Source organism: Pipistrellus kuhlii, unplaced genomic scaffold, assembly GCF_014108245.1.
Source record: "Pipistrellus kuhlii isolate mPipKuh1 unplaced genomic scaffold, mPipKuh1.p scaffold_m20_p_6, whole genome shotgun sequence".
NCBI classification, from domain to species: domain Eukaryota; kingdom Metazoa; phylum Chordata; class Mammalia; order Chiroptera; family Vespertilionidae; genus Pipistrellus; species Pipistrellus kuhlii.
The window spans coordinates 3,457,401-3,697,500 of NW_023425562.1; the positions used below are offsets into that span (position 1 = coordinate 3,457,401).

At 45.8% G+C, this 240,100-nt stretch overlaps 5 protein-coding genes, 1 long non-coding RNA gene and 1 other non-coding gene across 30 annotated transcripts; 3 read left to right on the forward strand and 4 right to left on the reverse strand.

The window, feature by feature from the left end:
- Nucleotides 1-8,006: 8,006 nt before the first annotated feature.
- On the forward strand, nucleotides 8,007-33,755 carry DSG3 (desmoglein 3). Of its 6 annotated transcripts, XM_036417570.2 has the most exons (17): nucleotides 8,083-8,115; nucleotides 15,584-15,656; nucleotides 16,898-16,933; nucleotides 17,446-17,574; nucleotides 18,403-18,558; nucleotides 18,988-19,132; nucleotides 19,750-19,916; nucleotides 20,711-20,839; nucleotides 21,132-21,317; nucleotides 22,747-23,018; nucleotides 23,812-23,954; nucleotides 25,076-25,300; nucleotides 28,117-28,368; nucleotides 29,727-29,866; nucleotides 30,131-30,203; nucleotides 31,506-31,753; nucleotides 32,852-33,755. In XM_036417570.2, the coding sequence occupies exons 3-17, from the start codon at nucleotides 16,922-16,924 to the stop codon at nucleotides 33,482-33,484; spliced, it is 2,910 nt and encodes a 969-aa protein (XP_036273463.1). In that variant the 5' UTR covers nucleotides 8,083-8,115; nucleotides 15,584-15,656; nucleotides 16,898-16,921; the 3' UTR covers nucleotides 33,485-33,755. The 6 variants fall into 6 exon arrangements, with proteins under 6 accessions (XP_036273464.1, XP_036273465.1, XP_036273461.1 ...); XM_036417568.2 differs by lacking the exon at nucleotides 15,584-15,656 and having other exon boundaries at nucleotides 8,015-8,119; XM_036417569.2 differs by lacking the exon at nucleotides 15,584-15,656 and having other exon boundaries at nucleotides 8,016-8,119; nucleotides 30,140-30,203.
- Nucleotides 33,756-34,424: 669 nt separating this feature from the next.
- LOC118707395 lies at nucleotides 34,425-59,201 on the reverse strand. Its single transcript, XR_004984259.1, has 3 exons — nucleotides 59,187-59,201; nucleotides 56,170-56,174; nucleotides 34,425-34,525 (listed from the first exon to the last, which is right to left on the reverse strand). It is a non-coding gene; the product is annotated as an uncharacterized LOC118707395 (long non-coding RNA).
- On the forward strand, nucleotides 48,754-78,622 carry DSG2 (desmoglein 2). The gene is made up of 17 exons (XM_045574904.1): nucleotides 48,754-48,808; nucleotides 60,751-60,755; nucleotides 61,329-61,364; nucleotides 62,341-62,472; nucleotides 64,599-64,760; nucleotides 64,902-65,046; nucleotides 66,072-66,238; nucleotides 68,362-68,502; nucleotides 68,618-68,803; nucleotides 69,171-69,436; nucleotides 72,252-72,394; nucleotides 72,689-72,916; nucleotides 73,646-73,873; nucleotides 75,036-75,157; nucleotides 76,516-76,884; nucleotides 77,494-78,537; nucleotides 78,596-78,622. Exons 1-16 carry the CDS (start codon nucleotides 48,769-48,771, stop codon nucleotides 78,499-78,501), a joined length of 3,378 nt encoding a protein of 1,125 aa, XP_045430860.1. The 5' UTR covers nucleotides 48,754-48,768; the 3' UTR covers nucleotides 78,502-78,537; nucleotides 78,596-78,622.
- Nucleotides 78,623-98,165: 19,543 nt separating this feature from the next.
- Nucleotides 98,166-126,556, forward strand: TTR (transthyretin). Of its 6 annotated transcripts, XM_045574481.1 has the most exons (7): nucleotides 98,166-98,324; nucleotides 99,097-99,227; nucleotides 101,465-101,600; nucleotides 105,435-105,556; nucleotides 108,241-108,244; nucleotides 108,555-108,559; nucleotides 115,934-115,945. In XM_045574481.1, the coding sequence occupies exons 1-4, from the start codon at nucleotides 98,256-98,258 to the stop codon at nucleotides 105,534-105,536; spliced, it is 438 nt and encodes a 145-aa protein (XP_045430437.1). In that variant the 5' UTR covers nucleotides 98,166-98,255; the 3' UTR covers nucleotides 105,537-105,556; nucleotides 108,241-108,244; nucleotides 108,555-108,559; nucleotides 115,934-115,945. The 6 variants fall into 6 exon arrangements, with proteins under 6 accessions (XP_045430437.1, XP_045430434.1, XP_045430435.1 ...); XM_045574478.1 differs by lacking the exons at nucleotides 108,241-108,244; nucleotides 108,555-108,559 and adding an exon at nucleotides 106,302-106,311; XM_045574479.1 differs by lacking the exons at nucleotides 108,555-108,559; nucleotides 115,934-115,945 and adding an exon at nucleotides 114,949-114,959.
- Nucleotides 112,725-141,113, reverse strand: B4GALT6 (beta-1,4-galactosyltransferase 6). Of its 2 annotated transcripts, XM_036418833.2 has the most exons (9): nucleotides 140,979-141,113; nucleotides 126,551-126,670; nucleotides 124,563-124,676; nucleotides 121,263-121,387; nucleotides 118,404-118,520; nucleotides 116,259-116,446; nucleotides 114,990-115,112; nucleotides 114,408-114,509; nucleotides 112,725-113,682 (listed from the first exon to the last, which is right to left on the reverse strand). In XM_036418833.2, exons 1-9 carry the CDS (start codon nucleotides 141,091-141,093, stop codon nucleotides 113,535-113,537), a joined length of 1,152 nt encoding a protein of 383 aa, XP_036274726.1. In that variant the 5' UTR covers nucleotides 141,094-141,113; the 3' UTR covers nucleotides 112,725-113,534. The 2 variants fall into 2 exon arrangements, with proteins under 2 accessions (XP_036274726.1, XP_036274727.1); XM_036418834.2 differs by lacking the exon at nucleotides 126,551-126,670.
- Nucleotides 141,114-157,712: 16,599 nt separating this feature from the next.
- On the reverse strand, nucleotides 157,713-225,189 carry TRAPPC8 (trafficking protein particle complex subunit 8). 13 transcript variants are annotated; one of them, XM_036419813.2, is made up of 31 exons: nucleotides 224,735-225,187; nucleotides 217,475-217,669; nucleotides 214,499-214,582; nucleotides 207,493-207,582; nucleotides 206,280-206,454; nucleotides 204,529-204,682; nucleotides 202,119-202,212; nucleotides 201,046-201,305; nucleotides 200,580-200,695; nucleotides 199,721-199,871; nucleotides 195,688-195,788; nucleotides 194,081-194,186; nucleotides 188,407-188,427; nucleotides 187,386-187,517; nucleotides 185,442-185,666; nucleotides 183,775-183,883; nucleotides 181,727-181,921; nucleotides 181,221-181,351; nucleotides 179,584-179,658; nucleotides 178,984-179,110; nucleotides 175,609-175,763; nucleotides 171,963-172,405; nucleotides 170,423-170,570; nucleotides 168,826-168,922; nucleotides 166,226-166,294; nucleotides 166,079-166,137; nucleotides 163,615-163,782; nucleotides 161,997-162,098; nucleotides 160,811-160,956; nucleotides 159,565-159,654; nucleotides 157,713-158,731 (listed from the first exon to the last, which is right to left on the reverse strand). In XM_036419813.2, the coding sequence occupies exons 1-31, from the start codon at nucleotides 224,889-224,891 to the stop codon at nucleotides 158,497-158,499; spliced, it is 4,410 nt and encodes a 1,469-aa protein (XP_036275706.1). In that variant the 5' UTR covers nucleotides 224,892-225,187; the 3' UTR covers nucleotides 157,713-158,496. The 13 variants fall into 13 exon arrangements, with proteins under 13 accessions (XP_036275706.1, XP_036275707.1, XP_045430807.1 ...); XM_036419814.2 differs by having other exon boundaries at nucleotides 201,046-201,302; nucleotides 224,735-225,186; XM_045574851.1 differs by lacking the exon at nucleotides 163,615-163,782.
- LOC118708544 lies at nucleotides 187,035-187,167 on the reverse strand. The gene has a single exon (XR_004984619.1). It is a non-coding gene; the product is annotated as a small nucleolar RNA SNORA31 (small nucleolar RNA).
- Nucleotides 225,190-240,100: the final 14,911 nt, after the last annotated feature.

The following is a 240,100-nucleotide window of genomic DNA, read 5'->3' on the forward strand; positions in this document are numbered from 1 at the left end:
GGGGCCTCCGGAAATAAGCCGAGGGTGCTGGAGCCCAGCCAGCCTGGATCGGCGGCCAGAAGCTCACACTGCACAGGCTGTGCCTTGAGAAACCTGTGGGTCCGATACGCCCATGGGAATCTTCGGAAAGGAAAGGAAAGGACACAGTGTTCAAAAAAGTTCCTGCGGAACAGCCTAGAAAATCCTCCGATGGGCTGGAGAACGTTTGCTGCACGAGCTGGAGTGATTACCGATCCAGGGACATGGCTGATCCTGACTCTCTTCTCAATGACAAGGAACAGAATGATGGTGTTTATGCAAAGGCAGGCCGACCAGACACGTCCATACTGCAGAAAGAAACATGTCCATGCGTAGGAGCGGAAAGCTCAGTGCTTCCCTAACTGTGATCACAAAATAGACCCACGTGATGAGAAAGGTGCTCTGCCCTGAAAACGGCAGAGAAAATTCACCTGAAGTGCCTGTTCCTCTCACTAATCTTCTCAGGAGGCTTTGCAGCTCCCGGTCAGGACGTCAATCAAAGCATGCACAGTCCACTGCGCCCCGCAGGTTTTACTGGTTTGCCAAACTTAGCAGGAACTTACTAGTCGTGAAAGCATTAGCATCTGATCCTCACCAGGTAAAAAGCCAGCGGCGCATGGGTCTCTGGTAGAGAACCTTACCACCACCAGTGTGGTAAGGAAGGGACACGGGACGCCTCACCACACTGGGGGTGGCACTGCCCGCTGCAGCCCCCCTGAGAGCTGAGGAGGCCGTTCTGCAATGCCCCGGTGACCTCAGAGTCCTGCCTCCTAAGGCTGCTCCGAGCACTGCAGGGAGCAGGACACGCCTCCCGGCCGCCACGCCCGGCAGGTGGCCTGAGAAGCGGTGAAGCATTCCACCTATTCTTCCCATGGGTGGCGTGGAGGGCTGAGACTTAAATGAAAACAATTACTGGGGAATTAACCAATTTGTAAATGTCTTTTTGTTGTAATTGTGAGAAAAGAGGCATCTGGGACATGGAGTTGTTGACCATCTCAGAAATGGACATCAGGACTTGTTCACGCGAGGGGTGTCTGTGTGTGTGTTCACATTCACACGTGGTGATGACCCCGGATGGGCATGCATTTCTTAGGCTGTGCTCTGGGAATGTGTTGTTCAGTACTTCAGTCAAAACTTGCCTCCTTGCTAATATTTTAAAGTGCACATCAGAATTCTCTTAGAAGCGGTATATTTCGTGTACCCTTGCTGAGGGACTCATTTGTAATGGGACATTACGGGGACCCAGTTATTTTAACTGTAACTTTGTGAATATCTTTTAGCAAGAGGTATGTTGCTATTTTTGTCCTTTATGAAATCTTTGTCACCAAGTAAGGCAGAATTACATTTTCTGCCGGACTGAGTTGGTGTAGGGTATTCTTGGTATCAAAATATTCATACCTTTGGGACTTTGAAATGGTAGATGTTCATGATGTGTAAGAAAGCATGCTACATAATGCACCACCTTAATTATGGAAGCTCAGTTGTGTAGACACACCGGACTTAGAAGGACATGTCAGACTGTAAACTGCTTGTGATCATGGATGGCTTTGTTCTTTGCTTGTGTTTGTCAGTTTCCTATATATATGCACATGTTAACTTTAAAAAATAAATGTTATTTTAAAAGCCAAAAAATTATTAAAAAAGATTTCCTTCCCCAGGAATTACCAATAATAACACTGGTACAATTTGAATGCTAGAAAAATGTAAGTAATGGCTCCCATGATACCTAAAAATGCTTGAGGACATCTATAAAATGTTCCCGTTACCATCAGAGTGGAGATTGGAAATGTAACAATAAAGGGATTGTGGCAACATTACAAAGCACAGAGAATTAGCATTGGGCTTTGAGCTTCGGCTGTCACACTTTTTGACATCATCTCACCGGAGAGGGTGCAAAGGCCCTTTGGAGCTAGCCAAGACCTAGAACACCCTCTCTTAATACACTCTCACCCCTATTTGGCATTAAGTCTGGGTCCTTAGATTGATGTACTCAGATCTCAATTTGTGTTTTAAGTTTTATAATCTAATTATTAGCATTTAATAAATACTTAAATCTATTTCTTCATAAAAATACCGTTTTCCCTGCCCAGACGGTATGGCTCAGTAGTTGAGTATCAACTTAGGAACCAGGAGGCCACAGTTCGATTCCCAGTCGGGGCACATGCTCAGGTTGGGGGCTTGATCCCCACTGTGGGGCGTGCAGGAGGCAGCTGATCAAGGATGCTCTCTCATCATTGATGTTTCTATCTCTATCTCTCCCTTCCTCTCTAAAACCAATAAAAATATATGTGAAAACAGTACTGTTTTCTCAGAAAAGCAGAAAAGAATTACCTATAACAAATGTTATGCCTTACGGGGAGGAGAAATTGCTAGCGGCCTCTCACAGGACAGTTATTAAGGCTTGAACTATGTGTGGCCTTTGTCCCGCAGTTCCGCTTGCCCAGCATTTTCACCGATCTGCCACTCACTGCTCTGCTCAGTGACAGATGTGGCCGGTGGCTGACGGAGCTCACGGGCAGGTGGCGGGAAAGGACCGGAAGCAATCCGCCGAGGACAGCACCTACAGCACCGAGCCCCACGGGAAACAGCCTGGGAGGCGCGGAAAGATTCCTGACGGTGGAGGGGAGAGTGCAGCATGTGGGAGCAGGAAGGCCTCTCAGAGAGGGTCAGTCCACTCCCACCTAACGAATAGAAGCCAGAGAGCAGGAGGGGGAGAAACTGAGTGAAGCGCTGGGGCAGAAGAGGAGCCTGGGGTTTTGGAAGGACAGAAGGGGCAAGAAGGAGGGAGGGGTGTGATGTGGTAGGAGAGGAACAGGATGGATGAGGCTCGTTCTTTGTAAGCCAGGACAGGCAGGTCTGCTTCTGTGCCAGGTAACTGGGAGCCTCGGCCTTTGAAAAGCAGGCTGGGGTTGCTGAGTAAGGGGTAGACTGGAGGGAGGGGGGCCGGGAAAGGAACAAGAGCTCAGTCATAGCTCACTGGCCAAGCTCCCTGCGAAGGATCAGAAATTTGGCTCCCAGAGAAGGAGGGACGGGATGGATTCTAAATCCACTGACCGAGGACCCCTTGTCAGTTTGATCTGCAGCAAACCACGAGAACCAAAGGAGAGCTCTGCTCAGACACCCTTTGTTGAATGAGATGCATTTGGGAATGCCTCCTTCACACTGTTTATTATCTTACAAAAACAGCCCACAACTAAGCAACTGCTTAATCAAACCAAGTCAGAGCAGGAAGACAATGGCCCTGGTCCGCGGCATCAGTAACGGTTTTTAATGTGCACTCACCCTATTTAGCATTCGGAAGTTTGGCTTGACTCCATATATGGTGAAAATCACACCAAGTTTTCAAGTAAGAAGCATGGCGAACCATGCCGCACACCTTCCTCTCTGGGACCTTGGTCACCAGCCCTCAGACTGTGCCCTTTGGACGTACAACCGGATAGTCCCTGACATTTCTGAGTCTTCAGGGATGACCCTAATGGAAGAGATTTGGTTCCCATTCCCGTGAATAAGAAAGCAGTGGCCACACGCTCTGAGCAGGGCAGGGTATGTGTATCATTCTGATAATGCGTATGTGTGAGACCACTATCTTAGCTCAGCAATGTGTAGACATTCAAAAACAGTTAGCTACCGAAAGTAATAATGGCTGGCATAGAAAACATATTAAATGTGTGCTTCCAGTCAAAACAAGCGAAGACCAGTGAAGGCTTGTTGGTGGAAACAAGCTTCATCAACACTCCCCACGTGATGAAGAAGAGCACAGCTGTGGATAATGGCGTGAGAAACATCACGGACCTCTGCACCACCGCACACTGGGGCAGGTAGGCATTCCTCCTGCTTCACTCCGTGTCCCGGGTTCAGATTCCTTTGGCTTTTTTTGATGGTTGTGTCTACTGTCCAACTTCTATACTTTCAATGCAGTGCAGCAGGCAAAGCACAATATACACATACGATGAAGCTCCCTGTTAATGATTATCATTATTATTGTTGGATCCTCATTTTTCTCGCAGCCTCTTGAGTAAGAGCCAGTTTCAAGTTGGGCTTGAGTTCCAAAGCCATTATCCTGAGCATAATAAATTAGTCAGCCAACAGAAACCACTGGAAAGTCCTCCTTTCTTTCCTTTCACAGACAAACAAAACAGCAAGTGAAGACACTGCTCAGTGCGGAAGGCACTTTGCAGCTGACCTTCCTAGCACGGGTAAAAGTGGCCCCAGCACCACAATGCTTAATTACCTCACCAAGCTCCAGTCCTCCAAAGAAAAGGACGGGCTAGCCTAAAGCACTGTCAAGGTCTCACAGAAAAGTAGAGAGAGAGCCCACAATGGGATCCATCATCGCTCTCTCAGTCCTCCCAGTCGGGGACAGTGGATGAAGCCAGCCTGCATCCCACCATGAATGGGGTGTTGGTCTCTGGAGGGGTGCCCTATCCCTCAAACAGCGCCCAAGCAAGAACTCTTAGAGGTATTTCACAATACTTAACCCCTGTTCCAGTAAGGAAAAAGGAAAATGATAATTAGCAGTTTGAATCCCTAGTAATTAAAATTGTCAAAGAACTGAAGAATCAGAGAGGGCAAATCAGAACAAAGTAAGCCATATCTAGAATTGAGTCCACAATGCAACGTATGGTTATGCCTAGGAATATCTTAATTCGCTGCTAGCATTTTTAAAATCTCTTTTGTCTTTAGCACAATACAACTTTGAAGAATTATAAGATTTTAAATAATGGAGGAAAACTGAAAGTGCATTACATTTTTCTCTTCTTCCCTGATCCTCACCCAAAAATATGTTTCCTACTGATTTTTTTAGAGATAGGGAGAGAGGAAGAGAGAGAGAGAGAGAGAGAGAGAGAGAGAGAGAGAGAGAGAGAGAGAGAGAGAGAGATATCAAAGTATGAGAAAAACACCCATTGGTTGCCTCCCGTGTGACCCCCACAGGTATCAAACCCACAACCCAGGTATGCGCCCTTACCGGGAGCTGAACCGGCAACCTTCCAATGCATGGGGTGACCCTCCAACCAACTAGGCCACACCGGCCAGGGCACATTAATTTTTAAATATAAAATGAATACATTCTCATTACAGAAAAAAGTCAGAAAACATGCACAGGCCTCATGGAGAAAATAAATTAAGTAGATGTGGTGCGGGAGAGCCCCGAAAGTCTAAGTTCAGGATCAATTCCAAAGAACTGACATGCAGCCTTGTTCAAGTTCATAAGGACTCTAACAGGAGAAACCTACATCCACGGCAAAGCAGTGCATGGTGGGCAGGGAAGAATCACACCCACCCGGGACCGGTCTCTGCTCACAGGTGGGTAACTGTAGCCACGTGGTGGGTGCCACGCAGATCGCCGGGAAGAACCACGTGTTCCTCCGTTAACAGCATCAGGCACTCGGCACACTCCATGCATCCACCAGTGTCCCTGCTGGGCCTGCTGGGCGTCTTTGGGTGGCATTCTGGCTTTCTGTGGAGCCAGCCAAGCACCAGGTACAGAGAGCCAAACAGTGACAGAGTAAGTACTAGTCCCAGAGACATGATCATTTCCCAGATGCCTTTGCTGCTGAAGCCCTACTGCATCTCTAAAGGAGTTCCCTTACACCTACCATCACTTCACTCACAAAAACAAGCCCCAGTACATGATGGTGGTTCCTTCCAGCCTTCGCCTATGCATAGGCGTGTCCTATCACTCTGTGATAGAAAAAAGCCCCAGTATATAAGCTTATAAACCCAAAAACTCTTGCCACTGTTAAATTCAAAAACTAACTTCAGGAAGTAACCCACACACAAGTCACTAAAATGCAAAAACGCTCAGCCAGCTTCGATCCCTCATCTTTTCTGCCTGGTTCAGCCACGGAGAAGCCACTTCCTCACTCAGAGAAGACTTTTCCCTGCTGTCTTTCCATACTGAAAGGGATTCAGCAGTTGTTCACTTACTGATTCTAATAAAAAAAAAAAAAAAGTGCATAAAATGTTGTTCTGGCTGGTTTTGCTCAGTGGATAGAGTGTCGGCCTGTGGGCTGAAAGGTCCCAGGTTCGATTCCAGTCAAGGGCATGTACCTTGGTTGCGGGCACATCCCCAGTGCGGAGTGTGCAGGAAGCAGCTGATCGATGTTTCTCTCTCATCGATGTTTCTAACTCTCTCTCCCGCTCCCTTCCTCTGTAAAAATCAATAAGATATATATATATATATATATATATATATATATATATATATATATATATATATATATATATATATATTATATATATATATATATATATATATTTTTTTTAAGTGCATAAGATGCACATTATGGAACTTCGAGGGAACTCTAAAGAAAATAAACCTGGTCTTTTAGAAGCTTCCTTCCCAAGTGAGAGCAGATTGAAAATATTTACCAGCTATTCCTCTGCTGCAGTCAATCCCCATCAGATTTGTCCCACATACTGTAAAGGTATATGGTGTCAAGCAGGGGTCGGCAAACATTTTCTGAAAGTAAATAAATAAAGCAAACGTTTCCTGTAAGTCTCTGTCCCACTACTCAGCTCGACTCAACTTTCCCTTGCCCCACCAAAGCAGCCATTCACATCATATATAAACAAATGGCATGTCTGTGTTCCAATAAAACTTTATCTATAAAAACCTTTTTACAAAAGTGGAGTTTTCTGGAGACAGATGATGGTGATGGTTGCACAACAATGTGAAGGTACTTAATGCACTCAGCTGTACACTAAAAATAGTAAATTTCGTTATGTACATTTTACCACAATGAAAAACAAACCAACAAAAAAACAAAATGACACAAGACTGCCTACACGAAGTTCTTTTCCAACTGGAACACAAAATTCTTTCTGCCTAAAATCATCTGTGATCAAATGGCTCCCCTGAAACTAAAAAGCTTCCCAAACCTGGTGCATAAATACTTATAAAGATAGAATTTCTCTTCTACCAAACCTTTCTTTAAATATCCTGGAATATTTAAAAGTGGTTTTAGTCCTGGCCAGCAAGCTCAGTGGTTAGAGCATCAGCCTGCACACCGGAGCATTCCGGGTTCAACTACCAGTAAAGGGTACGTACCTGGGTTGCAGATTCAACCCCACCCCAGTTGGGGTATGTGCGGGAGGCAACCAATTAATGTGTCTCTCTCACATCGATGTTTCTCTCTCCCTCTCTCTCTCTCTCTTTCTTCTTATCTGCCTCTTTATACCTTCCACTCTCTCTAAAAATCAGGGGGGGAAATCCTCACTCCTCAGGTGAGGATAAAAAAGGGGGAGGGTTTAATTCTAACGTTATAAGCAACCTGAAGTGGTGTCAGCAGCTTTCACTGTCCGGAACTCGGTTGGAGACCAGATGTTTAGAACCCACGACCTACAGCAGTGAGCGGGCTGCTCTCAAATATAACCTCCCTGACCAGCTGCCGCCCTTTTAGAACAGTTACACACTAAATGAAATAATCGGGAAAGGTGCCATCGGAGCACTGTCAGAGATCTGCCTTTAAATGCTTTACTTATAAAGCGCAAATGTCCACGGCCCCGTGGAACTGCTGACTCCAATTTTATTTCTAGTTGTTTTCCTTCAAAACGTGTATTAACAGTTGTGTACGTGGTGGTTTCTTCTTCAGATTTGTAGTTATTTTCAGTAAGATCCACTATGATGTCACACCCACGTTTTGCTCAGCGTTAGGTCTCTCCACGGACTCGGCCTGAGAAGAGAAGCTTTGGGGGACTGTGTGCTGTTTGCCAGCCGAGAGCCAGCTGGATTCTTCCGGGTGCAGTCAGGGCTCGCTCTGCGCCCCACACGGTGATTAACTTCTTGTTCATCTGGTCCCTTCCCATTTGGCCTCTGCGCCTCGCTTTCAGCTTCCAACAAAGGATCTCATTGCTTCAGGAGTTGGGGTGTGTCTGGGTTTTCACCAGGAGAAAAGTGATTCAGGCGTTTCTGGGGAGACCAATCCTAGGACTGGGTGGGGAGGGACCGCATAACAGGCCGTGGCGGCTCCTGGGCAGGCACAGCGCCTGCGGATGGACAGGCGGGCAGACTGAGGCACACTCCGGATCTGCTCGCCAGGGACTCCGCACCATGGCTGGGCTCCGCTTCGGGGCCACGGGGCCTCTCGCCATTTTACTGGTAAGTCCCACTCCTCCTCCTAACAATCCTAATGATCGCAGCTTTCCCCGTTTCTCCCCCTCCTCTAAGGGACTATTGTATTTGATTGCTGAATCCCCACTACAAAGTCTAAGAGGGCACAGTGGGAACAAACATTTTAAAATGAAATTGCAAATCCCTCTTAGAAAGTCTAAGTAACATTTTAATATGCAATGGCAATGATTACCCATTTCTCCCATTTGCTGTGCGTTTGTTTTGTTTTGTTTTTTCATGTGTTTTACATAGAAAACTAAACCACGGAGCCTTAACTGGTTTGGCTCAGTGGATAGAGCGCCGGCCTGAGGATTGAAGGGTCCCAGGTTCGATTCCGGTCAAGGGCATGTGCCTTGGTTGCGGGCACATCCCCGGTGGGGGGTGTGCAGGAGGCAGCTGATCGATGTTTCTCTCTCATCAGTGTTTCTAACTCTCTATCCCTCTCCCTTCCTCTCTGTAAAAAATCGATATTTTTTTTTTTAAACTAAGCCAGTGAGAAATTAATTTGAAAGTCGCCACTTAGCATTTCTTTAGTTAATGGATCAAATAACCCTGACCTCAGATGTCTTTTCCACAACACCCTCACTTTCTTCAAAGTAATGTCTTTATTCGTCTTTTTGATGCACAAGCTGCAGCACAGTAAAGAGAAGCAGGCCTGTTTCCCAAGGTTACATATCTGTGGAGCGTATGGCTCTGAATCATGCCTGGTCTTGCTACCTGACATGTTTTTCCAACAGTCAAGGACCGTTGAATTAAAATCAAAGCAACGTTTGATTCGAGAGCAGCTGCGAGGATTATTGAGAAAACAGTGTGTCTGCTTAGTCATTCTGTGCAAAACAGGCCCTGCCTTTGGTGGCAACACCTGCATTATTTTATCAGACGCGTCGGAGACGGCCATCTCCGCTGGGTGGGCCTCTTTCTAACCCAGAGGGAAGTGGGCTCTGCAGAGCAAAGTGCTGGCGGGATGGAGCAGACCAGCTATCCTAGCGGGGCGAGTCCAGTAAAGGAGAGAGGCACAATATTATCAGTTACATGAAGACAACAAAATAGTGAAATATATCACAGTGGAAATTTTTTAAAATTCCGAATGCTAATTCTCCACTTAACCGATAATAAACTGGGCTAGTCCAGGCATCAGCTGCACTCGCCTCTTCGCCTATAACATGGAGGTCATTGGACTTTAAGAGTGGCAGGAGACAGATTTCAGGAGGAACTTTCTGGACTGTAAATGTGTCCAAAATTAGAACAGCTGCCGTGGGAGCCAGGGGATCCCCAGCCCTGGCTCTCATGAGGCCGCTCTAGAAAACTGGCATTATGCTCTTTGTGAGAGTCGTTTCTATTATGACAAAGTAGCTACAGTTGTCCCTTGAACAGCATGGTCATGGGTTAAGGGGGACACTGACCCCATGCAGTCAAAAATCTTTGTATAACTTTTGACTCCCCCTACCAATAACATAAACAGTCAATTAACACATATTTCATATGACATGCATATATAATACACCACATTTTTATGGGAAATTATAAGGAAGAGAAAATACATTTGCAGTATTTATTGAAAAGAATTCCCATGCTGTTCAGAGGTGAACTGTAATTGTTTGGTTATCTAACATATTTATTTGACCTAAGAATATTATAGAGAACTGGAGGCCCGGTGCACGAAATCCCTGTGTGGGGAGTGGAGCTGTCCCTCAGCCCAGTCTGCACCCTCTCGCAATCCAGGGCCCCTCGGGGGAGGTCTGGCTGTCAGTTTAGGCCCAGTCCCTGTGGCTCCACAAGCTTAGGGAGCTCTTTCCTGCTGTGAGGCATGTCCTCTGTCATCCCTCTGTTCTTCTGGTGTCTGTGAGAACCTCTTCCTGAAGGCCGTTTCATTCCTTGTCTTATCTCCAATGTCTACCTATAATATCTGTCTTACAGTGGGCACTCAATTGTTTGAAGAATGGGTAAATGAATAACCGAATAAGGCCTCTCTAAACTATAACTTCACACACACACACAGCCTCTAAAATGCACTATGAAATGTTAAAACGTTTCTCTCCTCTCAAGAATATGTTAAACCCACACACAAAGCTATTTAAACAGCGATATAACTTTATACATAACTGTTAAACTGAGTGGTCTAGAACTGCTCTGTGCCACATGTGCCTACTAATCACTCGAAATGAGACTGGCCTGAGGTATAAAATATGCAGCATATTTTAAGGATTTATTAAGAAAAGGGGAATGGAAAACATCATTAATAATGTTTATATTGCTTACATATTGACATGGTAGTATTTTGGATATGTCAGATAAGACGTATGTTAAAATTAATATTACCTTCCCAAGTCCTTTCAAATGTAACTATGAGGACATTTTAAATGCCTCCTGGGCTCTCATTGCATTCCACTGGACAATGCTGGCCTGTTGATGCTGTCAGTGGAAGGCAGTGTCCGCCAGGAGAGAGGTCGGCAGACGAGGCTCCAGGGCCCAGGTGAGATTTCACAGGCAGACAAGGGAGGGGATCTTTCCTTGTCAAACCAACGTGAGCAAAGGCAGGTGCGGTCTGACATGTGCCTGGGGACAACGGGCACGCTGGTTGGGCCGGCATGACAGTGCGCTGGGGAGTGTGGACATGAGTCGGAAGAGCAGGTGAGGGTCACGCTGAAAAGTACGTCCGTGAAGGCTAATGGAACCCGCACAGAAGTGGGCGCCACCCAGTTTCGAAACAGCGCGGTGCTGGGAAAAAGGCAGTGTCTTCCCAAGCATTGTCTCCGGGGACGCGCATTCAGTTGCGGAAGGGTGGGTCTGGAAGTGGGGAAACGTGTTTGAGGTTCCGCACTAATTCCCATCCTGTGACCACACCGGGGCTGCCTGGAGAGCAGCGAGGCACAGCCCTGTGCGCCTGCTCTGCTGACTCACCAGCCCCGGTGCCGGCAAAACAGGAGGGACCGAGCCAGGCCGAGGCCTCCCCCATCAGGGCCTGAGCGAGAGAGACGGAGCTCGGAGAATGCCAAGTGCTTTCTAGGACCGAGTACCTCTCAGCTGCAACACTTCAGTAATTAGATGACTCTGATAGCGGCTTACTATTCTGCCTTGCTGTTTGCCAGTTTCCTGCGCTTGTCTGGTCCATTTGTACAATACAAAATATGCATTTTGGGGAAAGCCTTTGTGATTGAAAAATGCTTTTCTTCAGAGACTTCACATTCTGAAAACATTGGTCTTCAAGGGGCACATTGCTCGGTGCTTTATAGTCCACAAATATAACACCCCTGTTACCATCTGGACAATAAGTGCTTCAATTTTATGCTTCTATATTACATAAATTTACTCATCACAAAACTAACTTAGATGTCTGAAACACAAACATCTTCAGAGCACCATGTGTAAAGCAAGTGGTGGTAGGCTAGAGAAAAGCAGAGAGAAGTCATTTAAACACCAAGTTCTGAGAGAATGCGGTCCAACACAGAGAAATGACCTCCAACCACCTTCTTCTACAGAATATCCAGAGTCAACTTTTGGGAAAAAACTGTAAGCTAAATGGCCCCAATCCTTAACAGAAGGAAAATCTTTGAGGTGTCTCTTCTCCTCGTGACTGATGAGACAATCTGCTTTCCAATGCTAATACATGTATGGAAATTAGTTTTCCCCAGTCCCCTCTTCCGGTTAAGAGCCAAAATCAGAATGACCCTGCCAGGCAATGCTGGCAACCCCGCCCGACGTGAGCGGAAGGCGGGAGAGGTGTGATTGCTTCTGTCAATCTCCACTCCCGCTGACCTAACCCTGAAGCTCCTCTTCCTTTCGGACCCAACCCTCAGTTCCCAGCAGCTCCCCCACCCTCCAGCCTCTTCCTGTCCGTCAGGAGTCACCCGAGGGCCTCAGGTGAGGCTCGCTGTGCAGAGTCCTCACAAGAGAAGCACAGGGTGTCCCCAGAAGGTGTGCACTGTACCAGCTGATGGCTCAGATTTGGGAAGTGAAGTGCATTTTAATAAACACTGCCTTCACAATTGCTCAAAGTGTGTGTGTCCACTTTGGGGGGCACCCTGGGTACTGGTGCTTGGTTACTATTGCTGAGAACACTGTGAATACCTGAACCTGTCTAAGGAGCCCGCTGTCCCGCATGGCAGCTGCACAGCTGGCCGGGCTGTGGGGGCACGGTTCCAGGAGGTGCATTCACTTCAGCTCCAATGTCAGCAGGTCCCCTGGAGCTGGGCAAGGAACGAGCTACACAACTGGACAGAGCACTGGCTCCTGTCGCTTTCTAACGCTCAAAAAGGGGGACGTTCTTATGTGCGTTGGTGTGGGCAGCAATGATAAGAGGGCACTTCATGTCCAAGAGGCTCTTTTATACCTTTTTGTTTAAGTTTGGGGACACAAGTGATTAACACATGCTAAGCACGTAAGTCCTAGTGGGCTAGGGTTCATCTATGTGCTCTACACTTGTGAATTCACTGAGTCCTCACAAGAAACCTACAAAGTAAGGAGAAATGTTGTCCCTATTTTACAGATGAGGAAACTGAAAAATTAAGTAATGTTTCCAAGTTATACAGCTGGTCCACTGAGACTGGGATTTAACTCAGGGATTCAGGATCCAGGGTCCAATTTTTTTATTACTACACTTGACTGCAACTCAGGCAGCAATTAAAGTGAGCATCTGAGAATATCCACAGGTATTTGTTTTAATTAGCATCTCTATCATGATACAAGGTTTGACTTTCTAAATTAATTGAGTGCACTCTAAAACTCAGTTACTGAAATTTAAATGTCCAAAATTAAATAAGAATTTCCAAGGAAATAAACATGCCATTTTTGTTCAAGTAAGAAATTTGACTTGATGAATACAGAGGAGTTTATTAGAATTTTTAAGGGGGGTTAAATTTCCATTTTAAAAAGGATAGATAGGAGATGATGAAAGATAAATCATTCATGTCTTCTGAATTGTACATATGCAATTTATTCATCAAACATTACTGATGACCTCTATGGCCTGACACATTAATAATCACTTCATCTGACCAATTATAGAAGTGAAATCACCAACATATATATAATGACTTTATTCCCACAAATAATTAAATGCCAACGTGTTTAAAAATTGAAATGATTTCTTTGAATTACCTAATTCAGCTTCAAATTTCCCAGAGGGCAGTGGGCGAGGCCCTTTCTTATACCCGTTCCAGAGATGAGAAAGGTTGCTATGCCCCAGGCCAGCCGGGAGCAGCTCCACGAATCCAATGCATAGTCCAAATGTCTACCCTCCCACACAAAAGCTTGAAGTAACTCCAAATAAAATGATAGCCAAACCAAGTAAAGTAGCAGTTATTAAAATACCTTCAAAATGTATTCATTGTGTATCTACTTTATACATACAAACCTTTATGATCCTATATATAAATATGCTAATGTGATCCTAATACGCTAAGTGTCCGGCCATCTGGTCAGCCATTCAACCAATCAAAGCATAATATGCTAATGATATGCTAAGGTTGTTCAATCACTCACCATGATGTGCACTGACCACCAGGGAACAGGTGCTCCATTGGTAGGTTAGTTTGCTGCTGGGGTCAGACATGCCCTGGAACCCTCCCACAGTCCGTCCCCTGGAGCCCTTCCACAGTTCATCCCAGGCTGACCAACCTCCCACGTCCCTCCCCAGCCCTGATCATGGGGTCCCTCTGCCTGGCTTGCACCCTCCGTGGTCCAAGTGCATGAATTTCACTCACCAGGCCTCTAGTATAACTACATACATTTTAATTATCAAATGGGGGGTACAGATATCAAATCAGTTTATTTCATATTTTATTAATTTAATACTTTGATTTGATGTTAATAAAATATTTCTAATTCTTAGCTATACCAAAGTATTTCTGCCATGTCAATGTTTCAAAAACCACTTAATCAAAATTATCAAAATAACCAGGAACCAAGAGGAAGGAGGAAAAGTGTAGGGACTCCTAAGATAAGAAGTGCTTTCTCCACAGTGATATGTCCAGTTCAGGTCCAAGAGAGACAACTTAGCTGGTTTATGTTGTCAAGAAACTACTGAAATAGCCGAAACTGGTTTGGCTCAGTGGTAGAGCGTCGGTCTCCTGACTGAAAGGTCCCGGGTTCGATTCCGGTCAAGGGCATGTACATTGGTTGCGGGCACATCCCCAGTGGGGGATGTGCAGGAGGCAGCTGATCGATGATTCTCTCTCATCGATGTTTCTAGCTATCTATCCCTTTCCTTTCCTCTCTGTGAAAAATCAATAAAATATGTTAAAAAAAAAAAACAAACTACTGAAATAGTAATTAAATGTTGACAATAAATAGATTAGCAAATTAACTAAAATAATCAAGTAGCCACAGAGATGTATTAACTAAAATAATTAAGTTTTTTAAAACACAATTCTAAATAATGTAAGGCTACAATTATATTTCCAAATGTCTAAAGAGCATTTTCAAAACTTAGAAGTGTTTCTTATTAGCTACCCCTTATTCCTAGAAGAGCAAAAATAATCAGTTTCACAATACCACCTAGAATGAGGGAATGCTCTTGATTTAAAAGAGAGGATGCACAAGAGTCAAGATTTAGACTCAGTAACTTCTCTAAGGACTCTCATTCTGTGAAAGATTGACTAATGTACATCCTCCATAGTTCAAGGTCTGTCCTTCCTATGCGGGCAGGAACACAGGACTCGTACTTTAGTGACTATTAGAAGCACCATGCTCAGTGGGGCTAGTACGAACATGTCCATATCTGCTGGATGACTCTTCCCAGTTTTCCTGTAAAGGGAGTGTGTGTGGCCTTCCTCCTTGAGACGGGGCAGTGCAGTTCCCACGGTGCTCTGGCCTGCTCTCCCCCGTTGTACCTGAGAGTGCTCAGTAAAGAGCAGCAGAGCTGTGCCTGCCGTCCCAGTATGCACTGGTTCTTCCCGTGGCCACGTGGACACACACCCTTGGAAATAAAGAGTTCGATGAAATATGTGGAATGGAAAGGTCCTGCATCCCATGTCTGAGAGAGTTACTCCTTTGGTTCAGACTCGGACTTACCTCTTTATGATAATCTCCCCAAATAAACAAATAAATCTGTATCATTTCAGGAGTAACCTCATTCTTTGCCAAGAAGACAATCTGAATTGACTATGATAAAACTTTCTCTCTACCCGTGGCTTTTATTTATTACTTATGCCTTCCTTGGCTAGACTCCCCTGTGGTGGTGATGTACACACTTTGGAGTCAGCTGCCAAGGTTCAAATCCTGGCTGTAGGAGGTCTGTTAGCTGGAGCCAAGTGCTCCCTCTCTTGTGTCTCCATCTCTTCGTCCACAAAAAAAGGGATTACAACAACAAGCTCATTTCGACAGCTCTCTAAGTATAAAGATAATAAATACAAAGCTCTATGCATAGCATCTGACATGAAACCATAATAAATACTAGCTACTACTATTACTTTCACTTTTTCTTCTTATTTATTTTGCACAATCTTTCCCCTACTGGATGTCCTTCAGATCACGTGATCAGTGGATTAACAAATAGTTGTGAAACATCGACGGAGGAACAGATATTGTAAGGGTTGCAAGTAATAATAATAATGTAGAAGCAATGATCAGGCAAATTTACAGTTCTCTTGGGTTAGCACCACAATGTACATAAAACGATTAAGAAATAATAAATCAAGGCAAACCATTCTGGGCTAAATTGCATAGTAGTTCAGAATAAGGGTTGCACACGCTTAGAAAAGGAGGCCTCAGTAAAAACAGCTTCATGGACATTGTTAGAATTTGAATTGATCTTAAAGGGTGAGTAATACTTACGGGGTGGAAGGGGGAAAGGGATGCATTCTAGGCAGAGCAGAAGATGGAAAAGGACAGAGCTGAAGGTCCCGTGTGCTCTAGAGAAAGTAGAGACCCTGGCCTGCCTGCCTTCGCATTTATCGTCATGTATTTCAGATGAGTAAGAAAATTAAGCTCAATCTTTACATGGAGTAGGGCAGAGATGAGCAGCTCTGTGTGCCCCAGCAAGCAGTTCTTGTGTTTAGAATAGCCCAGTGGTCAACAGAGCCAAATATCAACAGCACAAAGATTGAAACTTCTTTTGAGAGCCAAATTTTTTAAACTTAAACTTCTTCTAACGCCACTTCTTCAAAATAGACTCGCCCAGGCCGTGGTATTTTGTGGAAGAGCCACACTCAAGGGGCCAACGAGCTGCATGTAGCTCGCGAGCCTGTTTGCCAACCATTGGAATAGTCTAACCCCATCTCCTATGTTCCATTCTCTAAACCAGACTAGTTCCATTCGTTATGTCCACTCTTGAACAACTAAAAAAAAAATGCCTCACTCTGTAGCTCACTGATACAGAACTGCCTCACTAATACAGGTACCAGTCAGCTGGGTAGATCATGGCTTTCAATAACTGCCCATGGACCTGACGAGTTTATCACAATGATGATTGCCATTGTTTGCCAAAGCAACAATTTCCGTATCTCCTGGGAAGTATTTGCAGAAGAGCCAGATTTGGAATGTCTGGTTACTATACCAGCTGTTAAAGAAGAGATTTCAAAATACAATAGATTCCTCTGAATATCTTTACAATTCTGCAGTCAGAGTACAGAACTGGAAGAATTTGTTTATATGTAGAGCATTTTCTTTTTCTTGAGATTTTATTCTTTGAATCAAAATCTTTTTTTCAAAAATAGAAACAAACTATATTATGAACAGCAGAATGTAAATATTGGAATTATTATCTTAAGTAGTTAGTACTTATTTGAAAAATTCACATTTAATTTTACTTTATTTAAATATCCACAGGTGGTCCTATTGGTTCTTGGAGAAATGAGAATAGAGGTAAAGTATGAAAAGCTTTTTGTAACTAAAATAATAGTTCCATTAAAAAAAATTAAAACTGTGTTCAGGAAAACAAATATTAAATGTTTTAAATTATTTAACAATTAAAATGTGAAAATTCTAACAACTAATCCAATAATTCTTAAATACCAGCAATGTGTGTTATTAATGTAATTTATCTCAGGCATTCTTTCTTCTTATGTTAAACCAACAGGTTTTAATGATACAGGGCCTATTTTGTTAAGATAATAGTTAAGAGATTGTAGAATATGTAGAGAGAATATAAAATATGATTAAATGCTGTCTTAAAAATCACATTGCAAAAAGCTCTGTAATTCTTTTAGTTATTAATGTTTCTTCTTTGACCAAGTCTGAGATAGAGCAATGTAGACATCAAACAGTCTTAGATATCCTGAAACATAGGGGGCTCCTCAACCTGTGTGTCTATAATCAATTCCCAAAGCAACAATGTCCCACTTGTTCATGCTAAAACGGAACCCCTTTTTCCATAGACGAAGGGGCAGCCCGGAGGAAATGGGACAGCGGTCCACGGCAAGAGGAGACATAAACGGGAATGGGTGAAATTTACAAAACCCTGCAGAGAAGAGGAAGACAACTCCAAAAGGAACCCCATTGCCCAAGTAAGTCACCAGAGCAGTGAGTTTTCAGATCAAATGGGTTCGATGTAAATTAAAATAATATGTCAGCTCCAGTTAGCAAGATGCAGACGGAGCCCACAGAACAAGTAACCTGATGTCTACAACCAAAAAGAAATCATAATAATAATAATAGACAAAGATGTAGGAACTATGGTCTGTAGAGTAATAAAAGAATAATTAAAAGACTTGGACCAATTTCAATGGATAAGCCTTCTTTAGATCCAGATTCTAGCCAACAGAAAAAAATATGTGGATAAGACAATTATAAAAATGCCTGGGAGCCAACACTGAATTGACCATGTATTCTTAATCACTGGAACTGGATGATAAAATATATCAGGTTCATTACACTATTCTAACTCTATATCTCTCTGGACTTTTCCACACAAAAAGCTATAAAATTAGACTAAAGAGCAATACATTTTAATACTTACTATATAAACCTTTCCCTTTTTTCTCTCCAGCTCTCCCTATTTAAACTGAAATAAATGTTAACTGTTAAGAAAGGGAGCATTCAGAAGGAGCCTCTCTGACTTTCTCTCAATCTTTTAACATCACCATGGTGGCCACAATCTATTCTAAGCAAATGTTCTAAGGCCAAAATGATTAATGCATATTGGTCCATACCGGTCAACAGAAGCAACAATTTATGTCATATTTCTAGTATCTATTAAGGTAAAAAGTAAACAGCACAGTGCCAGAAAGGGGGAATAAATGGACAGATGACTTAAGACTATAGCTGTGGAGAAAGGGGGGGAGGAAAAAGACTGAGTAATGAGCATCTTAACATTTTGGTATTTTTTGCTGCAGATTAGTTCAGATTTCCATGTAAATCAGAAAATTTCCTACCGCATTACTGGAATCGGAGTTGATCAGCCCCCTCTGGGAATCTTTGTGGTTGACAGAACTACTGGGGATATTAACATAACGTCCATAGTTGATCGTGAGAAAACCCCACATTTCCACGTAAGTAGTGTCTTCACCATTGGGCTCCCTTGTCCCCTCAGGCATCATAGCTAGAAGATGATACTCTTGTATTGGTTAACTGAGAGGAGTTATCAGCGCACAGATCAATCCACCAACAAATAACATTAGTCTCTCGACAAAGAGCCTCCACTCATGGTCATGCCCCTGAAGGCTATGCCAGGAGGGGCATGCCTGCCAGACTCCAGATGCAGCCTGCCAAGAGCTTTGCTGCCAGGAGCCAGGCTGAGTCTGGAGAAAGGGGCAACTAGCCCAACGGGTCTGCCCAGACGGGTCCCTTCTCCTGCTTTATCTACTCCGTGAGGAAATGCTTTTCTCCTTGGCATGAAAGTTCTATCCATGCCAGCGCAGGCTGCTAGTGTGCAAATTAAGCTTGTTGAGTGAGAATGAACATTTTCCCTTTTTTTCTAGATCACATGTCATGCGCTAAATGCCCATGGACAAGATGTAGAGAAGCCACTTGTATTAATGGTCAAAATTTTAGACATCAATGACAACCCTCCGGTGTTTTCACAAGATATATTCATGGGCGAAATTGAAGAAAACAGCCCTGCAAGTAAGTCTTTTTACAGTACCTACCACTGCTTGTTTTTTTAATTTTCAAATACAAGTATCCCGATAGCACATCATTTTTATAAGCTAATTTATTCTTAGTTTCATCAGTTTTCCAGAAAAACTGATGATGAAGATAGCCTAAATCTTCTTGCTGATATGTGTAGTTGAGCTAATGCCTCACAGCCATTGTACTTCCAGGTGTGGCTCTGTAATGAGGCCAGGAGTATCTTATTCTCACATACAAGTTACGTGAGTGCCCAGTAGCCACAAAGCTGAGGAGGGCCTTAGGTCGCCGGCAGCACGGGCAGGGCTTTCTGAGGTTAAACGGCACGGGCCACTCTCACCTCACTTGAACCATTCGGGGCAAAGAGAGAATCGGAGAGCCATCCATCCAGCGAAGACAGAGAGCCTCTGCCCACACAGCCACGGCTGCCGGGAGCTGGGCTGGAGGGGAGGCAGCGCGGTTCTGCCGATGAAGAGCCAGCGGCGGGTCATACTTTTGGCATGACATAGGTGTAAGACCTTAAAAAGCAAGCGCTGGTTTGAAATTGAGTGGCGTAGATAATGTGAACAGAACATCACCGGCTCCGTATTCTTTAATGAACCCCTCCCTTCCAGACTCGCTGGTGATGATCCTGAACGCCACGGACGCCGATGAGCCCAACCACCTGAACTCGAGAATCGCCTTCAAGATCGTCTCCCAGGAGCCCGCGGGCGTCCCCATGTTCCTCATGAGCAGACACAGCGGCGAGGTCCGCACTCTGACCAGCTCTCTGGACCGGGAGGTAAAGTGAGGCCTCGGGAGCCACTACAGCAAGGGCTTTGTTTAAGAAAGCCGAAAGGAAGGGATTCCGTCTTAGCAGAGACTGAGAAGGGAGAGGAAGAGAGGTCCCCAGGACTCACTGGGCCAATCTAGGGAAACTGTCTGCACCCCAATGTGATTCGGGGGGAGGGGGGGTATGGGGTTGCCTGGCACCTGCGCAGTCAATCCTCCAGCAAACAGCCGGAGACCACCATGGGCGTTCAGGACAGGGGGAGGAAGGCGTGCCTACAAGGGCAGCCCCACTGTGGTTCATTCCTCATGCGATGGAGGAAAAGCAAAAAATGTCTCTCAGAAGAGCCTTCTCAGATGGCACACTTCTTCTCCTGACTCCTTTTCTTGTTACCCCGCTCCCAGAACACTGAAGACTCTCCTTCTCTCTCCCCATCATCCTGCCACCACCGGCCACCACCACACGCTGCCCCACACAGTCCCTATCACTGTTGTGCGCATGGTTTTCTGAATAGACCGCCAGGAAAAAACTCTGCAAGTGAGCTCCCCTCGCATAAGCATCCACCACCACCACTGCCATGTTTGTTCCCGGTGTCCTTTCTTGCCCTACGCAGTTCCCAAAAGAGAAAATCTGTCCCCGCCTCTTAGAGAACCTCTCACACTCAATGATGGACAGTAGACGGTGCACGTGCTCCACGAAAGCATGAGCTGGAATGCCTGCCCTCCTCACTCACGGGAAGCAGGTAGTTGTCCTTCGTATCCTTGGCACTAGAGTTAATCCATTTCCTTTCCTGACTCCAAACGCAGCAAGTGAGCAGCTATCATCTGATCGTGAGCGGCGCAGACCGAGACGGAGAGGGGTTAGCAAGCCAGTGTCAGAGCAGCATCAAAGTGAAGGACGTCAACGACAACTTCCCAATGTTCAAGGAATCTCAGGTAGACCCTTCACGCCTCAAGAATCATCTTTACATATATATATATATATTTATTTTTTATTATTATATATGTCGCCACCCTAATTCAGCATGTGTCTGCTTGCTGGCTTCTAGTTAGGTTCTCCGCACTTTTCTCTAAAAAAAAATAGCTTTTGTAAAATATAGGAATTCAGTAACTGGCAAGGAGGCAATACATAATCTGAGAATTAATGATGAAGGCCAGTCAGAATAAACATAATCCCCTTCTATGGAACCTGACACTGAATCTTAAATTCTGCTTCTCTCCTTCGTAGTATTCAGCAAGTATTAAGGAAAACTCTTTGAGTTCTGAATTACTTCGATTTCAAGTAATAGATTTGGACGAAGAGTTCACAGACAATTGGCTGGCGGAGTATTTCTTTACCTCTGGCAACGAAGGGAATTGGTTTGAGATACAAACTGATGCCAGGACTAATGAAGGCATCCTGAAGGTGGTTAAGGTAAGGTCTTGATTCCCTTTGGTGGCTAACATATTCTCTATTAGCCAAACTATCATTTCTACAAGTAAACTTTATGCACGTATTAATCATGCCACTTCTTTCTATTATAGAAAACACACAAAAGTAGGTCAAATTTTTTAAAGACACACACATAGCCCCATTACCTAAAGACAGCCTTTTTAACGTGTTGATTTATCTCCTTACAAAGTAATATACTGTCTGTAGAAAAACACAAATAAACACACACACACACACGCTTGATTTAAGCACAAGCCAAGTAAAACACATTTCTTTACTTAATCTCATTTCCCCTCTCCAATTGAAGTTAGCAAGAGATACAAACACATGGAATTGTGGCTTTTGAATCTGACAATTTATTGTAATTGGACTAGCCAGTCAAAGAGGAAAAGAGGCAAGTTTCTCTAGAAAATGGGCAAGTATAACTAATGCTGCAAGATGGAAAATGGGTGAGCAAAGCATCCATTTAACAAGTTTGGGAGTCACTGCAAAGTTAAAATTCAATCCAGATCACTTCCTTTAATTATTTTCAGGAATGCACAGATGTATTGTCCTTATCTCATCCCCTTCATGAATTTTACTAGGAAGGCTATGCTAGGGTTCCGCAGGCCTTGGTCTGGGCCAACCCCACAGCAGGTCAAATCGTTCTCATGCAAGACCATCCGCAAATAGGTCTATGAAAAGCCACCCACACACTGCTCTATGAGGCCTCTTTGCCAGCCCCGTTTACAAAGACAGTCTGCCTTTGCCATCTACAAAGTTTAAAATCAGAAAAGACACCATTGCACATGAATCCAGCGGCTGTTCTGTGAGTGACCAGGGCTGCCATTTAGAGGAATGTGTTACGGGCCTTAGAGAGGGAAACACAGAGAGAAACATGACGTGAGAGAAACACATCGACACACAGATTGGTTGCCTCCGATCAGGGCCAAGGCCCGAGGAGCCTGCAATGAAGGTACGTGTCCTAGACTGGGATTGAGCCCAGGACCTTTTGGTCTGCAGGCAGATGTTCTTTCCACTGAGCCAATCCGGCTAGGGCGGGGTTTTTTTTTTCCAGAAGTGGGAAGTTGAGGATCAGAGATATGAAATACTGTCCCCTGAGTCACACAGATTGTAAGTACAGAACCGGGATCAAACCAGGCTGTCACAACATGGTGGGTTCTGTCCTCTGCACCACGTCGCCTAAAATGACATTTGCTAGTACCGCTCTGTGAGTTTGCACTGAGCTTACATGAGTTAAGAATCCCAAAGGTCTCTCTATCTCAACCTTACAATGATCTCTGAAATCATTTTCCAACATCGGTTTCTATTCATAGAAATCAGAATCTCCATTAGAGTTCTCTTGTCCTCTTCTGGGTTTGCCAAACCGTATTTCTTTGACACTTTTCTTCTAATTTTATATTTATTCCAGCCCCTAGATTATGAACAACTACAAAATGCACACTTTAGTATCGCCGTCAAAAACAAAGCTGAATTTCACCGATCTGTAATCTCTCAATATCGAATCCAGTCAACCCAAGTCAAGGTTCAAGTTATAAATGTGCAAGAAGGAATTGCATTCCGCCCTGCTTCCAAGACGTTTACTGTCCAGAAAGGCATAAGTAGGAAAAGGTTGATCAATTATATCCTGGGAACGTATGCAGCCTTTGATGAAGAAGCTAACAAAATTGCTTCAAATGTCAGGTACGATTACTTCAATGACATCTTATTATTTCTTTTTTTTTTTTTTTTTTTTTTTTTTTTTATTTCTTGACTTCGTATTAATCTATAAATTATTATACCTAGCCAGTGTGTCTCAGTGGTTGAGCGTCAACCTATGAACCACGAGGTCACGGTTCAATTCCCACTCAGGGCACATGCCCTGGTTTCGGACTCCATCCCCAGTGTTAAAATGAATAAGTTACACCCAAACTATTACATGGCGAGAATACAGCGATATACAAAGGTGGCCAACTCAATGAGCTGCTAACTGGAGGAGAGATAAGTAGTGGAATCATTAGACAACATTGTATTATGAGCAAAGATAATGTAAGTTAAAGTGGAAACTAAAAGAAAAGTGCTTCAGCCTGCCTAGAGAGGTCAGGACAATGGTTTGCAGAAACTTTCAATTGAGTCTTAAAGAGCAGAAGTTCACCAGAAGGCTGTGGTGCAATAAGACTGAACAGTGTCTACAAAGACAGACACATATGCCTAAAATCCAAGAGCACGTGCAAAACTCATTACTGTAGTGTAAAGAGTAAGGACAAGGGTTATTGCACAGAGCATAAATTAGAAAAACCCAGGAGAACACATCTTAAGGGTTATAAAATACTGTTTGTCCATGCTGTTTTGTTAACTTTCTGCAGCTTTTCACAAAAGCATATTTCAATGTCTTATATTCAAAACAAATACATTAAGTATAAATGGGTCATTTTCATTAAGTAGGTAACATTCCATATTTGAAAGGAAACTATTACCTTTTTCTATTATAAAACAGATATGCCCTCGGACGGAATGATGGTGGTTTTCTAATTATTGACTCAAAAACGGCTGAAATCAGATTTGCCAAAAACATGGCTCGGGATTCTTCTACTTTCATAGGTAACAGGACAATCATAGCAGAGGTTCTAGCCATCGATGGTAAGAAAATATTTCACTCTTATTTAGAGAAATGTTCCTCCAATTGCATTTAGTTACAAATAGAATATTAGATCAATAATTGTAGGTTCTTGGGTCTCAGGTCCGAAGCAGCTGAAGTTAGAAGGCTAGCATTCCAACATCTCAATGGCCTTCGTAGCACCAGTGAATTCTGTGTTTTGTCCTGTGGTTTACTTATGGTTGGGACAGGGATTTTTAGACCCACCAGAATTTCCGGTTTTGAGAAGGATGGATAAAGATTGATGCTGAATGCCTACAAGGGAAGCTCAGCTCCAATGGGAGGTGCCTTTATGAATTACTCATACAATGAGTTCCAAATAATTTATAGATTAATGACATAACCTCATTGCTTATGTCATTAAGCAATAAAATCTTCTGAAATGTTTTTAAAATATTATTCATGGACTATGTATGTGTGTGTCCACAAGTATAAAGTTAGCTTATGCTCAAGGCAATAAGCAAACATAAAGTTAAAACGAAAGAATAAACACCAAATTCACATCATCTGAGAAAATAGCAAAAAGCACAGAGGGGAAAAATATAGAAAGATTCAAGCCCACCACTGCTAGATTTCATTTAATGTTTCTGATTGTTGACATATTAAATTTTTTTCAATTGTATTTTATATCTTAGGTAACAAAAATAAATCAATTCTTATTTCAAATACTTCGGCCCAAATTTTAGAAGTAAAAATCTTTCACACAGTGCTGGGATCATGAAGTGAATACACTGAAGAAAACTATTATTTTTATGTTGATTTCATTAGTAGTCAGTGAGTTCATCCCCTTACAGGTCTTGGTCCCAAGCATATTAAATTAATAGCCAATGCTATAAATCAGATACCAGCCAAGTTAAATATCTTTTTACAAGATGCAGAGATTGTAGGTCATTTTTACTGTAAGAATAACAAATATAATCTCTCATGAAAAGACACACTAACTTGGCTGCATGCAGGAAACACTTACAAGGTTCATTTTTGTGTGTCTATATTTTTTTCATCTTTATTGTTGAAAGTATTGCATATGTCCCCTCGCTCCCCGTATTGACTCTTCTAGCCTGCCTGTTCTGAATATCTTTTTAACTCTAACATGCTGTTCTTACAGAAAAAACAGGGAAGACATCTACGGGCACCATCTACGTTGAAGTGCCTGGTTTTAACGAAAATTGCCCGACAATGGTCCTGGCCCAGGAAAGGATCTGCAGCTCGTCACCTTCTGTGGCTGTCTCTGCAAGAGCGCAGGACAGCGGGAGAGACACTGGCCCCTACGTGTTCTCCCTGGATAATGATTCCAAGCTGCCGGTTGTGTGGCGGATCACAACCATTAACGGTGAGTAGCAGTGCAGGTGAGCCACCAAGGAAAGCTCTGGGAGGATGAGAGCGCTCCTGTGGAGCAGGTTCTTTCCAGGAGCAATTGAAAAAAATTCAGGGCAACGAAGATGGAGCTCTCGCCTCAGGAATTTCTTCTCTTAAGCAGAGGAAAGAAATGCTATGAGATTGTGTTAGCACTGTTTAATATTTCCTGTTTTCCATGTGGACTCCAATTTTTATTTTTATATGTTACTAGAGGCCCACTGCACGAAATTCGTGCATGGGGGTGGGGGAATCCCTTAGCCCAGCCTGCACCCTCTCCAATCTGGGACCCCTCGAGGGATGTCCTTCTCACAATCCAGGACTGCTGGCTCCCAACTGCTCACCTGCCTGCCTTCCTGATTGCCCCTAACCACTTCTGCCTGCCAGCCTGATCACCCCATGCCAGCCTGATTGATGTCTAACTGCTTCCCTGCCAGCCTGATTGCCCCTAACTGCCCTCCCCTGCAGGCCTGGCCCCTCCAACTGCCCTTCCCTGCTGGCCTGATCACCCACAACTGCCCTCCCTTGCAGGCCTGGTTCCTTCAAACTGCCCTCCCTTGCTGGCCATCTTGTGGCAGCCATCTTGAGTTCACATGGGGGCAGGATCTTTGGCCACATGGGAACAGCCAACTTGAGTGTTAGAGTGACAGTCAATTTGCATATTACTCTTTTATTAGATAGGATTTCTACTTTCAGAGCCCACCAAAAGAAGCTTAGTCAGGCACCTATTGTACTGCAGAGCTGTTTAGGTTTCTGAATACATAGAGGTTTCTTTCTGGGCAGGCTGGGGGCAGAGAGGACGCACTGGAGGGCCGGCCTGCTCAGGGCTCATAGGAAGAGCTCCTTAGAAGAGTTGCAAGTCAGGAATCCCAAGCATGGGTGAATGGAAACCTGCAAACCCATTCGCCAATGGCAATGAGCTAATCCATCCTTCCTTTTGTTCTGGCCTTTTCCACGTTAAGCTTACGTTTCCTGTCTTTGCCAGGAGTCTCAGAGAAATAGCCACAAGACTTGATAAGAATCTCCTCCCTTCTCAAATTCGATAGTGACCCTCAGGCCACCTCAAGTCCCTTATAAGTGAACTCACTTTTCTCTCACTCCTTTCTGAACCAACCTTGCTCCCTGTTATAAATGTGCTCCATGGGGCCCGCGTCCTCGGTGTCCGTCACTGCTAGGTCCCCAAAGGGATCTTGCTCTCCATGGCCTTCTTTCCTGGGGCCTTACTGACCTGGGGTAAGATTGTGGCTCTAAATGGAGCACGTAGCATTTAGCTCTAAATAGGTTTACCAGGCACACGGCCAATGGAAAGGCTGCAAAAGATACACCTGACTGGGTGAGGTGGGGCCGGACAACTGTGGTTGGACTGGGTGGACCAGGGTAATGGCAGAGGGCATGATGGAGTCAAGACCTGAAACTAAAACAAAATGATATTGAGTGTAAAATAAATAAGTTACTTAATAAATAAGGCCTGGCAGAAGCAGCATAGACCTGCAGCCACTGAGAGCTGCTGCCGGAGCACACTTGGAAAGGGAGGACGTAGCAATGGAAAATGGAGAGCAATCTATGCTCACGAGTCAGCCAGACAATGGCCTTCACCACAGGGAACCCCACACAGCCAGCTCCGGCTCAGGGGATCAGGGGTGCCAGGGGCAGCTGAGGTAGCCTCAGCCAGAGCAGAAACCTAGTCTTGGTAAGTCAGACACCAAGACACGGCTTTAGGCAGGAGGGATGCAGTCACGGTGTTACAGGAAGGGGACCTGGCCCTTGGCAGGTCTGCCTCGGGCGGCCGGTGGTGTGTGGGTTCTTGACCTCCTGCAGGAAAATTTCACAACGCGCGCCCAGATGACGATGAGGGAATACTTGCTCAAGCTGGAGTCATAAAACAAGACAGGACTTGGCTTAGAAGAAGCAACAGGAGCTGGGCTGGGCCGCCCTAACTCTAGGGGAGTCAGAGAAAAGGGAGCCTTGGGGTCAGGTTCAGGGGTTAGCCTGGGACAAGCTGCTACTTCCCATTGCTCCCCTGGTTGCAAGCCTTGTGGGGTCCTTTAGGGTTTGCGAGATGCGTGCCTGTGGGGGAAGAAGCTGGGAGAGAAGAGAGAAGGGGAATGGTGGGACAGGGGAGGTTTCCTGTAGGGAGAGCACACACTGAGTCCTTTGTCAGGGGACTTTGTTTCTTTCTTGCAGGCGGGAATCTTAGGAAAGGCCTAAGTTCAGGGTCCTGGTCTCCACCGCTTGGTCAGGTCAGGGTAGGGGCTGGCCAGTCATCGCAGCAGGTCCTGGTGTCACCCACCTGGCGTGGCTGCTTTTCTGGGCCTGGAGCTGAAATATAACGGAGGCCCAGCATTTATCTCAAGGCGGCAACCGTCTGCACCGGCTGTAAATTGTCCGCTGGTCGGTCCAGCTCTGGTCTGTTTCCCTGCTCCATGTCCTGGCTTCCCGCCTGTCCCTGGAGGGCCACCACGAATCAAGGAGTTGGCATAGGCAGACTTGCAGGAGTGGGGGCGCCCCAGGAGAGGGACCTGGGGTTTAAAGGTGCCTGCGCCCCTCTTCTTTGTGGGGACATTCAGGGTAGGACCGAGTCTTCATGGGAGACCCCTCTGGGACCAGGAGGATGTGCAGCCCGATTTACCCGGCCAAATCCCTGCAGCCTCATAACTGCTCAAATCTCACCCGGCCAGCAGCCTCACTGCTCACAACAGTGACGTCGACGGAACTCTGGCTGTGAACAAGAGGCAGTCGTTTTCAGAGACAAGGCACTGTCCCTCTGTGATCTGTGTGGTTATTTCTCTGCAGCCACCGCTGCAATGCTGAGCGCCCAGGCGCCGCTGCCCCCCGGGACGTACCCCATCCCCCTCGTGATCACAGACAGACAAGACCAGCAGTGCGACACTCCCGACAACCTGGCTGTGGAGGTGTGTCAGTGTGACAACAGGGACACCTGTAGAGCAGTCCCCCAGCCCGGGCCCCGGTATGGAGACCAGCCATCGGGAAGGCTGGGGCCTGACGCCATCGGCCTGATCCTGCTTGGCCTTCTGATGCTGCTGCGTGAGTACCCCCACGCTTCCTCTGTTTCTCCCGGGGGGGGGCAGCACTGCAGAGGCCCTTGCACTGCGTGGTGATGCATGTTTGCGACGCAGAAGACATGTTCCCTACTGTCACAGGCAAAGCCGGGGGAATGGCATTCCCAGGAAGAATCCGCAATGCTTAAAGTTAAAGTGTCACTTGCCAATAATCTATATTCATACCCAGCCAAGCAGGTCAGATACGTGAATCGTAATCTATAGTCATAAATGGTAGGCATTAGCATAAGGCAGAAGCAAGTAATAAATGCTAGACTTTTAGAAAACAGCATGAGAGAATCAAGATGGGGGAAATAATAGTCATGATCAAAACGATGACTTTATCCATGAGAGAGACACTTCCTAAAATGTTTTCGCCATATCCAAGTCTCATGAGGTTCTGAGTAAAAAGAGAGCCTTGGACAAATAAATTTAGGAAATCATGGGCTTTATGCTTTACAGCACTCATTGACATATCACAGGCTCCCAGACGTCACTGCGTAACCCAACCCTTCCTCCAAACAGCTCACCGCCTCAATGCACACTCCCCCTTCACAGCTTCTCCACGTCATCTGATTAGGGTCATTGAACATACCTAGGGAAAGTACACACATGTGCTATTTCTTAATAGAAATAAAAGGTACTGTATTCAATATACGGATTTCTAAAAAAGTTGCATTGAAATTGAAATCTTGTGAGTCATATTTTGAACTTAAAAGAACTTTTGGTAAATTCTTGTATAAAAATAAAAGAAATCCTTGAAAAATTCGGTCACTTCCCTAATTCATTATAAAACCACAGACTCTTAGAGTTAAAATCCCACTTCAACCCATTCACTTAAATGTTAATTTACAAGGTATTTTTAAAGCATAAGGAAGTGCGGTTTGCTGGTTTCATTGCTGTCTCCTGAGAGAGCAGAGGAGACAGACCACTGAAACATCACGCCGCCTAAACTCTTGTCCATCCAGTGTGCACTCACTTGACACCATAAACACAGCCTCAACATGTACAAAGAAACGCCATCGCAATAAAAACAAATTACCAGCAAGATGGAGGAGCTGAACCACCGCGTTCATCAACCATCAAACGGGCCCGTTTTTAAGACAACTACACAGATCACAGGGATGGCCGCTCCGTCTCCTGCAGCCTCATGGTCCTATGAAATTTTAGTATGTTCAGTTCACCAAATGTTATTTCACAGAAACAAACTGTGCTTTCCGTTAGGTCTTCCATAAATATTTAAAATATTTTCTTTTCTTTGTATTATAACATTCTGACAATTGTCACATCAAACCATTCCCAAGAGATGGACATGTCTTACTACTTTGTTTTCCTTTTCGCTAGTGGCGCCCCTCCTGCTGCTGGCCTGTGACTGTGGGAAGGGACCTATTGGCGGAGTAACATCTGGGTTTATCCCGGTTCCTGAGGGCTCAGAAGGAACCATTCATCAGTGGGGGATCGAAGGGGCCCAGCCTGAAGACAAGGTGAGGAGCCAGTGTGTCAAACATTTATTTCCGTTATACAGAGTGAAGTTCTGTTAACATTCAGATAGGAAAGGGGATTGTGGGACATCAAAAGGGCCCTCAGGACCCTTGGGAGTCAGTGCTGCCATGAATGGCGCCTTTTAAGATCTTAGTTCTTCAGACGTCAAAAGTGGTTATTCCTGTAAGCCTTTGGGTTTCTTGTAATGTCACCATTTGCAAAGAGCCACAAAATCTGTGCGTGTTTTTAATGTATTTTTTTAACATGGTTTGCAGGAAATCACAAATATTTGTGTGCCACTTATAACCTCCAATGGAGCTGATTTCATGGAAAGTTCTGGTACGTGAACATCAAATTTATTTCTGAAAGTCACAGTGGGTTAAATAAGAAATGTTGAAAAGCAAGAAGTGTTCTAAATTATTTTCTCAATAATTTGCATATTTGTGTACATGCTGGGAGGTGGTACCATTAAAGATAGGGTTTTAATGAAATGGTTTATTTTTAGAATATTTGTCAATTTCGTGACCTAAATCTGGCTTCAGTAAAGTTCATTTGCCCACTGATGCTACTGTTTCTAACATATGAAGATTTGTTACTTTTCTCAAACTTTAATAAACTGAAATATAGCTCTCACACAGTCAGTTATGATGTTTTTGGAATAGAAAAGATTTCATCCATAGAAAGAAATATAACAAACACTGTACTACCACCCAACTTGAACTATTCTTTTTGTAGTTGTTGTTGACTATTACACATTTTTCCTTCCACCTTGCCCCCACCTCTTAGGCCTTTTCCACACTATTGTCTGTGTCCAGGGTTATGCATATGTGCCTATATGTTCGTTGGTTGATCTCTTCCTGTCCTCTCCACCCTCTTTCCCTCTGAGAGCTGTCAGTCTGTTCCATTTATCCTCTGGTTCTATCTTGTTCATGGGTTTATTTTGTTCTTTAGATTCCACATCTGAGTGAGACCATGTGATACTTGTCTTTGACTGACTGGCTTTGCTTAGCACAGTACTCTCTAGGTTCATACGTGCTGTCTCAAAGAGTAAGAGACCCTTCTTTTTCGCTGCTGTGTAGCATTCCATTGTGTGTAGTACCATAGCTTTTTTATCCGCTCATCGCCTGATGGGCACTTGGGCTGATTCCAGTTCTTAGCTCATCTAAACAATGCTGTGCGAACATTTTCCTCAGGCACCAGGACACCAAGCTAGCACCAGCTAATCTGCACGATCACACATGCGTGTCTCCTCTTTGGGTTTCAGACTGAGCCAATAGGGCAGCTTCATTACAATTTTCCCCTGAAAACACACAAGCATCGCATCAGAAGCTTCCCGCGGCGGTGTGCTGAGTGTTCTGTTTTCCCTTTTCCATTGCTGGCTGCTGTCTCTGAAGATCCATGTCCTCTGTCTGTTTTCAATCAGCATGTTTTCAGAGCTCTTTCACCAGTACCCTCTGCTCTACCCTCACCTCCGCGTTCCTCTCACAGAACAGACTGCGGGCTGCTCTTATCTCCACTAGACACAGCGCTGTGCTTTCTCCCGCCCATCTGCTTTCCTTCATGGCTGCTCCCGGATATCAGAGGCCGGCGTCTTAAGGAATCCCAGCATGAGCCGTTAGCGAATGTCCTCCCTGTGTTTAGATGTCTGCATGAATGCCTGCACCAGAGGGATGACGGTGGAAGGAGCGTCGGGCATGGAACTGACCACCAACCTGGGAGCGGCCGCGGGAGCTGGGGCCACCGCGGGGCTCGGAGCCACCACTGGCCTGGGCTTCTGCTCCGCGGGCCAGACGGGGACCATGCGGACAAGGCATTCCACAGGAGGGACCCACAAGGACTGTGTTGAAGGAGCGATAAGCATGAACTTCTTGGAGTCCTACTTTTCCCAGGTAATCCGGCGAAAAACTTCGTGCCTCTGTTCTCTCACTTACATTAGAGACCTTTTTCTACTTGACTATATTTCAGTTTTGCAGTTGCTTTTCAGCTTGCTAAAATGTAACCAAAAAAAAATGGGGCACTTTGCCTAAATAATACAAATAAACGAGGATGGCTGTCAAAATTGGGCTGCTGAAGGAGTAATAGGCAAACAGACTCGAATTTCAGGATCAGCAGCATCCTCTTTAGAAATACGAAGCAGCTTATTTTGTATTTCCTGTACCATAGAGGATGCCAGACAGAAATACTTTTACGAGAAAAGGTTATAGTATTCTTCACATTTTCAAAGCAGTCCGTGCCCAGAAAAGTTGAATAACCATTGAATGAATGACCCAAAAATAAAAGTGGGAGGAAGAGATGTGGTCAAAGACCAGTGAGCACAGAACCACGAAGGGACAAGGGCACCAGAACAGAGGACTCTGCGAGCAAGCTGCTTGCCTCCTGGTTGGTGTGTGATTAGAACAGATCTCACATCTAGTTTTGGTTTCAAACTGGTAGGTGCCAGGATCTTGCCCACAGATGGCGGCTGATGCTGCGTTTGAGGGTAGCCTGGAGGGAGGGCTTGCTTGGGAAGAGGAGGCTGGGACCGTCTGAGGCGGTGTGGGCCCAGGTTAAGGGCAGGCTCCCACGAGGGCTGTGGGGTCTAGGCCGAGGCCGCAGTCCGGCTGGGCGCTGTGATGATGGTGGGATGTCTCCTCCCCTCCCCCAAACACAAAGACACGCATGGGCACAAGTACACACAGGGACCTCACGCGGCCCGGGGGCAACCTCCAGGCTTCACACACATTCGTTTCTCAGGCCTACATCCATGTCAGTGCCTTCAAAGCCAAGAATTAGCACATGAGCCTCGGCCAGGCTCAATTCTGAGGGAAAGTCAACTACACTACTCTCCAAACACCAGAGAATTTCTGCTGAGATCGGTGGTAGGAAGGCTGTCTATGTCCCCGGATTACCCAAGTCGCACATTCCTATCAGACCTTGCGTGTGGGGGTGGGATTGCATTCTCCCGCTGAGTCTCTTTAAATTCATGCGCCCACTTTCCTCCACTTCAGAAAGCGTTCACCTGCGCAGAGGAGGACGGGGGCCAGGAAGCAAACGACTGCTTGCTCATCTATGACGACGAAGGCCTGGGGGCGCCCGGCTCCCCCGTGGGCTCCCTGGGCTGCTGCAGCTTCATTGCCGACGACCTGGACGACAGCTTCTTGGACTCGCTGGGCCCGAAGTTTAAGCAGCTGGCAGAGATCAGCCTGGGGCTGGATGACACAGGCAAACAGGCTCAGCTGCCCGCCCAAAGCGGCGGCGCTGGGGCGGGCGCCTGTGGCCACTTCGTAGAGATGCAGCACTCGGAACCGTTTAGGGGCCAGACCACGTCCGGCGGTCAGGGGGCTTGCGCTTGGTCTGCTTCAGGCTCTGTCCTCCAGCCGGCCATTTCCATCCCCGACCCCCTGCAGCAGGGCAGCTGCCTGGTGACGGAGACTTACTCGGCTTCTGGCTTGGCTTCTGGCTCCTTCCTGTGCCCTCCCACTGCGACCTTTGACCCACTTCTCACGCAGCAGAATGTGGTCGTGACGGAACGCGTGATCTGCCCCGTTCCCAGTGGCCATGGCCACCTGCACGGTCCCACCGAGCTGCGAGGGTCCTGTAACATGATCCTCACAGAAGACCCTTGTTCCCGTCTGATCTGACCGGAATGGCCTGGAGCAGCACCCTGGCCCCGTAAAGATATTCGGACCAAATTATCCTAATGGCATATTGGTCTCAGTTGGCACCTACTTGCTACTCTCAGAAAGGGATCAGAATCACAGTTGAAATTTTCTAGTTGAAGTGAAGGTGGTGCCACTGTTAATTCTCAAACACCACTCAGGTGGAAGTAAATGTTAATGCCTTTCAGAAAAGTCTTAACATGCTCAGTAGGAAAACTCCCAACCATTCTTGAACTTCTGCTTTTGCAGCGCCCAAGGAAGAAGTCCCTGGCTTTAAAATGCTAATGCTCTTTCGGGAGATTGAGCACCTGGAGCCGAGGGCCTGGTTCTTGTCTCTGTTGCCTTTTCTTGGGCCATGAATAGTGATGTACAAGTCTCAGTGCTGGCTCAGCACCCTGAGCGGCTCAGGAGGGGAAAAGAAAACTAGTCAGAGTTGATGTTTCCATCTCCTTGGTGCGGGAGACCCTAAGCGCATCTCTTCCCCAAGCTAAGGGCTAACTTGCTGCAGCTGTATGCCTCATAGTCTAACAATAAGACAGTTTTACCACGGAATGTTTAAGAACGTTTAGTAAGTTGTAAATAGTATCTGGGGTTTCTTTATTCATCTTGAAATGATCTCTGCAAAGAAAATGTTTTACACTGAACTCCTTCCTACATGCTTCTTAGTAACAAATCCTGTGTTAATAGTTTAAAATGCTCCTTATTTTTAAATGCCGGTGGGTAGAGGTTACTTACACATGTCACATTTTGATGTTTATTACGTATACAACGCCTACAGACTTTGTGGAAATACAGAACCTGGCTTTCTCATGAGCAAAAGGGGCCTCTGGCTAGGATAGCACGAGACGACATTCGTCAATATGTATTATAAGCAGCATCAGGAACATCGATTTTTTTCAAGCCTCGCTCTTTTTTTTTAATTATTAAACAGCTACAGCAATTTCACTCTTGACATAACAATGTTAAGTTAGTTAAGATTTAGGATATATTCTTTCACTGTGTTATCATGACAGCAATGTGCAGCTCACTACTCTAATTGTATATAAAATTCTCCTTTTTTTTTTTTGCCAGATTCAAAACTGACATTTGTTTTCCCAGATGGAATGCTAAGTAGTAAAGTGTTTATGTTTTCACCCCGAAGAGTGCATGCAGTCTTGAGGAGACCCTGGGGGAAAGAGACCCCTAAATGTCCTTCCATCCAGCATGCGCCCCTCTCCCCGTGCCCTAACTCCCGGGGCACTGCCAGCTTAGCCTGGGGGTGCAGGCTGCGTGTTCTCCCAGGCAGGGCTGCTGCTGCTGCAGGGCCTGCGGTGTGCTTGTCTCGGGTTGAGGGGAACTTAACCTCAGGGAGCAGCCTGCGGGGTCCCGAGGGAGTCGCTTTGCTATGACAACTGGGCACCCCTTCTCTTGTGTCTCAAAGACGCTTTCTCTGGGATCTTGAGCTGTGCCTTTGTTTATACAGAAGTTACGTTAATGGTCATAATTACCCTTATTCCGAGTTCAAAAGTGTACTCAGGATTCTCAAAGGGTTTTAACTTTGCCTCTTAAACCCACCTTCTCGGGACATGGGGTTTTGCTGCATTTGTCGGACTGAAGAGGAAACCATGCCTGGCAGGAGGTGCTGGAGTGGAATAACGGCAGTTCAATGTGTCTGAAACCGGAACACAGCAGCCTGTCTCAGGGGACCTCAGCTGATTCGCCATGTAAAATTACATCCACAGTAACAAATGCCTCTGTATTTTTTCATCAAAAATAAAAATTGTTTTAAGCAGAAAAAAATTTTTAAACTGTCTTTTTACTTGCTGTATCATCAATTTACAACAGTATATATTAAAACTTGAATAGTATAACATGGTTATAATAAAACTTTTGGTGACACACTTAATGAATACTTCCTTAACCATTCACTAAAAGCTGAACTGCTCTCTATAATCAATAGTTATTTAAAAACATGATATAAGAAAGTGACTTCCAATTTATGTTTTTGTCATTTTCCCAGCTGCCCCCTGTCCAGGCAGGAAGGACATACCAGGAGTCCCAGGACCTTCCTCAGGTGGATGCAGACGGTGCTGGTTGAGGTCAGGGCAAACTTGTGCTAACAGGGTGCTGTAACATGTTTATCATTTCTTTGGTAATCTAGCCTCATCTTTCAGGCAAGTTTTGACATTCTATGATGACTCAGAGAGAAAAGTTGGGATAAAGAGAAGGTAAAGTTTCCAGCCTAACACACTGGAAAAATATACCATGGCTCTCTGGGGACAGCCGTTAGCCACAGCGAGGGGGGGTAGGGGAGTTGCTAATGCTTGTCGTTTTATGTCTTTTTTTTTTTTTTAAGGAATGCCACAATGTAAGTCCCTTCAGAATGTCAGATCTTGCTTCTGACTGACCTTCCTCACTCTTAAATGCGGACTTGGACTTGGAGTGCAGGGGAGCAGACACTGGACTGGAATGGATGTTGAGTGAAGGAAGTGTACGACCTAACTCGGATGATCAACTCAATTTCAGGAAAAATGAAAGCCACGTAGGTAAATACCACCAGTTTCTCTCATTCTTAGAAAATTCAAGGAATAAAAATCTTAATTTTCAAAAGCCAAGAGAGTAAAAGGAATACATCCAACTGACTAGCTTCGATGTGACTAGAAATGAAGAAACAGGTGGAAGTTCAAGGTCTTTCCTTCCTGTTCTGGGCAACTCAGCCCTTTCTCAGCTCCTCTTCCGGGTGACAGAGAGAAACTGAGTCACAGGGTATGTGGTTAACACTGGTTCAACCGCACTGCCCAGGAGGCTCTGTGTCAGGGGCATGACTGATCAGAAAACAAGACAATCATTTGCATTGCCGGTGACAGGAGGACCCGCTTCCCAGGACGAATACTGAGATTCTGAGCTTTACCAGCCCCAGGCTGCACTGAGATCCCCTCCCTCCGCGGCCAGGCTAGGTTGGTGTCTTTACTTTCTTTTTTGTTAATACATTGACTTTTGGTTCTTTTTACAAATACAAACCAAAAAATCTACACACAGAGAGATGTTGCTAAAAAGCAAGCAAATGACAGTCTAAAAGAGCAAGTGTCAATGCATGCAGCGGCCAGAGTGGGGAGAAGCGAGACAGGGTGGGGGCTGCCTCCCAGACGGCCAGAGTGACAGGTCTCATTTAATTCTTAAAGGACCCTCAGCTTGCAGCCCCGAAAGCAGAGACTCTGGAAAAGCAAAGTGGCTTCCTCGAGGTCGTACAGCACTGTGACAGAAATGTAAAGGTCTGACTATAATTACTCAGCACTGCTGACAATTATTACTCTCAGAATAATCTATTTCAGCTCTGAGGTTTGAGTAGAACATGAAAATTTGGAAAGAAAGCAGTCAAAATTATTTTTAAAATATTTAAAATATTAGAATCTAGATACAATTCTAAAGATTAAAGAAGCCATATAATGTAGGGGTTGACATACATACAGGGGTTGACAAAATTAGGTTTACAGTTTAAGTATAAGAAAGAGTTTCTTCACTTATTATTATTTGTTAATTATGTATTACTAGAGGCCCAGTGCATGAAATTCGTGCACTCAGGGGGTCCCTCAGCCTGGTCTGAGCCCTCTCTTGTCTAGGAGACCTTGGGGGAATGTCCAACTAAGGGGAGGCAGGAGAGGCTCCTGCCACCACTGCTATGCTCCCCAGCCATCTGGCTCAGGGCTTGTGGCTGAGCAGTGCTCCCCCTGTAGGAGCACAAGGACCACCAGGGGCAGCTCCTGCATTGAGCATCTGCTCCCTGGTGGTCAGTGTGCATCATAGCAACCGGTTGCTCTGCCATTCGGTTTATTTGCATATTAGCCTTTTATTATATAGGATTACTACAACTGTAAACCTACTTTTGTTCACCCATGTGTGTGTGCATGTATGTGTACATAGAGAGATAGAGAACAAAGAGTTAGACATATCTCTCTTGTATATCTAACATTAAGAGAGAGAAAGAAGTAGAAATCGAGAGATGGACTAAAATAAATGCAAGTACATGATTTGCTGCTATTCTGAAGTATGTGTGAGGTTATTTTTCAGGGCACAATGTCCAGTTCTCTTCCATATTTAACAACAAAACAAGCTACATAGAAGTCATGTAATCTTTTTCAGTAAACTCCTTAAGAATTATTTTGACAGTACACTTTTTAGGAGAGGTTAAATAAATGTCTAGATATAAGCATAACTTCTTTTTAATTTGGTATTTGTAAATATTGTGAAATAGACACACAATAAATCTAGTTAACAACTGTCACTCTACATACAAAAAAATGTTTTCTTTTGTGATGAGTTTTAAGATTTATTCTCAGCAACTTTCAAATATGCGATTCAGTATTATTAATTATAGTGATCACGCTGTACACTGCTGCATCCCCAGGCTTATTTCATATACATATATATATATATATATAAAATTGATTTTTTACAGAGAGGAAGAGAGAGGGATAGAGAGTTAGAAACATCGATGAGAGAGAATCATCAATAGCTGCCTCTTGGACACCCCCTACTGGGGATGTGCCTGCAACCAAGGTACATGCCCTTGAATCAAACCCAGGACCTTTCAGTCCTCAGGCCAATGCTCTATCCACTGAGCCAAACCGGTTTCGGCTAGGCTTATTTCTTTTATAACTAGAATAATAAATTTGTACCTTTTGACCCCCTTCCCCCTCTCCCCCGCAACACCACCCCATCACCACCATCACCACCACCACCCTGGCCTCTGGCAGCCACCAATTAGTTCTCTGCATCTATGAGCTTGTTTTTTGTTTTGTTTTGTTTTTAAATTATAACTTTAAGTGGGTGCATTCATCTTAGTTTTCCCATGATTTGTGAAAAACAACACCTTTTAACTGCCACAATTATTTTACTCCTTAAAGCCAACTCTGTTAGGTCGCCAAAGGAGGAACGCACGAGGCCAGAAGAATGGTGAGGGATGAGAATTTATTCCATCATCCGCACACCAACCAGGAAGTCAGCGGATGATGGAACAAATTAATAATCCCTCACCATTCTGGCATCGTGTGTTCCTTCTTTGAAGATGTAATAATCCCCATTCCTCCTTTATTCCCTAGAAGTACATGGGACCATTGTATTTTTAACCAGTTAACTGCCACACATCCAAAACTGAAACCATCCCACATGCCACAATATTTTTAATTTAATTGTGTCTATAGACGCTTATGGTGTACAAAGTGTTAATATTATGCCTTAGAACACCTCTACTGTTTTCTGTGTGCTGAATTTTTCATTATTAAGTTAGCAAGCAGAAGATTTCATGTGAAAACACAGTACACCAGATTATGATAATATAAGCAAACCACCAATGCTGAAAGAATACATATGTCCTCATTTTTCAGAAAGCACAGGGAGCTTTTATATGGTTTCCCAATCAGGAGGAGATTGCAAAAAGCTTTCTTAATTATAAAGTGGTACAGAATCAGGTAATCCCATATTTACTTAGATGGCATACTGGCATGGTTTTCATTCCTGCAAGGCGGCATTTTTACTAAGCCAAAAATGAGTGTCTAAGACAAAATGTGAGACTGACTCCAGTTACATCTTCCCGTGTCCCCCTGTCCAACTGACCAGCTCTGATAGTGAGATATATGTCCTCGCCAGGAGGTAAAACACACACAAGCTCGCATCCACACACGTTTGCTTCAGGCAACCATGTCCTTGGCTTAGCTGAGGCAGGGTCTTTCTGTCACCGGCTCCACGGACTGGACACAGAAGACATACATGCACGAAAATGTCTCTCTCCATTTATTATTTACAATAAAGAACCATCTGGGTCTGTCAGCTTTCTTAGGTAGAGCAGAATGAAGGTGTCTTTTTTGACCAAACTTTTACATATTCTCATCCACATTTTTACTAATCAACTTTTTATTAGTAAGAAGAAAATGAAATGTGTAACAGAAAATGGAAGTATTAGTCAAAGGGTACAAAGATTTGGTTATTTAAGATGAGTAAGTCCCAGAGATCTACTGTATAGAACAGAGCCTACAGTTAATCATGTTATATTGTATACTTAAAATTTTGCTAAGAGGGTAAATCTTATGTTAAGTGCATTTAGCATAAAAAGAATAGTAACAATAGATGGCATAAGGAAACCCTTGGAGGTGATGAGTAGGTTTATGGCATGAATTGTGGTGATGATTTCTGGGTACATGCTTGTCTTCACTCTCGTCAATTGCCTATATTAATATGGGCAACTTTTTGTCTGTATGTCAACAAATTAATGTGTCATAAACCTTTAGTCTAATAGGTTCTGATTATATTTATTCTTTTGCATCTTCCCTCTGCTTCTCGGCTGTTATGAATTGCTACTGGAACTTCCTCAAAAGAGACTGTATGGCTGCTTGAGCTGAACTCTGACGGATTTTCTAACTTGCCACTCTTCTTTGATCCCAGAACTGTCCTCCTTTGTACTGGCCTCTGCATATCCTCTCAAAGATGCAAACAACAGCAAAGGCCTGTGCTGCCAACATGACAGATGCCTGCTCCTCCCAGCCACAGAGACTCTGGACCTCCAGGACAAGCCCATGCACGCTGCTGCTACCTCAGCCAGCTCTGGGTGGACTGGGATGTACCCACTGAGAGAACAAGTCAGGAGATGTTGGATATTTTGACAGGAAACAATGAGTTATCGGGCAAATAAAACCTGCTAATGTCTGCAGAAAATCAAACTACAGGAAGACCTAAGAGAAAAATTCTAAATCTCATTCCATCTATTAGTCAACCAAAAATAATGGTAGGTTATACATATTTTAATGGTTAACAAAAGGTAAATTTGAAATGGTTTGCGTTTGGTTTGGTTTAGTTTGGTTTGGTCTGGTTTGGTTTTTTAATTCTGTGTTTTGAGTTAAGGGCTAAGTGTTCAGGCTTTGGAGACAAACTATAATACTTGAGTTCAAATCACAGCTCCCCCACTTACTAGCTGTGTCTTTGAGCAACTGAAGCTCTTTGCACGTCTTTGTCATTTATAATTTAAATCTTCAAAATGAACTCAACTCAGGAATGCTGACAGCCAAGCCACTGAAACCATACAAACTCAGAACATGACCTAACCCAGAGTCTTACTGTTCAGGTGCTTAAAGAACAGGCTGAAAAGGAACTTGCTGATCAAAGGCAGAGTCAGGAACTGACTTCGCTAATTCTCGCTCTGCAGCTCTAAACTCTGGCTGTAGGATTTCTCTCTGGCTAATCTTTTGCTGTAGTCACAGGCTTGTCCCGTCTAGTCTGTCCTGCACTGGAAATTCCTCTGAATGGTGGACAGCCAAGCTCACGAGAATCGCCACTGCGATTTTCCATGGGGCTTCCTTGGAAGCGGGCAGAGGGCAGGCTTTTTCCGTAAAGGTCTAATTATATTCTTCGCACCGAGCAGAATAGGGCAGCCAGGAGGGTGGGAAGGGTGGGGGTGGGTGGGGTGGGGTGGGGTGGGATCGGGTGGGATTAGTTGAACCTGAGCATGAAAGGAATGATGCTACTGACCCCACCTCCAGGAGGACACATTCATGAGGTAATGCCACTGGAATAGCAATTACTGCACCGACACACTCAGAATGACTCGCTTCTGCTCAGTTTCTGTACAGTTTGAGGTGCCAAGTTTCTGGCCAGGTGAAAAGAGTTTTATTTGCAAAAGCTCGTTAACCCCACACAAAAGGGAAGGAAGGGAAATTTGCCTTTACCTTTGCATGTGTTCTCTCCTTATTTCTAGAACGTGGTGTGCTTCATGTTTTCATAGCCATTACCTCCTGCCTCCTTTAAAAATCTGAGCATAACTAGCTGATGCATCTTTAAATCGTTTAACATATTAATTCACAGTAAAGTGTAAATCACACAAAGCACTGTGTTACTCCTCCCCAGTGTAAATACCTGTAGTACTTAGAAAATATCTGTTGACTCAGAAAACAAAGTGAAATTGTACTCTCACCAGAAGTTGGACTGTGTTGTGTACAGACACTGTCCAGTGTCCCTCAAACCACATGTGTGTCCTCCGTCCATGTAGGACCTCAGAGCACCCTGGGACTCAGGCTCCCCATTCTGTACATCACCGAATGTACTTGGTCTCTAAGAAGTAAAAATCAGTAAAACAATCTAGAGAGCCTCCATCATCTTGTTATCCCTGGAAGCCGAGAAGCCACAATCTTCCTGTAATTTTCTGTTTGTGTTAAATGGCTTATTCAGACCTCTGAGGTAAAAATCCAAGGTACGGAGAACAATAAACCATACCCTGTGAACTCAAGAGTCCGATTATTGAAAAGTCTGAGGCTTAGCTTCCCCATCGGGCCAAACAACTGAGGCCCACAATGCATTTCCACGGCCCACAGAGCAGCCCTCCACCTGCACCATCACTCTGTTCAATGCTGTCTTCCCAGGCATAGTGTTCTGCTTCCCGTGCTCCATGCTCATCAAATTTACCGATACTTCAGCGGGGTGTTCTAATCCCACAGCTAAGACAGACACACAATGATTCGCACCCCTCCTCTTCCAGACCGTGAGAATTAGTCAGGAGAAGTCTGACTGACTTACCTTTATTGTCCTGATTCTGCATGACATGGGTGTGACTCTCTCCAGAGGTATGCTGTTATTCACATCCTGATGGGAGGGGGAAAAAAGTGGCAGTAAATTCACAGAAAATCGCCTAGTAAAAGGAGAGGTCTGCTCTCAAGGCATGGAGTGGTGATCATTTATGATTTTTTAAAAATCGGTAAACACAGCTGTCCTCGGGCAAGCTGGTAAGTCACTGGGAACGTTAAAACTTTTTCCCACTGTCTACGGGAGGAAGAAAAGGATTTTCCACTGGGAAGGCTAGACCGCAAACTATTTTTCCCCCCACAACCTTCTATGTATCAAAGTTCTGCCTAACTGGTTTGCTTAATGTTTGAACATATTTCTACGTAATAAAATATCTTTTTTAAGTGGGAACTAGATGCGGCAATGAAACTCACAGTAGGCCCACTTCAAAAACAAAGATAAAACATTTACAGTACAAACAAAGCAGGTTTAGAAACAGACATTTTTCCTGAAATGCTCAGATTCTAGAGACATTTTGATTCTCTTCTTCATGTCTGCCAACGGCCTCAGCTGTGTGTAGATGCCTCTGAGCCTTTTAATTCTTGTTTGTCATGTGAAAAGATTTTCGGTTACTCTGGAAACAAAAGTAAAGTTAGGCTGAAACCGGTTTGGCTCAGTGGATAGAGCGTCAGCCTGCGTACTTAAGGGTCCCAGGTTCAATTCCAATCAAAAAGCATGTGCCTTGGTTGCGAGCACATCCCCAGTTGGGGGTGTGCAGGAGGCAGCTGATCGATGTTTCTCTCTCATTGATGTTTCTAACTCTCTATCCCTCTCCCTTCCTCTCTGTAAAAAATCAAAAAAAATATTTTTTTTAAAAGTAAAGTTAGTACATAGAAATAATTTGCCATTCATAATATCTCATTTGGGGTTCAATAATAATATTGTAATTTGGGGGCAGCACGGCTCTTCCAAATGTGTCCTTCAAAGCAGTGATTCTCAATATGTTTGTGCAGGACACCTGTGACAGATGCATCCACAAGGTCATGCCTCTGTGGCCAAGTTCACACTCAGGCTCCGTTCCCTTCCACACTAGAATCCACCCCGTATCTCCACCTGAGAAACGTCAAACATGCGAGTAAGTAGCATCTTTATTGAAGTACTTCAATGAGCTCTAATCATTTTAACAAGTACCATAAACAACTCACAAGCTGATTAACAAAGTATTACATGGTGTGGTACTAAAATAAAAATCACCAACAAGATTAATTTCGAAAGTCAATTAAAATGAGTGATTTCATATCTTTGAATCCTTGTTTTTTACCTTAAAATGGAAAGTATTTGTTTTTGAGATTCTGCTTCTCTCTGTGAAAGCCATTGGTCTGGGTCCTTCTGAAAGGATCTTTAGAGCTGCTGTTTCCACCGCCAAAGCTGTGACATCGCTTTTTCATTCCTTAAAAAGGTCACTGTCTATGTGCAAATGCAAAACTGCTGAGGGGCTTTTCAGGGTCTCCCTGAGGTCGTTAGCCACACGGGGTCAGCCACACGGGGTCAGGGCACATGGGTCAGGCCGCAGTTTCTGTCTGACACTCTCCTACCGTCAGCCCACAGAGCCTGGCCTGCTGGCCTGAATTCCAGCCCCTTCCCCAGCCTCGGCCAGTTCCCTTATCTTCCCAGGAATTCCAGAAACAAACCCAGGGGCAGAACCAAGGCCAGAGGTGCATTCTGAAGCGTCTTCAGAAAATGGAGTTGGGAAAACCCATCCCAGGGGCACGCTGCCTCCTGAGTGCCCCCTTTGCTCACTGCGGAGGGAGCGGTTCCCTGTGGCTTATGGCTTCGCCCTTTGCCCCCCGGGAAGAAAGGAGGCTTAAGGAAGAGGAGGGACACAGAATTGTTCTCCCTTCTCTGAACTCCTCGCCCTGTGCTGTGCAGGGGTCCTAGCGAAACCCATGGGACAAAGTGGGGGGCAGGGGGCGGTGTCCATTGTGGACCAGGCCTCCCAGCACCCCCATTTAGTGTGGGGACACGTACTCACATCCTTCCAGGAATACAACAGTCTTTGCATCTTTACCCGCAGTTTAAACACACACACACACACACACACACACACACACACACTACCCTCCAAAATAACCCTGAAAACATGTTCACTGTTCACTCATTCACACTTTCAAATAAGAGGCACCGAAAAACCCCAATGGGTCAGGTCCTGCGAGCAGTTCACAGAGAGAACCCCAGCCCTGGTGAGACTGGCGTTGTGGCGAAGGGCAGCAGACATACGGAGGTGGCCGCCCGGTCCTGAGCTGTGCTGTGCCAAGAACAGGAAGAGGGACGGAGGGGGAGCTCGGGGTGGGGCAGCGCAGGGGTCAGCGGGGTGGCCAGAGAAGGCCTCACGGACAAGGTGGCGTTTGAGAGGCAGAAAAGCTGAGAGCCAGGGAGTCAAGTGTGTGCACAGCTGGACTGAAGGACCTAGGGCCCTGGTCGGCAAACCTCAACTCGTGAGCCACATTCGGCTCTCTGGCCCCTTGAGTGTGGCTCTTCCACAAAATCCCACGGCCTGGGCGAGTCTATTTTGAAGAAGTGGCGTTAGAAGAAGTTTAAGTTTAAAAAATTTAGCTCTCAAAAGAAATTCCAGTCGTCTTACTGTTGATATTTGGCTCTGCTGGCTAATGAGTTTGCCCACCGCTGTTCTGGGGAAAGAGTGCAAAGGCGGGAAGCAGGCCGGAGCTGGGGGCACCTGCCCCAATGAGAATCCCCATAGCACACCCCCTCCCAGCAGCACACGCAGCCCTGAGCCTCTGGGTAAGGATTGCAACGTGAGTCAGCGGGAGGGAGAGGCACTAGATGGGGCCTCTGGCCTGGCGGAGGGTTCCTTCGTTTATGGAATTCCTGGGAAGATAAGGGAACTAGCAGAGACTGCTGCTAGGAACCCACCTCCTTCCCGCACGGCTACCTTCTTATCACCTTTAAACCAGCATGACGAGTTCTGGAAAAAATCTTAAACCAGGCTCAGCACTCTGCCCAGGTGCAGGAACAAGCAGCTTTCCTTTCCTTTCTGGGCCAAACTCGATTCTGCAGCTGTCCCACCTTCTTCTCCCCCCTCTCCCCCACAATGACCCTCCCCTGTCCCACCTCCTTCTTCTCAGCCCCATGACCCTCCCCTGTCCCACCTCCTTCTCCCCCCCATGACCCTCCCCTGTCCCACCTCCTTCTCCCCCCCATGACCCTCCCCTGTCCCACCTCCTTCTCCCCACCATGACCCTCCCCTGTCCCACCTCCTTCTTCCCAGCCCCATGACCCTCCCCTGTCCCACCTCCTTCTCCCCCCCATGACCCTCCCCTGTCCCACCTCCTTCTCCCCCCCATGACCCTCCCCTGTCCCACCTCCTTCTCCCCGCCATGACCCTCCCCTGTCCCATCTCCCCCACCCCATGACCAAGTCAGCATTGTCCTCAGGGGTTGGGAGCCAGGGACTCCGCCTCCCCGCAGCAGTGTCACACACTGAGTCACGGGGCCTGCGGGGCAGACGGCTCAGGCTCCAGGTGACTCACCGCCTAGGGCCCTCCCTCTCGGGTGTGGGCTCTGTGCTGTGCTCTCACACTGATGTTGTCCCCAAAGCTACTAAGAGGTGCTGGCGTCTCGGTGAGACCACGGGGCTTGCCGTCTGCTGGGCTCTCGGTGCTTCTCTGTAAATTCCAGCTCAGGACGGCAGCACGTTTTCCCCGTTAGTACCAGAGGCCACCGCACCCTAGGCGGGCCAGTGCTCCTCTCCCAGGGCCTGAGGGGGCCCCTCTAGGTCCATCTCACCGGAGAGGCCTGGGAATATCAGCATCTGGCACCTAGCGCCTTGCGAACGCAGGCAGGGACCGCGGCTCCTCCTACAGAGAAGTCATCCTCCCCTGTCTCCCCACCTGATGGAACACTGTCTCCTCAGCCGGCCCCTGACCTCCTCCACCTTTGCCCTGACTGTCTCTCCTGCTGCACTCATCTGTGCTGACACCTCTCACTGGTCAGCCAGGCCACTCTGCAGCCCTGACTCACATCCACCCTCTGCTCTTCTGCTCCTGCTCCTGTTCCCACTGCAGTATGGTTAGAGAAAATATTACAGTCTGGGTCTTTACTGTCATTTTAAACACACACACACACACACACACACACACACACACACATCCTACCCTCCAAAATAACCTTGAAAACGTATTCACTGTTCACTCACACTTCAAATAAGAGCCACCGAAAACCACATGCACAAGTGTGTGGGCACCTATGCTTGTCCACACACGCACACACAATCCCAGACCTACACTGTCTGATCAGAGCCACCATTAGCTTATCCACAGTGGATATTCCAGACACCTTTCCCTACAATTGGTCTCGACACGTTTCTATTGCTTGTCTAACGTGTGCTGGATACAACGGGTTGGGCCCACATGAATGTGCTGTGACCTCTGCTTTCAACGTGCGAACAATCCTGAGAAGGAGGGTGGGTGGAGTAGCGGACGTGGATGAAATAACCACGGCCACAGAGCGACAGCCACGAGGCAGGTGTGTGAGTCATCGGGAGAGAGTCACCCAGGAGAGGAGCGGAGGGGCGGGAGGTCACTGCGTACGGAGGGTACGGGGAAAGGAGGGCTGAGGATGGCTCTCAGGGCCTGGGCCTGATGGCCAAATTGACAAGGCCAAGGAGCAGGTAGGAAAAGCGGCTGAGCAGTGCAGGGAGGGGCGGGGGGACCATTTTGTAGGTATGCTGTTTGACAGCCCTGCGAATTGGGTGGGTCATCTGAGGCCCCTATGAAATGCATGCAGTTTGGGGCTTGGGAGAGCTAGCTGTGACAGACCTGCACACTGGGAGTGGCTACAGACTCACGCTTGGTGCCAAGCAGGAAATAACTCAGAAGACATAGCATGTACAGCAGCAGGGAGGCAGAGAGTAAGAAATGAATTGAGAAAGAATGGCCAGAAAAATTAGAAAATTAGGTAACTGTTTCTGCCTCCTAAATTGATCTGTAATTGTCTTCTTTTCAATTCTAACTACTTCTAGGCTTTTCTACTTGGATATTGCTCTAATATCTCAAATTCCACTTTCACACACACACACACACACACACACACGCTTTCGCTTCTGGCTTCCCTTTCTGTGTCAATAGCATGAAAACTACGCTTTTGTTACGGATAAATCTGAAACCCCGACTCTTCACCAACAGCGGCTGTGCTGAGTTACGCTGTGCTGGCAGGCCCAGCGACTCCCTCAGCACTATTCTTTTACGAATCAGCTCGCTGCACACACACTTTCTAAAGAGATTCTCTAACTCACGGTTCAAAGTGTGGTTAGGGACTCCCTTCTCTAGGATTATATTGCATCCTCATATATGTCTAGCACTGCATTTATAATAGTTTATAGTAGTTACAGTTACATTAGTTCATAATATCAGATCTATTTCATAAAGACCTGTTTTTGTTTCTTTGAATGAAGGAACACTTAGTTTGCATTTCCAACAAAATGACATGCTCAGTGAAGAGGAACAAACTAAATGGCAAAAGGGACGAAAGGGGAGATGGCAACCGCACTGGATCTGGCAAACTGGCAAGATCAGAACCGAGGAGGTGGGGGGAGCTTGGGGGAGGGGAGACGAAGGCACTTCCCACCACAGAAGGAACTCGGCCATTTTGGCCAAATTCTCTAGTAGCAGATCAATCCTTCATACTTTCACGGGCTCTTCCATCACTCCAGCTCCACTCGTTAACCTTTCTCGGAAGTTTCTCAATCTGTTGCTGATGCTTTTCAGGAAGAGTTCACGTTAACGTGTACGCTTGCAATAACTATTGTGTAATATATCGCCATTTATTGCACCCTCGGGTGCTAGGCACTGCAGAATGCTTCGCACAGATTTCCTGGTTTAATCTTTGGAACAACCCTGTGCGCTGGGCATCATGAATCCAACTGGACGGATCTGGAACCTGAGGCCCAGGAGGGCGTCCAGGAGAAGGGTTCTGACCTCTAGTTACACTTCGTGTCGGGGATTTTGTAACGCACATGGCGAGTGTGCCTTCCCCCGGTCACCGCTGGAGCTCTCCTGGTGGAGCCTGGTTGGCCAGGGGTCACCTGTGCCGTTCTGCTAACCACTGCTCCTGCCTGGGCCGGCGCCATGCACTGCGGCCAGCACTGCGGCCGTGGGGAGCGGGGCCTCGGCGGAGGGCTCCGGTGGCCCCAGGTGGGCCTCGCTCTGTGCAGGAGGACCCCGTCCCAGGTCCCAGGCGCTCCTCTTCCTGCCTGCCTGCACCTGAGCCCGGCCCGCGCACACGCCAGCGCGGCCTCGCAGGACGCGGGCCCCCCCTGGACACAGCGGGTCCCCCCCGGACACGGCGGGTCTGTCTGCCAGGTGGCCCGGCCCTGCCTGCGGGTGGCCCCGCGGCCAGCTCCGCCCGGGAGGAGGGCGGGGGAGGAGGGCGGGGCGGGGCTGCCGCCCAGAGTCCCCAACCAGGGCCGGCCAGGTGAGCGACAGGCGGCTCCTCCTGCGGGAACTCCCACCGGGCGGGGGCCCGCCGCTCTGATCCGCGGCGCCGGCGGGCGAGGAGGGGCCAGTGCGCGGCGGGCGCCCGGCGGCCGGCGGAGGGGAGCTGGGAGGAGCCGCAGGCGCCGGCGGAGCGGGGAGCGGGGAGCGGGCAGCGGGCAGCGGGCAGCGGGGAGCGGACGGCGGGCAGCGGGGAGCGGGGAGCGGACGGCGGCCCCGGCGCGGGCAGAGGACGATGGCGCTGCGCGCGGACGGCGCCCGGCTGCTGCTGGTGAGTGCCCGCGGGGGCGGCGGGCCCGGCCCCTCTGGGTGCCCGGCGCCGGGGCCCTGGGGGCGGCACTGCGGAGCCGGCTTTGTTCGTCCCCGCGGGAACCGGGGGAGGGGGAAAGGGGAGGGAGAGGGAGAGGGGGAGAGGGGGCGGCGACCCCAGGGCGCTGGGCGAGCCCGGGACCCCTGGATTCTCAGAAAGGCCCGTGTCCTTCACGCGTTTCCTACAAAACAAAGCTGCTGTAACCAGACCGCGCTCTTAAACCACATAGTTTTCACTGCTCTAGCTGAAGGTCGCAGAGTTGGTGTTTTAAGGCCATTTCCTGGTGTGAACAATCCCAGGTGACAGTGCTAAGATTCCTGTCGTTTGGAAGGGCTGCAGCCACATGGGGTTCTCGCGGTCAGACCTCGGGGTCCTCTCCCACTGATTGTCAGCGAGCGAGGGGGAGGGAAGGAGAGAATCGCCGGTTCACTGCTTCCCTCCCCACCCGCCCCCACCTGCCACCCAGGGCCAGGGATGGGCCTGCAACCCAGATAGTCCCCTTGACTGGAATGGAACCCGGGATCTGCTTCCCATGCTCCACCCACTGAGCCGACCGGCCAGGGCTTAGTGGTTCATCTTAAAGGGTTTCAATGCTACGTCTTTGGGGATGCTACCTCTGCATGTCATGCTCGCTTTCAATGAGCCAATTGGCTTTTAAACTGTATCCGTTTCCCTTTGCTAACGGACTTCCGCATAGCTTAGAAACGGTCCGGTTTGTAGGACTTTGCCGAATGGGTTCCATGTGGTGTCATGTAGACGGACCTGTGACCCACCAGGAAGTGCATACAGAGCGGAGGGCGGGGCAGCGCACACAGCGCGTCCCTAGGACCAGGTTCCTGCCAGCTCCATTTACCATCTTGTTTTGCCCAAGCCATGAAGTGACTTCAGTTCAAGTTCACGCTGTCTGTCAATAAAGCTTCTCTAAGACAGTGTTTTTCAACCTTTTTTGGGCAAAGGCACACTTGTTTCATGAAAAAAATCACGAGGCACACCACCATTAGAAAATGTTAAAAAATTTAACTCTGAGCCTATATTGACTATATATAAAGTAATTCTCTTGAATAGGAATCAAATAAACACAAAGAAAGTATTTTATAATTACTTTATTATGAAATATTAAGTAAACAAAATAGTGAAAAATTGTAAAATTCTTGTCTTGTCTGCACCTACGGCACACCAGGCAACATCTCTGGAACAGCGGTTGAAAAACGCTGCCCTAAGACATAACTGTGGGGTTTGTTTTGACACCCCCCCCCCCCCCGAAAACAGCAGTAATTCCCCCGGGGCCATGCTGGGGGCAGAGGAGAGCAAATGCCACGCAGCACAGCGCTGGCCTGTGCGGTCACTGTCCGCCCCCCTGTCCTGTGCGGTCACTGCCCCCCCCCCCTGCAGGGAGGAGCCCGCCGTCCTCCTGTGCGGTCACTGCCCCCCCCTGCAGGGAGGAGCCCGCCGTCCTCCTGTGCGGTCACTGTCCCCCCCCCTGCAGGGAGGAGCCCACCGTCCTCCTGTGCGGTCACTGCCCGCCCCCTGTCCTGTGCGGTCACTGCCCCCCCCTGCAGGGAGGAGCCCTCCGTCCTCCTGTGCGGTCACTGTCCCCCCCCCCTGCAGGGAGGAGCCCTCCGTCCTCCTGTGCGGTCACTGCCCCCCCTGCAGGGAGGAGCCCTCTCCGTCCTCCTGTGCGGTCACTGTCCGCCCCCCTGTCCTGTGCGGTCACTGTCCCCCCCCCGTCCTGTGCGGTCACTGTCCCCCCCCTGCAGGGAGGAGCCCTCTCCGTCCTCCTGTGCGGTCACTGCCCCCCCCTGCAGGGAGGAGCCCTCTCCGTCCTCCTGTGCGGTCACTGTCCCCCCCTGTCCTGTGCGGTCACTGCCCCCCCCCCTGCAGGGAGGAGCCCTCCCTCCCCCTGTGCGGTCACTGTCCCCCCCTGCAGGGAGGAGCCCTCTCCGTCCTCCTGTGCAGTCACTGTCCCCCCCTGTCCTGTGCGGTCACTGCCCCCCCCCTGCAGGGAGGAGCCCTCCGTCCTCCTGTGCGGTCACTGTCCCCCCCCTGCAGGGAGGAGCCCTCTCCGTCCTCCTGTGCGGTCACTGCCCCCCCCTGCAGGGAGGAGCCCTCTCCGTCCTCCTGTGCGGTCACTGTCCCCCCCTGCAGGGAGGAGCCCTCTCCGTCCTCCTGTGCGGTCACTGTCCCCCCCTGTCCTGTGCGGTCACTGCCCCCCCCCCTGCAGGGAGGAGCCCTCTCCGTCCTCCTGTGCGGTCACTGTCCGCCCCCCTGTCCTGTGCGGTCACTGTCCCCCCCCCGTCCTGTGCGGTCACTGTCCCCCCCCTGCAGGGAGGAGCCCTCCGTCCTCCTGTGCGGTCACTGTCCCCCCCCTGCAGGGAGGAGCCCTCTCCGTCCTCCTGTGCGGTCACTGTCCCCCCCTGCAGGGAGGAGCCCTCTCCGTCCTCCTGTGCGGTCACTGTCCCCCCCCTGCAGGGAGGAGCCCTCTCCGTCCTCCTGTGCGGTCACTGCCCCCCCCTGCAGGGAGGAGCCCTCTCCGTCCTCCTGTGCGGTCACTGTCCCCCCCCTGCAGGGAGGAGCCCTCTCCGTCCTCCTGTGCGGTCACTGTCCCCCCCCTGCAGGGAGGAGCCCTCTCCGTCCTCCTGTGCGGTCACTGCCCCCCCCTGCAGGGAGGAGCCCTCTCCGTCCTCCTGTGCGGTCACTGTCCCCCCCCTGCAGGGAGGAGCCCTCTCCGTCCTCCTGTGCGGTCACTGTCCCCCCCCTGCAGGGAGGAGCCCTCTCCGTCCTCCTGTGCGGTCACTGTCCCCCCCTGTCCTGTGCGGTCACTGCCCCCCCCTGCAGGGAGGAGCCCTCCATCCTCCTGTGCGGTCACTGTCCCCCCCCTGCAGGGAGGAGCCCTCTCCGTCCTCCTGTGCGGTCACTGTCCCCCCCTGTCCTGGGCGGTCACTGCCCCCCCCCCTGCAGGGAGGAGCCCTCCATCCTCCTGTGCGGTCACTGTCCCCCCCCTGCAGGGAGGAGCCCTCTCCGTCCTCCTGTGCGGTCACTGCCCCCCCCCTGCAGGGAGGAGCCCTCTCCGTCCTCCTGTGCGGTCACTGTCCCCCCCTGCAGGGAGGAGCCCTCTCCGTCCTCCTGTGCGGTCACTGTCCCCCCCTGTCCTGTGCGGTCACTGCCCCCCCCCCTGCAGGGAGGAGCCCTCCATCCTCCTGTGCGGTCACTGTCCCCCCCCTGCAGGGAGGAGCCCTCTCCGTCCTCCTGTGCGGTCACTGTCCCCCCCCCTGCAGGGAGGAGCCCGCCGTCCTCCTGTGCAGTCACTGCCCCCCCCCTGTCCTGTGCGGTCACTGCCCCCCCCTGCAGGGAGGAGCCCTCTCCGTCCTCCTGTGCAGTCACTGTCCCCCCCCTGCAGGGAGGAGCCCTCCGTCCTCCTGTGCGGTCACTGTCCCCCCCCTGCAGGGAGGAGCCCTCCGTCCTCCTGTGCGGTCACTGTCCCCCCCCTGCAGGGAGGAGCCCACCGTCCTCCTGTGCGGTCACTGTCCCCCCCCTGCAGGGAGGAGCCCTCCGTCCTCCTGTGCGGTCACTGTCCCCCCCCTGCAGGGAGGAGCCCTCTCCATCCTCCTGTGCGGTCACTGCCCCCCCCCCCCTGCAGGGAGGAGCCCTCTCCGTCCTCCTGTGCGGTCACTGTCCCCCCCTGCAGGGAGGAGCCCTCCGTCCTCCTGTGCGGTCACTGCCCCCCCCCCTGCAGGGAGGAGCCCTCTCCATCCTCCTGTGCGGTCACTGCCCCCCCCCCTGCAGGGAGGAGCCCTCTCCGTCCTCCTGTGCGGTCACTGTCCCCCCCCCTGCAGGGAGGAGCCCTCCATCCTCCTGTGCGGTCACTGCCCCCCCCCCTGCAGGGAGGAGCCCTCTCCGTCCTCCTGTGCGGTCACTGCCCCCCCCCCTGCAGGGAGGAGCCCTCCATCCTCCTGTGCAGTCACTGCCCCCCCCCCTGCAGGGAGGAGCCCTCCATCCTCCTGTGCGGTCACTGCCCCCCCCCCTGCAGGGAGGAGCCCTCTCCATCCTCCTGTGCGGTCACTGTCCCCCCCCGTCCTGTGCGGTCACTGTCCCTCCCCTGCAGGGAGGAGCCCTCTCCGTCCTCCTGTGCGGTCACTGTCCCCCCCTGCAGGGAGGAGCCCCCCTGTCCTGTGCGGTCACTGTCCCCCCCTGCAGGGAGGAGCCCCCCTGTCCTGTGCGGTCACTGTCCCCCCCCTGCAGGGAGGAGCCCCCCTGTCCTGTGCGGTCACTGTCCCCCCCCTGCAGGGAGGAGCCCTCCGTCCTCCCGGGTGACAGCAGGCCAATTCAAACAGCGGCAGAGAAATCAGCAGCTCAGGTGCTTCTTACGGTGGCATTTGGTGTTTTCACTTTCCTTTGGCCCCAGCTCTGCCCTTTGGGAGTGAGAATCGCTGGCCGGAGTGGAGGCAGTTCTGGGGGCCTTCGCCCTTCCAGTCCGCTCTGGGATGAGTGTGCAGCCCGTCCTGGTCGGAGCAGCCTGTAGCCATTGCCCGGATGTGCTCCAGCTGGAAGCACAGGCAAAGGCTCCGGCTCCGGGGTCCGGCCCCATCGCCTCCTGTGTGTCCAAGGCCTCCCAGTGGGAAGTGCCTTCCTACACTGACCTCCGCCCTGGCCGGCCTCACCCGTTAGCGCTCCCAGCGCCTCCGTTAGCCGCCAGGGGGCAGTTATCTTGAGTCCCATCTAAAATTCCTACTTCTCTCCCTATGAGACAGAGCGGGCATTTCACAGACTGACGGAGGAATGCTCCCAGAAATGTGTCCTTAGGCAACACCATCGTTGCGCCAACGGCACAGACTGCACGTCCGCACCCGATGGCCCGGTCGCCACTCCCAGGCTCTGTGCGGGGCCCAGCATTGTCCCCCGGCGCGGGGGGCGCTGGAGGCGGTCTGGGTGCCGCAGGAATGCTTAAAACATGCAGGGCCTGGCTGCTTAGTCATGGGCACTGACCTCGGTTCCCTTCGATTGTCAAATAAGAAAAATGGCAACAGCCAACACAATAGCCATCAGGTGTGAATGAATCAAAATTATACTCTTGTTTGCGTGTCAAATCGAAAAAATACAGATATTTTGGAGAGCCGCAGAAGCTCAGTAATTAGCTGATGTCCGTGCAATGAGACGGTTGGAAGTCACCGGGGCCGTCTGCTGCTCCACGGCTGCAGCCTGTCCAGCACGTCACGGTACTGACTGCTGTAGGCAACGGAATACAGCGGTACTTGTCCGTCTAAACATGGAGAAGGCACACCCCCATGACTTTCTGCACTGTGTTTAAAGGGACACAATAAAAATGCAGCACAACAACCAACGTGTATGCGCGCTTTGGGGGTCGGAGGAGGGCTGTGAACAGGGTCTTCCGGCCAGGAAATAGACATGGGGGAGGGGAGGACGGAAGGGAGAGCAGACCCAGAGAATAAGCCTGAGATGAGAAATGATAAAAGGGAGCGGGGAGGAGAGAGAGGGAGGGACAGACGGAGAGGAAAGACAGAGAGGAAGGGAAACGGAGGGGAGAGAAGGGAGTGTGTGCACACAAGTGTGTGCGTGTGTGTGCATCCCAGGGAGACAGCATGCCGAGCCTCCTCTTCTCTTACACACCCCGAGCTCACAGGAAATTCAGTATGGATGTCAGTTCCAGCGTTTTCTTTCAAAGTCACAAACATGCTTTCTGCTTATAACCCATGAGGCCACCATCACATGCCTATGGCCCATTGTTGACCGGAACGTCGTTACGTGACGCATGACTGTAGAGTACCGGGTGGTTACCTGGGTGACTGTGTGGCTGATGCAGCCAGCCACCATCACAAAGGAGTGTCTATCACGTATTGCTAGCCTGGAAGGATCCAAATTCAGAATGTGACGTGCGGTTTCTCCTGGATGCTTACCACATTTGCACCAGCAAAAAGTCGACTTTGCGAGCCAGGGGCCATCTAGGCAGTCTTTGGTAAAGAGTGGAAAGCAACTCATCAAAGTAGTTCTTAAGGAAACAGGATTTTTATAGGAGAGAACAGAAATTATAGTCTGTACAGGTCAGAGTTCAGTTGCAGATAACAAGTCACTCTAGCTAGTCAAGGCAAGAAGAGGTTTATTTCAGGACAGAAAGTTGATTTGGTAAGTGTAGGAAAGATTGAGGAAACAGACCACGGTTTGTGTTATCAGCAAAGACATCAAAGCCATACAGCCGGACCCAAGCACACAGAGAGGGCCGCCTCTCCTGGGAACAGGAGACACTGCCACTCTGGCAGTCTGGAAGCTTCCGTGGTTAGGATGCTATTGCTGCCGCTCACAGAGCCATGTGACAGCTGCTAGGATCCATACCAGCTAAATGTACTGTGCTCTGCCTCTTGGCACCCAGGAATCTGGTGGTGGGCACTAAGGCTGCAAAAACCCAAACACAGCCACATCCACGCTTGCCAGCTCCACTTCTTCCTCTCCCATCTCATGTAAGCACTGATTGGCTGAATCTGAAGCATCACATTCAGAACCTTAGCTGCAAGGGAGTCTGTGGTATATGAGCTTTGGCTTTCCCTCTGCAGTTCAGGAAGTCACACCAGCCTTAGCCGGTTTGGCTCTATGGATAGAATGTCGTCCTGCGACTGAAGGCTCCCAGGTTCAGTCCTGGTCAGGGCACATGCCCGGGTTGCAGGCTCGATCCCCAGCAGGGGGAGTGCAGGAGGCCGCCAATCAATGATTCTCTCTCATCATTGATGTTTCTATCTCTCTCACCCTCTCCCTTCCGCTCTGAAATCAGTAAAAAAATATTTTTAAAAATAAAATAAAATATTTAAAGAAAAAGAAAGACATACCAGAAGGAGATTTGGGGTGATACCCCCATAGTTATCACAATCATTATCACAAGTCCATCTAAATGAAAAAATGAGAGAATTTGTGAATAAAAGCAGAGAATCTTTTCTTCTCAAGAGTTCTTTACTTGGGATCTACTTACTCCTGTCCATAAGCAAAATTCAGAGAGTCCTTAGACATGGCTGGGAATAAATCACATACCTATTTTCACTACCTGCTAACTGAGACTTCCTTTAAATCATGAATGTAGGAAAGACATTGCAATAGCATTAACAGTACCTGTATCCAACTGTCCGCTTTTTATAAAGACAGTGATCATGTTGGGCTCACACCAATGACCTCAAGTTGGTTAAATCTCCAAAGACCCTGATTCCTAAAAGGTCACATTCTAAGACGCTAGGGCAGTGGTCGGCAAACTCATTGGTCAACAGAGCCAGGTATCAACAGTACAACGATGGAAATTTCTTTGGAGAGCCACGTTTTTTAAACTTAAACTTCTTCTAGCGCCACTTCTTCAAAATAGACTCTCCCAGGCGGTGGTATTTTGTGGAAGAGCCGCAAGTGGCTCTTGAGCTGCAGTTTGCCAACCACGGCGCTAGGGGTTAGGACTTCAACTTGCCTTCTTTTGGGAAACACAATGCAACTCATATGTTATTAGTACCATCAGTGTTACAGTATTCTAATATGCAACTGGACAACAGATTTTAGGATAAATTCAAGTATAACTTAGATGGTATTGAAGGCTGTAAGAATAATCAGTTCTATCCAGAAATTTTAGAAATGCATAATTTCACACGTGGTTTTGTTTCTAAAAATAAATAACGGAAATGGCAACTCAACAGAAACTTAGAGAAAGGACTTTACAAAAAGACATGAATCTTCATTCAGCCTAAATTCTCCCTTATCATTAGAAATATCTGATGAGCTAAATTAAAATCCTCAAAGCTGAGATCCAGAAATATGTACTGATAGAAACTTCCCATTAATCTAATTATCAGACAGGTCTAAGAATGATAATTATCAGTTTAAAGTTTGCAAAATAGTTTATTCATGAGTGAAGCATACAAATATTGATATGGAAAGAAATTACTCATTAAATAGGGATTGGTATTTTTAAAACTATCAAAATGTAGTAAAAATCAGAAACCTCAATTGAGATCATAAATGAGCTTTAAATCAATTTGAGCATTTCTTAACCACAGCTTATTTTTTTTTTCCTTTCAATGTACCACAAAATTTAACGGCTAATAACACTTTCAACCATATAGTTCACATATAATGAAAGATTATTTTCTCAGTTGAGTTTATCTTAAAGTATCAGAGGTATACCACATATAACATTGGATTATTTTTTTTTACTTCAAATTATTTTTTTCATGTATTGAGATTTTTATCATACGAAAAGCTTGCGATTAGGATGAAGGGAGCCAGAGCAGGATTTATACCATCCGCTGATGCTAAAATGAGTAAAACAGAGCACAGGAGGGGAATATGCTGTGCACACACCACGAGGAGACCAGCGCTGAAGGTCCAGTGTTCCCTGCCAGAAGCTGCCAGTAGCTCCCCATGCCGTGTGGGGTCAGTGAAGATCCCCAGCCCAACCATTTGTTTTTATTTTCTACTTGCTGCCATCGCCTGCTCTGGGAGTCAAACCACACGACTTCCTGTTCTCTGCCCTCAGTCTCCAAGTCCCCATTCTTTCCCTCCACCTCCCCCGTGGCAGCCTCCCTTGGGCGCAGCCGCAGATCCTGCTCTCCGAGGCCACGCTCTGGCCACCCCCTGCCCTAGCCCTCTCCTCACTTCCCTGGCAGGAAGTAGCACCTGCCCTTTCCAAGGTCCCAGGACTGCCTTGGCAGCTGACACTCACAATCAAGTGCTTCCTCCTCCTCTGAGAGTGATGTAGGTGTAGTACACTTGTTCTCCGACCCATCCCAGCGGCTCCCCGCGGGCCCATCTGTCACAGCTAAACCGGCAAGTGCCTTGGGCACAGATGCGTTCTCTGAAAATTCAAGAGCTCAAGTATGTATGATTAGAAAGCCTGGAATCATCATCTGAATTTCATGGTTTACATGAAATCTGTAACGCCCGGGTGGTTGGGACCGTTGGGTGGTGTTTGTCTGATGTTAACACATTCATCAGCTGCTTCTGTGCTTTCTCAGGTGCCAGTCTTCTGGGTGCCCCGGACTTGTCTCGTGGGCAGGGAGCTAACAGTCAGGGAACCGGTAATTTGGCTCCTGGGCAGGGAGCTTAAGGGAAGGAACAGGGGTCCAGGGAAGAGGGCTTGACATTTTGTGAGCATCCACAGTGCACCGGTTACTGGATTCAGGAATGTTATTAATGGGCCACGCCGGATAGAGACCAGGTCCCCAACCCCATGCCTCCTGCCCGCCCCTATGACCTCTGTTTACAGCAGTGGTCTGTGGTTTGTCATCAGTTAAGGCCTGACCTTTTGGCACTAGATCGTTAGCTTAGTTTCATTACAAGTTGGAATGCCAGAAAGGAAAAGAGAGAAGAAACGTAAACTAAGATTTGTCCTGTAAAAGTATTCATACCGCTGTCAAAAAGCCACTGGCCTTCCCCATCTTCCCTTTGGCCACCCACTTCCTTGAGGCCAATGGAAAAGGCCTGTTTCCACTGAGGACCTGGGAATCTGTTGGCCACTGTCTGGTAGCTCCTGGGGTTTGCCTTCCTGGTAGACCAGCGCCATCTAATGGTGAAAGGGACAACCTGAAGCTCTGTTACCTAAAATGGGCCTTCGGTTTACTGGTATTTGTCTTTGTTCCTTAGACCGAGGACAAAGGAGGGGCTCTCCAGGATTGCACAAAACTCAACGTGAAGTTAGAATGTGCACGATCTAACAGCTCATCTGTATTGAGCATTGCTAAATCCATATTTTAAAGCTCATTCAGTCAATAAAGGCTGCCAAAGAAAATACTACTTTCTTTGATTCTAAAAGAGGTATGAGTCACCCACAGTCGTATCTGTTACATGAAGATTAGCCCAGACATGGAAGAGCAGGCAAAAGACTGTGATAAATCATATAACTTACTGCAGTGAGACTTACAGGACAGAGCTTTGCTGTCTAAAGTTCAAACTCAGGGTTCCACCCTTGGCGTTCCATACACTGCTCTTCTTGGCCAAGTCTCTCCTGACATGGCGGCAGCTGGGAAAACAAAAATGAACGTGTTGAAACTGGCCGCTGAGTGTGGCTGTGTATGAATTCTCCTTCGGTATGGGTCATTTATCCGGTGGGTGTTTAAACTGCCATTTCCTAAATGAGCTGTGAGTTCAGCAGTGAAATAGGAAGTTTTGCAGACGACCTCCCCTCCCCCGAATGGGTCGGCAGGGGGACTCCAGCCACTGCCTCCTGAGCTCCACGCTGTGTTTCGCTCAGCAAGGTGCCTTGGGAGCAGGAAGGAGCGGTGAAAGGTGCCACCTTGAGAACAAAGAGTGCCTTGCTGGCTTGTGTTTTGGCAGCGGGGCCTGGCCTTCCCTGGTGCCTCTGCCAAAACCAAATCATTTCTTGCCAGTTACCAGGTAAACTAGTTTTTACAAGATGCGTAGGATTCTAGGATAGAAACGGATTTTAAACTGTAGTAAACTGGGAACACTCTGGAAGGAGTTATCTGGTCCCTCTTCGGTCTTTTGGTTTGGTTGGTTGGTTGGTTGGTTGGTTTTTTTTAATTCTCACCCGAGGATATTTTTCCATTAATTTACTTTTAGGGAGATTGGAAAAGAGAGGGAAAGACAGAGAGAAATATCAGTGTGAGATAAACATTGATTGGTTGCCTCCTGCACCAGCCCTGACCAGGGCCCAGGCCGGGGGGGAGCCTGCAACCAAGGTGCATGCCCTTGACCGGAATCAAACCCAGGATCCTTTGGTCCTCAAGCCGACACTATCCACTGAGCCAAACCACTTACGGCTCCTCTTCAGTCTTAAAGGCATGCTGCCTGGGATATTTTTCCATCATCAAGTTTCTTGTGAGAAAGAGTTAGAGATTTCACACTCGGGAGAAATCATAGCGGGCCTCCTATGCAGCCGCCCTTTCAGCATTTGAAACCCTGAGTGACCTGCAGGAGGTCCCAGACAGAACTGGGCATCTCCCGAGAGAAGTGAGATGGAGTGGAGTGGTGGTGTTAGCTGTTCTCAGACCTAAGAAGTGGGTCAGAGATGGGTCAGCTCCACACTGGACCAGTTCTGTAATTCTGAGATGCCACAGGTTCAGCTTGGCATCTCTGCCATTGTATTAGCTTTCTCCTGGTGGTCACAGCTGGCGGCAGCCATTCCAGAGTCTCATCCTCACTCACCCGCCCCCAGGGCGGTGAGGAGAGGCTGGGCAGGTGCTCCTCTTCTCCTCTGCGGGCATTTTCCCAGACTCTCCTGACAGCTCACTGGCTAAATTCTCTCACTCATGGTTCCGGACTGAATGTGCTCCCCCAAATGCCTATGTAGACGCCTAAACTCCCAAAGCGATGGCCTTGGAGGCGAGGCCTTTGGGAGGTCACTGGGCTTAGATGAAGTCACCAAGTGTAGGGTCATATGCATGACAGGGACACGATAAGAGACACTAAGGAAGGGGCCGTTACTGGTGTCTGCGTGAGCACACTTTTGAGAATAAAGGGGCTGCTAACAGAGGGAATACCTGCACAGGGTGTCATCTGGCCTCTGGAGGGAAACATAAATATGCGGTCACCTTGGAAACCAACACAGTCCTGTGGAGGGAGCAGGTGTTAGAGAGCGTGGGTGTGTGACGGGTCCAGCCGGCAGGGGCCCTACCACGCGCTGTTGGCAATACAGCGTCAGGTTCCAAGAGAGTAGCAGTTGGCACACAGAGGTGGGGAAAGCGGGCAGCAGTATGAGCAGATCCAAAGAAGAAGGGCTGGCTGCGTCACGGACACGTCTCTGGGTGGCTGGTCGGAATCTGCCAGCACTGTCCAATGGAGTTGTTGGCAGTGATGGATGTCTGCGATACCTCAAGCCACTTACCTCGCGTGGCTGTTGAGCAAATGAATTATTAATCACCAATAACTTAAGTTCAAGTGTAAATAGCCACACCTGGCGACCGCATTAGAAAGTGCTGGTTTGGATTCAGCCAGGAGAAAGGTGAAGCAAACTTCAAAAGCAGGACGGAGGTGCTGTCCAGAGGTGAGGGCAGACATGCTGTGTGTGGTTCTGTGGAATGTGACCATGCTGGGTAAGGACCAGAGAAGAGTCGGTGGGCCCAGGAAGGTGAGGAGAGAAGGCTGAGCATGGGCAGCCGTGGGTATGGCCCAGGGGGATGATGGGAGTTGGGGTGCTGGGGGGCACTGCACACTAAGGCCTTGAGGAAAGTCAGTGGGTTCCCCAAGAACAAGGGATGGAAGTCACAGGGGAGTTTGGGGCTGGTCTGCAGATGTCCGTTGTGTTCTGAGTTTCCTGGAGAAGACCCTGTGGACCAAACAGAGTGTACATTCCTCTCTCTGGCCCCAGACATGGCAGGGAGGCAAAGGGGAGAAAGTGAATTTTGTTTTCTTTTGACAAAGGAGAATAGTGGTGTTGTTAAACCTATTTTCTTCCTGTTAATGTCTGCAATGTCCTAGTTATTTATTTAAAAGATATTTAAACTGGGGTGATAAATTATATTAAACGATAAATAAATCATTTTATTTTTCAGATCTGCTTTGCCTTTGGAAATGCACTCCACTTGGAGGTAAGGAACCATGTATAGTGCTCTGCATTTTTATAGAAAAGACCTTATACATGTGCAACCCTGTGGTCGTAAGGAAAGACCACGGAAGGTACTCATTCATTCATTTGTTAACAGTGACTCTGAGGTGTGAGTGAAAATGTAGAGGGAAATTTTATACTTTTACATTGTAAACTTTAGTGTTATGTAATGTTTTGTTACATAATTTAATTTTTTAAGTTATAGAATTTTTCAACTAAAAGCAAAGAAAAAATTAATGACCTAGAGATAAGCAGTGTAAATATTTCTAAATAAAATACCTGTTATATAGAACTACAAAATTAGGAAGTGAGAAACCTAGTAGAATAATCATTTCTGATTTTAAGACACTAGGTCAGTTGTATTGAGATTTTCCTTGGATAAAACCTATATTATCTGTTAAAGAACAATTGAAAATTTACACAATCATTTTCCACGTAAAGGTTCTAAAAACAAAATATGGGCAGTTTAAACTTTGACCCCATCATTAAAACAATGAATTCATTAATTGACACTTTCACTACTTTTAGTCAAATTAAGATCAATACGTTACTAATATTTAGTCTTAAAACATTTAGAAATTTATTTTTAAAATATAAGCTACCACAGAAACACTGAACTTCATTTCCCATTAGTAAGAAAAATTCATGTTAATTTTAATGTGCTTATTTGTAAGGTCACTAAGTTATTCTTTAACCTTTTAAACTCTTCACTCTGAGAAATCTTTTCTTTCTGATAAAAATGAAACCCCAGATGCTATCCTGGTTTGGAGACCATCTGTTGAACTCCTATAGAACTTGCTAGAGTACATACACATTTCCTCTATGAAAAGGAAGTGTGTTAATAAATATGAAATTTATACCTTGAAATGTACACAGCTTTCTTTAAGGTTCCAGTGAATTCCGTGGTACTGTCCTGACGTCTTAGGCACTGAATCCTTGTTGGCTATGTGTTGTTGCAGACCTTTCCCCGCAGAAGCCAGCATGAGCCTCCTAAGCACACGCACCTGGTGCGGCAGAAGCGAGCCTGGATCACGGCCCCCGTGAGTCTGAGGGAAGGAGAGGATCTGTCCAAAAAGAATCCCATCGCCAAGGTACTTCCTAAAGAGGAACAGAAAGCATGTGCATATCACCAAAATGTGCCAGAAGACTGTGTGTCCACTTTCAAATTTAAGGAAGATTCTATAATGTACTTGATGAGGGTTTTTTTTAATATTGCAGATGTATTTGAAAATTAGCAAAGCTTAATTTTTATCAGGAACCTCTAGTTTTAAGGTCTTCTTTCTTATCATATTCACCAATGTCACCCCAATAAATTTAACTTAAAAAAATAGGAACCCACACCCGAAGCCTATATGATGATGTCTCCCAATACATGTAATTATTAAAAAACAACTTCCTCTTTCCCATTCTGGAAGATGCGCCATCATTGGTGAAGATACTAGGATGTGTGTAATTTGGGGCTTTGATTAAATTAAGAGTTCAGGGGCCTTGCACAGGTTGAATCTCCGTGTAACAGGTTACAATAACCAAAGGAAGTATCACATGCTTGGGAGGAAAAGTTGTTTTTCCTGCCACCCCCCTGGGTTCTCCGACAAAAGAAAAATTAACAGGAGAAGAGTACACGTTTATTGACGTGTGTGTCATGCATGTGACACGTGGGAGTATCCAGAGATGAGTAACTCCAAGGTCTGGTTGGAATTTGGCGTCTTAGGAAAGGAACATTAATTCTTAGAGAAGTGACGAGGCAGAGGAGACGGGCCTGGGGTTGTGGGCAGCCCCGGTGGGCAGACAGACACATGGGGACGATGGCAGAAAGCCTCGGCAGTCAAGTGTGTTATGTGGAGTCCTTGTGCCATCTCAGCACTGAAAAGAGTTGTCAGTGAGGATTAACTTTTGTCCTTGGTAGAGAAGAGAGAGAGAAAGAGACCACCTTTATAAATTTATGTTCTGCGTTTAGACAAACGGGGAGGGCAGAGAGCTTTTTTTAAATCCGCTTCTTCTCAATTGCCTTCAGCTCAAAATAAACCTACACCAAGGTGGCATATTTGGGAGTGGCATATTCTGTTCTCGGACACATGAGGACTAATTTTCAAAAGGAAAAACGATACCGAATAGATAAGGTGATCTATCCAGCTTGAGACAGTCTCCGTTAATGCCGCTGTCCTGGCCCAGTAGTTAATAACTCCCTTCTCGCACTCAGCGTCCTATTTCTTTATGGTTCTATGTCATGTGCGAGCCTGAGTCCCTGATTGTTTTCCCTTAAAGGTGCTCTAAGTTCTCCCCAAGTCAGTGAATGGCACTATCATCCCATCCAGCTTTTTTAAAATGTAGCAGGTGTTATGAGCTTCACCCTGAAATACATTCCGGATCTGCCCACTTCTCTCCACTGCCACCCCCAGTCCAAGTCAGTGCCATCTCTGATCCGTCTTCCCCAAAGAGTCTTGACCCTGTGTCCCTGCTCTCACTCTGGCCACCCCATGCCAACCCAACCCCCACCACAGTTCATTCTCCCAAAAGCAGCCAGAGTGATGGTTGAAAAGATAAATCAAAGCATGCTCCCCCACTTCGTGAGACCTTTTCAACTGCTTCCCTTGGGATTTATTGGCCTTGACCTCGGCTCTTATCAGCCGCATCCTCCACTCTGCTACATCCCCTAACCGATCTAACTCATTCTACATTTCAGCCCCTCCCCTTCGCCCTTCCGCTTGCTCTGCTGGAAGCCTGGCCCCACGGGTATCTGCAGTGTGGGGTCCTCAGGGCTCCTGTCCCTGCCTCACCCTGTCCCTCTATCCCATCCCTGTGTCACTTGGCTCATGGCGCAGACACATCTAAGCTTGACTTCCAGCCTGAGACACGTCATGCATGACGAGCTCCCCCATTTCACAGCAACAGGTCGTCTGGAGAAAACCTTCTAAAACCCAGACTTGTGATCCAGGCGCCACATCTCAGCATGTGTGTGAGCAACTGAGTTTAGAGTTTTGGTTTGGTGTGGTTTGGTTTTCTGAGATATCTGAGTCATTCACACATTCTTTCGTTATGTTTCCCTAAAACGCATTGGTTCTTTGGGGTTCAATATGCATTAAGTATCCTTACTGATTTTAGTTATATACGTCGTTAAGAATAAAATTTACATCAAAAGGAAAAAATCTTATTAAACTTCCCCAACTTTCCAAACTCTCCATCGAGAGATAATATCCCCTTGGTCTTTTTATGCTAGATACACTCTGACATTGCAGAAGAAAGAAGAATAAAAATTGTATACAAGTACACTGGGAAAGGCATCACCGAGCCTCCTTACGGTGTGTTCGCCTTCGATAAGGACACGGGGGAGCTGAACGTCACCAGCATTCTCGACCGAGAAGAAACGCCCTATTTCCTGGTGAGAACAGGCTTACGTTTACTAGTTTGGAGTTTTGTCTTGGGTAGCTGTCACGGTTCGTTTTATTATTTTTTGATGCCATGGCAGGTCATCGGCTCAGCTTAAATCTAATCTCTTCCGTTCCGTGTGCCACCATTTCAGCTCGTTGGTTATGCTCTGGATGAAAGAGGCAACAACCTGGAGAAGCCCCTGGAACTGCGCATCAAGGTTCTGGACATCAACGACAACGAGCCCGTGTTCACCCAGGACGTGTTTGTCGGGGCCGTGGAAGAGCTGAGCGCAGCACGTAAGTGGCCGCTGTTTGATGAATGAATGCCCCACGGCACTGTGACCGCCGAGGGGCTGCACGCGACTCCTGTGACTCCGGGGGGCTGAGGACTAGCCACGGGACAGAGAGTAGCAAGCAGGACTGGCTTTTTTGTCATCCATTCTAAAGACTTTACAGGACAGGTTTTATGCCGCAGAACAGGTATGGTGGATGGCTGTGACATGGTGGATCTCTGTATTAGCTACTCTGCCTTGTAGCAGAAAAGCAGCCATAGAAAATATGTAAACAAATGGGCATGGCTGTGTTCCAATAAAACTTTATTTACAAAACTGGTGGCTGGCTGGTCTTGTCCGCTGGCAGTATTTGCTCACCTTTGACTCGTGTTATTCCTACTGTCAGGTTCATTAGTATCATTCAATAGAGCACTCTACATGAAGGCTTACAGGAGAGATTTCTTTTTTTTTAATATTTTTTTTATGATTTCAGAGAGATAGAAATAACAATGAGAGAAAAGCATCAATCAGCTGCCTCCTGCACACCCCGTACTGGGGATCAGTCTGCAACCCGGGCATGTGCCCTGACCGGGAATCAAACCGTGACTTCATGGGTCATGGGTCCTAGGGCCATGCTCAACCACTGAACCACACCAGCCAGGCAAAACATTTCTCTTTGATCGTAGTCCGAAGAGCAGCTGTGCTTCTCCTGAATTATTTATATTTTAATAAGCATCTGTTTGTACTGGTTCATTCTCCTTTTTTTATTAGAACTATTATAAATAAGTCTGTGGCCCTCCTGTAGCAAGTGTTGGGGACTTCGCCCTAAGAATTGTATGCACTAACGTTGGTCCTGCCCTTTCCTTTTCTTACTCCTACAATCCAGTCACACTTGTTCCTCGTCCAGTTCAGTTTTTTGATCTTGGTAAACTGAGGTTTTGATAAGCAGCTGAAATCCTCTTAGAAGCAGCTGAAATGATGCATACAATAACATACGTGCACGTGGTCACGGCTGAGTTTCATTCTGGATGCCTCTGTTTCTAACGCCAGATACCCTGGTGATGAAAGTCAACGCGACAGACGCAGATGAGCCCAACTCCATCAATTCTAAAATCTCCTACAAAATCGTATCCCAGGAGCCTGCTTACCCCGCGATGTTCTACATGAACAAAGACACAGGAGAGATTTATACAGTCACTAGTACCTTGGACAGAGAGGTACGTGAATCTTTCCTGTTGCTCATCTTTTAAACTCTCCTTTATTCTGTCAGGTTCTCCTCTCTGTTTCTCTTTTCAGTTTCCTTACTTTGCTGTGTATTTCTAGTTCCTAGGCTAACTCTGGCATTACCCCCTCCTCCGGGTGTGCTGTCCCATACGGTAGCCACTAGCCATATGTGGCCTTTGGCACTTGAGATGTGACTGGTCCAAACTGAGTTGTGCTTCAAAGATAAGATGCACCCAATTGGGAATACTTAGTATGAAAAAAGAATGTAAAGTGCCATCTTAATAATTTTTTGTTGATTACATTTTGAAATAATATTTGGGATACAACAGATTAGATAAAATACATTTTAATATTAACATCAGGATTTTTTATTTTTATTTTTTTATTTTTTTATTTTACTTTTTTGAATGTGGCTGCTAAAAGATTTAAAATTGTCAAGGACAGCCCGGGCTCTGTTTGCTAGAGAGCTTCCTCGGTCTGCAGTCTGTGACGACACACCAGGCCTCCTCCCTGCTCAGCGATATGCCCCGGGAGGCAGAAAGGCAGAGTCAGCCCATGGCAGAGCCTTCGGAAATCCCAAAGTGGGAGAAAATTGGAGGAGGTTTCCTAGAAAGGCTGTTCTCTCAAACATTCCACATTTTTATTTCTAACTGAAAGGAGGAATTTTAAAAGAAAAAAGAGATAGGGAAGATTGTACAAGGGCTGCACACGTGAAGATTTACAGTGTGCAAGAGTGAAATGGTGATGGCCCTGAGAACACTGAGTTGTCGTAAACCACCACCCGAGTGCAGCCAGGATATTCTGCATCTCTTCAAAGGTGATTTCACTCTGCCCAGAGGGACAGGGCTGTGCCCAATGTTCCTCCTGAGATCTTGGGAGAATTCAAGAATATTATTGCTCTTAAACTGCTACTCTATACCTTCCAACAAAATTAGAATGGAAAAGTTTCATTTTGAAGTAGTGTGACTTTTTAATAAGCTGCTGTCCCTGAAGTGTGGAAAGGTCAGCCCATGTGGCCAGATGTGCCCACACCTTTTACATAGATGAACCCATCAATCCACCTAGAAGTCCTGGGCGGCAGATCCATGCATTCTCCATCCCCATGTTCACAGAAGGACGCGGGGCTCAAAGGAAGTGAGGGTATCCAAACAGCTGGGAAGTGACGGCCAGCACTGGAGCCAGGCGCAGCCTCTGCCCTCCTGGCACTGATTCTGCCCGCACAGCCGCCCACGCACGGTGCTGGCTCCCCCCATACCCGCCGCCCGCCACATGGGGGAGACGCGGGGGGCCGAGGGGAAGAGCAGGGCTCATGTGAGGTGAACATGGGAGGTGTCGCTCTCTAGGGCACCTTCTCTAAGAATCAGATCCCTCGGGATGTCCGGACAAAGGTCAAGGTCACCAAGTTTGGCTTCACTGGCCAGCTTTTCCTGGAGACCAGCTCTCTGGCTAACTGTAAGCTGACAAGGAAGTGTGAGGTAGAAAGAACCAGTCCCTATATCCCCGCCATCACTTCCCAGGTGGAGAGTGTGCTGTAAACAGCACTCTGGGCACAAACTGTGTAAGGAGAGACTCGTCTCCTCATAGCATCACCAGTGACACGCTTAAGACACTGACTGCTGTCACCCATGAGCGTGTTTTAAAAACTGACTAATATCAGCAGTGACATGCTTAAGAAATAGACTAATATCATCAATGACATATTAAAGAAATAGACTAATATCTCCAATGACATCTTTAAGAAACTGACTAATATCACCAATGACATATTAAAGAAATAGACTAATATCTCCAATGACATCTTTAAGAAACTGACTAATATCACCAATGACATATTAAAGAAATAAACTAATATCTCCAATGACATCTTTAAGAAACTGACTAATATCACCAATGACATCTTTAAGAAACTGACTATCGGCAACTCCTCCAGGCTCCTATGCCCCTTCTGGGAAATCGCTGACAGCAAATAAACATCTTCCCACGAATACAGCAGATCCTGAAACTTACTGATGAGTGCATTGCACTGCGGGGCATTTCCTTGATGGGGACGTGACTAAAAGCAGGAAGGCAGGGTGGAGGGTTGATGCTCACCCAGGGTGTCTGCCTTGCCCTGCAGGAGCACAGCAGCTACACTCTGACGGTGGAGGCCCGAGACGGCAACAAAGGAGAAATAACAGATAAGCCCGTCCAGCAAGCTCAAGTTCAGATCCGTATTTTGGATGTCAATGACAATATACCCGTGGTGGAGAGTCAAAGGGTAACTACTATTTCTATAACCAATGTATCCACTTATTCATATGTTGGTTTTCCCTAAAAATGTGTGATGTGTGTGTATGTGGCTTAACATGAAAATCCTGTGTCCTGACTTGCAGTTTGAAGGGATGGTTGAAGAAAACAGAGTCAATGTGGAAGTGATGCGCATAAAAGTGCTGGACAGAGATGAGAGGGGCTCGGATAACTGGCTGGCCAACTTCACATTTGTGTCAGGAAATGAGAAGGGTTATTTCCGCATAGAAACTGACAATCAAACGAATGAAGGAATCGTGGTCCTCGTTAAGGTAAGTACTGTGTATGCAGCCCTTTCCCTAGAGCACACCCATGGAGCCAGTGTAAGGGATATTAGCTGATATCGAATGTCCATTAACTTCCTTAAGAAATCACTTCAGATTGTTCAGAATAAATGTTTTTAAATGACACTGCCCTTTAAAAAAAAAATTGGGGATGTTTCCTAGTCATCCTTCACAGTTACAAATTTCCACGTTGGCAGATTTTTAAATGCATGTTATCAAGATGAATTCGAATACTCAGGGCTGCAGTGTTAAACTGTCCTATCCAACATTAAAATCATACGTGGGTGCACGTATGTGTTCTGTGTATGTTCTAGTTCTCTCTTTTGAACAGTTCCCTTTGATTTTGCCTGTGTAGGCATTGGATTATGAAGAAATGAAGCATCTTGACTTCAGCGTCGTTGTCACGAATAAAGCCTCTTTCCACAAGTCAGTGAAGAATAAGTACAAGCCGACATCCATCCCCATCACAGTGAAGGTGAAGGACGTGAAAGAAGGCATTCACTTCAGAAGCAGCACCATCTCCATCCGCACCAGCGAGAGCATGGAGAAGACGAGCCTGAGCCAAGTGATCGGGAAATTCCAGGCTTTTGACGAGGACACCGGACAGGTGGCCCGCGCAAAGTAAGAGATGGCGGCGCACAGAGGTGCCGCGGTACACTCCTCCCAGCGCCTGTCGGCCACAGATCACCGTGAAGGGTGACAGTTCACTTCTTCCCACCAGCACTGTGACTCCCCAGCGGCCTGTACATTACCCTCCCAGAGCTGAGCCTGCAACCGAGAGGCCTGGAGAAAGTCCCCTGGCCCGTTCCCTCCACCCCGAGTGTGAGGCAGGCCTGGTCCCTGCCTCGGAGAGTTCTGGCTAGCGAGGCTGAAAAACAGCAAAGGAAGAGCAAATGTTATTGCAAATTCCACTAGATACCAGGCTGGTTAGAAGAAATAGTTGCGCGTGCATTTCAATGTGGAGAAACCAGTTTCATTTGCACATCCACCCTGGAGGAAACCATGCCTTTGGTGCAGGGATGGAGGTGCCTTTGACGGTCTGGGTCATGGTGGCTTTTATCAGATACTTGGATTGAGAGCCCACCAGATGGCACCACTGTGCCCTCCGGAAGGGGCTGGGCTGTGCCCCCTTAAAGCAACCCCTTAGGTTTGCACGATAGGTTAAAATTTCAGAGTAAATGTGCATCTGAGATCGCAGGTCCATGCCATGGAAGGTGAATCTGCAGAATGGATCCTGATGGCGGAGCCCAGGCGGAGCTGCTCGGTGGAATTTAAAGAGCCCGCCTGCCACCCAGACCGCAGCCTGCCTGCTGCCAGCCGGGCTGTTGGGTTGCTTAGTGTCCTTAGCGTCCCTGGGTACCAGCACTTTATAAAGTAGCGTGTCAGCACGTGTGGTCAGCCACAGTAAGATCGCTGAATGCCTGCAACAGTCTCTTTCCTTCGGGTGAACTTCTTTTCTAAAAATTATATTTTCATTGATTTCAGAGAGGAAGGGAAAAGGAGAGACACAAATATCAATGATGAGAGAGAATCATTGATCGACTGCTTCCCGCACACCCCACACTGGGGATTGAACCCACAACCTTGGCATGTGCCCTGACAGGGATTAATTCGTGACTCCTGGTTCATAGGTTGATGCTGAACCACTGAGCTACACTAGCCTAACTTCTTCTAACGGAATTCATCATCCAAGAGTAGCAGATTGCCTTTTCCCAAAATAAAGTGAGCCAGCAGCCTCCGCTGTGTTTTCTGCAGTGTGCTGGTGACCCTGTTTTGCCCGCCGTACTTGCGGGAACCACCCTGCTTCTTGGGAGTTTTGTGTCTATATTTCCATGGCTCCACCCCTAACGAGTCTGTCCCTAACAGGATCCCCAGTCCTGAGGATGCATGCTGTGTGACCATTTCTCACTGCTGCCCACTGAGCGGCTTACATGTTCTAACCATTAGCCTGCAGTCATACTGGGCTATGTATTGAAACTTCTACTTAACTTTGGCTGCTTTTTAATTAAGGGTGATAAATATATTAAAATATATATTCTGCCTGGAAAAAATAATGAGCCATGTTCCTTATTTCTCAAAAGGATTTTCTCTTATTCTTTAGCATGCACTTACAGAACTTCAGTGTAAGAAAAAGCTTAAAGATGGACTCAGACCTACCGTTTTACAGAGAAGGGAGGGATGCACAACTCAATTAAACAATTTCCTAATGTTCCCCTGACTAATTGGTGATTGCTATTAGAAATGCTGACGGGACAGAAGAATTACTTCGTTCACTTTGTCATAATTTACTGTTTTACTGATTATCCATATGCATCCACTGCTTATCGATATTCAGCATAACATGTGAGCTGCCATCCTACTTTGAATGGTGTCTGTAATTTCTACTATAGAGAAGAGAGAAAAATCCGTAAACGAGAGATCACATACATGGGAAATGTGACCCTCCTTACTAAGACTCTGCCTGCATTATTATAACTCTGAAAGTGGGAAACCATTGACAACAGTTAAGGCCAGGCTTTAAAATTCTAGACATGAAATTCAGAAGTACTTGTGAAAATCTAAATGTATCATCCCTAACTGGTAGGAATATTAAAAAGCAGAAATTTAGGTTAAAGTGTATAATTGGTATTTTTTAAATAGCAATGTAGACAAGTATTGCTATAAATTAGCAAACAGCCACTTACCAGAAAGCAAACTATCAATCTGGTTAATTGAACCAAATACTTATTGGCTTATGTTTGGGTTCAGTTAATGGTAAACTCAATGGAGTTTACCATTAACTGAACCCAAAAATTACAAACATTTCTGAAAACATAATATGAAAGTTCTCCTCACCTCTCCCAAAGTTACCTCTTTGCACACTAATTCTCCTGCTTTGAGGGAAGAAACCCAGAAATCACTTCATGTTTTCACTCTGAACCATTTCCCACGGGAAGAAGTCTTATTGCTCTTAGCAATCAACAATATCCCAAAATGGTGAAGTGCTCCATTGAAGGCAGCCACTGATGATTAAAATTGGTCTTTTTAAACACTGATGATGATATGATGCCAACAAACAACAGCATGTGAGAGGACTCTTCCCCGCCGGGTCTCCTTGGGTAACGACGCCTTTCTCCGAAGGTCTCCCCGACCTCGGGGAGAGCAGGCTGGGAGCTGGGAGACAGACCATGACCCTCCTCCGAGCAGGCAGCGGCTGGCCGCTCCCGTGTCTGTCCTGAGTTACAGGAACAAGGAAGGTTCCAGAATAAGTGGTGTGTGCAGCAAAGAGAGGAAATTAAAATTTTAGGATAGTTTCAGGAAATTAAAAACACTTCAAATTAATGCCTGGAACATGAACATATACAATGAAGCGAAAGTTAAACTTGAAAGACTTTGTAAATATTAGAGTCACAGCTTCTCCAGAATTCAAAATTGATTTTGTGTTTGTCTTAAATAGGTATACCAAATTGGAAGACATAGACAACTGGATCTCTGTGGATTCTGTCACATCGGAGATTAAACTTGTAAAATTTCCCGACTATGAATCCAGATATGTCAAAAATGGCACATACACTGTAAAGATTTTAGCTGTCTCAGAAGGTAAGTTATTAAATAGATATTTCTTTGCTTATATATGGTTTGATGTTATTTTCCAACATCACAGACCTTCCTTTTGATCTTACAGAAAAACCAGCTCTCTCCAGTGGAGAAATTTTCACATTTCTACTTATTTCACAGATTAAAAGATATTATGTGATCTATGAAAAATATCTAGGATAGGAAGTGTCCTCATTCGTTAGGACCTTCTTATGGAAATGGCAAGAAAATTCAAACTATGCTTGTTAACAGCAATAGAATCAGAATTTACATAGTTTTTCCTTCCCTTTCTTTAAGATACTCCTAGAAAAACCATCACAGGCACTGTTGTGATCAACGTGGAAGACATCAACGACAACTGCCCCACCCTGGTGGACCCGGTGATGAACGTGTGTGACGACGTGCAGTATGTGAACGTGACCGCCAGGGACCTGGACGGGTACCCCAACAGTGACCCGTTCACTTTCGCCATCGTCGACAAACCAGCTGGCATGGCAGAGGAGTGGAGGATCGTACACAAAGAGAGTAAGCCAGGCCACCGGCTGACAGATCAAAGTATTACACCGGACAAATGGGAAGCCCTTATGCTAGAGGCTGGGTTTCTTTTACCAATTATACTAGGGGCCTGGTGCACGAATTCCACTTAGCTCACCACGGGTGTCAGTATGTTCCCAGTACATAAAACATTTTTTAGCATTTGGCAACCCACACACATTTGTGAAGGCTGATCATCGGAAAGGAAAGGCAGGTCTAACGCCTGTTCTTTGCTCTTCCCCCACGTATTTGGAGTGTCTGGACCAAACAAGAAGTTAGACCAAACCCTTTTCATACCAGCATGCCAGCCCACCTCTGGGCGTCTCCAAAAGTGGGTAGTTTCACCTTCCCTCCCCCGAAAGGGAAAAAAGAAATAGAGCCGTGAAGAAAGGATGGCGCTTCTAACTGGTGCTCAATACCATTGGCCACTAAAAGCTGTTTCTAGCCCAGCCAGTGTTGCTCAGTGGTTGAGCATCAGCCCAGGCACCAGTTCCATTCCCAGTCAAGGCACACGCCCGGGCTGCCGGCTGGCTCAGTCCCCAGCCGGGGGTGGCAGGAGGCAGCCAATCAATGTTGCTGTTTCTCTCTCTCTGATGTTTCTCTCTCTCCTTTTCTCTCTCCCTAAAATCAATAGAAACTTGCTTTAAAAATAAAGTGTTTCCATAATCCATATTGCCTTCCCGGGTAATCGCTCATTTCCGTTCCCTGCCTCTCCCACAGGCACCAGCGTGCTGCTGCAGCCGCGCGAGCTGAAGCCCGGGAGAAGTGACATCCAGCTCCTGATCGCAGACAACCAGGGCTTGCGCTGCTCCGAAAAGCAGGTCCTCAAGCTCGCGGTGTGCAAGTGCCTGGACGGCAGCGGCTGCGTGGAATCGCTGCGCGGCGCCTACGTGGGCCTGGGGCCCGCCGCCATCGCGCTCATCATCCTGGCTCTGCTGCTCCTGCTGCGTGAGTGCTGGGTGGCTCCTCCGGCCACTGGGCTTCCCGGGCTGGGACCAGAGTGGTCGCCACTGGGCTTCCTGGGCTGGGACCAGAGTGGCCGGCCATTGGGCTTCCTGGGCTGGGACCAGAGTGGCCGGCCATTGGGCTTCCTGGGCTGGGACCAGAGTGGTCGGCCATTGGGCTTCCTGGGCTGGGACCAGAGTGGTCGGCCATTGGGCTTCCTGGGCTGGGACCAGAGTGGCCGGCCATTGGGCTTCCTGGGCTGTGACCAGAGTGGTCGGCCATTGGGCTTCCTGGGCTGTGACCAGAGTGGCCGGCCATTGGGCTTCCTGGGCTGTGACCAGAGTGGCCGGCCATTGGGCTTCCTGGGCTGGGACCAGAGTGGCCGGCCATTGGGCTTCCTGGGCTGTGACCAGAGTGGCCGGCCATTGGGCTTCCTGGGCTGGGACCAGAGTGGCCGGCCATTGGGCTTCCTGGGCTGGAACCAGAGTGGTCGGCCATTGGGCTTCCTGGGCTGTAACCAGAGTGGTCGGCCATTGGGCTTCCTGGGCTGGGACCAGAGTGGCCGGCCATTGGGCTTCCTGGGCTGGAACCAGAGTGGCCGGCCATTGGGCTTCCTGGGCTGTAACCAGAGTGGCCGGCCATTGGGCTTCCTGGGCTGGGACCAGAGTGGTCGGCCACTGGGCTTCCTGGGCTGGGACCAGAGTGGCCGGCCATTGGGCTTCCTGGGCTGTGACCAGAGTGGCCGGCCATTGGGCTTCCTGGGCTGGGACCAGAGTGGCCGGCCATTGGGCTTCCTGGGCTGTAACCAGAGTGGCCGGCCATTGGGCTTCCTGGGCTGGGACCAGAGTGGTCGGCCACTGGGCTTCCTGGGCTGGGACCAGAGTGGCCGGCCATTGGGCTTCCTGGGCTGGGACCAGAGTGGTCGGCCATTGGGCTTCCTGGGCTGGGACCAGAGTGGTCGGCCATTGGGCTTCCCGGGGCTGGGACCAGAGTGGTCGGCCATTGGGCTTCCCGGGGCTGGGACCAGAGTGGTCGGCCACTGGGCTTCCCGGGGCTGTAAATAGTGAAGACTGAATTCCAGGAAGGGATATATGCAAATTCCAGAAGTATATGACACATTTAACATGAGCTGGGCTAACGCTCTGTGCTTGTTTTGTCTGCGCAGTTGTGCCGCTCCTGCTGCTGATGTGGCAGTGCGGGGAGGGCGCCAAGGGCTTCGCGCCCATCCCGGGCACCGTGGAGATGCTGCACCCCTGGAACAGCGAGGGGGCGCCACCTGAAGACAAGGTCAGACCCTGGGAGGAGCAGGATTCAAAGGGCCTGGGCAGTGTTTCTAACATGTTCGGTCATGGGAGAGGAACGTGGTCCTTACAGCGTTCATGCCTTTGAATGAACATATTCTGTGTTCCTTGCCAGGGCAGAACGGAGGGGCTTTGCTGTGTGTGGCAGCTCCTGGTTACAGAGAATGTAGGAAAGGGGTCAGGTCGTGACACGGAGAATGCAGAACAAAGGTTAGAGAGGACAAGCGTGTAGAGATTTAGGGTGAAAATATTTCTTATTACCAATGTTAAATGGGCAGTTTTCACAACCAGATGTTCCTGCTTTTTCATTTCCTCAGTTTGTAGGGTTGGCAGAGGTAAGCCCATGCCCATTAGAGTTGTAAAAGATTGGAAACCCCCTATTCTACCTACTTAATAGCATCTTAGTCAATCCTGCTAACGGTTCTCAACCTGTGAGTCCCGACCCATAGGTTAAGAACCGCTGCTGTAAAGCCTAAGACCATCGGAAAACACGGATATTTACATTACAATTCATAACAGTAGCAAAATTACAGTTATGAAGTAGCAACGAAAATAGTTTTATGGTTGGGGGTCACCACAACATGAGGAGCTGTATAAAGGGTCGCGGCATGAGGAAGGCTGAGAACCACTGATCTAGACACTAACTGCTGTCCCCACATTCCCCAAAGCAGTAGGACAAAGGGGACGACCCGCCCCTGAAAAACATTCCCCTAAGACACATCCTCCCTGTCTGCCTGAAACCCCATCCAGCAGCCTTAGTCAGGGGGCACTTTCTACCGGCAATGGAGGCTTAAAGCCGAATCTGTCTTTGCGATGACCACGTGTCCAGCTAGACAAAAATAACGCTTCTACCATCATAAAGGTTTTTAACTCGAGGAAAGTTGGAATACAATTGGTACCAACAGAGTAAATGAGCCATGCAGTGTCCCCTCAGGAGTTCAACAACTCGCTATGACATGCACTGATCACCAGAGGGTGCCAGGGAACAAAGGAAGACCCTGGCCAGCAGCCAGCAGCCGGAGAAGGGAGGCCTCAGCCAGTAGCTGGAAGGCCCCGATGGGTCCTGATCGCTGGCCAGGCCTAGGTACCCATGCATGAATTTCGTGCATCGGTCCTCTAGTAAATCTTGTTTTCTCCTTGGATCACAATCATCTAAAAAAAGAAAAAAACAAGAAGGTAGAAGAGGGTCTTCAGAAAACTCAAAGACAAGTTATTCAACCCAAAATCATTTTCCAAATTTGTTCCTGTGGGAAGAGCTTATTGTGTACCAGGTAGCTCAGACCCTACCACCCGGAGGGCCCCTTCACCTCTCTGACTCAGTCTCCACTGCACTTGCCCTCCCAGGTGGTGCCATCGCTGCTGGCAGCGGATCACACGGAGGGCGTGGCCGTGGGCGGCGCCGCGGGAGGCCTGGCAGCCAAGGAGACCGCCGCCGTGAAAGGAGGCAGCTCGGCTTCCTTCTCCAGAGTGCAGCAGGACATGTCCGAGCTGGACGGGCGGTGGGAGGAGCACAGGAGCCACCTCTCCGGGGCCACCACCCAGGTCACGGGGACGGCAGGGGCAGGGGCAGGGGCCCTCCGAGGCGGCGGCGGCGGCGGCGGCGAAACCATCAGGACCAGCAGGGCCTCGGGGATCTTCAGAGACATGGCCGGAGCTCGCGCGGCGGCAGCTGGCGCCATGAGCGAGGAATTCTTAGGAAGCTATTTCGCAGAGGTAGGTTGGGAGAAAAGCGTGTATATGTGAGTGTGGTGTGATCAGGCTAATTACTGCCTGGGATCTGGGTGGCACTCTGTCGTCCCTTTTCATAAAGAGACTGCAGACAGATAACGAGGGAAGAGAGATGCAGCCCACTGAACCAGTCCATCAGCTGACTTACGTAGTGGCCACCAACAACCCCAGTCTTTCTTTTTTTTTCAATATATTTTTTTATTTTTTAATATATGTTTTTATTGATTTCGGAGAGGAAAGAAGAGGCACAGAGAGATAGAAACATCAATGGTGAAAGAATCATTGATCAGCTGCCTCCTGCATGCCCCCTACTGGGGATGTGCCCGGAACCCAGCAGGTGCCCTGACTGGGAACTGAATCATGACCTCCTGGTTCACGGTCAACACTCTATCACTGAGCCACGGCGGCCGGGCTCACACCCTGATACTTTCTAAGCATCCTGGCCGGCGCGCTGTCGGGTCCGTCAGTGTGGCTATCTAATGCTTCCTTGCCGTTCGCTCCAGGAATACATACAGTGTTTTGGGCAGGAACACGTGTAGTCTCGTCCTTAAACGAGGGTGTCACTAACGCCACGCCGTCTGCGTGTCCCTCCAGAAAGCCGCCTGCTACACGGAGGAGGACGACGGCCACGCGGGCAAGGACTGCCTGCTGGTGTACTCCCAGGAGGACGCCGCGTCGCCCCACGGCTCCATCGGCTGCTGCAGCTTCATTGAGGGCGAGCTGGACGACCACTTCCTGGATGACCTGGGGCTGAAGTTCAAGACCCTGGCTGAGGTCTGCCTGGGCCGGAACATAGACGTGGAGCTGGAGGGGGAGCAGAGGCCAGCGCCCGTGCTGGGGGCGGCTGCCCACGGCCTCTCGGAGCAGAGGCTTCACGCCGCGGGCAGCCTCCGGGGGCCCGGGCCCGTGCTCGGAGCGAGTGCGGAGGCAGTGACCCAGGAGACGGTCACCCGGAGGGCCGTGGCCACGCAGGGCCAGCAGGGGGCTGCCCAGCGCCACGACGCGCTGGCTGCGGGCAGTGTCATCGTGACGGAAACGGCCTTTGCCACGGGCCCCGGGGGGCCGCCCCCGGCGCTGGTCCCGGGCCCCCGGCAGCCGCAGGGCCTCATCGTGACGGAGCGGGTGTACGCGCCGGCCTCTGCCATGATGGACCAGCGCCACGCCGCTCAGCACCACGCCGCTCAGCACTACACTAACGAAGGCAACGTCACGGTCACCGAGAGGGTCATCCAGCCGAGCAGGGCTCGGTCCGGTGCCCTGGAAGGCACCCCGCACCTGCCGGATGGACACTACGTGATGGTGAGCGAGCGAGAGAGCTTCCTGGCCCCCAGCTCGGGCGTGCAGCCTGCTCGGGCCCAGGCCGGCGAGGCAGGTGGGCGCAGTGTGACCGTGACCGAGAGGGTGCTGACCCCCGCTGCCACCCTGCATGCCAGCGCCCCGATGGCCGCTGAGACGGCCGTGACGGCCAGACGGACTGTGGTCTCTGGAGCGGCAATCCCTGGCCCTCCGCCCAGTTTCAGCTCCGAGGAGTCTGGCTGCACTGTGACCACCTCCTCCACCAGGGTCTCCAAGCGCAGCACCGTGCAGCACTCCTACGCCTGAGCAGCCAGCCCCTGCCGCCCTCACCCCTGCACCTGAGCACCCTCACCCCTGCACCAGGGCAGCCAGTCCCTGCTGCCCTCACCCCTGCACCAGGGCAGCCAGCACCTGCCGCCCTCACCCCTGCACCAGGGCAGCCAGCACCTGCCAGCCTCACCCCTGCACCTGAGCACCCAGCACTGCCGTCCTCACCCCTGCACCTGGGCAGCCAGCCCCTGCCGCCCTCACCCCTGCACCTGAGCACCCGGCACCGCTGTCCTCACCCCTGCACCTGAGCACCCAGCACCGCTGTCCTCACCCCTGCACCTGAGCACCCAGCACCGCCGTCCTCACCCCCGCACCTGGGCAGCCAGCCTGAGAAGCCTGCAGTCTCCCAGAGGCCGTTCCTGAGCCTCCTGGACAGAAGCACGCACACAGCCAACCGAGTGTCTCAGCCGCCAACAGACAGCGGCTGCTGGCTCGGCGTCAGGAGAGCCTTCAGAACAGCTCCGGGACTAAGTGAGCTGTGGCCACACAACCGTCACAAAGCAAGCGGAGGGGAAGCCTGGCCTCAGGGTTTGCCACGTTCACACCAGCGCCCCAGGTCAGCAGCACACAGCGAGCCAGGAAGCCAATGGACTCCACCGCCTGTTCCACAGCCGCCCTCCTGCACCTGCCACGGTGCTCACTCTCCCCGGTACACACTCTCTCCCCGGTGCACACACTCTCCCCGGTGCACACACTCTCCCCGGTGCACACTCTCTCCCCGGTGCACACTCTCTCCCCGGTGCACACTCTCTCCCCGGTGCACGCTCTCTCCCCGGTGCACGCTCTCTCCCCGGTGCACGCTCTCTCCCCAGTGCACACGCTGGGCCCTCCTGCACCTGCCACTGTGCACACACTTCCCAGTGCACACGGCTGGGTCCTCCTGCACCTGCCACAGGCACACACTCTTCCCCGGTGCACACGGCTGGGCAGCCAGCAAAGACCCGAGATCTTCCCGTCTGTATCAGGGGCTGAGTTCTGGTGCACTGACATGCTAAGAACACATTACATGTTTCTGTGCATATAACTGTGTATGTGTGTTGTGTGACCTGAAAAATAGCATTCTCCTTCCCCTTTGTCTCAGTGATCAGGACAATATCGAATACTTCCAATTCAGTGAAGTTATCCAGGGGAAACTCATAACTATCAATAAAATCACTTTACTGTTGATAGTAATAATATTCCATACTATTTCTAAAACCTCGGGCGCTATTATCTTCTGACTTTGTTCAGCTAAGGTCTCCACAGTGCCATCCACATTCGGTACAGAAAGAACACGCCTGTTGGGGGCCCATATTTACCCTCAGTGCCTAACATGGGCACCAAATCAATATCTGTGGTATAAATGAGGCTTTACAAGCCGCTCTCTTTAAAATCTCAAAAGACTGAAAGACCTTATAATTTACAGAATTATGAGTTTGAAGTTAGCATTTTATACTAGGTCTCAAAGTCACTGACTTGCCATTCACGACTTACTACATATTAAATATGTAACTGACATGAATTTGGGTAACACCCATGCCCTTTTTTGAAAAGTTATTTGGGTGTTTTGACCAAATAAATAGATTGTATTTTTACTGCTCCTTGAAAAAAAAAAATCCATTTTAGGTTTCAAAGTATATTTTCATATCAGCAACAGTTTATATAAATATTCTCCACAATAAACAATCATTTTCAGAAATTTTAAATAATATGTAATTTTGTGATTGCTCAAGATATTTTGCTTTGGGAAATGAACCTTTAAACATATTATTTTTGTAACACATTTATAGAAATTTTGACTTGAACTGTACTATGCACAAGACTGATACTTTTTGCTCCGCTGACTATGAGTAAAAGGCAAATATGTTTAGACACCATAAGTGCATGACCAAGGTGAAGGTCATTCTTCCATCATCTAAATTTTTTACTCTCTACTTAGTATTGCTGCTTCTTTTTATTATTATAGAGTTACTAGTTATATTTTGTCACGTTTGCGGCGGGAATAGCACTACCGTGTGGAATGTAAACATGATCTAACTACTTGGAACAAACAAAACTTGGTCTTAAACTTCCCCACCCCCAGGGCAGGTGTGGGACCCTGGCCTGTCGCATGTGTATAGTGTAAGTCACATTTCTAAATGGCTTTCTCTGTTCCCAGAAGGGTGACTTGTATTAGTTTTTACATTTGTTCCTTGGGAGACTGTTTGTATGCACATCATCAAAATGTTTAAATAAAGAATGGCCTTTAGAGCAGCTCTCTGCCTATCTTTTTATTGCTCGGGTATCTGATGAGGGATGTCGCTGGAGGGTAGAGGAGGGGGTGGCACCCTGAAGGCAGGCGCCTGTTTGGCATTTTAAACTGCTTCCATCCGGCCCAGCAGCCCCTTGGGAGAGCGTATTTCCCTTCCGAAGTAGCAGGGAACACAGGAAGGCCCGGTTACCTCTGAATTTCAGATCAATCATGAAGGGGGGTCGGGTTGTTGGTTTGCTTTTATTTATTGATTTTGAGAGAGACAAACACATTGATTTGTTGCCCCACTTATACATTCATTGGTCGATTTTTTAAAAATGTATGTTTATATTGATTTCACAGAAGAAGGGAGAGGGAAAGAGATAGAAACATCAATGATGAGAGAGAATCATCAATCAGCTGCCTCCTGCACGCCCCCTACTGGGGATCGAGGCAGAAACCCGGGACCCTCAGTCCACAGGCTGACACTATCCACTGAGCCAAACCAGCCAGGGCCATTGGTTAATTCTTGCATGTGCCCCACCAAAGATCAAACCAGAACCTTGGCATCTCGGACAACACTTTAACCTACTAAACTCCCCGGCCAGGGCCGATAGTTTTTTAGTGTAGTGAAAATCATCTGTTATCTGGATTCAGATGGAACTGGGCACCCCACTTCTGTTTACCAAGTCTGCCGACTCTCCTACAGAACTGCCCTTGGCACTCGGTCCGGAAGGTAACGGGGAGCCTGCTGGGTTGGCTGATGGAAGCTTGAACCCCTGACCCAGAGAGATGCCAATGTTGAGATGCTGTCTGCGTGGCTTAGTGTAGTTCATAAGGGAAAAGATGAAAGGTTCTGCCTGTGCTGTGATGTCACATGAATAAGAATTTACCACCCCGGCTGAGACACCCTAACACGTGAAGACTGGGCTCCATGGCTGGCCCCCAGGGCTCCCGCCCCCGGTGGCACACGGACGCAACTTCTGGTTGATTTCTCGAATCTACAGACACTTTTCAATCATCACCACATCAAAATGTGTACAAGAAAACGTTGCTTATCAAGTATCAGAAGTGAGGGTTCAGATACAACTACCAGATCTTTAAATGTTACTTCTTTAAACATACTTCTTTAAACAAAATCCCTTGGTTTCACTATTTTAGGAGCTCAGATCCTCTTTCATTACTGATTGATTTGATTTTTTTTTTGTCTGCCTTTTCACTAAAGAGGGATGTTAAAATCCAACTGCTGTCCTTGCCCATTTCCCTCTTAATTCCCTCTGCTCCCTGTACTTTGAAACTTGTCATACCTGTTTATTAGCTACAAACACATTTAGGATTATTGTGTCTTCCCCATAACCCCCTCCCCAAAAATGGACCCTTTTATCATTACATAATATCTCTATCTCTGGTTATATTCTTTGTATTGAATTAATATGTATTAATTAATATGTATTGCTTAAACATTAATATGGCCACACCAGCTTTCCTGTACTTAGTGTTTGCACAGTGCATCTTGGCATTTTTACTCTCAGCCTGCCTATGCCTTCACCATGTGTTTCTGGTCCATGTTAACCACGTCTGGTTTAATGGCTGGTTCCAGTCTGCGTAAAGCAGTGACTCTGGGTGAGTTTAAGCCTGCTCTCCTGGTGTTGGTTTCCTCTTGGTCCCGTCAGTTCCCCGTTTCTCTGCTGCTTTCCTGCCTCCCTTTGGGTGTGGTGTGTGCTAGGGTCCCGATGGCTCCCCTACTGACCTTTAAACTCTGCCTCCTTGTGTTTATTCTTTTGACCGGTTGCTCTGGTTATGGAACCGCAATCAAGAACAAAATCTCCTGCCCACTTAGAGAAGCTACACAAAGGTAGAAGAGAAGAATACAGTGCTATCACTGAACAAACAGCAAGCCGGATGACACCTGCATCGCTGGCCACCCATAAAGAAATCGCAGACGAAAACCTCGCCTTTCTCCACAGCCAGGCCGACGCCACCCGCTACTTCCATGCCCACAAGGTCAAGGAGAACGTGGCCTCCAGCAAAACGTGCTGCTCCGTAGCTCACCTTACACCCCCTGGTCACAGGGGGCCGCTGTGTTTGCTGGTTCCCCTCCTCGTCTGTCGCCAGACTGAGAGCCCCGCACCCCCTCCTGTGCAACATTCCAATGGATACTACATTCATGCAATGCTATGGGGGGGCGGGGGGGGGGGGAGTAACAGAACCACAGTATCTAACCCTGGGCACACCCAAATCCACAGCCTCGGGAGCATTGCGGTAAATGAGTGTCAGTCACTCTCTGGCCACTAGATGGCATTATGCATGCAGCAAAAGAGTAAGTCCACCAGAACCAGGTATCCAAGCTAGGAGAGAGGGCTAAGCAACAAGAGAAACTTGCGAAGGCCAAGCCCTTTGCGCACTGCCCTCCCAGGTGAGTGTGCCAGCTGTAGGACTGCCCGGGGATGCACCCGGTTCCGGACTGACGTCTAATAAACCTGCAGGCTCCTGTGGGGTAAAACAAGCCATCTGCAGCCGGTCCTGAGCCTCTCCCACACACAGTGCTGCTCCGGAGGGAACGGCCCGGCCGATGAGCTTACGCAGACACGCAGCCCGGCGTGGCTGACTGTAAGAAGAGATGCTGACTTTTCTGCCAACCGAGATTCAACGAGGAGCACGTGTGTGCCTCTCCTGGGCCTATGTCGCCGTGGGGCGGTCCTGACAAACACTCGAATCTAAAACCAACACAGCCTGTAACACACAAGCCATCAGAGACAGAAAACGCCGAGGCTGGCCGGAGATGGGTTCCTGCGTGGGGCTGGGAGACCTGAGCAGTGTTAGAGGGAAGTCAGCATGGCTCAGCGGCCAGAGCCCTCACGCAGGTTGGGTACCGGTATTTGGGAAGTGACGCACCAGACGCAGCACAGGGTGCGGGTGCAGAGGTGGGTGCGGGCCACCAGCCAAGGCCGTGGGAGCAGAATCCAGTCAGCGGGGCCCACGGACCCAGCAGGACCAGGTTTTTGGAAGGTGCCCCCACCCCCATCCAGGCTGCAGGGGGGCAGGTGGCAGGTGGGAAATTCTGGAGGAGGAGAGAGGGCAAATGAAGATAACTCCAATCCCTTCGCATATTAACTATTAACCTCTTCCTTTCTCCTCTGGCTTTGAATTGACTTTCAACGCACCCGTGCCTCTTTCCTGGCAGTAAAGTCAATGTTACATGTATGTCAACAAGGACACGGGACCACCAGGGAGAGCCACAGCGCAGCACATGCTTCCCTGAGCCACGTGGGAGACAGCCCGGACAAAGACCTGCTCCTGGCTGAGAAGTTAATGCCTAAAAAGTGTTACTACGTTAAGCAACCGAGTCAGCATTGAGTTACTCACTCTGAATCCCTTACGTTTGAAGGTAATAAAGGCACTGAAATAGGACCCTTTCAGAAAACCACGGGCGTAGGTTTGGGCCATGGGAGTCTGATTCACTCTGGTCTCCTGGCGAGGCGGTGAGCTTGCTGCCCAAGAACATGAGCCGCCTTCACCGGGACGCTCCGACGTGAAACCACACCTATATGTGCGGCCACCGGCCGCTCTCGCTGCTGAATCGCCCGGAGTCAGCGCTGCTGGAATTACCCGGACGGCACAGCTGTGTCCCCCGGCATCCCCCACCTTCTACGGGGAACCTCACAGAGCAAATCTGAACGGATGCTGCGCGGACACCCTCTTCCTACCACCATCATTTTACCGCCTACCACCTTCTATCTACCCACCCCTTCTCTACCCGCTCATCAATCCACCCGATTGTTTTAGTGTGAAATTAAACTAAGCCTGAGCACACATACACTGGGATGAAACAAATAAAGACAAGATAAAAGGAATTTCTCCTCCCCTCTCCCTCTCTCTCAGACTCCAGTAATATTTAGCCATAGGTCAAATACAGGGGGGTAGGAGAGAGAAGCAGAGCGAGCTAAGAAAAAACGTAAAAGAAGCAGAAGGAACACGAGAGAGTAAATTCTGCAGTTCTTATCCCCCACCCTGACGTGGCCCTGGTACGGGGGGTGGGGGCGCCTGCCACCAGATGCACCCATGACAATTCTGACGGCTCTTCAAACGACACCCATTTTCTGCGGCTCAGCGTCTAAGATGTCACCTCCAGAGACGTCCCAATTGTGACAAGACGCATGTTCGTTAGTGGGTGTCATCACAGCGCTGTTTATCATGTGAAAACCCTAAGAGCAGGGGCCTGTGAGTCCATCAAACCCAGCTCCGGGCAGCGCTACACGTGGGTCAGTGAGGGGCTTTACGTCCCCAGCCGGCGATGCCCTAAACCATTTTTTGATAACTGCGTCGATGGCCCTGGCCGCTGTGGCTCTGGCTGCAGCGTCAACCTGTGCACCCAAGCGCCGAGGGTTTGATTCCCGGCCAAGGGCCTGTGCCCGGGTGGCGGGTTCGGTCCCTGCCCCGTAGGGTGCATGCACAAGCCATGCAATTGATGTGTCTCTCACGTGATGTTCCTCTCTTTAAAAAATCAATGAGAAAAAACACTTGGATGAGGATTAACAACAAATTGGGTGGCTACAGGGGAACAAGGAAGAGAGCGCTCCACCTCTCCACCTGACCTCTCTGAGGGCGTCAGCTGCGCTGGCTGATGGCCCACTGTCCCGGGAGCCACGGTGGAGCACAGGTGGGCACGCAGGGGCACACAGGTGGGCACGCAGGTGGGCACGCAGGGGCACACAGGCAGGCATGCAGGTGGGCACGCAGGGGCACACAGGTGAGCACGCAGGTGGGCGCGCAGGGGCACACAGGTGGGCATGCAGGTGGGCACGCAGGGGCACACAGGTGAGCACGCAGGTGGGCGCGCAGGGGCACACAGGTGGGCATGCAGGTGGGCACGCAGGGGCACACAGGTGGGCACGCAGGCGGGCACGCAGGGGCACAAAAGCGGGCACGCAGGTGGGCACGCAGGGGCACACAGGTGGGCACGCAGGTGGGCACGCAGGGGCACGCAGGTGGGCATGCAGGTGGGCACACGGTGGGCACACAGGTGGGCAACGGCAGTGTGGCACGCAGGGGCAACACAGGTGGGCAACACAGGTGGGCATGCAGGTGGGCACGCAGGGGCACACAGGTGGGCATGCAGGTGGGCACGCAGGGGCACACAGGTGAGCACGCAGGTGGGCACGCAGGGGCACACAGGTGGGCATGCAGGTGGGCACGCAGGTGGGCACGCAGGGGCACACAGGTGGGCACGCAGGTGGGCACGCAGGGGCACGCAGGTGGGCATGCAGGTGGGCATTCAGGTGGGCACACAGGTGGGCACGCAGGTGGGCACGCAGGGGCACACAGGTGGGCACACAGGTGGGCATGCAGGTGGGCACGCAGGGGCACACAGGTGGGCATGCAGGTGGGCACGCAGGTGGGCATGCAGGTGGGCACGCAGGGGCACACAGGTGGGCATGCAGGTGGGCACGCAGGTGGGCATGCAGGTGGGCACGCAGGCGGGCGCAGGAGCACACGCTGCTAGCGGCGCCTCCAGGCTCTGACCCTCCTTCCTCAGGGCCCCGCACCCGCTCCCTGCTGCCCCGTCCTCCGTGTGGAAGAGGGAAATCAGGGTGTGTGTCCCTTTGGAATAACGATGCTCGGAACAACAGGGAGACATGGCATATGACCATGGAGGTGATGACGATGGCATGCCATGCGTCCTGCGCACCTTCTGTGGCAGCCCTCTGCTCACTGAGCATTCTCACCCTGTTATTGTCGTTACCCTCACACAAGCCTAGAAACGCCCCATACTGGCGCCTGGTCTGGACGGTAAGCTGCGGCTACCGCAGTGGTGCCACAGGGACGGCTGGTGAGCTGCTCGTGCTTTCTGCGTCGTCAGACATGCAGCCTCACTGAGGAGACAGGACAGAGAGAGGAGAACCAAGAGCCCGGGCCCCTCAGGACGGCAAAAACCACAGTCTGGGTGTTGGGACAGACAGGGCTCTTTGAAAACCACTCACAGCCAGAGACAGAGAAGAGAACTGACCCCCACCCCACACGCCCTAAGCTGTTTTCCATCACCACTGACAAAGCCCGGACAGAAATTTCCACTCACCTATGATCTATGATGGCTAATCTCCTTTCGCTGTCACCTAGCAACAGGCAGCAAACAGAGGCTGGCAAAGCCCGCTGATTAGCATTCTTCTTTCAAAAGATCCGTTATTACGAGGCCCAGCCAACTCCGCAGGCTTACAGGGGGTTACAGTCAGCAAAGCTGCTGCTGGGGTGTGTGTGTGTGTGTGTGTGTGTGTGTGTGTGTGTGTGTGTGTTCCTTCAGTGCAAACCAGTTTCCTCTGCTCTCTGGTTTATAGCCCTCAGATGGTCTTTGAAAGAGACCAGATTGTGGACCACAGGGGAGGTCCCAGCTCGCTCAGTCTCTGAACCCCGGGCAGTGGGAGCTCAAGCCCATGACTCAGCCTCCACAGCCTCCCAGCTTTCCACGGGGACCCCCCTACCCCCCAAGAACAGCCATCAGCTGGGACATGCTGTAAGGTCTCCCCTGAGGCTCCCGTGCTCAGTGGGGAGGAGAGCGAAGATGAGCCAGAAGGAAAACACATTCTCTCGCCCTGAAGGTCAGGCTCCCAGCAGTGAACGTAGGGAGGGGCCGCTGTGGTTCTTCCCCCCCACCCCCGTTCTCAGCTCCTATACCAGGAAGTCCTCCCTTAGGTCTCGCTGGAATCCTTCGTGCTGCTGTTTCAAGTCAATCCCTCTTGTACTCTTCATAATGGAGCCGTCTCTTTCTTCAGACTCCTCTTAGTCTTCTGTTTACTTGACGTGCGTGTGTAGGCCTCGTTCCCTTCTGCTCAGGCTCTCCTCACCCCGCTGGGCCCCCTGCAGCCCCTGGCAGGCTTGAAATGGCAACCCTCCTGCATTCAGGTGCCAGCCTATCCTTCTTAAAGGGACTCACCTATTGTTGAAATCCCCGGATAATCCCTCAACCTGGCTGGCACCATGTCTTTAATACTGCTTTCCCAGAAAGTCCAAACTCTTAATCAAAAGAACAAGCAAGGTGAGGGAAATGTCAAATCTCAGCCAAGACTCCGACCAAACATGGTACTGGGCCCCAAGGATGCCTGCCCTCCCCTCACTCCCCACTGGCTCCCACCCCCAATTCCATTTCTCCTCACACCGTGAGCCTGTGCACTCCGCCCGGACGAGCAAGAAGCCCCTGGGCTGGGGGAAGGGAGGGCAGAGCCCCAGCCCCACCCCAGGAGCATGGTCCCAGCACAGGCTGCCCAGGAGTTTGAATCCTCATTCTGACTTGGCTCTAACAGCTGCTCAGGGCAAAGCACCCAGCGCAGGACTGCAGGGCCCGGCCCGGGGGCAGCTCCAGGAACGAGGGAGTCCAGGGGCCTGGCTCAGGGGTTGACCGTTGACCTATGAACCAGGAGGTCACGGTTTGGGTCTGATTCCCTGACAAGGGCACATGACCAGGCTGCAGGCCCCATCCCCAGTAGGGGGCGTGCAGGAGGCAGCCAATCAATGAATCTCTCTCATCACTGATGTTTCTCTCCCCACCCTATCCCCTGCCTCCCTTCCTCTCTAAAATCAATCAATAAAAATAAAATGTTTTTAAAAAAGGAAGAGGGAGAGTGGGAGTAAATGTGCCTGAGGGCCCTAAACACGGGGCAGCGAGCTGGGATCGCAGGCCCTGGGGCACCGCAGGGCCCCGCTCCCAGGCACGCCTGTCAGTCGCCCAGCTCATGTTCAGCATGCCTTCCGTGGAGGAGTTCCCTGCTCTCTCTCCTCCTCACCTCTGCTAAGCTCCTTACTACAGCCCTCTGGCTTCAAATGTGCAGTCCTCACCCAGTCTCCCAGCAAAAGGGTTTAGCTGTTTGAGGAAATCCTCCCAGCTAAGACCTAGTAATGCCCTTCGCCATAAGACGTACATTGGCTCACTGATGAACCACCTCCTGCCAGCATGCTGCCCGAGACAGGGCACTGGCAGGACCCTCAAGAGCGCCCCCTGCAGGACCACCAGCTGTGGCAGAGATGGCAAAGGGCCTGCCCACCCTTGGCCCAGCCACTGAGAGTGATTGAAATTGGTATCTCATCAATTACTGGATTCATCAGGTACTCATCCAGTTACTATTTTTCAAACACATACACACACATTTGATTTATGAAATGCAAAATCATTTCAAGGCATTGCTGACTTTTTATGAATGTTTTTGTCATATGTTTTTTTCTAAACAATTAGAAGATGTGGCCCAAGAAATGTTTTCACATTTGAAAAGTGACTTCTACATCCCATTAGAAGAGGATGCGCCCACCGAGCCACATGCCAGCCTGCCATCTCCCGCCTCCTCGGCAGCAGACTGCTCCCTGGAGCCAGGGTCGAGTCTCCACGTGTGACTCAGCCTGCATGGACTGAGCTCCTCTGAACGACTACTATCTGAACCAGAGTGAGTCTCTGAGGTCTCAGCCGCTCAAAGCCCAGGGCAGAGTTCACACGCCACTGACGCACCCGTCACCTTGACCTAGTTACGGAGCGACAAGCATGTGCGGCCAGAAATGTGAGCAGAGCAGTTACCACCCTGCAGCTCACAACAGGCGGCGAGGCCAGTTCCGGCCCTCCCTCCCCAGGCAGAGGACTCAAAGCCGCGCTGTGCCGTGCCAGGAGGAGGGGACTCCCGAGCTCCATCCTGTTTCCTGTTTTTGTTTTTATTAAATATATTTTATTGATTTTTTACAGAGAGGAATAGAGAGATAGAAATATTGATGAGAGAGGAACATTGATCAGCTGCCTCTTGCACACCCCCCACTGGGGATGTGCCTGCAACCAAGGTGCATGCCCTTGACCGGAATCGAACCCGAGATCCTCGAGTCCGCAGGCCAATGCTCTATCCATTAAGCCAAACTGGTTTCGGCATATTTCCTGGCTTAAAAGATGCAACAGGGCTCCTCTGTCTCCTTGACCTAGTTGTAAAGTAAATATCTGTGTTTTCCTATTGTCTTAGGCTCTACAGCAGTGGTTCGCCTACAGCAGTGGTTCGCCTACAGCAGCGGTCTTGGGCTCGCCAGCAGGGTCGCCTAAGACCATCGGAAAACACCGATATTTACATTATGATTCATTAACAGCAGCAAAATCAGTTATGAAGTAGCAACGAAAATAATTTTATGGTAGGGAGTCACCAGAACATGAGGAGCTGATTAAAGGGTCAAGTCATTAGAAAGATTGAGAACCACTGTACTAGAGTAAAGCCAATCAATGACTCCCATCATTGATGTCTCACTCTCTCTCCCTCTCCCTTTCTCTCTGAAATCAATAAAAATGTTGTTAAAATGTTTTCTTTCTGGTGTAAACATTTCTCCAACTGAAGAGTTGTCGAGCCGGTCTGAGTGCACACGGAGAGAACAGAGCTGAGCTGTGCTCCGAGGGAATGCCTTGTCTGCGCAGCAGCTGAGGGCATGCTTTCCTTTCCCGGAAGAACAGGCACTTGTTGTCAGCACGGCCTTGTCGCGTAAACTCTTTAAATTGAGAATACAACCAGCAAGATCCTCGGCTGAACTCATTAGTAACTAAAACACACCAGCTTGAAGCCGCTGTTTGGGCAATGCTTTTGCCTGTTGAAATCTGGGCTGATCATTGTTAGCGTATCAGTCTTGCTAAGCTGCTAATGTCTGCAAACACTTCTTTCTCTACAGGCTCAGGGGAACCCGCAGGTCACAGGTCATTTGCTTAGCGTCTCTCCACACAGAACCTTGGCGAGGAGGCCTGGAGGCTGCCATCTGCCTCACAGACACCTGGTCAAATGGATGATTCTGAGCAAGGTTACAGGGGCCTACAGAGAGCCGTGCGCGGGGCACCAGCAGGCCTCGCCTTTTCATGTGCCAAGGCACCCCTGGGGCTCTGCCTGTAAACTGACACCATGGAAATGTGAGCTGGTGTCTTCCCAGCTGTCCCCAGAGCCACTGAATACCCTGACTCAATGTGTGATCGAGGGACTCAAAAAGTTTCCCACAGAGAAAGAGGAAGGTCCAGCCAGCGCATGGCAGAGCTGCTAAAGAATCCAGACCCCCGGACTCCTTGGCCAGCCTCACTCCTGAGCATGCGATGCATCTAAGACAATGGTTTTCAGACTTGACGGCACATCAGAATCCCGGAGGCCTGGTTAGAACACGGATTATCGGCGCACCACAAGAATTGCAGATGTATTATGTCTGGGTGGGGCCCTCGCATTTCCATTCTAATAAACTCCTAGGGAATATTGAATCTCTTAGTCTGGAACCCACACTGATCCAGGGTGTGTGATCAGGAAAAAGAAATTGTTCCTCTGATGCTGAAGACACAAAGATTCATCTAAAAATTCCAAGTAAAACATTTTTTCTCTCTCTCTCACACACACACACACACACACACACACACACACAAACAAAACAAAAAAAAAACAGTTGGTTCCAGTTTCCAAATCTGTCCTGAGCCACATTATCAGTGCTGGCACCAGGCCAAGCCTTTGGTCTCAAGGCCCCAGCATATAGGGTTTCTTTAAGAATTTGCAAAGGACGGCAGAAACACTCCATATTTGGGAGACAAAGAAAGTAAAAACATATAAATAGGAAAAGTTCCTCCATGTTGGGGCCCAGAATTTGAGAGACATTTTCCTCTGGACCCGCACGTCATAAATGTAGCTCCTTCTCTCTAAGCATTGCTGGGTTCTTCTCTGGTTTTCTGTAACACTGGCTCCAGGAAAGACAGGGTGAGTGCAAGCAGCTCGGATGCCCAGCAGAGGTGCGGAAGGCCAGGCACAAGGCACTTTGAATGAGATGGCCACCTGCCCAGAAGTCGCCTCTTGTGTTATCAGCCACTAAACGTTAGTTTGCCCAAAGTTCTATCCTTTATTGCTCATGTCAGCTACTGTCCTCCAAATGCTCGGATCCGACCTGCGTGCTCAGGACCCAGAACCTCCACCTCCAGCCTGATTTCCCCCAAGCGCCATCTGGACATGGGCGCGTGGCTATTGGAGTCACTTGTGCCCATGCTTCTAACTGCACAAGTGAATTATTTTATCATGTAGCAGCCACCCAGCCGGAAATAGTCGACTCGATCTCGGTTCTTCCCTCTCACTCACTTTCCATTCCTAATGTCACCATCTGCCTCCAACACTGTCTCTCACGTGGCCTTTTCCCTGACTTCCCAGCCTTCCTCACCACTTGGCGAGGTGCCTGAAACGTCCTCCTCTCTGAACGTTGGACATTGTCTTTCACCCCCTACAAGGCCTCTGGGCAGCTGTGTGAGAGAGAAGGGATGAGGAAGAGGTAAGGACCAGGGTGGCATGTCACAGGAGCTGTCCAGGGGTCAGCTGACGTTTGAAGGACCATGGCAATAAGTGACGATGGCATGGATCCAAGGCTTGGCCATCTGTGAATGTCAGGTAAAGGACATTCCATTTTATTGGCCCGGCCCTGGGGAGTGAGGGAAGGCTTCTGAAGAGGGGTGTGATGTAATCAGAGGTATGCATTAAGAAGATTATTTGGCAGTAATTGATGGAAAAGATTATATGGAAAATGGATTAATAAAAAGGAGACCAGCTAGGGCACATTCCCAAAAGGCTGCATAATTAATTAGTAGTGAAGGTTTGAATTCAGTTGGTAGCTGTGGAAACAGAAAATAAGAAGTAGGGGAAATGTCTTAGAAATAGAATTTATATTACTTGTTTTAAAGTAACAGAATTATCTTAATTGTGCCCTTAAACTTTCATTTAATTCTAGCGTAACTCTCATTATAGCTTGAATATTTTTATATCCATATTCACACTTTATTGGCTCCTTGTTTCATTTTCTACTTATGCTTAGAGACTTGAGTTAAATATTTAACTTTCATTTCTTCTGGGAACTATTTATCCCTAGCCCTTCTGCTTTCACCTTCCTGTTCAGAAGATAGGACATTATTTCTTCTGGGTTATCTCTGGGTTTTTCATCTTCCTAGACTAATGTTTCTATTTGGCCTTGATCTTAATTTATATGTCTTCCCCTAAGATTGTGTATTAGGTGCCCTTTATTGTGCTCTCCCTGGCTTTCTCCCCACCTGTTTCCTTCCTCTGTGCCTGAAAATTAATTCATGTCACGATGGTTGACACCTGCCTCCTAACTTTAACTGTGATTCCACTTCTCCAGTTCTGATCACTGCTGAAGAGTAGTTTACTTGCCACTTCTTTTTCGTATGCACAGCGGTGATGACAGTCCCTCTGGCATCCACCTGCCTGCCATTGTCTGCTGCATCCCTCTCTCACTCCGAAACCAGCAGCACCGCACCAGCCTCCGGGCTCTTGTGGACACTATAGGGGTGCTGAGGTCAGTGTCGCCAGGTGGAGCCAGCTGGCTCTCACCCTTGGAGGCGTTCCCTAGATGAATTCATCAATTCACACGGGCCGACCAATGTCCAAAGTCAACCCTGGAGGCTCAGACCCATTGTTGCGTCTAGAAGCTCAGAGATGGACTCTCGGGAGCCTAGGGGACAGACGCCGAAGTATAAATAATAATTCCAGTGTAGTGATGAATTCCACCAGAAGTCCAGCAGGCACCTGGGTCAGAGTGACCCATATGCTCTCTGTCTCCACGAGAAGTCTTTGCAGCACTCTTCCCTAATCCAAGGAAAGCCCTGTCTGTAAATCTTCAATCCGAATAGCCAGCACTACAACTTCCTTTTTAATTCCGTCCACTGCTAACCAATCTCAGGAATGACTACTATTTTCTTTCTTTATTCCATTAGACTGCAGCCAATCCATGCTGGCCTGGGGTCTATTCTGTCACTTTGCCCAGGTTCTTAACTTCACTGTGCACAAAATTAAATACATAAGATTACAAAGAAAATCAATTACATTGAAATGACAACTATTAAAACATTTTTTAAATTACAGTACAGTAATATGTGTGCATCCTTGTTAATTACAAAATCTAGCAATGGATCTAATAGTTACCATAACTTCAAAGTAGTGATGAACATAAAGAATATATTCATCAATAAGATGTATATGAAAATACCTCTGACTTCTATTGGTGGCAAAGTCATAGGTACTGTTAATAACTACATTTGTGATTTAAGGAAATGCTAAATTTCAATCAGAAATTTATATAAAGTTGCAATTTTTTCCAGCCAATATCAAGTTTTCTGAATTTTACTCATAGACACGAACAGTTTATGGATCCTAGGTTAATAAATACATGTGTGCATAGAGACTCAAAGATCTGCAATAACTACAGGAGGACAGACAACACAGGTAACCTTTACCCTACTGAACAGACAACAACAAGCTTTCTAAGTAGTCTCTAAGCCTGTAGGTTTTCCTCCTCCAGTGCATACCTTTTCATTCGGTCACTCCATCACTCAGAACCCGAATTCCTTTACCTAGGCTTGTCATTAGAGCGGACTTCAAAGGCCATGAATTCCCATCTCAAACCCACTATGAACCCCCCACCCCATACACCTCACTGATGGTCAGTGAGCTTTCACATGGACACCCTAGTGGCAAAGGGTTTACCCACCTCAGGAAGCAGAGAACTCCATGAGTCATAGCCATAAATTACCAGAAAGGTTTGTGTCCTTGTTATGGGAAAACGCACGCTTCTCAGGAGAGCATTCAACCTCACACTGTGTTTTGGCTCATCTTCGTGAGTTTACATAATCCACGCAGTAGACACTGCTCTACTCCCGCTCTCAGGCCAAGCTCGGTACCCTCCCACCTTTGCTCACTCTGGTTTTCGCACGTTGTCAAAACAGATTATCCCGCCCTGAGGGCTTAGTGCCCAGAGCAGCTCTCTCATCTTGGTACCTGGAGAGGTACCAAGGGCCCAATAAAACAGACAGTAGCAACAACAAATATAACCAAACACTTTTAGCTAGGCCTCAGGTGAGATGGCTGAAATTCCCAGGCCATGAGTAACAAACAGGCTACATAAGATATGTAGGGTGGCCCCTCTGCCTTGCAGCTGCCTGGTGGGGCTTGGGAAAGTGGATTCCCTGGGCTTATCACCTCCAAATGGAGCAGCTTCTTCTATTTCCCCTGATACCACTGTATATCTCATCCTTCTCATCTGTGCGGGGGGATTTGGGGAAAGCAAGGCATCTGGAACCCTCCAGGGCCCAGTTCCCATCAGAACTCAGGCTCTACAATGCCTCTTACCCCTACTAACCTGCTTCAGTGTCTCCATTACTCTCTCATCATCTGTCCAACATCACCTTCCACCAGGCCATCCCCTGGTCCCTGCTTATCCTTCACAGCATGGCCGCCCAGGGGCCTGCAACCTCAGACCCATTGCCACTCAAGTTGCATGAGGGCTGCAGGGTTCAGAGGGAAACCCCAGAAAACCTGCCAACTGGATAAAAGAGCCTTCCATTTCCTCTTCTGTTTGCATTTCTCCCCCTCACGGGTGGGGGTGGGTGAGCTTTGTGCGACTCTAGAAGCCAAAACTCTAATTTCATCTACTGGCCAATTCTAGATAAAAATCCTTAGCACATCTGTGATGACTGAGACAGATACAAAATCAGACCAATGAACAGATAGATGTCTTGACTTCGAATCATGTGAGCTACTGATATAAGGCACACTGAAGTTCCCCAGGTAGAGACAGGGTGGCTATTAAGCTGGTGTGGGGCTGGGTGGCTGCTCCTGATTGCAAAGTCCCCAGATACTCAGCAGGCAGAGTGAAAGCTGTGCAGGTCTTACACGAGGCAGGCTCCAACTGTTGCTCCCAACTAGATGGCCGCTAAGATTTAACCTTGGAACTAAAATGGCAATTACTGAAAAAATACAATGCAATCTAATTAACATATTCTACACAATGTTTGCTTTACTTGGATGGTTGTCCAAATAGAACATGAAAGAAGGAGAGACAAAGGAAATAGCGTTTTAGTGTTGATTCCGAAATCCCTGCAGAAAGATGAGCTAGCTAAGGCGGACCCACGCACTCCATGCACAGGAAAAACATACTTTATGGTGAAGTGGAAATTCAGCAAGTTTGCCAAATCCCTTTGCTCTCATTTCTTGCTTACTCAGCAATCATAAGACTATTAATTAAATTGGTATTATAGTTTTAAAATGAGTCTTTTATGATTTGCTTACTATTAATCAAACCCCCAGGGCTTATTAACTCTGGCCGGGGAGCTGACAAAATTAAATTCTTTCACCTGCAAAGGTCTAAGCCCCCAAATTCTGTCACCCCATCCCCACCCCCGCCGGGACCAATTCAAGCACTTGACCAGCTAACTCTCCACTCTGGCTAATCAGCTCACTCAAAATCACATCCGAGGGCATTTCAAGGTGAACAGATCACTGGCCAGCAGCTGACATGTACCCTCAGGAAATAAATGAAGGGGAGGGAGTGTATCTATATTTTAAAATGTTAATAAATAAGCCTATCCATTATAAGGTAGAGGGCAGAACCACCTCAAACTAGGCACAGGTCTGAATTATCCATTGACCGCTTCATAGCCTGGAGTAGGAGGAGGATCCTCATCATCAAATCAGTCTATTTTACTTCAACCGATCTTCTAGGTTACAGTAAAAACGCAGAGGAAACCGCACGTGGCTAAGAAAGGACATAACTCCATTGCGTGTATGTCTCCCTGAGCCTCCTTTGCTTTCTGGCACTGGGGCCGTGCTGTTGCTGCTATTCACTCCAGAACAGTCTCTACAGCAACCCCTCAGGCCTCCAGGAATGTGGCGACCCTTGACCTTAACTGGTGGATCTTATGTAGCATCTACACACTCAACACAAGGACGGCAGAGCCTTTATCTCTGGGAGTCTTCGCTGTCCACATCCCATCCTCACAAACTCCTCTCCCTGGGGCACGCTGGGCTTCCCTTGTACTTGTGATTGCCGTTTGTTCCACCAAACAGTCCTCTGGCCAAGAATGCATGCCCACTCTCCTCTGCTTTTTCCTTCCTCCTCTCAGCCTTCCCTTCTCTCTCCCTTTTTTCCTTCCTCCTCTCTCAGCCTTCCCTTCTCTCTCCTGAAAACTGTCCAGGGCTCCTCTTCTTCTTATGTTAAAAATAACATCTAAGTTTATCAATGATTCAACAATCAGATCTGGTATGCCACTGTACTCTGAATTGCCATTTGTACTCTGAATTCCCTCCACCTTCTTCTCTTGTTCAAATTCAAATTTTATTCACGATTTCCAGATCAATGACAGTTCAAGGGCAAGCAAATCACAGCAGCCAAGGGCATGAGGCTTGGGAGGCTTGCTACTTGCAGTCAATCACAGAATCAGCTGTTACCCGGTGTCAATAGGATGGCGAGGGGAGGTGGGACTAACATGATGAGAGGCAAAAGTTCCCATATTTAGGTTAAACATCACAAATGATGAATAACCACAATGAACTATCACCTCACACTTGTTAAAATGGCTGCTGTGGAGAAGGAGTAAGTGTTGGCGAGGATGTGGGGGAAGGGAGCCCTCGGGCAGTTGATGGGAATGGAAATTGGTGCAACCACTTCAAGGAGTGAGAATGTCTATTCAGTAAAAGCAAATAAACTGTCGTTCACTGCTTCAAAGGCTATAAGATCAGCAGCTACAAAGGCAAATTCCCCAGAGGCCAGGCAAGAACGTAGAGAAACGGGACGTGCAGGGACAGGGAAAAGAGCTGAGTACGACGATGCTGCTGGCAATCCTGCCTCGGAAATGGGAGGGTGGCACCTGAGGTTACACCATAAAGTCTTCCACTTCTTGGACTTTTCACTTGACGGAGAGGCAGAGCGCCTGCCAGCTGAGGCCTCCACTCCCCCGGCCGCCTGTCCTTCCTGCCGGGACTTTGCACGCCGACAGGAACCGACTGGGCAGCCGGGTTCCCGCACAGGCGATGCGGGAGAGCAGCGAGGCCGTGTGGCCTCTTCACTGCGGGCCTCTGCCCGAGCGGGGCTGGCATCATTCTTTGGGCTGGCATGAGCCTTGTCTGGGAAGAACAAGACTGGAGAATTCCTGACTGAACTTCCAGAAAACTTAATTTGGCTAAAACATGGACTTTTTACAATGTAAGCGCTGCCAAGGACGTTTTCTTGCTGCCTCATGGGCACATACCAAGTGCTGTGATGTCTCCTAACGCACACCACTAAGCCTGTGCGGCAAGTGTCATTCGGTGTGAAAGCAACTCTTACAGCTTGCATCTGCCATCTCAAACCAAAGATAAAGTGTGCAGAAAATGGAAAGCATGCACAGAAATAGGTAAAGGAGGGAAAAATCCCAAGAATGTCACTTCATCCCGCCAAGGAGGGTGCAGAACGAGTGTGTGCTGTTCTGGCAGGTTTGGCTTTGGGCACCCAGCTGGTCAGATGAGCCGTTAAGAATATTTCATAGTTAAGTTCCGACGCTCTAATCTCTCCAGACAAGGTTCATATTTGAGTGGGTTACTTATTCTCCCTTTGTTGACTAAGTCAATAATCGGAGTCAGCAGCTTTGGGGTCAGGTGGGCAGGGATGGGGGCCTGGCCTGGGGGAGTGGGTATAAAAGCCACAGCCTCGCAGCGACCGGCCAGAGGCCCGTGGCTCTTGTCTTGCCGGGATGGCTGCCCTCCGTCTCCTGCTCCTCTGCCTGGCGGGACTGGCGTTCGCGGCGGAGGCCGGGCCTGCGGTGAGTGTCCGAGTCCTTGTGTGCATCCCCATGTGCGCTACATGAAGGAGCCACTGCCTCCAGCTTCGCCATCCGGCCTCTGTTCCTGGGGCCAGGGCACTGGGATCTATTTTTAAACATTATCGACTCCAACTTCAAAAGGGATGGAGCCCCGCAGAGCTCACGGGCTGGGCTGGGTTCTGGGCGCTCTCCTCTACGGCCCTGGTGCACTGGGGTTGCCATGCATGGTGCCTCAGTTTCCCCAGGCAGATGGTAGAAAGAAAGGCAGGGTATTCATGAAGCTATTCCTACTGAATTTTTAGAAATACATCCTCTTATAAAGTGTTTTCCCTTTAGCTAGTCTAAATGAAGTATTTACAGGTTAATCTGTGAAAAGCTTGGAGACAGTGCTCCAGTCAGATGTGTAGTTCTTAAGTCTGTAGGAGAATGAGCTAATCCTACCCAATGGTGAGGACATGAATCTGCAACTGGTCAGGGGGCTTTACTGCAGCAGCTACTGGCTAACATGTAACATGTTACATAGCTAACATGGCTAACATGCTCTCCGGGAAAACGACTTGGCTCGATGGCACAGGACATCTTTCCAGTAATCCCCCTCAAATGGCGAAGCTTAACAAAGCACCTGTGCTCAGGGGCCTGCGGCACCCCTAAAATGCACTATGCATGCCCCAGCTACCTGCAGCGTGTCTGCGGCAGACACCGTCCCAGGAGGAACAGACTCTCTCAGTCCTGCCAGTTCTGCTGACTTCTCCCTTTTCCCCTCCATGCCCAGGGCACTGGCGAGTCCAAGTGTCCCCTGATGGTCAAGGTCCTGGATGCTGTCCGAGGCAGCCCTGCTGTCAACGTGGCCGTGAAGGTGTTCAAGAGGACTGCCGACGGGGCCTGGGAGCCCTTCGCCGAGGGGTAAGCTGCCCCGCCAGCCGGGGGCTTTGGTTTATCTCCCGTTCGCCTGCCACGTGTTGGAGAGGGGGGCTCGTATCATTCGCTAAAGAATCTACACACAGAGTGACAATTCGGGCAGAGGTCCAGGGCCTGAGAAGGAGTCCTCCCTGGCTGCGCGCACTGGGAGTGAGCAGGAGCCTGAGCAGCACTTGGGCTGGCGGTGGGGAGGAGCCCGCCACCTGCTCCACGCAGCAGTGGTTCACCCCCCTTAGGGTCACAGAATGTTTTAAAAAGGGACTCCGTGCCAGGAAAACACACACACACACTCACACACACACACACACACACACACACACTCACACACACACACACGTACGAAAGTGCACATGGAACTTCAGGGCTTTCCTTGGTGACCGGACATAACCCTCCAGCTGAGTCCTTGTCCTGGAATAGCAGGGAAGACATACAATTCTTTGCTTATTAATGAAGAAAGGAGCCGAGGGCCGGGCTGACCAGGCCTTCCTGGATCACCCGGAACCCAGGGCCTTCACCAGGGCCTGCGCCTGCTCCTCAGGGCCAGGGGCCGGTGGCTCGGTGAGGGTGAGAACGAGCCCGGAGAGGGAGCCGCATCACACAAAGCCCAGCCACAGGCCAGGGGCAAAACAACCTTCCACGACCGCTTCACAATGGTTAGGGAGTTTTTCCGCCTCCACTGGCAAGCCTGTTTTTTAAGTGCATATTCGTGAACTTCCATCAACTAATTGAAAGAAAGGAGCCTCCGAAGGAAGTAATCCTGTAAGTGCTTGTCTCCAGGGAGCCAGTTTCTGTAGGCCTTAACAGAATCCAAGGACCACATTAGGAGTCTCACCCATCACTGGCAAGGCCATCTCCTTTGGTGTGGTTCCAATGGAGTTTTTATTTCTTAATTCATTTGCTTTTATAAAGAATGCCAAGCATGATGTGGAAAGCTGTTAAGAGCATTCTAAGCAATATATTTTATTGAATTTTTTACAGAGAGAAAGGGAGAGAGATAGAGAGCTAGAAATGTCGATGAGAGAGAAACATCTACCAGCTGCCTCTTGCACACCCCCTACCAGGGACGTGCCTGCAACCAAGGTACATGCCCTTGACCGGAATCAAACCTGGGACCTTTCAGTCCGCAGACCGACGCTCTACCGCTGAGCCAAACCGGTTTTGGCTGAATCTTTTTTCTTATGACAAGACACACAAAAAAAAGGATATTGAAAGATTTACTTCCTGGAAAAAAAGAATGGTGGAGGGCAAAGGTCAGAGGCAGAGGCAGTAAAGATATCTTCCAATTTATCTGTCTTAGTCTTCGCGGAACGACAACAGCTATTGAACTGGAACTTGTATGGAAATAGAAGTTGACCAATTTTTTTAAAAGTTAAAAGGAATTGCCTAGTATTTGTTATTGACAAAGAGTTACCAAAGAGATTAAACATATAAACGATGGGAGAGTCAGATACATGTTTCTCACTGTATTTTGGGGTTCAACTACGTGTACAAACGATACCACCTCCAAAGACTCCCACATCATGAGACCCTAGTGTCATGGGGAACGGGAGTCAGAGAGACTTAGGGCCGCTTCCAGGGCTTGTCACGAAGTTCTACCCAAGCACCAACCCTGAAGGGTGACGACTCTTCTTCAGGGGAAACACTATACTTCCGTCTTGTTCTCCTGAGAGGAAAGCACCTATGATGGATGAGCTTTCAGAAACATTTCTGACCAATTTCCTGTCAGTGCATTTCAGACAGTAGAGTTTTCTCTAATCTGCCTGGTTGAGAAAAATAGATATACACATACACAGACTGCTCCTGAGTGTGTGAGTGTGTATGTGTGAGTGTGTATGTGGGTGTGTGAGAGAAAGTGTGTGTGTGTGTGTGTGCATGTATGTGTGTGTGTGAGAGAGAGAAAGTGTATGAGTGTGTGTATGAGTGAGTGTGTGTGTGTATGTGTGTGAGAGAGAGAAAGTGTATGAGTGTGTGTGTGTATGAGTGGGTGTGTGTGTGTATGTGTGTGTGAGAGAGAAAGAGAGAAAGTGTATGAGTGTGTGTGTATGAGTGAGTGTGTGTGTGTATGTGTGTGAGAGAAAGTGTATGAGTGTGTGTGTGTGTATGTGTGTGTGAGAGAGAGAAAGTGTATGAGTGTGTGTGTGTATGAGTGGGTGTGTGTGTGTATGTGTGTGTGGTGTCCTTGCCCCTAAAGCCTAGCTTAGCCTGGATCTTTGCCCTTTCAGGAAAACCAGTGACTTTGGAGAGCTCCATGGGCTCACCACCGCGGAGAAGTTCGTGGAAGGGGTATACAGAGTGGAGTTAGACACCAAAGCCTACTGGAAGGAGCTGGGCATCACCCCGTTCCATGAATATGCGGAGGTGAGTGCACAGATGCTCTGGTGGTGGTTGCTAATCCCTGCACATGCACATTCTGCCCTGTAAGACCCTAGACCATAGAAATGGCAGTGACATTTCCAGTTCCCTTTCTCGTTTCTACAGTCAGAAATCCACAAGCCCTGAAAAGCCAACTTCCTCCCTGGGTTGGGTGAAAACTCACTTAGTGACATGACCTGAACTCACGCAATGCCCTTTATAGTCTTCACTCATTCTACCGAATAGGGATACTTGTTTGTTTGCTGAAGAAATACTAATATGTTGAACGATTAGGCTGCCCTCCAGGCCACTCTGGCTGTTATGTAACAAAAGATAGATGTATTATTTTACTCCTCTAAAGTCTGGAGCACTCTTCATTCCAAAACACATCTGGAACTCAGAGGTTTGAATAAGTGTTTGAGGGCAATGCACATAGAGATGACAAAGTCAAAATAATAATGGCAGCACAACAGAAAACATTTATCAAGCACCTATCACAGGCCAGCCACTGCTGTCTTTTCTGTATTTAACCTATTTAATGTTCATCAACCACCCACTGGAGTCAGTCCCATTGTTATGTCCATTGTACAGATGAAGAAAACAAGGCTCAGGGAAGTTAATTAACTTGTTAAAGGTCACAGGGCTGGTAAGGGGAGAAACAGTAATATTTATCAGGAGGGCCCCCGCTGAATTAGACTCAGGTGTGCCTCAGCTTTCTTCCTGGGAGAAGACCAGCTAATAATAATAATAATAATAATAATAATAGAATACCGCATTTGTAACGCCTGGTACGCACCCTATTCCTCTATTTATGAGGCACTAGGAACCTCAGAGTTACACATGGGCCGGCCCATCTCTCTGCCTCCCCCTTGTCTATCATTCCTTCAGTCATTTAAAACAGATGGCGGCCGTGGAAATAGCATCCACACATGGTGCTCAGAGTTAAAGATCAACTAACACACCAAAATTAGCCGGGCATGAGAGGGAACCATTCTCTCTGGCTTAGTCATGGATGAGGCTTTCCAAAGACATACCACGTTCTTTCAGCAGACAGTGTTGCCAGGGAAACGAGGGGCTGTTTGACTCCCGGAGCCCACAAGTGAGGAAGATAACCTCACCTGCCAAGAAGCCTGTCTCTGGCTACTCCTCAGCCAGGCAGCAAGCCCCGGAGGCTGGTCCCTTCAGGTGCGGGTTAGATGGCGCCCATTACAGACACGAGTCCCTAGTCCCGGGCCCTACCCTGGAGCACCGGACCCGCCTCCCTCGGCCCTGTCTGCCCTAGATCTCAGCCTGATGGTCCCATGGTTCCGTGCCACTCATGACCTTGCTTCTAGTCATCAGACCACGCTTCAGCCTTTTAGTCTTCATTCAACAAACACTTAGCAATGGAAAGCTATGTGTTGAGCACTCTGCTAGGTGCCAGAGATGCAAATGAGAAAACACATCTCTGCCCTTGGAATGCGTTAGGCAGGACCATGAGCCACTTGGATCCTGAATGGATCTGGGGAAGGGCAGAGAGCCAGCAGTCACGCATGAGCCCTGGGAGTCCCTTTCCCACCGGGACACCGCTGTCCTTCAGCACCGTCCCCGCTCCGCGGCCAGCCCCAGGGGCCTTCTGAGGCAGGGAGCATTAGGAATCTCCTTCGGAGCTATCTGTCCTCTTCGTTGCGTGGAATTTTGAGCACAGGTTATGCCCTTTATAACTTTCAGAAGAATTAAATGGGAATGGAGGCCAATGTCACTCTGAGAGAGAAGGTGTTTTCCTACCTGGGATGGGGGTAGATGTGGGCTAGAAGGGATCATTGGGGGAGCAATGGGGGAGGCATCTGCAATAATTCCAACAAATGTGGTGTGTGTGTTTAATAAAAAATAAAAGTTGATGTGCAAACAGCCCCCTCCCCCCAACAAAAAAGAAGTCTTTCTAATTTGGTTCCAGAGACTTGGCCTTCGGGACTGCCTTTCTCCTTAGAGAGTCTTCAGTGGCTCTCCCCCCTCCCGATGCTGTTTTGGTTTTGATGTGACTCAGTCAGGTCTCTTTTCTCGTCACCACGTCATCAAGACTGTCTGTCTCCGTTTGGAACAAAACGTACTTCTCCAGGACGCGTCCTAAGCTCAGCCAGGGCTGCACACCAACAATTAAATCCAACACCTCCGGGCAGTCCTGTCTCCGGAGCCCAGCCCTCCCCATCCGCCCGGCCCGGCCCGCACTGCCCGCACCCAGCCCGGCGCGGCCGGGGGAGCGCGGGGCCAGCTGAACTGGCCACCAGCCCCTTAGGCTCAGCCAGGGCCCATCACCCGGGCTCCGGGCACCGCCCCGCGGCATCCTCCCGCCGGGCCCATGCCACACACACACTCACACACACACACACACACACACACACACTCACACACACACACTCACACACTCACACACACTCACACACTCACACACACTCTCACACACACACACACACATACACTCACACACACTCACACACACACACACACTCACACACACACATACATACACTCACACACACACTCACACACACACTCACACACACACTCACACACTCACACACACTCACACACTCACACTCACACACACTCTCTCACACACACACACACACACACACACACACATACACTCACACACACTCACACACACACACACACACTCACACACACACATACATACACTCACACACACTCATACTCACACACACACTCACACACACTCACACACTTACACTCACACACACAGACACATACACACCACACACTCACACACACACACTGACACACTCACACACACACATACATACACTCACACACACACTCACACACACACACACACTCACTCACACACAGAGACACACACACACTCACACACACACACACTCACACACACACATCACACACCACACACACACTCACACACACACACACACATATACACACACACACACACTCACTCACACACTCACACTCACACACACGGGCTTTCACAGGAGGCCGGGATGGGGGAGAGGCCGCCAGGAGCGGGCACCCGATCAGAGCAGCGCTTACCTGGGAGCCGAGGTCCAGCCTGCGGGGTGGGCGCCGTCCTCCTGGCCTCCGCCAGCGGGCGCCAGTCCGCATCCTCCCTCTGGCTTCCCCGAACCGGCAGGAGAGCCGCTGGGCATTCTGGGAGAGCCCATGGGCATTCTGGGAGAGCCCCTGGGCATTCTGGGAGAGCCGCTGGGCATTCTGGGAGAGCCGCTGGGCATTCTGGGAGAGCCGCTGGGCATTCTAGGAGAGCCCCTGGGCATTCTGGGAGAGCCGCTGGGCATTCTGGGAGAGCCGCTGGGCATTCTAGGAGAGCCCCTGGGCATTCTGGGAGAGCCGCTGGGCATTCTGGGAGAGCCGCTGGGCATTCTAGGAGAGCCCCTGGGCATTCTGGGAGAGCCGCTGGGCATTCTGGGAGAGCCGCTGGGCATTCTAGGAGAGCCCCTGGGCATTCTGGGAGAGCCCCTATGCATTTTGAGACAGCCGCCACGAGTTCTGGGAGAGCTGCTAGGCATTCTGGGTCAGCTCCTAGGTGTTATGGGATAGATCCTAGGCGTTCTGGGACAGCCGCTAGGCATTCTGGGTCAGCCCCTAGGCATTCTGGGACAGCCGCTAGGCATTCTGGGATTCCCTCCGGCGGGCAGGGCCACGTGACTTCCAGCGTGATTTGCACAGAAAGCAGCGGGTCGGCCGGGGGCTGCGCAGGCCTGACTGGGGCGGTGGCCGTGCGGGATGCCCCTCCGCCCCAGCTGCCCCGGAGGGAAGCCGTGGCAGCCTCTCCCGGCGGCGCTGGACCCGGTGCTCTCTCCGCAGGTGGTGTTCACGGCCAACGACTCGGGCCCGCGGCGCTACACGATCGCGGCGCTGCTGAGCCCCTACTCCTACTCCACCACCGCCCTGGTGGGCGCCCCCTAGGACGGAGCCCCGGAGGCCCCGTGCCACTTCCTACGCTGTGCTAGGAGCCCAGGCAGAGGCAATAAACGTTCTTATGAAAGCACTTCTCCTCCGGTGGCACTTGCGCTTTATTTCCTGCTGTACTCTGAAACAGTTTTCCAAATCGTGCACAGAAGCAGAGGAACCCAACGAAGTCTCTGGCCGAACTCTGAGATATGCCTACATTTCCATTGTCTGACTTTCCTCCTTTTTTTCCTTTCCTTTCCTTTCCTTTCCTTTCCTTTCCTTTCCTTTCCTTTCCTTCCTCCCTCCGTTCCTTTCTTTTTCTTTCTTCCCCTGTAGTTTTTTTAATCTTTATTGTGAAAGTATTATATAGTCCCCTCCCCCCCATTGACCTCCTCTAATCTACCCCTCCCCCCCAGGCCCTCACCACCCTTGTCTGGGCCATGGGTTATACATATGTGCAGACAAGGTCTTTGGTTGGTCTCTCCCCCCCCCCCCCCCCCCCCGCCCCCAATCTTCCCTCTGAGGTTCCACAGTCTGTCCCATGATCCCTTGTCTCTGGATCTGTTTTGTTCATCAGTTTATTGTCTTTCAAGCTGAGCACACACACAGTACGGCCAGCAGCCATGGAAAACACACATTCCGAACATGAGAGGACCGGACTGTCCTCAGCCTCGGGTGGGCACAAAAGACACGCTCTCAGGGCCTGCTTGTCACTCCTTTTCCTTCCAGCGCGTCCTGGGTCCAGGAGTAGCTCAGGCCCGCCCGGACAGACAGCAGGAGGGAGCCTCTGGTGCATTCGGACCACCTGCACCCCCTCCCGGGCCTGAGGGATGCTCAGAGCCCTCCCTGCCCTCCTCTCAGGCGGATCCGGCTCCTGTGCTGCCAGGTGCCGAGAGGCCTGCTTAGGCTGCACGCGGGGGAAGACGGAGCTCCCGGTCTTTGGCGAAGGGGACTGTGTCCACAGGACCTGGCAGAGCCTGGCCCAGGCACAGCGGGGGTAGGAGAGGGAGCCGCAAAGGGCATGAGGGAGTCGGATGCGGAATACGTGTCACTTCACCTGGATGCTGGCGGTTTTCCGGGTCGAAAAGCAAGGAGGTGCTCCCAGGAGAGAGAACAGATGGCCAGGCCAGGCCCGGGAGACGTGGTGGTGAGCTGAGGCGCCAGATAGGGGTTCAGGATGCTGAAGGGTATGGGGTCAGGGCGGGTGAGGTGATGCTGCCAGAACAGCCCCGGGGCGCAGTGGCTCAGCAAACACCCAGTTCCCTTCCCACGCAGGCCCGTCCCACAGAGGTGCTTGGCCCGTGGCTCCGGGGTGGCTCTCCTCCAGGGGTGACTCAGGCCCCGTGTGGTTTACTCGATGGCTTAAAGGGACTTGAACTTGTGCACCATCTCCAGCCAGGACGCGGCAGGGAAACGGGTGGGACCCCAGGCTCAGGCCTCAATGTTCATAAACAAAATGATCTTTCCGTTTTCCTCCAAATTCTGACCTAAAGCCCCCTGGTTGGCAGATGGGAAGGAAGGAGGCAGTGTGTGCACTGGGCTGTGTGGTCCCTGCCTGGGAGGCACCTCTCGGAGCAGCCCACGTCCTGGGGAAAAGCACTGATCTGTGTGGTCCACAGCGTCTCCACCACCGGGGGGAGCTGCTCCATGGGTTCCTGGACGGGAACCCTGTCAGTGTCATCCCCCATCACGTCCGGTGCCTCCTCTCCCGCCAGGATGCAGCAGGCCCCAGGCTTAGGCCGTGAACAGAACGAGTTTCCCTCTCCCGCCACGTTCACATCTAAAGCCTTGCCGCGCTCCAGCCAGCTGCAGAGAGAGTCAGACACTTCCAAAGAGTGGGATGTGGGTTCGGACTCTGTCACCGAGCTTTCCAACACAGGGCGTGACGTCAGTGCCTCCGATGCTGTGGGGTAAGGCCCTTCTCCAGTGTAGACGGAGTGAGTGCCTGGCCAGTGGCCATTTTTGTACGTTAAATGATCCGATAATGGCGGTTTCATAAGATGTAATCTAATAGCTGCCGTGATGCTATTGGTCTCTGGCCTGCCTGTTTATAACATGCTCCTTTTCCATGTGGCTGCTATACAATCGCTAGGGACTTTTATTACCCAAACAGTTTGAAAGCACAAAATTTTCATTTATCCACGTGTCAGGACTGAATTTAGCGTCCCAACCTCACTTCCTGTCAGTACACTTAACTGTTGTTCATTGAAATCAACTGTTTGGTGGGCGGCCTCTCCCTCCTTCCGCCCCCTGCTCCGCCCTCTGCGAGCTGGGCCGCAGCATCTCCGCATCAATGAAACGTGCTCCCTGGCTCCCACTAGTCCTCTGACCAGGCTGCTGCCACCGAGACGGCCCCTTTCTCCTTGTCCTGTGTTGTTCCGTGTTAACATCCTGGCTTACGCCTTTTCGTGGCCAGTATTATGGGTGGAGACGTGGCCCCTAAAAAGATCTTTTGAAATCCCAACGTCTCACCCCTGTGATGGTGACATGACTTGGAAAGCGTCCTAGCGGATGAGTTAGTGCACAGGAGGTCATGCGGAATGGGCTCTGCTCCCACATGACGGGGTCCTCACAGGGGGAGGACAGGGGGAGTGGGAGGGCAGACACAGACACGTCGGGAGAAGGCCATGTGGCCACGTGATCGCAGAGGCAGAGGACGCGGCAAGGAGCCAAGAACACCAGGATGGACAGAAGGACGCCCCCCTGCAAGTTTCCGAAGGAGCGTGGCTCTGCAGGCACCTTGGTGTTGAACTTCTGATTTCCAGGACCGCGACACAATGAGTTGCTGTTACTGTGAGCCACCGAACGGGGGTTCTTCCAGTCCTGGGCCCCAGGAGACCTCCTCCGGGCTTTGTCTTGGGCACTTAACCCTGGGCTTGTCTTCATTGGCACCTCTTGCCATTCTGAATGTCAAGTTTACATTTAATATTTACTTGTATTCCTTTTCCCTTTACTTAGCAATGCTGAAGATCTTGTCTCACGTTTATTGGCCAATTGAACCTCTTTTGGGAACGGCATGTCCACCTCAGTCAGCCGTGGTCCACAGGAGGGTTCTTCAGTTAATGCCAGAGGCCTGGTGCAGGGAATCGTGCGAGGAGCTCAGCACCGCCCCCCCCCCCCCCCCCGGCCCCTCACAGCTCCCCACAGCCTGAATGATCCGGATGGCCATTCTGCTGTTCAGTCTAATTAGCATATTAGCTCTTTATTAATATAGGCTTGTAATCTTACAGATATCACAAGTTGTACTTGAACAATAGATGTGACGGATGGAGGAGTAGTTAAGCTGTAGAAAACTACATCAGCCAAGATATCTTGGAGGAGGTTAGTGTAATTGCAAAGCAGAGGGTAGGAACTAGCTTGTAAGGAGCTGGAAGCTGAAAAATCATGGGTGGGGCGGGGCAGGTGGGGCGGGGGGGGGGAATTTGGGATGGGTGCTTTAGGTTCAGGTTGTAGAATCAAACCACCCTGAACAGGCAGGAAATGGGCCAGTGGTTGGGAGTACTGGGTTTGGGAGGCTTTGGAGAGATAAGAAAGTTGCGATACAGAAAGTGGAGTATTTGCTCAAAGCCATGCAGAAAGCGTTGGGAAGCCGGGAGATGCAGGGGATAAACAGATTCGCCACAGGAGTGTGTGGGCTCCCGGTTAATCTGGTCAGTGAGGGACTGCCCGCTGAAGCCTCACAGCAGTGATGGATGCTGATAAGGAGATCCTGCCAGGAACGCGAGTGGCCGTGGTGGCCTCCGGTCGGCCCTACGCTCTGTGCCCAGGAGATAAATCCGTTCATTCCGCCCATCCAGGGCCTTTCACACTAATCAGAAGCAGCAGCAGCACTTCCTTCCCCACATCTAGAGGGGTCTTCATCACGTTTTAGCCGTTTCCCAGGGCCCTCCGGAGGAGAGAGCGGCTAACAGGCCCCCTGCGATGGGGGGACAGACAGAGAAGAGCTGTGATGGTCAGTGCTGTGTCAGCATGGGGAGGCCATGGTGCCCACGGTCAAACCCCAAGCCTGGGGGTTGCTGTGACGGTCTTTGTAGGCATGAACACCCCCCTCCTCCAGCTTTGTTGAGATGTAAATGACATAAAATCAAACCTCCTGGTCTATAGGTGGACGCTCACCACTGAGCCACACTGCTGGCCGGGCTCTTTTTAAATGAAATGTGTCCAGCTGAAGGAGTGTAGTTCACATGCTGCTGTAAGAAGTGATTCAGAGACCCCTGTCCCATTCCCCAGCCCTCGTCCCCGAGGTAACATCATACAGCGTCACAGGGCGACGTCGCCCACCAGAGGAAGATGGGTAATCAGCACACAGCACAGCTCCTGGGTTTTCTTTCTGTGGGACTGCTTTTATGTGGAAAACACAAACACAACAACGGAAAACCCAGAAAACCCAAAAAAAGTTTCCAAGAGAAAGTGAGTACAACACCATCACACAAAGTCTTCAGAATATTGTATTTCATAAAAGACAATGATAAAAAAGTACAAACATTTCCATGAGAAGCAAAAAAACAAAGAACACAAGAAATGACTAGCATTTAATCCGGTGCATTTTAGGTAAAAGCCTTTTGGATCTTAATAAATAAACGCAGTATATTTTCCTCTTTCTGATAAACACCACTGTGCTCTCAACTGGCATCCTTGCAAATACCAGACAATAAGTCTTGAGTGCTAACATGGAGAGAAGACACATAAGGAAATATAAGACAAACACCCAGTAAAACAGCACAAACACTGCTTTCTCTCATGTGTAGCCAGAAAAGAGGGAGAATGTTGCATTGCATGTTTTTCCGTTTTGTTTTAAAGAGGATGTTAACCTCTTGGCTGGGAAAAGAAGTATAAGCTCGTTTCTAATGCATAATTTTGTATTCACACAATATTGTAAGTAAGGTTTTCTTGCTGACCACCTTTTCACAAAATACTAATAAAAGTTTAGATTTTTTAAAAATATTCATTGAACCCTAATTTTTGGCAAGATTTAAATGACTGTCTTCATTATGAATTTGATTCAATGTTAGCGCAAATGTGAACACTCTTCCTTTTTCTACAAATAAACCCATTAGCCCGGCCAGTGTGGCTCAATGGTTGAGCATTGACCTATGAACCAGAAGGTCACAGTTCAATTGCTGGTCAGGGCACATGCCAGGTTCAAAGCTGGATCCCCAATAGGGGGCGTGCAGGAGGCAGCTGATCAATGATCCTCTCTCTTCATGGATGTTTCCCTCTTCCTTCCTCTCTCTGAAATCAATAAACATTTATCTTAAGAAAACAGGCCCATCAAACACCGTTACTTCCTCTAGCTGAAGGCACTGTTGCTTTCCTAGTAGTGCCAGAGGGACCTTGTATGTCCACATCTGAATGCTTCTCGATTCTGAGATTAAGAAATACAATGAGGAAGTTATCTGAAGTGTCTTCATTGTAGAGAGGGTTAATCTTGCCTGACTCGATTTGTTTACAATGGAAGCAGTGCTTTCCCCGTAGGCATACCTCGCATCCCACCTGCTAGCGTTGGTAAGAACACATCTCACTAATGTAGCCACCAAACAAAACAATCAAGAAGACTGTCTGCATTTGCAAGATATTTGTTAGTCTTGTAGAATGGATTTACTAGTATTTTCCAATAGTAAAGATAATTGGGCAAAACTCTGTCACTTTTGTTGAAACATATACTAAATGATTATAGGCCAAAATCAATTTTAAGTCTGTGGTGAAAAAGCAAAATTAAAAATAAAAAAAGACAAAAAGCCAACTAATAAGATGTTTTTTCACAGAATGACACACCATATTCAAAACTGGGGGGGGGGGGGGGGGGGGGAAGAAAAAAAAAGAAAAAAAAAAATATTCATGGCCCACTCCGAAAACAAAAATTACTATCAGACTTAATCCAAAAAAATAAGGCAGATACTAACAGAACTGAGTTCTCTGAAACTATAAAATGTATACCAAAATAAAAAGATTTCAAAATGTGGGCAGCTCCACCTTAAAAAAATATATATGATTTCTTAATAAGACTCAGAAACAGCCCTAATTTCTTCCACAACTAAAATATTTTTAATTATTTTTATGGATTAATGATGTTCCTATGTCCCAACTATCTTGTTAGCAATCAACAAATGGTAACATCCTAATTTACTTTCCTCCATTTCATTGAATTAAACTACAGTAACTATGAGAGACAGAAAATGAGCAGATAGACAAACTAAGAACAAATTTACTTTGAGCAGTTTGATTATTCACTACAAGCAAAAAAAAAAAAAAAAAAATTAGAGACAAATATTTTGGAAATACTCCTAAGAAAAAAATTTGGAAAAACTCTGTTATATATCATAACAGAGAGAGCTATCCATTTTCTAAAAGTGCAAGAAATTCACTTATTTTGTGATTTGGTTGGTGACCATTTGTGTTACCAATATTGCCACAGAAAATGCAAATTCAAAAATTAAACTTACAACCTGAGATAAATACCATATTTCTCTTTTAAATGAGGAATCTCTGAGTCAACTATTATCCAAACATCTCTCAAATACCGATTTCTATTCTTCCCCATTGTTGTTAAAGATTCATTGTATAAATAAACAATTTTTTTGTTTTGAATTTGTGAAAATATCTTAAGATATTTAACGAATCTTTGGTTAACAATAATTGATAATTTTCAAAGTAAAATTATTGTTTGGTTTTTGCCCTAAAAACTTCATCCAAATTTAAGATAAAGTAACATACTTGATGTCAAGGTAATAAGACCTGTTTTCTAAGACGCGCCTTATAACATCAACATAAATAGCTGATTATGTGTTAGAATATAATTCTATTAAATCATGCTTTTAGTGAGGAAATTTTAATAATTAACACCAGCGATGTAATTTCTTAAAAGTGGGGGGAAAAAGTTTGAATGAAATTGGGCAAGATGAAAAAGAATGCCTTCCGAACTTGAATTCTGTGAGTCTGCGAATTGAACTTACGATTTATTTTCTACCTACTAAGCATTTATCTTCATAAAAATATAACATTTCATTTCTTAGCTAACAGTATAATTCATTTGTATATTATAGGTTTTCATTAGAACACATTCTTTTAAAAAATTGTTTTTATTTTATTTTTTAAACTAAAAAAAAAAAATTTTGGCTCTTCTGGACTGGAAATAATAAAAGTGCTATTCACTATGAACCAAAACAACAAACAAACAAAAGAGTGTGCCAACACACACAACACTGAGGCACAAAATCCCTGACACTTAACACCAGAGGTACATGAAAAGCATTGAACATGAAGAGGTGCTGGATCTCATGTCACACCACAACTTTTGAGATGTTTCTCGGCATTAGTCATGCAGTGGTGGTGATTTTAGCAGAATCTGAGGAGATTGCAAGCAAGGGCAAACGAGGGCAATCCTGGCAGGCAGGCAGGGAGGCGGCCTGAGACGGTTCTTCCGTCCTCGGGGCCTAGAGAGCTGCCTTCTCCCCACACGGAGGCTGAAGGTCGAAAGCTCAAAACCAGGATGACAGTTGACCGCAGTCGCCGGCTGCCAATCATTGACAGTTCCTTCGTGTCCCACAGGGGCTGACCTTTGTTCCGTTTCCTAAACGTACACTGCTGGTTTCCATGCAAATAAAAAACGTTTATGAAAGTCCAATAAAGGCATAGGCCATGACATGCAAAACTGCCAACACAGTCTTATGGTTCAACAGTTTAAACACATCCATGTAATCCCCTATGTACAAAGTATGTTTGGACAGAAATAAAGCATTCTCTTGAGTGAGATGATAGGTCTCAGTATAAAAGTGTCTTTCTCTGCAGTCTTAGTGATGGCACCCGGTCTCTGCAGCGCTCGCTGGGGGGCGGGGGAAGGGGGCGTCTCGGGATGGGAGGGAGGAGGCTGCTGTAGACAACCCCACACTGGTCCCCGGGGACAGTCGGCTCCTCTGCCTGACGGGCCCGGGCCACATCCACCACGAACCCCCGGTGGGAGCACACCCGTGTGCATGGTCAGCATGGCCGTCCAGGCGGCCGCGGGCCACGCCGTCAGTAGTCTCCGATGGGCGCCAGCGCGGGCGTGAGGTTCACAGAGATGTTGGTGTACAGCCTGTCCACCAGGACGCTGGGCGCGCAGACCAGGTTGTTGAGCCCGTCGATGTACTGGCGCTCCTTCGAGTACCTCAGCAGCTTGTACCTACGGTGTCGGAGAGGAAAGAGGGAAGCAAGAGAAACACGTCCCAAAGGGAACAACGGATGGGGAAGATGCTCCGGGTCATCCTGGTGAATGCACGCACTTAATGTGCCAGACCAGTGGTCGGCAAACTCATCCGTCCACAGAGCCAAATACCAACAGCACAACGACTGACATTTCTTTGGAGAGCCACATTTTTTAAACTTGAACTTCTACTAACACCGCTTCTTCAGAATAGACTCGCCCAGGCCGTGGTATTTTTGGAAGAGCCGCACTCAGGGGGCCAAAGAGCTGTCTGTGGCTCACGAGCCGCAGTTTGCTGACCACGGCGCATACAGTCGTTGGTTCTCAAACGTAGTGAAACACCTCGAGAGACCCTCGTTCTAAGTGAGCATTATTAGGAGGCTCAAAATGCCACCTGAAAAAACGATTCTCACCCTTATGACTGAGACACACCCTTTAGGGGAAAAATGTGTTGTGTTTTTTGCTGAGAAAACGCTTTTGTGGTATAACCAGTTCACTGGGCTCTTTACTAGAACAGACATAGATGTGTGTGTGCAGATATATGTATGACTTTTCAAAACAGGCACGAGAATGCATTCCTTCCATATAAACAGTGGCATGCACAGAAACTGCCCTTCGGAAGGTTTTGGGGAGCGTGTTTTAAAGCTTTCCCTACACATTAAATGATCCGGGAACGTGGCCTCTGAAGAGGATGTTGGACTTACCGCCCTAAAAACTGGACTTCCCCCCGGTGATGGTGCGGAATGGATTTGTACTTTCCCAGGTCTCCCTCCGGCCTCGTCACGTTGTACCCGGCGAAGTGAACCCTGCAGCATGCAAACGAGAACAGAACGAAATAAAATCTCACGGCAACGCGGGTGATATGAGCTCAATTTAAAACGCAAAAGAATGCTCTAAGCCAGTGGTCGGCAAACGCATTCGTCCACAGAGCCAAATATCAACAGGACAGCTGTTGAAAATTCTTTGGAGAGCCACATGTTTTTAAACGTAAACTTCTTCTAACGCCGCTTCTTCAACCTAGGCTCGCCCAGGCCGTGGTGTTTGTGGAAGAGCCACCCAGAAGGGGCCAAAGAGCCGCCTGTGGCTCTCGAGCTGCAGTCTGCCAACCACGGCTCTCACGGGGGTGCTGTCCATCGTGTCGGAAGGCCCTCTTGCGGGGAGGGGAGTGGTGGGGTGGTTAGAAACACCAAGCGGGATTCAGGAATCTCAAGCGTTTCCATCCCAAAGCATCTTGCCTCGGGACAGCCGAGGACACGTTCCCTCCAGGGGGCCGGCCCCGCACGCACCTGTTCCACAGGTCGTCGTCCTCGCCGCCCCAGCCCCAGAAGGCGTTGGGGAAGCCGTTGATGTTCCGGAACTGCGCCACGGTGAGCCCGCTGACGCCGCCGAAGAACTCCTTGTACGGGAGGCTGGAGGAAGCAAGCAGGGCGCCCTGAGACCCAAGCCACACCTCCGTCCCCCGGGCGCCCTGTGAAAGGGCCCTCCTCCCAGGAAAGACGATGCCGCTCAAATCAGGTTCCGGGAGACGGACAGCAGCCCCGATGCACACGCTTTCACCGCCCAGTGAGGCAAGCACACCTGGTGCGTGTGTTCCGGAGCCGCTGGCGGGAACGGACACTCCATGTTTGGTATCGTGACTTTATACTCGAAATCCGGGGTTCCACTGGCTCCGGAAGCCGCCCTGTCCCAGGCCTTCCTCTCCTCTCCGCTTCCAGAGCCAGTGAGGCCGCGGGGCCTGCCCCGGGTCCGAGGGCACGCTTTACCGGCCACGCAGCTTCCCGCCCCGGCACCCGCTGAATGGGAGCGTGTGCTCGCCAGTGACACCGCTGATACGGCTAATATCCAAAAGGTATAAAGAGCTCCTAGAACTCAACGCCACAACTCACACCATCCAACTGAAAAACTGGCAAAGGACCTGGACAGACACCCCTCCAAAGAGGACATGCCGAGGGCCAGGAGACATACGAGAAATGCACATGAAAACCGCAGTGTGCCATCATCTCACACCGGTCCGAAGGGCTGCCATCAATAAGACAGCAAGTGCCGGGGAGGATGAGGAGAAGACGGACCCTCGTGCCCCGCTGGTGGGAACGCAGGCTGGTGCAGCCGCCGTGGAGAACCGTGTGGAACTTCCTCAGAAAACCGAAAAGGGAACTCCCACTTGACCCACTTCTGGGTTCATATTTGAAGAAACCCAAAACACGGATTCAGAAGACTATATTCGCCCAAGTTCATGGCGGCGTTATCTACAAAAGCCAAGGAGGGAAGCAGCCCCAGTGTCCAAAATACACAAGCGAATAAAGCAGCTGTGGTCCATACTAGTACACACAACAAGACATCCCTCGGCCACGAAACAGCGCAAAATCCCACCATCTGTGACCCACGGACGGCCCGGAAGGCACTGGGCTAGGGGAAATGTCCGTCAGAGCAAGACCGGCCGGCGGCCCCGTCCCGGCTCCCGCGCGGGCGGCCGGGCCGGCAGGCGCTCCTGGGCGCTGGCCGGGCTCGGGGGCCGACACGCGTGTCACGCCGCCCGGGCGGGCCGCAGCACTCACATGTACATGTACTTGTCCAGCTTGGCCGCGAAGTGCCGGGGCATCGCCCCGCAGCCGTAGTAGTTGCGGTCGTTCTCGGGCAGGTGGTCCACGTCGTGGAAGATGACGCAGTCCCACGCCCGGTCCCGCGTGGCCTCCCGGAAGCCCACGTTGAAGAGCATGGCGCGGTTGAAGGGCTGCGAGCCGGTCTGCGCGGGAGACACACACAGAGGCCCCCGGGCCCGGCTGCCTGGCTGCTCTCACATTGCCTAGCGTTGGGGAGCATGGCCAATAACACACCTGACCCCGTGTAAGACGGTGCACCCTGCAGGGCTTTCACATGCCCACTGGAACTTACCTGCAGTGTTTCATGCACTGGTCAACTACAAGACAATGTCATTATCTGGCCCAGTGGTCGGCAAACCGCAGCTCATGAGCCACATGCGGCTCTTTGGCCCCTTGAGTGTGGCTCTTCCACAAAATACCACGGCCTGGGCGAGTCTTTTCTGAAGAAGTGGCGTTAGAAGAAGTTTAAAAAATGTGGCTCTCAAAATCATTGTACTGTTGCTATTTGGCTCTGGTGACTAATGAGTTTGCCAACCACCGGGCTAGCCACTGAGTGAGCAACACATTTACAGAATGACAGCATTCCTGCTTCTGTTGTACGTCAAATATCAGGATGTAGATTATTTCTGAGTTTCAGTTGCTCACATCCTTTCTTTCCTTAGTTGTCTTCTATTCCTACCAAGATCTCCGTTTTTTATATTTTTACGCTCCCTTTTGTTCAATCGGTTGTGTCTCCCTGGGTGGAGATTTCCCGCAAAATCTGAGACCTGCCGAAACCAGTTTGGCTCAGTGGATATAGTGTCAACCTGCAATCTGAAAGGTCCCACGTTCGATTTTGGTCAAGGATACAAACTCATTAGTCAACAGAGCCAAATATCAACAGTACAACGACTGAAATTTCTTTGGAGAGCCACATTTTTTATTTATTTATTTTTTAATGTTTTTATTGATTTTTTTACAGAGAGGAAGAGAGAGGAATGGAGAGTTAGAAACATCAATGAGAGAGAATCATTGATCAGCTGCCTCTTGCACACACACTACTGGGGGTGTGCCCGCAACCAAGGTACATGCCCTTGACCGGAATCGAACTTGGGACCCTTGAGTCTGCAGGCCGATGCTCTATCCACTGAGCCAAACTGGTTTCGGCAAGAGAGCCACATTTTGTAAACTTAAACTTCTAGCCGAAACCGGTTTGGCTCAATGGATAGAGCGTCGACTTGGTGACTGAAGGGTCCCGGGTTCAATTCCAGTCAAGGGCATGTACCTTGGTTGCGGGCATATCCCCAGTAGGGGGTGTGCAAGAGGAAGCTGATCGATTACTCTCTCTCATCGATGTTTCTAACTCTCTATCTCTCTCCCTTCCTCTCTGTACAAAATCAATAAAAAAATTTTTTTTTAAACTTCTAACGCCACTTCCTCAGAATAGACTTGCCCAGGCCGTGGTATTTTGTGGAAGAGCCACAAAATAAAACAGGTCACTTCCCATTACAGTTACATAAGGAAATACATTTTTAGTCAGGCTTAGTGTGAGCAAAAAAGAAATGGGAAAATTGGGATAAAATTACTTCTTCAATGTCAAAACATGAAGTTTCCAAATTGTAAGTATTTGAAACACAAAATGCACAGTTTCAGCAATGCTCTGTGGAAATCCGGGGTGAAATTCAGCAGGTGCCCCCATGTGTGGGAGCCGGGGAGGGGGAAAGGCCAGAAAGAAACCAAAGATGGGTTTCAGTCTAAACCTAGGCAACTACAGAAGCAGGAAAAAAGAACAGGAATGGGAAAGATCTCAAAGGCTTCCAATAAGACAAAAGGAATTGTGTATGTAAAATACTGAGGCCAGAGAAATACTTAGCTGGTAATACAAAGAAGAGAGAAGCAAATATTTAGCCTAATGGGTAAGATATAAGATGAGATAAATGGATTAACAAAACATAGTATATGTGCCACTACCAGTTCACTCCAAAACTCAATTATATCTAAATATAAAACGAAGCATTTTAGTTACCTAGTTAACCTGAAGCTGAATATTTTTAATCTAACCACATTGAAGAGTGTATTGCATTCTAGTAGACTCGGTGACCCTTTGAAAAGCACTCTCACCTGTTCGATGACATAAAAGGCGAATTCCAGCCGCTGTTTCTGGAGCATTGGAATCAGATGCAGGAAAAAAATGGGCAGGTGCTCGTGACGATTGCGGAAGGGGATGAGAACGGCCACCTTGGAAGCAAAAACAGTCACGTGTCAGTAACGGAGCCGCAGCGCTGAGGGCAAAACCAAGTGCCAGCCCTCACACACTGACCGTGGTGTTAGAGCCACACACACCCTACGAATCTTCTCACCGGACACCTAACCATGAGAAACAGACGCAGACGTGGCCCTGGCCCTCACCACCTTCACCCTGGGAGCCTGGGCGGGATGAGTGGGCTCTGAGGGCCGTCCCACGGCGTGTGGTCATCATCCTCTGAGCACCAGGAGAAGTGGTGGGAAGACTGAAAAAGCCTGATCAAATCAGAGGTGGTGATGGTGGAGACTGGATGAGAGAAGGAGTTGGTTACAGAAAGCCAAAAATGGACGGGGAGACGGTTTGGAAATCAACGCGATAGTTGAGATGGGATAATGACAGCATGACCTGAGGGAAGGTTGAAGAAGAAGAGAGGTGCACGTTGTTTTGAAGCATTTAAAAGGTCAATAGACAGCTGAAACCGGTTTGGCTCAGTGGATAGAGCGTCCCAGGTTCAGTTCCGGTCAAGGGCATGTATCTTGGTTGCGGGCACATTCCCAGTGGGGGTGTGCAAAGGGCAGCTGATCGATGATTCTCTCTCATCGATGTTTCTAACTCTCTATCCCTCTCTCTTCCTCTCTGTAAAAATAAAATAAAATAAATAAATAAATAAATAAATAAATAACAGGATTTGTTTATGGATGAGGTGTGAGAAGTGAGGGAGGGGGATAGGTCAAGAGTCACTTCTAGCGCGGCCCATGCGTCTGCCTGTCTGCTGGAAAGTCAGGAGAAAACAACCCATAGCATTTGAAGTCCCATGTCTGATGTGGAGCACTGGAGAACAGACAGGAATACTTCGTCTCTCTAAACCCCAATGACCCCCTGCGATGCCACACAGCACACACCCAAGGGCCGCCCGAGCCCACATGCGTGTATGGGTGCAGACCCCTTCCCTCTACCCCACAGCCTACCCCTCACCTTCATAGCACTCAACACACACGGTCCTCACTCACGTCAGAAGAACAATGTGTCTGCCCGGGTCAGTGGTCGGCAAAATTGCTTTGGAGAGCCACATTTTTTAAACTGAAGCTTCTTCTGACGCCACTTCTTCAAAATAGACTCGCCCAGGCCGTGGTGTTTTGTGGAAGAGCCACCCTCAAAGGGCCAAAGAGCCGCCGTTTGCCGACCACGGGCCCAGGACACGTTTAAAAAGCGGAGTCATAGAAAGAGGGCTACATTATATATACAATGGGAGGAAACATCAATCATGAAATGTGGAAAGACTCATCTATTAACCACATCTGGTCTGGAAAACAGCAGAGGACAACTAGTATAATAGAATGCTTCACCAACATGTGTGCTGGAATTCCCTCAGGCAGCCTTCCCACCGGACCAGGCATCTGCTTGTCACATAAGCTCAATGCGAAAAAGCCGGGCTTAGTGCGTGCCGCATGCGGGGCCGGAAAAGTTGGTTGCGGTTGTAATACTAACAACACAAGAATTCACAGTAATACGAGAATAAAGCCCTGTTTCGCAGACTCCCAACTGTAAACCTACTTTTGCCCACCCCTGCTAGGACAACGTGCTCCAAGTTCAGGGGCCTGGCTGTAAAAGAGACACAGCCCCCAAACAGGAAGAGCTCAAGGCCAGTCAAGGGCTTTTAACATACGCTTAACCGCACAGAACTCTCCTTCTCAGCAGGGATGTTGTTTTTGTACACCGAAACCCCACAAGCATGTCAGCAGAATACCAAGATTCCAGAAGAGAAGGCGAAAACCACCCCCAGACTAAGGTGGCCTCCCAGTCACGCACACGTAGTTTGCCGTGGACTTGCGTCAGTGCCTCTTCCTCTCCGACTGTAACAACAGCACGTGGCCGTGCCTGCAACCGATTTCACGGTGTTCAGAGCAGGTCGGAGCTTGCTCTCGGTGGTTCTCTATGACAGTGTTTGTGAGCAGCAGAGGCCGGCCCTCCCAAACAAAACAGTAAGTAGAATTCCAACATAACAACGAGATAAAAAGTTTGATACCTGGCTCAGCCAGCGTGGCTCAGTGATTGAATGTCGACCTATGAACCAGGAGGTCACAGTTCAACCCCCAGTCAAGGGCACAGGCCCGGGTGGTGGGCTCGAACCCCAGTGCAGGAGGCAGCCGATCCATGATTCTCTCTTATCAGTGATGTTTCTCTCTCTCTCTCCCTCCCCTGTCTCCTCTGAAATCAATAAAAATCTATTTAAAAAAGACATTTGTGCTCTGCCTTCTGAAACAGAGGGAAAGAGCCCAATGCTCTCCGTCCTGCCTCTCGGGGACCTCCGAGGGGCCGCTTTAGAATTCCGGGCACGGAGAAACACAGCTTGAAAACCGCAATGTTGGACCCAAGTGGAAACCAGGACGTTGCCATCCTCCCCACGCACTGGCACCGGCTCCCGGGCCTGAGGGCCGTGCCTCCGGGTCAGTGAGCCGAGGGGCAGGGGCGCTGAAGGCAGAGACCACGGCCTTTCTTCCGGACAGAACGGAACTGCTAAGACTGATACACGTGACTTCGCACATGCACAGGTGCAGGGACAGTCCTCCCAAGGCACACTGTTAATTCACGTGTGAACGGTGAACTCCCAGGCACTAATGTGGAAGTGCTGACTTCTGCAATCCATCCAGATCAGAGCTACTTGGCTGTGCATTCGGAGTCAAGCTCACACTCCTCGGAGGCGCAGCGACCTCGCTCCTGGGACAACGCCTCACCTTCCACCGGGGCTTGCAGTCCTTCGGCCTCCAGTGTCCCCCCGGCTCAATGTCTGACTCCCTGGAGAAGCGCTGCTGGATCTCATCAAAGCTCACTTCACTCACGTTGACATTGAGAAATCCCCCTGGAAAGTCAAGAACATGAGGAACGGTTTTAATGTGTTTTTTTCTGCCCCACAGATGAAGACGAGCCAGCCATCAGGAGGGGAAGCGGCATAGCGTAGCTGCCAGAGCAGTGTGGTCTGTTCCCGTTAACACCCCCTAATTGTTAATTATCACCCCCCCTTTCAATTTCAGTTTGCATGATAAATTATATACCGTCGCACGATCATTGCCGTTAGTAAATCGACCTAAAAAAATCAGCATTTTTAACTTTTTGGTTTTGAGTAGTGAATATTTTCATAGCCTTTGGGACGTGTTCGCACGTCTTGACAACTTTGCACATTTGCAATTTAACAACTAGTCGGGTATTGAAACGTTATGTTTCATTTCAACACAGTGCACAGAGGGAACACAACAGCACAGCACCAAAGAGGCAATTCCTGAAGCCGCCAGACTGACCAGCAGCTGTCGATTGGAGAAATGATTTGACTTCCCTGTGCCTCGGTTTCCCCGTGGGTAAACGGCGATGGCAATGCCTGCCTCCCGAAGGGGTTGCAGAGCGTGAAGGACCTACTGAGTGCCAGCACACAGGGACACACTCACACTGTCAGCTACTGTCACTGTCATTTTTAAGAGAGAAAGTCTGCAAACACAATTCGGCACCTTTTTTAAAAGATTTTTATTATTTTTAGAAAGAGAGGAAAGGAGAGGAAGAGAGAGAGAAACATCCATGTGAGAGCATAACACTGATCGGCTGTCTCCTACAGGGCCTCGAGCCCACAACCTGACTGGCCCTGTGCCCTGACCAGGGATCAAACAGGCAACCTTTCGGGATCAAACAGACAACCAACAGCTGACCCATGGCTTCATACTGGCCAGTGTGTAATTTTGCAGATTTATTTTTTAATATGTTTTTACTTATTTTAGAGAAAGAAGGGAGAGGGAGAGAGAGATAGAAACATCAGCCTGCTGCCTCCTGCATGCCACCAACCGGGGACTGAACCTGAAACCCAGGCATGTGCCCCGACCAGGTACTGAACCAGCGACCTCTAGGTGCCTGGCTCGACACTCACCACTGAGCCACCCGGCTGGGCTCCACATTTGTGTTGAGCACCTACCGCAGACCCCGTATGACTGAAGGAGTCTCTCCTGATAGGTTTTCTCGTGTATACCAGTGGAAGAGGAACAGTCTTAGACAGAAAATCATTTCCGTTCCCTTACACACAAAACGAAGAACTACCATATTTTTCAGACCATAAGACGCATTTTTTTCCCCCCAGAAGTGGGGGGAAAAAGTCCCTGCGTCTTATGGTCCAAATATAGCCTACACATACTGTATACTGTAAAAAAAAAAAAAGTTTTTTTACTTGCCCGGCTCTGTGTGGTCTCTGGGTGCTTGCCCAGCTCTAAAATGGTTCTAAATGCTGCTGTTTACTTTACAGGGTTGATTACATGTGTTTATGACTGTGATGTTGGGTTTTAATGCACATAAAATATTTTAGGACACTATTTGTTTCAGAATCTTTTTTTCTTCATTTCCCTTCTCTAAAAACTGGTGCGTCTTATGGTCCGGAGCATCTTATGGTCCGAAAAATACGGTAAGTCCTTCCCAGCCTCCTCATCTCACAAAACAGGAACTAGCAAATGCTGGGGTTCCCTCTCTGAGCCTCAGCGGCCAGGATTTCACCACCTAAAGTTCCTCGGCTGCCTCTGCCCCTCACCCCGTCTTCATCAGTGGCTTCCCCAAAGCACGGGGCATGCTGGGAAGAAGTATTCTGAAGTGCAAACGCCTGGCCGGACTGCGGACCGAAGAGGCCCGGGTTCGATTCCGGGCAAGGGCATGTACCTTGGTTGCGGGCACATCCCTAGTGGGGGGTGTGCAAGAGGCAGCTGATCGATGATTCTCTGTCATCGATGTTTCTAACTCTCTATCCCTCTCTCTTCATCTCTGTGAAAAATCAATAAAATATATTTTTTTTTAAAATTAAAAGATTTTAAAATGTATTCTTAGAAGTGTAAAAGTTTATTAATTAAAAAACAACAACAACAACAACAAAAAGGAGATTGAGCCAAGACCGGTTTGGCTCAATGGATAGAGCGTCGGCTTGGAGACTGAAGGGTCCCGGGTTCGATTCCAGTCAAGGGCATGTACCTTGGTTGCGGGCATATCCCCACTAGGGGGTGTGCAAGAGGCAGCTAATCGATGACTCTCTCTCATCGATGTTTCTAACTCTCTATCTCTCTCCCTTCCTCTCTGTACAAAACCAATAAAATATATTAAAAAAAAAAAAAAGAAAGAAAGAAAAACCTGATGAACAATATTAGCTGTTGATTGTAGTAGAGTCAGAGATACGGGAGGGGAGTGGACTGACAGTTCTCGGGGAAAATGGGAGTGGTGGATGCGGGAAGAGACTGAACATAAACTGTGCACCTATGGATGAGGACAATGGGGGGTGGGGAGGGGGCAGAGGGTGGGGTGGGAACCTGGTGGAGGGGGGAAGAAATGAGGAACCTTTGTAATAATATGAACAATAAAGATTGATTTATTATTAAAAAAAAAAAGCAATTTGTAGATGAAATGTAATGTAAAACCATTTATTTAAATTCTCAACACCTTTGAAACATTTTTGTTTTCTATCCAGCCATCTGTCTGTGTAGAAAGTAATGTTAGCCCTGGCCGGTGTGGCTTAGTTGGTTGGAGTGTCATCCTGTAAACTGAAAAGTTGCAGGTTCGATTCCCAGTCAGGGCACATACTAAGGTTGCATGTTCAATCCCTGATCGGACACCCAGCAGGTCGGGGCACACATGGGAGGCAACTGGTAGATTAACTCTCTCACATTGATGTTTCTCTCCCCCCCTCCCCCACTTCCTCTCTCTCTCTAAAATCAATAAACATATCCTCAGGTGAGAAATTTTTTTAAAGTAACTTTAAAATAAACTGTAAGAAAACACATCAAACTCAGAATAGAAGTTGCTTCTGGGTAAGGGATAAGCTTTTTCTTTAGCTTTTCAATCCCCCTCCCTCTCCAAAAAAATCCTTAACCAAAAATAAATACATAAATAAACAGAACAGCATGCTGCACAGTATGAGCATCAGCACCAGAGTAACGATGTGTGCCTGGCATGCTCACATCACGTGGCCTTTATTACTGTATCATAACACCAGCAAACGGTTAGGTCACATTGGTGACACTTACGCATGTACGGCAGTTTTTCTGGGCAGGGGAGGTATGGAGAGTATGTGAAGTTTTCCGGAAGGTACGTTGTTGTCTGAACAAGGTAGTCACTTGAATTACTGCCTTCAGGATAATCTTGGAGAGAGAGAGAAAAAAGTTACAACCGAAAACTGCCTTTGGCCTGGCTTCTAGTTTGGAATACGTCACCGTCACTGTGGGAATATCTGTAATACACAATCTACAGGAGCACTTAGAAGGAATCTACACTAATAAAAGAGAAATACGGAAATTGACTGTACCTCCAGACCATCTTGAATGTTTAGAAGGGTCTGAAAGTATTGCCTGCCTTAGCATGCATTTTAAGAAAAAGCGCCTGACGCTGGGAGGTAAGACCGTCCTATCGTGTAGGATGTGTGTGTATGCTGTTCACAGGGCACAGTGAAGAACTGCTGACACCAGTTAAATCTTTAACTGTTTAAAGGGAGAGTACGGAGGCTACAACAGCTGACAACCAGCCATCGAACTCGTCAGAGAGGCGCCCAGCATTCCCAGGAGACCATGGGGAGCAGGCCAAAGGAGCACAACACCTGCACCCCTTCACACCTGCCTTACCTGCCCCCTTCACACCCGCCTTACCTGCCCCCTTCACACCCGCCTTACCTGCCCCCTTCACACCCGCCTTACCTGTCCCCTTCACACCCGCCTTACCTGTCCCTTTCACACCCGCCTTACCTGTCCCCTTCACACCTGCTTTACCTGTCCCCTTCACACCCGCCTTACCTGTCCCTTTCACACCCGCCTTACCTGTCCCCTTCACACCTGCTTTACCTGTCCCCTTCACACCCGCCTTACCTGTCCCTTTCACACCCGCCTTACCTGTCCCCTTCACACCTGCTTTACCTCACCCCTTCACACCCGCCTTACCTCCCCCTTCACACCTGCCTTACCTGCCCCCTTCACACCTGCCTTACCTGCCCCCTTCACACCTGCCTTACCTGACCCCTTCACACCCACCTTACCTGTCCCCTTCACACCCGCCTTACCTGTCCCCTTCACACCTGCCTTACCTGCCCCCTTCACACCTGCCTTACCTCACCTCTTCACACCTGCCTTACCTGCCCCCTTCACACCTGCCTTACCTCACCCCTTCACACCTGCCTTACCTGCACCCTTCACACCCGCCTTACCTCATTGATTCAGCCTGTTGCTTACATGTTAGTCTTAGGTAGTTCTAATGAACATTCGTCCAGAAAATATTTTTAAAAGACCAATGAAGCAGCCCTAACCAGTTTGGCTCAGTGGATAGAGAGTTGGCCTGCGGACAAAAGGTCCCAGGTTGGATTCCGGTCTAGGGCATGGACCTTGGTTGCAGGCACATCCCCAGAAGGGGGTGCGCAGGAGGCAAATGATCAATGTTTCTCTCTCATCAATGTTTCTAACTCTATCCCTCTCTCTTCCTCTCTGTAAAAAAATCAATAAAATATATATATTTTTTAAAAAGACAAGAGCAGCTACTAATTTCTAATTTTGTAAATTCCCCTTTAGCCCCTAAAAAGTCCTTTAAATGATTAAGAACCCTCGATAATGAAAACTGGTATTTTCTAGACACAGTTGGAAAAACGTTTTAGGAATTAGAATAAACATTAGAAGGGGGGTGGGGGGCAGAACAGCTACTATGAATAAAATTTTCTTTTTGTCGTTAATTTATCTTAAATACAAGAGAATTGGAAAAGCACAAGCTGCTGTTCTATTTTGTTGAATTCGGGTAAGCAAGAACTCACTGGAGTCTCTGCACAAAACCCTCATCACTTTGATTAGGCCTGGACCTTTAAGATCCCAGAACAGAACGCGCCCCCGGCTTGGCCGAGCAGTGGAGGGGTTTAGGGGAGACACCCTCCTCTCTCACAAGGGTTACCTGCAGCAAAGGCAGAGCCTGGAGACGGGTCCCTGCGGTGTGGCCAGAGGCTCCGAGGCAGAAGCGGAGCCAGCTGACCAGGAGGCAGCCTCACCTGTGCCGTTGAGCGTGGTCGTGTTCTTGTTCGTGTAAAGCCTGATCATGTGGCCTATTGTCTTCACATTTTCTCTCAACATCATTCCTCGAGCTTGTACCATGAAGAGATATGTGTTGGCTGTGAGAGGGAGGGAGGGAGGGAGGGAGGGAGGGAGGGAGAGAGAGAGAGAGAGAGAGAGAGAATATCATGACTCAGTAAGCTTTCTTTTTAAATTTAATAAAATATTCAGAATTGGGAAACTGTCCAATAAACCCAAACTGCCTTAATTAACATGTCCAAAGGGAAAACAGAAATATAAAATGACTATTTCTAAATTTCCAGAAACTTACCAAAACACTGCTTTTTAAAAATAAAAATGAAAAAAAGTAAAGTAGTGATATCCATGAAACAGAATAAGACTGAATGACCAAACAGAAATATAATGAATTCCTTTATCTATAAATTATTTTCTACTCTAAAATATACTTAGAAATTTCAAAAAGCCATCCTATTACAAGTATGCAATCATCCTATCTAATAGAAGAGTAATATGCAAATTAACCATCACTCCATCACAAATATGGCAGTGCCCCATAGTCCCAAGATTGCAGCACCCAGTCCTCTCAGCCTCGCTGGAGTCCCCCAGTCCTGGGGGGGGGGAGTGTGTCGGGAGCCGAAAAAGAATTAGTAACTACATCTTAAAAGACACCTCCATCTTAGACACTGAGTTTCTGACTTACCAGAACTCATGTGACAAGCTGCGGTGTGGCAGTTAACTAGAAGCAATCTAAATGCCTAGCAGCATATCTGGCCATTGAGCACGGCACACCTGTTGTGATAACTCGCACCGCCCCAGAGAATCTCTGCTGTATCCTCCCCTGCAGGCACATCCTGCTGATACACAGCCCTCCCCGCCCTGGAATGTCTCCGCGGCAACTTCCCCCTACAACCTGTGTACATATATTGCGGCTGCAACAAATAAAATTTGAGGCTTGATCAGAACTCTGTCTTGCCTCCATTTCTCCACATCTCCTGTCCTCTATCATTCCCTTCTAGGTGCCTCCTCGCCCCCACGTTGATCTCCCGCTGGTCGGGACAGGAGAGGAGGGTGGCCTCTGAGAGTGGGCAGCATGAGCGGCTCCCGCAGAAGTGGCAGGCAGCCTACTGTGTGCAATATCGCACTATGGGCTACTAGTCTATATATATAAAAGCCTGTTACTGGCTGGTAGTTATGACACACACTGACCACCAGGGGGCAGACACTCAATGTAGGAGCTGCTGAGTGTCAGCAACTTAGCAGAGTGCCTTTTTGCACTCTGGGACCTCTCGGGGGATGTCGGACTGCCAATTTTGGCCCGATCCCCACAGGCCAGGCGAAAGGACCCCACCTGCCAGAGGGACCCCACTCACTCTGCAGACACCTTTTGAGCTCCGATGCCACCCCAAATTCAGCCAGCCAGGGAGGGACTGTGGGAAGTTGGCTCCAGGGCGTGTCTGGCCCATCTCGCCCAGTCCTGCCCCACTGGCCACCTTCTAATTAATTTACTTTCAATGTGCACAAATCCATGCACGGGGCCTCTAGTGTAGTTATAAAATGTACTTTCACTCATTCTATGTGAACTCCCTCAAACCAAAAAACGCCACAGACGGAGATCCCCTCCCTAATTATAATATCTCCTAAATCACCTGATACCCAGAATGGATATGGAGCTTGCAAATTCTCAAAGTGTTGATTGGGCTGCATGGGACAGGATTATCTAGAATCAATATCTATTTTGATCCTTCCTCTCTACGGTTAATTACTTGAACTTTCACACTCCCTCTGACTCACAAATCTACCTACCAGGATTGTAAAGCAGACAAAATCATAGTGTGCATTTTCAAATCTGGTCAGTGTACGTCTTTGGGGGATGTGCCTTAAAAACAGGCCCCTGGTTTCTTTTTGGGGAGGAACTGGTAAATAGACAAAGATTACAAAAGAGCCCTGCCTCCTGAGATGCTGCCTCTTCCCTCCTGGTGCGGACTGCGCTGGCCCATAACCTGGGCAGCTCACTGGGTTTCAGTTTCCTCGTCTGAAATAGTCGATAGAGACAGCCAGCCCGGCTCAGTGGTTGAGCATCGACCTATGAACCAGGAGGTCACGGTTCAATTCCTGGTCAGGGCACTCGGGGGCTCTTTCCCCTGTAGGGCGCAACTAGGAGGCAGCCGGTCAATAATTCTCTCTCATCACTGATATTTCTCTCTCTCTCTCCCTCTCCCTTCCTCTCTGAAATCAGTAAAAAATATATATATATTTAAAAAATAAAATAAAATGGTCATGCCAAAACCGGTGTGGCTCAGTGGATAGAGCATCGGCCTGTGGACTGAAAGGTCCCAGATTCGATTCTGGTCAAGGGCATGTACCTTGGTTGCGGGCACATCCCCAGTGGGGGGTGTGCAGGAGGCAGGTGATCGATGATTCTCTCTCATCGATGTTTCTAACTCTCTATCCCTCTCCCTTCCTCTCTGTAAAAAAAAAAAATCAATAAAATATATTTTTAAAAAATAAGTAAAATAAAACGGTCAATACTGCCTTAGATGCTCTCTCTCCGAAGCCCTTTCTACTCTAAATGCTCCCCCCACAAGGCCCCCAAATCACAAGCTCCACTCAAACAAGGGAAGGGCTCCTCACCGCGGACAAACCAAGAAAGGGAAGGCGCAGTCCGTTAGAGACCCTTCCAGTTTTAAGAGAAGCTGCCTCTCAGCAGTCCCGACATCCTCGAGAAGAAATGATGCCGATGAAAAAACTGGAAACGCCAGCTACGTATCTGGGCCCCGTTCTCCTTCCTCAGGAGGGACCAGACAGGCGAGCTGCCTGCACTGCCTACGGCCTCCTCTCCCGTGTTTTACGTGAATGTGATCTTGCTCAAATGGGCAGAGAGCAAATAAAGCGAGCACAGAAACAGCCAATAACACTTTCCCTTCCACCTCAGCGCAGGAGAGAGATGCAAATCCGGGTCACAGACGCGCCACTTCAATCATCTGTAAGAGCCCGTCTACTTCCTCTCGGAAAGCAGTCTGTCATTAGACCCGACGTGCTTGGGCTTGAAAGTGTTACCCTGGATGACACGCACTACGTGTTTTGATTACAGTTTTGCTCCTGAGTGGACTTTAAGAGCATAAAAAAATAAGAGGCAGTGAAAAACAAAGACAGGAAGAAGGAGCAACCAGAACTGTGCAGAAATGGCCAAGAAAAGCCAAACTAACCTTAGCAATTCCACCGAAACCAAGATCTCATGTTCAAATGAAACGGTGAAGGAAAAAGCCATCCAACAGATGACCGGTTTACAACACGTTGGATCATTTCATCCCCAAGGGGCACCGGAAGCTGGTGGTCCGGGATGTCAGCACCTCACAGTGTTTGTCCTGCCTCTGACCGAGAACGGGAGGCAGCCGCCGGGTAGCAGGACCGAGACGAGGGCTAAGCCACGGCCAGTTCCGCCTCCCAGGCCTCAGGAGCCAGCACGGGCCCACACAAGCACAGACCGGGTAAGAACACACGTGCACGATGTGTGTCCGGGAAACAGAACTTTAAAAAACTATACAGCTTTTACTTCTAATGAGCGTACCCTTCATATAAAGAAAATTGTTCAACATCTTGAAACCAAGTCAAATTTAAGTAGCAAGGAAAAGATCTGGCATAGAAAAAGACAGTCAAGTTTTCCTAACGTCTTTCAAAATGCCAGGTAACAAAACCATTCGTTTAAAAAATGACTGATGGCACCTGGGACATAGGTGAGACATTGACCAGAAGAATGGACTCACTCTTCGTCAGATCAACATGAGGAAAAAACAGAGCAAGACAGCAACCTCTCCAAACAGGAAGCCGACTGGTCTATTTAAGCCATTCTATATAATAAAAAGGCGATATGCAAATTGACCATCACTCCAACACACAAGATGGCCACCCCCATGTGGACACAAGATGTCCAGCAGGGGAGGGCAGTTGGAGGCAACCAGGCCTGCAGGGGAGGAGAGTTAGGGGCAACTAGGTCGGCAGGGGAGGGCAGTTAGGGGCAATTGGGCTGGCAGGGGAGCAGTTAGGTATCAATCCGGCTGGCAGAGGAGTGGTTAGGGGGTGATCAGACTGGCAGGCAGAAGCAGTTAGGAGCAATCAGGCAGGCAGGCAGGCGATCGGTTGGGAGCCAGTGGTTGGAGAGGGTGCAGGCTGGGCTCACACACACACACACACACACACACACACACACTCACACACACTCACATGTGCACGAATTTTGTGCACTAGGCCTCTAGGATACAGCTAATTGAGTTCCATTCCTCAGGTTCATCGTCCTCAGGGGTTTCATCCCTGAAGATCCAAGCCCCTGGGGAAAGGAAGCTGCAGTTAAGCAGAAAGTCCCGCTAACAGGAAAAAAGGAGTGTGTCCAAGGCTGCAAGCCATGCCAACCCAGCAGGAAAATGGCTTAACTTGTCTGGTTTCCAAACATCATAAAACTAAGTGAAGCCACACTCAAGCAGCCATATGCCTCCTTCTCCTCCACACAAAATGTAAGGCCCGACTGGCAAGCCGCTGAGTGAGAGCAAACCCTTATCTAACATTTCTATTCCTACTCGCAAGAAACTGCATCTCAAAAACAAAGAGGCAAACATATGCAAAACTTTAGACAATAAATTTTTTTTTTTTAAACAAACTAACAGGCAAACCTTCCCCGGCTCAGCCTTTAGCCTCAGCACAACCAGAAACACACGAACACGCCTCCTGCTTAACCAAAGCCAGGCTGTTCTCTAATCAGTTCATTTGCTGTCTGTCCTTGCACTGTGAGACGGAAATGTAACTTGTTCACCATTTCTGCTTTCCAGGGGAAGAAAAACTAGGACAACTTAAAAACACATATACACATACACAAAAAAAAATCCCTTAAAAAATCAACAGTTTGCAACAGCTTCTAGGCCTCCTACCCTGGGTTTGTGTGGAACGAGATTTATGAACCTGCTTCACTCTCAACTTAAGAAAACTAAGGCTGGGCTAGAGTGGCTCAGTGATAGAGCATCGGCCTAGGAACCAGGAGGTCACGCTTTTGACTCCCAGTCAGGGAACATGCCCAGGTTGTGGGCTCGATCCCCAGTAGGGGGCGTGTTCTTTTTCATCATTGATGTTTCTATCTCTCTCTCCCCTGCCTCTCCCTTCCTCTCTGATACCAATAAAAATAAAAATAAAAATTTTTAAAAAGAAAGAAGCACATTTGCTATTACTGTCTCCCCACCCCTTCCATATGCAGCTCTATCCAGTGAGACGGTGCCAGTCTACAGCAATCTGAGCCCCAAAGGATTCACACACAGCCCCCTCGGATCCCGATACCCATGTCCATAACCACTGGGACACACAGCCACAGGTCCCTTAACAAAAGTTAGCTACGGAGAGGGCTGACTTTGAGGGAGGCCGTCTGGTTCAGCATTCTGGCATGCAGTTATCTACACTAATAAAAGAGAAATATGCAAACTGACCTGTACCTCCGTGACACCCACCAGCCAATCAGGAGTGAATATGTAAATTAACACAACAAAGATGGGACGCCTGTATGAGGGGGGTAAAGGGGGTCAGAGGGAGCTACAGGAGAGGCACTGCAGCTGGAGTTAAGATTGAAGGCTCCAGCCGGAGCAAAGATGGGAAGGCAGCTGCCGGAGCAAAGGCCTGGGTCCAGGGTGCTTGAGGAAAACCGGTGCCAGCAGCCAGGGGAAGGAAGGCCTATTGCAAGAATCTGTGTACAATGGACCTCTAGTCAATTTTATAAAGGTAAGTAGGGCTGGAGCTTGAGAAAGAGGGGCTGGAAACACAATTTGGGGAGACACTCATATCAAAGTGTAAGTGGGAACTACAATGGCGAATTACCACAGGGAAGTTATCTAGAAAGGAGATAAGCCGGTGAAGCTCAGATCCGGACGTGGGGACCGACCACAGACAGGAGGCACAGAGAGGAAAGGCCCCAGGACCAGTCAGTCCGTGGCTGAAGGCAGCGAGGGAGGAAGGACACACACCTAGGTCTCGGGTTCCATCCATGGTTAGGGCTTGAGAGGGAGGGAAGCAACTGATGGGTTGCTCTCTCTCTCTTTCGCTTTCTTCCTCTCTCTTTCTCTTCTTCTATAGAATCAATGGAAACATGTTCTTAGGTAAGGATTTTTTTTTTTTTTTTTTTTTTTTTACTTTTCTAATAATCTTATTAAAGAAGTTCAGGGTGGCCGAAACCGGTTTGGCTCAGTGGTAGAGTGTCGGTCTGCGGACTGAAAGGTCCCAGGTTCGATTCTGGTCAAGGGCATGTACATTGGTTGCGGGCACATCCCAGGTGGGGAGTGTGCAAGAGGCAGCTAGTCAATGTTTCTCTCTCATCGACGTTTCTAGCTCTCTATCTCTCTCCCTTTCTCTCTGTAAAAAATCAATAAAATATATATATATATTTTTTAAAGAAGTTCAGAGTGGAAAGAAACTCACTACAGACTGATTCATATGCCTTTCAGCATAACGACTATAGTTTGTCTCATTTTTTATTCTTATATTTCCAGTAGGACATGATCTCACTCATCTGGGAAAAATGGTGAACAACATAGACTGATGAACAAGAACAGACCCGGAGAGAAGGAGCCATGGGCCAGACGCTGGACCTCAGAGGGAGGGTGGGGATAAAAGGGAGAGATCAACCAAAGGACTTGTGTGCACACATAGGAGCCTTACCAGTGGTCAAGGACAATAGGGGGCTGGGGGACTGGAATGAGGGGTTGAGGACAAATATGTGATGCCTTAATAAAGAAATTTTTTTTGAAAGTTCAGGGTAAAGACATGTTTATTCAGCAAATATTTATTGTACGCCTCCCATGTGCCAAGCAGTTTTCCTCTATAAAAATCAAAACCCTGAAGAAGCATAAACCACCCAGAACATCAACGTACTTTTGCGCCAACCAGATCATCAGTTCAAGAGAGATTCAACGTGGCTGTCAATTCAAACAGTAGATTCTGAATCTACGAGTATGAAGGCACCACCACAGCCAGCCATCGGCACTGTCACCTGGTAATTCACCGTCACTTACCCAAAATAAACGCATACCTAGCTTCTTCCAAGGACGAGGGGAGCCCAAGTAAATAAATTTTGAATAAATACCCAGAGAAAAGTGGGGCCAGAAGGAAATGAGAGAATCAGGAAGAAGAACACAGACAATTCAATCGAGTTTCAGAATCGAATCAGTAGGGAAATTTACTTGATGAAATTACAGAGTAAAAAATCAAGCTATAAATAAAACCCCAGAAACATTACATAAGTATGGGAATTAATGGTTCCAGAGTACCGGAGGTGAGTGTGAAATGAGTCTCAATCCACTACCAATCCTATCACGAGAAAACATATAAGCGAGACCAATCTGACCTATATATATGCTCCACCATCGTCCCCAGCTTCCCAGTGTTTTCACAATTAAAGGACCTTTCCCTATTTCAACTCCCTTGTCCACGAAAAGAAAATGACAGCAACACAAGCAGGAGAGAGAAGAGCAACGCATGGGAAATGAATTTCAAAGATTTCTGAAGCTGAAGAGTATTTTCAAGTCAACAACCAAGGCATCTTATGATTCTCTACCATAGGTCTCTTGATTTGAATGAAAATACTAGTCTAGTCCAGTGTGCCCTTCTCTGAGCGAAACTGGAACCTGCACCATAATTAGAAATCATAATTTCTGAGTGAGTCCCTTCATCATCAGGAAGGCAATATGTATAGCAGGGTTTCAGTAAAGTCAGATTAACACTAACAAGCCTCAAAGATGACAAGAGACAGTATTTCAATCAAGATGTCATGTTAAACAAACCCCATACAACTGCTTAACTATAAAGACATTATTGAAAGCCTTTTATAGCCAAATACTGATTAAAGTTTGGCCGGGGTTTTTTGTTTTTGTTTTTGAAGTATAGTTGACCTATAGCACCATATTAGTTTCAGGTGTATCACGTGATTCGACATTTGTATACATCACAAAATGATCACCATACACCTGTTACTACCCAGAGTTATCATTTCTTATAATTAAAAACATAAGATTTCTTTTTAGCAAATTTCAGTTTTACAACACAGTATTACTGACTACAGCCACCGTGCTGTCCATCGCATCCCCATGACATTGTATAACTGCAAGTTTGTACCTCGATCCCCTTCACCCACCTCACTTACCCCCCAAACCTTCTCCTGCCTCTGGCAACCACCCATCTGTTCTCTGGGTCTGTGAGATGGTTTTGTTTTCTTCTTCCCGCCCACCCCCCCCCCCTTAGATTTCACATATAAATGAAATCATACGACATCTGTCTTTCTCTGCCTGACCTATTTCACTTAGCACAATAGCCTCAAGAGCCATCCATGTTGCCGCAGATGGTAACCCGTCATTCTTTCTTCTGGCTGAGTAGTAGCCCATCATAGACATGCACCACATCTTCTTTAACCGTTCCTTTGCCGAGGGGCATTTAGGTTGTTCTCATAGCTTGGCTATCATACACAATGCTGCAATGAGCATCGCGTTCCTATACTTTATGAATTAGGTTTTTCATTTTCTTTGAATCAATACCCAGAAATAGAACTGCTGAATCATATGTAAGTTCTATTTTTAATTTTTTGAGGAAACTCCATGCTGTCTTCCATGGTGGCTGCACCAGTCTGCATTCCAACCAACCGTGCACAAGGTTCCTTTCTCTTCACACCCTCACAAACACCTGCTCTCTCTCCTTTTTGACAAGTGTCGTTCTGTCGGGTGTGAGGTGACACCTCACTGTCATTTTGATTTACCTTCCCCTGATGACTAGTGACATGGAGCACCTTTTCACGTCCTTGTTGGCCCTATGTGCCTTCTTCGCAAAAATGTCTGTTCAGTGCTCTGCCCATTTTTTTAAATCAAATTTTGTTGTTATCAAGTTGTAGACATTATTTATATATTTTAGATGTCAACCCCTTATCAGACACATGATTTGCAAATTCCTCCTCCCATTCAGTAGCCTGCCTTTTGTGGATGGGTTACCTTTGCTATGCAGAAGCTTTTGAGTTTGACGCAGTTCCATTTATTTTTGCTTTTGTTGCTCCTGCCTTTGAAATCAGTTCCGTAAAAACACAGCTAACGAGCTTCCTGCCTATGTTTTCCTCTAAAACTTTCAGGGTTTCGGGTCTTACATTCAAGCAATCCATTTGGAGTTCATTTGTGTGTGAGGTATAAGATACCTCACACACAAATGAACTTTGCAGGGGACCGTCCAGTTTCCCCAACACCACGTGTTGGAGACTAGCCTTCCCCTGTTGAATATTCTTGCCTCCTTTGTCAGAGGTTAACTGGTCACATCTGCTTGGGTTTATTTCTGGGCTCTCTAGACCACTGATCCATGTGCCTGTTTCTGTGCCAATACCGCGTTGCTTCAATCACGATAGCTTTGTAATCCAGGAGCGTGATGCCTACAGCTTTGCTCTTCTTTCTCAAGATTGCTTTGACTGGTTGGAGTCCAAAACTTCTAGGACTGTTTTATTTCTACAAACAATGCTGTTATAATTTTGATAGGGATTTCACTGAATTTGTAGATTGCTTTGGGTAATAACATCTTATTAATTCTTCCTGCATGCACACAAAATATCTTTTTATTTATTTGTGTCCTAATGCCAGTGGTCTTGATCCAGCATCTAGTAGAGTTTAGCAATCTGGAGAAGGGCTGTGCATAAATTAATCAAGAGTCCAGAGACAAAACATAATTTTGGAAGGCATTACAGGGAGTCAGAGAAGACTTAGCTAAAGGTTCTCCTTGTCTCAGGACCCCTTGCTTTTTATTAACACAATTTGTCCTAAGGCAAGGTGGAGATATACACATCAAAGGGTAGGGTTTGTATACACAAGCATCGTCAGGTTGGGGAATTACCTCTGGCTATTGAGGTGTTTGGCCAGGAGGAAGCAATAACGTGTAGATTGAGATGCCCTGAGCTGTCTGGCAGCAAGCAATCATCTTTTTCAGGTTTGGGGAAATGCCTTTAGCCATTCCCAACAGGTGATAACATATGTGACTCAGCCCTTGTTGAGTCCCCAAGTTCCATCAACCTTTTGATGAAACTTGCAATTATGACATGTTGGAATTGGCTTCCAGCAGTGTGTTTCAATTTCTTTCATCAATGTCTTATAAGTTTTCAGTATACAGAAGTTTCATCTCCTTGGTTAAATTTAGTCCTATGTATTTTATTCTTTTTGATGTAACTGTGAATAGTTTTCTTAATTTCTCCTTCTGATAATTATCCTATATAATAAAAGCTTAATATGCAAATTTTCTCCTTGTTGAGGGTTCGACCAGGGGGCAGAGCCAGCTGGCCAACCACCCATGGCCCTTCCCCCACTGGCTGGCCCTGGCTGGCAGTGGCAGCAGGTAGCCAGCCTGGGGAAGGGAGGCCCCAGCTGGCAGCCAGCAGACACTAGGGACACTACCCATGCACAGATTTTGTGCACTGGGCCTCTAGTTAGTATAAACATGCAACAATTCTTGCATATTGATTTTGCACCCTGCAACTTGACTGGATTTGTTTATGAATTCTACCGTGTTCCCCCGAAAATAAGACATCCTCCGAAAATAAGACCTAGCACATGGAAAGATAAGACATCCCCTTAAAATAAGACCTAGTGCAACTTTGGGAGCAAAAATTAACAAAAGACACTGTCTTATTTTCGGGGAAACAGGGTAGCAGTGTTTTGATAGCATCTTTATGATTTTCTGCATATATAACCGCACCATTCACAAACGGTGACAATTTTACAGTTTCCTTTCCAGTTGAGATGCTTTTATTTATTTCTTTGTCCTAATTGCTCTGGCCATGACTTCCAATACTACACTGAATAAAAGTAGAAAGAGTGGGCATCCCTGCCCTGGCCTGGTGTAAAGAAAAGCTCCCAGCTTTGCAATTCTGAGTCTGATGGCAGCTGTCAGCTGTCTTGGATGGCCTATATACGTGAGGCATGCTCAGTCCATACCCACTGTGTGGAGAGGCTTTATCTTAAATGGGTGAATTTCATCAAACGCCTGCCTTTCCTTCGCTTTCTTCACAACATGGCTCTCCTACTAGCGTGGGGTTGGGATGTGCGGCCAGCCACCCACACTGTCCCGGGTGTCAGCCCCACTGACTCCCACGTGGGCCTGGAAAGTAAAAGGGTGGCAGCGCCTCATGGGAAACTTTTCAAACTACACGTGGGCCTTCTTCAAATTCCAACTGAGCCCCTGCAATCCCATATGTGAGAGTCACTAGCGTGGGCAGTCCTTCTGCTTGCAGGAGTTGGTTTCGTGACCCAGGTGTGAGAGGTGAGCAATGGACAGGCACCATTCCTCCTTACGCCGAAGGCACCCGAACCTCTGTCCTGAGCTCTCAGCCCTTATTTCCCTCCGCCTACTGCCACGTTCTTCCTGGGGATCCTAAGGCACCCCAATTCAATCTCCGGAACACCCCTTACAGCTGTGCCTTTCTTTATTCCCTGTTACCCGAGGTCGGCAAACTGCGGCTCGAGAGCCACATGTGGCTCTTTGGCTCTTCCACAGAATACCACAGCCTGGGCGAGTCTACGTTCAAGAAGTGGCATTAGGAGAAGTTTAAGTTTAAAAAACGTGGCTCTCCAAAGAAATTTCAACCGTTGTGCTGTTGGTACTTGGCTCTGTTGGCTAATGAGTTTGCCGACCACTGCCCTAGCCTATAACCACACAAGACACGGCCCTGGTGGCCCTCCGCCCCAGAGGTCTGCAGGTGCTTCCGAGGGAGAAGGGACACTGGCCACCGCGGGAAACTCGGAAACGCTCTGGAAACAGTGCGTCCTGACGCCCACCTGGCGCTGCTCCTTCTCACCCATCAGAATGCCACCCCAGACCCTTCCCCACCCCAGGGCCCGGGGAGCTGGCTGTGCATGTCACCCAGAAGCCAGCTCTGCAGATGGCACCCAAGAGCAGGTCAGCCCCAAGGCCGGGAGCGAGAAGTAGGTTAAACCGCCAGCGACCGGCCCTGATTGCCGGTTGGAGTGTTATTTCCCCTGGACGGCACCCCCAGGCGGACAGGCTGTCCCAGCCCTGACTGCAGCCCCTCAGACACCAGCCCCTCAGACAGACACCAGCCCCTCAGACACCAGCCCCTCAGACTGTAGACCCTCAGACACCAGCCCCTCAGACAGACAGCAGACCCTCAGCACCAGACCCTCAGACAGACACCAGCCCCTCAGACACCAGCCCCTCAGACACCAGACCCTCAGACACCAGACCCTCAGACACCAGCCCCTCAGACACCAGCCCCTCAGACACCAGACCCTCAGACACCAGACAGACACCAGCCCCTCAGACACCAGACAGACACCAGCCCCTCAGACAGACACCAGCCCCTCAGACACCAGCCCCTCAGACACCAGCCCCTCAGACAGACACCAGCCCCTCAGACAGACACCAGCCCCTCAGACAGACACCAGACCCTCAGACACCAGCCCCTCAGACACCAGCCCCTCAGACACCAGCCCCTCAGACAGACACCAGCCCCTCAGACACCAGCCCCTCAGACACCAGCCCCTCAGACAGACACCAGCCCCTCAGACACCAGCCCCTCAGACACCAGCCCCTCAGACACCAGCCCCTCAGACACCAGCCCCTCATACACACCAGCCCCTCAGACACCAGCCCCTCAGACACCAGCCCTCAGACAACCAGCCCCTCAGACAGACACCAGCCCCTCAGACACCAGCCCTCATACAGACAACCAGCCCTCAGGACACCAGCCCCTCAGACACAGCCCCTCAGACAGACAATGCCAGCCCCTCAGACAGACACCAGCCCCTCAGACACCAGCCCCTCAGACAGACACCAGCCCCTCAGACAGACACCAGCCCCTCAGACAGACAGACACCAGCCCCTCAGACACCAGCCCCTCAGACAGACAGACACCAGCCCCTCAGACAGACAGACACCAGCCCCTCAGACACCAGCCCCTCAGACAGACAGACACCAGCCCCTCAGACAGACAGACACCAGCCCCTCAGACACCAGCCCCTCAGACACCAGCCCCTCAGACAGACACCAGCCCCTCAGACAGACACCAGCCCCTCAGACAGACACCAGCCCCTCAGACACCAGCCCCTCAGACAGACACCAGCCCCTCAGACAGACACCAGCCCCTCAGACAGACACCAGCCCCTCAGACACCAGCCCCTCAGACAGACACCAGCCCCTCAGACAGACACCAGCCCCTCAGACAGACAGCAGACCCTCAGACAGACAGACACCAGCCCCTCAGACACCAGCCCCTCAGACACCAGCCCCTCAGACACCAGCCCCTCAGACACCAGCCCCTCAGACAGACACCAGCCCCTCAGACACCAGCCCCTCAGACAGACAGACACCAGCCCCTCAGACACCAGCCCCTCAGACAGACACCAGCCCCTCAGACAGACACCAGCCCCTCAGACACCAGCCCCTCAGACAGACACCAGCCCCTCAGACAGACAGACACCAGCCCCTCAGACAGACAGACACCAGCCCCTCAGACACCAGCCCCTCAGACAGACACCAGCCCCTCAGACAGCTGCCAGTGGCAGTGACGGCGCCCTGCGGACCAGCAGCGCCCTCCCCGCACCGGCCCGCGCCCCGCAGACCGCGCCGCCCCATTCCCGCCGGGACCCCGGACACAGGGCGCGCACGGCGGGCTCCGGCCGGAGCCCCGGGGGCCTGGATAAACCGCAGGAAGCCCGGTTCGCACCAGTGCCCGGGGCAAAGGGTGCCGCCGCCGGGGATGCCCGGAGGGTGCGGGGCGCCCAGGGAGGGCGGCCTTCCCCCCTCCGCCAACCGCACCCCCCGGAGCCCGGCCCGAACCCCGAACCCGAGCCCGGCCCGGACCGCACCCCCCGGAGCCCGGCCCGGACCGCACCCCCCGGAGCCCGGCCCGGCCCGCACCCCCCGGAGCCCGGCCCGGACCGCACCCCCCGGAGCCCGGCCCGGACCGCACCCCCCGGAGCCCGGCCCGAACCCCGAACCCGAGCCCGGCCCGAACCGCACCCCCCGGAGCCCGGCCCGAACCCCGAACCCGAGCCCGGCCCGAACCGCACCCCCCGGAGCCCGGCCCGAACCCCGAACCCGAGCCCGGCCCGAACCGCACCCCCCGGAGCCCGGCCGGAACCCCGAACCCGAGCCCGGCCCGGACCGCACCCCCCGGAGCCCGGCCCGGACCCCGAACCCGAGCCCGGCCCGGACCGCACCCCCCGGAGCCCGGCCCGGACCCCGAACCCGAGCCCGGCCCGGCCCGCACCCGGAGGCAGTGCCCCCGAAATGACGGTCCGTCCGGTGCGCTCCCCCGGGAGGGGGGCTGCTCTGCTCGCCCCGCGCCCCGCGCCCCCGCGCCGCCCGCTCACCCAGGCCCGGGGCCCCCCGGGGCCGCCCGCTCACCCAGGCCCGGGGCCACGTAGACGAAGTAGAGGCCGGACGAGGACAGCGAGAAGAGGAAGAGGAAGGCCAGCAGCGAGCGGGGCGACACCCGCAGCGCCCGCCGCAGCGCCCGCATCTTCCCGCGGCCGCGGGCTCCGGCCCTAGACCTCCATGGGCGCCAGGGGGTCCGGGGAGGAGAGAGGAAGGGAGAGGAGAGAGGGGGAGGGAGGGAGGGGGAGGGGAGAGCGGGGGAGGGAGAGATGGAAGGATGGACGGAGGGTTGGAGAGGAGAGAGGGGGAGGGGAGAGGGATGGATGGAGGGAGGGAGGGATGGAGAGGAGAGAGGGGGAGGGGGAGAGGGATGGATGGAGGGAGGAAGGGATGGAGAGGAGAGAGAGGGAGGGGGAGAGGGATGGATGGAGGGAGGGAGGGATGGAGAAGAGAGGGGGAGGGAGAGGGGGAGAGGGATGGATGGAGGGAGGGAGGGATGGAGAGGAGAGAGGGGAGAGAGGGGGAGGGGGAGAGGGATGGATGGAGGGAGGGATGGAGGGGAGGGGGAGAGGGATGGATGGAGGGAGGGAGGGATGGAGAGAAGAGAGAGGGGAGAGAGGGGGAGGGGGGAATGGAGAGGGGGAGGGAGGGAGGGGCTGGCGGGTGAAGGGGAGGTCGGGGGCGCGGGGCGGGGGAGGGAGGACCCGGAGGGGTGGGGGAGAGGGGACTCGAGGACCCGGAGGCCGAGGACGCACGGATGACCCTCCGGGCAGAGGCGGCGGGAGGGAGGGACCCTGCGCCCCTGCGCGCTCTGCACCCGGCGCCCGCGCTCCGCAGGCCTGGCCGCCGCCTCCCCGTCCCCGGTCCTCTCCCTCCTCCCGCTGGTGCCCCCGGCGCTCCTCCTCCTCCGCCTGGTGCTCCCGGTGCTCCCGGTCCTCCCGGCGCTCCCGGCGCTCCTCCTCCTCCTGCCCCGCCTCCGGCCGCGGGGCTAGCGGGGCCGCGGGGCCCGAGGCGCGGGCGGCGGGGGCGCGGGGGCCGCGGGCGGGCGGGCGCGCAGCCTCCGGCTCATGCCGCTCCGACCGCGGGCGGAGGCCAGCGCGCCCCGGGCCCGGCCACCGCCCCCGCCCCGGCCCCGGCCCGGCCCCGGCCACCGCCCCCGCCCCGGCCCCCGCCCCGGCCCCGGCTCCCGCCCCGGCCCCCGCCCCCGCCTCGGGCCCGGCCCCCCGCTCCCTTTCCGGCCACCGCCGCCCCCACCGCCCGCAGCATCCCCGCCGCCCGCGCACGGACCGGCGGAGAGCGCGGGAGCGGAGGGGAGCGGAGGGGAGGGGAGGAGGGGGGAGGAGGGGGGAGGAGGGGAGGGGAGGGAAGGAGAGAGGGGGGTGAGAGGAGGGGAGGGGGAGGGGAGAGGGGAGGGGAGGGGGGAGAGGGGAGAGGGGAGGAGAGGGGGGAGGGGAGCGGAGGGGAGGGGGGAGGAGGGGGGAGGAGGGGAGGGAGGTGGCGGGGAGGGGGGTGTTAGGAGGGGAGGGGGGAGGGAAGGGGAGGGGAGGGGACCTGAGCGGAGGGATGGAGGGAGCGGAGAGGGAGAAGAGGAGGGGAGGGAAGGGGAGAGGGGGGGGGAGGGGAGGGGAGGGGACCGGAGCGGAGGGATGGAGGGAGCGGAGAGGGGGAGAGGGGGAAAGAGCAGGGAGGGGGAGGCTCTGCCGAGGGAGCCGCGGAGGACACGGGCGGGAGAGGCTCCCGCCTCCCGGGGAAGCCGCAGGCCGCGCTGCGCCTGGGAAACTGGGGTCCCCGCGCCCCGCGCCCCAAACCCCCGCGCCTCCCCGCGGTCCCCGGAGGCGGTCCCGGTGCCGCACCTGGGCCAGAGGGTGTCCCAGGGGGTTACTCCGGGGGGCGCTTTCCCCGAAATACCCGCTGGGGAGACGCGGGTTTCCCACCCGGGCCGTGGCCCCTCCCGGGGAGGAGACGCGGTGGGGCCGGGTGGCCCTGGGTGGCTGATGGGAGGCCTCGCCCCTCCGGGCCTCCCTCCCCTCTCCCCCCATCCACCCTCCCCCATCCACCCTCCCCCCATCCACCCTCCCCCATCTACCCTCCCCCCAACTACCCTCCCCCATCTACCCTCCCCCCATCTACCCTCCCCCATCTACCCTCCCCCATCCACCCTCCCCCCATCCACCCTCCCCCATCTACCCTCCCCCATCTACCCTCCCCCATCTACCCTCCCCTATCTACCCTCCCCCATCTACCCTCCCCCATCTACCTTCCCCCCATCTACCCTCCCCCCATCTATGGGTGGCAATTCTTAAGGACCTTGCTATAGAGTAGAGAGGGACTGTGAATAACATCTTACCTAAGAAAAGAGAAACATGCAAATTAACCATCCCTCTGCTATGCCCATAGCCAATCAGTGAGTATGCAAATTAACCCAGCAAAGATGGAGGCTACTTTGCATATGCAGGTGCAGAGCCTGTGAAGCCTGCCGTGAGGGGAAGGGGCTGCGGAGGGAGCTGCTGGAGTGGTGCTCCAGGCAGGAGCAAGGGCTTGCCCGCCCTGGGGAGCCGGGGAGCAGGGGAGCCAGGGGCCTACTCTCGCTCGGATACCATGCGGTGAGCCTCAGTCTACACAAAGAGGTAACATGCGAATTAGGCCGGGATGCCACAGCGGGTGAGGACCGGATAGGAGGAGGTTTGCATGGAGCGGACACGGGCAGGGGGACGGGTGCTGTGGGTCAGGCGCGGGTCCCAGCCCGCCGGGTGCCTCCTCGTGTGGTTTGTCCCCTGCCGGCCCACTAGTGTCATACACGTCTCGTTGAGATCGGATAGGGGTGACTTTTTCCTTATCTTTAAGAAAAATCTTTCTGGGAAGCCTCTCTTCGCTGCCACAGAGAGGGACTGAGACGACAGAAGCATCAGACCTGTGTCGGGAAGACAGTGGAGGCGGCAGAAGGTGCCGTTTAAGCCGATGAAATAAAAGCCGGTCTGGCCCGGCCAGTGGGCTCAGTGGCTGTGAACCAGGAGGACACGGTTCCAGTCCCCGTCAGGTGGAGGGCTTGATCCTCCATGTGGGGCGTGCAGGAGGCAGCTGGTCAATGGCTCTCTCTCTCATCATTGGTGCTTCTCTCCCTCCCTCTCCCCTCCTCTCCGAAATCAATAAAATATATATTTTTTTAAATAAAACATAGCCGAAACCGGTTTGGCTCAGTGGCAGTGCATCGGTCTGCGGACTGAAAGGTCCCGGGTTCGATTCCGGTCAAGGGCATGTACCTTGATTGCGGGCACATCTGCAGTGCGGGGTGTGCAAGAGGCAGCTGGTCGATGTTTCTCTCTCATCGACGTTTCTGGCTCTCTGTCTCTCTCCCTTCCTCTCTGTAAAAAAAAAAAAAAAAATCAATAAAATATATTTAAAAATTAAAAAAAATAAAACATAAAAGTAAATAAAAACAGCTCCGCCCCCAATGCTCCCCGAAATCGACTGACAATAACCAGGAGCCCAGGAGAAGTGAATCCCCGGTGGAGCCAGACAACGCCAAGGCCCCGCGGTGTTCTGTGGAGAAGGCCGGGGCGGGAGGGCAGCCCTGCCCGGCCCTTGGGGTCAGCGGCCAGCGGAGGGCTGTGCGGGCGGACCCCGGCGAGCTTGCCCCGAGCAGAGCAGCGGGCGGGGATGTGTCCGTGAAGGCAGGGCCTTGGGGGACTCGCTGCCCTGAGCCGCCCATGTTTGATAAGCTGACAGGTTGTGCAGCTAAGGCAAAGGCAAACATCCTGGATCTCGCATCACAGGGAGATTCCTGAAAAACCAGTACAGCTTCCCTAGCCTGGGTCACAGTTCTGCCAGAGCGCGCGGGGGAAAGCATTCATGGGAACCGTCTGAAAGTCCAAGGAGGCAGGGCGGATCCTATGATCTCAGCATGAGGGTCTTCCTAAAGAGGACATTGGACGAACGATGGAGAAACGGCATAAACAGAACTTCAGTCTCCTCCACTGGAAATGTTCCGCAAGCAAAGTCAACATCAGAACAACCTGAAAATACTTAGAACGCACAACAGGAACACGTGGTTAATATCCTTCAGGTGGGGAAAAGTCCTTACCAGTAAGCAATCCAGGGGGAGGGAATTCCAGGGGAGATGGTCTAAAAAAGGGGTGTCGAACTCAATCAGAGAAGGGGCCAAAATCTAAAATCCAGCCTAAATCGCGGGCCGAATGGTTTACTGAACAGTCATAAACTGTCATTGTGATGGAAACGCAGCGGAGTGCAGTGATGACAGCGCGGTGCGGGCCACATTGCAAGGCCTGGCGGGACGGATTTGGCCCTCGGGCCTTGTGTTTGACACATGTGGTCTAAAAGAAAGCGTTCTTAACGGTAACTCACCGTGTTTAAAACGGCAGTGAGATAGCATCCTCCACGGGCTGGTTTGGCAAAGAATAAACCCCATGGGCAAGGTACTGTCCGTGGCCAACACAGCCTCTGAGGGGCGTTGTCAGCACTTATGAGTGGTTTAAACCCTTGGTCTCTGGTACAGCAATTACTACTTTAAAAACTCACCCTGCAGTTCTATTTGGGCATCGTGCACAGACGTGAACTCGAGGACGTGTGTGTGCAGCCATGTCGTTAACACAGAGGCTGCAAACAGCCTACCTGGCAGCGTTCAGGGGTCGGGAAATAAATGACAGCGGTGCCGGCGAAAATCATGCTCGGGGTCTGAGAAGCAATGCAGAGAGAACACCGGGAAAGAGTCCTGAAACTCTGGGAGACAAGGAGGAGCCGGGAACAGCGGGCGTGACGTGGGGGGACAGGAAGGACCCCAGGCACAGGGAAGGAGGTGAGGCCTGGCAGGGACAGAGACGAGGAGGATTCGGATTCTGAGAGCGGGACTCACCCGCCCTGTGCTGTGTGACCCTCACCCCCAGAACAGGCAGCCTCCTGGAGCTGTCAGAGGAGAGCCTTAGTGTGCCCACTCAGTCTGCCCCGGTGCGGGAGGGGGCGGGAGAGGCACAGGCAGAGCTCCGAGCTCCCCCCTGTGCGTCAGCTCGTCTGCATATAGATAGGCACGTGAAGGGGTTAAATATTATTCGGGGAGTTGATAGCCAGTTCTTTATGATTCAGAACAGGCTAACAGACTTTTTTTTTTTTTTTTTATCATAATAAATCATGTATCCAGGCCCAGGATTTTAATCCTCCTTTGCTATCACTATTATCAACAGAAAACATCAATGACAACAAAAACTCAATATGGAAAGCCGGTCCTACAAGTTTTGCAGGAAATGATAAATCAGAAAATCAAGTACAAATAATAATCCTATATAAAGAGGCAATATGCAATTTGACCATCATGCCCCCACAAGATGGCTGCCTATGACCAGGCCTGCAGGGTGGCTAGTGAGGGACAACCAGGTCGGCAGGTGGGGGTGGGGGTGGGGGGTGGGGGTGGGAAGAACAGTTGGGGGCAACCAAGCTGCGGGGGGGGCGGCAGTTAGGGGCAACCAGGCAGGCAGACAGGTGAGCGATTAGGAGCCAGCAGACCAGAATTATGAGAGGGATGTCGGACTGCCAGTTTAGGCCCAATCCCTAAACCAGCTGTTGGACATCCCCCGAGGGGTCCTGGATTGGAGAGGGTACAGGCTGGGCTGAGCTGAGGGCCCCCCACCCTCCATGCACCGGGCCTCTAGTACTTTTATAACTAATTACTAATCTGAAGAAACTAGAGGGCTTGAAGACTTATGGGAATGATAGAATTGGTTAAGCAAAACCAAGATTCTTTTAGAAAAATTATCTTTTTTGCATCAAAAAAGGCCTGTGCCCTGTGAATGCCCATGTGTGCTTCCTCGCGGTTGGTGCTGCCACGTGGACTAGTGCCAGCTGTGCAGGCAGAGGTGGTCCAGCCAGGGAGGTGAGAGGTGCGACCCAGCAGTGCTCCCCTCTGCCCTCGAAGCTGTTCACCTGGTGCGGAGGAATGAAGAGGAGAGCCCCAACTGCTGAGGAGATGCAGTGCCTCTTATTTTTTAACATATTTTTTATTGATTTCAGAAAGGAAGAAGGACAGAGAGAGAGAAACATCAATGATGAGACAGACCGTTGATCAGCTGCACACCCACTCTGGGATCAAGCCCTCACCCCAAGCATGTGCCCTGACCGGGAATCGAACCGTGTCCTCCTGGCTCATAGATTGACAAGCAACCACTGAGCCACACCAGCTGGCTGCAACGCCTCTTTTTTACACACAGCATCCACCCAGGCCCAAAGAGGCATCCTAACAATTCTTACAAAAATGCGCTCGTGATGGTTCCTTGTGCCTGTTCTCTTGCCTTTGGCCCCATTGTCTCAACTCCTCCCTAAGACTGGAATCCACAAAAAATCCCAGGCATCCAGCCTCTCTTAAGTCTAGTGAGGTCACTTAAGATCGGGGGCCGCACTGAGGAAAGATGACATCCCACACCACTCAACGTCACCATCATGGCCAGTATCTCCCTCGTGTCCCCTCTCTCTCCCCAAACTCCAAAGCCATCATACATGACTCCACTACCACGGGGAGCTATCCACAAGGCCTGCCCATGCACCATGTTCTGGAGAACAACGTTTCTCCATCCTTCTTCGCTCTCTTGGACCGTGTTGGCCCCATGAGTAGAATCTCTCTCCCCGCTTGTCCACCTGGTAAACTCTCACTCATTTTTCAAGCCCTATTATTTCCAAATGAAAGAAATAGGACTGACATAAGTCAGAAACATCTCTGAGTGGGTTGTTGTTGTTGTTGTTGTTGTTTTCATCAAAAGTATGGCTAGCTCGCCCGTGACCACTCTGTGGGCTCACAGCTCCCCAAACCCGCAGCCACCTGGCCAACCGTGAAGCTGGAGGGCAGCGTGAACCCGGGCCCCAGAGCGGAGTGCTGCCATCAGAAGATTCTAGAAGTGGGCCTTGGGGCCGGTGATGAGAGTGATGGCAGGGAGCGCCGGAAAGAAAGTTTTATGCTCGAAACTGCTGTTAAACTGAGTAACGAGGCACCACACCTGTAATTTACGCCAGCCGCCGGCTCACAGCCTGGGATTGCCTGGCAGCGACTTAATGAGCGGCTGTGTCCTGACCTGGCCCGGGTGCGGTGAGCGGGGTCAGGGAAGGGTTACCCAGGAAGGAGAGGGACAGGGAGAAGCCATACACCTGGGCCCTGAGGCTCCAGCCGCGAGAGGCCCACCGGCCCCGATGACATGCCAGGTGGCGGGCAGGAGCCCAGCGGCCTCCGGAACACGCCTCTCTGGGTTCTTGGCTGTGGGGAGTGACTTCGTGACGGTCCCGCACGTCTGCACACCACGGGTACCTAGGACGTTAGTGTGCTGCCAGGAGAGACGCACCCAGGCCCAGAAAGACAGCCAGCAACACCAGTCTCCGGGAGAAGTCGAGAAGCCATAGCACCATCTACCTATTCTAGCTCATCTCGTGTGTGATCTTTTCATTGACCTGTAAGATACCGACTCTCATAATACCCCTGAATACTGACCTTTGATGGAAAGGTACCTACTACGGACACGTTGTCTTTTTTTTTTTTTTTTTTTTAATATATTTTATTGATTTTTCACAGAGAGGAAGGGAGAGGGATACAGAGCTAGAAACGTCGATGAGAGAGAAACATCGACCAGCTGCGTCCTGCACACCCCCCACTGGGGATATGCCCGCAACCAATGTACATGCCCCTGACCGGAATCGAACCTGGGACCCTTCAGTCCGCAGGCTGATGCTCTATCCACTGAGCCAAACCGGTTTCGGAAGGACATGTTAAGTCTTGATATCATTCTCCATCAACACTTGATGCATGGGGGAGAGTGTGTGTTCAGCCCTATGTTGTACCTCCATCACTGTTCTCAATAGTTAACCCATCCTTCTTGGCCTGCATGACAGTGAATTGCTTATTTCCATAGACATCTACCCTCATTGGAAGAGCTCAGGTACGGAATCCTTTTGGAAGTAACTTTCTCTGTCAACATCCAAAACTCTGGCACGGTGCCCTGGGTAACAGGTAGCTATGGCATCGCATGGCAAACTGCACCAGATACTTAGAGCTGTTGTCGGCTTTCTCGCTGCCTTTCACGGTAAACAGACTGAGAACTTTTATCTTTAATACATTTTATTGATTTTTTACAAAGAGGAAAGGAAAGAGATAGAGAGCTAGGAATGTCAATGAGAGAGAGACATCAACCAGCTGCCTCTTGCACACCCCCTACCGGGGATGTGCCCGCAACTGATGTACATGCCCTTGACCGGAATCGAACCTGGGACTTTTCAGTTCGCAGACCGATGCTCTACCACTGAGCCAAACCGGTTTTGGCCAGACTGAGAACTTTTAAGTAGACCAGTGGTTGAGGCATAAGAAGCCTAGAGCATTATTTTCAATATTTGACCAGGGAAAAGATTCTCTAAAAATTTATTTTCACGAGGCATTTTTTGGACTGATGCTTAAAACATCAAACTCTGGCCTTTAAGAAGACACCCGAGCCCTAACCGGTGTGGCTCAATGGATAGAGCGTCGGCCTGCAGACTCAAGAGTTCCTGGTTCGATTCCGATCAAGGGCATGTAGCTTGGTTGCGGGCACATCCCCAGTTGGGGGGGGAGGGGGGTGCAGGAGGCAGCTGATTGATGATTCTCTCTCATCGATGTTTCTAACTCTCTCTCCTTTTTTCTCTGTAAAAAAATCAATAAAATATATTTTAAAAAGAAGGCATCCGAGCTGGTAGAAATAGAGTCGGTGGGCTTATATGTCGTCTGCTTTAACATGTTGTCTTCCATGAAAATGTAAGGGCTAGAGATCAGATGGCCTCACAAATTATTCCTAGACTCATTTCCAGATTCATATTCCATAGCAGATGTACTCTTACCAAAATAAAACATTTAGGCGATAAACATGTGTTCCTGCCCCTGAATCGGCACAAACTGGCACTGAAAGACAACGGCAATTGTTACTCTGTCAGGGAGAATGCCTTCCAGGGTTCACTGGGGTTGTAGGAGGGACGGTGACGGTGCTGATGGTCAGACTGCTGGGCAGCAAAGAGCGTGCGCACAGCGCGGAGCGGCCAGGCCTCCCGGTGAGCAGTGTCTGCGGGGAGATTTCCTTGGGGAGAACGTGTTTACAGAGGAATTACAGGTTAAAGGGGATTTTTCCAAGTCAGTTTAATATCGTGTCCGCCACCTTCCCCAGCGGAACTAGGTTGGCGTGGCTCGGTGGTTTGAGTGTCAACCTATGAACAAAAGGTCGCAGTTCGAATCCTGGTCAGGATACATGCGGGGCTGTGGCTCAATGCCCAGTAGGGGGTCTACAGGAAGCAGCCAATCAATGATTCTCATCATGGCTGCTCTCTCTCTCTCTCTCCTCCCTTCCTCTCTGAAATCAACAAAACCATATTTTTAAAAAAACAAAACAAACGAATGAAAAATAGGAGCTGAACATGCATCCCCAGGTTCACTCATCATTGCGGCCGGGACCGTCAGAGTCACGCTGCTGCTTTACACTCTCGCTGCTCCCTCGGCTGATTTTGAGAGCGGACTGCTGACCGAGGAACACCTCACCAGCCAGTGGGATTTATTAATAGAGCTCCAGGCTCCCGAGGGAGAGCTCTGAGGTACCCAGGACAACCTAACAATCCTGCCTCTTCGTCACAGATCTGTCTCATCCAGGGTGTTTTCAAATTCACTGAAGACGTTAGATCGTTCATCACGATTACGTCTGGCGAAGACAGCCAGCTGCTCCAGTGAGGTCCCCAATTTTCTAACAAATTGAATAAACACGCGTTTGTTTGCTTGTTGCTGTGATTATAGAATCAGCAAGACAGCCTGTTCCTCAGCATGAAAAATTAAGATCCTAATTGTGTCATTACGACTTCTCTCTGTTACGAGTTCAATGAAACGGAAAGTCTCTGAATCACCCACGAAACCGAGACCTGGGTAAGGGCGAAGGCCATGGGAACAGAGAATGAACCTCTCACGGCAGCTGCAGCCTGCAGCAGGCCCTGTCTCCAACACCGAGCCCCCCCGCTCCCGAGCTGCGCTGACCCCCAGGCCTGCCTCTTCAAACTGCTTCCGCCTCCCTGAGCCGCTGTTTCACGGGCGGAGGGCTCACCAAGCCCTCCCACTGTGTGCATTTCACTGTGCAACAGCTTTGCAAGAGTCCGGGAACACACTAAAGTAGGGGTGTCGAACTCAATCAGAGAAGGGGCCAAAATCTAAAATCCAGCCTAAATCGCGGGCCGAATGGTTTACTGAACAGTCATAAACTGTCATTGTGATGGAAACGCAGCCGAGTGCAGTGATGACAGCGCGGTGTGGGCCACATTGCAAGGCCTGGCGGGACGGATTTGGCCCGCGGGCCTTGTGTTTGACACATGTGCACTAAAGAGAGTTTAGGGGCGTTAGCTTCTTATCTTTACATTCAAAGGAGATTAATTTGCAGAAATGGCACCCTCTGCTCAGAAGAATATCTGTGTGCAGTTGGGGCAGTGGGAACGCTTATTTTTATTTTATTTTATGTTTCAGTTACAGCTTACATTCAGTATGATTTTGTATGTTTCAGGTGTGCAGCACAGTGGCTAGACAATCACATATTTTACAAGTTGTTCCCTGATATTCCCAGTACCCACCTGGCACCATACCTACTTATTACAGTCTTATTGACTATCCTAGAGGCCCGGTGCATGAAATTCATGCACAAGGGGGGAGGGACCTCAGCCCGGTCTGCACCCTCTCAAAACCTGGGACCCTTCAGCAGATGTCCGACTACCGGATCCCATGTGGGATTGGGCCTAAATTAGCAGTCAGACATCCCTCTCAAAATTCGGGACTGCTGGCTCCTAACCGCTCACTTGCCTGCCTGCCTGGTAGCCCCTAACTGCCTCTGCCTCGGCCCCCACCACCACAGCTTCATCCAGAATGAAGTCCAGAAGGTCGTTTGGCTGTCCGGTCTAATTAGCATACTGAGCTTTTATTATTATAGATTTGCTATACTTTACACCCCCAGGACTATTTTGTAACTACCGATCAGTACTTCTCAATGCCTTCACTTTTTTCAATCAGTTCCCCAACCCTCGCCCCTCTGGCACCCATGAGTGTGCTCCGTGTCTGTCTGTGTTTATCTGGGAAATGCTCACATTCACGCTGCTCTCATTTCCCCAAAGAGAAGAGAAAGCACTAACGAACATTTCAGGCCTCTCCCTCTGTTTCCTGGCAGCGAGGACAGACAGCTGTTTGGAGACAGTGGGGGCATGGGAATGGGAACAGAGTAAATTATATTAGGCTGGAGCTAACGGTAGAAGAGAGTGAAATTCCTCATGCAGAGAACAACCACCGTGCACTACCCGTTGGAAAAGGCCAATGTACACTAATATCCACGCTGGGAATGGAGCCCACAACCCAGGCACGTGCCCTGACCGGGAATCGAACTGTCAAACCCCTGGGGCACGGGACGATGCACAACCAACTGAGCCACACCAGCCAGGGCTCACCTGACTTTCTATGGCTCATGGCATTTGCGATGCTTCGGGGAACCATTTTCTTGGACAGAGTAAGGTTTTTGGATTGTTTTATGGTAAAATACTGTATTTTTCAATGCCAGAAACTAAGAAATAAGAAAGCAGCATCAAACCAAGTCTATTAGTGAAGGCAAGAAGAGAAAACTACCCTCACACACTCCTTCGTTTATAACAAGGCCTCCTACCTCTAATGAAAACATAGTGGTTTCCCTCTTAAGGAAAACGTATGAGGAGTGCCTTCAGATACCAAGAGAGGGCTGGGTATACAGCACAAGCCCAGAGTGACAGCGGCACCTGTCACATCAAGAAAAAGTTTGCAAGGCGACACCTGTTACAAATGAATTTCTAGGCATGCAAGTGAGTGAGTTCAGTTTTAAAAGCTCGTGTTTTCTATTAAACTAAATGCCAGGATTGGGGGTATTTGTCATTTACGAAGCACCCCATATGTTCTATTAGAGCCATCCAAGAGCCAGAGTGTTAATCACAAAATCCATTCAGCTTTCCATGGACACGGGAAATTTAATCAATCCAACTCAGCAAGAATTTCCAGTGTGTATCCTGCATATTAAGAGATGATCTGAAGGAAGCAAATCTCATGGTTGACGTACATGCGGCCCAAGCCTGCAATCAAAATAAAGCCGATAATCTTGAACAAAATTGGGAACTTAAAATAGCACAGTGGTTGCTACCCACAGAATTGATTATGGGTTTATGGCTCAGAGAGCATTTGAAATGCATCTAATAGAGGGCTCACGAAGAACATTCTCAAATGGGATTTACGTAAAGCATGTCTAAAAATAATCACAGATTGCATACTTACTGCCGCTCAGTCACTGAGCTAAGACATGAATGGAGTTAAGCCAGCTCTCCTCACCACCTCCCACGAGAGGGAGCCCCTGCAGGCACACCGAGGGGGAAACGCAGGTGGTGGGCTCCGACTTTCCCAAGGTCAAGAGGAGAGCCGGTGGGAGCTGCTCCCGCCAGATCTCCCCACGCAGCCTCGTTTGCAGAGATGATGGCCTGTCATCCGCAGTAAACTCACCCACTCCACTCGCACCCCTCATTTACTGCTTAGAAACTATCACCGCCCACCTGTAAACACCCAGGTGTAATCCTCAATCCTGGTGCTGACTTTGAAACCAATGTTTTAGTTTATAACCAACTTCTGTGTTAAAATTTGGAAGATTATGTATGCCAACTTCTAACCAGCGCCCGACTTTGACTTTTGGGTAACTGGGAGACACTTCAGAGAGCTGCCCAGTGACGGACTCAAACTGGTCAATTCTGCCCTCCCAGTCGGGGCCTCTCCTTGCATCCTCTCGCTCAGTATTGCCACCTCCCGCAGGCAGGAGTCCTCCAGGTGCATTGAGACGCGTGGCTCACCAACACAGCATTTAGCCAGGTAGCCAGGATTTACTGTGCATTCAACCCCATGTTCCAAGCACTTTAAAACCCACAACCTCGCTTCAATGCCATTAAAAATCCTGTATTATAAGGAAGCAAAGAGATTTGGCCACAGCTGACAAGCCGGACAGAGGAACTCTAACCCACATTTGATCAAAGGATTAAATGATTTAACAATTTTCTACTTGAGCCTCCATTTTAGACTGCTTTGTGACAAATTAAATGACACTGTGAACAATGAAAATTTGTCTTAAAATATAAAAATTTCAAGAAAAGCCATCCGTCTTGATTTTCTGGATGGATGAGATAAAAGCTACTGAAATGTCGGCAACTGTTTTAATGAAGCCTTATCTTTGGTATCTTAGGCGGGTAAATTATTATCATATAACTTGCCTGGTTCTAATTCTCTGTAGCCACAAAAAAAATGTGTAATGCAAACTCCAACTCCACCAAATACTATCTCGTAATAAAATACTAATTTCAAAATTTTAAAGGCAAATTGTAAAGATAGCATTGATGCAATATTGTATTCCAGGTGCCCTCTAGTGGACATAGATGGCACTTGTTAGGTTTTACTATAGGTATATCAGTTAATAATGAGGATTTTTTTTTCAATAGATGGAGTTACCCATATGTTGATATATATGCGATTTGATATGTGTACTGTTTTGTTGTATTGACAGCAAGCTTCAAAACTTCATGTCAAATTTGCTGAAGGTGTTAACACCATAGATATATTTATGCTTAAAAATGTCAAATTTCGTGCCAAAAGAAAAAAGCATTTGCAAGAAGTTTTAATGTATTATTTTATTGTGAAGAAAAGTGCTGCTGAATATTTCGGGAAGCATATGGTGAACATGCTTCATCTCAAGATACTTGTGAACACTGCTTTCAACGTTTTAAAAGTGATGGTTTCTATGTGAAAGACAAAGAACATCCAGGTCAACCGAAAAAGTCTGAAGACCAACAATTGCAAGCATTATTGAATGAAGTTGCGTGTCAAACTCAAAAACAACTTGCAGAAAGATTCAATGTTACTCAACCAATAATTTCCGATCGTTTACAAGCAATGGGAACGATTTTAAAGGAAGGAAAATGGGTGCCACACCAACTGAATAGAAATGGAAAACCAAAGTCATCAGCAAAATGTTGCTTCAACTGCACGAAAGTCTTTTTTGCATTGAATTGTGACTGGTAATGAAAAGTGGATTTATTTTGAGAATCCCAAACGCACAAAATCCTGGGTTGATCCAGGTCAACCACCAACATCAACTGCAAGGCCAAATCGCTTCATAAAGAAAACAAAGCTCTCCGTTTGGTGGGATCAGGAAGGTGTGGTGTATTATGAGCTTCTAAAACCAGGTGTAACCATTAATACTGATCGCTGCCAACAATAAATAATCAATTTGAACCCAAAAAAAAGTAATTTTGCTTTGATCGTGAAAAGACCAGAATGTGCTAGTAGACATGGCAAAGTAATTTTATATATATATATATATATATATATATATATATATATATATATTTTTTTTTAATTGATTTTTTACGGAGAGGAAGAGTGATAGTTAGAAACGTCGATGAGAGAGAATCATCGACCAGCTGCCTCCTGCACACCCCCTACTGGGGATGTGCCCACAACCAAGGCACATGCCCTTGACTGGAATTGAACCCAGGACCTTTCAGTCCACAGGCTGACGCTCTATCCACTGAGCCAAACCGGTTTCGGAGGCAAAGTAATTTTGCTTCATGATAACACACCATCACACACTTCAAAACCAGTTAAGGACACATTAAAAGATCTTGCCTGGGAAGTATTAACCCACCCAACGTATTCACAGACCTTGCTCCTTCAATGACCACTTGTTCTGGTCGATGGCTCACGCACTAAACGAAACCCGCCTTCGGAAGGAACGAGGCATCCCCTCGCCCTATGCTGGCCACTCGTTTCCCCTCCTTGTCTCTTGCCCAGGCTCCCCAGATACAAAGACAATGCCACTCAGTGTCAAAGCAGTCAAACTTGACATGGCTGGGCGGTGGGCAGAGGACATGGCACCCAGTTTCCTGCGGTGGAGCCTTCCCGAACAGGTGTGACCTGAGGAAAAGGATGAAATGGGCCACATTTCTCTCCAGCTTCCTACCACTTCCCTTAGACCCTCCCGCCTCCCGCAGCCCCACCAGCCTCCTCTCCTCCCTGGAGGCACTGCTTCCACAAACTGCTGGCAAGCCTGGCCTTTGGAAGACAGGCTGGGGTGTGCCACTTCACGGAGTCTTCTGGAAATGGGGCCTAAGGGTGCGAAAGTTGAATGGGAGAATTCCAGTTGAGATTGAACGTTATTTGGGCTGCACAAGCCTCAACATACTCCATAGTCCAAGTAGCTGACTGATGAGGTCCGTTCTGTCAGGAGGCGTGTCCTTAACTGTGTGATGGTCCCTCCTCCTGCCGCTGCAGAGCCTCAAACGCCTGCCTATCACCAGAGCTCTGCTCCACCAGCTCTCTCCTCAGACTTTCAGTGTCAGCTTCTGTGTTTAGTGACCAACTCACCCTGAAGTCCTCTGTTCTCTTTATTTTCTACCCAGTTCTCTTATCTTTCCGGATCAGTCTTCCCCTCCTTCACTCACCACAAAAGCTCCCAGGAGAGGCCGATAGCCAGGTGGGAATCAGTACCAACCTTCCCGGACAGGTGTCAGGCTAGCAACAATCTGTCTAGTTATGCTGAGCGCGCGAGGTGTGGCTTCACCTGCTCTCCCAGCTGATCTGCACTTATTTGGATAACACATGGAACATTTTGATTTGAACAGGCACCACTGTCCTGCGGCCACCGGGAAGGCAACTCCCTGGGTTTGTCTGTCTGAACCTATCTTAGTTTCACTTCCATTCTGAAAAGAATTCTTGCTGAGTAGAGAATTCTGGACTAGCAGCTGGTTTCAATTCTCTGAGGACACCCTGCTATCTCTGGCTTCCATTCTTTTTGGTGGAAAGTCGGATATTTGTTGAATTACTACCATTCAAGTAAGTTTTGTAGTCTGTATTTAAGATTGCTTCCTCCTTTAATTTCCACCGTGTCACCATGATGCATCTGGACACACAGGTCTTTTATTCGTACTGTTTGGAACTTACCGAACTATTAATACTTGAATCTCTAACTTGATGTGCATCTTGGAAAATTCTCAAAGAATCTCTTCAAACACTGCTTTTGCCCTATCCTCTCTCCTTTCTAGGACTCCAAATAAGCAGGTAGGATCTCTCACTGAACTCATTTTTTTCACCCATTTCCCACCCTCTTCCTCGCCTTGCTTCGGTTTGATTTCTCCTGACCTGTACTTCTTCCCGTATGTCCAATGCCACGCTCTGCCTCTCAGCTGTTGCTTCCTACGTGGTCACTCACTCAAGGAAAGCGGTCCCACTGGCGTCTCATCTCTCTGGACTTCCTTCTGGATTTGGTCCTCTAATAACTGGCATATTGGTCACTCTTTGTTAGGATGTTTTCTTTTACTTTGTTCAGAGTTTTACTTGGCTTCAGCAGGAAGGCTAAATGGCCTCGTCGGCCATAGCCAGCACCGGTCTTCAAGGTGGTCATTCCAACAGGCTCGCAAGCATGGGCCTTCCTTTCTCCCGGACAGAAGAGGATTTCTCATTTGTAACTGGGCATCGGACACAACACTGGCCGGCGAGACTCACGTGCCCACGTGTAACAAGGTCGCAAGGACTGCAGGAACAGACTGTGCTTCACTTTGGACCCAAAGAGGAGAACATGCTCTCTCAGGAAACTGGTCTGGTGCCTGACATCATAATACAGTTCGCATTCATTTTAAATAAATATATTAGGTCCTCAGAATAGAAAAAAAAAACATCTAATAAATGTATACAGTGAATAGTGTGTCTTTATTCTATTTACAGTACATTTGTTATAAATATAATACATTTTTGAAAAGCTTATTTTTATTAACTGAGATTTATATTTTAAACAGATCAACTCAAATGTTAAAGTTACATAATAAAGAATATGATAATTTAAAGGACAAAAATCTCATATTGTGAAATAGTGCACACTATGCTGAGATGAATGAGGAAAAAAAGCTCAAACTCCTTTCAAAACTATATTCAAAGCATCAGAAAAATTTTTTTTTTACAAAGTTATGTATAAGCCATAGGGAACCACCAGGTACTGAACCATGACTTTTTAACCAAAGTTCAGAACTGATTTTAGAGAACCGTGTGAAGCAAGACAGGAAAGTTTGATTTCATACTCTATTGAACTTCACAGTAAAGCTGGAATTTGACTGAAGGCTTAAAGGAGTATTGCCAACGAGGCCTTTCCTTCCTCAAAATTGTCTGATTTCGCATACCATCAGGAAGTTGTAACAGCAGACTTAGACACTGGTTTTTAAGATGGTGCTTAATAAGGTGCATGGATATGTTGAAATTCTGCAATATGAGCATGTAAATTATTACCAGGTTTAAAGAAATACAAAAGAAGAATATCAGTTTCTCAGTCCAACGTGCTTTACATCATCAGCAAATTGACAAGTATTTTGCAGTGATCCGACACCAACCTCGAGAGCAAGTTGGGTATTTCAAATACTGCTGTAAAAGTCAGTCAGTAAAATAAACTGATTCTTGTGGATTTCAGTACAACTTTACAAGCTGTCACACATTATTAATGATGATCAGGGCAGGCATGGAGTTCTGCTGACTTGTTTCAAACACTGTAACTTGGTCCGATAACTTGGCAAACACCCTCGGAGTTCCAAGGTTATAGACACCCGTGTGGACAAAGCATGCTTTCAGCTGCAAGCTGTGCATCTCCTCGCTTTTAAGCCGCAGTTTATACTGAGTCTGTCCGAGCCACGTAAACGATCCATGGACTTCCAATGATTCTGGACTAAGGAAAAAGGGAGAGGATACATTGAAGGGTTTTTTCTTTATAAATTTATCCCCAAAGTCCCTTCTATCTAGCAATTTTATTTCTAGAAATAATTTTATGAAGCCAACTATTTAGAAAACACTCAAAATAGCAGCTAGCAAATGATGGAGCCAATTTTCAAACCCGAGCTTTTAACCATCACCTGGCTACCCATAACATAAAAACCCATGTGTATGTAAGAATGCTTATACTATTGAAACTGTTTATAATGCTGAAAAATGGAAAGCAACTCGGTATCTACCGATAAGTCATTAGTTCCTTAGTTACAATACAAATAATCATACACATAATGTGTTTAATTTCAGAGAGCTGCTTCCGTTCCTGGGATATTAATCAACAATAATGAGAGTATGTTTCCCATTTTCTAACAATCCACAAATTTCTGAATTCCAAAAAGCACCAGCTGTTGGGATATCAGATGCGGATGTATGAACCAGCATTTTTCTAAAGTATTATTTATAATCAGGGAAACAAAACTTAAAAAACACACACACTTTTTATCATAATCTTGCTGGTTTTCAATTTTAGAGTTCCTTCTCACCAACAAACTTCTATAAAACTTTTAGCTCTGGTGAAATTAATGCTCTGCTCGGGAGGTGCTTCCCACTTTGTCCCTCTCCTACGCTAAGATAGTCCTCCGTAACCCTTTGTAATACTTCTGCAACCCCAAACAGAAGAAAGCCTGAGTGAACTGACCCATGTTAGTAACTATTTGCAGAATTTCAAAATATTAAATTGCTCTCAAACCAACCTTAAACTATGAAATAACCGTACACTACATAAACCTTTACCTTGTTGCTTTATGCCGAAGATCCACTATGACATCGACATCAGCCTTCGAACAATTGGAAAGTAAAAGGGTGACTGGTACTAAACAAAGGCTATGGAAGAAAAATAAACATGATTAGCTGTGTGTTTTTAAAAACAGACTTCTGAGTAAATAACACTTAGGAATACCTTACAGAGAAGAAGCTCCTAAAAACAACTAGATTCAAGAAGGGGAAAAACTGAGACCCAAAACCACTTAAGACAAATTGTGTATATAAAGTAAAACATAATAATACAATGGCTGAATATCAGAATATACACATCCACAAAACCATTTTTTATTTCAATGTATTATAGTTAATCTTAAAAAACAAAAACAAAAAACACTAAAATAGTTCTAGGTGGTTATTTCCCAATATGAAAACAAAAGTAAACGATCTCAGCTACAAAAGTCCAATGGAGAAAACAAAAATCATGGAAATGCCAGCACACAAGCCTGACCTCTCCCTCCAGCCCCTCTCTCAGGAGCTCTTTCATTGGGAACGAGGCTCCCGGCTTGCCAGCCCAGCCCTGGCTTCCTATTCCTCTTCATTCATTCCTGCCAATTCTTCACCCACACATCTAGGAACTGCACTTCCTCCCTCTTCATTTCCTCTGGAAGTTTACCACTTGGTAAATCTTAAGTCATTAATACTGTTGAAATTTGAACTGTTTTGATGTGTCTATATTGCATTCATGCTTTGGGTTTAATTTCTGTCTCCGAAACAAATACAAAGTGATATAGTATTTTTTCCTTGTTTCTCACTTACTGATAAACCTGCTCATTAAAAGGAAACTTTTGCGGAAACCGGTTTGGCTCAGTGGATAGAGCGTCAGTCTGCGGACTGAAGGGTCCCGGGTTCGATTCCGGTCAAGGGTACCTACCTTGGTTGCAGGCACGTCCCCAGTGGAGGGTGTGCAAGAGGCAGCTGATTGATGATTCTCTCTCATTGATGTTTCTAACTATCCCTCTCTGTAAAAAATCAATAAAATATTTAATAAATAACTAACTAACTAAATAAATAAATAAATGGAAACTTTTGGCAACTGAGGTACTATCTGTCTTTAACCATAGCAGCAACACAGAGAACTGTAGTCAAGGGTAAATTACTAATACCAATACTTAAAGATTAACTAGTATCTAAATTTCTCCTTCAGCATTTGGGTTAATGCCATAGTCAAGTGTGCATGTGCTGTATAAAAATGTTAACAAAAAACAAACCCTCGAACCTTTTTTGATGAAATGGGTGGCTAAGTGACTCCGGGTAGTGAAGACTGGTTTTAATGAGGCTGGAAAGCTGCTCTGCAGAGGGTCTCGAAGAAACAGCCGTGTTTTCCGGCCTGAAAAATTTTAATGGTTCCATTTCTGGTGGCTCCTGAAAAAATACATGACAATGAAAGCACTGCCTTATAATGAGTACAGAGTTAAAACCAACGAAGTACAGCAGACACTATTTCTGCTGTTCTTTAAACGAACAGCTGGAATCATTTGCAATATAATTTAGGATAAAGAAAGCAGAATATGGAATTATTTATTCATTTCCCATTTATTATATGCTGGACTGAAATGTTGTTGTTACAATAATACATTTTTATTGGTTTCAGAGAGGGAAGGAAGAGGGATAAATAGATAAAAAGATCAAGGAGAGAGAATCATTGACTGGCTGTCTCCATGAATTCCAGCAACTTCACATATTAGCTCTATGATCTTAGATAAGCTGGTTAAAAAGTTAAGACTTAATTTCCTCATATGTAAAAAGGATTCATAATAACAATAATTTCAAAAGTCCTGGTTCTTATCTGGTGAAAGTGCTTAGTAGTAAGGCTATATCTTCATTCCGTTGTATAGCATCTGTTTACCTTTTTAATGTAAAGCTTAAAAATTAAGATCTATTATTTATAAAAACAATATAAGGTAACTATTTGAATTACTGGACTAAATGTGCTTAAACTTTGTTCACAGATACGATGAGAACTTTTTGGTAAGATCAAACAGTACTTCAGGAGAAATAAGAAAACACATTAAACACTATTACCAGCTGTACCCCACTCCAGAGGGTGCCCGCTACATTTTAAGAGATGCCCCTGGAATTCCACTACAGGGTGGGCCTGTTGCAAGTGAGGAAATAGAGAGAACATTGTTCTCTCAAGCAAAGCAACTCTTTATGTAATGTGAATTCTGGATTCAATAGAGTATACCATAGGAACCATAAATGCATCTTAATACTCTTAGAAGGGGTTAGTGAATTTTATAAGAAATTTACGTTCATTTCTAATTTTAATCAGTCTTCTCAACCAACCACCAACTCAAATCCCAACATAAATGCTTGCATAAGGCAGACTTCATCAAAAATACAACCTTACCCCCCTCCCCCGACCCCGCTTACAGGAAAGCCTGGAAGCGAACTGTGAGTACCTGTTTCTGAGGATACGAACAGGCTTCTTTGCCCACAGTGTGAAGAACAACATGATGCTGGCCTTCCAAAATAAGCTGCTTACTGTCTTCCACCACGTAGGCCTGAGACACAAAGCACAAGAATGTCACCTGCCGAGCAGGAACCTGAAGAGCAGCGCAGGGACTCTCTCTCCTGATGCGGCGGAGCGAGGCTGAGGGGGGCGTTGGGTCGTTCAAATCTTGGCTCCGTCCCTAACCCCCCTCCACGGCTGAGGGCATTGCTGCTGGAGGTGTCATGGGGCTGATGCTGCTCTGCACTGAAGACCGCCCTCAGCCACCACGGCGGGCGGACTCTCCGGGCTGCCCCAGCTCAGCCCTTCTCTGTGCTTGTCTCCAACTCAGGAGCCTCTGTATGTCCAGCTGGCAGAGGCCCTTTGTGCCCAACACCAAATCAGCCTAATTACCTTGACAACAAGAAACTAGGGGAATACAGCAGCCACGATAAAACCCAGAGAGAAAGCCCGGAGAAGTGGTTGGCTGCAGTTGTGTGGTGGTTACGGACTTTGGCAGAGGGTCTCAGGCCAAGGATGTCACCGAGAAGTATTTCAAATGCAAGAAATGGACAAATAAACTCGGTTTTGTTTATCAAAAAAAAAAAGACGCCGTCTTATTTTCGGGGAAACAGGGTACCTATCAATTACTAACACTCACGGCTGTCAGCATTTCTACTTTTGTTTATTCACTGAGTCTGTGAAGTATCTGCTGAAATCTGCCTGCCTCTATAGCACAGCTGGCTTGGACATTTCAGAGCCACATCTGAAATCTTTTCCAATTTGCTCTGGGGCGCCTCAGGCACTGGTACAGAAGAGAGTCATGAGACAAGCTCCTTTTCTCCACTGGAATACCAATCCAGAGGCCAGGCTTATTATGTTCCTTTCTGTCTGCTGCAAGTGTATGCAACAGCGTTTTCAGATAAAATATTCTGTCATTATAAATATATATATATATGCCACAGGCCTTGGCCAGCTGGGTAGCTCAGTTGGTTAGAGCATCATCCCAATATGTCAAAGCTGCAGGTTCAATCAGAGCACATACAAGAATCTATCAATGAATGCATCAATAAATAGAACAAACTGATATTTCTCTCTCTCTCCAAAATAAATAAATAAAAATAAAATTTTAAATGTGCTACAGCAAAAAATAAAGGTAAAAATAAAAGGAAACAAAGGAGAGAGGCAAATGGAATCTATCAAAGATGAATAGCAACAAATGAATGATGAGTACCAAGAGGTTCATGCTGCTATTTCCCCCTTTTCAGTGTTTGGAAAGAGTTTACTAAATAGTAAAGAGTTTAACACCTGCTGCCATGAAGCTCATCATGTGTACAGTATTCTCAGCAACACTTAGAAATAGCAATAATACAGAGGAAAGTGATTGATTTGAATGAATTCTTCCTTTTGGCAAAAAAAAAAAAAAAAAAAGTCATTATGGAACTACTAAAAAAGTTATAAAACAACCTTAATATTGAAACTGGAATATTGAAGCAGGAAAAACATAAGCAGCAGTTTACATTTGTTCTTCAGCTCAAGAGTCAAATATGTATAAGCAAGGCTTGCTGAAATAATGTAACATCACATACCTTCCACAATATGACAACATTCAAATCCACCTCACTGCACTTCTGAATTAATCTCACAGCGTCCTCTGTTGACTGCTTTTCCGTATGCGCTGATGGCTGGACTTTTTTTAATTCAGAGGATAAACTTCGATAAAAGAAATCTGCACATGGGCTTGCAGAACTTACTATCTGTTAAAAGAATATCACTAGTCTAATCAATGTTTTCTATTGATATACCTGCCAAACATATATTTCTACAACTTGCTCATACCAAAAGGCTATTCGGTAAGCTCATATCAATGTGTTGACTATAGAGAGACCACACTAATACTGAAACACCTAAACTCTCTGGTACAAATTACCCAGAATCTTAAAAGATGTTACTTCAAAATAATTAATCTACCCTGCTGTGACATTAGGTTTGATCTTTCAAGTATCCATGATGAATGAGTAGCTCTAAGAAAATAATTAAAAAATAAGTTGTTGAAAAGAAAGTAAATTTTTTTACTATTAAAATCTTTCTCATTCAAATACTTAGAACACTAGGCCACATTCCACCAACCAGAATGCAAGTGATTCTGGTATAAATTTGGCTTTTACACTTGAAGGGAGAGAATATGAGAAAAGGATGTTAAATGAACTCAGCACTGCAAAATTTCCCTTAATGGAATATTGTGTTTCCTCGTAAAATCTCTTAGATTTCCTGCATTACAAGCTGTATTATATAGATGCCAACCTTAGATTTAATAAATATATACACTGTCCCCATTAGAAGTGAACTTTTCTGGTAAACTACTGTCCCATAGTTTTCTCATTGATCTGCAATGCTTAGTAAGTTCTACTCAACCAGATTCATCATAAGGGGAAATGCTTTGTTTCTGTCTTCAATGTTACCATAAAAAACTATTCAGTAACAAAATAACAATTTCAACCTGAATATAATTTAAGAGTTGCGGTGATATTTCTAGGTATTTTAAATTAAAAAATGAACCAAACAAAGGAACTGAATTCCTAAGAGCTAAATTCAATCATTTGGGAAGCACAGTCATACTCGCTTTAGAATTATTGGGGTTTTGGTACTCTGAGCTATTTCTAAATAGCTGTTTCCTCAAAATGTCAAAAGACAGTCACAAAGAGTCAGTCAGTGAGGACAAATAAGAGAAATACAAAAACAAAAAGTAAAAGGATTTTTGGAATTATCAAGGAAAAAACACAAAGAAAAAATAATGCCAATAACAGCATACAACAACATAGAATTTCACATCCCTAGTCCAGAACTTTTTAGAAGCAGATCCCCAGATCACCTCTTCAGATTATCTGCAGGGCTGGCTGAAATGCATATTCCCAATCTCCACCCGAGACATAAGGAAACGGAGCTTTAGAGGCAGAAAGGCAAAGCTCTCATTTTTACAAAATTCTCTAAGTCAAAAACAGGGTCTGCAGACTGATTACCTCAAGATCACCTGGCAGCTTCCTACATAATAAAAGGCTAACATGCAAATCGACTGAATGGTGGAATGTCCTGTCGCTATGATGCACAGACCACCAGGGGGCAGACACTCAACGCAGGAGCTTCCCTGATGGTCAGTGTGCTCCCACAGAGACCCACTCAGCTAGAAGCCAGGCTGGTGAGCTAAGTGCAGTGGTGGGAGCCCCTCCCGCCTCCATGGCAGCACTAAGGATGTCCGGCTGCCAGCTTAGGCCCATGCCCTCTAAGGGCTCCCGACTGCGAGGGTGCAGGCTGGGCTGAGGGCACCCTTCCACCCTCACCCCCCTCCCACCCTGAGTGCATGAATTTCATGCACTGGGCCTCCAGCATAAAAATATAGACTCTCAAGCTCACTCTAGTCCTGCTACATCAGAATCTGCATTTTACATCCCCAGCTGACTCATATGCACATTTTGAAAGTTTGAAAGCTACCACTCTAGGGAATTCTTACAAATAATGAAGTTGGGAGTATCGCTGCTCAAGACAATAATACATGTAAAATCATAAGAGTTCATTATTTGGGTCTCAGAACCATATGGTAACCAAAATCCAGAGGAGTATCATCTTTATGTTCCACTGTGACCACTTTCTCTAGTGGACAGGTTCCTTCATATAATCCTGTTTCTCTCTTCTCTCTCTCTCTCTCTCCTCCCGTCCCCCCCAAGAACTATACTTATTTCATGATACTCTTAAGAGAAAGTTAATTTTAAGTAATTGATTAAAATGGTATAACCCTTATAGCATTTTTGGTCTGTTTTGGGACATGAAGTCAAGTTGTAAAACCCAACAAAGTTGACAAGTTCACCACCAAAGAATGTGGGGATTACTAAAGCAATAGTTTTGCCAAAAGAGGCAGATGTTCCAAAACTGTCACTTTTATTGTTATTATTCTTTTGAGACCTGTGACTTTTAAAATCAAATGCTACTATGTAAAACTTTAGACAAAAAAGAAAATTATTTTAAAAAATTCAAATGCCTCTGTGTTTATTTGCATACCTGTTCATTTCCAAAGATGATATCTGCAAAGGTGTATTTTTCTGAGGACCGTGTGGCAACTGAAAAACAGAGGGAGAAAGCCTAATGATATCACTGGCATGAAATATAAAATGACCACAAAGAAGGGTTAAAGTAAAACGAATTTACCTTCTTCTTCCTTACATCGTATTGCCTTGAAGCAAAACTTTCCTTTTTCCCTACTGCCAAGTTTGGCATCTAGGAAGAAAAGAAAATTTCAAAGATCGTTCTCAGTTTATGACATGCGAAAAGCAATTCATTATTCAGATTTCCTCTATTGAAAACAATTCATAATTATAAATAACTGCAGGCCCAGTGCGTGAATTCATGCATGGGTGAGGTCCCTTGGCCTTACTGGCCATTGGGGCCAATGGGGCCTCAGAAGGTTGGCGGAGGACGAGCCACAGGAGGTTCCAATCGGGGCCACTGGGGCCAGCCAGCTGGGGGGAGGGGTTGCAGGAGGTTGGCCGGCTGGGGGGGAGGAGGAGGCAAGAGCGGGGGAGGGACCACGGGAGGTTAGCTACACGTGGGAAATTGGCTGTGGGAGCACAATGACCACCAGGGGGAAGCTCCTGCACTGAGTGTCTGTCCCCTGGTGGTCAGTGTGCGTCATAGAGACCAGTCGGCTAGTCACTTAGGCTTTTACATATATAGACAAGAGGCCCAATGCACAAAATTTGTGTATGGGGGTGTCCCTCAGTCCAGCCTGTACCCTCTCACAATCTGGGACCTTTGGGGGTATGTCTGACTGCTGGTTTAGGCCCACCGGTGGGCCTAAGCCAGCAGTCGCAATCTGGGGCCACTGGCTCCTAACTGCTTGTCTGCCTGCCTGGTCGCTCCTAAACACCTCTGCCTACCTTCCTGATAGCCTCTAACCACTCACCTTCCTGCATGATCATCCCTGACCACCTCTGCCTGCCTGCCTAATCACCCTAACCACTCTCTGGGGGCGGGACTAGCTGGAGTGAGGAGCTGTGGTCATTCTGGTTCTCTGGTCGTTCTACCGTTTTGGTCACTAGGCTTTTATTCCATAGGATGTTTAAGGAAAAATGTCTTTGCTTTCATCTCAAACTAAATCTCACTCAGCTCTTTAAAAGGATAAAATTAAATTTTCTTGAAATACATGTTCATATGTCTGTCTGTCTATATATACACTGAGTGGCCAGATAATATGATCTCTGAACACATAATCTGGCCACTCAGTGTATATCCTATATAAAAAAAGGCTAATATGCAAACTGTCCCCTTGACAAGGAGTTCAACCAGCAGGCAGGCCAGCCAACCGCCCATGTCCCCTCCCCCTGGCCAAGCTGGCTGGACCCCCACCTATGCACAAATTCATGCACCGGTTCATGCACCGCACACACACACACACACACACACACACACACACACAGAGTGGCCAGAGATAATAATACTCTGGCCACTCAGTGTATAAATGGCAGTATAGATAGAAAGTTTGAAAGATTAGAACTTTTGGGCTAGGAAGTCTAAAATCCCACCACTCTACTTCATTTCCATTCAGTATTTATAATAATAAAAGCATAATATGCTAATTAGACCAGACAGCCGAACGACCTTCCGGACTAAGCTGAGGCTGTGAAGGTCGAGGCAGCCACCACAGCTGCAAGGACCAAGCGCCTTGCATGAATTTCGTGCATCAGCCCTCTAATTTCTTCAGAATATGCTAATTTATACCAATATTCTTATATGCACATAATTTGCTAGAATTTTTTCACCAGTGAAAACACCTGTAAATTCTAAAATATTTTAATTACAATAGTTTTAGTTGCAGCTTAATTTATATTACAGCTACACTGAATTTTTCCCTAGAGCATAAATCTTACAATAAGTTAATTCCTTTATATAAGGAATTAAAACAAGGATAACCCTGAGGCTAAGGATTTAAACATTTTTTTAATATTTTTTGAATATGTATCATACAATTTATTTTCAGAAGGAGCAATTATCATTTTTCCAGCTTCACTTCACTCTACTAGATACTCTCTTGTTACTGGCAGGATGATAAACTGATAGAAATATTCTGGAAAACAATTTGTCAATATATATCACAAGTATGCATACTCTTTTTCTTTTTTTTTTTTTTTTTTAATGTTATATAGGTATAGAAATACACAGAAGAGTCAGTGAGTACATAGGCATGGTTATATTCAGAAAACCCAGCCGAAACCGGTTTGGCTCAGTGGATAGAGCATCGGCCTGAGGACCAGGTTCGATTCCAGTCAAGGGCATGTACCTTAGTTGTGGGCACATCCCCAATAGGGGGTGTGCAAGAGGCAGCTGATTGATGATTCTCTCTCATCTATGTTTCTAACTCTCTTCCTCCCTGTAGAAAATCAATAAAATATATTTTAAAAAAAGGAAAAAAAAGAAAACCCAGCCTTCTGATGGCAAAAAAAAAACCTTCCATATTCTAGTCTATAAGTTTCTGAACTGTTTGAAATTTTGACAGTGATCGTGTATCAAGGTACCAATTTTACAAGTGATTAAAAAAAATAGATCTTGAAGAGAAAAAGATGGAAGATGGAAAAGAATCAATTAAAAAAGGAATTTGGTTTATAGTTACATAAACTAATGAAGGCACAATTTAATGCTTAATATAATCAGTTTTAAGGAAGGTACCATATTATGGTACTATTCTAGGAGGAAAAAAGTCAATCAATGAAGATATGTTAGAATTTACTATGAAGAAGGAAAAAGGTACAAACCTTTGTTTTCGGAGAGATTTACAGATTTCTGTAGCTTCCAGTGTTTGCTACTACTTGATACTTGTACTATATGGAATTCCTTAACACCTGCTTCACTCTATCAAAAAGAAATGACAGAATCATTCAGGATTTAGGAGCACTAACATATTCTAATGAAAACAATATTCAAACACTGATACCAAAGTCAACATAGATTAACATAAGATGAAAATTTTATTTTAAAATAAATTAACGATACACATTTCAGAAAGTGTTATTTAAATTCCTTTAACATTCTTAAAATAGACAAACCAATATTGCATCTAAGAAATGTTTATAATGTATTCCTAGTGGCAAATTTTAAAAACACTAAAAATATGCATAATGAGTTACTAGTGGTGTTTGATAGACAATTATTTGTTCTCAATTTTTAATCAAAACTATGTCATTATTTTATTTCTTCTGATTGTTCTGATACAACCCATTCCCATTAAGGCAAAAAAAAAGAACAAAAAAACTACAAAACAGCCGAAACCGGTTTGGCTCAGTGGATAGAGCATCGGCCTGCAGACTGAAAGGTCCAGGGTTTGATTCCAGTCAAGGGCATGTACCTTAGTTGCGGGCACATCCCCAGTAGGGGGTGTGCAAGAGGCAGCTGATCGATGATTCTCTCTCATCAATGTTTCTAACTCTCTCTATTCCTCTCTCTTCCTCTCTGTAAAAAGTCAATAAAATGTATTTTTTTTAAAACCTACAAAACAATAAGCATGGCCAATGGACACAGACAGTGGGGGGGTATGTGCTAGAGGGCGGGAGCGAGCAGTAAGAGGTCAATAGGAAAAAGGAGACATATGTAAAACTTTCAACAATAAAGAATTTTAAAAATAAATAAAATAAGAGAAAAAACACAACTAATAAAACAGAATCCCAATATAAATAGTTATTTAAACCACATGTTTTTATTCTCTTGAATAAAAGCCAATATAAAAATTAAAATTTTCTTACTCTTTCAATTATTGATTTTTTTTTTTTTTAGGGGGAAGGGGGTTATCAAAGTATTAGTGCATTAACCCTAAATATCATAAAAAGAAGTGCCCTTACAAACTTATGAAGCTAAAAGCAAAGTACATTATAGAATTAATAATATTTTAATAAGTATAAAGAACCACTCTAAAGCTCAGATCCTATTTTAATTATGAGATTGCATTTCTTTTTAAGAATATTTATTTTTATATTTTGAGTACATAAACAAAAATGGTAAAATGTTTAAAAAGCTTTATATAAAGGAAATTGTACTGTCAGAAAAGTATGTGAAAGATTATCACATCAATACTGAATGTGAAATCCTAACAGCTTTATAAATTTAATTACAAAAGAGATTCTCAATGGAGAGATCTCTTTTGGGTTGAATTACTAGCATATGAGGCTACATTTTCATGTGCAAATGTACATTTATGCCACCAGATCTTTTTATTTGGAGACTTAAAATTATAAAGCTAATGGAAAATTAGTATGTTTTCATACTCTGCTCTTGTGAACGGAAAAATATCCATTACTAAAAACAAAGGAAATACTTCAAATCGAATTAAAAACAAAATTGAGTTTTAAACCAACTTACAGTATTGATATTTTCCACATCCACAAAGACTAGCATATTGCCTCCTCTGCCCTCCTCATCTTCAAGAGAATTACTCCTGCAGACAGTGGCACGTACGTTCAGAGATCGGCTGGTGCAAATAACTGCTGTGTGTCTTAATATCCTGTGACTGAAGAAACAAAAAACTGCAAATTTAATCTAAAAGCCTCTTACTGTGTGTGATTCTCTAATTCCAAATAAAGCTTTTAAAACTTCAACTCTTTCAGAATCACTTATTTAAAAAACATATATATATATAATGAAGTAAAATTACCTAGTTGGTCTTCAGTTCAATCAGTTCTCATTTGGAGGTAACTGTTAGTCTCTCTGACTTAGGAAAACCATCCTCTGTAGTCGTGTCCGGACCACGCCTCTCTGTGATGGCAGCTCCAAAGAAACTACCTACCACGTCATCGCCACCCTTTCGCCTATCACTCAAAGCCTCCACAATAAGGCTTTACATCCGGGCTTATTGATGTTTTACACTGTGGCCAAACTACCTCCTCCAGGTTGTAAATCCTGTAAATCTTCATACACACAGTCCTGGGAGACTCACTACGCTCTTGCCTATACACCCTGATAAGCAAATTTTAAAGTCTTCACTTTCCTTGGAAGCTCATTTCATCTCTACTCCACTCCTAAGGCCTTCTCTGTTGTCTTGGCCAGAGCATTCTCTATCCTCTTCTTGAGGAGAATTAGCACTGAATGAGGATCTAAAATGTTCTTATGCTTACAAATACTGTATTATTTCTCCTCAGAGTCTTATGAGATATTTTAAACACTCTATTAAATAAAATAAATGTAGCACAATCACTCTTACTTAATTTTATAAAAATCAGGAAAATATTCTGCTATGTCATAGAACAGGCCACAGTCCTTGTCAGAGACAGGTTTAGTTTCTTCAGTGAGTTCCAGTAAGACATCACCCCAATCATCTGTCAAGCACATACATACTTTTTTTTATACATTCTTGTAGGGCAGGAGAGGGCACAAGGGGAAAAAAAAGTTAAAATAATTTTCTTAAAACAGAATGACTGCAGGCATGTTGTCTTCATATACAAATGATACTTGTGAACTTCATTATTTGGTGATAACTCTGACCAAAAATTAGTTTTATTAAAGAATCATCAAGTTTATAAATAGGAAAGCCACTAAAAAGATTGTGCTAGCCTGGCTGGTATTGCTCAGAGGTTGAGCATTGACTTATGAACCAGGTCACATATCTGGGTTGAGGGCTCTTCCTCGATAGGGGGCATGCTGGAGGCAGCTAATCAATGATTCTCTCATCATTGATGTTTCTCTCTCGCTCTTCTTCTCTGAATCAATAAAAATATATTTCTTTTAAAAGATTAATGTAGCTTAATTTTTTCTACTTTTGGCCACTTAGAATTTATTGCTCACTATATTAGGAACAGCCTGCATATAAACATCCTGTAGAAGTTAGCAAATATCAACATGTTTATTTGAATTTGTACACATATATTAAAGGAAAAGATTAAACCAGAGATTTCCTAATGCTCACCGTATTTTGGGCAGCTTTTTAACACTTTCGTAGTAAAACAGAAAGTTAATCTCATGGACACCTTCTTCATCCGGCCCGCGTAACCACAGCGGCAGCTGCACTGAAGCTCCAGGCAGAAGAACAGGGTCCGGCAGGGGCACAGGAATCACCTCGGGCTGACTTCCTGTGCCGATGCCAAAGTCCGCCGCAGACGCTACCGAGGCGAGCGCTGTACGCACAGAGGCAGACTCTGTCACCACGGTCTTGTAAGCACTACAGTTCTCAGAAGCTGAGGGACTCAGTGGCGTCAGAGCAGTCGTGTTACCGCCAAAGGTAAAGAACTCTGGACGTTTAGAAACAACCTTCAATCCAGTCAGAGGACATTTGCTGACATTGACAAATTCTACATATGCTTTTCGGATTTCTCCACAGAGGAGCCCTGTAGGGAAATGTATAAAGAACACCTGCATTGGAGGGAAAAAATAGTATTATATTGTCTGTTAACAATGCTGACCCCTAGTGAATGAATGACACTTTAAGATGCTGTATTCTTTACTAAAGGTTTGCAAGTATTTTATTCTCTCTGAATATGTGGCAATTAACAACTCCGTTTTAGAAAAGAGATAGAAACCCAGAGATAATAATTTAATTTTTAAAAAAAGAAAGAAAAAAAAAGAAGAGATAGAAACCAATGTTACTCAGTAGCAGACTTCAATTAAGAATTAAAGGAAAAATGTCCCTAACAGAGGGTTACTGGCAAAATCTTCACAGCTCTGTAGATTATAGAAAAGAGAAGTCAAAAGTAATTTAACATGTTTATTTGAATTAAATAATTATGTCAAAAAGTCCTTATCAATATCAACTTGAAAAATAGCTCATTTATACGTCATTAAAATGAAAAGATACTAGTACGAAGAACCTCAAACTTTCAGAAACTCACATGGAAGCAAAAGCTGAACTTGACTAATGTTGGCTTTATATAGCTTTTCCCATTTAGTGTATTATTCATTTAGTGCCGTGGTCGGCAAACTGCGGCTCACGAGCCACATGCAGCTCTTTGGTCCCCTGAGTATGGCTCTTCCACAAAATACCACAGCCTGGGCGAGTCTATTTTGAAGAAGTGGCATTAGAAGAAGTTTAAAAAATTTGGCTCTCCAAAGAAATTTCAATTGTTGTACTGTTGATATTTGGCTCTGTTGACTAATGAGTTTGCTAACCACTGGTTTAGTGTATGATTCATGCAAGAAATGAGCTTGATAACCAGGTGCTGCCACAAACCCAACAGGAGTTACATAACACTTTGGACATAAATATGAACATATTCACACAATTTCTAAAAATTAAGACAAAAAGTGACTTCCAACACACATCTGGTTTCGAGACTTTCGGTATTGTGGACCTATAGTAAGAGGTAGAAATATGGGCTAACAACTACTTGCATTTAAAGAATCGTTAAGTATAAACTTAAGAACTACACTGAGTATATCAGAAAGGATAGCTATAGCCAATATGAGGAAAATGTTCTAATAAAGTTATGGCTGGTAATCCCAAAGGAGTTATAAAAATCCTAGGGAAAAACCTGTGTTTCTTAATCTAAGTTTGAATGGAACTACATTATCACCACAGTTTAAGGAATCAGATAAAATTTGTGGATATTAGAAGCTTTAAAATGGATATGACAAAATAAAGGATTAATATAGAATCCCAATTATAGGAAAAAATAAAGTAGCATAACATTATACTGAAAGCACTGACTGAACTGATTGGCTAGTGTCAAATAAACTTAAGTCAAATTACCTAATATTTGTGGAGGAATATCAACTTTGAGGTGTTACATCAAAACAATGACATGAGCAACTAGTGAGACAGAGTACCACAGCCACACTGCAATATACAGACAACCGGACACCATTAACAAGGCTCCGGTGCTGGTGAAAATGGGAAAGGTGATGGTATACGTAAGAGATCAGTGACACACCATCTGGAGATGCTGTGTACGGTATCTTCAGAATGAAGGTTTTATAAGTATAGTAAGTTGACTCTTTTAGAAGAATCAACATATCTAGCCTTTATTTCAAAAGCACAGTTACTGAAAGTCCTTTTATATAGTCGATATTGGTAACAGCTTCAATTTAAATGGAAAAGACCAAGACTTAGTAATTTATCTTAAAAATACATATGTGTGAATACAAATATGCAAAATGATAAGCATGTGGTTATTCACTGTGGTTTTATCTATAAGGGAAAAGGACTAGACACAAATCAAACATCTATCACACAAGTCTGGTTGAATAAACTAGATATACACAACATAGTCTATACTAGAAATCAGTGGAAACTTGAAGGGGCCTGCCCTTCTCTCTGCTTTTCTGTATTCAAATGGTAGTATATTTATAGTATTTTAATTTTTATCTTTTTTTTCAACGAGTTTCAGTAATTTTCATCCTCACTTATTTTGGTAAATATCCTATAATAGAGGCCCAGTGCACAAATTCGTGCACCGGTGGGGTCCCTCAGCCTGGCTGGCCATCGAGGCCTATCAGGGGGCAGGCCAGCCAGGAGGAGGGACTGCAGGAAGTTGGCTGGCCAAGGGGAGGGACTGCAGGAGGTTGGGCGGCCAGCCAGGGTGGGGAGGGGTCCTGGGACGTTGGCTGTGGGAGTGCACTGACCACCAGGGGGCAGCTCGTGTCGAGCGTCTGTCCCCTGGTGGTCAGTGCATGTCATAGCAACTGGTCGACTGGTCAAACAAGTTGTTTGGTCATAACTGTCACTTAAGCTTTCGTTCATATATATATAAAAGCATAATATGCTAAGTGTCCAACCAATTGGTCAACCGTTCAGTCGACCACTCGACAAGTCACTATGACACACACAGACTACCAGGGGGCAGACACTCAGAGCAGTAGGTTAGCTTGCTGCTGAGGTCGAGCCAATCAGGACTGCATTTGTTCTGCCTCACAGGTAGAGACACCTGATCCAAGGTAGGCCAGAATTCTCTTGCAGAAATTTGAAACTTGTATTAAAGTGACACGGAAACTCTATGTTATAAGACTAAGGCCATATCAATAGCAATACTTTTAAAAGGCTTACAAACATTTGCTGCTACATTCCCCGGAACTGCGAGTCCTTATTTTTCTTTGGGACTTATTAGTCCATAATTCTTTACTTGTCAGGAGATACCCAATACCCTTCAACTAAATAATGTTTTCTCTTTTTTGGCTTCTGCAATCTAGCATCAGTGAGTTTTCTGCAACTAAAAGACCTTGAACTTCTGTGGCATGAATGCAGAAGTGGGTGGAGATACAAATAAGGTGAAGGGAACGTAGCTTTTTATTCAGATTACTTTAAATTTTTACAGCATTCCCATATTACTTTTATATCTTTACAAAAAAACAAAAACAAAAACAAAAGCCACTGATTTTATGAACAAAACTGTTCTTTTAGAAGTTTTTCCAATTTCCATTCATATTTTGAGAGTAATATTTCATAACCAGGCTGTGACTTAATGCTAAGTTGCATGATTACCTTTATCTTTGTGAATTAGATTAATCCTATCTTAATAATTTTAAAAGATCAATGTATTAATAACTTCAAAGCCTAAAATTAATTCACTCAAAGTATAATATGAATTTATAAATAATTCACAAATTTTTAAAAAGTGAAATACCTCCAACAGTGGCATTTCCTCAACGATAATGGGATCTAATCGTCGATCAGGACCGTATGTTATAGATGTTTTCTCTTCTTTTGTGCTGTTAAGTCGAGGACCTTGAATTTCTAAATCTTGTCTCCCTCGAACTGACATGCTCAAGGAATGTTTCCCTGAAATAAAAAACAATCAGTGTCCTAACAAACTTGGTATGTTATTATCAGTTTAGCCTGAATATATGAATACTCTTAAATTTCAGATTATTTCTCGAAAAATTCTAGATTATTGACTAGCATGATTCATCAAAGAATTATGCTTTATTTTCATTTTGATTATACCTATTTTATGATGCTTAATTACTCATCTTATTAGGATTTTATTACTTGCAAAACGACTGCCTATCACTAAATAGGAACCTGTATTTTTGAAACCTGTATTAAACCATAATGGCTATTATCCAAAAAATTTCTATTGAAGAGAATGGCTGTGTTGGGACCAGATTATAAAAAAGATCCATTCTCATCCTTGCCAGTTTGGCCAGTGGATAGTGTTGGCCTGCTGAATGAAGGGTCCAAGGTTTGATTCCAGCCAAGGGCACAGGTCCAATCAAGGGCTTGATCCTCAGTGTGGGGTATGCAGGAGGAAGCTGATGAATGATGCTCTCTCATCACTGGTGTTTCTATCTCTCCCTTTCCCTTCCTCTCTGAAATCAATAAAAATAAAGGTATGAGAACAAAGCATATTTAAAAAAAAAATAGCATCTTTTTTTTTTAAATACATTTTTTAAATTAATTTTTTACAGAGAGGAAGAGAGAGGGATAGAGAGCCAGAAACATCGAAGAGAGAGAAACATCGACCAGCTGCCTCCTGCACACCCCCTACTGGGGATGTGCGCACAACCAATGTACATGCCCTTGACGGAATCGAACCCGGGACTTTTCAGTCCGCAGGATGGTGCTCTATCCACTGAGCCAAAAACGGTTTTGGCAAGAATAGCATCTTAAAAAAAAATCTATTGTCAAAGGGGAAAAAATCCCAAAATACTGAAGAGATCAACTTTTCACTTATATTCAAACATGTAAGTAAACTAACATAAATACTGATAGTAAATGCATATACTAGAATTTCTGGATAACTGCATTGTCTCAATAGATTGTACAAAGAAAGTTAAACTCATTTAATATTCATGTAAGGATTATCCCTTACTTCGACAAAGTGGAAAAAAAGTCAAGGATATAAACTATCTTTCCTGCAGGATTACTCAGAGCCTTTAATGTTCAGATGGCCACTGTAATTATTCCCAGAGCAGACATAAAATGCAGCATTTCCCATACTTTGTTTGATCTAGATCTCTATTAGCATTTTACATAATAAACTACACTAAATGCCAAGACCGGTTTGACTCAGTGTTAGAGCATCGGTGTGCGGACCGAGGGGTCCCAGGTTCGATTCCGGACAAGGGCATGTACATTGGTTGCAGGCACATCCCCGATGGGGGGTGTGCAGGAGGCAGCTGGTCGATGTTTCTCTCTCATTGATGTTTCTAGCTCTCTATCCCTCTCCTTTCCTCTCTGTAAAAAATCAATAATATATATTAAAATAAAATAAACTACACTAAATCATGAAAATTCTGCTTATAAGATGTAACTTATTTCAATAGTTAATTCAGGGCCTGTTCTCATTAACTCCCTAAAATAACATCTATTTATATAAAAGCCCAGCAACCAAACTGCAGAATGACCAGAATGATCAGTCACTATGACGCACACAACCACCAGGGGGCAGACGCTCACTGCAAGAGCTGTCCCCTGGTGGTCAGTCTGCTCCCACTAGGCTGACTGGGATGAGCGGTTGCTCCCACAGCTGGAGCAGCCACTCAGATGGAGGGTCTACAGTCGCTTGGCTAACTGGCCATGCCCACCAACAGTGTATGAATCCGTGCACCAGGTCTCTAGTATAAATTTTACTATTCTATATAATAAAAGGGTAATATGCAAATTGACCCTAATGGCAGAACGACTAGGAACAACCAGTCACTATGATGCACTCTGCCCCCCAGGGGGCAGACGATTAACGCAGGAGTTTTCCCGTAGTGATCAGTGAGCTCCCACATTGGGAGCTCCACTCAGCCACAAGCTGGGCTGACTGCAGCAAGTGCAGCGGTGGTGGCAAGAGCCTCCTCAGCAGTGCTGAAGCTGCAAGCCTAAGCCGTCAGTTGGACATCCCGAGAGCTCCCAGGCTGCCAGAGGGATGTCTGACTGCCAGCTTAGGCCTGATTCCCCAGGGAGCGGGTCTAAGCTGGCACGTGGATCCTTCCCTGCCCCCCATCCGAGTGCATGAATTTTCATGCACTGGGCCTCTAATTAATAAATATATTTCATACTATAAATGAAACAATGATCTATAGTTTACTGAAAACCATCTTACTGGTATTAGATTAAGATCCTTAGTATATACAAGTGGGAAAGAAAAATATCTAAAAATTCTTAACACTCAGCTTACTTAAAATGTGCAATAAATGAGGAAGATTACTTATAAATGTTGCCTGCCTGTCAACCAAGAAATAAAAATATAGTACTAAAATGCAGAATACCATACTTCAGTGTACATTTTTTGCTTTTAATTTTGAATTCTAATGGATTCGTTCCATTTCTGTTCACTTTGTACAAAAATCATTTGTATCTAAATTCAAGTCTGTTTTTTAAAAATAAACCTTATCTACTAAAGTGAAGTGCCAAAAGAAGGGATTTTACAGTAAACTGTGCAGCATCTTGTCAACTTATGTAACTCATATACAACAATTACAAGATAATATTAGATCTATAGAAGTGTTCCCTAAGTTTAAAGAAAAAAGTTAACTATGTTAAATATGTATCTTAGAGTTTTACTCTCCTAAAATTTGTAAAACATCATCTGGGACACCAAAAATATCACCTTAACACTAAAATCCTACTTTCTTCATAGGAGAGATGACAGAATTTAAGGTATTTATTATCCAATGATATGAAAACACTGGTCTTTAATTTGATAAAAAACAATGTTCAAAAATAGAATATGCTAAGATGGCTTTTGTATTGGCAGCAGAAATCTCAGTCAACGGTTTGAATATATTTGGTCAGACTTTATTAAGTTTGGATCAATAACAGAAAAGAAATACATATGGTAGAACCTAAAGATTATCAAAAGAAAATACATTAAAAGGGAATAAAGTTTACTTCTGAAGAAATGGCAGAGTTTAAAATAATTCAAATTATTCATTCTTCAATCTGACTAAATGCTGGATTAAAAGTACATAAAACCTATTTTTCAAATGCCTCACTTTTATTCATTTTATTCTATAGAGACTGAATTAAGGACTAGTTTCCTAACTGCAGAGTGATGTCATAGCTTTACCTGTGTGACATCCAGGAAGAGCACCGATGCCATCAACTGTCGTAGAGCCCTGAACAGTGCCCAGATTATAAACAACTCCCAGAACGTGCAGCTCCCCTATGTGATGGGGAAAGAGCTTTAGTCTGGCCTGCGGAGATATTTAAGTCACTCTCATTATCTGTTTTCACAGTATCTTAAAACAGCATCCTACCTACATTCTGTAATGTTGCAGAAATATAAACCCATGACCTAAACTTTTAAATTATCAACTATATTTGTTATTAGAAGACATTTTCTTCAAAAGAAAGTCTCTAAATTCAACAAAGGCCTGGATCCTCATCAATACTTTTAATAAGAATGAAATCTTCTGGTCAACCAAATATACTGACTGCAAGAAAAAAGCAAAAACTTTTCACCACGCTCCTTAGAAAATTAACTAACCAAAGACCACTGCAAACCTACTTTTCCCACCAATTTCCTCCTGTGCAATCCCAGTATCCTAATCTTCCAAATTTTAGTTTTAAGAAAACCAGGACCTAAAACAAACTGAATAAACTGATTTTTTAGAAAGTTTTCATCTCGCTTTCAGAAAGGCTTAAGACTGAAAAATAATCAAATTACCACTTTAGATTCTTCACTGTTAATTAAGAATTCTGAAATAACTTCAGTTCCAATCATTTCGGGTTCACTTGTTACCTAAAAAATAAATTATTGCGTAAAATATGCATTCTAATAAAGTTATCAATTATTAACATTCCCATGTATCAACACTAAGAACAATAACAATAATTATAGTTAGTATTTACTAGGTTTTTACTAAGTGCTAAGCAATATGCCGTTTTACTCTTACAACGGCAGTAAAGCCATTCAGTAGTGGGCACTTGTTTTTCCCCCCATTTAATTCAGTACAGCTCAACTAAGGACAGTAAGTGAACGTTGCAGCCACCAAGAGGTTAAATCTCAAGAGATAAAATTCAGCTGCTAATTATCAACAATGGCCAAAATGGCCTTTTAATTTAATCTTGCAATAAGAGCAATTTCTTCCTTTCATTCTAACCAGCACCTTTTCCCAAATTGGTTAATAACACATAAGAAAAGTAATGACAGATTCAAAGAAACCAAGATGGCAGCCTAGGTAATGTAAATATATGTGTTGTCCTACTAGCAATGCTGCTAGTGGTTCTCAACCTGTGGGTCACTACTCAGGTTAAGAACTGCTGCTGTAGAGCCTAAGACCATCAGAAAACACAGATATTTACATTATGATTCATTAACAGTAGCAAAATTATAGTTATGAAGTAGCAACAAAAATAATTTTATGATTGGGGGTCATCACAACATGAGGAATTGTATTAAAGGGTCGCATTAGAAAGGTTGAGAACCACTGCCTTAAACAATAAAATAAAATAAATAAAATAAAATAAAATAAAATAAAATAAAATAAAATAAAATAAAATAAAATAAAAATATATAGAGAGCTTATGACATAGTAAAAAAATAAATATAATTCAAACAAAAAGAAATACAACTATAAGAATTTCAACTTTATTACCCATCAAGATGAAATATAAAATACTATAAGATGGCATTTTTTTTACCTATCAAGATTTTTTTTTTTAAATAAGATTTTATGTTACAAAGATGAGATACCAAACCCCATGTTGTGCTGGTGAGAAACTCGGTATAACCTTTTGAGAAACAAATAAAATGTTAAAATATTTATTCCCTAAAATGTTCTAATTCATGCCTAGGAATCTTTCCTACAGAAATAATCATTATAAAAAACACTATGCACCCAAATTTTCACAAATGATTGATAGTAAACAAATGGTAACTTCCAAAATAACTACCAATAGAGAGATGAAATAACTTATAGATCATTCGTATGATGATTATGCACAAATGAAATAGTAGGACATTTTAAAATTACAATTGCAAATAAACCAACAGAGAATGAAAAAACAATATATATGAGAAAAATCCCGTATTTGAGGGGAAAATACAAATGTAAGTTATTGAATATACAGTGAAGTGTTATAGAATGGTTATTTCTCAATACTGAGAAAGACTTTTATTTTTATTCCTTATATTCTTCTGCATTTTCAGTTTTCAAAAGTATTTAACATACTTTCTATAACTAAGGAAAAAAGCCTAAAAGAATAAGTACAGTTCACTAAACAGAGAAGTTAAATGTTTTTACAGCATCTGTTATGCTATCTCTGAAATAAACTTATTACAAATACCTTTTAATAACTTACTAGTTCTTTAACTTCTTCATCGTTCTTTCCACTGGAATCTTTGGGCTGAAACTTCCAGAGCAGTGACAAATTAGTCAACAGAAGTGGAACCTTCAAAGGGTTTCTAAAAGCCACTTCCACTGTTATGGGTTCTATAAAAGAAATGCCTCAGTCAGTACCTTCAATAGTCCTATATCTCATCTTGTGTATAAGTTCTCTGATGACACCTTGTTTCCCAGCTCTGAACTTCTGCCTAGACTATCCTTTATCAACCTGTAAATGCAGTTTTAGAACTGCCTCCTCAGAAGCAGCGCCTCCGTTTCTCCGTACTAGAGACGGCGTTCTCACCGCACTTTGCATTCACCTACATTAGGGCCCCACCGCCTGCTTTTATAAATGCAGCTCACTAACTTCTGAGTTCCTGACTTATTTTTGCATCCTCAGCTTCTGGTGGCTTGGGGCATACAAAACATTACATTGTATGTAAAACAAACAAAAAACCATGTGTAAAAATTCCAGTATATCACCTTCTACTACTGCAAGGGGGAATCTTGAGTTATCTGAAAAACTATTCAAACAGTATTGCGTGGGATGGAAATTGGGTGGAATTACTCCTTTGTTAACCAAGGCCACAACTTGTTCCTCAAGTTCTCGCCACTGCTGAGAGGATTCATTGTCATATTCTTGATCAAGACTTATATGAGTAGCTGCTTGCTTTTCACCTAAAAAAAATAAGTATCAAAATTAAGTATACATGCTTATTACTAACTACACACAAATGAAACACTTTAAATAAAAATCTAAGTTATCCAAAGAAATACATATACACACCCACTCTTGCCTATTTCCAATTATCCAAGAGAAAAAAATACCCTCTTATTAACCCTCGCCTCTCTGGAACTCTGCTGGTCTTTTCCTCCTGACTTGAAAGGATATAGTTTCTCTTGTCTTCCACAGCAACTTTATATAAAATACTTCCAACATACAAAAACAAACCACCACCCATGAAGAATAATGTAACAATAATTGTATATCAAAATCTAACAAAAGTACTGTTTTCATATAGTCCCACAATTATTTTTTTTATAAAATAAATGTTACAGATCTGTGAAACGCTTTTCAACCCTTCATCTCCACTGGCACCACTTCTCCCGGAGTTACTCCAGAGCAGTACAGCATCTTCATCCTCTTTTTGTTATTTTTTTATATACTTTACCATTTAAGGATATATACTAAACAATGCATAGGATTGGTTTTGTTTGAAATACGTAAATGAAATTATATTTGATCTATCATTCTAACTTTTTTCACTCAGCCTTTTGATTTAATTATTACATACATTGAAACATGTAGAACTACATGTTTCCTTTATGTTCACTCATGTTCTACAACATGAATCCTTTATATGAAAATATCAGAATCTGTCAACTCATGTGCTACTATTGTTTTATTTTGGGGTATAAAAAAAACAATGCTGTTATAAATACTTTTCTTTTTTTTAATATTTTATTGATTTTGTACAGAGAGGAAGGGAGAGAGATAGAGAGTTAGAAACATCGATGAGAGAGAGTCATCGATCAGCTGCCTCTTGCACACCTACTGGGAATATGCCCGCAACCAAGATACATGCCCCTGACCGGAATCGAACCCGGGATGCTTCAGTCCCCAAGCCGACGCTCTATCCATTGAGCCAAATTGGTTTCGGCTATTATAAATACTTTTAAAATAAAACACTAAATTAGCTCAAGAAATATAAGCACAAATATAGGACTGCTTAGAATTACTTTAACATGCATAATATTTATAATTTTGGCCCAATCCTAAGGAAAAATTCTGTATTTTAAAAAGCCTTACAACAAGAACAGAATAGGGGCAACTGTTCTGTATTTCTATGTACATTTCAAAACTTCCATAATAAAAAGTTAAGAAAACAAGTTTTATTCATAAAGATGACTCTTACAACATAATTTTATATTTAAAAAAAAGATGGAAACAACCAAATTATATAACAAGCAAATGTGAAAATAAAGTAATTTTAGGCACTGAACATAATATATTACAGCCATTAAAGATGCTTATCAAGATTATGTAATTTCGCCGGGACCGGTTTGGCTCAATGGATAGAGCGTCGGCTTGGGGACTGAAGGGTCCCGGGTTCGATTCCAGTCAAGGGCATGTACCTTGGTTGCGGGCATATCCCCAGTGGGGAGTGTGCAAGAGGCAGCTGATCGATGATTCTCTCTCATCGATGTTTCTAACTCTCTCTCTCCCTTCCTCTCTGTATAAAATCAATAAAATATATTTTAAAAAAAAGATTATATAATTTCAGGAGCATTCTTTATATAAGAAAGCAATTATAATTATAGCTATTTACTTGTTAGTTTTTAGTTTAGGGCTAAGAAAAAGCAATGTAATAGTGATTAGTATCTTCAGATGGCAGGAAGATAGGTCTTGTGGTATAGAATTATTTATTTTTCAAATATTCTTTAACAATAACACACCAGTTTAAGTGGAGAGAGGAAAGAACTTTAAAAAAACAGTCACTAGGAAACAAGGCCAGAAAACGGTTACTAACCATCTGCTGGTCGTCTGTCGTGGCCAAAGAAAACCCGGGTTGCAGAACTGTTAATATACGGCAAAGGAAGCTGCGGCAAGGGCCCGTCTGGTGACAGCTGACTTACATTCTAAGAGAAACACAAAAGAAACAAAGAAGAATTTCTGAGAAAACTCCAATTTCTTTATACTTGCTTCCCCATTTGTATTGGTGTTGTAAATCCTCATCTGAGGATCTATGTTTTCCATAGCTTTTCCAGAGTGTAGAAGGGAGAGAGGGAGGGGAGACGACAGAAACATCAATGTGAGAGGCATGTTGGTTGGTTGCCTGAAGGGAACCAACAACCCAGGTACATGCCCTTGACTGGGAATCGAACCCAAGACCCTTCAGCTCACAGGCCAACATTCTAACCATTAAGGGACACCAGCCAGGGCTGCTTTTCCATTTTTTAATACACAAGATATTAAAAACATGCTAAGCAAAAATATTAACATAAAGAGTTACTAGTTTTACTTAATAGATCAGAGTTATAAAATTTAGAGATCATTTATTCTGGCCCAAGAAAGTCTTTCTAAGATTATTCAGCTAGTTAGCTCTCTTTGGATGCTAAACTTCCAAACATTATCTTGGTATGCATTTTACTTCTTGTGACTCATTACAGCATCCAATCTGCCAAGATTTTAATCCACATGATTTCAAATTAATAAAGCATAAAAGGTAGTTACTTCCTACAGGACAGAAATACAATAGTATTCACTCTTCAAAGGACTTTACAAAAAATTACAATTTCCAATTTTCCCCATAAAACAATGCTTTACATTTCCTGTCCTCCTGTGCCAGGGAAATATTTTTCCTTCCATTTTTCTGGATTACACCATAACAATTTGTCTACTTCCCACAAACCCATACCTCCTCATTTTTCATAGCGAAAATAGAGGACCCAATATGTTATAAAATCAATTATGATTTTTTAAATACCCAAAAGCATAATAATGACACAGTCCAGAAAACATGTAATTTCTTCAAGATTCTAAAAACAGCCACAAATAAAATATATACTGGAATATTAAAATTCTCTTTCACCTTAGCTGGTTTGGCTCAGTGGACAGAGTGTCAACCTACAGAAAGGGTCTCAGATTTGATTCACAGTCAGGGCACTGCCCGGGTTTCAAGCTCATTCACAGTAGGGAGCATGCTGGAGACAGCCAATGTTTTAAAGAACTCTGGAAGAGCAATGTAACTCCAATCTATGACCACAAACCAGCTTGGCACACTTTATTATAAAAGATAATTACATATATACTAGAGCAGCGGTTGCCAACCTTTCAGACCTCATGGACCAACAGTGGTTCCGCAGACCACTGGTTGGTGACCACTGTACTAGAGGCCTGGTGCACGAATTCGTGCACAGGTGGGGTCCCTCGGCCTGATCGGGGCTGGCCAGCCACAGGGAAGGGACCACGGGAGGTTGGCTGTAATAGCGCCATCAGGGGGCAACTCCTGCATCGAATGTCTGCCCCCTGGTGATAGTGTGCATCATGGTGACCGGTGTAATGGTCACTTAAGCTTTTATATATATAGATATTCTAATAAAACTTTGTTAGACTCCTGCTCGATAGTACTAAATATTAGCCTTTTTGCTAAAAATGATTAAACTTTAATATCTACTCCAGAAACTATGTATTCACCTTGTAAACATAAAGGTATTCTCTGAGGAAGGACCCTTGCTGAGCCGCAGATTGTTTACTTTCGTTGATTAGAATGTGCCTGAAAGCAGACACAGCATTGTCCAGCTGCCTCAGAGTGTAGGACTGGCGCCCAATGGTGAAGTTAATGTGATCCTCTGCAAGAGACCAGCCTTTTCCTTTGTACACTTGCATGGCTTGGCAATAGCAGCGTAAAGCATGCTTTTTCTGTAAGAAAATAAACACAACAAGGTATTACACAACAAATCCAAATTTCTCTGGGACTGAAAAAAAATAATGCATACACACACACAATCAAGTAACTAGTAACTGGTCCTTCCACGGCTCGGATTCTGAGGAATATAAACCAATGTTTTGGAAAACCTCTTTAACAATTACTACTTAAAACCAAGAGGTCCTCCAGCAAGCAGCTGTTTGTCCAAGGGCAAGAAGTGTAAAAGTCAGGAACATCGATGCCCTCATGAAAGCCACCTGGGCATGCCCACAGCAGTAGCTACGGGAGGTATGGGGCAGGTGTCCTCAAACTTTTTAAAGTGGGGGCCAGATCACGGTCCCTCAGAGAGCTGGAGGGCCGGACTATATGAACTACTAATTCCTACTGTAACACCTCGGCTGCGCTCACTGCCCAAAAAACCTGGCGGGCCGGATCAGACTCCTCTGTGGGCCGCATGTGGCCCGCGGGCCGTAGTTTGAAGACCCCTGGGAGGCTTGTTAGCTTATGAACGAGAGCGATCTTATAAAGTCTGTTTTGTTATGCATCTCTCTTTATACCACTGCGTTGGGCTGAATGGAAATACTCCATGTGTGCTAAAACTGCATGTGTGAGTATATGGTTGTATACACACACATTTTTAAAGTACTATTTTGTTTGTTTGGTATTATTTCCACTTGCCCCCTGCATCTTGCCACATATGAGCAGATACTTGGAATTAATCAGCTATAATCACTACCACCTGTTGAACTGAGATAACTTTCTTCCTAAAGGTGAAATCTGGTACCAAGGAAAGGCCTCCCTCCACAAAACCTTTTGCTTCAGAGAATACTCTTTTATCCACTCCCCATCCCAGGGTAGATTACAAACTTTGCACCATGTATTGCCAGAATCGTTTGTTTCTTTAAGAAATGTTTTCTCTATAAAAAGATAATGAAAGCAAATCACAGTCATCTACCACTTGACAGCATGCGGAGAATCACCATCTAACTGCTGGTACCACTATCTCCAGCAAAGCTCCCTCTAACTAATGCTTGAATGGACCTAGGAACTAATTAAGGTCTCTCCAACTCAACTGCTTCTGGGAACAAAGACGACTTGTACTCATTTACTGCTCAGTAAATGCCATCAGAAAGCAGCCTGGGAGACAACAGAAGAGCAGAGCTGAAGTGGAGAAGGTTCAACTCTACTAAATAGTAAATACTGTTGGAATGCATTCCTTGTATCTGGATTTTCACATATATGATTTGGTTTAGCCGTACAAAAAATTGGGGCAAAATTCCAATTTTTTTTTTATTAAAAAAAGAGACTCAGAAAAATTGCTCTACCAAAGTCAAGTTGTAAGCAGAACATCATATTTTTTTCACTGTATTCCCCCATTCAATCTTGGCTGCCACAGTCAGACAGACAGAAAGCGCGAGGACCCTTTTTTTCTTGCATCTGCACTGGAACCTTGGCAGCAACAGTAACTGCTCCAGGTCTGTCAAATAGATGCACAGAATTTCAAGACTGAATCCCAGATTTCTCTAAATCTAAACCCCATGCTCTTATCAACATAAAACATTACACATTACCTTGAAACAAAATGAATATCAGTCTTTAGGATTAATATTAAGTCATAAAATATTGACAAATGACATACATTTATAAAATAAATAGCAACTTATAACAAATAAAAACTAATGTTATTTTCTTTGTAAAGAAAATGCACTCACCTGCCCGGCTTTACTAAAGCGATGGCCGGCCAGTATCATGTGAAAGGCGTACTTTCTAACCATGGGACTCTTCATGTTTATGAAGCAGTGAGCGGCCTGTTCCAAAAGAAGTGCACTTCGAAGGTCAGAGTCCTGTTGAAGGTTTAAGAGAAAAGGTGAGTTTCACAAAATTAAAAATAAGATAATAGGTGGAAAACATTTACTTTCTTACTATGTAACATATTCAATATTTAACTCAAGAGTATCTGAGGGCAGAGAGCAATTGAGTAATCCAATCCTGATCATTCTTTTTTCCAATAAGCACGTTAAAAAAATAAAATCCTTCAGAAAACACTCTACCATGAAGTATTTTCTTTTGCTTTTCATAAAGCCACATGCCTGTTATGACATACACCACATCTCTGAAGAAATGCAATCCCTTTTCAAATGGCAAAATAGTATGTAAACTAAGAATTTAATACAGATATACTGATAAATGATAAACCAGAAAACAGAGCACACACAAACACACAAAAATAGATTCACACCAATCTAATTTCTTCTGGAAATTGATCTGTGACATCCAATAGTGTATTTCCACCCAAAAAAAAAAAGGGGGGGGGGAGACGGGGTTTTAGAATAAAACAGAATGTGTAAATTATAAAATAATTTAAACTATTACTTTCTCCTCCATGAAGTTTTACTGTATTTGAAAAAAATTCTTAATTTTTAATGTAATTCAAGTAGGCCAAAATTAGCTCCTTCATTAAAAAGTTCAGAAGGCTTCCCCTTCAAGGAGTATTGCCTGCTATATTAATAAATGGTACAACTCAAATTATTTCTGCTTCAACTGAATCGTACAACAGTGTCTACAAAAACCACATACTGCACGTACATCCTTATCCATAAGAAAAATCTTAAACTGAAAGAGCCACCATTACTTTCAAAATCACTGAGAAAGTACTGAAGGTTGCTGATCAAGTACCAACAACATTTTCACCAAATTTTCTCTAGGTTCCAGCTACTCTGACGCAGAACTTACCATGCCCTTCCACGTGTTCTGCTGCCATTATTTTCCCCAGGGAAAGTTGAAAACAGAAAACATTGACTTTAAATGAAATCATTTCAACAGATTATAGTTACATCAAAAAGTATTCAGACACTATTATAACTATCTCTGCAGCAATCATAAAATTATATTAGAGTTGGAACAGATCTGAGGAAATACTCCAGAAAGCATTCAGTAAATGCTTCATCTATTTCAAATTATCTATTTCAAATCCCTCAGAACAAAAACTAAAAACTCAGATAATTTTTCTAGTAACTAAGAGCCAAAGGCTAGTAAGTGAGAAAATTAGGAATATACACTTAACAAGTGGTTCTATATCAATGCATCAGAATTACCATGGGGGGTGGTAGGGGAAGAGGCTAGGAAGCTTACATCTTCATTTTCTTAGGACAATATAGATATATTTTTAAAATTAATATACTTGTTTTTCCTTAAAGACTAAATGTTTGAGGAAAAAAAGTAAACATCTTTCTTTTCCGTCCCATGCCTCATCCAATTTGCCAGTTTAGAGTGGTGTTGTGTTACATGTGTGCTTATATGTTAGTTTTTTAAAAATACACACTTTTCTATGCATAAATGATATTAGAGTATTCTTTATTTTGCTTTTTAAATTTATTATCATGGACATCTTCCCAAGACATCTACATATCTCACTTCTTTTAAAACTACCTTGGTATTCCATTTCACAAATATACCCTAATCTATTAACAGTCTCCAATTGATTTATTATTGCTTCAAAATTTTCTAACTATAATAAAAAAAAAATGCTTCAATAAACATCTTTCTAGCCCTAGCTGGTTTGGTTCAGTGAATATAGTGCTGTTGGCCTAAGACTGGAGGGTGCTGGGTTCAATTCTGGGCAAGGGCACATGTCTGGGGTGAGGATTTGATCGCCAGTAGGGGGCATGCAAGAGGCAGCCAATCAATGAGTTTCTCTCATATGATGTTTCTGTCTCCCTCTCCTTTCCTCTGTGAAATCAATAAAAATATATTTAAAAAAACCCAAACATCTTTCTAAACAAACGTTACTAGTTATACAAATACAGGTGCACGAATTCGTGCATGGGTGGGGTCCCTCAGCCTGGCCGGAGATGAGGGCCCTCTCGCCCAGTGGCAATTGACCAGCTGGACCCCAGCAGCAAGCTAACTTACAGGTCAGAGCATCTGCCCCCTGGTGGTCAGTGCGTGTCATAGTGACCGGTCAAGCAATGGACTGAAAGGTGGTTAACCAATAGGTTGGACACTTAGCATATTACACTTTTATCGTATAGGAATTTTATTAGACAAATTTTTGGAAATATAACTGCTGACTTAATGAAAGCTATGTTTATACTTCAAATTCTAATCAAGATAAACTGCTACAAAAAGAAGTACTGATATATACTCTTGTCAACAGAGAATGAGTATATATTTTCTTTACTCAGCCCAAGATAATTTTTAAATGTTTATTTCTTTAATAAAAGAAAAATTACTCTTTCTCAACATACATTTTTTAACAGGAGGCTGTTAATCTTTTCCTATGTTCAAAGGTCTTTGTACTTTTTTTGTGAATTGCCTGTTTATACTCTTTTGTGAATGGGTTTTTGTGATTACTATGTGGTTTGTAAGAGCCCTTTGTACACTTAATCAGCATCAAGCCATTATCATACATTTGCAAATAGTAGTTTCCAATTCTGACAGGAAAGAGTTATTCTTTAGTAGTCAAGCATATTATATTTGCCTTTGTTTTCAGGATACTGCATCAAACTGGGAAAGGATGTTATTCCTAGATTTTTAAAATGCTCTTCTATTATTTTCTTCTAGTATTTTTTTGTTTTATTTTTCACATTATAATTAATCCAGCTATAGTTAATATTATCATGTAATGAATAATCCAACCCCAAACAGCTAGCTATAAGCCCCAATAGCATTCAGTTAATTATCTAACACTCTTCACTAAATTAAATGACACCTAAACATATGTATTTAAATTCTCATCCCATCCCATTACTCTGTCTACTCTGATCACTGTAAATAGTTTTAACATCGATAGCCTTCTAATACATTTTAATAAGCAGAACAGGTACTTCCCTCTAATTACTTTTTCTACTTTGGAACTTTATTTATTTAGACTTCTCAATAGAGTTTCAGTTTTTTCTCTCAGTCCTATATTTTTCTTAAGTTTATTCCTAGCATGCGTGTACACATAACATTCAAACACACACACTCAGAATAAATACATATTTTTAAATTGCCAGAGAAAACTTCATTAAATTGCAAAATTTGGATGGGCAGCAATCTGGACATGCTGATTACCATAAGGATATGCCATAGGTATCTTGGATAGTGTGTAAATGACTCTAATATACAATCCAGATGAGAATTAGCACAGTAAACCCTCAGCATTCTCAAACTTAACCCTCAAGGCTGACCAATGTAGGAGACCTGGAAGCCCATGGCATGTATTAATTTAGCTGAAACAAAGTTTGACTCTTGTATCCAGGAAAGTGTTGTCCGAGAAAGCATGGACTTTCAGGTCTGAAAAACTACATTCCTATCTCACTGCAGTTTAGTTCTGTTAGCCCATCTCTTTCAGTGACGCCTCAAGTAGAAAAATCACTGCTTTGAAACACACAGAGAAAGCCCTGAAAAGAATGACAATTGCCATGGATGTTTCTGAAAGGAAAATGAAAGAATTTTAGTGTTATTTTTTTTTTAGAGAGAACCTATAAATGAGTTGAAGAAAAATATTTTATTTTCTGTAGTTCATTATATGACAATCCTATTATATATACTAAAGGAACTAAGTGGGGGGGGGGGGGGGGGGGAGAGGAAGAAAGCCTGTGATGCCACTTTAACAAAAACTCTAGCCTATGAACTTTGCCCACAATCAAGAGATAATTTTCACAAAAACTGAAAGGGCAATGTTAAATTATGAGGATATATATAGGGGAAATCATCTAAGCTAGAGGTGTGAATAAACACTCCACCAGCTGCTATACAGGCTTTACTGAAATCAGCTCCCAAGGATGGCTTAAGGTTTTTTTCTTCACACAATTGTGAGGTAACCAAGAAAGGTGCTACCAGCTGATCAATTTAGCACTGGGCGGTTCCTTCCAAGCCGGAGAGATTTATAATAAATGTTGCTACTTCTCCCTGGGAAACTGAGGTAATGTCTTTAGATACAGGAGTAGGCAAAAAGAGCTTTAAGACTAGAATAAACGTCCAACACAGAAACGCAGACACAGCAGAGGAAAAGCACCCTTCTTAAGCAGCAATGCAGGCCACTCTCCTGTGGTGGTGAGCGCAGCACGCTGTGTCACTGAGCGGGGACGCGCTGCCACGCCGAGAACACAGGTGTGTATGCGACCCCCTGCCCGGCCACTCGCAGTCCAAACACAAAGTCCCAGCACAGCTCCTCGCCCAGCTGCACAGCTGTCTTCTGCTCTAATGGGATTAGCGAAACCTCTCCAGCACAACTCATAAACGTCAAGAGTTATGTAATGCAGTTCCCTGTCCTTAAGACGAACCAACTTTCTGATATTATGCAGCCCTCCTAGGTTAATGAAATACGTACGATAACCACAAATTATTAGTTAAAATTTAACGTAACTTTATATACAATATGTTTACAAGTCTTTACTTTCAAATTGCCTCAAAGAAATACCTGAAAGGTACAGCAGAAAAGGCCAGAGAATCACAATTCCTGAAGAAATAAACACCACACATCACCCCAAAATAGTAAATAACAATGATAAATTTGCTAGAATTTATGACAAAATAAATCACCCAAGTTTGAAAAAGGAGAAAGCAAAAAGATGGGAAAGAAAAGAGAACAAGGTTACAACGCATACTGAAGAATTTGCTCTAAAAAAATTTTATTCAAGCTCCTAAACCATAAATTCCTTTAATATTCACTGAGGATCCCGAGGTTGAAAACAGCAGCAGCGTATTCAAACCCAAGTTAAGCATGCTTATTATAATACAGAACATCAACACACTCAGGAGCCCGTACTCAGCTCTGTCAAATGGTTTATGTCTGGCAACAGTTCACATTGGTCAGTGTTCATGCGGAATCCATTATTAAACATTTTTAATATCATCTCTTAACCTAATTAGTGACATCATTCAGAAACCTTTTGAGAACAATTAAGGTTCGATTCAACAAACATCTGTAAATCATATACCACGGGCCAAGCCCTGTGTTGGGCACTAAGGATAACCATGAAGGCAGCACAGTCCCTACTTTACAAAGCTCACAGCTTAAATGGAATCTGACACGTCAGGTCTCACAGCCGTAAGAGAGGGCGTGACAGAGACACTTAGGACAACCGGGTGTGCTGCGATGACTGTATGAAGGGCATAACAGGAAAAGGGCCAGGAGAAGGACATTAAGGAGATGAAATAAGACATTAGGAGGGATTTTTTTTTTTTAAAGGAGAAGTATAATGTTTGGATATAAAAAAAACATATTTAAGAAGTTAACCACTCCCCACCCCCACCCCCAATTGTGTAACTGAGAGGTAAGAGAACATCTCAACTAGTTTCAAAACCTTGAGCAAATGAGGAGCTACCTGGTTATGAAAATTTAAGATCACAATCAATAAGGTAAGCAAGTTTATGTGGTTACTCACTGATATGTCAACTTAAAGACAGGTCTAAAAGGTAGTTGGCCACACAAATCTAAAACTCAAGAAGACAGGGCTGGAGACAGATTTGAGAGTGAAAATCCTGCCTATGAACAAATTACCCCCAAAATATGTAGAGTGAAAAGTACAGAATGGTCCAAAAAGTAAAATTATAGTGTAGAGCCCTGGCCGGGTGGCTCAGTTGATTGCAGCATCATCCCATATACCAGGTGACTGGTTCAATCCCCAGTAGGTGAACAATTGATGGACGGTTCTCTCTCACAATGATGTTTCTCTCCCTCTCTTTCTTACTCTCTCCCTCCCTCTTACTTCTTCTCTCTCTAAAAATCAATAAAACATATCCTCAGGTGATAATAAAGAAATAAGTAAAATAAATAAATAAAGCCATAGTGTACATTACATCAAAATTTAAGGAACAAAGGAGGTGTTTGATTTTGTTCTGTTCTTAAGCACGTTCATCTAAAAAATGTGTCTTTAACCATACTTTTAAAGAAATCACTATCATTCTTTACAAGTCTGTAGGCAATGCAACTTAATAATGTTATAAATCTTTAATGGCAACTATAAATGGATTACTTTTTCTCTTTTGAAATATTCATATAGATTTTTTTAATGCTTATGGTGATGTTTTTAAAGGTCATACTACTAAAATAAGATTAAATATTCCTGAGTGATCACTCTTGTAAGTATCAATTTTACATGGGGAATGGCGCACACACTTGTTAAATTGTTGTTATGCATGGGTCACAACCTAATTCACAGAAGATGTACAACACGTTTGTGGTTAATAATGATGTAGACTTACATCTATAAATAAAATCAGTCTACAAAATATTGCATATAAAATTTATTCAAATAACTAAAATAGCCATGTTATAAATTCCCAGAGAGAGATTCCCCTCTAATTGTTGTGTGCACCCTCAAAAAAAAAAAAAAAAAAAAAAGAAAAAAAAGAAGGGGGGGACTTTCTAAAAATTATAAAATAACACTAATTAAAACAAATACTACAGTTTCAGTACCTCACTGGTTAGCCGTATTAGAAGAGCTGCAGCCTCTGAATATTTGCTTTGGCTTTTTAAGATTTCAGCGCTAAGTAATACACATCTTTCAGCCAATACCATATTCCTAAAAAAAAAAGAAAGAAAGAAAGATATAATTAGCACTACATTATCTTTATACATCAGAGTAACTATGTGTTCAACAAAAGTTTCCAATTCTAGTTTTCAAGCAAAAAGAAATCCATGTCCTTGTTTTCCACTTAACAAAAAAGTTAAAAAATAAACACTCCTAAGAATTCTCATAACTATTCAAAGCTTTTCGTCATATGATTTTGTGGTAAAAATACTAAGTAAAGTCACAATTCAGGTGTGCAAAAAGCTAGGATTTATCTGGTATCTGTACACCGGCAGCTATTTAACAAATAAAACTTGCTCTGGACAGAAATGAACCCAAACTTCTCACTCTTCATTCTGGCTCCTTTGCTACCTCACTCTGCCAGCTCTTTTTCACAGTCTCCTTCAACCCTTCCTCTCACAGAAAGCTGTATCTCCTGCCAGAATCTCAAAATCCATCTCAAATAGATTACATAAGGTATGATAGGTAAAATTCAGTATGGACTCCACCACTTACTAGCTGTGTGCCCTTGGGCAAGTGAAACTCTTAAGTTTCAGTCTTCTCATCCGTGAAGTACAGATAATAATAATACCATTTTATAGGCTTCAGATTAAATGAGCATGTAAACTATTTTGGCATAGTAGCAAATGCTGAACACTCAATAAATGTCAATTATTATTATTAGTATTGTGCTGTAATTATAATACCGTAACTAGTACTTATACTTCAACAACATTATAAGACAACCCATGCATGCTACATAGAAAAGTCAGATTAATCTTCCTGAAAAACAGCTTTTATCATGTCAAGGCTGTCCTCAAATATTCAGTAACATCCATTTACTACTACTTAATTCTCACCTTCAACCTAAGTAAGAGAGGGATGAGGCTCCCCACACTGATTTCTCTCACGCCATCTTTCCACAGGCAGCACCCAATGCTTCTCTTCTCTGAAACCCCTGCCCTCGCCACAGCTCTACTCCCTTTCTCTCGGTAGGCAGCACCCAAATCACCGTTCCCAACAATCACAGTTTCTGACTTGTCTATACGTCCATCAAATCCAACCACCTTTCTTTCAAGGCATTCCCCAAACATGCCATGAAGCGCCCTGCCTTCTTCTGGACCAGCTCATTGTCCCATTAAAGCAATGAGTTCCAACAGTTCTTACCATGTGTACAAACATTTCTCATTTCCGTCCCTGGACTATTATTTGCTTGTGTGTTGCCTATTTAACAATGAAAGTTCAAAATGGCTAACTCCTGATTTAATAGTGGTTAAGGTGAGATGTTCCCATAATATAAATCACCCTCAATATAACATGTAACCTCAACATTACATATAACAAGTTCCTACCTAAGCACAAATCCAAATAAAATAGGAAACGCTAGTTTTAGATTACATCTTGTCTCTGACTATATTAACTTTCATAGAAACACAGAACCACTCATCTTCAGTAACAATGTAAATGCCAACTTCCTTCTAGCTGGAAAGAACATAAATATTTAGTCACTTACTTGCAGATATCCCGGTATGTCTGGATGGCTGTGTCCATGTAATGTGCGGGGTATGGCCTCGCTGCCCCTTGCTGAAGAAAAGCTGACACTGCTGCCATTTCCTGGAGGAGAAGACATTATTTACACTATTTCAAAATGCTTGTGGCTCAGCACTCAGGAAGCTTGAAAACTGGAATGAAATTTGATTTTTTATACATGTACATGCACAAATTTTATAGCCTAACACTGACTTGGAAAATATACTTGAAGCTTTTAAATTTTAAATTCTCTAGTCAAATGCCAAAGTCTGTTATTCAATATTTAAATGAGATTTGGGGGGAAAGAAGAAGAAATGAGATTCTGAAGAAGACTCAGTGAACGCTTTTGAGTGAGGGCGTATATACCTATCACGTGAGTCTAGCTGAAGGTTTCAGCTACCATCTCCTCCCTATTATTCCCCTTTTCTAAGTAGAGAACAGACCAATGATAGGAGCATACAGAGACAAAATAAAATACATCTCTTTCCAATTATTGGCATCAAAATATGAAGAACAGAGTTCACAACAGCTTGCACTATATATATTTTCAATTATTTTCACTCTAGTTTATATCCTTACCCTAACAAAAGGTACAAGGACCATTTCTAAGATGTATGTTACTGTCAGTTTTCCAATTATTTCATTTTCAAAGCCCATTTTCTTGTTAATGTCTATAACTGTAGTTCATTAATTCAAATAATATTTAATGGTGCTAAAAGACTAAGAAATAAAGATTAAAATACAGGTTTTGTTTTCTTAGAATATCCTACTATGTCCAAAATTGCTTTAATCCTCACCTAAGGATATGTTTCCATGGCTTTTTAGAGAGGAAGGGAGAAATAGAAGAAGGCGGGAAGGTGTGAAGGAGAAAAGGTAGGGAGGGAGAGAAACATCCACGTAAGAAAGGAACATCTATCAGCTGCCTCCTGTACACTCCCCGCCTGAGGATGGAGCCCACCACCTTTTGGTATACAGGACGATGCTCCAACCAACGGAGCCTCCTGGCCAGGACTTAATAAAAACTTAACTAGAAATACATGAAATTTTCATAAGTTAAAAAGGAAAAAATAATAATGCCAATCTACTTTTAGGATATATTCCTCTGCAACATTTTCTAAAACATACACAAAAATAAATTAATTACCTAGAAACTGGGATGTGATTAAAGCTGTTAACCTCACAGACTAGGATTTCCATGACAATATGAACTGTATGTTTCAAAGTACCTCTGTATCCTTAGCACCCGGAAGTGCCTGCTCCAAAATTTAGTTAATAAACCAAATAAAACTGTCATAATCATGTGACAAAAAATCTACAACTCTGCCGAAACCGGTGTGGCTCAGTGGATAGAGCGTCGGTCTGCGGACTGCAAGGTCCCAGGTTCAATTCCGGTCAAGAGCAGGTACCTTGGCTGCGGGCACATTCCCGGTGGGGGTATGCAGGGGGGCGGCTGGTTTCTGGCTCGCTCGCTCTCTCTCTCTCTCTCTCTCTCTCTTCCTCTCTGTAAAAAAATCAATAAAATATGTATTTTTTTAAAAATCTACAACTCTGAAACATTTTAACTAGTTTATATATTAATATAAATAATGAATTTACACAGTTCTATGCTGCATAAAAATATCAAATATATTAACTATGTAGGATAATACTAAATTTTACAAAAATACATACTTGCTATTCGTGTTTTTGCCTGCGTTCCAGTTACAGAGACACATGTTTTAGGAGGACTGTCCCAACATTATTTTCCCCCAATGCCCATTACTTTTAGGGCAGTACAAGGATTTTTACACATGCATACATTATGTATAGCCGGTAGGCCTTTATTTCCCAGTGCTGAACTACTTTCTCTTACATAGCTACTATTATATCGTCATCCAAATGGCTTAAATGCAGTATTTATCATACTACAGATAAAAAATGGAAAAACTTCAGTGCCATAAAATCGTAAATGTTTGCCATCTCAGATGATTTTACCTCCAAACAAACATTAATTTTGCAGGAATATTATGTAAAATTTAATAACTGTAAATTTAAACCTATGTTGTAAGATATTAATGAAATGACATTCAGTATGTGTGATTTCATTATTAGCTTACATTAGATGATTGTAATAGAAAAAACAGAGAATGTCTAACCAAGAACAGTTCATATCATTTTTTAAAACACTTGAACATGAAAATTTTCTATTCCTGAACAAGTTGGTCAAAAAGTTAGTTGACTTTTTCAATTAAAATATTACAGAAATAAGAGGAAAGAGTGATATAATTTTGCTATTTTAGCTTCACATTTTTAAATTACCCATTTTAATTTTATATATACATAGCATTTAAAAAATAGAAGCAATTAGCCAAAACCAGTTTGGCTCAGTGGTAGAGCATCGGTCTGCGGACTGAAAGGTTCCAAGTTCGATTCCGGTCAAGGGCATGAACTTTGGTTGCGGGCACATCCCCATAGGGGGTGTGCAAGAGGCAGCTGGTCTATGTTTCTCTCTCATTGACGCTTCTAGCTCTCTATCTCTCTCCCTTCCTCCTCTCTGTAAAATATCAATAAAATATGTATTTTTTTTTAAATAGAAGCAATTAAAAAAGTGTCTACATGATAATGACCCAATGGAGTATTTTGAGTTCTTATACAGTTTGTTCTTCACACTTTTGTTTGTAAGCTTACATGTTTTATTTTTTTTAATTAATATATTTTATTGATTTTGTACAGAGAGGAAGGGAGAGAGATAGAGAGCTAGAAACATCGATGAGAGTCATCGATCAGCTGCCTCTTGCACATCCCCCACTGGGGATATGCTGGGGATATGCCTGCAACCAAGGTACATGCCCTTGACCAGAATCGAACCCTGGTCCCTTCATTCCCCAAGCCGATGCTCTATCCATTGAGCCAAACCAGTTTCGGCTGTAAGCTTACATGTTTTAAAGAAGATTATGTAGAAAGTAACAATACTAATTTTACTCTTTTCTAGGCACAGGAAGCAAATTTATATATATATATATATATATATATATATATATATATATATATATATATATATATATAAATAAAACAACTTTTCAAAAATACTAAAAGGTGATAAAAAGTATAGAAAATTCTTTCTAAAACACCTAAGTTTACACACCAATTACTGACATTGTACCATAGATGGTACAATGCTGACAACTTATTACATACAAGGAGATATGCTAAACACGTTACATGCCTTATACCAGTGTTTTTCAACCTTTTTTGGGCAAAGGCACACTTGTTTCATGAAAAAAATCACGAGGCACACCACCATTAGAAAATGTTAAAAAATTTAAATCTGTGCCTATATTGACTATATATAAAGTAATTCTCTTGAATAGGAATCAAATAAACACAAAGAAAGTATTTTATAATTACTTTATTATGAAATATTAAGTAAACAAAATAGTGAAAAATTATAAAATTCTTGTCTTGTCTGCACCTACGGCACACCAGGCAACATCTCTGGAACAGCGGTTGAAAAACGCTGCCTTATACCGTATTGAATCCTGTGCCATTAGGATTCATATTTTATAGACAAGAAAACCGAAGCTTATAAACACTTAGTAATTTTCGTAAAGAACAGTCTGTCTCACATCAAAGTACATGTTCTTAACCAATTTATAGCCTTACATCAGGAAAATAAAACATTTCAAGCAATTTTAAAAGACTATTCAAGAAGTACAAAAAAAAAGCACATCTTCAAAAAAAAAAAAAAGTAAACTTTACACTTTGAATATTGTAACTGAAATTGGAATCGAATTTTGAAAACATACAGAAAAATTAGATGTTAATCAAAACTAAGAAATCAATCTTTACATACTACCATGTTTAAAAGCACTAGCTTGAGGAAAATCCATCAATTCAGCTAAACTAATTCAAAACCTAGTATAAAGCATTGTGTGCTCTTTGAACACAACTTCATCCCTAGGTACTTTGTCTGCCGTTTCATCAGCAGAAATGTCTACGTCTTAAGGTAGCCGAGATAAATTACATAGAATACCAACCAAGGCACCAGCTGCATAAAGCATGGCTTGATCATTAAGAAAATCCTTCTTTGCAGTATGATAGCAACTGTAAGCCAGATCATAATGCTGCACCAAGAAACATAAGTCAGCCATTTTCCTAATTTGAAGCTCTGGTGCTTCTGGTGGATACCTGAAAATACAAAATATGGATAGAAAGTATTTTGTGATTTATGACCCATATACCACTACGTATTATCAAATATTTAACAGCTGCTTAACTGCCCAGAACATTGTGAAAACCAATCATGTTTTACAAAAATCCTATCTCCAAGGAAAGAATGTCATGTTTCAAAGATATCTGGAACTATAGTTATATCTATATTTAAATAATATATACCCCTATAGAGAGAACTTCTCAACAATAAGCAAGCAATTTCTCCATAGTCAAATTATGAAGGAAATAGTAATTCCAGTTTTACATACAACCAGGAAAAAAAATTAAATCCAAAACATGCTTTTACTTTACCTGAAAACAGTATCTTATATTAAGTAAAATTTTCTAAGTACAGGCTGTCTTAGAATCACAAGATCACAATATGTTAACATAGGAGAATCATTAATGAACACCTCATCTTACAGCATCTTTTTACAAACAGAAAACAGAAGCAACGTAAAGTGTCTCCCAGTTATCTTCTTTATTTTTAGACATCCAATTACTTAAAAGTGTTTTTTTAGTTAATGAATTTACCTATAGTCACTGTTCTTACCTACTTGAATTTGACCAATGTGAAAATAAGAAAGTAAAAAATAGTCATTTTTTTACAGGCTATCATCTAGTCAAACATAGTAAGATTAAACATGGTAGGGGGAAAGGGGAGGAATATATTATTTGACTCACAGCAATCCAGATGTATTTTTCAGTTCATTTATGCTCTTTTCTGGAACTTTACTGCCACTAAACCATTTCTTAGTTGCAGAAAATAGAGACCGACTCAAACCTTTTCTTGATATAAGCTAAGAGAAAAGATTAAATACATTGACAAATATGAGAATTTAATATTTTTATTTTATATACAAAAGAAAAAACTCTAAAGTAAAAAGCTTTTATAGTGAGCAAATATTTATTTTTAACAACACTGATTTTTCTTTAAACTGTTGAATATGCTGAAAAAACCCTAGTGAAAATGATTTAACAGAATTTCATTAGGGACAGTAATGGTACTAAAAACTAATATTGGTTTTTCCTTAAAACAAACAAACAAACAAACACCATTTTAAATACTTTAAAAAACTTATCCTATTATATTCTCGTGTACTATGTACTGAAAAATTTTAAATATTAATCGAAAAAAATAAAATCTTACCTGATCATTTAACTGCCGAATTGTTTTCTCTATATGTGGCAAAAGGCCCCGAAATGTGAATTCTTGTACAAACTGTCGAATTCTATCATGATCAGTAAGGGTTAGGCATGCACCATGAATAATTCCAGGATTTGCTTTCTTTGTTTCATGTAACGATGATGCAGATTTTACATGATCTGGGCCATCAATGTTGTTCGAAGGGTCACTGGATGCGTCCAATTGAAGTGGGTGGGCTCTGAAGTTATTTGGTAAGCCATCTGCTGAAAAACAGACCTTTCTTTTACTCCCAGTACGTAACAATATTACTGTCATACTGCTAAAGCAAAACAGGATGTTGGAATCCTTTATTTTCCTGTATATCTTAGACATCTATGGTGCAATAACATTAATATTTTCCCCTTTAAAGTTATAAGGCTTGGGTTATTACTTGTTACACATAATAGAAATTTTTAAGGTCATGTAAATAAGTCAAGAAAAATACAGTTTTGCCGAGACCAGTTTGGCTCAGTGGATAGAGCGTCAGCCTGTGGACCGAAAGGTCCCAGGTTCGATTCCGGTCAAGGGCGCACATCCCCGGTGGGGGGTGTGCAGGAGGCAGCTGGTCAATGTATCTCTCTCATCGATGTTTCTGACTATCTCTCTCCCTTCCTCTCTGTGAAAAATCAATAAAATATATTTTTTTAAAAATACAGTATTTAGATATAATTAAATAGTTTCAAAGTGCAAAATTAAGCAGTAAGAAATATTATAATAAAAAATTGTAAAGCTACCCTTATTACCAAAACTATAACTTAAAATATAAAAGAAACCCTCAAAATCATGTTAATTTTGGAAATAATTCATGATACACATATTCCCCTTGCTTTCCATAGATTTTTAAGAAATGTAGTACTTATAAAATTTAAATGTCAAATAAAAACAATCTCAACAAAATCTTCAGAAGAAAAGCTAACCTGTAGATTATCTTTATTATGAATATTTCCCCTATCTTTAATCTACAGAGTGTAGCATGTTTTGACAACAGTGCATATATTCAATTAAAAAAGAGAAATTTACAGAAAGGGTATCAAGACCTTTGACTTCGTTATCTAATCCATCCAATGAAAGCAAGTTACTATCAGAATTCTTGTTTGAAGATATAGTACAAGGGCCATCTTCATATGATTCCTATCAAAATAAGATAAAAAGCATTAGCACTTACACTTAATCATTTTAAGATAACTCTAAATCCATCAACAAATATGGCTGCTCTGCCTCATTTATTTGCTACAGCAGGACTCTTTTTTTTCCAATCCTCCAAATTCTTAACTTTTTCTATGCATCTTTATCTAGCACTCCAGTCCACACCTACTATATCCTTAAATTTCCTTTCACATTCAATCTATTACCCTGATTCTTCTGGATTCAAATGATCTGTATCCCAGTTATCTGTGTATAAGTGATGGGAACAATCCAATATAAATATCTGTATTGCATTTAAGTAAGGAACAACAGCAAAAGAAATGTACTATTAAAGTCAAGCCCGGGGAAAAGAGATGGCATGGAACCTCCTGGTCATGAACCCAGTGTTAACAGGTTGAAATGCACAATGAACGCATCAAAATGTTTTAGAAAAATATCCAATGCAATGTATTTGAACAAATACACTGTTTTCTCAATCAATGAAGAAAACTAAAAATACTCAGTAGTCAATCAGACCAGTAAGTTTGAGGTATTATTCCAAATCCTATATAAAATAGAATTTAATAAAGGGAAAGTGATCACAACAAAAAACAGTCTAAACCCTTTAAGAAAAATTTAAAAAAGACTTGGTATATTTAGCCTGGAAAAATAAAGAAGGAGACATGAACATCCTTCTCCTGTATTTTGAAAGTTGTCTTAACAGGAAATGATACAGTCCTCACAGGACAAATGAGTACAAACAAATGGAGAAAATTTTTGGTTGACCCTCACTCAAGCTGTTCAGATAGAAAGGATCACATGAAAAGATAGTGAGTAATGTAACTGAGGTCATTCATAGGTTCAAGGGAAATTAAAGCATTAGAAAACAGGGGTTAGATTCGGTAACCTTTAACTATCCTCCAATCATGGACCTCTAGGGTTATCAGCTATAGAATTGTTGATACTTCTGGTCTTGTGTTAAAAATTCTCAAATGTAACAGTCTCAATCTTAGATACTGGGCTCTAAACTGAATATTCTATTAATAAATAGTAATAAAATAAATATTATTAATTCTATTAAACTATTCCTATTCTGAGTGTGGCCTTAGGACCACTTTAAAACCGAGAGTCCCTTCAATCTAACTGGTTCTTTTTTCTCATCTTCCCCAGCATTATCTTAAAGGGCAGGAATCATCTTAATATTGCAAATACCAGTACAGAACTATATGTGGATCACAATTTCCATATATAGAGAAAAGTAGGGCAAATAAACAGATTTCTAAATATTTATAGATCAAAAGTTACATAAATTTTATAATTGATATTTTTTAAAATATCACATAAAGAGAATACAAGTTGTTAATTATACAAAATAAAAATATTTTCCATTTACTTAAGAAATCCTACTTCTAAACAAAAACCAGTCAACTCTGGATTATCTGAACTAATCTTAGGAATCTGTCATTTGACTCTTTACTGCCAAGGTGCTTTCTCAACAGTGCATTGCCCAGTGGGTGTAGCTCAGGGGACTGAGCGTAGTCCTATGCACCAAGAGGTCACATGGCACAGGTACAGGCTGCGGATCTATGCCTAACAGGAGTTGTGCAGGAGGAAGCTTATCGATGTTTCTATCTCATCAATTATTTCTCACTCTCTCTCTAATTCCTCTCTCTCTCTCTCTTTTAAAAAAAAAAAATCAATAAAAACATATTTTCTTAGAAAGTTTGACAGTGTGAAACCGTACACCAACCCATTTCAGACAACAATTAACATTAGTATGGAACTCTAGAGTAAGAAAGTAGATTAGGAAGAAGCAACACTTCCTGAAAACTCCAAGGAAAGGAGTCACAGGAAAGTTATGGAAAAAGCCCACCCACCACCCAAAAAAGTGTGAGTTCTAAAAGATGGCCATAAGAATAGCATGTTGAAAATGAAGGAAAGCAACCCCCCAGCATGTGAATAACAAAGAATGGATTATAAGCATTCAAAATGAATTAAATGTACAAATCAAAAATTCTAGCCAACTTAATTCAATTCTCAATGAGTAATTCACTTTCCATATTTTCGTGAAAAAATATCAATTAACATTGATATTATGTGCCTGAAAGGAGTAACATAGGGATTATTATTAGTTAAAAAAATAGCTTTGAACCACTGATTTAAGAGTTCACATGGTGATGAATGAAAGCTAGCCAGATTCCAAAATAAATATTATTAATTCTATTAAACTATGATATAAAAAAAAATTCTACAGATACCAGTATGGCATAAGACTGAAATAGAGCTTTTATGGTTTGCTTCATTGTTGTTTTTTACATATACCTGGTTTTGAATACTATTTTTCTGAAGATACTGACTCCAAGGATCTGGTATCTGTTCATCTGATGCTTGATTAGATGTTCGAGAATTAATTTTAAGTAAATAGCAACCCTGAGTTCCATATTTCTGTTTCATTTCTTCATAAATGGATTCAGCTCTAAATTAAAAAATGGAAAACGTTTCTAGTAAGTACGGAGCAGACTTGAGGCAATAAAAGATACTAAAATAATTTTTAAATGATGTAAAAATAATCCCCTGAAAAGACAGATCAGAAAATTAGAAAGACTCATTTTCAAATGAAAACAAAGATACTGATCTTAACTGAAATTCATCTAGCTTGGATAAACAGGGTTTCCAAGGTGTGTTCTATGGAATAAAATTGTGCAAGCTACTCCTACGTTACTCAGAGAGAGTTCTGGTGGTCCAACTAGTTTGGGGAATTACAGTTAACCGTTTCTTTGCAGCAAACCATCTCTAAGTCTTCCATTTGTTAACGTGCACTATGAATTGACAAAGAGCTGCAAACAGTACTGTAACTCAACTCTGAGGATTTCAAGAAATAAAATGTGTTTAAGTCTATCAGCCATCTGGTGCAAAAAAAAAAAAAAAATCCTGGAAAAATCTTATATATCATGTTCAAATTGCTAATAGCATGCAAATAACAAGCCTAGCACACAATGAAACCATAGTACCTACTATAAAATTAAGGCTAGAAAAGTAGTTATAAATTTCTATAAACACTGATATAAGGATACATGCATGTACATATACTCAAGTACAATAAACTAAACTTCTTCTCAATTTACCAGTGATACTGCTAAACATGTGAATCACTAATATAATACCTGAACTACCACTTAAATGTCCTAGTAGATACATAGTTAACTGACAGAAACTAACCAGTTCAAGATTATTTCTATTCTTTATCCTACAGGCTACAGAGTATTTATGATTTCAAAGATTAGTAATCCTCAAAATAATTCTTTGATTTTATAGAGAAAAATTTATTAAAAAGATGGCTTGTGCTCAAAATAAGGGCAAGAAATAATTACTCAACTGCATATTATAAATGTCACTGTGACATCAGAAAAGTGAGAAACAAAAGATGTGCTACACATCTTAAACCAAGAGTCAAAGTCAACTAACTTCATAAGTAAAAATTGCTTTTAATGCTATCTTATTTTTTAAGAAATTTTTAAAGCTATGTTATTCACTTATCTGAAAGATAAAAGGACTACAGCAAATCACTAATAATAAATAGTACAGGAAACATTAAGAAATGTTCGGATGTTTCTGAGGTTGTGAAAAACATCAAGGCTAAAAATATAAAGTGACAAAAGTGAAGAGTGAAAAATGAAGTGCCTATAAGCAACAGCCAGGAAGTGAAAAGTCAGACAAAAACTGGGAAGGAAGAAAAGGAGAAAAGGGGAAATAATTTTATATAAAGTAAGAAATAACACCTTAGACCTCTAGGTGTAAAATGGCAAGCACTTGTGTACAGTGATTATGCTAACAGATATTCACAGTGAAAGAAAAGTTTGGGTAAGCATATGAAATCCAACATAAAATGATTCAGCTATTAACTAGAACTCTGAAATTTATATGGGTTTTTTAATAATAGCTATATGGGGTTTTTTACTCAATTTTTACTTTCACAGATGAAAAATATACCTAACATTTAAATAAGCCATGTTCAAATTAAAGTTGTATCATTTAAAAGAAGAAAATCTCTTAATTAAAAATGGAAAGCTTACCTCTGTTCGTCTCCTGCACTTACATCGTGTAAGAGTACATAGTATTTAAGTGTATTTGGTATAAACCACTTGGGGTAGGAATAGTCATTATTGTGCTGAATTCGATGCTGCTCTTGTGACAACTTTCCAAACTGTTCCATAGGTTCTGCTTCACTAGACGATGCTACCAGCATACCTTATAAACCATATTATTAAGGTAATTATCATTTACCACTCAATGATAAAAATATCCTATTAAAATAAACTTAGGAAGATAATTTCTCAGCCAAAAAAAATTGGTATCATAGGTTTTCACAGCAAGCACAAAATAATTTCTCCAACACGTCTATGTTATTCAAGATCTTAAATCTTAAAGATTTTTTTGTTGCCATTGTTGGGTTATTTACATATCAATATGGAAAATAAAAATGGACAATATCAAAATTGTACAACTATCAAAATATCCAATAATTCTGCTGAATCTTGCTCCTTCCCATTCCATTTCCCTGCAGTTTCATACTCTATCCTACCTCTTAACTTCCCTCTATAATCACATTTAAAAAACTAAAAAAAGACATTAACTGTCAAAGGAGGTTAATAGCTACAAAACAACTTACTAGTAGGGAATGTGCAGGAGGCACCCAATCAGTGTGTCTCACACCGATGTGTCTTTCTCTCTCTACTTATCCATTACTTTCTCTCTAAAATAATTAAAGACATATTATTTTTAAAAAGTTATTATGCATAAACCACTTGAGTTGGGGGATAAAGAAAAACAATAAGCAATCCCTCAGTATTCCTACTTTATAAACAAAAATTAATTTATTACACCAATCCCTACCTAGTATGCTACTTAACAACACGACGACGATGAAAATTGAAGCATTATCAATTTTAAGATAATCCAGCCCTAGCTGGTTTGGCTCAGTGAACAGAGCATCAGCCTGCAGAATGAAGGGTCCGGGTTGCATTATGGTCAAGGGCACATGTCTGGGTTACGAGCTCAGTCCCCATGAGGGGGCGTGCAGGAGGCAGCCATTCAATGATTCTCTCTCACCATTGACGTTTCTATCTCTTTCTCCCTTTCCCTTCCCCCTGAAATCAATAAAAATATATATTTTTTAAATCCACATTCTCTATATCCTTTCAACAATTTTGCCTTCATATAACTATTTCTGAGATTAGTAACTTTCAAAACATTTTATTTTAAGAGAACAAAAAGGTCAAAGGATACAGGCTAAATAGTGGTTCAGAAATTCATGATCTGATGCTGGCATTGACTGAAGAAAGGTCTCTCTGTAAGACTCAAACCATGGAGTAGTAGCTAAAATTAATCATAAACAAAACAGTTAAAATTTCTCAATACAATCAGTTTACAACAGACAAAATTTCAAGTCCATACTTATGTGGTTTCAAGTTAGTAATTTCTAGCAATATTTTCACCTGTGCTTTAATATACACGTAGTACGTATATACGATAAGGCCATATACACAAATACATTCATATATGAGAGTATATACAGGGGGTGTTGCAAAGAAATGTATAGACACTTTGAATAATTATAAAGGCAATATTTATTAAAATACATTTTCATTTCAAAATGTCACAGAATCAGCTGTTATGAGTGTGTATACATTTTTTGGCACACCCTATATATTTGCAAATATAAAATTTACTCCCAAACCTACATAATACCACAATTTACTTACCTATTAATGCTTTAAATATCATCTACATGAATAAAGCGATTTTAGAACTAAAGTTTTGTGTTCTTGCCACTAGTCACATTGTCATAAGTGGCTCCTTTTCATAAATGACATCATTTCAGAACACTGGCTCTCAACTGAGAGTGGCTTTACCCACCAGGAAACACTTAGCAATGTCTGGAGATGCTCTGGGCTGTCACAACTGGGAGTGAGAAGGGGTACTACTGGCACCAAGGGAAAGAGGAATGACTCAAAACACCCTACTATAAACAACAAGACAGCCCCCTTCAAAGGATTATATGGCCCAATGTCAATAGTGGCAAGGCTGACAAACACTACTTTAGCACTTAATTACTTAACTATGGCAGTAACAAAACCTCTTTCAATGGAACTTCAAAGCATATTTACTTTATAATCAAATATAAAAGATAGGTGTTTTCACTTTTTGAATACATGTACTATATATTAAGCGTTTCCTAAAATATCATATCCCTCTTTGCTCCATGCTAAGCATTTTATATTATGACTATTCTAACATTTTTTATTTGAACTTAATTATTTCACTAGGTTTAAGTAGATTGTCTAATCACAATATTTCTAAAAGGACACTCTATTCCTAGTTTCTTATGCCAATTACCAAGTCATATGTTTTTGTTTTTGTTTTGTTTTCATGTTAATCACTGAAAACAGCAAATAGATTTTCTGTTTAATACTACATTAAAAGAGTGGGAAGGCTAAAGAGAAAAAAGCTATTCAACCTGACCAAATAGCATATTTCACCTGCCCTGTTTCCCCGAAAATAAGACAGTGTCTTATATTAATTTTTTCTCCCAAAGTTGCGCTAGATCTTATTTTCAGGGGATGTCTTATCTTTCCATGTGCTAGCTCTTATTTTCGGAGGATGTCTTATTTTCGGGGAAACATGGTAATAGCATACATACAGAAACATTTAATCCCAATAAATGCCATATGAGAATAACCCATACATTATTTAGGAGGGCTATTAGTGTAATAATTTCATGTTCACTGCTATAAAAAAAAATCCCCAGAAATATTATAATCTATATGAAAAGTGGCAAAAATAATGCCTGACCCGTGATGCTCGGTAGTTGAGCATCAACCTGGGAACCAAGATTCCTGGTCAGGCCATATACCTGGGTTGGGGGCTCAATCCCTAGTAAGAGGCGTGCAGGAGGCACCCGATCGTTGATTCTCATCATTGATGTCTCTCTCTCTTTCCTCCCCCTTACTCTCTGAAATCAATAAAAATATATGCATATTTAAAAATAAAGTTAAATTTTAAAAAAGCAAGTATATACACACATGTTCTTAAGCTGAAATACTACTTTCTAAATACTGGTACAAGACACTGGATACTCACTAAGGATATGAAAAACAAAGGAAAATTTTTAAGATATATATGGCAGAAGTGGGTTTTATCTTTCAAGAAGGTCACATTCACATTGAGAGAGTAAATCTTCCCTTCAGCCTTTTATTTCCTTAAGGGGCTAATTAAGAAGTCCTCCTTCAGCCGAAACCGGTTTGGCTCAGTGGTAGAGCATCGGTCTGCGGACTGAAAGGTCCCGGGTTCGATTCCGGTTAAGGGCATGTACCTTGGTTGCGGGGTTGCGGGCACACCCCCAGTAGGGGGTATGCAAGAGGCAGCTGATCGATGTCTCTCTCTCATTGATATTTCTAACTATCTCTCTCCCTTCCTCTCTGTACAAAATCAATAAAATATATTAAGAAGTCCTCCTTCAGGGAGTGAACTGACGATTCTTGAGGAGAAGGGGATGTGGGAAGAGACTGAACATAAACTGTTCACCTATGGATGAGGACAATGGGGGGTGGGGAAAGGGCAGAGGGTGGGGTGGGGTGGGGTGGGAACCTGGTGGAGGAGAGCAATGGAGGGGAGGGAGTGGGGGGGGGGAAAGGAACATTTGTAATAATATGAACAATAAAAATTTATTAAAAAAAAGTCCTCCTTCAGTTATTTTACATGCCAATAAATCAAGGGTATTCTCCTTTTTTTTTCAAATTACATTTTTGTAGAAAGTGGAAAACCTAACAGTCTTATGTTACTGTAGAGCAACCCAAAATGTCTTCTGTTAACAAAAGACTTCAACATTTAGTGACAATTCTCTCCCTTTATGAAGTCTCTTATTCTTATTTGAGGATGAAATTACTCTGCCCATACCACTTCCTCCTCTGAGTCTTCTTTCTTTGGAATTTGAAGAGCAACCATGTTATCCTACCAGTTTCTCTGTGCAGAATGCATTCTGTCTTGGTAAGGAAGGTTAAGGAAGGCAGCAAAGGGCCAAAAAACAACATGACGGTCCAACTCCCAGCCATCCTCTTTGCTCCCTTTTCAGTGTCAGTGATTTGGGACACGAAGTTATTATATTCCCAACAAATGTCTAACAAGGGCTACAGTGGTGAATTAGACCTAGAGCAACGTGGGTCCGCATCCTACTGAAACCAAAATTATTTAAAGACCCCAAATCTGCAGGTGAAAAAGACTGAATATCCTAAATATAAGCATCACCTGTAAATCACGTATTTACCCTTCCTCATTTACGAAGCTGAAGGTGCAAGAAAACATACTGCCAAACTAAGAAATACTAACATATTACAAATATGTTGGCACTTATGACTATGCAATTTTAGATAAACAGTACTAGACATGCCAAAACTAAATGCAGGTGGAGCAAAAGTAGGTTTACAGCTGTGAGTACACAAAACACAGTTTATTCTTACAGTATTATTTATTGTTATTTTCTTTGAAATGACAGAGGATTTATTTTTTTATTTTTTAAAATATATTTAGGCCGGGACCGGTTTGGCTCAATGGATAGAGCGTCGGCTTGGGGACTGAAGGGTCCCGGGCTCGATTCCGGTCAAGGGCATGTACCTTGGTTGCAAGCATATCCCCAGTGGGGGTTGTGCAAGAGGCAGCTGATTGACGACTCTCTCTCATCGATGTTTCTAACTCTCTAGCCCTCTCCCTTCCTCTCTGTTCAAAATCAATAAAATATATTTTAAAAAAAATATATATATATATATATATATATATATTTAGAACATTACATAAGTATTCTAAACCTCATATTTAGGTGATAAAGCAGTTAATTATTATTTTCCATATGAACAACTGTAAACCTACTTTTGCCCTACCCTGTACTACTATATATTCAGAAAATATCCTAGTAAAGAAAAGGAATTAAGTAATTAAGTGTAAAATACTTAATTACATAAATGTATAGCCTCAAAATAAAGAATATTTGACATTAAACTCTATGATCAGAACATACTGATTAATAAGAGAATCTTAATATAAAAGCTACAAAAAACTGAAACCAAAATTCAAAACTTATGAGCATTTTGCAAATTATGAAAGATTTTAAATAATATTAAAAACTAAGAAATACTAACCTTATATTTTCTTTTTCTTTTTTTTTGTCTTTAAAGATCTTTTATTTTTTTTATAATTTAATATATTTTTTATTAAGTTATTATTTTTGTACATATGCCCTCCCCCCTCCCCCGAGTTTTGTGTCCATTGGTTGTACTTATATGCATGTATACAAGTCCTTCAGTTGATCTCTTGTATCTCCCCCAGATCTCCCCAGCCTCCCGCTGTAATTTGACAGTCTGCTTGTTGCTTTACTGTCTCTGTATCTATCTTTTGGTTCTTCAGTTTATAACGTTCTTTATCATCCATAAATAAGTGAGGTCATGTCTAACCTTATATTTTCACATCCATGAGAACTATTCTTTTTCATTTTTTTCCTCTCATTTTTCTATTAAGGTATTATATGTGTACATACCTTACCAATTCCCACAAGAACTATTCTTAAGGAGACTATTTCTAATTATTTTCAGAAAAATCAAAGTAGACACCACAGTGGAAGATCTTTTAAAAATAAATTGTCCTCTACTCAAACTATACTCCTTTTGGTTCTCAGTATACCAGGAAAAAATAGTCATTGCCATTTATTAACTGGATCTAACTGACCCTTGATTTTTAATTCACTTTACAAATTATTTACAGAATAAAGGTACAGGAAAAAAATAATTTTTTTTGCAGAGCTGTCCAATAAGTAGTTAGCCACTAGCAACATGTGGCTAGCAAGCACTTGAAATGTGGCTTGTCTGAATTAAGATGTGATATAGATCTTAGGCAGTACCAAAAAAGTAAAATTTCCAATTACACATAGACATAATATTTTGTATAGTCTGAATTAAGAAAAATATAGTAGTATTAAAATTAATTTCACCTGTTTTAAGATTTTTTTTTATTGATTTTTAGAGAGAGAAGGGAGAGGGAGAAACAAACATTGATGGTAAGAGTGAAACACTGATCCGCTGCCTCCTGTACATCCCAACCAGGGATCAACCCGCAACCTGGGCATGTGCCCTGACCAGGAACTGAACAGAGAACCCCTAGGTGCATGGGATGATGCCCAACTGAGCACACTGGCCAGGGCTTCACGTGGTCTTTACTTTCTTTATTGTACAATAGCTAGAGAACATTAAAAACAATACAAGTGGCTCGCCAATTTCTACTGGACAGTACTTGTCTGGAATGCTATTACACTGATTTGGCTAATTGTGAAAAACTGTGTCTTCCACTGTCAAATTTATTTTCTCTGCCACTATGGACTGAAACTGAAAAGTTCTCAATACTTATCTGCATTCAAAGGGAAAAAATGAAAACAAAGGTAATGGCTACAAATATGCCTTCGTTCTTCCTTTATAACTTCTTGAAAGAAAATGCTCTGAGACAACTGTTGAAAAGTATCTCCTACACAGATGCACACCCCAAAACTTTCAGATGTTTCAATATGCTTCCTTTTTCCTGACCTATTTGAACCTTTAAGCAGAAAACCATGAATTAGCAAAAACTAGAAGAAAGCAACTGGTCTAAAATGACAGATCACAACAAAGAGGAAAGCTACTAGACGAAACAGGTTATTCCTGGATAAAACATTTCAAAAGGACACCGATGAAACCAACATTGGAGTGTAAAATAAAAAAATACAATATACTATGGCACCACAAAATTTAAAACTGAAGGATGATATAATAGTAATGATATATTTCACTACTATATCATCTTTCAAGGCAATTCCATCATTCTTGCACTTTCTTTTTTTTATATATATATATTTTTATTGAGTTTTTACAGAGAGGAAGAGAGATAGAGAGCTAGAAACGTCGATGAGAGAGAAACATCAACTAGCTGCCTCTTGCACACTCCCCACCGGGGAACTTGAGGGTCTGCTGAATCAAGTGATGAAGGCTTAGATCTGGATGTGTTGAGTTAGTATAGTGCTGGGGTGTTGATCTGTGAGTGCCTTGTGTGGGGTCTGGATGAGATTGGTTGATCTATTTGGAAGTGTCTTTTGTGTGAAGTGTATCCTTGGGCATGCGGAGGTATTATTGATTTGAGAAAATGCTAAGTAACAGATTTACTATCTGAAAAATCTAAAGTTCTGAAAGTTTAAGGTCTCTTGCCAAAAAGAGGTTTTAAAGCTAACACCTTAATTTTAATGGAGAAAGGGGAGGACAAGCCCTTCCCACCCAGAACAGGTAATCCAATTCCAGCCAGCAGCTATCATATCTTTAAACAATGTTTATTTACATTTGAATGGCTACACTTTTTGATGGCCTAAGGGCAAGTTTACATGTAAACAAGGTTGCTTCTCAATTCCCAGGGCAGAAAAAACAAGGTTTAAAATTATTATATTTTAAAATTTATTCTTAAAAATATAAAAGTTTTTTAATTACAAAAAAAAAACAAGGAAATTAAAAAACCTGATGAACAACATTAACTGTTGATTATAATAGAATCAGAGATACGGAGGGGAGTGGACTGACAATTCTGGGGGGGAGGGGGGAGTGAGGGGGGAGTGGTGGATGCGGGAAGAGACTGAACATAAATGTGCACCTATGGATGAGGACAATGGGGGGTGGGGAAAGGGCAGAAGGTGGGGTGGGAACCTGGTGGAGGGGGGAAAAATGAGGAACCTTTGTAATAATATGAATAAAGATTGATTAAAAAAAAAATACTTTTAAGATAATGGAAAAGTAAGAATACTAAGTTCTTATACTGCACTAGACATATTTTAAAAGCATTCTTTATGCTTTTTATTCTTATATAAAAATTTAGGAAAAAATATTGAATATTTAAACAATCCTCTAAAATACTGTTTACACATGACTACTCTCCAGAAAAAAAAAACATTTTTCCTTATCAAGGAAAACAAGGTGTAATCCAAATTATACTATTCTGAAACAATACCTGGATTTAGAAGATAAGGTAAACCAAGAGTAAACAATAAACAACAGATGATAGGATCGATAAGGTAAGTTGCACAAGCATCACCAGACTGTCTCTGTTTTAGAAAAATTAGACAGACATGTTATCTGGGACAATTTTTTTTTTTTTTTAAAGTAGCTGAGTAGAAAAAAATAATAGACAGGAGTAGAGTGAGAATCATCTGGAAAACTCAGACCAACATAGAAAATACCTGTATTTAATGAGGATTCTTTCATTTCCTTCAATGTATCTTTCCAATTACTGTACCAAGGAACACTAGCTTTTATTAACCGATCTGATGAAGAAAACATGGCACTGATAAGGTAGTCTTATGAGGTAAAGATATAACATGTATTTCTTAAATAGAATGGGTAAAAAGTATGCTGACTCACGTTAATGGCAAAAATTAGAAGTAGTTTTCCAGACAGAGACTATCTTATTTGAAATGGTAAAAACCACTCATATATCTCTAGACTCTAGAATTCTGTTACACGGAATTTTATTACGATGCCTTCAGTGCTTCGGCGTATCCCATTCCCAGCCTTCAAGACCAACACAGGGAGGTCTTACAGCAGGAGCAGGGAGAGAAGCTGAAGAGACCGTTTTCTTCGGCGATGTAGCTTATCCAAACCACTGCGGGTTCTTTTTAAAATCTGCCTAAGCAGGGGTCCTCAACCTTTTTAAAGTGGGGGCCAGATCACGGTCCCTCAGAGCTGGAGGGCCGGACTGTATGAACTACTAATTCCTACTGTAACACCTCGGCTGCGCTCACTGCCCAAAAAACCTGGCGGGCCGGATCAGACTCCTCTGCGGGCCGCATGTGGCCCGCGGGCCGTAGTTTGAAGACGCCTGTAAGGGATCAGCTATAAAGCAGTGCCTGCACCTGTGCTTAAAGACAAACAGCACTCAATCCCTCCACAGGTGGAGTGTTAGCAGGAGCCTAAGGATATAAGTAATCTACCTGGATAAAATAAATTTTTAAACTAATATTTTGCAATTGTCATTATATTAATGGATATTAATATACAGGACATTTTTTAAAATATATTTTTATTGATTTCAGAGAGGAAGGGAGAGGGGAGGGGGATAGAGAGAGAGAGAGATATATCAAATAATGGGAGAGAATCATTGATTGGCTGCTTCCTGCATGTCCTCACTAGGGATGGAGCCCAGATCAGGAATTTTGAACTATGACCTCCTGGTTCACAGGTCAACACTCAAAACCACTGAGCCATGCCAGTCAGCTGGATAAAATAATTTCTCACAACCAAATCATGACCATATTGGTCCTATAAACTATCTACCAAACGACTTTAATACATCATTTAAAAAAATAATAAGCCCACCCCCAGCAGTTAGACATCAGATTTGAGAAACTTACTCTCGAGAAACTACATGACCCCATATTAAAGAGCTGTAAGTAATAAAAGAAGGGTAACATTCAAGCCTATTACAGTCTCACTACTCAACAGAGAAGACAAGTTTTGTTATGCCCAGTCAGGGTTTTAATGCCTCAATTAGAAAGAGAAAATCATGCCAAGGGCTCACAGACATGTGAAGCAAGATTACAATATGAAAGAGAGACCAAAACAAACTGGAAAATAATACAAATGAGAGAAAAATCATAAAAGAAAACAACAATTTATTAAAATTCTCAGAGTTAAGTTACCACAATAGGAAACAGAACTACATGCTACAAAATAAAATCAGCCCAGCAGGAGTGGCTCAGTGGTTGAGCGCTGACCTCTGAACAAGGAGGTCACAGGTTCCTAGAGAGGACACACATCCAGGTTGCGGGCTCAATCCCCAGTGGGGGGGCATGCAGGAGGCAGCCAATCAATGATTCTCTCTCATCAATGATTCTCTCTCTCTCTCCCTCTCCCTCTCCCTCTCTCTCTCTCTCTCTCTCTCTCCCTTCCTCTCTGAAATCAATAAAAATGTGTTTTTTTTAAAAAGAAAAATCGAGAGCAAGAGAATATTAAAATTTCAATAGAAGATAGAAAATAAAGTCAAGAGTATCCCCCAGAAAGTAAAACAAAAAGACCTAAGAGATGGAGACGGACAATATTAGAAGAAAGATGAAAACATCAGAGGAGTAACTCAGGAAGCCCTACATCCAGCTAACAGCAGTCATTCCAGAAAGAGCAAAGAAAACAACGGAGAAGAAATTAACAAAGAAAAAAACACACAAGAAATTTCTCAGGATTAAAGATTATGCATGACCAGATTATCAAAAGGAGCTACACAATACAATGAGTAAAAAAGGAGTTAAATCAGGTCCAACATGAAATTTCCAAATAAGTGGAAGAGCTTCTAAAAGTTGAAGGGAATAGGCGGAGAAATATCATAATGTATTACAGTTCCTTTAGGATACTAGAAGTTACAAGAAGTGAAACAATTCTGTGAGAAATTGTTTCTAACTCAGAACACAGATATATATATATATATAGTCAAGTATGTAAGAAAACAAGCATAAAAGAAAACAATTTTTCAGACATCTGTTTCTCAAAAAATGTACCTTCCCAGCAGAGTTCCTTAGGAAAGTACTTGGAGATGTCCTTCACCATACCCAGGAAATATGCCCCAAGAGATACGAATGAGAGACTACAGAGAAGGGAAGGGAAGGAAACTCACGAGATGACAGTTGTGGAGCAGGCCTTGGACAGTAACCAGTTCAAAATGGAGAAGAATAGTGTTTTGCAACTTTTATTTCATTATCTTCCCCATGAGCCTTTTTCTTTCCTAACTGGTCCTTCCCCAAAGAAATACTTTTACATAATACCACAGACATACTATGTGTCCAGTTATGTAGCACAGGCCTTTGGAGAGCCACAAACCATTGTAATATCTAGATTTTTTTTGTCTACCAAATCTCTCTCCCACTGAAGGGTATCATTCCCCATGAAGTATAAGATTTCAGGAAGGAGATCTTTTGATGTGGAAAGATAATCAAAATATTCTAAACTTGAAATTATCAAGTTAACTTATCTTGCTCTAATTAAATTAACACAGAAGAAAAATTATGAACTTTTAAACAATATAATTTTACAAATATTTTCAACATTGTATTCTAGATCTATCACTAAGCACTTAAGTGTTTGTTAAGTTAGTATTTCCAAGTTACAGAATTACTTTTTCTAAAAAAAAAGATCAATTCCTTTTAGAAATAAGAAACCTTATTACATACCACTGATGTTGAGGTCATAGTCCCCTGCCGTAAACACATTAGCTACTAGTCCATCCGCAGGCTGACAGCTAGAAACAACGTCACTCAGAAGTTTCCGAATGGCTCCAGGCTGAGGCGGTTGGGTGATAATGTTGCTTACTGCTATCTTCAAATTTTTTATTATGTGAAGCTGATTATTAGGATCTCTCATATGAACTTTAGGAGAGAAAAAAAAACATGAAATTAATTCTACACAATTCATAACAAACCAACTGTAACAATAAAAAAAGTTGGGTTAATATTAGTTTACAAACAAAAAAGATGATCAAATCAGAAACCAGAAAGTCCTAGTGGAACAGCCTTCCATAAATACAACTGACTTACAACATTCCCTTATAACCAAAAGGGCTAGCCAGACAGTCCAGCCTTCCTCGAAATGCTCTGCTCATGTCCCTACACTATGTATTTTCCTTCTTCCTGTTTGGAGTTGCCAAGGACCAACCACCACACATACCACTCCTCACATGAAGGCTGTCCAGAGCAGTGTGAAGTCTGTGGTACCAACGCTGAAAATAGTGAGAACTAAATGATAACCTGGGGATTCCTCTACTCCCCCAAGTGTGCTGCCTGCATTCTCAGCCACTACTGTCCCATCATAAAAATCCCGGATGCTGGCAGTGGGAAGGCACTGGAACAGAAGGTATACAGAAACGCTATTCTTTCTGCTCAATTTTGCTGTGAACCAAAAACTGCTCTAAAAAATAAAGTCTATTTTAAAAATCCACACCCAAATCCCTCGTACCATCCCCAGTCTCTCTTGCCGCTACCGTTACAGGTCTTGCCTCAAGTCCATGGGATTAAAACCAGTGGCTCAGAGCGCCAGGCCAAGACTAGGTTCTTAGGAGATGATACCAGACAGTACCCATAGTGCACAGTACGAAATGTGAGCATATCTTTTCATAAAAGATACTCAAGCAGTTTCCAGAGCAGTATTAGAGCAGCCCATTATATTAAGCTCCAATTTTTGAAGTCAGGCTTTTTTTCTTTTAGAAAATATATTTTTATTTATTTCAGAGAGGGGGGAGACGGGGGGGGGGGAGAGAGAGAGACATTAATAATGAGAATCATTGAACTGCCACCTCCTGCTGGGGTTGAGCCCATTACCGGGCATGTGCCCTTGACCAGAATCAAACCCAGGACCCTTGAGTCGGAGGCTGATGCTCTATCCACTGAGCCAAACCAGCTAGAGCTGGAATCACACTTTATTTTAAATCCCAACCCACCACTTATTAACCGGGTTACCCTAAATAACCTTTTAACTTTTCTGTTCTTCAGTTTCCTCATCTGTAACATGGGATTAAAACCTACTTCACAGGGTTATTTTAAAGATGAACGTGGGACATTGTTGGGTGAGAGAGTAAATGTAAAGCACTGACCCCATGCCTGGCACATACATAATCATGTAGTGAAGTTCTCAACAGGTGGAGGCAGCAGGTGTAACACACTATTATAAGAACATCATGAATCATTGTATACAAATAAGAGGCAACTCTGGAAAACTGGCTTTGGATACCTACCCATAAAAAAAATGACTTTTATTCCCAATGGAAAATGCTTTATACTGAACTTTTAATTTCAGGCCTGCCTATATTTTAAATAAGGTTACATCTGTAAAAACTGTCTTCCTAAATTTCCTGTGAACCTTTGTTGATTTCTAAGCTTTTAATTAAAAAAAAAAGTTTATAAAAACTCTATTGAATATGTACACTTGTATTATAAATATATACACAAAAGTACAAATAAAATACATGCAAGTTCCATTATAATAATTGCCTGTGAAGGAAAAAAATGAGACCAAGGGAAGGTTTAAAGGTGCCTTCAAGGGAATCACTGTTTGGTTTCTTCTCAAAGGAAAGAAGAAGACACAAAGGAAATATGACAAGAAGGTTGATATTTGTTGGTTCTGGGTAGTGGGAAGGTGGATGTTTCCTGTATTCTCTGCATTCCTCTGTGATTATTTATTTTTTCTAACAAACACACAGAGCTCTCTTCCTAACTAAACTTTCCAGCTAGTCTATGAACAGAAAAACCAAAAACACAAGAAAATATTATGGTACATTTCTAACATTTTTAGAAACAAGTATTTTCCTTAAAGTTAGTTTAAAATTGTTGAGTAACTTGAGTAGCCGTGTGTGCTAAACCTCTCTCAAGCCTGGCCAGTGTGGCTCAGTGGTTGAGTGTGGAACATATAACCAGGAGGTCTAGTTCGAGTCCGATCCAGATAGATTCCGAGTAGGGGGCATGCAGGAAGCAGCAATCAATGATTCTCTCTCATCACTGATGTTTTTCTCTCTCTCTCCTTTCCATTCTGAAACCTATATACATATATATAGGTTTTATTTTATTATCTTGCAGTTTCATTTATTTATTTTTTTAATATATTTTATTGATATTTTACAGAGAGGAAGGGAGAGAGAGTTAGAAATGTTGATGAGACAGAAACATCAACCAGCTGCCTCTTGCACACCCCCTACCAGGGATGTGCCTGCAATCAATGTACATGCCCTTGCCCGGAATCGAACCTGACACCTTTCAGTCCGCAGACCGACGCTCTACCGCTGAGCCAAACCGGTTTCGGCTAATCTCGCAGTTTTAAATTGGCCAGATATCTTTCAGTATTCATAAATATTAACACAAAAAGGATATTCTAGTTTTGCACTATATTCAGAGCGGGCTCATCAGGTAGGTAACCCTACTAATGAACCCAGAAATGAGTTAACAGGTGTGGCAGCCAGTCTCTGAAATGGCCCCAATGATCCCGCTATTCCCTGTTACACACACTCCCACATCCTGGGGTTGCTATGTGTGACCCACAGAACACAGCCAACGCAATGGTACACACTCCCGAGACCAGTTCTAAGAGCACAGCTCTACCCTGGGTCCTCTCTCTGGCCACCCCTCGGGAGGAAGCTGGCTGCCATGCCCCGGGACAGTCAGGGGGCCTCTGGGCAGGCCCACAGGGCACAGACTGGGTCTCAGGCCAGTGTCGGTGAGGAAGTGAGACTTGCCAGCAACCATGAGTGAGCTTGGAAGAGGATCCTCAAGCCCCAGATGACTGCAGTTCTTGCTGACAGCTCCACTTGCAACTTCAAGAGACCCTGAGCCAAAAGCATCCAGCTAAGCCACTCCCAGATTCCTGAGAAACAATAAATGCTTTTGTTTCTAGGGCAGCGTTTTTCAACCGCTGTTCCGCGGCACACTAGTGTGCCGCGAGATGTTGCTTGGTGTGCCGTAGGTGCAGACAAGACAAGAATTTTATAATTTTTCACTATTTTGTTTACTTAATATTTCATAATAAAGTAATTATAAAATACTTTCTTTGTGTTTATTTGATTCCTATTCAAGAGAATTACTTTATATATAGTCAATATAGGCACAGAGTTAAATTTTTTAACATTTTCTAATGGTGGTGTGCCTCGTGATTTTTTTCATGAAACAAGTGTGCCTTTGCCCAAAAAAGGTTGAAAAACACTGTTCTAGGGTACTAAGTTTGGGGGTCATTTGTCAAATGATAATAGAAACAGGAATATCACAATATAAGAGCTAATTATAATTAAGAAAAATGCTCTTAAATTCAAAAGCTTCAGAACTAAATTATATTAAGGCTTAGTTAAGATTATAACTATACAAAGACTATCTGTAAATATATATATCCTATATAATAATCCTATATAACAAAAAGGGTAATATACAAATTGACCCTAACAGTCGCTATGATGTGCACTGACCACCAGGGGGCACTCAATGCAGGAGCGGCCCCCTGGTAGTCAGTGCACTCCCACAGGGGGAGCTCGGCTCAGCCACAGCTGGGCTGATGGCTGAGCGCAGGGGCAGTGACGGGAGCCTCTCCCGCCTCCTTCGCAGCGCTAAGGATGTCCGACTGTGGACATCCTCCCCCTCCTCCCACCCCGAAGGCTACCAGGTTGCCAGAGGGATGTCTGACTGCCAGCTTAGGCCCAATCCCCCAGGGATCAGGCTTAAGACAGCGGATGACATCTCCCGAGGGGGCCCAGACTGTGAGAGGGCACAGGCTGGGCTGAGTGACCCCCTCCCAAATACACGAATTTCGTGCACTGGGCCTCTAGTGTGTGTGTGTGTGTGTGTGTGTGTGTGTATGTGTGTGTGTGTGTGTGTGTGTGTGTATATATATATGAAAGGCTAAGCAACCGTTCAACTGTCCAGTACTTATTGCACACACTGACCACCAGGGGTCAGATGCTCAACGCAGGAGCTGCAGTGGCTTGGCAGCACAGAACTCTGCAGTGTGCCCTCTCGGACTCCAGGATCCCTCGGGGAATGTCGGAGAGCTGGTTTCAACCAGATCCCTGCAGGCCAGGCAAAGGGGCCCCACCTGCCAGAGGGACCCTACTCACTCCCCACGCCCCAGACCACGGGAGGGTGGCTCCAGGGGTGTCCAGCCCATCTCACTCAGTCACACCCCGCCAGCTACCTTCTAGTTAATTTCCTTCCAATGTGCACACATCCAGGTACCGGATCACTAGTGTATCATATAACATCTGTTTCAAAATTATATTCAACAGTGTGATGATTTCCGGAAAAGGGGAAAAGGGTGTGTAAGAGGGTATATGAAGGATAAATGAAATTCAAGTCTACCATTTTAATTTTATAGGTTACCAGATAGCATCTTGAATACTGTATTATGAAGTAATATTTCTCAGTATATGCTACTCCATGGAATACTGCTTCTTCAAGAAAGTTAAGAGCTTGTTTCTGAAAAACTGATCCCATGTTCAAATAAATATGGGAAATAAAAAATAGTATATATCTAAGAAAAAGGTATTATGGAAATAATAAAACTTGAAACAGCCTTTGCCTAACGGGTCAGGGAGTAAGAACAAGTTTTTGATTTAACCTAGGTGGGGTCATCTAGATTTATAGAAAAGGCAAAGTCCTAAAATTTGGTTTACAGATAAAAATTAGTCATTAGATTTTTTTATGCATTCATTGGTTGCTATTTTTATTTATTGTTGACAGTATCACAGATGTCCACCATTTCCCCCTCCTTTGCCCCACTCCGCCCAGCCCCTCAAAGAATATTTTTAACCCATACCAGTGTGGCTCAAATGGATGGAGTGTAGTCCCCATGCACCAACAGGTGACCGGTTCAATTCCCAGTCAGGGCACACACCCAGGTTGTGTGTTCCAACCCAGGTCTGGGCACCTGCCAGAAGCAACCAACTGATGTTTCGCTTTTTCTCTCGCTCTCCTTTCTCTCTTCCCCTTCCTCTTGCTTAAATGAATAAAAACATATCTTCAAAACAAAACAAAACACACACACAAAACACCATATCCTAAAGTGAGGATTTTTTAAAACGATCTTTTAATATTGACTATATATTGAAATAACATTTTGGGAATACTGGGTTAAAAAATATACATATCAGTCATTAAAACTAATTTCACCGGTTTCTTTTCACTTTTTTATCATGTGAACACTAACTTTAAATTATATATGTGACTCACATTATATTTCTATTGGCTAGTGCTGCTGCCCAGGTGAATAAGTAATCCTGAATACTGCCAGGAGATAAGAGGATCTGATCAGCACCTGCTCTGAGGTCTCAGGGCCTGTGTTTACATCTCTCCCACATGTAAGCTGGACACGTAACTCCCTGCCTCAGTGTCCTCCAACGTACAATGATGATAACAGCGTCTACCTCACAGAATTCAGTCAGGACCACAAGGGAAAAGCTGTGGAACACAGGTATCAGGTATTGGCATTATTACTTATTAACAAAGCAGGAGAGAGCACGCACGTCTCGCAGAGAATTGAGGAATGTAGGGCACTCAGCTGTTCCTGGGACTTAGTGCAACACTAGGGCATGGGCCGAAGAAAACCCTGTGTCCTGGGCCCCTTCCTCTCCTGTCAGCACCGCAGGGAGCCTAGGCATGTGCGCACATGAGTTTACCGCACAGCACGTTTGTGTGCACAAGTCACAGAACCCAATCCTCATCATAGCCGTTCACTTGACACAGCTGTATTTTTTTAAATATACTTCTACTGATTTCAGAGAGGGAGAGGAATAAATATAGAGAGGAGGGAGGGGGGGGAGAAAGAGGGGGAGGAGGAGGGAGGGAGGGAGGGAAACATCCAGGATGAGAGAATCATGGTGGGTCGGCTGCCTCCTGCAAATCCCTCACTGGGGATCAAGCCCACAACCTGGGCATGTGCCCTTGACCGGAATGGAACCTGGGACCTTTGAGTTTGCAAGCCAACACCCTCCCCACTGAGCCAGACCGGCTGATTCCAATGGTTGCAGGCTGTTGCTGGGCCTGTGATTAAGCCCCACAGGGCAGCACAGCTGTACTGAGCGAAGCCTTCGTTTTATAGACTTTGCTGCGCTCTGTTTGCAAAGCACAGCTAGAGGCCTGGGTCACCATACCCGGAGCTCTGAGAGACCTGTGGGGTTTTTCCTAATAAAGACCCCAAAGCTGTGAAACTCAGGTACTAGCTCCTCCATTTAAGACGCGTTCCTACTAACGATTTAATTTTTAGCTGAAAAACCACATTTTAGGACTCCTCCTTCCCTATAAACGAACAATCTGTTCCTCCTCCCTCGTCCATTAGGCAAAGGCTGTTCCAAGCTTTATTATTTCCACAATAACATTTTCATTTCCTTGAGAAGCAAAAAAAATGATGTAGAAATATTCACACAAAAAAAGTTTACATTTTCAAAAAAGAAAAATTAAAATTGCGAAACAGGAGCTTAGAAAGCTGTTCAAAAACAACCCCCACGTCCAGTTTGACAGCCGGGGGGGGGGGGGTGATGATTCGGCTTCTCTCCGGGACCTCCGCAGCCCCGCGGCCTGACAGCTCCCCTCCGCCCCGCCCCGCCCCGCCCCGCCCGGCGGCCCGTCCTCCCGGAAACCACCCCAGGCGGCAGGTGCGGGTGACAGAGGCGCCGGAGGGGCCGAGGCCAGCGCCGGGGTCCGGGCAGGCTCCCCCCGCCCCCGGGAGGTAAACACAGCCCGCTCGCGGCCCCCGCCGCCCGGCCCCGCTGCCCCGGCCCCGCCGCCCCCGCCGCCCGGCCCCGCCGCCCCCGCCGCCCGGCCCCGCTGCCCCAGCCCCGCCGCCCGGCCCCGCTGCCCCGGCCCCGCTGCCCCGGCCCCGCCGCCCCCGCCGCCCGGCCCCGCTGCTCCGGCCCCGCCGCCCCCGCCGCCCGGCCCCGCCGCCCCCGCCGCCCGGCCCGGGCCACGTACCCTCGGAGGTGAGGCGGGTGAAAGGTCTCAGCAGCTCGGCGAAGCTCAGGTGGTTGCGGCGGGCGAGGCGCTCGGCGTCGTCGCTGCAGAGCGCGGCCACGCAGGGCACGAAGGAGTCCGGGATGAGCTCGTGCACCGACTGCACGCACTGGGCCATCGCCCCGCCCGGCGCCGCGGCCCCGCCGCCGCCCGCCTCCCCCGGCCGGGCCCGCAGGGAAGCCCGGACGCCGAGCCCCGCACCGCCCCGCCGCCGCCGCCCCGCCCGTCACCGCCGCCCCTCCGCGCTCGCCGCGGCGCCTCACGTCCCACCCATGAGGCGGACGCGCGACCGGCCCCGGGGACTCCTTCCGACCGCCGAGCCTCGGTCACTGCCCGGCCCGGGCCGCCATGTTGAGGCCGAACCCTGACCCACCGGCAGAACGAGTCCCGACGGCCCCCGCGCTCGCCCCTCACGTGACGGCGTGAAAGGAGGCAAGCGGGGCGGGAACAGGGCGGAGGAGCCGGAAGTGGGGAGCGGCGGAAGCCGATTGGACGCCGGCACCGGAAGTCGTGTGGCGTCTGGAACCCGCCCCGCTGGGCGGGTCTGGGGGCGGGGCTACGGGCGTGTGGGCGGGGCCGGGCCGGACTCCGAGCTCCACCAGCTGTCCCCGCGGGGTGTCCCCGGAGCCTGGCGCGGGGCGGGGACCCCCGGGCGGGCCCGCGCTGCGATCGGCGCCGTCCGAGGGGCACAGGCGCCCTCGCCCCCCGCCCCGGCCTCGGTGGGGCCCCAGAGGCTCTCCGGGAAGCTCGGTAAACGGCGCCCTGCGTGCCCGCTCCGCCCCCGGTCCCCGAGCAGCGGCCGGGCACCTGCTCCCTGGCCAGGGTGCCGCCCTCCCTCCCTCCCTGCCTGCCCCCCGCACCCCCACACTCACACCAGCGGGGGCGTGGGGGGTCCTCTGTTTGGACACAGACTGCCTTTTGTTTTTTTTGTTTTTTTTAATTTACTTTATTGGTTTTTTACAGAGAGGGAGGGAGAGGGAAAGAGAGAAACACCAACGAGAGAGAAACAGCCATCAGCTGCCTCCTGCACACCCCCCACTGGGGATGTGCCCGCAACCCAGGTCCATGCCCTTGACCGGAATCGAACCTGGGACCTTTCAGTCTGCAGGCTGATGCTCTGTCCACTGAGCCACACCGGTTAGGGACAGACTGCCGTGTAGAAACACGCTGCCACGAGTGTGAGCTCCACCCGAGGACGGAAACGTGCCCCCGCGTGCCCCGCCATGAACGGGCGTGGCGGGCCCCCTCCCCCGGCGCCCCCGCTGCGGGTACCAGGGAGAGGGTGCGCCTGCCCAGGTCCGAGTCGGTGGTCTGCAGCTGCCTCGTCCCCCACTGCTCCGTCCGGGGTTCACTTCCGAGCGATGGGGTGCAGGAAGCCAGTCCTGATGGAGTGGTGGGGTCCTATCCCTAAGCTTTCCTTGGTGTAGATTGTGCCTCAAGTAGTCAGAAGGGTATTTTTCCTTCCTTACATGATGTTCTTCTACTATCCCCCCTTTTCTTAATTTAAATATCAGGAGGCTTTTGGAAATTTTATAATGTAACCTTGATAGCTTTTAAATTTTAAATTTTTTTGCACTAAGATATGAGTGCTTTAGGTTCATTACATGTTGCACGATTTTACCATGAGATGAGCTACTAATAAAAATGTTTAGTTAACACTCTAGGGAGCGAGGTGAATTTGCCATCGCGTTCCTCAGTTGTTTGAATGGCTTCCAAATTGCATGTCCAGAGTATAAAGGCGAGGGAAAATGCAATGTGCTATCACGGTTTATGGTGCCTCGATATAAAGGAGGTTTCCCCACCCTCTGTCATCCGAATTGTCGGGCTGTTTGGCACCGTGAGGTGTGTGCTGTGGTAGGAACTTACAACAGGTGAGATGCAGGACTTCCTTCTGTAAACAGGAATGGGAGGTCGGAAAGGACTGTAGGGCATAATGACGTGGCAGCTCTGGCCACAGGTCAACTATGGAAAGGTTAATACCTGCACGTTGAGGATATGGAAATTGATTTTTTTTATAAATATATTTTATTGATTTTTTTTACAGGGAGAAAGAGAGAGGGAGAGTTAGAAATATCAATGAGAGAGAATCATCCATCAGCTGCCTCTTGCACACACCACCACTGGGAATGTGCCCGCAACCAAGGTACATGCCCTTGACCAGAATTGAACCTGGGACCTTTCAGTCCACGGGCCTATGTACTATCCACTGAACCAAACCGGTTTCGGCAAAATTTATTTTCTTGAAACTATCCGTGCTAGATCACCTCTTGGAAATTTTTCTCATGTCCCCAGGGTTACATGTGTTCCCTTTTGAATACCTCTGATGTCATTCCCTTGCATTTTATAATGTAAGAATCTCATACAATTGAATATGATGAGTTGAAAGGCATATATTTTTGGAAACAGAGTTCCTAAATGCAAGTATACTATTTTATCTGGTACTCAATTCAAAAATTAAAAAGGCAATTCATTTTTTGCACAAAACATAAAACAAGCTGTACTACACTCTTTAAGAAGGATTTTCAAGGGCAACTTAGCTTACATTTATTTTCTGGAAATATAATTCACATGTCATAAAATTCACCCCTTCTTAGTATGCAATCCAGTGGTTTCTAGTACAGTCAGAAAGTTGTACAACCATGACTACTGTCTGATTCCGGAACATGTTCATCACCACCAGAGAAACCTGATGCCATGACCCTTCACCCCACGCAGCTTCTAGCCCCTGACAATCACCAACCTCCTGTCTGTAGATTTACTTCTTCTGTGCATTTCCTATAAGGAGAGTCATACAATCTGTGAGTTTGTGTTTGAACCTTATCGTGTTCAAGGTTCCACCATGTTGCAATATGAATCAGTACTTCACTCCTTTCTCAGGGCTGAGCTTACATGGTCTTCCGCTTTGACTCTACAGCTCCCAGCACATTCACACGCAGGGTTTCCGGTGAGTGATTCACTGTCAAAATCTATTTCCCAGTTAATCTAAGGTGTCCGTTTCCTCAGGTCCTTATTGCTCTCTTGAAAGGTTAAAGAGGAATCCCTGGCACATTAGGAAACGAACTGATGGTGTAACCTCAAATGGGAGAAATGGCATTCAACAATTTCACATCCCATTGGCTCCAGGGAGTGTGTTGGTCACACCTATCTCCAAAGGAGACTTGGAAAACATAGGTTCAGAGGTTCTGTTGCTAATGAAGAGGAGGAAAAGGAATATGGGATAACGGTCAGGGGACCCCAGCACACTGTATTCAGGAGGTACCCTACGGAAGGTACTACTTGCGTGGGCCCAGAGATATCACACTGCTCTCGTTTCTCTGACTCCTCCACACACTGGCTCTTTCCGCAGCACATGTCCTCTGAACCATTCCGTGTCCAGGAAAAACTAGGTGCTGTGATTGGCCAGGCCTTGGCCATGTGCACACCCTCAAGGCCAAGAGGACAGATTCTATCGCTAAAAGAAAGGAAGCTTGAAAAAAATAAAATAAAGGAAGCTTGCTCTACTAAATAAGACAAGAAATTAAGGATCTGTTTTCCAAGTACTGAAGGTGAGGCTCAGCTTTCTTCACCAAAATCAAAGAATCCTATAGAGTGTTCATGGGTTTATATGCTGTGTTACCAGATGTTCATGATTTATGTTGTACATATAATAGGACTGTTGGCTGGTGTGGTCGGTTTTAAAAAACACACACGTTGAAAACAGAAGCATCTGGATTTAAAAGCAGTTCTACCACTTGTTGCGGGAAACCAATCATTGTCTCACTAATTAGAAAGATGTGGAAGGCTGGTCAACCTTGAAGCTCCGAAAGATCAGAGCCAACCACTCCCCTAACTAATTAAGACAATGGTAACTGAGGCAACTTCCCCACCAAATAATCATTTAAGTCCTTGCTGATAAGATAATCTGCCCTTTACTGGAATTACCTGCCTAAGGGCTATGGGTGTACCCCAAACCTGAATAACAGGGATGGCAAGGCCAAAGTAAGGCGAGTCCTCCCACCAGAGTTGGGCTCCCGCCTGGCCCCCAATATTCCCAAATTAATACTTTTCTAGTCTCTTTCCATTTGTGTGAGGCTTTCTCCAAAACCGGAACCCTGAACCGGAACCCTGAACCACGTGGGACATGGAAGGGGCTCCCACAATTTGTGAATAAGAATAATGTCACCATTACTGACCTCCGTCTATCAGGCATGGTCCTTTACATAAGTGCTGCTTCTCTCACAAACCCCGATAAGGACGCGTCACCAACTTCCAGACACAGAAATGGAAGCACAAAACCATTAGTTAACCTGCGGAAAGGCAGTCTGCACGGGAGCCGTAAACAGCCAGCCTGGTTTTCTTTTTTTTTTCTTTTTTTTTTAAAAAAGGAGAATTGAGGCTCCTATTTTTTTTTTTTTAATATATTTTATTGATTTTTCACAGAGAGGAAGAGAGAGGGCTAGAGAGTTAGAAACATCAATGAGAGAGAATCATCAATCAGCTGCCTCTTGCACAACCCCTACTGGGGATGCGCCGGCAACCAAGGTACATGCCCTTGACCGGAATCGAACCCGGGACCTTTCAGTCCCCAGGCCAATGCTCTATCCACTGAGCCAAACCGGTCCCGGCTGGTTTTCAACCCTGGGGACTCCATCAGCAGGATAAATTGCTTTTCCATGTTTCCTTGCTTTGAAAGCACCGACGGAAGTTTTAGTTTGCAACAATATGTGTGATCTGTGACTTTCAACAAGGTACTTATCTTTTCTGAGTCTCGCTTTCTTTATCTGTGAGCTTAGAAGTTTGGGGTTAGAATATTTCTTGTGTTTGGTTCAGTGTGAAGATCTGACGCTATTAACATTCTTTCCACTATCATTAAATTTCACTACGTTAACAGTAGATGGTGCTATTGAGTACTGGCTTTAAAACCCAATTAAAAACAATTCTCATTACTGAATACATAGTCCTCAAAGGAGACACCTCCTCAGAGCATGGGAGGTCAGGGGACGCTCAGAAAAGTTGCATGTTCAAGGTTGTTAAGCTGAAAAATGTTTCATTATGCTCCTTCAAAACACTAAAACACGAAAGGTTTAAATATGTCATCTGCATATTGGCCCTTATTTTATTTACTGTACTAGATGTTTTAAGACAACTTATTAACATTACTATTCTGGTTACAAAAGATGGCATCTATTTCTCAATTATATTAAGAATGAATCATAACCATGATTTTGCATTCTAAAGCTCATGATTCTATTTTATACTTATAGGTATTTATCCTCCAAATATAGCTTCCTCTAATTTAATCTACAGCAAGTAAAAACATATATTTTCACTCTTATACTTCTAAAATGGGGGGAGGGTGCATGGAAATATTGAACATCTCAACCGCAAACAATGTTATAAATGCTTTATTTGTCAAGATTTAATCTAAAAATAAATACGGGCCTGGCAGGCTTGGCTCAGTGGTTGAGTGTCAACCTATGAACCAGGTCAGGGTTCAGTTCCCAGTCAGGGCACTTGCCCAGATTGCAGGCTCAATCCCCAGTGTGGGGTGTGCAGAAGGCAGCCAATCAATGATTTTCTCTCATCATTGATGTTTCTATCTCTCTCTCCCTTTGCCTTCCTCTCTAAAATCAATAAAAATATTTTTTAAAAATAAATAAATACAGTTGCAGGCCATATTGATTGCTGTCATAGACTCATGATTTCCTATTTAGGGAAAGTTACAACATTATTTTATATGTGAGGAAACAGTCCTAGAGAGATAAATAATTTTTCTGAAGGTTATAAGCCTAGCTTCCCAATTTCCTGACTTCCAGTCTCAAGCACTTTTTATTATACTTTCTCAGTTTATATACTAATTAAATGTTGTGGGAATTGTTTTTTGTTTGTTTCTTCCGATTTAAGAAATTACTTAGAGCAACAGGTATTGTTTTAATGAGTATTTCCCTTTTTTTTAGGGGTGGTGAAGAGGGAGAGAGAGACAAAGAAACATTGATCGCTTGGCTTCCATATGCTTCCCGGCCTGGGATTGAACCCACAACCCAGGTATGCGCCCTAATCAGGAATCGAACTGGTGATCTGGTGCATAGGACGACACTCCACCAACTGAGCCACACCGGTCAGGACTAATGAGTACTTCTTTATAAATATTTTTAAGTCTAATACATTAAAAATTACTTTAGCTACATAAAAATAAAAGGAACAGTTATAGCTGCTAATTAGTACCCAAAAGCTATTTATTTTACTTTTTAGCTAACTAGTTATGAGAGTTAAATGTGTGTGTGTGCAATTTGAAAAAAAAAAAATTAAAAAGACCTAAACACATCGACAGGCATCTCATGTTCATGGATCGGAAGACTTAACATCATTAAATGGGTATTATACTAAATGAGTAAGTCAGAGAGGACAAATACCATATTATTTCACTTAAATGTGCAATAAAAAAACCAAATGAACAAATAAAATAGAAGCAGACTCACAGAAACAAACTGAAGATTGCCAGAGGGCAGAGAGGTGGGGAAATTGGCAAAATAATAAAATTGAAGGAGAATAAAAGGTACAAACCACCATTTATGAAAAATAAGCCTTATGGATGTAATGCACAGCATTGGGAAAATAGTCAATATTATCGTCATTCTGTATGGTGACAGATGGTTACTAGAATTACTGTCGTGATCACATCATAAGGAATATAAATGTCAAATCAGCTATGCTGTATGCCTGAAACTAACATACAAGCAGTCCTCGGGATACGTATGTCTTTTTGTGGTTATGTCACCATCTCCTATTTATTTATAAAAGATAAAGTTCCATCATTTCAATGTATGTACATATGTTTGTGCTTTGTGTTTTTTATTATTTACCACAAATAAAGGTCAGAAATTGTTATCTTCCTTTTACATTTTTTTTTTTTTTACTGTCACTTCATTCCTACAGTGTCTGTGCTCCATGTGAGTGATGTAAGTGCTTATGTAAGAGGGTTCCGACTTAGGGCGAAAATCACGTTACACCACGCCGTGGGGACGGATCTGCAACGGAACCCCAGGACCTACTGTAATCCTGTATGTCAAATATCCTATATATTAATAATAAAACCCTAATATACAAATCGAACAGCAGGACAACCAGTCGCTATGACGCACACTGACCACCAGGGGGCAGACGCTCATTGCACTCCCACAGGGGGAGCACCTGCTCAGCCAGAAGCCGGGCTCATGACTGGCGAGTGCAGTGGTGGTGGCAGGAGCCTCTTCTGTCTCTGAGGCAGGCGGGTGGTAAGGAGCGAGTGGTCCCATACTGCGCGAGGATGCAGGGCTGGCTGAGGGCCCTCCTCCTCCCCACCCCCACAGTGCACAAATCTCATGCACCAGGCCTCTAGTACTTCAATAAACAAGAAAAATGAGAGAGGATATAAAGAGAAAAATCAAAGTTTTACTTGGTGGCTGTATAAATTAAATGTCCCGCTTCTGAGAAGAATTTGGTGGCATGTATCAAGAGCTACAGAAACGTTCACAGTCCTCCACACACTGATTCCACTAGGGAGGATGCATGTCATGTCATTTCATTCCACAAATATTTATTGACTCCTTTTCATATGTTAGGCATTGCTCAGAATTCCAGGGTTTAGAACAGGCCAATAAAGACCTGTCAGTATTGGACGGATCAGGACTGTTAGAGGTTTGAACCCCGTGTGTCGCTCTCCGTGGTTCTGAACCATGCCCATCACACACAGTCTACTTCCCTAATACTCCCTAGGTCAGTGATCGGCAAACTCAGAGCCAAATATCAACAGCACAACGATTGAAATTTCTTTCGAGAGCCACATTTTTTAAACTTCTTCTAATGCCACTTCTTCAAAACAGACTCGCCCAGGCCGTGGTATTATGTGGAAGAGCCACATTCAAGGGGCCAAAGAGCCGCATGTGGCTCGCAAGCTGCAATTTGCCCACCATAGCCCTAGTGGATCTGCAGGCTCTGGTTCTGGGACTGCCAGAGAACCATTTCCGGGGTAAGGAGGTGAAACATCAGGAAGATGGGCCACACCTGACTCCCCTCGCAGGCTGCCGACCCGCAGGCCAGGCTGCTCGAGTCTCTTCGAAAGGCTCCCCCTCAAGCACGACCAGGAGCCTGTGGGTCCCAGAGGCCTTGGAGGGGCCCCTGTGCACCCCCTTGTGTCTTTTCTTATGAGGACGCTAATTCTCTCGGATCAGGTCCTCACCCTAGGACCCTACTTAACCTTAACTGCTTCCTCAGAGGCCCCATCTTCAAATGCAGCTATTGTATATTGGCGTTAGGGCTGCAGGATATGAGTGGAGGGGAACACAAACATTCAGCCCATAATGTTTGAAAATCCTCAAGTATTTATATGTTAAACAACAGACTTCTAAGTAACTCATGGGTCAAATTTTTAAAAATGGAAAATTGGAGAATATTTCAAACTGAATGATAACAAAAATGCAAGCTACCCATTTGGGGTGGAGAGGACATGCAATGAAGGCAGTGCTCAGAGAAAATGTTATAGCTTTAAATTCAGCAAACAAGTGCTGGCGAGGATGTGGAGAAAAGGGAAGCCTAGTGGGAACCGGACTGGTGCAGCCGCTATGAAAACCGTATGGAATTTACCCAAAACATTCAAAATGGAATTGCCATTTGAACCAGTGACCCCACTTCTAGGAATAGATCCTAAGAAGCCCGAAATACAACCAGGAAGAATATACACACCCCTGTGTTCATAGCAGCACGATTTACCATAGCTGAGATCTGGAAACAGCCCAAGTGCCCATCAGTAGATGAGCGGATAAAAAAGCTGTGGTACATTTACACCATGGAATGCTAGGCTGCAGTAAAAAAGGGATTTCTTACCCTTTGCAACAGCATGATGGACCTGGAGAGTATGATGCTGAGTGAAATAAGCCAGTAAGAGAAAGATAAACATCACATGATCTCACTTATAAGTGGATTCTAATGAATGAAATAAACTGAAGAACAATATAGTTCCAGAGACACGGAGGCGTGGGACAGACTAATATGTCTCAGAGGGAAGCTGGGAACAGATTAAGAAAAACCAATGGGCCCTGACTGGTTTGGCTCAGTGGGTAGAGCGTTGGCGTGTGGAATGAGGGGTCCCAAGTTCAATTCCGGTCAAGGACATGTACCTTGGTTTCGGGCACATCCCCAGGGGTGGGGTGTGCAGGAGGCAGCTGGTCAATGTTTCTCTCTCATCAATGTTTCTAACTCCATCTGTCTCTCTCTCTTTGTAAAAATTCAATAAAATGTTTTTTTTAAAAGAATAACCAACTGGCATAGATAATAGTGGCCTGGGGTGGGCAGGGCTGGGAGGAGGAGGGTAAAGGGGAGGGAATTGGGGGGCATCAATTTACTGTCAACAATTAAAGACAAAAACGGAAAAACATCGGTCCTCTCTCATATGTCATGACTGAGCTCTTTTTCTCCAACGGCATTTAGAAATCCCTGTGCAGCCTTGCTTTCTGCTGACAGGCAGTAGTGACACAGTAAATGTAGGTTTGGGCTGATACTAGCTTAAAGTAAACATCTGAACAGTGTCAATATTTTTAAAACATAAAATTTAAATAGAACTTATGCTGTGACAGTAAAATGACAGGAGCTCAGTTCTTATTTTGGGCAAAACATTTCCACTGCACTCCCTATTACCTATTTTAAGGGCCTACACGGACTGTCCCTGGGTAGAAAATTGGGATAACTATTTGAATAATGTTGTTCATCTACTTTTCCCATCGATCCCACTGTTTCCAAAAGAAAGTGAGCAAAATAAAGCAAAGAACAACCAATTTAGTCACAGCTATTTGGATAACTCAGACCCAAAGCAGTCATTTGGTTTGAATTATATGGTTTGCTTTCCCCAGTTAGCCATTCTACCTTGCCTGTGTATAGATGCTATTTTAATGTTGTTGGCATAAAAAAAAAGCAAACGAGTACATTTTCCAGAAGGTAGGTGACTTAACTCACTCATGCACACTCAGGCTGGCATTGATCTTCCATTTAAAGCTGTTCCTATGAAAGCACCAAGCGTACAAAGGGGCTAATAGTATCTGTGATCCAAAGATGGCTCTGGGTATTTATTTATTTGTTTTTGTCTGCAGATTATGGTTCACATACTTCAGCAATGCTTTAGAGATGATCAGAAAACGGAATTCCTTGGCATAGTCTTCTTTCCATCTCCAGTAAGTCCCTTAATCGACATAAATTCATCTCTCTCTCTCTCTCTCCCCTTCCCTCCCTCCCTTTCTCTCTTTGTTAATGCTCACCAGAGGAAATTTTTTCCCATTGATGTTTACAGTGGAAAGGAAGGAAGGAGGGAGAGAAACATCCATGTGAGAGAGAGAGATACATCGATTGGTTGCCTCTTGCACCCACCCTGACCAGAGCTGGGGATCAAACCTGCAACCCAGGTATGTGCCCTTCTCAGGAAATCAAGCCCAAAGCCCCTCATTGACCAAAAGGCAAGAAGGGATATAAAGTCCAATATTCAAAACAGAAGCAGAAGTGATCCTATTGCAGCCAGTGGTGGGCAGGCTGTGCTCGGCTCCTGCTGTGATTAGCACCAAAGCGAAGGCTTAGCCGCACCTGGGCTTGAGCTCAGCCACTGCTCTGGGTGACTTCAGCCTTTTGTCTGCGTGCCGCCTTCCAGAGCAATACCGAAGAACCCTGCCTCCTTTTACCTGGTGGAGGAGAGCTACCTAGCCAGTGTGTGCCTTTATAATCCGCTCTTCTCGGGACTGAAAATACGCGCCCTCTTCGGCAGATCCGTTTCTGCACGGCTCTAAGTTCCCTCCCCATTCTTCCCTCCCTCCTCAGAGAACACTCTCATTTGTCCGTGTGCCTTTCAAAATGGACACAGTGTCCCAGATGTGGCCCGACCAGCACACAGTACAATCAGCTATTGTCTCCCATCATCTGGACAGTACTTTTGGGGCTCACTTAACAAATAGAAATGGGAAAAAAAAAAAAAAAAAAAAAAAAAAAAAAAAAACCACAAAAAAACAAGTGTCACAGTGACTGCCGTGAACGTAGCTGACACTCCAAAAACATGCCTGGATGTTGTCAAATAAAAATGTTTTGCTTGCTTTTTGTGTTTTGTTTGTGTGTGTGTGTGTTTAAGAACACTTACAGAATATACGGTTACAGGTTCCTGGGCCATTTCATTTGTACCCACCTTCTCAGTGTATTTGAATTTAGGTTTAGCATGGGAAGTCACCCCTTTTCAGGAATAATTGCATTAACACAGTAGCGACTTTGATGTAACTCCATTTCCAAGCAGTCCGTCAGCTGCTCCGGAGTGATTCCCGCCTGAACAGAGGATGGCACGGAGAGGACCGGTCAGAGCACGCACGCAGCCCGGCCTGGCAGCTGCTGCTCTTTGGGGAGGGCTCGCTGAGACTGGTGGCTCTTTCCCAAGGGCACACAGCGCTGGGAGCTGGCACCGTCTGCTTGCTCATGTGGACATCGCCACGTTTCTCTTCTGAGCAGAGCAGATGCTTCTGTGAGACAGAGACGTGTTTCCTGTGGTCACCATAGTAACCAGGTACAAGACCGCCCTCACCAAATGCTCCTGCGCCCAGACCAGAGTTTGGAATCACCATTTGCCCAAGCCCCGTGAGTGTGGCTCTTCCACAAAACACCACGGCCTGGGGGAGTCTGTTTTGAAAAAGTGGCGTTAGAAGAAGTTCAAGTTTAAAAAATTTTGGCTCTCCAAAGAAATTTCAATCGTTGTCCTGTTGATATTTGGCTCTGTGGACGAATGGGTTTGCCGACCACTGTCCTAAGGTGAATGCAATTGACAGAGAGGGCTTAAAGAACCTGCGCTGTGTTAGTGCATCACACAGGAGCGCACCTTGCGGGAAGCGCAGCTGAGGAAGCCTGGAGACAGTGATCACGGTCATCAAGGAGGCCTCAGTTTCTTTGCAAGATACCTTCCGACCCAGGAAGTGAAAAGACCGGAGCTACATTATGCTAACATAATGGTGTGCTGTTAACAAGAAGGATGTGCTAATTTGCAATAATCTGAAAGATCTGTTGTCGAAGGAATAAAGCAAAATGTACAGTGTTTGTGTGTGTGTTTTTAAGTATATTTTATTGATTTTTTTTTTTACAGAGAGGAAGAGGAGGGATAGAGAGTTAGAAACACCAATGAGAGAGAGTCATCGATCAGCTGCCTCTTGCATACCCCCTACTGGGGATGTGCCCACAACCAATGTACATGCCCTTGACCGGAATCGAACCTGGGACCCTTCAGTCCACAGGCCAACGCTCTATCCACTGAGCCAAACTAGTTAGAGCAAGATGTACAGTGTTGTGTACAGAAGGGGGTTTATACATACATTTATAAGCTTGGTACGCAGAGAACATCTCTGGGGTATAAATTGGAACAGTGGTGTGTCATTGGTTGCAGTTACTGTGAAGTGGACTTTATTTTTCACTGTTTATCCTTTTATACTATTTTAATGTTTTACCATAAACACATATTTTTTATTTTATTTTTTATTTTACATCATAAACACATTTTTCAAAATCAATGATATACTACTAAATGGATAAATAAGCATATTTTATGAGAGGTGTGAAAATCTGAAAAACCAGGCGATTCCCTGTGCCTGGTTTTGTAAGTCACTGCTAGTGACGACTTCTGCAAGAACTAAAATTGCCAACGTTCAGACTTGAAGACATAGGTATGTGCTGTGGTGATTGCTAGACATTCTGTTTCTTTAGTGCACTCTTGACCTTATTAAGAAAAACCACCTATGCCTCAGGTGTGTGTTCTCTCTTCTACCTCTTCCCCATGCATGTTTTAAAAATATAAATATAGGAAGAGGGTTCCACATATGTTTTCTCATTCTACCTGCAGGTTTCCCATTCTACCTGCAACTGAGTAGAAATGCCAGTGGCACCGTGAAAAGGAGGAAAACAAACAAACAAACAGAGGAACACTCTGAGGGGCAAGGCTCCTACAGGAGAAGCAGAAGGAGGCAGCAGGGGTGAGTAATTCCAGGGACTGCAGGCCGTTCCTCAGACTGCAGCACCGACACGAGTCACAGGGATACCCAGTGGATCTCAAACTCTAATATTGATAAAAATTCCAGAGATGCTAGTTAAAATTGAGCCTCCTGCCCCAGAGATTCTGATACGGTGGGTCTTAGATAAGTTCTCTTTTCTGATCCTTCTGGGATCGATCTCAAGTAAAGGGGAGTGCGACAGTCTCGTTCAAACACACACACACACACACACACACACACACACTCACACACTAAAAAAACCAAAGATCATCTCTACTATACATGTCACCAACACAAGGACTGCGTATGTCAGAAAAAGGTCTATTCTCCTCCCTAAGCTTTTCACCGCTAACGCAGATTTTCTTAGGTGAGTTAATACCTATGAGCAGCAATGCCTTATCGTTCTGGGTCTGAAAATGCTAGTTTTCCAGGCGATGAGCCAAGTAAATGCGTGAGAGGCTGCACGGGGTCCAACAGCCTTTTAACGAACACCAGGGTCCTGTGGAGCCCTGAAGAGGAAAATGCCCTTTGGTTTCAAACGTGTGGTCAGGGGCACAGAACAAGCAGGAGCGTCATTAAAAGGACATCTGCACTAACAGGTCCATGTCCCCCTGACGCTTTTCCTTACTCCCCCGCCAGATGGTTTTCGATTTTATTTTGTTTTCCTTTGCGAAGCTGATGAATGCCCAGGCACTGGTCCCAGTTTGGGTTTAAACTTTGTTCTCAGTGCTTGAATAATGTCCCAGATTCTGTCTCTTTTTAAACAACAGCATTTTGACCTAGAATGAGTCACTCCTCAAACTCAGATGTGAGTTTCTGAGTTGGCAAAGCCTGCGGACCCAATCAGCAATCCCAGTGTTAATACCTCCTCGACAATGCCCTGCCTTAATCGATTTGGCTCAGTGGATAGAGCGTTGGCCTGCCGACTGAAGAGTCCTGGGTTCGATTCCGGTCAAGGGCATGTACCTTGGTTGTAGGCACATCCCCAGTAGGAGGTGTACAGGAGGCAGCTGATCGATGTTTCTCTCTCATTGATGTTTCTAACTCTCTATCCCTCTCCCTTCCTCTCTGTAAAAACATTTTATAAAATATATTTAACAAAAGAAGAGAGAGAGAATGTCCTAACCTGGGTAACCACACAGATAGCATCGTGTTTGATCGAGTTTCCCTCAGTCCCAAAAGAAGGCGGTTCAGTCAATGACCGTTCCATACCCGGGCTTTTATTTTTTCATACTCGGTATTCTAGAAGACAGCAAAAAAGGAGATATTCAGCCTGGCCAGGGAGGCTCAGTTAGTGAGAGTGTCATCCCAGACACCCAAAGGTGGTGGTTCGATTCCCGGTCAGTGCATACACCAGGCTGCAGATTCGATCCCCTCTAGGGATGCATGCGGGAGGCAACCGACGAATGTCTCTAAACCCCCCTCCTCTCCCTCTCTCTCTCTCAAAAAAAAAAAAAAAAAAAAAAAAAAAAAAAAAGATTTAAGAGAAAAGGAAGTCTTCAAAAGATTCAGTTGGGACCCCAGCCAGTTTTGCTCAGTGGCTAGAGCGTCGGCCTGCAGACTGAAGGGTTCTGGGTTCGATTCCAGTCAAGGGCATGTACCTTGGTTGCAGGTTTAATCCCCATGTGGGAGGTAACCAATCGCTGCATCTCTCTCACATCGATGTTTCTCTTTGTGTGTCTCTCCCCCTCCACCCTCTACAAATCAATGGAAAACTTCCCAGATGAGGATGAATAACAACAATAAAAAGAGATTCTGTTGGGTTCAAACTGGCCCGGCACTTTCCGGACCCTCTCCCTCTGAGTGCAGGCCATGCATGCCTTGTGAGACATACATAGGCAGCTTCATCTTTATAGCAGCCCTTTCAAAAAGCTGTCTAGCTTTGCCTTGTTCAAAGCTAGTAAGAAGAACTCACTGCTTGTCCTGGCAGCCCATTCTGCTTTTACGAAACAGTGGTTACAAGGCTCTTGCTTCTGTTCCTTCTACAATACATGCGCCCATTGGGGCTTTCCCAGGCTCATGTGCCCTTCGAAGAAAAGCAGAGTGAGTGTGTCTGCCGTGCAGGTGGCAGCCTCCCGCTTCCTGCCACAGCTGTGCCACTGCTCACTGTGTCTCTGCTCCGGCTTCGGAAAGAGGAAATACTCAGTGGGGGTTACTATGAGTGTGAATCTAGTTGCCTTTAAGATACTTTATACAAAGATTCAACAGTAAAAAAAAATCTAGAAGACAGATTTAGATCGAGCTGCAATCTACTGAGAAGTTTTCCTTGGAAGAGGCTGGTGTAGCTTGTTCTTTCTCAGTGGGCACACTTGAGTGG

What these genes read in the sequence shown, in the direction of transcription:
- DSG3 (XM_036417568.2), top strand. Translation starts at nt 8,072, where the DNA reads ATGGCTGGGCTCCGCTTCGGGGCCACGGGGCCTCTCGCCATTTTACTG. An exon ending in GGCCTCTCGCCATTTTACTG is followed by an intron (nt 8,120 to 16,897) that starts GTAAGTCCCACT and finishes AAATATCCACAG; the next exon opens with GTGGTCCTATTGGTTCTTGG. An exon ending in AGAGGTTCTAGCCATCGATG is followed by an intron (nt 23,955 to 25,075) that starts GTAAGAAAATAT and finishes CTGTTCTTACAG; the next exon opens with AAAAAACAGGGAAGACATCT.
- DSG2 (XM_045574904.1), top strand. Translation starts at nt 48,769, where the DNA reads ATGGCGCTGCGCGCGGACGGCGCCCGGCTGCTGCTGGTGA. An exon ending in AAAAGAATCCCATCGCCAAG is followed by an intron (nt 62,473 to 64,598) that starts GTACTTCCTAAA and finishes TTTTTATGCTAG; the next exon opens with ATACACTCTGACATTGCAGA. An exon ending in GGCTCTGCTGCTCCTGCTGC is followed by an intron (nt 73,874 to 75,035) that starts GTGAGTGCTGGG and finishes TTGTCTGCGCAG; the next exon opens with TTGTGCCGCTCCTGCTGCTG.
- TTR (XM_045574477.1), top strand. Translation starts at nt 98,256, where the DNA reads ATGGCTGCCCTCCGTCTCCTGCTCCTCTGCCTGGCGGGACTGGCGTTC. An exon ending in CGGCGGAGGCCGGGCCTGCG is followed by an intron (nt 98,325 to 99,096) that starts GTGAGTGTCCGA and finishes CTCCATGCCCAG; the next exon opens with GGCACTGGCGAGTCCAAGTG. An exon ending in TGGGAGCCCTTCGCCGAGGG is followed by an intron (nt 99,228 to 101,464) that starts GTAAGCTGCCCC and finishes TTGCCCTTTCAG; the next exon opens with GAAAACCAGTGACTTTGGAG.
- B4GALT6 (XM_036418833.2), bottom strand. Translation starts at nt 141,093, where the DNA reads ATGCGGGCGCTGCGGCGGGCGCTGCGGGTGTCGCCCCGCTCGCTGCTG. An exon ending in CTACGTGGCCCCGGGCCTGG is followed by an intron (nt 126,671 to 140,978) that starts GTGAGCGGGCGG and finishes TCCCTCTCACAG; the next exon opens with CCAACACATATCTCTTCATG. An exon ending in AGAAAAACTGCCGTACATGC is followed by an intron (nt 121,388 to 124,562) that starts GTAAGTGTCACC and finishes TTGACTTTCCAG; the next exon opens with GGGGATTTCTCAATGTCAAC.
- TRAPPC8 (XM_036419813.2), bottom strand. Translation starts at nt 224,891, where the DNA reads ATGGCCCAGTGCGTGCAGTCGGTGCACGAGCTCATCCCGGACTCCTTC. An exon ending in CGACAGACGACCAGCAGATG is followed by an intron (nt 181,922 to 183,774) that starts GTTAGTAACCGT and finishes TATTTTTTTTAG; the next exon opens with GTGAAAAGCAAGCAGCTACT. An exon ending in CTTCGGCATAAAGCAACAAG is followed by an intron (nt 158,732 to 159,564) that starts GTAAAGGTTTAT and finishes CTTTTTCCTTAG; the next exon opens with TCCAGAATCATTGGAAGTCC.